General features: G+C 35.6%; 25 protein-coding genes, 2 long non-coding RNA genes and 3 pseudogenes across 34 annotated transcripts in view; 13 read left to right on the forward strand and 17 right to left on the reverse strand.

Annotated features, from left to right (window-relative positions):
• Nucleotides 1-7,373, forward strand: part of WOL (CHASE domain containing histidine kinase protein) — a 7,413-nt gene extending 40 nt beyond the window's left edge. Inside the window, exons 1-11 of the mRNA XM_086581005.1 lie at nt 1-1,509; nt 1,903-2,136; nt 2,223-2,392; nt 2,781-2,999; nt 3,099-3,285; nt 3,380-3,431; nt 3,531-3,760; nt 3,935-4,033; nt 4,255-4,964; nt 5,532-6,035; nt 6,700-7,373. The exon at nt 1-1,509 is cut by the window's left edge and continues 40 nt beyond it. Coding sequence (XP_086437131.1) covers nt 1,171-1,509; nt 1,903-2,136; nt 2,223-2,392; nt 2,781-2,999; nt 3,099-3,285; nt 3,380-3,431; nt 3,531-3,760; nt 3,935-4,033; nt 4,255-4,964; nt 5,532-6,035; nt 6,700-6,982 — 3,027 coding nt within the window. The 5' untranslated portion in view covers nt 1-1,170 and the 3' untranslated portion in view covers nt 6,983-7,373. The remainder of the gene's footprint in view (nt 1,510-1,902; nt 2,137-2,222; nt 2,393-2,780; nt 3,000-3,098; nt 3,286-3,379; nt 3,432-3,530; nt 3,761-3,934; nt 4,034-4,254; nt 4,965-5,531; nt 6,036-6,699) is intronic.
• Nucleotides 7,374-9,925: 2,552 nt separating this feature from the next.
• LOC147521049 (receptor protein kinase TMK1-like) lies at nt 9,926-15,142 on the forward strand. Its single transcript, XM_086581703.1, has 2 exons — nt 9,926-12,476; nt 14,341-15,142. The coding sequence occupies exons 1-2, from the start codon at nt 10,163-10,165 to the stop codon at nt 14,868-14,870; spliced, it is 2,844 nt and encodes a 947-aa protein (XP_086437829.1). The 5' UTR covers nt 9,926-10,162; the 3' UTR covers nt 14,871-15,142.
• A 12,062-nt stretch (nt 15,143-27,204) lies between these two features.
• LOC147521050 (ARM repeat superfamily protein) lies at nt 27,205-29,059 on the forward strand. Its single transcript, XM_086582673.1, has one exon. It carries the CDS (start codon nt 27,472-27,474, stop codon nt 28,783-28,785), a length of 1,314 nt encoding a protein of 437 aa, XP_086438799.1. The 5' UTR covers nt 27,205-27,471; the 3' UTR covers nt 28,786-29,059.
• Nucleotides 29,060-29,723: 664 nt separating this feature from the next.
• LOC147521051 (uncharacterized) lies at nt 29,724-32,831 on the reverse strand. Its single transcript, XM_086583504.1, has 4 exons — nt 32,576-32,831; nt 32,424-32,506; nt 30,109-30,164; nt 29,724-30,013 (listed from the first exon to the last, which is right to left on the reverse strand). Exons 1-4 carry the CDS (start codon nt 32,745-32,747, stop codon nt 29,935-29,937), a joined length of 390 nt encoding a protein of 129 aa, XP_086439630.1. The 5' UTR covers nt 32,748-32,831; the 3' UTR covers nt 29,724-29,934.
• A 1,547-nt stretch (nt 32,832-34,378) lies between these two features.
• On the forward strand, nt 34,379-57,054 carry THO2. The gene is made up of 32 exons (XM_086584324.1): nt 34,379-34,697; nt 34,787-34,912; nt 34,981-35,022; nt 40,637-40,696; nt 40,805-40,867; nt 41,322-41,402; nt 42,093-42,167; nt 42,257-42,304; nt 42,472-42,540; nt 42,645-42,778; nt 46,422-46,497; nt 46,820-47,013; nt 47,342-47,422; nt 47,670-47,847; nt 47,957-48,199; nt 48,287-48,367; nt 48,470-48,589; nt 48,698-48,757; nt 48,862-48,989; nt 49,111-49,207; nt 49,309-49,437; nt 50,770-50,873; nt 51,039-51,219; nt 51,480-51,658; nt 51,936-52,542; nt 53,053-53,157; nt 53,343-53,498; nt 53,650-53,730; nt 53,861-54,316; nt 54,613-55,734; nt 55,954-56,246; nt 56,628-57,054. The coding sequence occupies exons 1-32, from the start codon at nt 34,563-34,565 to the stop codon at nt 56,695-56,697; spliced, it is 5,574 nt and encodes a 1,857-aa protein (XP_086440450.1). The 5' UTR covers nt 34,379-34,562; the 3' UTR covers nt 56,698-57,054.
• A 217-nt stretch (nt 57,055-57,271) lies between these two features.
• LOC147521053 (putative clathrin assembly protein At1g14910) lies at nt 57,272-58,924 on the forward strand. Its single transcript, XM_086585091.1, has one exon. It carries the CDS (start codon nt 57,487-57,489, stop codon nt 58,810-58,812), a length of 1,326 nt encoding a protein of 441 aa, XP_086441217.1. The 5' UTR covers nt 57,272-57,486; the 3' UTR covers nt 58,813-58,924.
• A 1,633-nt stretch (nt 58,925-60,557) lies between these two features.
• LOC147521054 (elongator complex protein 2-like) lies at nt 60,558-65,425 on the reverse strand. Its single transcript, XM_086558002.1, is given in 16 exon segments — nt 60,558-61,174; nt 61,176-61,204; nt 61,575-61,752; nt 61,995-62,212; nt 62,472-62,492; nt 62,495-62,595; nt 62,597-62,631; nt 62,633-62,791; nt 63,096-63,130; nt 63,133-63,772; nt 63,869-64,029; nt 64,217-64,370; nt 64,462-64,547; nt 64,740-64,827; nt 64,914-65,040; nt 65,415-65,425. Coding segments are annotated over 16 exon segments (2,505 nt in total). The 3' UTR covers nt 60,558-60,712.
• An 11,114-nt stretch (nt 65,426-76,539) lies between these two features.
• Nucleotides 76,540-78,555, forward strand: LOC147521055 (uncharacterized). The gene is made up of 3 exons (XR_015193689.1): nt 76,540-76,577; nt 77,456-77,549; nt 78,505-78,555. It is a non-coding gene; the product is annotated as an uncharacterized LOC147521055 (long non-coding RNA).
• Nucleotides 78,556-80,956: 2,401 nt separating this feature from the next.
• Nucleotides 80,957-82,135, reverse strand: LOC147521056 (CASP-like protein 4D1). The gene is made up of 3 exons (XM_086587779.1): nt 81,952-82,135; nt 81,495-81,630; nt 80,957-81,343 (listed from the first exon to the last, which is right to left on the reverse strand). The coding sequence occupies exons 1-3, from the start codon at nt 82,092-82,094 to the stop codon at nt 81,119-81,121; spliced, it is 504 nt and encodes a 167-aa protein (XP_086443905.1). The 5' UTR covers nt 82,095-82,135; the 3' UTR covers nt 80,957-81,118.
• A 285-nt stretch (nt 82,136-82,420) lies between these two features.
• Nucleotides 82,421-86,472, reverse strand: LOC147521057 (uncharacterized). Of its 4 annotated transcripts, none has more exons than XM_086586018.1 (9): nt 86,298-86,472; nt 86,049-86,183; nt 85,746-85,862; nt 85,227-85,355; nt 84,471-84,647; nt 84,040-84,180; nt 83,442-83,627; nt 82,890-82,961; nt 82,421-82,784 (listed from the first exon to the last, which is right to left on the reverse strand). In XM_086586018.1, exons 1-9 carry the CDS (start codon nt 86,463-86,465, stop codon nt 82,620-82,622), a joined length of 1,290 nt encoding a protein of 429 aa, XP_086442144.1. In that variant the 5' UTR covers nt 86,466-86,472; the 3' UTR covers nt 82,421-82,619. The 4 variants fall into 4 exon arrangements, with proteins under 4 accessions (XP_086442144.1, XP_086441774.1, XP_086442491.1 ...); XM_086585648.1 differs by having other exon boundaries at nt 86,295-86,472; XM_086586365.1 differs by having other exon boundaries at nt 85,227-85,359; nt 86,298-86,463.
• A 1,364-nt stretch (nt 86,473-87,836) lies between these two features.
• Nucleotides 87,837-89,087, reverse strand: LOC147521058 (peroxidase 41 pseudogene; annotated as a pseudogene).
• A 259-nt stretch (nt 89,088-89,346) lies between these two features.
• LOC147521059 (beta-glucosidase 44-like) lies at nt 89,347-93,672 on the reverse strand. The gene is made up of 11 exons (XM_086588522.1): nt 93,356-93,672; nt 93,198-93,256; nt 93,019-93,094; nt 92,850-92,921; nt 92,322-92,409; nt 91,303-91,555; nt 91,099-91,214; nt 90,770-90,987; nt 90,638-90,669; nt 90,338-90,440; nt 89,347-89,907 (listed from the first exon to the last, which is right to left on the reverse strand). Exons 1-11 carry the CDS (start codon nt 93,573-93,575, stop codon nt 89,597-89,599), a joined length of 1,548 nt encoding a protein of 515 aa, XP_086444648.1. The 5' UTR covers nt 93,576-93,672; the 3' UTR covers nt 89,347-89,596.
• Nucleotides 93,673-94,016: 344 nt separating this feature from the next.
• LOC147521060 (beta-glucosidase 44-like) lies at nt 94,017-97,473 on the reverse strand. Its single transcript, XM_086588619.1, has 11 exons — nt 97,076-97,473; nt 96,929-96,987; nt 96,753-96,828; nt 96,603-96,674; nt 96,421-96,508; nt 95,882-96,134; nt 95,662-95,777; nt 95,345-95,562; nt 95,206-95,237; nt 94,876-94,978; nt 94,017-94,503 (listed from the first exon to the last, which is right to left on the reverse strand). The coding sequence occupies exons 1-11, from the start codon at nt 97,323-97,325 to the stop codon at nt 94,226-94,228; spliced, it is 1,545 nt and encodes a 514-aa protein (XP_086444745.1). The 5' UTR covers nt 97,326-97,473; the 3' UTR covers nt 94,017-94,225.
• Nucleotides 97,474-100,471: 2,998 nt separating this feature from the next.
• PDE194 (formyltransferase) lies at nt 100,472-104,109 on the reverse strand. Its single transcript, XM_086588727.1, has 11 exons — nt 103,877-104,109; nt 103,744-103,806; nt 103,440-103,574; nt 103,125-103,227; nt 102,747-102,817; nt 102,566-102,670; nt 101,790-101,823; nt 101,561-101,661; nt 101,230-101,289; nt 100,925-101,128; nt 100,472-100,835 (listed from the first exon to the last, which is right to left on the reverse strand). The coding sequence occupies exons 1-11, from the start codon at nt 104,006-104,008 to the stop codon at nt 100,746-100,748; spliced, it is 1,098 nt and encodes a 365-aa protein (XP_086444853.1). The 5' UTR covers nt 104,009-104,109; the 3' UTR covers nt 100,472-100,745.
• A 1,121-nt stretch (nt 104,110-105,230) lies between these two features.
• Nucleotides 105,231-107,570, forward strand: LOC147521062 (TPX2 (targeting protein for Xklp2) protein family). 2 transcript variants are annotated; one of them, XM_086558550.1, is made up of 7 exons: nt 105,231-105,375; nt 105,936-106,037; nt 106,431-106,472; nt 106,695-106,793; nt 106,878-106,937; nt 107,023-107,117; nt 107,213-107,570. In XM_086558550.1, the coding sequence occupies exons 1-7, from the start codon at nt 105,304-105,306 to the stop codon at nt 107,346-107,348; spliced, it is 606 nt and encodes a 201-aa protein (XP_086414676.1). In that variant the 5' UTR covers nt 105,231-105,303; the 3' UTR covers nt 107,349-107,570. The 2 variants fall into 2 exon arrangements, with proteins under 2 accessions (XP_086414676.1, XP_086414680.1); XM_086558554.1 differs by lacking the exon at nt 106,431-106,472.
• A 2,193-nt stretch (nt 107,571-109,763) lies between these two features.
• Nucleotides 109,764-114,895, reverse strand: LOC147521063 (alpha/beta hydrolase family protein). 3 transcript variants are annotated; one of them, XM_086588961.1, is made up of 10 exons: nt 114,416-114,895; nt 114,250-114,327; nt 113,427-113,778; nt 113,095-113,321; nt 112,804-112,906; nt 112,330-112,430; nt 112,058-112,232; nt 111,159-111,329; nt 110,964-111,064; nt 109,764-110,555 (listed from the first exon to the last, which is right to left on the reverse strand). In XM_086588961.1, the coding sequence occupies exons 3-10, from the start codon at nt 113,758-113,760 to the stop codon at nt 110,496-110,498; spliced, it is 1,272 nt and encodes a 423-aa protein (XP_086445087.1). In that variant the 5' UTR covers nt 113,761-113,778; nt 114,250-114,327; nt 114,416-114,895; the 3' UTR covers nt 109,764-110,495. The 3 variants fall into 3 exon arrangements, with proteins under 3 accessions (XP_086445087.1, XP_086444948.1, XP_086445023.1); XM_086588822.1 differs by having other exon boundaries at nt 113,095-113,778; nt 114,416-114,894; XM_086588897.1 differs by lacking the exon at nt 114,250-114,327 and having other exon boundaries at nt 113,095-113,778.
• A 9,874-nt stretch (nt 114,896-124,769) lies between these two features.
• LOC147521064 (protein PLASTID MOVEMENT IMPAIRED 2-like) lies at nt 124,770-128,215 on the forward strand. The gene is given in 4 exon segments (XM_086589163.1): nt 124,770-125,013; nt 125,539-125,700; nt 125,702-126,278; nt 126,913-128,215. Coding segments are annotated over 4 exon segments (1,830 nt in total). The 5' UTR covers nt 124,770-124,899; the 3' UTR covers nt 127,890-128,215.
• Nucleotides 128,216-128,582: 367 nt separating this feature from the next.
• Nucleotides 128,583-132,186, forward strand: LOC147521065 (U-box domain-containing protein 11-like). The gene is made up of 4 exons (XM_086589062.1): nt 128,583-129,549; nt 130,254-130,370; nt 130,449-130,796; nt 130,918-132,186. Exons 1-4 carry the CDS (start codon nt 129,235-129,237, stop codon nt 131,986-131,988), a joined length of 1,851 nt encoding a protein of 616 aa, XP_086445188.1. The 5' UTR covers nt 128,583-129,234; the 3' UTR covers nt 131,989-132,186.
• Nucleotides 132,187-136,750: 4,564 nt separating this feature from the next.
• Nucleotides 136,751-140,372, forward strand: BRL2 (BRI1-like 2). Its single transcript, XM_086589256.1, has one exon. It carries the CDS (start codon nt 136,887-136,889, stop codon nt 140,274-140,276), a length of 3,390 nt encoding a protein of 1,129 aa, XP_086445382.1. The 5' UTR covers nt 136,751-136,886; the 3' UTR covers nt 140,277-140,372.
• A 297-nt stretch (nt 140,373-140,669) lies between these two features.
• On the reverse strand, nt 140,670-144,170 carry LOC147521067 (uncharacterized). Its single transcript, XM_086589366.1, has 7 exons — nt 143,621-144,170; nt 142,163-142,201; nt 141,993-142,063; nt 141,684-141,748; nt 141,508-141,597; nt 141,289-141,381; nt 140,670-141,193 (listed from the first exon to the last, which is right to left on the reverse strand). The coding sequence occupies exons 1-7, from the start codon at nt 144,076-144,078 to the stop codon at nt 140,795-140,797; spliced, it is 1,215 nt and encodes a 404-aa protein (XP_086445492.1). The 5' UTR covers nt 144,079-144,170; the 3' UTR covers nt 140,670-140,794.
• Nucleotides 144,171-146,730: 2,560 nt separating this feature from the next.
• Nucleotides 146,731-150,239, reverse strand: LOC147521068 (uncharacterized). The gene is made up of 2 exons (XR_015211318.1): nt 149,400-150,239; nt 146,731-148,314 (listed from the first exon to the last, which is right to left on the reverse strand). It is a non-coding gene; the product is annotated as an uncharacterized LOC147521068 (long non-coding RNA).
• Nucleotides 150,240-161,006: 10,767 nt separating this feature from the next.
• On the forward strand, nt 161,007-162,270 carry LOC147521069 (uncharacterized; annotated as a pseudogene).
• Nucleotides 162,271-163,457: 1,187 nt separating this feature from the next.
• Nucleotides 163,458-169,159, reverse strand: KAN (Homeodomain-like superfamily protein). Its single transcript, XM_086589522.1, has 6 exons — nt 167,852-169,159; nt 167,695-167,771; nt 166,995-167,040; nt 166,523-166,694; nt 164,115-164,208; nt 163,458-164,022 (listed from the first exon to the last, which is right to left on the reverse strand). The coding sequence occupies exons 1-6, from the start codon at nt 168,699-168,701 to the stop codon at nt 163,915-163,917; spliced, it is 1,347 nt and encodes a 448-aa protein (XP_086445648.1). The 5' UTR covers nt 168,702-169,159; the 3' UTR covers nt 163,458-163,914.
• Nucleotides 169,160-181,799: 12,640 nt separating this feature from the next.
• On the reverse strand, nt 181,800-182,351 carry LOC147521071 (uncharacterized). Its single transcript, XM_086558021.1, has one exon. It carries the CDS (start codon nt 182,349-182,351, stop codon nt 181,800-181,802), a length of 552 nt encoding a protein of 183 aa, XP_086414147.1.
• A 6,183-nt stretch (nt 182,352-188,534) lies between these two features.
• LOC147521072 (uncharacterized) lies at nt 188,535-190,241 on the reverse strand. The gene is made up of 4 exons (XM_086558559.1): nt 189,866-190,241; nt 189,629-189,753; nt 189,459-189,534; nt 188,535-189,069 (listed from the first exon to the last, which is right to left on the reverse strand). Exons 1-4 carry the CDS (start codon nt 189,954-189,956, stop codon nt 188,804-188,806), a joined length of 558 nt encoding a protein of 185 aa, XP_086414685.1. The 5' UTR covers nt 189,957-190,241; the 3' UTR covers nt 188,535-188,803.
• A 5,244-nt stretch (nt 190,242-195,485) lies between these two features.
• On the reverse strand, nt 195,486-197,915 carry LOC147521073 (voltage-dependent L-type calcium channel subunit). Its single transcript, XM_086589786.1, has 3 exons — nt 197,436-197,915; nt 196,518-196,755; nt 195,486-195,783 (listed from the first exon to the last, which is right to left on the reverse strand). The coding sequence occupies exons 1-3, from the start codon at nt 197,742-197,744 to the stop codon at nt 195,641-195,643; spliced, it is 690 nt and encodes a 229-aa protein (XP_086445912.1). The 5' UTR covers nt 197,745-197,915; the 3' UTR covers nt 195,486-195,640.
• SOS1 (sodium proton exchanger, putative (NHX7) (SOS1)) lies at nt 197,907-207,532 on the reverse strand. 2 transcript variants are annotated; one of them, XM_086589608.1, is made up of 23 exons: nt 207,298-207,532; nt 207,175-207,225; nt 206,985-207,076; nt 206,791-206,868; nt 206,559-206,716; nt 206,001-206,102; nt 205,804-205,921; nt 205,232-205,284; nt 205,074-205,144; nt 204,468-204,546; nt 204,031-204,086; nt 203,391-203,575; nt 202,501-202,548; nt 202,282-202,389; nt 201,832-202,063; nt 201,099-201,401; nt 200,434-200,531; nt 200,190-200,321; nt 199,867-200,085; nt 199,563-199,769; nt 198,988-199,252; nt 198,506-198,807; nt 197,907-198,422 (listed from the first exon to the last, which is right to left on the reverse strand). In XM_086589608.1, exons 1-23 carry the CDS (start codon nt 207,497-207,499, stop codon nt 198,144-198,146), a joined length of 3,438 nt encoding a protein of 1,145 aa, XP_086445734.1. In that variant the 5' UTR covers nt 207,500-207,532; the 3' UTR covers nt 197,907-198,143. The 2 variants fall into 2 exon arrangements, with proteins under 2 accessions (XP_086445734.1, XP_086445804.1); XM_086589678.1 differs by having other exon boundaries at nt 204,468-204,512; nt 205,074-205,139; nt 207,298-207,530.
• A 4,743-nt stretch (nt 207,533-212,275) lies between these two features.
• LOC147521075 (uncharacterized) lies at nt 212,276-213,463 on the reverse strand. The gene is made up of 4 exons (XM_086558032.1): nt 213,222-213,463; nt 212,693-212,903; nt 212,506-212,621; nt 212,276-212,324 (listed from the first exon to the last, which is right to left on the reverse strand). Exons 1-4 carry the CDS (start codon nt 213,461-213,463, stop codon nt 212,276-212,278), a joined length of 618 nt encoding a protein of 205 aa, XP_086414158.1.
• A 4,103-nt stretch (nt 213,464-217,566) lies between these two features.
• LOC147521076 (SURP and G-patch domain-containing protein 1-like protein) lies at nt 217,567-225,150 on the forward strand. Its single transcript, XM_086558042.1, is given in 8 exon segments — nt 217,567-217,763; nt 221,812-221,946; nt 222,377-222,461; nt 222,464-222,479; nt 223,205-223,333; nt 223,424-223,558; nt 223,717-223,899; nt 224,266-225,150. Coding segments are annotated over 8 exon segments (903 nt in total). The 3' UTR covers nt 224,289-225,150.
• Nucleotides 225,151-229,799: 4,649 nt separating this feature from the next.
• On the forward strand, nt 229,800-240,282 carry LOC147521077 (syntaxin-112 pseudogene; annotated as a pseudogene).
• Nucleotides 240,283-262,620: the final 22,338 nt, after the last annotated feature.

Below are 262,620 nucleotides of genomic sequence, written 5' to 3' on the forward strand. Positions count from 1 at the left end.
TAGGAAATATTTGTAAATTTTGAGGTGCTCATTTGTCAGTTTTCACTTGATTAGTTGTTAGTTGAGATTAAACAAGTGGTTTGATCAGAGTCAAATCTCTTATTTTGTTGTTTTTAAACAGTGAACGTGCTGTTGTTTGTCTGTACTCAGTATTACACTATAACCAATCCCACGCCATGATTAGGAGAAACTTGGTTGTTTGTAGAAGTTGAGAGAGAGAAACAAGAACTTTTGTGAGGACTTCAAAGTTTGAAACTTTCCCTTCTTTTGAGAAAACCCACTCAAGGCCATGCTTCAAAACATCCCATGCTTTTGTTCTTCTCAAAGAAGTGGCATTACATGTTTATCTTTAGTACAACATCTTCTTCTCTGGTTCTGAATTAGAGTAGTGAGAGTGTGGTTTGTGTGTGTTGTTATAATCATAAAGATTATTTATTTTCTATTGTTTAAAGTTTAACTTCCATGCTTGAAGTTGAAGCACACATAACAATGCAGGAGTGAGAGTGATAGGTATAAAAAATAGATAGGGATTTATAGACCAAGACCAGCAGGCCCTTTCCAAGTTCAGAGTCTTGAGTCTTGAGTCTTGACAGAAACCACTCTTCAAGTCTTTGTTAAGAAAAGGGCACTTTCAAACTGAAGAAAGTGATCATCTTTTTTTTAAGCTTCTGGGTTTATTAAAGACAAAAAGGTTTAGTAAGAGGAAATAAGTGAAGAAGTTAATGACCACTTCCAAGTTTAGACTCTATATTTAATTATCTCTTTTTTCCTCTACCTGTAAAACATCACTTCCTTAAACTGCCACTCCTCTTAAAGAAAGTGATCATTATTTTTACCTGTTTTGGTGCTGGGTCTGTTGTTTTAGCTGAAATGTAAAGTGGGTTGGAGAGGAGAAGGAGGACTAATGCAATATGTCCTTGTGATGAACTATTGAACAGCTCACATTTGGAGCCCAATTTAGTTCACTGCAGCCCACTTTCTTTTTGTGAAAAAAAGATGACTTATTTTTTCCCCCTAACTGCAAACCTTTTAGGGAAACTGATCTTCTTTTGTTCTGGGGTCGGCTATTTCACTAGAATATGAAGTAGGGTGGAGGTGAAAAGGAGGAAAGGAGGAAGGAAAAGAGGAGAAGAAAGAAGTGGAATATTTTAGACTGTTGTGGTGGTTGTGATGAGTTTGAAGACGAAGAGCCACCATGCTGTGGCTGTTGTGTTGAATGAAAAGTTGGTAGGGAAGCAAAGAGCAAACAAATGCATTCTGTTCACGAAAAGTAGGCTTCTTACAATGTTGCTCCTTTACATCACTGTGATTGCCTGTGCATCATTTTATATCTACAACTTGATGGAAGCTGATAATATGGAGAAAAGAAGGGAGTTTTTGGCTAGTATGTGTGATCAACGCGCTCGAATGCTTCAGGATCAGTTTAGTGTTAGCATAAACCATGTTCATGCCCTTGCTATCCTTGTCTCTACTTTCCATTTATACAAGAATCCCTCTGCTATTGATCAGGTCTGCTTATTCTCTTTTGTTGTTTTTCATTATTAGCTTTTGAAATAGAATTTTGATTTTGTGTTATATAAACATCTTGATGCATTAGTGAACATTCACATATAGGATCTTTATATGCCACTATGCTCTTTGTATTGACTGACCTCCTATTAGATTATTACCGGAAAACCCCTTTGCTATGTTCACACAGCTCATGACTCATATCCCTCTGCTATCTGTGGTAAGCTGCGCTCGGAATGCTAAATGATATAAATTGTTCCACCCAATCATCGAGGCATTTGTTGACATAGAAATGTAGGATCTAAACATGTTGATTCTGTTAGCATAATTGTTGTTTGTTTGTGTTTTTTATGTATCATGATTCAAATGGTGCGGTGGTGGTGTGAGATGCAGGAAACGTTTGCTCAGTACACAGCTAATACAGCTTTTGAGCGTCCATTGATGAGTGGAGTAGCGTATGCTCACAGAGTGCTCCATTCGAATAGAGAAAAATTTGAGCAGCAGCAAGGTTGGACTATCAAAACCATGAGTAGAGATCCTTCCCCTGTTAAAGACGAGTATGCTCCAGTTATTTTTTCACAAGAAACTGTTTCTTACATTGAATCCATTGATATGATGTCTGGCGAGGTACATTCTTGGAAACTTTTAGCTTATCAACATAGACTTTTAGCATATTTTGTTTTAATTTTTAGTTTATCTTTATGTTAACACAGGAGGACCGAGAGAACATTTTGAGGGCTAGGGCTACGGGTAAAGCTGTATTTACTAGCCCATTCAAGCTTCTTGGTTCTCATCATCTCGGTGTTGTTTTGACCTTTCCCGTATATAGCTCCAGTCTTCGCACTGATGCAACTGTGGAAGAACGCATTAAAGCAACTGCAGGGTGAGGCCTAAGGCTCATCTTCTTCGTTATTACCAATTCCTGTTGTACTTTTAGTTATTGTTTTTTTTTATTGGCAAGCCTATTTTTAAACGAGATCGGTAACTCGTTGATACGGCGGGGTTTGAACCCCAGACCCCTGGTGTCATCACCCAAAGGTTTTACCAACTTTGCTAGTCCTACACACTGACATTTAGTTATTGTGCTGCCTAAAGAAACCTTGTTCAGGCTTTTCCAAACACAATCTTTGTTTGACTACTCTGCTTTTAATCTAAAGAGAGTCCTTACAAAATCAGCGGGTCAACATCCAGTTGGTTTTCTTTATGGCCCCTTCTTTTCATTAACTGATGTAGTTACATTTTTGGGTGACTGATGTACTGATGTGAAACAGATACCTTGGTGGAGCCTTTGACGTTGAGTCGCTTGTGGAGAATTTACTGGGGCAACTTGCTGGAAAGCAAGCTGTTGTGGTGAATGTATATGATGTCACCAACTCATCCGATCCTTTGATTATGTACGGACCTCAACATCCCGATGGAGATATGTCCCTTTTACACGTAAGCATGCTTGATTTTGGAGATCCATTCAGAAAGCATGAAATGAGATGTAGGTAAGCCCATCCAGCTTTGATAATTGTTTCCAATACATGCATAGAAAGGCTGAGGATTATATTACTGCACTAAATCCAATTTTTTGAAATACCGAACAGGTACCTTCAAAATCCTCCAACACCATGGATGGCTATCAATTCCTCTATTGGGTTCTTTGTGATCTGTCTATTAGGAGGGTATATTTTTTATGGTGCTGGGATTCATATTGTCAAAATTGAGGAAGATTTCCGAGAAATGCAGGAACTAAAAGTTCTAGCAGAAGCAGCTGATGTTGCTAAATCTCAGGTCCTCTCTAAATCCCTCTTAAAGAACATAATTAATTTCTTGCATTCGTTGATCACGTTTAGTGATATAGATTTTGTTGTTTTCATGATACTAGTTTCTAGCTACTGTTTCTCATGAGATCAGAACACCCATGAATGGTGTCCTCGGTATGTCCAAGATCCTGCTTATCTTGTAACACAAATTCATATTATGCAAAAGTTAGGCTATTTAAAAACTAAAGGTGACATAGACTGCTTGATATGCAGGAATGCTGGCCATGCTTCTGGATACAGATTTAGACTCAAACCAAAGGGGTTACGCTCAAACGGCTCAAGCCTGTGGGAGAGCACTGATACAATTGATAAATGAGGTGCTTGATAGAGCGAAAATTGAAGCTGGCAAGTTAGAGCTAGATGAAGTGCCTTTTGAGCTACGATCTGTTTTAGATGATGTTCTCGCTTTATTTTCTGCCAAGTCTAGGGACAAGGGTATTGAGGTCAGTCACACTGAAACAGTACATTGTTCAGTATGCACTCTGCATGATCTTTTTTGGTGTTTATGCAATACCTTCCGTTTTCCACATGCTGCAACTTACTGGTGTTTCTTTCTGCCATGCATGGATGGCGGATCTTGTTTATCATGGTGCTCATAACCATTTTGGAAAGCGTAGTTAGCTGTGTTTGTATCTGACAAGGTTCCAGAAGTTCTTGTCGGTGATCCAGGGAGGTTCCGTCAGGTTATTACGAATTTAGTGGGTAACTCTGTCAAAGTAAGTTTTCTCAGTGCTTGGTGTAATTAATAGCAATTTTTCTATGATATATTATCGTAGAGGTGCATTTGCATTCAAACTGATTTACCTTACGAGTGTGTTTCCAACTTGAATGGTCATCCATCAATTTGATCGTTGGTTACCCTATGCATTGGTGTCTGTAAACAGTGAATTTATTTCAGTTCAATTTCTGAACATCTTATATTTCCTTACATTGACAGTTTACTGAACATGGACATATATTTGTTCAAGTTCATCTTGGTGAAAATGTGAAGCCCGTTATGGGTGCAAAGGCAGAACAATGCATGAAAAGAGAATCGGAAGCAATGGAAGTTATATCAGGCAAAAGTCCATTTAATACATTAAGTGGCTATGAAGCAGCTGATGATCGAAACTGTTGGAAAAATTTTAAGCTTCTTGTTGCAAATGAGAAACTTCAGTTTGATCACTTGGGGACTAATGACGAAACTTCAAATACTGTCTCTCTGGTTGTCAGTGTGGAAGATACAGGAATCGGGATCCCTGAGCATGCTCAGGAACGGGTCTTCACACCTTTTATGCAGGCAGACAGTTCGACCTCCAGGAATTTTGGCGGAACTGGTATTGGATTGAGCATAAGTCAGTGTCTTGTTGAGCTGATGGGAGGGCATATAAACTTCATAAGCCGACCCAATATTGGAAGCACCTTCGCGTTTACTGCTTCCCTGCAAAGATGTGAGAGAAGTGCGTTAAATGATCTGAAGAGGCCTCTTTCAGAACCTCTTCCAACTGGTTTTAAAGGGATGAAAGCAACTGTTGTTGATGGAAAACCAGTAAGGGGAATTGTGACAAGGTACCATCTTGAGAGACTTGGAATCCAGGTAGACCTAGTGAGTACTATAAAAGTGGCGTTTAGTGCGGTATCTGGATTAAATGGTTGTTCAAGATCTGGGTAAGCGTTCCATTTGGTGCTTATTGTGTCAAATCAGATTTTATTTGTTGATATTGTTGCCAGTTGCCACTTCTACTACTTTCTCACACTTCGATATTATTATTTTTGTGCAACATGTCTTCAAACATATATTGTTTGATGTTGAAATACTATATAAATATATTGTTTGGGAAGGTTGCAAGCAGGGATTTCGTATTTGTTTTTGCAAAATAAGGACTTACAAGTGCATCCTACGCCCTAGGTCTTACATAGCCATTTGACGTCTAACACTTCAACCTCGGTGCTTTGGTTTTACATCAAAAGATAGACTCATACTAGGTACACATGTTGACTCTTTTGGGAGCCTTAGTATATTACCACAGTATGATTCCGTATTTTTTAGGTTCCTCAGTGGAACACCCAGAATTGCGTTGTTAATAACACTCTTTTTTATCCCCTTAGTTTTGTTTAAAATAAATATGTGACGGCTGAATGTTCTTTTTCTTAGCATTTGCATTGTGTGTTGCACCTGGAATTTTCTCGACATAAACTGAGTTATTTCTGAATAAGACTATTCTTATTTGACAGAATTGGAAAGCAACCCGATGTGATTTTGATTGAGAAGGATTCCTGGATTCTTAATGAGGGCTTTGTTGTACCTGAACGTTTAATGGACTTGAAACAGAGTGGTCGTATGGTGGAGCATCCCAAGATGATTCTTCTTGCAACTTCTATTACCAATGTGGAAAATATTAAAGCAAAGGCTACAGGTTTTTCTGATATAATTGTGAAACCATTAAGAGCTAGTATGGTTGCAGCTTGTCTTCAGCAGGTGCTGGGAATTGGGAGCAGAAGTCGACAAGGGAGGGAATTCCCGAATGGGTCTGCCTACCTTTCCAGCATTTTATGTGGGAAGCATATATTAGTAGTTGATGACAATAGAGTAAATCGAATAGTTGCTGCTGGTGCCCTCAAGAAATTTGGAGCTATTGTGGAATGTGCTGAGAGTGGGAGAGCTGCACTTGATAAGCTTCAGTTGCCCCACAAATTTGCTGCTTGCTTCATGGATATTCAGATGCCAGAAATGGATGGGTATGCATCAAAGATAACACGATAATTGATTTTTTTTACTTCAAGTTTTCTCATTTACCTTTCAGTGACGATCTTATTTCTGCTTAAGAGATTGCCATTGTAGGAAATAGTGAAAATAGGTTTTGTAAAGCCTTGTTCACATTTTTATCACTTGAACTGAGCTGTTGAAGCTCTGGTTTAGACTTTAAATGTGTAACTCCTGTGAGTTCAGTGAACGGGCTCTGGTGTGTTATCATAGGCTATACATGATCTGACGATGTACCAATAACACTTTTAGTTATTTTTCAGAGAGTAAGATTTCTATGTATCAAACTTTACTATTTGAGTGTTAAATGAACTTGGAGGAGTTAATGAGAGATTGGTGAAAGGGTGTGGTTTTTACCTACTAGAGTTGTAGGTATTTTTGGAGAAATATTCTTTCTAGTGGATAGTCTGTTCAGTATATATTTTGGTGATCAACAAAATTTAGAAATGAGGAAGTCTTATTGCAAATTCATTTGCTAATTGCAATGAGTAGAGAAATTGGTGTATCAACTTCTCCATTGAAGTGGTTAATTTTGTGATTCTTTAAATTGGCAAAACCATTATGGTGGCCCTATAGCTTGGGTTAGTAATTGGAATGCCCTGGATTTATTATCAGACTCTAATATTGTTGCACCTGCAGGTTTGAGGCAACAAGATTGATCCGTCAAATGGAGCACAAGGCAAATGAGCAGATGAAGAATGGTGGATCTGTTGGCAAACCGGAGTTTCATATGCCAATATTAGCTATGACTGCTGATGTGTTTCAGGCAACATATCAGGAATGTTTAAAATGTGGTATGGATGGTTATGTCTCGAAGCCTTTTGAAGAAGAGAATCTCTATCAAGCTGTTGCAAAGTTCTTTGAACCTAAACCTGTTTCGAGTGAACTATCAGAAGCAAAATTTTGCAGTCTCAGCGGGTGATCTCGTCCAAGGAAAACTATTTTCACAGAACATGCATGCCAGGAGTTTTCCCATTCCTATAGAACTGTCCGTTGGTCTTTCTGGTAAGTTGAAATCAATTTTGTAGTTGGCTTATGGGCATGAGAAGTTTTTCGAGCTGTCACTGTAGATTTATAGTCAGATGAGGGTATGTATCTGAAATTCAATTGAAAAAAACTGTACTACTAATTGTCTTTCCCTAGTTGTCTGTATAGGTGTCTATCATAAGGGAAGTGATTACATCAGAGAGTGGGAAAGCTTTATAGGTCTGATAGTTATAAGCAAATGCAACTTTAAGCTCTCATTATTTTGAGCTGCTGCCAGGTTACCTGTAAATTCTACTTTTCTGATTGAAATTGTTCTTCTCTCTCTAGATCCATTTGATCTCAATCTTATTTGTATGGTTTATTGATTTCCGATGCATCGATCTAGTTAATATAGGCTCGTGCAACAATCTAGACGTTGAAGTTGCTGTAGGGATTACTACTGCAAATCTAGTTAACAGATTACAAGTTATTTGTTGCAGTAATCTATAAGTGTTGTCCTGAGTCTAAAGGAAAAATAGTAATCTCTCCTGAAATGAGTGGGCTGTGGGCAGCAAACACGTTTTGAATGTACCATGTTTAGTGATGGACAATGGATTAGTTGCATAGTATACTACTATACTTGAAAGTTGAAACAGTACTGAAATACATATTTACACTTTACACATCCTTCTTTCTCGCTCTATAGCTGTGTGCATCCTTCGTTTTGGATGAGGCCTTGAGGACAGCAAACAGTTGCCTGTCCACAAACATATTCTCTATTGGATTCTGACTTCAAAAAATGCTGTAATCTTGACAATGAATGAGGCTTGATCTGGAAATTGATTATAGAAGGTCCCATCATCCCATCGACATGACCAGTTGTGTTGTTCCTCCCCACTGATTGAAACATATAGATCCCGCACCCAGTTACATGATAGAAAAATCATTATCAACAAAAATAGTCTGTCTCCACTCTCGAGTATGCGCATTATCCTTGACAAAGACCCATAAAGTCATAAACCAGACATCATTTCTGCTGGATATTCTTGGAATTAAGTAGTACGAATTCATTTGTCAATTCGAAAGCTCTATTCTGAGGCTACTAATATAATTGGAAAGCTCGCTCTTTTGTCTTGGTGCAGTTTACTTATTCTCTAAAATCATTATTGCTGTTGTGTGATGACTGATGACACATTTGTTTTGCAATTACACTACAAATAACCACAAAAAATATAATTATTCATAACACTAGTTTGAATGTGTGATAAACGCAGCTCTTAAGAGAGCTTTGAAGCTGAACTAGTGAGACAAATCAATAGTCATACATGCGACATAAGTTTATTGAAATTGACTTTCAAATCAGATATGTTTATATGGAGCAAAGAGACTAGTGCAAATCTCCCCAGTATTCTGTAAACAACATTGCATAATAGTTTTAAGCAGTTGCTGGCCAAGCAGTCATCACTACGTGCCAGGCACTAAGTAGCCATTGATAAAGTCAATATTCAGTAGCAATGGAAGTATGGAAGTAACAGCATCACACGTCTATCGCAATTTGAAAGCTAAGGACAAGCAACCTCTTACAGATAGTCAGATACACCACGCAAGAAAATGCCGCATTGATTGGTTTTGAATTTTTTCTGGTCGTTGTCACCAAAAGATCTGTGTCTGAGTGTTTTTCTTATTTGCTGGTCGACTAGGATTAATACACGAACATATCATCTATAATCACTGTAACTTTTAATGGTGTTGTATTTTCACTTATTCAGCGTGTGTACTTAAAAATTGAACAAACAAATAGCTAGGACACTGATTGTAATCAGTTCATAGTGTTATCTGTTGAAATTTGATATTCATTTCATTTTTTTTTTGGGTAGTAATATGTCAATACAATAGTCTATATTGCCAATATATTTGGATATTTCATCCTTATTAGCAATTCGCAGAATTATTCGTGCTTGAAGGGCAAAACATATAATATTTCTGAATGTTTGAAAGATTCGTGATTTTTTGCCTTGAAACGAATAATACGGATTTTGCTAAAGTTTCAAAAAATCGGCTAAAAAAAATAAAAATAAAAAATAAATGAAAATTCGGTTGCGTTTTTGTTATTTTTTTATATACTTTATGTCTTCATTCTTACTTTAAGTCCCTCACTCTTACATTTTTAGTGATAAATTAATTCAAAAGTTTTGTTTTTATATTTTTTAGACAATATTTAAATTGTCATGTCATAGTGTGTGTATATTTTGAAATTTGAACATTAATTTTAATCTAAAAACAAATAAATGAAAGTATCTGAATGAACCATTCAATTCAATTGGTTTCAATGTTTTTGTAGCTAAATTGTTTAGATATATTTGTTATGTGTGTAAAGAATGGCAACTATTATTAATATTTACTAACATAATATCACAAATTTTTTATTTCTGAATTTTTGTAACCAAACATTTAAAACGGATATTAACTAAACACCGCATAATTATCGTATTGCGAATTTTTTATCAAATATTTAATTATACCGTTTTTTTAAATCACCGAATAATTCTCGAATTATTTCCATAACGAATTTTTGCTGTATCCCTACTTACTAACAAGGATTTCATGTCCCAGAGAGTCGGACCTACTTATCTAAAATTCTGAAATACTGTATTAGAATTCCATTAAACAGGCTTGCAGTATGCCAGCACTGAATTACTGAATATATAAATTGGTGTTGCACAGTGCAACTCTTTAAAGTTTAACCAAGGGGTAATCGACTGATTACCCTAAAACAAGGCCCAAAGTATGATGTTTTCCATTTTAATAAAGAAAAATAGGACCCACAAAGCCCATGTGCAAACAAAATGGGCCCCACTCGACTTGGGCCACACATGTGCCTGCCAACTCTCTTCTCTCTGTCTTTCCCCTTCCTTCCTTATTATTTCCCCTTCCTCTTTTCTCACTCTTCCTTCCTTCCTTCCTTCCGTCTCCATTATCTCCGCCGCTTCTCTCTCTCACACACCCAGCAATGCTTCCCTCTCAAAAATCTACCTAAACAAACCCATTTTGTTTTTTTGCTCTTCAAAAACCTCCATTTCATTACATTGGAAAGTTAAAGATTGGTTTTTTATAACTTTTTCTTCTTCATTACCCAATGAAGAAGAAGACCCGTCTTTGTTTTTCAAATATGTTAGCTTTTTTACTTGTGCTTTTTACTTTATTACAAGGGGAAGTAGTAGTTGCACAAGGTACTACTACTGATGTTACAGTTATGAATGATTTAAAGAAGGGTCTTAAACTTCCATCACAACTAGATTGGTCAGACCCAGATCCATGTAAATGGCCATCAATAACATGTACAAACCAAAGGGTATCTCGTATTCAAATCAAAGTTGGTGCAGGAGGAGGAGGAGGAGTTGTTACTGGAACACTTCCTGATAGTTTAAACAGTTTATCTGCGTTGGAACACTTGGAGCTTAGAGGAACTCAGCTTTCTGGTCCACTTCCTACTTTAAATGGTTTGAGCTCATTACGTGAGTTACTTATTAGTCAGAATCAGTTTACTTCAATACCAGTTGATTTCTTTCAAGGGCTTACTACTTTAGCAGTTGTCGCGATGGATTACATTCCGTTCCAGCCATGGCAGATTCCTGCTAGTCTTCAAACTTGTTCGAGTTTGAGTAACTTCTCTGCGAATTACGCGAATGTATCTGGTAATATTCCTGGGCTTTTTAATGGAGATAGTTTTCCTAATTTAGTTGAATTGCATTTGGCTGGAAATCAGTTGCAAGGTGGATTGCCTTTGAATTTTTCGAGCTTATCGTCTTTAGTTTCCCTGTGGTTAAATGGGCAGAATTTATCGGGGACTATTGATGTGGTAGGGAAAATGACTTCATTGAAGGAAATTTGGTTTAATAAAAACGTGTTTACTGGTCCTTTGCCGGATCTGTCTGGTTTACTAGCTTTGTCGGATTTTAATATTAGGGATAACCAGTTTACTGGTCCTGTTCCAGAGAGTTTAACGTCGCTTAAGAGTTTGACAGTTGTTAATTTGACCAATAATAATCTTCAAGGACCTATGCCAGTGTTTGATAAGTCGGTACAAGTCGATATGACTGCAAATACGAATAGTTTTTGTTTGGATACTGTAGGTGCCTGTGCTCCTTCTGTGAACACGTTTCTGGCAATTGCAAAGAATCTGGGTTATCCTTATAGGTTTGCGGAGAATTGGAAAGGTAATGATCCTTGTACTTGGCCTGGAATTTCATGTCCCAATGGGAACATTACTGTTATTAATTTTCAGAAAATGGGCCTGACTGGTACAATTTCACCTAATTTCTCTTCAATTGTATCAGTGCAAGTAATTGATTTGTCTGACAATAACTTGTATGGTACAATTCCAATCGAGCTCACGACTCTGCCTGTGCTAACAAAACTTGATCTGTCGAACAATAAGCTCACCGGAAAGGTCCCTTCTTTTAGAAATGGCATTATAAATACGGATGGAAACCCTGAGATTGGAGTAGAGAAGGAAACTCCTCCCTCTCCTGGCTCACCGCCTCGGGGTCCAGGTAATACACCGCCTAGTGATAGCCCTGGGAAAAAGAAGTCGTCAGTTAATGTTGGAGTTGTTGTGGGTGCTGTAATCGGCGGTGCATTTTTTGTTCTGTTGGTTGCGGGGGTAGGTTACTGTCTTTACAGGAAGAAACACAAGTCTGGTAGAGTTCAGAGCCCCAATACAATGGTTGTCCATCCTCACAACTCTGGGTCTGATCCTGATATGGTCAAAATCACGATTGCTGGATCAAACGTAAATGTAGGCGCAGTTAGTGAGACTCACAGCCATGCAAGCGGTGGGCCGAGTGATGTCCAAATGGTTGAGGCTGGGAACATGGTTATAACCATTCAAGTCCTAAGAACCGTGACCGACAATTTTAGTGAAGACAATGTGTTGGGCCGTGGAGGTTTTGGGACCGTTTACAAAGGGCAGTTACATGATGGATCAACAATTGCAGTGAAGAGAATGGAATCTGGTGTCATGGGTGAGAAGGGATTAACTGAATTTAAATCTGAGATTGCTATTCTGAACAAGGTGAGACATCGACATCTTGTTTCTCTTAGCGGGTACTGTTTAGATGGGAATGAGAGAATCCTAGTGTATGAATATATGCCCCAAGGAACACTAAGCGACCACCTTTTTAGCTGGAAAGAGAAATTTCTGAAACCACTTGAGTGGACAAGAAGGTTGAGCATTGCCCTGGATGTTGCCAGGGGAGTTGAGTATCTACACGGACTAACTAGTCAGAGCTTCATCCACAGAGACCTTAAGCCCTCTAATATTCTTCTGGGAGATGATATGAGAGCAAAGGTTGCAGATTTTGGTCTCGTTCGACTTGCTCCTGAAGGGAAAGCCTCTATTGAAACAAGACTTGCGGGAACCTTTGGGTATCTAGCTCCAGAATATGCAGGTAGTCATTTACTCCGTCTTATATGTTATTAGAAATTGTAGAATTTTGCATGAGTCTGTTTAATTGGAACATTGCCGTGAGCGTAAATAGACAATCTAAACAGCACAACAATAACCAATTGATAAACCTGCCCTTCTTGGAGAGTGTCCAAACGTGATAAAAAAAGAATTGTATAAATGCTTCAAGCATTTTGAAGCTCAACCCTATGCTAATACACAACATGTCACTTCAAAGCACTGCTCTCTTGCAAAAGCAACCTGGTTCTTACATTCTCCTCTAGTGTACCAAGTAAGCTTTACATAAAACTAGTAAATAACAATGAAACAAGAAGGTTTTAATTACCAGCTGTAATAAAGTTTGTGAGAGTTGTTCCCAGATGAAGTTGTAGAAGCTTTATTATTTGTTTATAACTGCACCTGCTCCAACACAATATTGTTTAGCGATTCATAAGTAGCTCTAGTTATGTTTTTGTTAAACGAAGAATATTTTGACTATGGTTTCAGAAATTACCCAAACTTGTGATGGTGATGGTGATATTTTGGCCTTATTTTTGGTGATGGTGTTTCTAAATTTTATGGGAATATGCTGGCATATTTAGCTTTTGAGGATGACCATATACCTAAAAACTGCATGCCTGTAACCTTAGTTATTCATATTGCTCTCTCGTTTCTGGGGATTTTTTTTTTTCCTTTTTCTATTTTCAGTGTGAATTGAGAGGGAGGACACACACTTACAAGTTTTGATTTCTTTATTTTGTGACTTGCATGATTATATCATCTGTAATTGAGGATATGATTATTGAGACTCATATAAATGAGAATCTTTTTTTAGTTAACAAAACACGTAAGCATTTAGTGGTTTTCCTTTTCATTTTTGTTTGCTGAAAGTGTAGTAAAACAGTTGCACACTAGAGGTGAAGGCCAATGATGGCCCATTATTGAACCACCGGTTTGTTGGATACTATAGCCCATTTTGGCTTAGTGGGTTGGGTGCCAAAGTATCCCAACAGTAAGCATGTGAAAAGCCCATGTAACAAGCACGGCCAATGATTGAGTCTAGCAAGGTTTCGATATATTTTCTCCCACCACTTGACCTCCTATTTATTTATATTTTGGTGACCCAAGAGTTTGCATTAAAATTGTCTGAAGCTTAAACAGTCACACACTCACACATGGTTTCTTCCTTCTGGGGAGTACATGGGGTAGTGAGGAATCCACTTGGGTTTTCCATGTAAAACTGACAAAATAACATGTAAGGGGCCATAAAACAGGACTTCGCTAAATTTATCTGTTTATTCCTTTACTGATTCATTAGATGATGAATTGCTGAGATTAACTTAAGAAGACAGTGCCCTTATTAGGGATATGGAGCATCGACCTACATGAGAATGAGCGCACTTAATTAATGTGAAAATATGTGTTTGATGTTTAGGCCACCTAGTGATGCCAAAACTTGTGCTTCTTGAACAGAAGTACGCTTTATTGCTATATCAGCCCTGACCCATTCTGAGTTATCCTCCAAGGTCATAGCCTTTTGTATCACCAGCTTCTTAGTGTAGTGGTTTCATACCACAGATATCTAGTGAAGTTAGTAATGCCCAAGTTTGTATGCCTGTGTTTGGTCAGTGCTGATAGAAAAAACTCATAGCATTATCTTTTATTTACATGGATTCACTAGATGTTTCAACCGTTTTTGTCTAATTAAGATCAACTTTGGATTATCTTTGATTGGAGCTCTATGCTACGCCAGTTAGGTTGTTGTTCACTGGAAGCCGGAGCCTAGTGATCCGTGTTATTTCCGCATTAATAGGTTGATCAAATGAGTATGTTCTAGTTCTAACATCTTACTAATTGTTATTGTACAGCGACAGGCAGAGTCACTACAAAGGTGGATGTCTACGCCTTTGGAGTAATACTGATGGAGCTGATCACCGGGAGGAAGGCCCTGGATGAAAGCCAACCTGAAGAGAGTGTACACTTAGTTTCATGGTTCCGAAGAATGAACCTCAACAAAGACACCTTCCGCAAAGCAATCGACCCTACAATGGACATTGATGAGGCCGCACTCGCGAGCATCAGTACTGTGTCTGAATTGGCTGGCTATTGCTGCTCTAGAGAACCTTATCAAAGGCCTGACATGGGGCATGTGGTAAATGTGTTATCGTCGTTTGTCGAGCTCTGGAAACCATCAAACACCGATCCTGAGGACATTTATTCTATTGACATGGATTTGAGCCTAGCCCAAACTCTAAAGAAGTGGCAGGCTTTTGATGGGGAGTCTTCTATGGACCGTGATACAAATTCGTTCCTGGGAAGCGTGGATAACACCCAGACCAGCATACCTCTTCGTCCTTCAGGTTTTGCAGATTCCTTCACATCGGCTGATGGGAGGTGAAGGAAGAACAACCAAAGAGAGTGTTGTGAAGAGGGTCCTGGTCGTGTTCATAAGTTTTACTTTCATTGCCTGTAGACTGTAGTTACGTTATGATGTTTATTTCTATCTATCTTGTGTCTCTAGTATTCCTAATCCCCCGGCGTCCCATTATTTTCTTTTGAGTTTGGACAGAGTTCGTGTTTAAAGTTTTCTTTCTGGCTTGGGGTTTTGGTGGGAAAGAAAATAGATTAACTGACAGATATTCAAAATGTGCAATCTCATATCTTTTTTTCTCTCCTTGTTCCACTTTTCTCTTTAGGATGGAATTGTTGCAGGATTGGCCTATTGGGTCCCCTGCAAGTGATCATATCCCTTGTCACTTTAAAACGCAGTAGGACAATGAACAATGAACAATGAACAATGAACAATGAACAGAGGTATAGAAATCATTATCAAAATTTAGATAGTTACATGTGCAAAACCAATGTCATTAACGTTGCTCAGTAGAATTCCTTCTAAATATGCCCTTTAAAGGCTTATACTAACAGTGGGTTGTAAACTTGCAATTCAAGCAATACCGCGTTGAGTTGCTCTCGTTCGTCTAAAAGCCTTTGGAATCATTTGGAATTAGTTGTGAGATGTGACACTATTACTATTCTCCCTACACGATAATTTGGCGTGGATTCCGGGTTTGAAGATACTCCAATTACAGCTCATACCCAGAGAAAAAGAATATATATGTCACAGTTCATACCAAAAGTATGACTGCTCTTTATCAAAAAAAAAAGTATGACTGCTGTCTCCTGCTCTATAAGCTTGCCATATGGCAGATTGGGTAATTTTTTTTAGTATTTAACAGGTAATATGGAATTTCTTTATGTATTCATAGCTGGATGTGGCTTCTTATCTTGTAGGCTATCTGGGCATGTAGTGCTGGAGTGGGTATCTCTACTCCTTTTTGAGGGAACAAGTAGGTCTTGGTGACTGAATAAATGTTGATGATAGAATGCAGTTGGTGTGATTGGCATCTGCTGAACTATTACCACATTAAATAATAGATAGTCTTTTGCATTACAAATGGGCAATGGCATTGGTTTAGCACAAAATCTCGGCAAATTTTTCGTAAATCTATGCATTTTACAATAAGGAATGATATCAAGGAATCAGTATACTCACTTATGTACCAAATACCAATTATGTGGCATTTAGTGCGAAAGTGCGTTGCCTGCAAGCTTTTCTCTAGAAAAATGTTAGAAAGACTCGAACGAGGCAAAGACGGCATGTGGATTGATAATTGATTGATTATTTGTGGGTTGGTAGGCTGACATGGTGGATGGTGGATGGTGTTGTAAGTTGTAACTGCTGTCCCTAACAAAAGTTAAGGAGTATATTTTGGCGGAGTAGCAGGTCAGATGGATACTGGTCTTAAATGCAGCTACATGCTTACATCAATATGGAATTGAAGAAGGAATTGCCGAATTGGAGTGGCCTACCGCAAAGTCCGCAAGAACATGAGACTATGAGAGCATCAGCAGGTCTAAATGTCTAACCAACTAAAGAGCATAACAATTTTGTGATGGGAATAATTGAGCACATAATGATTGCATTAGGACACTTTATCTAATCACTTCTCATTTATCAAGTTATATTCTTGAAAATGTCAATAGCCCCGCTCGATCTTTTCTCTAAGAAGTCTGAATGGGCCTTATTTTAATCTTGAGCTACATTGTATGAATTATGAAATGCACAATCAGACCCAGAAACATACGACACTCTCAAACCCAGCCTAATTCCTACAATCCCAGTCGGGCCATTGTGCACACCGTAATAGAATTGACTTTTGTCTGCGAAGTTGCAAACGTTTTCATCAACTTGAGGGCTGAGGCCTTGGAACAGTAAAAGCCGGGGTCCAGCTTAGTACTCAATTCCGATGGTTATGCAGCCCAATTATTTTGGTCTACTGACAGTCTGAGACAAAGCCCTTCAGGCCCAACAGTCCAACTTGTACAAGATATAAGGTTATTCTACAAGTTTTTAATGGCCTTTTTTTTTCTCTTTTTTTTATTCAGAAAATTGGGAAAATTGGGTATAGATACACAACCGCAAATTTCTTAAGTTAAGAGAAAATAGCAAAAAAAAAAATCGTTTTTCCTCCATAAAAACTGAAATTTGATATCTGTCTCAAATTTCAGACTAAATTTTACAATTTTGACCTTTTTTATTAGTCCCAACTAAAGAAACAACTACCAACAAAAAAAAAGGCTACGAATTAAATCAGTTACCAAAAGAGTAGTGGGTTAATCAAAATAACTAAAATTTATCCGAAATCTACAAAATTCCAATTAAAAGTGAGATGAATTTCTGAGGAGACCAAAACAATGTGGAAAACATCAACTTCAAAAATGGAAAAAAGGTATGTTGATTATAATTAATTTCTTCAATACAACTTTAGCAATTTAAATGCATCTCTGATAATTTTGAATAACATATTTAAGTTTTGTTTGATGTAATTTAAATTGTGAAATTGTGAAAGGACAAATAGTTATATATATATATATATATATATATATATATATATATATATATATATATATATATATATATATATTTGGAGGTGACATACTATTCTAACATACTATCTTGACATACCATCTAAACCGTTAGATCAAACAAAATTTAACATTTCATATTTAACTTAGTTTGAGAAACAAGAATTCCATTTAAAAAACAGTAGGCAAACCTTTCTGGTATCACCATTGATGCTTGTTTTTATTCAAATGAGAAACGTTGTGATTTTGAGTCACACACGAAAACTATATCTCAAAAACTGAATTACACCTACACCCATATTATTTACCAGTTCAACCCGGCTACACCAAAGGATAGTAGCAACAACCATTCGAGCGAGGTGTGTGAAGAAGAAGTTCTTACTTTATAAGACTTCCATCCATTGCTCCGTCAAATAAAGAGTTAGAATTGATTGTACTGGTTTTTCAAGGATATGGATTGTTTGGTTTCCTTTTTCTTGGGGGAGGGATATCTATGTCAATGGTGTCCAAGAGGTACACCTTTAACAAGAGCCTCCTTTTAAATGGAAAATCAAGTGTTCATCACTTAATCCCATGGATGAAGATTCTTAATAAACTCCACAAACTCATCGATTTCAAAAGGCAAATAGCTAAACCATACATTCATACCATGAACATAGGTTATTATTTTCCGGAAAATTTCTGAAGGAAAAGTTTTAAAGAGTAAAGCTTAAACTTATACTCCTCTCGAATTTGATTTCAAACACCCATAAAACCTCAATACAATTATGAACTAATTTAGTGCTCGCATTTTCTTATTAAAGAGGAATCATGAACTATGGATATAACAAAACTTTTCCCCATCTAAAGCACTAGTATTTGAGACCGAAATTCAATTCCAACACGCCTTAGTAAAAGATTAACCAATAGGCTTTATAGCTTTGAGTGCTTGGACTCTTTAGGTTTCTTCCTCAATTCCTAACAATTGAACTCAATTCCTATTAAATAAAATGTGTTGTGGAACAAGTAGAAGAGATAAAATTAATTAAAGGTACAAAGAATCCAACTCTATCCTTCTATAAAAAAACCCCGGATCTTAAAAGGTAGTTTCTTTAGTTAGTCCATTTTACCTTTTAGTTATTCAACCTAGTTGATTCCATGGAGAAAAGGAGATTTTTCAAGAGGGGTTCATTTTTTGTGGATAGAGACAGAAGTGGGAGCATAGTTAATTTGGGAGAAAGAGAACACGTTTAGTTTGGGAAGAAAAAAGTTCACTTTTTGTTTAAAAGCTCAAATGACATTGTTACCTTTTTATGTTTCTTTGTTAAAACAAACTGAGATTGGACCGATAGATTCAATCTAAATCTACAACTTATATATGGTAAGTCAAGATAGTATGTTAGAATAGTATGTCGACGTATATATATATATATATATATATATATATATATATATATATATATATATATATATATATATATATAAGACAATTGTATTATTTGATTGCAGTATATTTTGGAGCAACACATACGCACCCTTGATTGACACGCACACTTACAGCCTGCCTACAATAGATTTTTATATTATTTATTTGTGAATTAAATTGCCAGTTACAAGTGAAAGGGTAAAAAGGAGAAATAAAAAGTTTAAAAAACAGTTAATACACCTAAAAAGTGATGTGTTGTTAAAATTGGAGTAGAATCAAAATATAATATTGGTCTTTCTTTAGACAAAAAACACGCTAAAGAAAGTGTCTAGAGTCCAATTTATAGTTTTTTTAGTATAGTAATGGCCTTTTTTTTCTCCAAAGTTCACATTTTCATGCATGTAGTTCTTACTTCTTACGGCCAACTGACTGGCTGTCTGGCAATATGAGTAATTGAGTATTAATCAGTTTAATCTCAGCAAGGTGGTGCCCTTTGAAATGGTGAGATAGTCGCGACTTTAACCTACACTTGCATTAAATGGTGCAAGAAATTTCTGATAAAGAATATGTTGAGCCCATTTTTGCTGCAACGAATTGCCACGTGGTCATTAATAACGAGAGAAGACCTGATCCGCTTCTCATAATAGTACAAATTTAACACAGTTGTCAGAGTTGAACTTTTCACAAGAAAAAAAGTCACCAGCCCACCGTACATCAAACGTTTTTATTCTAGAAAGAACCAAATTGGTGTACACTTGTGCACCTTTGCAACGCCAAATAAGGGTGGAATTTGAGCCGAAAGTGCATTTGGGCTTGGAGCTCGCTTCGTTTATATATGAGCCGGTTCCAATAAAAGCTTAGGAACAAATGAATTTGATGAAGTTAGTCATATTTATAGTGTAAAATAACCCGATTCTTGAGTTGAGTTTGGGCATTTAAAAGGGCTCGAGCTAAATAATATGAGGCGGCTGTTGCTCAATTTAAAACTTCGCTTAGCTTGGTTAATTGTAAAGGATGTTTAGCTCGAATTCCACCCTTAACGCCAAATTTGTGAATTGCCCCAAATTATGACTAAAACGTTTTTTTTATATAATTTCTTTTGATAAAAACATAAAGCTATGCATAACCAAAATAATAAAAATTTAAATTATAATAAAAAATTTAAAAATACAAGTCTAAAATGCAAGTACCTTATTCCTACTAGTTCACTAATTTTTATCATATATTTATTAAAATGCATAATAATGTCCACCAATATACTAGTCACATTAATATATAATAATGAATAAATAAATGGAGAGTAAAATGATAAAGGTCTTCCAAAATGTTAAAAATTTAGTAATACATTCTTTCTTTTTTTGGTAATTTTAGTAATATATTTTTTAAGACTATTGAATTTGGATTTGTATCTTCGACATAGCAGGTTGACTGATCAAATTTTAAATATAAGATGTGTGTTTGATAACAATTGTTTCACCACATAGAGTTGTCTTTCTTATAAATGTCCACACAATATACTTATATTCTCCACCATTTGTTTCTCGCAACAAATATTACGAAAAATCATCCACCATAAGTGATGCTATAAGGGGAAAAAATAATAAATTCATGAAAATCGAGACATGTGAAGCTTTGACTATGTTGGTTAGTTGGGCTATGACCAAGGGTAACGAAAGTCAATCAGAAATTGAACAAGGTTGATCAGGGAACTTTTGTGTTCGACAGTTCAAGTGATGTATTCTTGTATATTGTTGCAGGTTTTTTTGTGAAAGTGATGGAGTCTTGCTTGCATTGCTAGGGCTATCGTTCTCGGTTCGGTTTCTATCGGGTTCCTATAGAAACCATAGACCGAACCAATATACTCTATTATCTAAAAGTATGTCTAAATCGAAACTGAACCGAACCAAACTTGAATGAAAACTAAGGTGAAACCGAACCGAATGTTCAATTCGGTTTTCGGTTTGGGTCTTCTATCAAGCTTCAAATCAAACCCTATATATGGGCCTACTGATCACCAACCAAGTAAATTTTAATAAATATATTGAATAGTATTGGTGTCAATTTATACATGTTGACAAGTTATAACACCAATCACAGGAAGCAAGTATTTCAAGTGCTCAGTAACATGAACCATTTAGTAAAAAAAAAAATTATAATAAAAAAACTCTAAAATTTCGATATATATCTAACACCCGATTTGGTTCGGTTTATATTGGTTAATTGAACCCCCCAAATTAAAAAAACCGAACCTAACCAGTAGGTTTTGCCTTTTGAAAACTAGCAACTGAACCGAGGAAGTAAAAAACCGTTAATTTCACCCGGTTCACTTCGGTTCGGTTTGATTTTTCGGTTTCCCAATTTTTTTTATAACAACCCTATGCATTGATGATATCTTAATTAGAAGGCAAACGCTAAAATTAATGTATTTTTTTTAGGAAGAAAGGTACCGGATTATATTATTATACTAGTTTGGCACTCTGAGCTTACATAGAATTGTAATGCAATAGTTTATGCAAGTTTATTTACTTATTATTTTCAGAGTAGACAATATGCTCTTCAATTTGAAGTTGTAGTCTTGGTTGTTGATTTTCTTTTTTTTAGTTTAAACTCGAATTCAAAAGTTCAAGCGAATTCTTCTGAGCTTGAGTTTGTGCTTTCTAAATCGAAGCTATATACCACAAAAAACGAGCTTGAACTATTAGCTAGTACAACTAAGTAAGTCTAGCTTGAACATGACAATAATCTACTCGGGTAACTCGATGACCATTAATAGATATACAATTGTTCATATCAAACTCAAATGAAAAGATGACAAAAATTTTCAAAATAAAAAAAAATTGAAGAAAAGGCGATATGATCATAGCTCAATTCAAACGGAATATCGGAATTCCACTAAATATGTTAGTTCTGCAGAATTTTAAAATATCAATATCAACCATAATTTCGGTTTTAAAGTTGTGCGGTATTTTTGTATTTTGAGTACATTTTTTTTAATAAAACCAATAAAAATGTGTGTAAATAATGAATCTCTTAAGAACCAAAATCGGGAATACCCACTAGGAACCAATGGTTATGGGTATGGTTCCACAATTTTAAGAACCGTGAAGAACCATAACCATAACAGAAGAAACTGTAAAATTAAATGGTTTTTGGTTCTTACAACACTAAGAATCGGACCAGAACTGGACTGTTGACACCCCTTGTTCCAACCATAGTATAAAAAATCAAGATATGGATGTTTATTGATACTCAATTTCTTGATATGTATAATGAATATATCCCTCATCTAGGGATATTTTACATTGTTTGATATGCAAATATCGTAGATATATCTAAAATATCGACAAATATGGTAAATATTGTGAATATTTTTTGATATATCATTTATATTTATTTGAAATATAATAGTAAATATTAAATAAAATTATTATCTAAACAAAATATCGCCAAATATCGTAATATATATTAAAATATCATAAATATCAATGATATTTGCAGTTATATATATCTCTAAGCTTATCGCGATATTTATGTATCTTTGACTGAAATCTCAATATTTATCGTGATATTTCACAATATATCGCGATATTTTCTACTATGGTTCCAACAATACAAAATGAAATCGCACTCACAATTTTCCTCCAAAATTTTCTACGCTTTGTATCTCTACTAATTCATTCAACTAATAAAAAATTAAAAACGTATTTTGTTTAACTGTCTTGATTTGTTTTGTCTTTTTTTTTTTCTTCGATAAACCAATACTTTTCATTCATGAACTAATACGATTACAGAAGCACACAAGCCAAACAAGTTACATTGAAGTAGTTTTTGAGTAGTACAGTTGTGTCTAGTAGGTACAATTGTGTCTTTTTTTTTTAAATTTGATCGTAGTTTTCTTTTGTATTTTTGTATTTGTTTTCTCTTAGTAAAAAGTGACACAAGAAGTCAAACCACAAGTGTCACTTTCAAATATTGTGATACGAAAAATTAAGTTAGTTGTGTCACTTTTCCTAGAAGCAACACATTTACCCTCATTCCATAAAAAGTGAAAATCTTATGTGTGTCACTTTTTTGAAAATGACATTGCTCCTAAAAAAAGTGACACAAAAAGCCCTTTTTTTAGTAGTGTTGTGATATCGTGATGGCAGTCTTCAAAGAAGAATATTTAAGGGCTCCAAACAAATAAGACATTCAACGTCTAATTCAACAAGGTGAGAATCGTGGCTTCCCGAGTATGCTTGAAAGTTTGGATTGTATGTATTAGCAATGGAAAATGTGTCCTACGACATTACAAGGTATGCATGTAGGACATAAAGAAGAAACCTATGATAATTTTGAAAGTCGTTGCCGATAAAGACTTGTGGATTTGGCACATATTTTTTGGTATAACGGGTTCAAACAATGACATTAATGTGCTTCAACGTTCTCACATCTTTGACAATCTTATGCGTGGTGATGCTCTTCGTTGTAATTATACTGTGAATGGTCGCCAATACAAAATGGGTTACTACTATCTAGTCGATACTATTGACATGATCAGAGAAAATTGCAAAAATACTCAATACACTTTGTCATATTCATAGCAGAGAAACTAATGTTCAACTGAGAGTTGACTTCATTAATCTCCTTTGGCAATATCGTGCGGATCAAGTAATGTAGTATGAGAGTTATGTATGTTATTAGTGAGTATTATATCTATGTTTGTTATATAGTTTAAGTATTATCTATGTTTGACTTAATGTTGTTTCAAGACAATTCAAATTAAAATTACATTAAAACTTAAAATTAAAATTACAATATTAATTGGAAATAAACTAACAACAACAATGAAAATGGAAGGACTAACAACATTGAAATTAATCTAAGTAGTAGAAACACTACCCCCGCTAGAAGCACCACTATCTCTAGAAACACCACTTGGGGTTCCAAACGTTCCACTCTCTCTCCTTTGGTGCATTATTTTCATTTTTATCATCTTGAAGTATGCGGCAACTTTCGGCTCAAGAGTCGAAGTGTATCTTGTGTTAATATTTTGTTGTTTTTTTTACTTCTTCAACTCTATCAACTTTACCTTATCGGCGGCGGCATTCGTCATTTGTGCCTAATATTTCTCCGTCATCTTATAATCATATCATCCTTTTTTCAACCTTTCTTTCTCACCTCTTGTTCCTTGTGGTTGTTTTTTCTTGGTTTCACTTCTACCTTCGCCACCACCACTTCTATCCTAACTTGTGTAGGAAATTGATCAATTAGAACGCCACTAAGAATTGTCGATGGCGTTATGGGTGTAGAAAGCATGGTTTTGTTATCTATATTGAGAATGATATTGGCTAGTCTCCTCGTTGTAGTGGTGGACCGGCTTTCCAATTATTTATTCCATTTTGGATTATTCTTAAAGAGGACCCAACAATGCTCAAATTGAAAGTATGAGTTATGAGCTAATGAATATGTTGATTTTGCATCAGCCAACTGATCTTGGATCATTGTGCCACTTTTAGCAGTCTCCTCCGAAGTGGAGATAATTCCTACCCACTAGTTGCAAGCTTGTTGAATGTGTCCAAATCGAGTGGACACCGAATCTTTGGTTTTCTTGTTGTTTTCATCAACTCTCTCTTGAAATTTCTCACATATTCTCTCTCAATAGTGTGTGACTCGTTGTCCCGCGCCAACAATTTGATCTTCATTAACATATATCCACGCCTTGCAAAAAGCCTCGACTTTTTGAATTGAGAAATTTGCAGACCTTGTTATAGTAGATTTTTTTTCCTTTTGATGTAGTTGATTGTTCATTTGGATCCATTATTATAGTTGGAGTAGATAAATTTTTTATGAGAATTGAACAAATAGTAAGAAAGTTGTGTGAAGTAGTTGTGTATAAATATACAATTTTATAAAAATTAGTCGTTGGAATAGTTTGGACTATACAGATAAAAGAATTTTTACTGTCCGTTATAACTTAACAAACGGACGATATATTCTGTCGTCTGTATTTTGAACTTAACCGCTGCTAAAAAAATGTGATTGGAATAAGTTTTTTTTTTTTTTAATTTTTGGACAACCAAATTTAGCTTAACAACCTAAAAGCCTATGTAGCACATTGGCTACTCGATCTTAGCTCCACATTGGACTTGTTCTAAAGCAGCCTCTCTTCTAAAAATACACATGCACTAAGTCCAGACAAATACCACACTAACTAAAAAGCTCATGCAACTGTGATCCCACCAGATGTGTCATCTACTACTTTGGTTTGCTAGTTAGTGGTCGAACCGTCGAAGGACAGTCTAAATTATCAATGGACACAGACAGGAGCCAAGACAGAGTAGCCAATGTGGACATGTCCATTGTCCACCGTTATCTATTTGACTCTGACCCAACCCTTCACAGGCGCTACTTTGTATACACGAATGAAACAACCTTGCTGAAGGCACAAATATACTTTCCGTGCATTTAACCTACAAGTCACAATCGTCACCAGTGAGCGTCTTCTAGCCATAGTTCAAGATTCGGAATTTTTGGAATTCCGACAAATTCAAAAACTGGAATTCCGACCCTTATTTCGATATATTCCAAGCGCATTATGAAACTTTATATTTTTCAATCTTTGAATTTTTCAAAAATTCGAATTTTTTAAAATTGAAATATTTTTCAAAATTCCAAAAATTCCGTCGAAATCACTAATTATGGTTCTAGTTAGGATTGTTAATGGGTTTCGATAATCCGATAACCGACCCGAATTAAACCGATAAAAAATGGTTTGGATTTTAAAATTTTAGTTTGTCTTTGACCGAACCAAAACCGAATCGAATCGATAAGATATTGGTTTGATTTCGGATTGCCTTCCTGATATAAACTCGAACTGATAAGATGACATTTTAGTAATATTCATTATTAATTTTGTATAGATTTTATCAATTTTGTGTCTAAAATAAATTAATTTGATGTAGGATTTAATTCATTTTATAGTTTTCGGTTCGGTTCGGTTTCGGTTTGTAATTTTATCTAATTAGTTCGGTTTCAGATGAAATATAATATTACCAGTTTGGTTTGGTTTCGGATACCCAATTATCTTATTGTTTCGGTTTGGATTTTTCTGAATCCGACCAAACCGAACAGATCTATTATCAGTTTGGTTTGGTTTCGGATACCCAATTATCTTATTGTTTCGGTTTGGATTTTTCTGAATCCGACCAAACCGAACAGATCCATTGACAGCCCTAGTTCTACTGTTCTTCATATCGTGTTCAATCATCCATGCGCTTATAAGTTATGACAAAGGAGCCAAGAAGGTTAGTTACTACGTGCGTGTTCAAACTTGAAACTTGAAACCGTGTAATGGCTCTTTTGCATATTGTTCACGCTAAATAAGGTAACTTCAATCCCTTATCTAAAGCATATCTCACATTGCCACCTAGAAAAACCATTGCTTTCTGATTCTTAGTCTTAAATTCAAATCTTACTGAAGTTAGCAGATGAGAACCAGCGGAGATTGGACGGCAGTGTTTGAAATAAAACTATAAAAGTGATGAATTTTTCAATCAGTAAATTTACGTTCATAATGTAATTGGTCAAATCAGCTCTATGCCTCTATCTCAGTAAGTATATTAAACCCAAAATGTGAGTCAGATTTGCCCCAGTGGTGACCCGTGAGTGGTGACACAATCTCAATAATTAATTGAATGGCTTAATTTGGGTGGTTTTTACTTAACGTGAATTTTCAATAGTAGATAGTTTCACATAATTTTAGTACACATTTGGGAGTGCTGCACCTACTAAGGGGCAGAGTAACTAACCACTCCCCAAGGATCTAAATTCACTCCTATCCTATGTTATGGGATTAGTTGGAAAACTAATATTGCTTAGGTGTTGTACGTACTCATGCACCCCAAATGGAGCGCACACGCATTAGGAAGACTAGGTAACCAAGGTGATCACGCATCGGACGAGGGATTCAACTAATTTGAACCTATATTAAAATCCGAATCCCATCTCATTGGACCCAGCTCATTTTATGTGTTAGATGACCTGGATGAAAGGTCCAAGTCAGTAGTTACAAAGTTGACGCGCATTTTGGTGGTCAATACTCACTACGTCAAACTTGAAATAGCGTCCCAACCTGCGCTCCATGTAATACTTGCATGATTTATTCAAACTTAAAGGATTTTATACTGTTCAGTAACTTTTCCCTCTATGAATTATGAGTTGTGTTCTCATTTCTCAGTTTTTCAAACTTCAACGGTCAATATTCATACCAAATACCTTCCAGTCCTCTTCTACTTTCATGGTTATGTTATTTGTGTTGTTTAATTTTAGTCTCTAGTTTGAACACTTCCTTTGACGTATCTGGTTTCTTTGCATATTTTATAAACACAAACCGACCACGTTTGAAACTATCAACTATATCTTTCTTCCATACCTACATATATATCTAACCAAAGTCACACCTTCTCTTCCTCAAAAAACATTAACACATATACACCATAATAACCCATTCCATATATGTATTGTTAAGCTCATTCTTTTAATTTCATAGAGATTGATTAAGTTTCAAAGCTCAAGCTATATCTTGCTTTCGGAGTCCTACTATCGGTGCAACGCAAAATTGGAGGTCAGGTTCAAGTTGATTAATTAGTCCTCTTTTGTGTGTAAAAATTATCAAATAAATTTCAATATGAATTTTAGATGGCGGGAAGGAAGACGTGGTAGGAATGGTGACAAGAAGGCGGTCGATGAGAGCATAAACTTGGAGATCACCATTCCAAACCATTTTCGGTGCCCCATATCATTGGACCTAATGAAAGATCCAGTCACATTATCAACTGGGATTACATATGATCGTGAAAGTATTGAGAAATGGACTGAAGCTGGGAATCAAACTTGTCCAGTAACAAATCAACCTTTAACTAGCGTTGAGCAGATTCCCAACCATACTATAAGAAGGATGATACAAGATTGGTGCGTCGCAAACAGTTCATATGGCATAGATCGAATTCCAACACCTCGTATTCCTCTTGCTCCTTTTCAAGTCACCGAGATGCTTTCAAGATTCAAAGCTGCTACCAATCGAGGAGACCAAGATGGATGCTTGCTTTTGGTGGAGAAGATCAAGACTTTGATGAAGGAAAGTGAACGGAATAGGCGCTGCATTGTTGAAAATGGAACTTGTGCAGTCCTATCGGCTTCATTTGAATCTTTTGCTGCCTCTTCATTTGAGAAGAATGTCAAAATCTTGGAGCAGATCTTAGCATCAGTGGCATGGATGTTGCCACTTGATTCAGAAGCACAATCGTTTCTAGGATCACCAATTTCTTTACGTTGCATGGAATGGTTTTTGAAGAGTGGCGATATCATGAGAAGGAGAAGCACAGTTTTGGTGCTTAGAGAGCTTGTTTCAGTGGATGATTTATATGTTCTTGCCGTAGCTGAGATTGATGGAGTGATTGAGCCATTGATAAGGCTAATCAAGGAACCAATTTGCCCCGCATCCACAAAGGCTTCTTTGATGGTCATTTACTACTTAGTATCAACATCGTCCCAACACAAATCAAAATTTGCAAAGATGGGATTGGTTTCATTGCTCATAGAGATCCTTGTCGACTCCTCCGATAGAAGTATATGTGAGAAGGCTTTAGCTGTTTTAGATGAGATTTTCGGTTGCGAAGAAGGGAGACAAGTGGCCTATTCTCATTCTCTAACCATGCCAGTCTTGGTCAAGAAGCTTATTCGAGTATCGGTTTTGGCAACTGAGTTTGCAGTTTCTGCTGTTTGGAAGCTCTGTAAGAATGAAATAAGGGAAGAGGGGTGTGTCTTACTGGAAGCTCTTCAAGTTGGTGCGTTTCAAAAGATATTGTTGCTCTTACAGATTGGTTGTGCTGACAGAACAAAGGAAAAGAGTACTGAATTGTTGAAATTGTTGAATTCTCACAGAGGTAGATCAGAATGTATTGAGTCGGTAGATTTCAAGAAGTTGGTGAGGCCATTCTAATTAACAACAGTACTGTCATTATATTAGGTAGAGAAGCAATCAAGCAAAGATAAACAAAGTGGACTACATTGTTGTGTACAAAAACATTAATATACAGAAGAAATTTTTTGACGATCTATGATGGGTGTGATTATTGGCCTTGCTGTTTTGGTTTTTGTTATTTTATGTTTGGAAATCTCAACATGTTAAGATTTGATTATGTACTGAAAGCCTTCTCCAATATATAATGAAATAGTGTTATATACTATTTATGAAGATGTGATAGTTGACAGTCCCTCTTTCTTCTTTTTATGTTAGGATCTGGTTAAGTAATTAGCTTTCTGCTCTTGATGAGTATTATCTGGTTTCCGCTCCTAAGTCCTAATATGGAATATCTGGCTAATCTTCATCGGGTTCCACTCTTCTCCTCTGTTGCATTTCAGTTACTGATTTGATGGTAAATAATATGCTTTCTTTGCCGCTTTGTACTTTAAAAACAGTTGTGATTTATGATTGTCTCCTTAAAATGCCTTCTTCTCCATGATCAAAACCAAGTAGAGAGATATCCAGAGAAAGGCACTGACGGTAAATTGATGATGAAGATGATGAGTTTTGTTACTTTCTTACAGAGGAACATATAAGATCCTCACTACGAGAAGATATACGAGCCATTCAATTAACAGCACTTGCCATGAAATGTTAGTACAAAAATGAACCAGTCACAATGGTTGCAGTGATAACACGGCAGGAGAGCATCAATTATAAGACAACAAGATTGCGCGTAAGGTCAAAATTCTCAGTTCAAAAACAGACCCAGTATTTCACATACCATCCGTGTTATTACTCACCCAGTGCATTGGGATGACTGTACATGGGTGAGCGAGTGAATACTAAAACATATTTGCAAGTAACCCCCACTTGCATGTATGTCAATCAAATCCACATTCGCACAAGCCAGATTTTCAGAACCACACATCTTAACGGCAATGCCAAGCAATTTCGTTTTTATTATACATAATAGTTTCCAACAAAAATGAAAGAAAACCCAGCATGTGAAGTCTAACGACATTTCTGTACTGAAGAATCCTAATTTTCCATTACAAAGTACTATTCATTAAACCATTCTCTATCTCCTCCTCATTCAAAAGGCGATCCACCTCAACTGAAATGCTACTGATCCTTATACCTCTTCTCCACTTCTTCCAAGTTCTGAATCTCCTTATAGTATTTGGTGATGCGGTAGACACACCTGCAAATGTAAGAAGTACAGTAACATAAGTAACCGAAAAGATGAACTTCACTCAATTTGGGAAAATGAAAGAAGCTTAGTATGCTCCATAGTACCAGTATAGAAGGCATGCAAGAATACACAGAACGACATTCCTCTGAGCCTTGTATATCTGCACAGACAACAATAGCCAGTAAAAACCAATATCAATTTTCCCTCAAATTATTCCTCATTCTGACTCAAAACCTGCGTCAACTGGTTAAGAATACAGCGAGTTGGTTATTTTACATGTGCAAAGCAACCAACTACATCAAAACCTAACAGAATGACACAGTTTCACATTTCTCTTTTCCCCAATCAGCGAGCTATTTGGAAGGTCCTACACAACACTATGTTCTGGGTCTGAACTATTAAATATTCAATAAAAAACTGCAGTCATGTCTGTTCAAGATGAGCATGTAGGGCTGTCTGTCAAATCATCTTAGATAAGATGAACTCAGGGCGAGCTGAACAATGAATATTACCTTGATTATCGCTTAGATGTACAATAGGTTTGCACTTCGGTTCGTAGTATACCTTCTCTATCATACCACTTTATAATAGTATTAATATCCCTTTTTTACCAAGCAAAAACCACTATTCCATATGAAAATGAATCGCCAATGGCAGCTTCCTCTAGGTAGAAAGTCTATGCACACTTCTATCGTAAATGCCTACTAAGGAAGAGCCACACAAGTCCAAAGAAAACAGAATATGTTAAGAACTTAAGATATTTTAGTGAGAAAAATGGGAATCGATATGATTAACTAGCAAAAGAAAAGTTAAATAATCAAGTGAGTGGAGCAAACGTTCTGGGCCGAGAGGGGGGGTATGTGGCCCAAAATGTCGTTTGGTTGGTTTCTGTCTGTCTGTCTGCTTTTCTCTCTGCCAAAACTCTCTTCTCTCAAGTCTCAACTCCTCTCTCTCTCTCTCATTCTCCTCACTCTCATCTCGATAGCAGGTCCCAACATCACTTCCTTTCTCTCAAGTTTCAACATTGCACGAAGAGCCCGAATCATCAGGTAAACTTTTCTCTCTCCTTTAAATTGTGTCAATTTGTTAATCAATCGTGCTTTACTTTTTCCAATCAATAGAGTCAAAGTTGGATTATAATGAACAATCGACTCTGAAGAGAGCCCGAAACTTTAGGTAAACTTGATTTTGTTTTTTCGATCATATGTTTCTTACTATTTTTATTATGGCTCCAATCTCTATTGGTTCTTCTCAACCCAAATATATTTTTCTGGACATTCAGAAAACATATATATTGGGGGATTTTTTTTCGATAACCTAAACATAATGAGTTGTGGTGATAAGGATCTTTAAGGTATATATTTGTGTGAAACTGAGAAATATGTGTTTACTTCTCACTATAAAAACCTATAATATTTAGTTATTTCCCTGCAGCATGCAATATGTGTTGGCCCACCCTTTTTCGACATACATTCAAAGGCATATGCTTCTGAAGTTTGTCGAGAGGAACATCAAGCTTTTGGAATGTCACTTGTAAGAAACGTTTCCTAATTTCCACAGATGTTGTTCTTAATTGGCCGAGCATTTCCATTGTGTCATTTAGTCTTAAGATAATGAGTTTATATAAATATTTCTTTGTAGGTTTCCATACTTCTTACCCTGCCTCTGCATATCAGTCTTGGCACTAGTTGTCTTTGTTGCAAGTTTTTGGCTTCCGATATATTTCTAAAACAACATATGAATCAAATTACATACCTCTTCTCAGTGAAAATCTCAATACAGTTTTGTCTTAAGGTATTGTAAGTGTCCAGTAGCTAGGGTGGTCAGGGCCTAATGGTTGTACCTAGATGGTCTTGCACTGTATACCTAGTTACCTAGCTTGTGAGCAACAGACTATAATACAATGAGGTTGAAAAAAAAACTATCAGACACTTAAGTTTAACCTAATCAACTTCATTGTCCATTTAACTAATCTTTTAACTCTTTTTTCTTAAAAGCTCAATGGGGTTCTACCTTAAAATGCTATTCTCTATTATTTTAAGTAAATCAGCGAGGCGGTGCTATTCACCTTGTGCTTGTTTACTCCGGAAATTTGGAACTGGGTGAGTGAATCTGTCAAATAACCATAGCATACGCAGGGGCTCCGCTCACGCCCCCACTGCATTGCAGTATACTAGTAATAATTAAAAAAAAATGTTCTATAATAAGTAAGGAACTGAAATTTTCCCCGAGGACAGTTTTAAGACGTGCCAAAAAGACAGGAACAGGGCAAATATGAGACCCCTAGTATATTTAAACATAATGAGCTCATACAGTTTATGTCATTATGCAAGCATCCCTAAATAGATATAAATTGGTAAATATTATAAAAAAACAATTGAATAAATGTTAAAATGAACAATAATAGTCAAAGACTAACAGATTTCTCATAACGATCGCGTTCAGCAGCAGTACAGACATCAGAAGTACACATCAAACGGTGTTCACTCTTCCAATACAGATCTACAAAAGTAAGCTCAGTGAGAAACAATAATAAATATACAAATAATTAAAAGTAAATAACGTTGTTACCTAAGAGCTGGAAAGCTGCAAAAGGAACAAGACCAAGAGCAGGTTGAAGGATTAGTGAAATGAGAGAAACGAGGCGGTTTTTAATGAGTCTTGGTGATGGGAGTGTTAGTATTAGTGCTATTGCTGCTTCTGCTGCTACTACGTATGCTAATATCACCCATTGCAACGCCATTTTTTTTTTTTTTTTTTTCTTGCGTCTCTTTTTTGTTGTTGGTTGGTTTACTTTATTTTGCCTTGGAGTTGAGGAAATAGGAGATGCTCAGTGTGATCAGTTGGTGCCGGTTGCGGTTAATGGGAATGGTGCAATATTGTGGTTTGATTCAGAAATCGGTCCAAGCCCAGCTCAAGTTTTGTTCCAAAATTAGGCCCAATTATGTCCCAAAACTAAACAATGAAAAATCACTTATTTTTGTTATATTATTTGCATTAATGATTTAATCCGTGAGCCGAGCGAACATTTTGGGATAAGAGGGGGTTATGTGGACAAAAACCAAGTCTGTCTCATCTTGGTTGGTTTTCTTTCTTCGCTCTCTCATCTCTCCCTCATCTCCATTACACTTTCTCCACTCCTCCTTTTCTCCACTCTCCATCTTCCTCTCCCACTACGCCACCCCCATCTTTACCTTTAGTCCGAAATCCAGTTAACATTTTGGGAGAAGGAGGGGTTATGTGGACAAAACCAACTTGGTTGGTTTAAAATCTGTCTGTCTTCATCTCTTCCCCATGTTTTTCTCTTCGCCTCTCACTCTCCCTTCTCCTCTCCCCTCTCCGGACACTCTAAATCTCCACTCCTTCTCCATCTCCACTCCTCCATCTTCTTCTCCCACTCCACCCCCCCCTGGTAGTATACTAGTCCGAAAGCAAAACATTTTGGGAGAAGGGGGGGTTGCAAAACCAACTTGGTTGGTTTAAATCTGTCTGTCTTCATCTTCCCCCTTTTTTCTCTTCGTCTCTCTCACTCTCCCTTTTCCTCTCCCTCTCCGACACTCTAAATCTCCACTTCTCCTTCTCCATCTCCACTCATCTATCTTCCTCTCCCACTGCTCACCCCAAACTAAAAGCGGTACTTGGTTTAAAATGAATTTAAATAACTATAACTAAAGTATTTAAATCTCTAAACATCCTTAAACAAACAAACCTTCACATCATTTTCCCTTAAATGCTGCCACTTTCCCTCTTAACAAATTATATACTAGGTATTTTCTTATACAAATTAAACGATTTCCTCTAATTTAAAATTTCTCTTCCAGACAAGTATATTTTCTCTCTTGTTATCTCTCTTAAATAAGTAAAACATTTTTTTTTTCAATGTTTTCTTACTAATCAAATAATCCTTACACATTATTTTAAAAATTTAAAATCTTTCCTTAAAATCTCTAACCAATAGTACGTCTTCCCATCAACTTTTTTTTTTTTTTTTGTTTGTATTCCCCCAATCAACTAAGAACCCCAACTTATCTATTTTTTTGAATAGTTTTAGGCACAACCACTTGCGGCAAAACCAATTTTAGGCACTCGATATTGCAACAATACTTAATGTTGAAGGACAACAAATAAGAATATAATGAACGGTCGCAAAACTGGATTTGACGTGCTTAAACTTGTACATGACAAATGTTTACGAGTCCATGAAAATCGATAAAGTCATTTGCGGCGGGTTCGAAAACTAATCTAATAACGAGCCTAATCTAATAATGATCCAAAATGAGCTCAATCTCAATCTCAAGCCCAAGTCCAACCCCGAAGTCGGTTTCAAGCAAATTGGACACCTCTAAATATAATTTTTAAGCCCAAATCCAATTTACGATACATTCTATTCGCACCGTTTTTTTTTATTCTTTTGTTTCTGATTCGCTCTCTTCTTTCTCTGCGCACTGAAGAGAGAAAAAAAAAAAAAAAACCCTACTTGCTCTTACATGAACAAATCTAATTTGTAATTTCTAAGCAGTTACTCTGAATCACAGTAAAGAAAAAAAAAAGAAAAAAAATGTCTCTACCAGCAATAGAGTGTAAATACATAACGGAAGAATGTCTTCGTGAGTGGAAAAACGGGAATAATGATTTTAAACTTTCTAATTCTGTTCCAATGCTCCGTTTCCTATTAGAATTTTCCTGGTCCATGGTATGTTATTCTTCTCATTTCCTAATTATTATATGTTTTGTTTTTTTACTGTAATGTTTTATTTTGGTGGTTGTGTTGTTTTAAATTAGGTACGAGGAGAATTAGCAATACAGAAATGTAAAATGGCATTGGATAGTGTAGAGTTTTCGGATAAGGAGTCCAATGAAGAGTTGAGTTCAGTGCTTGCGGATATTGTCACTCAAATGGCCCAAGATGTGAGTTATTTTTTTTTTTTTTTTTTTTTTTTTTTTAATATATGGATTAACGAAATCCTATTTTGCAGCTTACTATGCCTGGGGAGTATCGTGTTCGCCTTATCAAAGTGGTACGTCTTTGATCTTCTAAAATTGTGAATGTCCCATATAAATGTTCATAAGTCCATTTTTAATGTCATAGTTTTTTACTTTTTTAGCTAGGACCTTTTGTTTGTTTGTTTTTGTATTTTCTTCTGTTCCTTTACTTATAGTGAGAGAGAAATATATTTAGGTTCTTGACATTAACCATGTTCATTCCAGAGAGATTTGACCACAAGACTGTTGGTATACGACTCAGATTTGGATAAACCACACAGTTAAGGTTTTGGTTTTCTATTCTAAATAGGATTCTAATTTGATACCCACCTCTATAAATACGAGACCAGTTGGTGGGATTTGTAAAGGTTCAATTTGTTTGAGAGAGAGTTTATCTCTTGTGTGAATTCTTTTTGCTTGGTGGATTAGGCTTCGTTTGTCCAGTGATTGTAATTGATTTATTTGTTTATCTCTTGATTAGTGAAATTCTCCTATTTTTCTAACTTGGTGGATTAGGCTAACGCCAAACCACGTAAATCTCGCCTCCACTTCTATTAGTTATTCGCTTTTTGTATTGGTAAGTGTTTTTAATTGATTTGTTTTTGTCGATTTCTATCACCACATTCAATCTTCTTTGTTCAATTGTTGTCCGCCCGCGATTCGTTTACATAACAAATTGTTGTATCGAGCCAATTCTAAATAGGTTCTACCCACCTAGGGTTGGTGGGATTTGTTTTGTTGGTTTATTGATTGTTTTGTTAGGTATATGAAAGTTTGAGAAAGTTTTCGGCGGTAAGTGTTTTAATTGGATCCTCCCACATTCAATCTTCTTTGTCCAATTGTCACTATTCTTTACTAACAAATGACGTAAACCAGGGCTTATTTTGTTGGGAGAAATCACCTCCTACGACTTTGAATATTAACCATACAAAGATTGATGTGGAGAAATTCGATGGATCTAACAATTTTAGTATGTGGCGTTGTGAAGTTATAGATGCACTATGCCAACAAGACTTGGATGATGTGTTAGGCGAAAAACCATCGGATATAGAGGAGAGTGTTTGGGTTAAAAAAATAGGAAATAGCTTGTGGTATCATAAGATCGTGTTTGGTTAGGGATGTGAAGTACCTTGTTCTCGATGAGACTTGTGAGAAAATGGAGAATCCTTGAAGAGAAGTACTTAGATAAGACATAGAAGGTCGTGTCTTTATGAAATCAAAGTTGTATGATATGAGAAAGAAAGAAGGTATTTCATTGTCCCAGCATATGAACGAGTTTAACAAGTTACTTACCGACTTGTTGAACATTGAAGAAGAAACGAAGGATGAAGACAAAGCTTTCCATTTGTTGAGATCTCTTCCCGGAGGAGTATGGGCATATAAAAATCACTATTATGTTCGGGAAGAAAGCTTTGAACTATTCTGAGGTGCAGTCTGCATTGACAAGTTGGGATATGATGAACAACAATGAAAATGAGTCAAGAGAGTCGACGAGCACTGCTTTTGTGGTAAGAGGGAGGTTTAATGACCGTCCAAACTCCACTATGGTGGAAGAAGTAAATCTCGTTCCAAGTCGAGAGGGCTAAATCTAGCCCGTGATGAGTGTGCTTTTTGTCACGTGAGGTTGGACATTGGAAGAAGGATCGCAAGAAGTTGAAACACAAGCGAAAGATACCGAAAGCGTAAAATGTCCCTAATGTCAACATTGCTCAAGGAGGTAATGATTCTGATAGTTCAAATTTTTCTTTTCCTGTTACATCGAGTATTTGTTTCATTGATTAAAGTCATTGGATTTTGGATACGGGTGCTACCTATCTTGTTTGTCCCATAAGGGAGTGGTTTACAAGTTTCAAGGAGCTTGAAAGTAGTGATGTGTTGATGGGGAATGATCAACCCTGTCGCATTATGGGGATGGGTAATATTCGTCTCAAGATGTATGATGAAACAGTTAAGGAAATAAAAGATGTTCGATATGTTCCCGCTTTGAAGAAGAATCTTATCTCTGTTGGTACTTTAAAAGCTAAGAGCTACAAGGTAGTCATTGACAGTGGTGTTCTAAAGATAGTTTAAGAGTAATGGATATCATGAAAGGCATACGTCGAAATAACTTGTACTATTTGAAGGGTGGTACGCTTAATGTGGAGAGTAGGCATCGATTCTTGAGTATTCGAGGCGCGTTGCTAAGAAGGTCACCGATTATGGTATATGCGTCTTGCACATGCAGGTGAGAAGTCCATTCAAACGTTAATAAAACAAGGATTGTTGAAAGGTGCTAAGACCTGTAAGTTGGATTTTTGTGAGCACCGTGTTCTGGGCAAGCAGACAAGGGTAAAGTTTGGCATCGCTATCCACCGTACGCGTGGAACCCTTGATTATGTTCATTCAGATGTTTGGGGTCTTTCTAGGAATGCATCTCTTGGAGGGAACAAACATTATTATGTGACCTTTGTTGATGATTACTTTAGGCGTTTGTGGGTATATATCATGAGAAACAAGGATGAAGTCCTAAATATCTTTGTGAAGTGGAAGAAGTTGATTGAAACTCAGACTGACAGAAAGATCAAAAGACTCCGAACTGAAAATGGTGGTGAATATACGAGTGATCCGTTCTTGCAAGTATGTTAGAATGAGGCAACATAATGGGGTAGCTGAGCGTATGAACCGTTCTCTAATGGAGAAAGTGCGGTGTATGTTGTCCAATCTTTGGATTAGGCAAAGCAAAGCGTTTTAAAATTGAGGTATGAGTTATGCATGCTACCTTGTTAACAGGTTGCCTTCGGCTGCAATTTGAGGTAAAACTCCTATGGAGGTTTGGTTTGGTAAACCTGCTCAGGATTATGTTTCCCTTCGTGTGTTTGGGTGTCCTGCTTATTTTCATGTCAAAGATGGTAAGTTGGATCCTAGAGCAAAGAAAACTATCTTTGTGGGTCTGAAAAGTGGAGTTAAAGGTTATAAGCTATGGGATCCGAAAGATAAGAAATTCATTTTGGAAAGCGAGATGTGACATTTGATGAGGCTTCTATGTTGAAGTCTGGCGACTCTCGGCCAGTGGAGACTATGACCAAAAGAGGTATTGCGGCCAGGGGAGATTGATCGTCTTTACCTAGTCCGGATGGTTCTCTAGTAGAACAACCATGGATAGTCGGTCGCTTAATGTTCCATTGAAGACACGAAATAGTGATTACAAGTGATGGAACAAATGATGATGCAGAGGATATGGCTCCATTAGAGGAGCAGATGAATGTTGGTCCTTTGGCTCCAGTTCATGAGCCTATTGCAACTGGTAAATCTAAGAGAAATGTTCCCCCATGTATTGGCTAAACGATTCGTTACCTATGCACTTCCCGTTATTGAAAGTTTTGATGAAGATGTTCCTTCCTCATATTATGGAGCAATCCAGTGCTCCAAGTTAGAAAGGTGGAAGACAGCTATGGATGAGGAGATGCAATCTCTTCATAAGAATGATACCTGGGTGCTTGTAAAGTTACCTACGGGTAAGAAGGCGATTAGCGGGAAATGGGTGTTTGCATTGAAAGAAGGATCTCTAAGTAATGAGTTACGTTACAAAGGCAAGATGGGTAGCTAAAGCGCTACGCCGGAGGGAGGGATTGACTATAATGAGGTGTTTTCTCCGGTTGTGAAGCACTCCATAATTTATCCTTTTTTGGCCTTGGTAGCTCAAGATGATTTGGAGCTATCCTTTCGATGTAAAACCGCTTTTACATGGTGATTTAGAAGAGGAGATCTATATGACTTCGGCCAAAGTGGGTTTAAAGTTGCAAGCAAAGAGGATTTGGTGTGTAAACTGAAAAAATCGCTATATGGTTTGAAACAATCTCTCTAGCAGTGGTACAAGCGGTTTGATCGGTTTATGCTAGGGCTCAAGTACACAAGAAGTCACTACGATCATTGTGTTTATTTTCGCAAACTATATGATGGTTCTTTTATCTACTTGCTCTTGTATGTTGATGATATGCTTATAGCCTCAAGAAGCAAGACTGAGATTGATAAGCTTAAACAGCTTTTGTCCTCAGAATTTGAGATAAAGGACTTGGGTGAAGCTAAGAAGATTCTTGGCATGGAGATTCAGCGAGATAGAGCAAAAGACATAGTTTGTTTGTCTCAAAAGACATATTTGAAGAAGGTACTACAGAAGTTTGGTATTGATGGGAACACTAAGTCTGTGAGTACACCTCTTGCCCCTCATTTTAAACTTAATGCTACTATGTCTCCGAGTTCCAATGAGGAGCGCGAGTACATGACTCATGTTCCATATGCAAGTGTTGTTGGTACTTTGATGTATGCGATGGTGTGTACTAGGCCAGACATTTCACAAGTTGTTAGTGTTGTTAGTAGATATATGCATAACCCTGGGAAGAAACATTGGCAAGCCGTGAAATGGATTCTACGATACATTCTTGGTGCTGTAGATGTTGGTTTGATGTTTGAGAGGGAACTAGTAAGCTTTGTGTGGGTTATGTGGACTCTGACTATGCAGGTGATTTGGATAAGCCCCGGTCCACTCACCGGGTATGTATTTACTTTAGCCGGTGCTCCGGTAAGTTGGAGGTCTATTTTGCAGTAGCTTTACGATTGCATTGTCTACGCATGATGCGAATATATGGCGGTGATCGAGGCTATGAAAGAGGCTATTTGGTTGCGTGGTTTGTTAGATGACTTAGGTATTATCACGGGGTCATTTCGAGATTCACTGTGATAGCATGAGTGCTATATATTTGGCCAAGAACCAAGTTCATCATGCCCGTACGAAGCACATTGATGTGCGTTTTCATTTTGTCAGAGAAATTTTAGAGGAGGGTGATATCTTACTCACTAAGATAGACACCAAGGAGAACCCAGCTGATATGTTAACCAAAGTGGTTTATGGAATCAAGTTTCAACATTGTTTGAATTTGATTCATATCCTTCATTTGAGATGATTTGGCTCTTAAGGGCATTGGTGAACTACGGTCGGCTTGATCTTTTAATAAGGGTACGTAAGTAGCCACTATGTGGTACAGTCGTGTTTGGTCCTTCGGACATTTTGTTATTTGTTTGGTCCTTCGGACATTTGTGCTTTGAAGAGGGGATTTGCTATTCGGTTGATCGGCTCAGATTTGGATAAATCTTCACCGAGGTGGAGAATTGTTGGTATACGACTCAGATTTGGATAAACCACACAGTTAAGGTTTTGGTTTCCTATTCTCAATAGGATTCTAATTTGATACCCACCTCTATAAATACGAGACCAGTTGGTGGGATTTGTAAAGGTTCAATTTGTGAGAGAGAGTTTGTGAATTCTTCGGGATTCGTTTGTGAGTGATTGTACTCTATTTGTTTATCTCTTGATTAGTGAAATTCTCCTATTTTGCTTGGTGGATTAGGCTAACGCCAAACCACGTAAATCTCGTCTCCACTTCTATTGGTTATTTGTTTTGCATTGGTAAGTGTTTTAATTGATTTGTTTTTTTTGTCGATTTCTATCACCACATTCAATCTTCTTTGTCCAATTGTCACGCTTCCGCATTCGTTTACGTAACAGACTTCTGTTGCTACTTGACGTACAAACTTTATCAGCATATTATGGAAATGCTAAGGGGATGCCATTCTTAATTTCTTATGTTTCTCTTGACAATTTCCTCCTTTTAGGCTAAATCATTGGTTGAATATGGTCTGGTTCCTCTGAAGCTTTTTCAGGAGCGCTGTGAGGTAATTTTAGTTATTCGTTGTTTTATTCTTTTGTATTATATACGAAGCTTTACAGTTTGATTTCTATTTAGCTTTTAATTATTTATATATTTTGTTTTGTGTCCACAGGAAGAATTTCTGTGGGAGTCAGAAATGATCAAGATAAAGGCACAAGATCTGAAGGCCAAAGAGGTATTCACATAGTAATTTTGATTGGTCTAAGCATGTTATTGTGGGTGAATAGAGGTCAAGAACAGATTAGGAAATAATCATTTTAACTTTCTAAACTTGTAATCACCTGGACGTTTACCAGTTTGGCAGAGGATGCTAAGTTTGTAAGAAGTTTAGTGCAAACAAGTTCTTTTTGGCTAGTTCAATTATGGAGTCAAGAGCCCAAGTGTTTAGTCCATCGACTTTCATTGTAATACACTAATACTATGCATAGATGTCTATCATGTGATCCCATTATAGTTTACTTTTCACGTAAAATTCCAAGACATTTTCAAAACTATTTTCTTTTGCTTGTAGGATGCTAGGGCCCTCTTATCACCACCCGACAGTTTTGTTAGTTTGATTGTCTCGTCGTTTTTTAATTTTGTTGGCATTAATTGTAAAACCATTTTTTGTTGTTGTTGGGATTTTGTAGGTTCGAGTTAACACTCGCCTTCTTTATCAGCAAACAAAATTCAACCTTCTTCGGGAAGAGAGTGAAGGTTACGCAAAGTTGGTATATTTCTAGTTTAACTTTCTTTAGTTTGTATTGTAGTGCCAAAGTTCATCATTTATAGTTTATACAATAAATCATCAAAATGTTTTGTTTTCATATATCCATTTATATTTTTTGCACTTGGTAAGTATGCTATATCATTTCAGTTCCTGTGATATATGCATGTTTAAATGTAAAAGTATAATGGTTTAGCATTTCTTAGATTTTTTAATCAATTGATTTTTTTTTCTTTTTTTTTTTCCCGATAATTACCCATCTATTACCCTTAACATGAAAACAGAGAATACACACTGTCTAGAGTCCAACAGGGAGGTGGACTAATAGCTGCATATTAGTGCCCACTTACCAAGTTCATGAGCCTCCCTGTTATGAACTCTCTTAAACCAGCAAAACAAGATATTACAATAAGAACTTACAGAATAATCACTGAACAAACCAGAAATCCTATCAAGAAAGTCTTTATGCTCCCAGCTCTCTTCCACTCCAGTGCCTTGAAGGTTTAGCATCAACTCCATACAGTCAATTGATTTCCTTTTTCGATTCAATCTGAAAAGTATTTTTATTGGGCTTATTCCTCCTCCTTTGAACTCAAGGAATTGATTATTCTAAAGAGAAACTGATATACATACTTGATGTCACGTTTATCTAAGCATTCTGTCTCTTTATTCAGTATCTGCTTGTTTTTTCTAGGTTACCATTCTTTGTGAAAGAAGTATAGAGTCTCCTACAGCAAATACTTCCGGAGCAACAATTAGCATAATTAAGGTTCTCATTCTATTATAATTTTTTACTCTAATTTACTCAGTTCTATATGTCAAATAGCTTTTTAATCCTTTGAGATGTGCTCTCTGCAGTCTTTAATTGGACACTTTGATCTTGATCCAAATCGCGTTTTTGATATTGTAAGTTATTCTTTTTGGCTTAAGATCTTCATTAGTACGTGCGTTTTGTTGTACCTTGTCTGCACTGTGAAATTATTATAGCTAATGTCCGGTAATCCAATCTCTTATAAGTTATCAGTATTTAGTCCTCATGTACTTTGTCCTCTCTTGCTTCTGTGATGCAACAGGTCTTGGAGTGCTTTGAACTTCAGGCTGATAGTAGTGTATTCCTGGACCTTATACCAATTTTCCCAAAGGTAACACAAGTAACAGTGATGTGGTGGATAGATATGCTTGTTTGCCGTCATATTTATTTGAATCCACAATTTTCATTTTTTGTCGTTTTTTTTTTGTTTTACAGTCTCACGCGTCTCAGATCCTGGGATTCAAGTTTCAATATTATCAGCGAATGGATGTAAATTGCCCTGTTCCTTTCGGGCTTTATCGTCTTACAGCTGTGCTGGTGAAAGCAGACTTCATTGATCTTGATAGCATGTGAGTCCTTTATCAAAATCATTTTGCAGTATCTTCATATATGTCTGCAAGTGTATTCATCTGTAAATGGCATTTGCAGTAGTCCTCAATGTATCTTCCTTTGCAATTCAGTGATTCATCTAGTGTCTGTCCCGCTTCATATGTTATTGGGTGTCGCACATACTTAATTGGTCATCCATTATCCCCAAGTATGCTTGATTCAAACCTATTGGTCCTGCTGCATGAAGTTATCAGTGCAGACTGATGTTTTTTTGGGTTGCCAATTCATGCGTGTGACATGAATACTTGCATTTCTTCGGTCTTTTTCTATCAATGGTGATGTGTTTCTATGATATTTGGTCGCCATCAACTGGTAACTTACCTTTGCAAGTTTGGATGCTATTGTGTGGGTGGGCATTATTCTCTCCCTATGTTTCTCGCGGAAGCGAAGCTAGTTGGTCATATTTGTGGTAGACTCTGTTCTTTGGCAAGTGCCCCTTTGTTCTTGTTTTCCCAGAACCAAACAAAGAAAGTAGTTATGATTCTGAAAGTGCAAATTGAAAGGTTAGGTTTGAAGATGAGGTCAGATTTTTTTTGGTCCTGGTTCTCCAGTTTCATTAAAGCTTCTTGGTTTGCTGTTGTGGAACGCGACATAAATATAACTTTGGGATGTTGCTGAATATGCTAAACCACAGTGCAGAAGTTGAAATCAGCTGGTTTGAGATGACGTGATTGGTCATTTGGTCATGTTTATTGATGAGATTACAATTGGAGTGCTTCTTTAGTAACAGCGGGAAACTGCCTATATTCACTGTACTGTTCAGATGTGTGATGCTTGGTGTGAAGGTTGACAGTCTAGTGGATGCAAGGGTGTCAAGTGGCTTCTGGAGTGAGGATATCAACTAAGACACTACATATGCATAACATCAGAAGTGTTTTTGTTTACAGCGAGTGTGCATTTAGTTGATGCGTAAAAGCGTTTCAGTTATAAGTGATTTTCAGTTACGCGCTTCCCTAGTGAACAAGTTAAAAGTGCATAAATCCACCTTCTAGATGGTGCATCACTGGTATATGTTATATTTGATACTAGAGTTGGTCAATTTGGAGAATGTAACAATGTAAAAGGATTCTTCAGCAGGAGGCTGTTGATCATGATGTCGCAGTGTATTTAAGATGGAAGTTTCTTATGACTACACTTCGATGCTAAGGACTAGTGCCTCAGATTGCTGTGTCTATTAGTTTCTATTCTTGTGATGTGTATTGGTCAAGAGAAGAACATGATCTTGCTCTCATGGTGGTCTATGGAACTGTTTAATATGTGGATTATGGAGTTTTACTTGTTTGGAGCCATGAGTTTTTTTCATCATCACTATGAGTCTGAGGATTGCTGCAGGCTGATGATGATTATCGAGTAACATTATTGTAAGACGAAGGTTTATAACTTCTAGTCAGCTAAATCGGAGATGTATTTTTTGTTACTCATAGCCACAAACTCTTGTAAGGATCTTGGCTACCCATTTTGAAGAATCTCACTGCTAGGAGGAACCTTTTATCTACTCATTGTAGTGATTGAAGTACCTGAAATCCTTTTGACTAGCACAGCTGCTGCCGGGAATGCTATCCAATTGTCTATTTGCATTATGTGCTGCTGAATGTTGCACTGAAGGCGAGACTCAGTACTCTCTCGGTGATGTGTTTTGCCGCACTTTTTGTTTCTTTTGTACAGATTACATGGGCTGCATGTAGAAGTTACGTCTTGCTATCTTTCCTTGTGTAAACATTAGTTATTTATTCACTATTAATATAAATCCCAACTTTACCGGAAAATATAATAATATGGGCTGCATTTGTTGTGCTCAAATTACTTAGCAGAGAGAGCTTAATCTTTCAGTTTGCAATTTTAGTCTTTGTCTATAAATGCAACTGATTTGAGTCTATGAATCACATCGAAACTAAGATTTCCTCTTCCCTACCTCGCAAAACACGTACATTGTGTCTTATGTTGTTTTCAACTAGGAGGTTGGGTTGAGCTTGCACGTTCTGTTTGCGTAGGTGCTTCAAGAACTTGTTTTAGTATCCAAGCATTACTTTCATATTTTAATTGAAGATTTTGGCCTATGTATTTTTAGATGTGGCCCATATGTGTTGCAATTCTCATTGTCTCACGAAAACACCAACTACATTGATGCACTTAGGGAATTTTTTTACCAAATTCTTTTGCACCATTTGCGTTTCTGGTGTTCAATAGTATTACTGTAGCTCTTTACTGTATCCCAGCCTGTTTGATTCTGATTACTTTGGCTTGATTGCTTGGATGTGTTTTGGTCCAAGTTGGGTTACTCATTTGCATCCATGTGATCCTAAAGTTACATTGGGATCCTTCTCATCCTGATAAACTTAGATTGATAATGTTACTCTTCCCATTTTTAGCAAAATTATGTTGAACTCATTTCTGTAGCTGATGTTTAGTGCAATCTTCTGAGGTATAACATGCTACATTGTTGTTGCTCTGTTAAGCGTCGTGCAAAAGCTTATCGTTTTTGTCTAGGATATTTTGAGAGGACTTTGATAGAAGTGTGGCTTTGATGATGATTAAGCGCGTTTCTTTGTGGCTCCACCTTTTCTAGTTTTGATATCTTCCAGTCGCCGACAATGCTCACATGGTCTTAATGAAATGGTTTGGTTGCATTGAATGCTCAAAAAGTTAAAATCTTTGCTGTAGTTGGTGCCTCTTAGACAGTTACTTTTTGGAAGGGAAACTTTTAGAACTTACCAAGCTTAAGGTGATGCTTTACGGAATTTAATAATCACTATGATGGCTCACTTATTATTAATAAATAGAAAGTTATCTTTCTTGTTCTATCAAATGCTTGCACTGGTGGAATTTGCTTACACTAGTTCAATTTGCTGTGCTCTTATGCTGAAGCTTGAAAGCATATTTATTGAATGATTTCCAGTCAAAGCTTTAATCCAACTCTAGTTAGAACATCCACTGGCTGGGTAAAAAAGGTTGTCTCAGAAATGGTCACCATGGGAATAGCTAAGATAGTTAGTTGTTCCAGAGTACAGAACAGAGCATACTTTTTTATGCCAGAAGGATGTTGAAGAGATTGTAATTTTACTCTTTCCCCCACTTCTCATCTCTCTGTGGGACTTGTTTTCCATGGAAATACGGGAATTCAAGTCAATGTTCATCTTCTTTCCCTGAGGTTATCCCACCCAGGCGGTAGCATAATATAAATTGTAGTTGTGGAAGTCAAAATACCATGACAGATACTTCGGTGCTAATTGTATGAATCGTTGGTGTTTAATTTACATATGGCTATGGAGAATGTGAAAGTCTTAGATGGTCAAAATGGGTGACCTCCAGATTTTCTTGCTATGGAAATTCAGGTGCTAATGTTACTCCTGCACATGGTTGTCCATGTGGTCCATAGATTCTTATATGGTAGGTCTGAGAAACGGTTGCATCGTGCTTGTCGAGTACCTTGAGATTGCTAACAAATACGTTCACATGTTCTTTTCATTTATTATTTCCCTGTTTTATCAGCTACACTGTGCCATTTTTCTACATTTGAGCATATGTTGAGGATATTTGTTTGGTAGTCATTGAGATAAGAGTGGCCTACTTGCTCACCACTAACCTATTATTTCTCTCCTTCAGTTATGCCCACTTACTTCCTAAAGAGGAAGAGGCCTTTGAGTGTTATGATGCATTTTCAGCAAAGCATATCAATGAGGTAAACAAACTTATATAGAGATATTTTTGTGTCATTTAAGAAAATTGTACTTTATTATTTTTAAATGTACTCTTTACTTTTGATATTTTGTCAGTTTGACAATCTTCGTATTTACTTAGTCTTCTGATGTGCTGTCTTCATGTATGTTTGAAAGGAGAATGTTTTAGTCATACTCTTAGTTTAACTTGCTTCTTTTTTGTTAGTTACTGGAGTTGATGTTGGTTTACATTTATAGTCAGGAGAGGGAATGTGGATTTGGTATGTTAGTTGGTATTGCAGAGTTCTGCTTTGACCTCAATACTTCTACATTTTTTTTATGTAGGCAAATAAAATTGGCAAAATAAATCTTGCTGCTACTGGAAAGGATCTAATGGATGATGAGAAACAAGGAGATGTGACAGTAGATCTTTATGCTGCTTTGGATATGGAAAGTGAAGCTGTTTCTGAACGTTCTCCTGAGCTTGCAAACAACCAAAGTTTGGGCTTGCTCTGTGGATTTCTTTCTGTAGATGACTGGTGAGTGACCCTGACCCTGACTTCTTTTTTTTCTTTCTATCTTTCATTCCACTTAGCTTTCAAACAACCACAGTTTGGACTTGTTCCATGCATTAATTTCTGTCGATGAACAGTATGCGCCATCCCCACCCACCCACACAAAAACAAAGTTTGGGGCTTGCTCGGAGGATTTATTTTTGTAGATGACTGATGTGTCTGGCTTCCAGTTTTCCCCCCTTTTCTTTCCAGTTGTCAACTCGTTTAAATGGTCCAACCAAACATATTTGTTGTTGTGTTACCCCGGTAGTAAGAGATTTACAAATGCTTTCGTTATGATCCTTATTTGCAGGTATCATGCGCACATCCTTTTTAATCGGCTCTCTGCTCTGAATCCCGTGGCACATGTTCAGATTTGTGAAGGCTTGTTTAGGTATTTCTTCAGTCTTACCGTTATCCAATCATTATCTTCATTATTTGCATCTTTAATCTAATTCAGTAACCATGAATTGGTTATAATGTACATGGTTTGTCGATTAAGTTACATAATATTTTGTTTTTGAATTTTATGAGGTTAAACTGTGATATTGTTTTCTTTCATATTCATGGGTTTATAAAACCTATACACGTGTGTGTTTTTTCTTACTTTGTTGGACTTACATTGTGCGGCATCTTGGTAGGGTCATTGACAAATCCATCTCTTCAGCATACGACATTGTTCGTCATAGTCCTGAGTCTTTGGAAGCTACTGATGCATCACCGATGCGGAAAACGTTTATTGATCTTCCAAGAGAACTTTTTCAGATGCTTTCTTCTGCAGGGCCTTATCTTTATCGAGATACATTATTGTTGCAGAAGGTGTTTCAATGTCCTACTTTGGGTTTATATTGTTTCACAAGATATATTACACCATATGATTGAAGCTGCTCAAGTTCTTACTTGTGGGTCATCTCTGATATATGGGCAGGTGTGTAGAGTATTGAGAGGTTATTACTTGTCTGCGCTGGAGCTTGTAGGATCTGGTGGAGGGCCCATTTATCCTGAGTCTGCTGATGGAGGGAGCCGAGATCCTCGTGTTCACCTTAAAGAAGCTCGGCTAAGGGTAGAAGAAGCCCTAGGGACGTGTTTACTTCCATCTTTGCAGTTAATACCTGCAAATCCTGCAGTCGGTCAAGAGATTTGGGAAGTGATGAGTCTCCTTCCATATGAGGTGGGAATTACAGGTGCTATTATTATTTTTGCTTTTAGTTGTTTTTAGAATAGTTGACAAATCAGTTAGATTTATTTTCCTGCATAGGGGCGTTATCGTTTATACGGTGAATGGGAAAAAGATGATGAACGGATTCCAATGGTTTTGGCTGCAAGACAAACAGCAAAGGTATATATTGTCACGGATGTTGCACCTTTTTTTTTAATTTATTTACTTTGGACTCGGGGCTTTCAGTGCATCATTTGCTTTAACTTGTCATTTGTTTTGCAGTTGGATACCAGGAGGATCTTGAAACGTCTTGCAAAGGAAAATTTAAAGCAGCTCGGTCGAATGGTAGCAAAACTTGCACATGCCAATCCTATGACTGTACTCCGGACAATTGTGCACCAGGTTATATTTTTAATCTAATGTAGATATTCGGACAATAGTACTTGTAGTAGTAATATACTATTATGTCTTCGCATAAGACTTCATGTTTTTTTGTACTTGGATTTACAGATTGAGGCGTATAGGGATATGATCACTCCAGTTGTTGATGCATTCAAGTATTTGACACAGGTGTGGTTTCCAATTTAATGTTGCGAACCTTTAGCTACAGTAAAAATTTGAATTTATTATAGGTAGCTGGATATGTTGATGATCAATGACTGTTACATAAACAGCTCGAGTATGACATTTTGGAGTATGTTGTTATTGAGCGCTTGGCACAAGGAGGACGAGAGAAACTGAAGGATGATGGCCTAAATTTATCAGATTGGCTTCAATCACTGGCTTCCTTTTGGGGACACTTGTACGTGTACTGTAACTTATGAATGATGGCCTTAGTTGTCAGATTAAGAGTTAGAATAATGCTCCTTGTGAGGAGCATTTAACTAAGTGCTAATTCATCTAATAAAGCTTCTTGTTTGTAGATGTAAGAAATACCCATCAATGGAGTTGAGGGGTCTTTTCCAATATCTTGTCAATCAATTAAAAAAGGGAGACGGAATCGAACTTGTTCTCTTGCAGGTATTTCAATTGTAGTTGAGGCTTCTCTAGCATATATCATTTATGTTATTTGTCTCATCTATCAGGAGTTTTATGGTGTTATATTTTTATGAGTGACACAGGAGCTTATCCAACAAATGGCAAATGTTCAATACACAGAGAACATGACAGAAGATCAACTTGATGCAATGGCAGGGAGTGAGACTCTGCGGTACCAGGCTACTTCATACGGAATGGCCAGAAATAACAAGGTGCTTGCTTGTTAACATTGAGATATGCATGAATGCTGTTTGAAAATTTTGGGCTTTTGAACTAAGTGGGGTTCGGAATTCTCATTTACATACATATTGGCATAACTATGTGTGCACCATTAATATAGGCTAGAATTAGGAGGCATAGTTCAATTAGTATAACTGAAAGAGAAAACTGTACTTAATTCGTACCTAAAAATAACCTAAATAGAAATTAGAAAGTAGTTTATTTGACAATTTTGAATCCTAAATCACATCAATTTTTATTGTTAAAGTTGTGCTAGTGCTCATTTTGCATGTTCTCTCGATAAACCTGAAAAGTTGAGAAATCCTTGAAATGGCTGGAAAAAGGAACGAATCATAGCAGGTAAAAGTTGTAAATTGAAAAAGAATTTATGTAAAACTGTACCTAAGTTTGTACCAAAAAATAACGTAAATAGAAAGTAGTCTAATTAATATTTATGAATCCTAAATCACATCAACTTTTTATGGCTAAAAGTTGTAAATTGAACATTTTACGTGTGAAGTTTATTGAGTACCAGAAGTTTCATCAATATGATAATATAAAAAGGCGTTACAGAGTACACAATTAATAACAAGGCAATTGGTAAAATTAATTACCAACAAATTTTAATTGTTATTTTTGTGTTTTTTGGTTTTGATATATATTGATCTAACGAAAAGGGCTTAGATGAACACTCTAGGGAATTGGGGAGCAACGAATTTCTTTAGATCATAACCATAACCTGGAAACCCTGATACACCCCTGGGCCCTGGACACAAACACAGGAGGTAGCCAAACCTAGAAAAACCAAAAAAAGAGAAAATAAGCCAAGAGACCACCACAAAGCTAAGGTGGAAAGTTGTTTCTGACAACCCACTCAATTTTCCTGTGTCCATATTGTCCCCCACTTAGCTGCCCAAAGCCCAAGGCAACAACTTGTATCATCCTTAAGTATGTCGCTTTCACAAAACGCCTCAATGGAAGTGAGTGTGTAGATCATTACATTTACTTAAGGTCCATGATGATTTGTATATCATGTGGGCCTAAATTCCATGGGTTATCACAATCCCACCACTTTTGGCGCCACCCGTCCTTGGCTTCATACCAAATTTCAATGACATGGAATGCATATGTTAAGAATTTGGAATCACTCTGCTATTCTATATAGTATATTGTATTGGTATCTTAACTGGAATAACTCTGTGGATCATACTAATTTATTGTATTGTTATCTAGATAGTAGATCCTAACAGTATATCCCTGTGGGTTTCAGTATCTTTTTTTATTTTGTTTGTTTGTGTGTTGTTGACGCATTGATGCTTTTGCAGGCACTGATCAAATCCACAAACAGGCTAAGGGACTCACTGCTCCCAAAAGATGAACATAAGCTGGCAATTCCTCTTTTGTTACTCATTGCTCAACACCGCTCCTTGTAAGCAAAGAAACTAATTTTTGTTGTTCTAGTATCTATTTCTTTTTACATGTTTTTCCATATATTAGCAGCTGGAAATTTTTCGTGTTGCCTGATTACCACGGTGGTGCCTTATGGTTCCGTTTAGTTGAATTATTTACTGTACTAAAATGCTGTGTCCTTCAGGGTTGTTGCTAATGCAGATGCACCATATGTCAAAATGGTGAGTGAGCAATTTGATAGATGCCACGGAACCCTTCTTCAATACGTGGAATTTCTCAGCAGTGCATTTACATCAACTACATCGTACGCTCAGTTAGTCCCTCCTCTAGAGGATCTTGTCCACAAATACCACATTGAACCCGAGGTTTGATCTATTCTTGAATGCGTCGACCTAGTTTCTGTTCATATGATTTTTTTTTTTTCCATTTTGTCAGTATTTCAGATTTAATCTTGCGTTTTTTTTTTATTACAGTAACAGTTCGTTTGATCATTATTGTTGTTTTCTCACTCTGATATATCAGTTTTCAATCCTGCACTTCCATGAATGTTTCCCTTAAAATAGACTGTACTGCAGTACTGCCTAGGTATGATTCTGTGGATTAATGCTGGCTATATCTTTTACAGGTAGCATTTTTGATTTATCGGCCTGTCATGAGACTTTTCAAGAGTTCAAGCGGGTCTGTTGTGTGCTGGCCTTGTGATGACATTGATGAGAAAAACATCTCAAACTCAGAAGATTCTGAAGTTGCAGTCTCTTCAACTGATTTGGTTTTGGATTGTGGATTTCCTAAGAAGCCAGTCATGTAAGAATTTAACTTTCTTTTTGGTTCAGATCATCTGTTTAATAGGGGTTTTGCTACCTGTCACTGAATATTCTTAGGGTTTCCAGCATGGTCATGGTTAACGGAAATTAACTTAGGGAACTTATGTCCTTAGGCAGGGTGTTCAATGACATTGACAGTTTAACAAGCTTTTCTCTGAAATCCTTCTTACTGTTTATGAGGTTAACATGACAAATATATAGTTATCATTTTTTTTATTGATTTAATGGGGAGATTGCCAATTTACCATTACTTGCAGGTGGTCAGATCTTCTTGATACTGTACAAACAATGTTGCCTTCAAAAGCTTGGAATAGCCTCTCTCCTGATCTGTATGTCACATTCTGGGGACTCACACTCTACGATCTCTATGTACCTAGAAGTCGTTATGAAGGTGAAATTGCCAAGCAGCATGCTGCTCTTAAAGCCCTAGAAGAGCTTTCTGATAACTCAAATATGGCAATTACAAAAAGGAAAAAGGAAAAGGAACGAATTCAAGACTTACTAGATCGTTTGATTGGTGAACTCCAAAAGCATGAGGAAAATGTTGCCTCCGTGCGTAGAAGGCTTTCTCGTGAGAAAGAGAAGTGGCTGAGTCTGTGCCCAGATACTTTAAAGATAAACATGGAGTTCCTCCAACGCTGTATTTTCCCGCGATGCATTTTTAGCATGCCAGATGCTGTTTACTGTGCCATGTTTGTGCACACTCTACATTCTCTTGGAACACCTTTCTTCAACACTGTAAATCATATTGACGTCCTTGTATGCAAGACGTTACAACCTATGATCTGCTGCTGTACGGAGTATGAAGCTGGTAGACTTGGGAGGTTTTTGTACGAGACGCTGAAGATGGCTTACCATTGGAAGGTATCATACCGGTTTTATTAGTTTGACATTCCATATTCAACTTTTTATTTACATTCACTCATCATATATGTACATGTAATCCTTAAAGTTATAGGTGGTTACCTGTAACATCTCTGTGCCTCCATAAGTAACGACTCTGGGTTTTAGTTCTTACTAACATCTTGAACTTACTTTCATTAATTAGTCAATGTTGTAATTGTGGTACAGTCATTGCCATATTGGAATTACGTAAATTGGGAGTGGCATAGAACAAATATTGAGACATTACCGTAACAAAGAGACCGCAAGGTATAGAAAGGGAAAACAGTTCCTGCATGGACTCTGCATAACCGTGCCACCTTTTACTTAATGCTTGACCATGAGTAACTAATACCTGGACTGTCAGTCACGTCTATTAAGTGTGCATTCTACGACAATAAAGTATTGGTAGACATAGTTGTGCACTTTGATGCCCATTGCTTGATTTAGTGATCTACTCTATTGTTTTAATTGCTTATTTTTTTTTTTCAGAGTGATGAATCTATATATGAACGCGAGTGTGGGAACATGCCGGGATTCGCCGTCTATTACAGATATCCAAATAGTCAGCGCGTCACTTTTGGTCAGTTTGTTAAAGTGAGTTTCCAGCTGTCATTATTGCAAGAAGTTTGCTTACTGATTTTTCATATAATTTCTTACAATCATCTGAGTGCCCTAGAACTTTGTTAGCATAAAAAATGGTACTTTTGGTGTTGTGACCAATCTTTCAGAGTTTCAAGAAATTATCATTATTTATCTGTCTTTCATTTTTTGTTTGAAAGGTTCACTGGAAATGGGTTCAGAAAATTACAAAGTTACTCACACAGTGCTTGGAATCAACTGAGTACATGGAAATCCGAAATTCTCTTATAGTGCTGACAAAGATTTCAAGTGTTTTTCCAGTCACTCGAAAGTCTGGTATTTATATTGAAAAACGGGTAAGATGTTGTATCGATTCTTTTGTTAATGTTTATTTGTATTGTTGTTATTAATGTTCATATTATTTTCGTTATTGGTATTGCCATTGTGATTTTGCTCTCCTTTTTATATATTTATTCATTATGAATTATCTTTTCATTTCTCTTGCAGTTGAATAAAATTAAAGGGGATGAGAGAGAAGATCTCAAGGTTTTGGCTACAGGTGTGGCTGCTGCTTTGGCTGCCAGAAAGGTAAGCCATTCTTAATGTGATTACTAATATAGTATTTTTAGCTACAACTATGAGAATATTTGATCATTGAGTATCTTAATGAACATCATGCAATCAAAGTATAATTGAAGAATTTTTTAACAATACTCAGAGTTCTTGGGTCACCGAGGATGAGTTTGGCATGGGATACATTGATTTCAAACCTGCCCCTACGCCACCTACAAAATCTTTAGGAGTAGCTGTGGCTAATGGTTCTGCACTTACCGCTTCTCAAAATGAGGCTGCTGGAACAAGGAATGTCACCCCTGTAACTCAAATTACTAATCCTGGAAAGCTGGTTAAGGATCAATCCTTACGAACAAAACCTGTAGATGGAAGGCTGGAGCGAACAGAAAGTATCACAAATGTCAGACCCGATCTAGGACAATCGAAACTAAAGGGTGGTTCATCGGCGAATGGATTGGATATTCCAGCACTTATGCCTTCTGGCTCTCTACAATCTGGACCTTCCAGATCTACTGAAACTCAAAAGCATACTGATGAATCTGCGAGAGGTGCATTAGATGAGAATGCCGTCAAAGTCGCTCCAGAGACTGCGGAAGTTAAGGTAATTCTTTTGTATTGTGTTGTAATTTTTTGTGTCATTTTTTTAAAAGCGAAATTATAATTTCCTGTGTGTTTTATTTCCTTTAAAAGATCCTTTGACTGACCAACTATTACAAGGTTTAGATGTTTGAAAATGGGTAATGTTTTTGTAAGCAGTGTAAAGTATGTGAACACTATTTGAAGTATGAACGTCTAAAGTTGTTTTTTTTCCTCAGTTTCTTCTTAATTAATGCTCTTACTTCACCGTTGAAAAGTTCATTATTTAATTGTTGCTAACCTTTTCTTCCTTATTTCCAGTTGAGACCTTCCATGAGACGCTCAGTTCCTGCAGGATCCCTTGCAAAAACAAAGCAGGAAATCCTGAAGGATGATAGTAAATCTGGAAAATCTGTCAGCAGAGCTGGTGGTTCCTTTTCTTCTTCCAATGAAAAGGATGTCTCAGCTCATCCAGCAGATAGTAGGCAGAGTGCAGTAGCTACTTCTGCAGCTGCGGCAAATGGGAACACTATGGCAACTTCTTCAAAAGTCTCAACTGTATCTTCAAGAATGCCCATAGATGTGGATGCTAATTTGACTAAGGTGGAGAGTGGACTAATTAAGCCCTCAGAATCTAGGTCTTCATTGGGTAGAGATATTGAGGATTCTGAAGTTTCTGAGATGCAAAGGCCCAAGTCCGCCAGACCGCCTAATTCACCTCTTCCCGACGACTCTTTTAGTGCCTCAAAGTTTTTAGATAAACAACTAAAGAGTAGTCCTGTTCAGGAGCAGGATAAACTGAACAAACGGCGGAGAGTAGAGGGTGAGGTTAAGGATGGGCATGGTGAAGCTCGGTTTTCGGATAGGGAACGGTCCATAGATCTGCGACTACCTCATTCTGATCAAGAAAAGGTTGTATATAATGATGATCCAAGTCTAAGTAGACCCACTGAAAAGATTTTGGATAGAACAAAAGATAAGAATAGTGAAAGATACGACAAAGACTACAGGGAAAGACTGGAGCGTCCTGATAAGTCATCAGCTGAAGACATTGTCAGTCAAAGGTTTAGGGACAGCTCCATAGATAGATATGGAAGAGGGCGTTCAGTTGAAAGAGTACAGGACAGGGGTACTGATAGGAGCTTTGATAGAGTAAATGACAAGACCAAGGATGATCGCTTTCATCGACAAAGCTTGCCTCCACCACCTCCTCTTCCCCCCCATATGGTTCCACAATCAGTTAATCCAAATAGGAGAGAGGAGGATGCTGATAGAAGGGTCAGTAATACAAGACATGCTCAGAGACTCTCTCCTAGACATGAAGAAAAGGAACGGAGACGCTCCGAGGAGAATTCCTCTGTTTCTCAAGATGATGCAAAGCGCAGGAGAGAGGATGAGTTTAGAGAGAGAAAACGTGAAGAGCGTGATGGCATGTTAATTAAGGTACGTGATGATTTTTTCTCCTATAGTTAATTGTGTTCCCTGGCTGATCTATTAATCTTTTTATCTGTCAATGTTGTGCTGTTTACTTAGTTCCTGGTAGCTGGTGTGCCTGCAGTCATGCACATCTTGTTATTGAGAAACAACTATTACTTTTAATTTTTGAAACTTATCTGAAAAAACTTACATTGAGAATTTTCTTCGAACTTTGCTGTTATATAGGTGGAGGAGAGGGAAAAAGTAAATCCCTTGAAGGAGGATATTGATGCAGCTTCAGCGTCCAAGAGGCGGAAACTTAAAAGAGATAACATACCATCAGGAGAAGGTGGCGATTATTCTGTTGCAGTTCCAGCACCACCTCCCCTTTTGCTTGGCATGTCACAATCATATGATGGTAGAGATCGAGGAGATAGAAAAGTACCCATTGTCCAGCGGCCGGGATATGCAGAGGAGCCTGTATTGAGGATGCATGGGAAAGAAGCTGCCGGCAAGGTCACCCATCGCGATAGTGAACAGTACGATTAATAACCCCTCTCTCTCTCTCTCACACACACACACACGTACTCACAAACGAGTACGCCTGTGCATGCTTTGTTGCCCAAATTCGTTTTTGAATGAAGTAACAATTCCACAATGGCTCCCTTGGGGTGTGCATCAGGATGCAGCACATAGCTTTTGAGATTTGAGGAACATCGTGGTTACAGTTGTCCAAAGACAATGTATGATGTCTCATTCTTAAGCTGCAACTTGGTGGTTAATCCTCAGGCTTTCCTTTGGACTTTTAACTACCCTAGAGTTGGACTTTCCTTTGTTACTGTTATAGTTTCATGTTTTGTTTAACATATGTTTCTGTCAAAAAAGGGTTATTTCTAACTGTGACTCCTTCATCAATTCAGAATGTACGACAGAGAATGGGATGATGAGAAGAGGCAAAGAGCTGAACAGAAAAGAAAGCATAGGAAATAGTACAACAAGGCTAAATAGGCAGCGGAAGTAGTACACAGATCTGGTGACATTATTTTTGCTTTCAACTTCTAACCTCAAGGGTTCTTCACTTATTCATCAAAAAGGTTGCAACTGATAATATTTATGGTAAACTAAGCAATCAGCTTGTTTCAATGTTGTTTCTGCTTCCTACTTGGTTTTGAAGAAAATGTTTTGTCAGCAATTATTTCAATGAAAAGCTGGAAGGGTATGTCTTCTTGGTTGTTCTCGTGTACAGTTTTGTATAGTTGAGAAAAATACGAGTCTGTAGAACATTCTTGGCTTTCAAACCACATTTTGATACGAGTCAAATTAAGATGTTTGAAATTTTTCTAGTTATGCTTGGTTTTTCAGATGAACTATCACATGCAATAATTAGATGCTTGTAATAAGGGGTCATGGTGGGAATGACACTATACCCATGGACATCGTATGCGCTCGTGAAACCCATGGAGAGCCAATGACTTGGACATCAGTTTCTCATTACAGGTAATTTGGTAGTAGCAGACGAGAATGTTATTGACGTTATTGTGAAGACAGTTGTTTTCTTGCACTATCCGATTTCAACAAAGCATGAAATCCCGATTTCAACAAAGCATGAAATCCGTCCGTACTCAACAATGTGCCACCAAAAAATGAACTTATATTGTCAGCTTTGGCCCTCACTTCGTTCAAATTAAAGCTCCCCCGCCTATCACTTAACAGTTTACACCACCCCAACCTTCATTAGTATTCCAAAACAAACTGGTACACTCTCAATTATCTCTCAGAATGTGGCGAATAAAGCAAGCATACACTGCAATAAAAGAGCACAGCAGCGTTAGCTATGCCAAGATTGCGATGATTGGACGGTTTTGTGATCTCGATCTCCTAGTGATTAAAGCCACTTCTCCAGATGATCTTCCTTTACCTGAAAAGTATGTTAACGATCTCATTAAGATTTTTACACACTCACCCTCCTCTTTTCGAGTTTTCGCTCTGAGTTTCACTCGCAGATTTGGAAGAACTAATTCTTGGAGAGTTGCTCTCAAATGCTTATTCCTCCTCCATCGTTTGATGCGCTCTCTCCCTGAGAACACTCCATTCAGGTCTGATCTCATGTGGGCTAGAACAAACGGTTTGATATCTCTCTTTCCTTGTCGATTCCAAGACAACTCATCCTTGAGCTCACATGAGTTCACCACTTTCATTCGATCCTACGCACGTCTTCTTGATGAAGCACTAGATTGCCTAGCTCTGGACCTCAAAAACGCCAAGATTGAACAATTTTCAGACAACTTCAACGACAAGATGAAAGAGTTGGGACGGATGCTAGAAGTTTTGCCAGTTATCCAGAGTCTGCTCGACCGAGTCATTGACTGTAACCCGCTCGGTTCAGCGTCTCGAAGTTTCCTCATTCGGAGGGCTTTGAAAGAGATTGTACGTGACAGTTTTGTTTGTTATGCTGATTTTCGACGTGACTCGGTCATTCTTTTGGACAACCTCTTTCAAATGCCATATCGAAACTGCATGTCAGCCTTTTCCATATATAAAAGAGCTGCCATTCAAGCAAGTGAACTCAATGATTTTTACGAGTCATGTAAGGGAATGGGACTGTGCGGTCCTTATGAGTATCCTTCCATAGATAAGATACCACATTTGCATGTACGAGCTTTGGAATCTTTTCTGAATGGAATGTGGCAGTTAACTGAGTCGTCAGAATCGGAATCATCCTCACCATCTACATTTACGGATGATAGTGAGAAACAGTTAATGCGGTTGGAGACGACAGTTAGTATGGAATGGGAGAAGTTTGAAGATGAAGAGGAAAGGGAGCCGTTAATACAGTTGGATTTCAATGATAATATTAGCTGGGAGAAACTGTTGGAAACTTCTGCCTGTCTGTCACGTTTGTTTGTTAATCCCACCATTGGATCATATTTGGGATATAAATATCAACTTGAGTACCAAGAGGAATTAGAAGAGCATCAACCATATGATGGATTGGAAATGCAAGTGTATAATTACAGGCCAGTAAATCCATTTTCTCCTTCTCATACTGTGCCCAGCTACGGTGGAGTTGGTGCAAGTGAGCCTAATTCTCCATATCATATGTAGGTATTAGCTAGTTAGAGAGTGAGAAAACAAAATTCATTTATCTGATTCCCAAACATTTGGAATAATATATTATTTTTTTGTTATTATATTGATGATTACAAGTGTTATCGAATCGTTGTTGTATCAAATTGTTAAAGTTCTGGAAAATCTATCTTTGAACAGTGATTTAGACGTGATGGTATTAGCTGAGATTTAATTTGGTCTGAGCATTCTAGACATGATGCATGATAGTAAGTAGGAATTTACATGGTACATGTATTGCAAGTTCAAGATCTTAGGAAAATAGAACTTGCGTATTTCAGCAATGCCATATGGAACTCAAAATCTTAAATAAATTTATAAAACTGCCATCTAAAGCACAATAATTCTGCACTCAGTCACTTTTTTAGTCTACTCTGAAGCAGTTGGACAGGAATTTATCTTTAGATATCAATCAAGGTTTTAAAACGCAAAAGCGCGGCGCGAGGCGTTTGGCTCGAAGCCGTAAGCCTCAATTGCATGTCAATTTTTCCAATTCCTCACGATTCCTATTATATAAATGATAAAAGATGGGTTACTTACTTACTTGATACATTAATATTACTTCTTGTCGATGTCTACTTGAAAAAATATATATATGGCCTAAAGTCTGTGCGATGGATGGTTACGCATTGCAACTGAGGAGTACGCCTCGGGAACGCTTCACACTCTGAAGTGTGCGCCTCCTATGCATAAACGCATTACTCAACGCTTCTAGGACGTTTTAGGTACGCCTTGCCTCGAGGCATACTCAAACGCTTTTAATACCAATCAATTCAAGCTGCATCAGCTTTAAGTACTGGGAAGTTGGTGTTTTCATGATCGTATGCGCCTTATACTGACTTCAAGGTCGATATGAAGCTAATATGGTGGATGAGTGGATCATAATACCAGTGAATGTGATTACATGCGGCAACTAAACTGTTAGCCATATCATGTGAGCTTAGTCATTGCATCAGTTCTTACTTAGCCATGTTAGGTGGATAATTTGCAACAATATGCAAGACAAGCATGGACGCACGTTAATTGTGATTGGACTTTCCACAACTACTAACTAGTTACGAAATGTCGTAGTCACACAATACATGCGAATTCTCATACTGGTATAAGCAAGAGATAAAAAAAAATCCAAGTTTAGAGCATATTCTGAAGACAGGACAAAGACAATCTCCATTGGATCTACCTAGGAAGTATTTTCGATCGGATCGGAGGCCAGTATAATCCAAATTCTTGTTTTTAATGGTTTTGGATGAAGCAAGCTCTTTGGTTACTTAGAGAGTGTCGTCGAGCTAGTCCAAACTAGTGAACAGAGTCACATCGAGGCTGTGATTAATACTGGATAAAAAGTGCTAGCCTCAAGCGAAGTATCTTGGCATTCTGTCTGTTGCTACTGATGTTCGCCTAAGTAACATACATTGATGGATTCTTCGATGAGAGTTTCAAAATTGTTTTATTGACGAGCTGTTTATAGCTTTATATACAACTTTCAGTTTAAACAGAGCTGTAGCAGCGACAAGCCGACAAGCAAATGACAATTGCACCGTTGACATTTAACAAGGCCGCTCTGTACAAAGATGGACTAGAGCAAAAAGCCAAAAACTGAAGAATGAAAAGATCGAAATAGGAAGAGTAATAAAGTAGAAAAATTCTTGTTTTGAAATATCGTACAGTTGAGGGACCTACATGGGCTGCCAATTTCATCACTTGCAGAAATATGAACAAAGTAGTTTCAAAAAGATTATAATTCATTAAGAAAAAAAGAAATGAGGATTTTCATTACCTCTTCGTGTCTGTTGAGCTTATGATATCTAATGCACACATTAGTTAACATGAACAATCAGTTCTACCTAATATCTAATACAACAAAAAAGATGGTGTAATATTACTTGACATCTACATCAAAAACTCTAACGCAGTGATCGGCACCACAAGAAACAAGTTGCGCTGTCCTGCAATCTTCATTGTCAGTATGCTTCCATGCTAAACGATGTACGGTTGAAACATGGCATATGAATGGATCAAACCGCACTGAAAGAGCAGCCTGATATTCTGGCAATTCTACACTGTCATTAATATTTCGTCTAGAAAGAGACCACACTTCGATGAGTCCACTCTCCATCCCAACCGCGAGAAATCCTTTATCACTTGAACTATTGCGACCATACCAACATAGGGCAGTTACACTACTGGTGAACTGTGGCAAAGTAATGAGCAGCTTAACATATGATCTGTTCTGTACAGCCCAGATCTTCACAGTCTTGTCTCTTGAACCTGTTGCGAATTCATGACCAAATGGGTTCCATGAACATGTCCATATGATTCTTTTATGTGCCTCCTGCCTCAGCGACGAGTTCATAAGTGACTTTGTCCACCCCTATGATTTCACAATAAAAAGACAAGAGCTTTGTATCTAAGTAAATTCAAAACAAGTTTTCATAGAAAAAAACGAGCTTCCTATGCTAGTGAATCCTGTTGTTGTATGGATAAATTTAGGAGTCAGAAATACAGAATGGGTCCCACATAGTATCCATCATTAAAGCCAAAGACAACGATGTGCACATTCACTCTACTAGGGTATGCCAGTGTATCCAGACAGAAACATTAATATTCATATAAAGCAATAGATCCAAAAACTTCATTTTTTTGTGGGATCGTCAATTAATAGATTCACTGTATTCACTTTATTTTATTTTATGATAGGTAATCAACTCAATATTTCCATTTTGATTTTTTTTAGCATATACCTGTAGTATCGATAGAGAACAACGAGAATTGACGATCCCTAGAAACAGCCAAAAGCAATGCATTATCATAAGAGAATTGCATATTTGTTACTGTTAAGTTGTGAGACTGCAAGCGACCAACTGCCTTCCATGACCCCACTAACCATAACCATATTTCTGCTACTGTTGATGATTGGGCCTGCAAGAAGATCAGAGATTTAATTACACTGAGTCGAAAAATGTTCCACATCGAAAGACAAGTGAGATGATTACGTGAAATTCCATTGAGGAAGACAGTGTGATGCTCACAAATTGTTACTAAAGCAGCACTTGCAAATTATTTTCTTTGCAAATGAATCGGATTAAATGTGATGAAGTTCAATACAATTAAAAATATTTTGAGGACTAAAATCGCGTGTACAGTACCAGAAAGTTAAATACCTTGCATGATGAAGCAACAAGTTTTCCTTTGTGGTCGCAGCACAAAGAAAAGAGCTCATTCCCGTGACCATACAACTTGTGTGACTCAGGCCACAGCGTGTTTATTGCCAGTTGTTCCTCGATTGGGGCCTCTGTCAAGACAACTGGTACTGCATCTGGTATAGCTCCTAGTGTGTCTAAATCATCATTGGCAGATTTCTGTGGGGCCTCCTTTGTAGCTGGAATAAGAAAATGTCCCATTCCATCAGACTAATTACTAAATAAAAGAAAATGACGACAAAGATTTATCTGATCTAAACTTGGACAATCACAAAACAGATGCCATACGAGAAACTGTCAAACTGAAATCTATCATGTAAATTTGTTTCCCTCAAAAAAGTAGCATCAAGAGATGTTTTCCAGATTACAGAGAATGACAGCATAAGAGCAAACAGAAGAATACACACACACGCAAGAAAGAAAGAGAACTCTGGGCACCTTGAGCATAAATAGGTTTTGAGATAGCCCAAGTGCAGACATGTTTGCACCCATAATTTGGATCTCCCCTGGAAGATCTTCAGGTGCAGTAAATTTTGAAAATGAGCATGACTTAGTGTCTTCAAAATGACAATGGAGCTTCAAACACTCTGGCAACTTTTTTCATCTGCCCCACTAACAAAGCGGTGATTTCCCTTCCCTTGAATGATTGTGACACAGTTAATATCGTGCCCATGAACTTGAGGACGAGCAATTTCATGCCAAGAATATTTATCTTCAGAGCAGACTTCATCTTTCCATGGAGCAAATATTCTGGAAGTCTAAATTACAACATAATATTTGTTAAGAATGTCGGAATAAAGCATGATTAATGAACTCAGTTTAAGCATACATAGCAGAAATATGCAGTGTTAGACAATTCCAAAACCAGTTCAAGCAGCTGTTTGATAGCTTCAATAAATTATTACAAGTAAACTCATTTGATTGACCAAATTTTCATTTTTCCACAAGAACCATTTTCAACCCAGCCAATTATAGAACAAATGAAGGATTGACCAATAGCAGAAACATTTATTCAGATAACATGTTGATGATTCTGAGCAGTATAAATAGAGTATATTTTACCTGGTCGTGACTGACTGATAGCACATAATCACCTCATGAGACCAAGTAATATCTGTCACGGCTGCATAATGACCTGAAGGAACCTTTTGTGGTTGCCAATTGTCAAAGTCCACTCCAACATTTCTCCAAAGATGGAAAGATCCACCATACCCATGAGCTAGAATTGAATCTCCACCAGGGCTCCAATGGCCACCATAAAACCCTAAAGCACAATGGCTCAATTCACCAACAGAAACCACATTCATCCAGATACCTGTGGTTTTTTCAGGTTGCCAAATCATCATGGTCTTATCCATAGAAGCAGATAAGATTGAATAAGGTTGATAGACATCACTCCCTTCAGCAGATAAACTGGATGGAGGCTGCCATTGCACTGAATATACCCAGTCCTCATGTCCAATTAGTAAAGATTCTAAAGAGATCTGGTAGGAAGAAGAACCAGCAATTACCAAAGGACCTTCAATATAAGATGCCAAGCCTATGCCTTCTTTCCTGTATGGTATGTCAGAATTAGCGGGAGAATGACGCAAGGCCATCTTCCACAAGCGTATGCATCTATCCTGGGATGAACTTACAAGGAGAAGGCTATCCTTTTCCCCATTAGTGCCAGTAGGTAATGAAAAATCCAAACACCGGATCCAGTCAGTATGCCCTTTCAACTCGCACGAATGAATAAACTGAACATATATAAAAACAAATAAGTTACTATATGGATGAAATGCCAGAAACGGTGAAAACACCACACTGAAAGAGAGAGATATTAGACCACTAACCTTCCCTTCCCTTTCCCCACAATAAAGGTGAACCTTATTGTCTAAGCCCCCCATCGCTAATACTATATGTCCAGTATTCCCTGGCAACTCTGCTAATGATAAAGAAACCATAGGTTTTGATCCCAAAGAGAGAGACTCCAAGCATGACAACTCACAGTCACCTACAATAACCACAAAGTTTTTATGAGTTAAGATGGTACAAACCCTTTGCTTATATAGAATACACATATGTAAAACAAGCTAGAATTACTATTGAGCAATCTTTATAGAACAAGCTAAGCACATTTTCTGAGCAAATAAAATACTTCTAGCAAGTAGAAAAGACAAATTTGAAAGATTTTGACTAACCTCCAATGGCTGATGGAAGGAGCATCTCCCACACATTAACAGTGCTGTCAGAAGAGGTGGAAGCAAACAGTGCAGCCTTTTGAGAAACCACGAAACTAGTAATGCAAGTAACACCTTTCCTGTGTGTTTTTGGCAGTTGCAACACTTGCCTCCACTGCAAAAATAATTAGTTCTAAAATTAAACCATAGCAGATTACAACATATACCGTAATAGCTATATGGGAGCGATTGTAGCAAACAAGTACCTTTCCGTCTTTAAGTGACAATTCCCATACAATGATAACACCATTTACATCCCCAGAAAGTAGATAATGTTTCTCCAAATGTCGAACTGATTCCAAAACACAAAAGTCATTACTATAAAACCATAGAACCAATAACTTAACATTTTTTTATTGGAAAAGACAAACTCTATATGTAACTAAATCCTAACACACAGTACTATTTAGCAGTTTCATTGAAAAGAAAGGATCTTTAATGAGAATAGCCATCAACTGTTTAAAGAAATGCAATATTATTATACCTTTGAACGCATCCTTGGTACTAGGAATCCATTGAGTACAATTAACAACTGCTTTATGCCCTGGCAATGTCGTCACAATCTGTGCTGTCTGGAAAAAAATAGAAAATGTGAAAAACAAAGACACCACAATAATGAAGTTATTAATTAAGAGAGAAACAAAAAAAGAGAAGGGACCTTGGGGCAGAAAATGGCAACAGCGTTTTGAGTACCAAAAGAAACAAAACCAGAAGCGCCCCATGAAACATTGTTTACTATTCTATTGCATCCAGCTCCTATGAACACGCTCTTCACTTCTTCTTTTCTTCATCCTTATTATTATGATCAGCTTCACCACTCATCATCATCATCATCAAATTCACAACTCTGAAACACAGAGAGATTTCGAGCTTTCAAGTTTCAACAAAAACAAATATCATGAGATATATTCTGATATCGCCGAAATATCAACCGTTTCAGTAGATTTCAACAACTCGTCCTTGTTAAATTCCAGTCCAAAAATAAAAAAAATACTCTAAGAGCGAGTCCAATAGAGAATATTAAATGTGCGTGGACGTAGGGGTATTTTGGTAATTTCTTTTTATTATTATTTTTTAACTCCCCAAAAATAAAAAGTAATCTAATCGTTTTCTGTTTTGAAATGCTAAATGATTCCACGGGTACGGCATAGTTTCTTACCGTCCATCCATTATTTTTTTAAATTTTTTTGTCCAAAAATAAATTAGATAACTGTTAAACACAGGCCCGAGAGGCAAAAACTATGTTGTCCGTCTCCCAAACTTATTATAGCAGTTGCTAGCGAAGGTTTTAACTTTGATTGGGTTTTTTACTGCTTCTAAATTTAAGACCCTTTTAGCAGTCCCATTGGAATGACATTTTTGTAATTGGAGTGCTATATTTACCTTTAGCAACCCATATTATAGCCCTTTATTAGACTTGCTCTAATAATGAGTCTTTAACCAGGTCGTGCGTAGCGCAAAAGACTAGGCAGTGTATAACTATTAACTTTACTTGATATGAAACTATTAACAAATCTCATCTAATTTATCAGTAAATTATTGTCCTTAGATATATATTATAGCTATACCCTCTTGGCTCTATTTTTCAAGGCTTCACAGAGTCTCCAACTTTTTCTAAACTCTAATACTAATTACGAAAAAAAAAAAGGAATTCCAACTCCTTAGATATATATTATAGTTATACCCTCACCAATCTATTTTTTGGAGCACTCCAAAGACTCCAATTTTTTCTAAACTCTATTACTAATTATGAAAAAGTATGATATAAATAAATAAACAATTTCATCTAGAGTTTCACAGAGTGTCCAACTTTTCCTAAACAATATAGCTAATTACGGGAAAAAAAAACTAAATTGCAAAAAACAATATTTTCAACCAAAAACGATTTTCCTAAAACCCTTACGCCACAAAGAATAGTTTACACACTAATCTCAGACGAAGTTTAACATAACAAAGTTTCTTTCTAGAAAATGATAATGAAACTATAAAAAAGAACAAAGGAAAAATGAATTGAATTGCTTGAACATTTACTTTATGCATTTGTTAACCACACATGTATTTGGGAAAAAGGGAAAAAAAAATAAACTAATCATAAAATAAATAATAGTGTACACCAAAAACAAATAAAATTGTATTGTATGCACTATATATATGGGCATAACAAATAAAGTTGAATCAATTTGAAGTGTAAAATTTAGTCATAGTTAAGAATTTCAAAAACCACAGGCCATAATAATTAATTACGACATATTATAATTAAATTTATGAATTTTATAATTTCCAATTTTAGCGGAATAACGAGATTCAGTTAAAACGGACGTTGGCTTAAATAAATTATATAACTATTGATTTAGTTAAAATAGACGTTGGGCTTAAATAAATTATATACCAAACCAAACCAAAACAAATTACATGTGGAAAATTAAATTATACAAAAAATAACATCACAAAATATATAATAGCAATTGGAAGAAAAAAAACCAATAATAACAAATATTTTCAAATATATATAATACTGCATGAAACTAACATCAAAGAACAATTAACGAGAAATAGAAAACTAGATGCAAATGCATCAAACTAACCTCAAATAATATTTAACGGGAAATCGAAAATTGGATGCACATGCAAGCATTAAACTAATAAACTAATCTTAAAAATTAATTAATGGACAATCAGAATATTGATACAACTGCATTAAACTAACCTCAAAGAATAATTAACGGGAAATCAACATTTGGATGCAAATACATCAAACTAACACCAACAAATAATTGTCGAGAAATCGGAAACTGGATGCAAATGCATTAAACTAACCTTCAGAGATTAAATTACCGGAAAATCGGAAATTGGATGCAACTGTATTGAACTAACCTAAAAAAAAAATTAAATTGCAAAAAACAATATTTTCAACTAATATCAGCTTTTCCTTACGTTAGAGATTAGAATCTCTAATTTGGTACAAAAGCAACTCAAAGTTCCTTACTCACGATTTTCGTTTTCGTAGAGCTAAAGTAAGGATTCGAACCAACCTAAAGTCTAGGACAACTACAAATTGTTTGTTACTCTTAGGGAACTAATGAGTAAGGTTATATTATTACTAATGCTATGTTTCTTTCCTACACAACATTAAGAAAAACATTAAAGTTTGAAATCATGCACTTAATACAAAAGACAAATTACTAAAGAAAAAAAGTGGAGAGCTAATCCTCCTCATGTGAAACTAACATTTAGTTGTTGATTTGAAAAGTTTATTGATTCTTCCTAGACTCATAGACAAGCCCCTAATGGAAGAAAACTTGATCCCTAGCATGTACAACTCACTTAAGAGCTCATACATGCTAGCAAGTGGAACCAAGCAATGACTTATCTCTAAGCTCATTGCTTTGATTCCTAACTAGACACTACACCAACTATCATTTTGGGATAGGATGTAGAGCTAGTTGTTCTTCCTAATAACCTACCAAACCAACAACAATTGTTTTTTCCTCACATGAGTTGGATTAACTCCCCAAAAGGGAAGTTAGCTCATGATCCTTGGGACAAGGAAATTACAACTAGAAAAACAAAAAGAGAGAGAAGAGGAAAAAGATAAACAATCAAACTTACTTGCTTTTTATTTTCTAGAAGAAAGCAAATGTTTTCTCCATTAAAAACTATTACAAGCTTTCTTGCAAAAACTAAAACTAAATAATCCCCATGACTAAGGAACTAAAATAATACCATGTAAGGAAAATAAGTCAAGGGAGTAAATGGAGTGTCCCCCACCCTTGTCTATTTTCTTCTCTATTTGAGAGAAATCTCCTTTCCTCCCACGTGAAACATCAAACCATATTTATTTTATTTTTATCCACCACATTAAAACAAAGTGACACCTTGTCTTTTTTTCACTATTAACACCTAATCTAATTTATTAAATGCAAGGTGTCAACTTTGCACCAATAATTTGTTATTTTTGTCTTGACATGCTCCATGATTGATGACTCGTCCAATCTTGTGGCCCCCCGTATAGATGGGTCCATGTGCATCCCAATTGTGCGGTCCCAGATTTGGGCAGTTTACAACTTCCCTCCTATCGCGTAAAGTTCATCACCCCGATTGTGCGAAAGCAGCTCTCTTGTCGATTCGAGTCCTTGTTCGAGAGGTAGGAGCTTTGGAAGTTTGATGCTTCTGTGCGGATTTGGAAGAATTCATATATACGCCATTCCTCGTGCTTTATCCCAAGTTTAACCAATATTTCCATATTTACTGCAAATACCTGCAAAAGTATGAAAACATATTTATTTCATGATTATTAAACACATAATTAACCAAATTTATGTCTCAATGGGGTTTCATAATACACTTTTGGGTGCTTATCATCAACCAAAAACGATTTTTCTAAAACCCTTACGCCATAAAGAATAGTTTCCACACTAATCTCAGGTCAAGTTTAACATAACAAAGTTTCTTTCTAGAAAATGATAATGGAACTATGAAAGAACAAAGAAAAAAATGAACTGAGTTGCTTGAACATTTACTTTATGCATTTGTTAACCACACATGTGACTGGGAAAAAAAAAAGTAAATTAATCATAAAATAAGTAATAGTGTACACCAAAAACAAATAAAATTGTATTGTATGCACTATATATATGGGCCTAACAAATAAAGTTGAATCAATTTGAAGTGTAAAATTTAGTCATAGTTAAAGATTTCAAAAACCACAGGCCACAATAATTACGACATATTCTAATTAAATTTATGAATTTTATAATTTTCAATTTTAACGGAATAACGAGATTTAGTTAAAACGGACGTTGGCTTAAATAAATTATATAACTATTGATTTAGTTAAAGTAGACGTTGGGATTAAATAAATTATATACCAAACAAAACCAAAACAAATTACATGTGGAAAATTAAATTATACAAAAACTAACATCACAAAATATATAATACCAACTGGAACCCCCCCTCCCCCAATAATAACAAATATTTTCAAATATATATAATACTGCATGAAATTAACATCAAAGAACAATTAACGAGAAACAGAAAACTAGATGCAAATGCATCGAACTAACCTCAAATAATATTTAACGGGAAATCGGAAGTTGGATGCACATGCAAGCATTAAACTAATCTTAAAAATTAATTAATGGACAATCAGAATATTGATACAACTGTATTAAACTAACCTCAAAGAATAATTAACGGAAAATCAAAACTTGAATGCAAATATATCAAACTAACACCAACAAATAATTGTCGGGAAATCAGAAACTGGATGCAAATGCATTGAACTAACCCTTAGAGATTAAATTATCCGGAAATTAGAAACTGGATGTAACTGTATTGAACTAACCTAAAAAAAAAATTATAAATTGGAAACATGATGCAAATGCGTGAAACTAATCTTTACAAATAATTAACGGAAAATCGGAAACCGGATGCAACGTACCAAACTAATTTCAAAAAATTTGAACTAACCTCAAACAATAATTAACGTGAAATCAGAAACTAGATGCAAATACAACCTCATCGAATAATAAACGAGAAATTGGAAACTGGACGGATGTAAATATATTAAACTAATCTCAAAAAATGATTAATGGGAAATCGGAAACTGGATGCAAATGCATTGAACTGAGCTCGAAGAATAATTAGCAGGAAATTGGAAATTGGATGCAAATGCATTAAACTACAGCAAAGAATAATTAACAAGAAATCAGAAACTGGATTCAAATGCATTGAACTAACCTCAAAATATAAATAACAGAAAATCAGAAACTGGATGCAAATGCATTGAACTAACCTCAAAATATAGTTGTGTTATATGTTGTGGGAATGTCTCGATAAGTATAGTTTTGCATTTAAAATGGTGTTTATCTTATATTTTTTCGTATAATTGGGAACACCTTGCTATTCAAGTAGCTTCAATATGAACTTCATCTTATTAGACAATTTCACAAAACTCCAATCAAACTTATATTATTAAACAACAAATGAAGTTAAAAGGTTTTATCAATGGTGAGTTATTTTTTTTAATAGAGAGTGCGTGAGGTTTTCATATTATAAGAAATTTGGATGAGTGAGCAATATAATATCTGTATATAATAGTTATGCATATATAGTTGCATATATTTTTCAGAATAATTAATATGACAGGACCCGTTTGTAGATAATCTTTGAAGATCCCACATAATGAGTCAGGTATATAATTTAAAGAATAATTAACGGAAAATCGGGAACTGGATAATCTTTGATGATCCAATATAGTAAATCAAGCATAATTTATTTTTATGTCAAGGACAGTACAGATGGATAAGTAGAAAATTGGTATTACACCCCACATTGGATAATTAAAAGGAAATCAAAAATTGGATTCAAATACATTGAATTGAGCTTAAAGAGTAATTAACGGGAAATCGGAAACTTTATACAAATGCAATAAACTAAACTCAAAAAGTAATTAACTATAAATCGAAAACTGGATGCAACTGTATTAAACTAATGTCAGAGAATAACTAATGGGAAATTAGAAATTGGATGCAAATCCTTGAAAAATATTTAACGGTAAATCGGAAACGGTATGCAAAAATGCATCAAACAAACCTCAAATAATAATTAACGATGAATAAAAAACTGGATGCAAATGCATTGAACTAACCTCAAAATATAATTAACAGAAAATCAAAAACCAAATGCAACTGCATTGAACTAACCTCATAGAATAATTGACGGGAAATCAGAAACTACATGCAAATACATTAAAATAACCTCAAAGAATAGTTAACGGAAAATCAGAAATCGGATGAAATTGCATCAAACTAATTAAAACCTCAAAGCATAAATAATCATAAATCATAAACTAGATGCAGATGTATTGAACTAATCTCAAAGAGTTATTAATGAAAAATCGAAAACTAGATGCAAATATAATGAACTAATCTAAAGACTAATTAACAAATATAGAAACATCAAAAAATGGATGCAAATGCACTGAACTAACCTCAATGAATAATTAACGGGAAATCATAAATTTGATGCAACTGCATTGAACAAACCTAAAAAAATAATTAACGGGAAATTGAAAACTTGCTGCAAATGCATTAAACTAACCTCAAAAAACAATTAATAGGAAATCCGAAATTGGATGCAACTGCATTGAACTAACCTCAAAGAATAATTAACGGCAAATCGAAAACTGGATGTAACTGCATTAAACTAAAATCATATATTAACTAACAGGCCGGGAAATCAGAAATTGGATGCAATATCCTTGATGAATATTTAATGAAAAATCAGAAACTGGATGCAAATGTATTTAAATAACCTTAAAGAATAGTTAACTAGAAATATGAAACTGGATGTAACTACATTGAACTACCCTCAAAGCATAAATAACCGGAAATTGATTGGAAGCTAGATGCGAACTAATTTCGAAAAATAATTAACGGGAAATCAAAAACTGGATGTAGATGTATTAAACTAACCTCAAAGAGTAATTAATGGAAAATTGGAACCTTGATGCAAATGTAATTAACTAATTTCAAAGAGTAATTAACGAAACATTGAAAACTAGATAGAACTGCACTGAATTAACTTTAATGAATAACTAACGGGAAATCGTAAACTTGGTGCAACTGCACTGAACTAACCTCAAATAATAATTAACAGAAAATCAGAAACTTGATACAACTACATTAAATTAACCTAAAAGAATAATTAATGGAAAATCAGAAACTAGATCCGACTACATACATTGAACTAGCCTCAATTAACGTAAAATTGGAAATTTGATGCAAATGCATTAAACTAACCTCGAAACATAGTTGTATTATATATAGGGAGAATATAATATCTCGACAAGTATAGTTTTGCATTTTAAGTAGTGTTTATTATAATTATTTTATTATGATTGGGAATGCCTTGCTATTTAAGTAGCTTTAATATCATCTTCGCCACATTGAGCATTCTCACAAAATTTCAATCAAATTTCTATTATTAAATATAACAACAAAAATAAATCGATGGATTTTACCAAGATTTGGTGCTTTCTTTTGATAGAGAGTGGTGCAAGAAATTTAAACAAGTGATTAATATAATTTTCATATCTCATAGCTATGAATAATTGCTAATATTTTTTAGAATAATTTAATATAACGACACCCGTTCGTAGGACGGGTTCGAAAGCTAGTGTTTAATTAATGTCGTGAGAACGTAGTTTACTTCACTGTATTAATGTTGTTTTGGGTTACTATTAATTTGAACGACTTAGAATTTTATATATCTATCTATATCTTAATATTAAAGCTCCCACAAGGATATATTTCTAGTTCTATTAAAATTCAACGTCATCTCCTATTAAAACGAGAATTTATCTCCTATTAAAACAAATTGTAGCACTTCATTATTCTTTTATTAAAATGAGACTTTCTTCCCTATTGAAAAGGAAAAATCTAGCATATCTAATTAAAACGGAAATTATTCTCCTATTAAAACAAGATCTTTCTTCCAATTGAAAAAACGGGTTTTTAAAACTTAATTAAAATTTCATTTAAAACAATTTGTTATAAAATTAAAATTGGTTAGCGACTAAAACGGTAGTCCTAATTTTCAAAAAAAAAATATAAATATTTTCAAAAGAGCCGGTGCGTATATACGGGCCTACAAGCTAGTATATTTATATAATAGGAATCGTGAGAAATTGGAAAAATTGACATTCACTTGGCTTACGCAGTTACGCGGATGAGGCGTATGCTCATGTAATCAGTTAGTCAAACGCCAGTCGCGTATTCACGTTTTAAAAACATTAGGCAAGAGTTTTAGTTTACCACTGCGCGTCTACAGAAGCCAAACATGTAGGGTACTCCAAGTCGAACTCTCAAAATGAAACTATTTAATATAATAAACCGAAATGTGGAGAACTGGTTTTGATTCCTTTCAACATTCTTATAACAATCTTTAAGGCTAACTCCAATAGCACCATCCCACCAAAAATGACGAAAATTAAGATCTAATGGTGTGCTAAAATACCAACCCATTAACGCTATCGCCAAAAATATATATATATATATATATATATATATATATATATAGGGGTAGGTTCCGTTTACAACACTTTTTATACAATGTTTTATACAATACCCCTTGAAAATATGAAATAAATATTGATTTTTTGTAGATATGATCTCCACACCATGGAGATCATCTCTACAAAAATTCAACTCATTTGAAAACTCCAAACCATGAGAAAAATTGCCTCAACCTATGAATTTTTATCAACGGTTCAGAAATATCGATTTTGTGACCTATTTTTGGCAAACTTAAAAATGTTCAAAGAATCCATTTTTTTATGGAGGTCATATCCATAGTGAGAACATCTTATCCACAAAACATTAGCCCTTAAAACATCTTGAAGGGTCCGGTGGGAGGTATTGTATAAAACGTTGTATAAAAAATATTGTAAACGGAACCTAATATATCTATTATAATAAAACACAATGACAGGACAAAGGGTGGTCGAGATCGCGTGGGGATCTGCGTTTGATGGGGCATAGGTGTACGCTCCATATCGTTTCGAAACACCTTTGAGTAGTTTTTAATGTGTCATTTAATTAATGTTGTAATAAAGTGTAGAAACCACGACTCTTGGCCTCTTGGTCATAAATAACCCCAAATATTAAGATTAATTGTCATTTAATTAAGGTTGTAATAAACGGTAGAAACTATGATTCTTGGGCATAAATAACTCCAAATATTCAAATTAAGTGCCAGTAAAAACAGGAGTAAGGAAATGAAAACAACTTTGAAACATAAAACGCCCAAGATTCACGCATGCTTTAACATCTATACCTCGAATCAATTTTATCTTCATTAGCATGGGATTCTTCAGATTAATTACTCCATCATTTAATTTCTAACATTCAACTCTTTCTCTGATAAAGTCTCATTCTCTCCATCCCTTTTTCACCTTTAAAACCCGCTATCCCTCTCTACAGTAGTTTGATTATCTTCTTAGGTACTCCGTACGGCCGTACACATTTTATTTTGATCATTTTTTATTTTATTTTTTTGATGATGTGAGTGTGATTTTTTGTTTTTTCATGGTTCTATCATTCTATGTCATCAGAAATAGTAGCATTTTTCGTACATTCCTAATCAATTTTAACCAGTCCTGGTAAGATTCACTTATTATGATCACAATGTTTTGATCGAGTGCACAGTTGGGTTAAAAGTTTTTGCTTACTATTGTTTAATTTTTTGCTTATCTTTCCTTAGTTCTGAATTTAAGGAAACGTTTTTGTACTTGTTCAGTATTGTAGCTTATATGCATTTTAGTGTGCTTTAAATTTCTGATTTGATTTATGGGCACACTTAATTTCTAATCCATGGATATTTGGATTGGTGTGAAAGAATCGCCATTAAAAAGCACTAGATTGATTTATAGTTTAGTTGGGCTATTTGAATTGAAATCGATACACACTTTGATCCTAATCAATCGGGAAAAGAAAATATTTTGTTGTTGCTAGCTATTGAGATGTAGGTAGTTTATTGGTCTCAATTTGATAACTTTTTACTGCACTAGCTTTAGATTTTTTTTTCTTTTCCTCAACTTTTTGAAAAATGTGATGCTTCTCTTCCACTCGAATAAATGTAGGCTTTTAAAGGAGTATCAATGAACAAGGGTTCTTATTTAAACTTTCAGAGATTAAATTTATTCAATTTATGATTAAGTGAGGTTGAAGCAATAGCAAAGATTGGAAAGGCTAAGTGGTCTTTGACGCTGAATATGTACAAGCACACAAAATTATTTATGGTTCTTGAAGTAGTATGGTATACACTGAGTGAGTTGTACGTTGTATGTATGTGAATAGTTTCTTATAATGGCACTTTAGATTGTTACGTTGGATCTACTTAGGGAATTCAGTCAAAAGTTTGATGCCACGATACCATGCCCAAACAATTTTCTTATGTTGTTTAGCATGGGATATTCCAATAAGTAATCTCTTTTGTTGAACTACACATTTGAAGCTTCGGGTTCATCATCGTTATACTTACTAACATAAGCTAATATCATTACATATATCGCCTTCTTTGCTTTATAACACAATGTCCGAAAGATCTAATATCGAAAAAGGTTGAAAAACCTTCTTGAATTGGTTGCTTAACCTTAGGGGCATTGCGGGTAGTGGGTTGCTATTCTTAGGAACGCTTCCACCCTTAACTTATTCATCGTCGTAGCATCTCTTTAATTGCGACTATACTTAGACATTCTACCCATTTGTCATGTTCCTAATTATTTGTGATCAAAAGTTATTCAAGATGCAAATCGGAGAGATTTGTGTGCGTGATCTCAACCTCAATTTATTTGTGATTATATATTTGGAGATAATATTTATTAGTGGATACAGCTCTTTACATTGTTGTGGATTACTTAGACCTTCAAACAACATGGGCAATAGCTCCTTTTATCTTAATTCTTGCATGATCAAACTTGAGCAGTTGCAGTCCAGATAGAATGGGCATTGGTATTAGCATTTGTAGACGTGTTTTGAATTACTCGAGTATGTGGTGCGATTTTTTTTAACCTGCTTTTCTAAAATTTGATGATATGCTTGGTACACTTGATATGATTTATTAGTTGTTATGTTTTCTTAAGTTGTTGTTTGTCTTAGAATAATTAAAGTCAAAAATATATTACGGTTAAGGCATTTTAGTGGTCAGATACTCTACTGTTGGGATTGCACTAGAGTGAGGACAAGACAAACAAAATCAGTGGTTGAGATAGAGTCTTCACACATTTATTTGGGGCCAAGAAGTGGCCAATGACAATGTGTATGCTACATTTGAGGTTAGTATTAGACTATATTAGTGAGAGAGAACGGGTAGGTTTTCATAATGATTGAGAATTAAAACCACGTATTCTTCCCAAAACGCTTCATATTCTTAATTTGCTTAATGAAACCCACGACCCTATGCAATCCCCACTCTCCGCTCTCTTCTCCAAACCCCTCCTGCACTTAGTTTGAGTGTCGTTGATATCACCATGAAAAAAAGGGAATCAAGGGAGTAGTTCACTTCCATTTCCATAAAAACAGGTGAGTTGTTTCTTCTTTTTCTTTAATGCAAAAGCCTTACTAATCGCTGAATATAGTTTTACGCCAAGTGGTACTCTTGATTTAGTATATTGTTTTCCTATCTCTAATGCAAAAAGAATTTATCTATTCATCTGCTCATGGTAGCAATTCTCCTTGCAAGTCACCTTACATCTCATCTTTTGCCTTTTCAGGTCTTGGTTCAAAGAAACAATTACACATTCATTTTTGTCATAAGCGTAAGTACATACACCATAATGTTGAACTCTATCTTGAAAAATATATTCCCCGTGCTATTATTAGAGTAGTTGTTTATTTCAAAAACATTTTGTATGGTATTAGTCTCTACATCAAGTGGCTTAGATAACCAAATAACAAAATCAATAGTGTTTTGGAGGCTAAGATTGATGAAAGCAAGTTAATTTGACTAAGACCATCATAGAAGGTAAGTTATTCGGAACTTATTTATTTTTAAGCGCAATTATACACTTTATTCTTTTCTTCATTCCAAGTTCTCTTTGAGGAAGTTTCTTCTCCAACTCTACCTCCCAATCTTCATTGATCTAAAGCTTGCAACAATAGAACTTTCTTTACTTTATTCTCTATTTGATTTCATTTTATCACCTTTTTCACCGCTTATATAGAGGTCTATCTATCTTTTTAAAAAGGATTTGTTAGGTTTTAGGTTTCTTTAAATGTGATTGGCATTGTAAGAATGCTTACCTTAAAGGAATGATGTCTACACAAAAAGATATCTTTAATAATTCCCCCCAACAATATATTAGTTAAACCCTACCAAAAGAATCATGTTTCTGACCATTGTAGTTCTTATACCATAGGATACTATGTGAAGTCTTCACTAGATTGAGCAATGTATGTCTCATCTACCTGAGTAGGTTGAACATAGCACTACTATCTATTTAGAATTGAAAAATGCAACTTATAGTGCCGTTGGGAAAGTGCCTAAGATACTGCTTGATGGCGTTATTTCATTACAAATCGTGATTCTCCTTTCCCATTTTCTTATTTGTCGTACTTCTTTATTATTTGCCAAATTTTATCATGTAGAGTGTTTCATAGTTTGCTTTGCCTCTATTTATATTTTTGAACTATGCAGTTGAAGTTGAACGTTGAGCATAAGTCTAAATTATGCCAAATCGAAGCTTCAAATGATGTAGTAATTCCTTGGGAATGGGTTGTCACCGAAATTGGTAACTTTCATACCTGAACTATTTCTTTGATCCACTTTATTGATTGTGCCTCTTTATGGTACTCTCCTTCATTATTTTCCCATTTTTATTTTGTGGAGTTTTGATGGTCAGTCATTGATTATTTGCTTATCTTTTGTTGAGCCATGCTTATGGGAGACCTGTGATTGGTTTGAATGCTTAGCGATAGTGAAATTAATATATGAAAATGTAAGGTCACCGGCCAATCCAACCAAAGACTGGGACATTTCAGTCCACCGTCGATAAATGTAAATTTGGTCAAGGTGTTATACAACCTTGAGCCTAGAATGGGGTGCTTACTAAGTTGTTCAATGAGGAGTTGGGTTTCATAAAAGTGTGTAGGATTTCAAAAGATATTCCCTGGATGCATGAGTACGTGTTCTCAAACTTATACAATCGGCCCATCTTGATATTCTCCATTCAGTGGCCAAATCGACCCAACGTAAATGTTGCTTATACAATTTTTTTTATTTGTTTTAGTGCCATATGTATCATAATTCATTTTCTTCCACGTCATGAAAATTTTCAAATAATAAGCTGATGGTTTGTTTTGGATCCACGTATTATATTGATTTGTACGTAGCATATCCCGACATAAAAAATTAGTCACCCATACTTCTTTTCGTTGGGGGTTCTCCTAATTTGCTTTGTAGTTCGATTTTGTTGTTACATTATCAGGTGTTTTTTTTTTGAATGGTAAGCATTGCAGGGAGGCATAGGTTGGACTACAGTGGAATTTAACTGATCTAGCTTGGAGTTTTTATTGAGCATAGGCTGCAAAAATATTTGAATTTCCTTCTAAAATATTTGAATTTTAGTTGTTTTGATCACTTGGCACACCTCATTATGGGTTTGTCTAAAATTGCTTGCTAGATCATGTTGTAACCAAATTTTAACTTTTTTTTTCTTCTTTTTTGGTAAATGTTGAGGATCGCAGGTTGTTAAAAGTGGAATAAGGAATTCAGGGAGGTACTTGATTCAATTGACGCGAAGATTTTGCACTTACAATGAAAGCCAGTGATTCAAGTTCAAATACAACGCTAAAGAACATTTATTCATAGTAAACACCTTTATTCACCTGGCACACCACACACTGCAAGAGACCTTTCCAAAGACAAGCCGATCCGGCTTGGTGAAAGTGGCACAGTGCCGCCAAAAGCTTAGGCATCACATTCTCTCTTGAGTGTGTTATCAATATCCAAGTTGTTTGTTAGAAAATGGACGAATATGAAGTTGTTGTTAGAAAATGGTACTTCATGGGTGTGGTGGCGGGAATTAAACTTATAATAATATGGAAACATCAATTTTTAGACGGTCTTCGTGTGTTCAAAACAAGATATGTAAGCGTCAATGGTCAATCTTTTCAATCTATATTCCTTGGCTTTCCTTGGTAATAACAGGATTTTAGAGAGTTCTCATCAATTTATATTCTTTGGATTATTTTCTTTTGGTAACAGGATTTTAGAGTCATGTATGCATGTGCAATACTTGAGTCAACTATCTCATATGGAAGCGCAAAATACAAGTTGCTCGCTGTTAAGTTATTTTATGGCAACACTAGTACCTTTTCTTTTGCATTAGGTATTCAATTAAAAGTTGAATTGCAGGCTACTAGAGACATAACAGAAATAAAAACATTATTTTATCTTAACAGGTTAGTAGTGAACAAGAAAAAAAGAGACATAACATAAAGAATAAGATAGTGTACCAATATTTATCTCCATCATTTTATTCTAATTAATTCTACATAATATTAATCAAGAAAGCATTAAAACAATCCGTGCCTTTGGCACGGGTAATACCTAGTATATATATATATAACGGGATGGCGTATGCTCTACACGCCACTTTGAATAGCGGGCAGAAGAAATTGTGTCGCACGCCTCTGCCACTGGAGGCTAGACTTCGTTTCTAAATTTCCCACACGCCAATGACAATGGCAGATAGAAAACAAGGCCCCACAAATAGAATTTATTTTATTCAATTATATTTTTATCCATAATATTTCCATTTTATACTTTATCAAAGACAGAGAGGTGAGAGTAAAGTGCTAAATGGGAGAGGGACTTAAAAAAAACTTCTCACACTCTTTTGTCACTAGCGGCTATCTTTTTTTCTACAAGAAATTGGTCCCAAGGCCCAATTTTGGGGAAAATGAAGTCTAGAGGACACGGTTTTTTGTGAGTAACTCACAAGGATAAATTTTGGAGAAAAGTAACTCACGAACCCACTATTTCAAAATTAGTAACCTTCAAAGACAAAATAAGTTGGCTCGGCCTTTTTATATTTTTTAAAATTCCAATTATACCCTTCTGTGAAAATAACCCTCAAGGACAAATGTCTCGGATTTAAAATAAATATTTTCTGATTTTACCCTTTCTGTCATTTTACTATGAACAATGAGTGTTCATACCTTCTGCTGGTGTATGAACAATGATTGTTCATATCCAAATAGGTGAATGTACCTTATACAAGATATTGATATCAAAAGGATTATGAATATTCAATGTTCATACCCAAAAGACTATGAACATTGAATGTTCATACCCAAGGACTATGAACATTTAATATTCATACTAAATACACCAGGTCGTTTCGTCTGGGCCGGGACATTAATTATTTTGCGTCAGGGGTATACTTGACATTTCATCTACCAGATCCGTTTTTTATTTCGCGTCAAGGGTATACTTGACCTTTCATCTATCCGGTCCTTGTGAGTTACAAAAATAAAAAGGTGTCCTTGAGAGTTACTTTTTCGGCATTTTTGTCCTTGAGAGTCACTCCCTGTTTTTTCTATTTTATTCGACACCTTTTGCCAATGGACAGCTAGGGTAATTTTAATACTTTGGGCATTTTCCTACCGCCTATATCAATGGCGGGTAATAGAAAAACCATATAAAAGTTATTGGTCCATAAATACTATCCCACTAACTCCATACACTACACTATAGTACAAAATATCAGGATATGGGTATTTATCGATATTCAATTTCTGGATATGTATCGTGGATATATCCTCCTCTTTGGGGATATTTGACATTGTTTCACATGCAAATATCGTAGATATATCGACAAATATCGTGGATATTGTGGTTATTTTTTAATATATCATGATATATTATTTATATTTATTTGAAATATAATAGTAAATATTAAATAAAATTGTTATATATACAAAATATTGCCAAATATCATAAATATCGTTAAAATATCGCCGATATTTACAGTCATATATATCTCTAAATATATCGTGATATTTATATATCTTTTTTTTATATCCGGATAGATATCTCCAAATATCACGATATATCGGGATATTTTGTACTATGCACTACACTGTGTGTTATTGTGGTTTGGAGCAATGGTGCACCAAACCATTGGACTTAACCTAAGATTCACATTTATTTACATTTTTTGACCAAACCAAACAATTATGATCATTAAATTAACAATCGTTTAAAGAGCTTCCTCAAAATTTGTCCCAACCAAACATTTTCTTTACTAACGCTACGTAAATTTCCTTCATCATGCAGAATCTCAAAAAATTTAATTCATCCGAAAAATCCTCTTCTAGTAGGAGGAGGAGGAGAATTCCTGCTCATGGCTGAAATCAGGACTTGTGCTGCCACACATAGGAATCCAAGAAAGAGAACACCAGTGGCAATGTTTCCCTTGTCCAAGAACTTCTCACCCATGATTTCTTTGACGAGCTTCTTAAATTCGAAAGTTACAGCAAAGCCAGCCCCCACTGCAGTAGCTAATATATATGCGACTATCTGGAAAGAAAAACAAGTTCAAAATTAACTTCTCATAATCTAATTAAGTTCACTCAACGGAGTTTGACATCTTGATTATTTCGTATTTAGAACTGTGATTACAAGCATGCACACATAAGCACACTTAAAATACTGATATGATGGTACGTACCTGGTCGGCGTAGAAATCAAATTCTGGTAGGCATTCATTGCGTATAACTCTTTTTTCTGTTGCTACATGGTATATAGCAAAAGGTATTTGAAATAATGTGTAGAGAAATCCTAAGAGAGCAGCTGAGATCACATATCTGCATTATAAAACTATATTAATCAGTACCATTACCATGATCAACAATATAAATACCATAAAATGTAATTGAGACCGATATTACGATTTGGTATTTAATTTGGAAAGAGTAACAGCTAACAAGTATGTTTCATTTTTCAGTCATGTATCTGGGTAATCTATTTCCAACGATTAACAAATAACAACGAACACCACATCATTCCTTAATCCCATGCCGCGAGGAATGACTTTGTGCACTGACCCAAATTAGCGGTGCATGTGTGTTTGACTGAACTATGGAATGAGGAGACAACATTTTCACCACTCATTTAGCTCAACTTACTTGTATGCTTGAACATCTTTGAAGGTAGTTTTGGTACCATCTACAGTAAACTTGTTAGTAGCAAGAAGTGCAATAGACGCTGCTATCAGTGCTAAAGTGAGAATTCTCAACACAAGGGTTGCAATAGCCGATTTTGTAGCCATTAAAGGCGGTGGAACATTGGCTACTAAATGTTAATGTTGTTTACCTCTATATGTTGAGCATTCCATTTTATAGATCTTGTTATTTTGTTTGAAGAATATTAGGCCGTAAGCCTTTGTTTTGAACAACTATTGCCGACAGGTTCAATGCCGGATTAGAAAATGGAGACTTCGTCAATGCAAAATGTTAAGACCGGCTTCAACATTTGCTTGAAAGAAATAGTAAACACAAAAGGTGGACCCTCACCTATTTCACAAAATCACTAGTCAGGCAAACTCAGGCGGACAGCCAGAGTACAAAATACAGTTAAGAATCGTGATATCTTGAAAATCTGAGGAATCGGCGTTGTTATTGACGTAAAGGTCCACCATTGTGTGAGCCACTGTCATGGGAGTCAAGAATAGGTCCCCATTATTGATCTTTCAGCACAGGAACTTTAACAAGCAACTCATCTTTGAATAGCCTTTCCTATTTTTTTCCTTTGTTTTAAAGAATGGACACCAGTGAATCTTGTCGGACAAGATCCGTCAAGCAGGGGACATGACACTGTTCTTTACACAACCATTATAAGATGGCACTATAGTATTGCATCTAATGTTCTTGATTCCATTTCTTCGAAGGGAATTCGGGTCTATTCCAGCTTTATGAGCTGCAATGACACCTATAGCTTCCCAGTAGTTTGAGACTTTTACCTGCAGATTAAAATTAATTCACACATCATTACTACACAAGTGCTTAAAGGAATACTATTGGCAAATGGATATCAGATAGGAGTAGAAGCAAACTGTGATGCATACCGCTTCAATTCCAAGCTTATCAGGTGTATCGGTAAGAACTGTCTGGTTTTCTTCCACAGCAATCATCAGCGGCTGTTACAAAATTTATTAATTTTACATTACACATTACACAAGGAAAACCTTTTTGTAAGTGGTGGAATAAAGACAGCTGAATGTACTGTGAAAACTAGTAATAGTTGATCAGGTTCAACAAATCCAACATTTTAGAATGCTGTTTAAAATTTCAAGTATTACCTGAGATGGAATCTTGAACTAATGTTTTCTCTTGTGCAGACTTACTATGAAAAATAAAATAGGGTGGAAAAATTACGGAACTTCAAAAGCTCAACTACTCGGAATTGTAAAATAAATATCCTAAAGGAAATGATTAACAATGTTGTTCCTTCGATGCCGAAGCTTCAGTTTCAATGACGTTTTCGTGCATAGCTATACACCTATACGTGCCTTATGCACTCCATATAAACTAAATAAGCTCCTAACTGCTATAAGAACTACATCATTTGACAATTATCATACTCTAGTACGACAGAAGTGAGTGCATAACAAATTTACCTTATTCGTTGAGTTCCTTGCGAATGCAAGAGCACCCTCTCCTCCAAAAGCATCAATGGGAAGAATTACACTGTCAATGTCACTTGCACAGATGCAACCATTCACTAGAGCCCCCGAGTTCCTGTCAATGTATTGGGGTGCCCTACTCAATCCAGCAAGCACACATGGCAAGAAGGTGTATCCTATCTGTCGCATACAATTAAATCATATAAAGTGAGACTCTATGAGAGCATATATTCCTTAAAAAATGATATACTTTGTACCCATACAAGAAAGATTATAACCAAACGAAGTATCTGAGTCATTAAATTAGAAAACCCAAAAGATTTCAAATTAGGTTTGTAATGTTTCCATTTGTTCACCACCAATGTAAGCTGATATCTATTCAATGCGTTCGATGGCATATTTTACTTCAGTCCGTGCAGTGGTTTGAGAGAAAAGATGTTGACGACCTCTAGTAATTCACAACACGTTTTGTTTACACGGTATATGTAGAGAAAGAGCCTTATGCCCTGATTTTAAAATCTTACAACCAAAATTCTTGACTGAACCCTATCAAGAATCAGAACTTGGCTATAACAAATGAAAACCCACTGACCTCTTCAGCAGCTGATCTAGGGCATAGCGATGAGCTTAGAGGAAGCGGAGACATTGCAGGTGCATGAGCACAAGGGATCTGGAACTCCTTAACTACTAGATGACTTATAACTGCCTCAACTCCTGCCAACAGATCTATTCCCTGCAAACCAATGAGCATGCAATAATGTTATCCTGGTTTAAGGTTCTAGGCTGGCTGAAGCAACCCGGTTAGCCTTGCAAAACCAACGACAGACAGGAATTGCATTTATGTAAATATTTTGACAGGAACTTCACTACGCAAGAAGTATTTCCTAGGTAAATGTTACACACATATGACATTGCATACAGCTCATATTGGGAGGCCAATGGAAAGCCATGACTCGTGTCACAATGTGTTGATTCCACAGATCTGGTATCATAATATGCATTTTGAAATGAAACAAGAAATACCTTTCCCTGTCTATAATCTTCCATTCCTTCAACATCTTCATCTGGAAAGCGCCCCACAACTGCAATGGCATTTACTCGCGCGAGGTTAACTAATGTGTTCACAGCTCTCAATAGCGAATCAGGGCGCTTAATCCTTCCTGTTGATTTCCCACATGTTGGATCAACCCACATCTCAACCTGTAAAACATGTTGAATGTTTAGCATTGCTAGCAATAATGATCTGCCACACACATCCAGAGCTCATGGTGCTCTCAGGATATTCGTAGTCTTCCTTGTCACTATACATATAAACAGAAGAACTTAAAGAATATGATTAAACGTGGAAACCTTTATCAATTGATAGCTTGATGTAATTTTGTTTTCCTAAATAAGAGTTTAGCACTCCTTCAAATCTCAGAAATGATTGTGCTGTAATTCCTAAGAAACTAGTAGTATCCCTAGAAGGCAATAATGTATGCATCATGAGTCTCTTTTCCTGTTTGAAATTAAGGTCAGCAAGTGTCAAAGTATTCATCAATTTGTTGAATTTTGTGCTACTCCACCTATGTAGAGCTTGCACGGACGGAGGTCCAGTGCATCCTGTCGTAGTGATTGTAAAAGATAACACCAAACATCTGGGATAACCGGATAAGGAGAGTGTACCACAATGTTAGAATTACAATTAACAGGAGTTATCCAGCACTGATCCAAATTTACTTTTTCTACGTAGTGAATAAATTGTGCAGAACAAATGCTACAAAAAGAGTGTTGGATCACCTGGAGAGGGGTGTCTGTCACAACATATTCAACAACTGGCAAGCCTAGGGATGCCCTTGCTGCATCAGCTACCTGTAAATGGCGATTTCGAAGCTCGTCCTCTATTCCAGCATCTAGGACCAAACCCACCTGACTGATCGGGAAAAAAAAAAATACAATTTATTTCACCTGATCATAATTATTTTAGGAGTATTACTTTTGGTAGACAAAACCTATATCTAAATCAACGGAGACAAAGAAACAGATGTTGGTGTCCACCATGGTTAAAGAAGCTATGCTACCTAAATCCTTATTGGGAGCAAAGCATTCTCCTCCATGCCACAAACTCAATAGGAGTTAATTTAAGAGCATAATCAAGACCATGGAAAATGGAAATTGGACATGGCTGGAAGGAGAAACGTGGCTCCTAAAGTATATATATATCCCAGTCCTACTAAAATGTCTGGATAGTTTTGCAAAACAACAAGGCTCGTCTATATATAGCATACAAAACTAAATACTTGGCACCATGTAGTGAACCTTATTTTGGTGAACGGTCTGGAGTGCCCACGAGCCTTCTGCAAAGCGGTCAAGGGCATATCCTTCGACATATAATACATTAGGAATAGGCCAGTAAAGCATTGCTGCATTAAGAACCTACATTCAAGAATATTTAGTTAGAAAAAAATTGTCTTGGCCTAAAATACACCATAGGAGTAGTAGTAGTAGCCTAGTAGGCCATATATATTCATCAAGGAAAATTCCAAAAATATATATATATATATAAAAAAAACATATAACTCCTCAATGATGAACACTGTAGTGATAGATAAAGAGAGTTACATTAGGGTGTGAAATGACGCAATCAGCAACAGCAGCGAGAGCACGTGCAACGGGTAAAGCATCACCTGCATATCCACCAATTGATGCACCTACACCCGTTGGAACAATCATCACGCTCGTGTACGGCCTATCGAACTGGACCCAAACCACAAATGGGCACGTTAGTAAGGTTTGCTGCACACTAATATTACCAACAACAACAACAACAACAACAACAACAAAATGAAAAAGAAAGATGGAACACACAACCTTGTTGCTAGTGAGAGTTGAATAATTGGAACAGGAAACACGAAATGTTCTGGTTTTGGTGAATGAATGTATGGGTTGTCCAGTGGGAAATGTGGGGCTGTAGTGAAGAACGGCCATTTTTTGGAAGTTGATTAGCTTATCTCCGAGAAAGATGCTATTTGCGCCCATCTGGTAATCTTAAAAAGTGGGCCCTAAGTTAAATTTTAGCCATTGGTAATCTTACAAAAATACCCCCTTACTATTTTCTTTTCAACAAGAGAACTCCAATTTTTTTTCTATTTGTAAAAATAGTGTGACATGGAAGGTTGTAGATATGGTTTTTTATTACGATTCCGAGATTGAAAACAAATTGAAGATGATATCATTTGAAAATTTTGTTCCAATTTCCACATATCTATGAAAAACCAATTTGGCATAGCAAAATAATTTTACAAAAATTTTTTAGTAGGCAAATTTATTTTTACATAATGATGTTTCTCTGCAAATCCCATCACTATGTAAATATGTTTTTACATAATGCAAATTTGTTTTTACGTAGTGATTGTTTTATGCAAATTTATTTTTACATAGTGATTTTATATGAAAATTTATTTTTACATATTGATTTTCCTATTTTTCTTCTTCAACTATTCTGAACAAATGGGCTCCCATCACTATATAAAGCAAATTTATTTTTACATAATGAATTTTATTCTTACATAAATAAATTTACATAGTTAATTTCCATTCACAGCACTAAAAAAGAAAAACTCATCGAAATAGCATCAAATTCTTATAAGAACTAAAGAACAAAAAATCAATTACAAAAAAAAATGGAGTTGCATAATTGCATATCCAACCCCACAGTTGAAAAAGAAGAAATTGCACAAATTTATATATAAATATTACAAATCCATACAAAATTGAATTGAAAAGAAGATTCCTCCTCTAATTCATCTTTTCAAGTTCAAATCTTTCAACGTTTAAAACTCCTCTCTAACTCAAAAGAAATCTAATTTCAGATTTAAAAGAATCAAACTTGATTGAAAGAGAATCTAAAGAAATCACAAGTTGAAGGAAAAAACATGGAATGCAAGTGGGGTTTTCTCTAAAGGCTAAAAGAAAAAAGGAAAAAATTAGAAAAATGAAAAAAAAACCATGATTTCTTTCCTAATTTCAAAAACACTGAGATTATTTAGATAGCCCATGAATAATAGGGAGGTTATATGGGACGGTCGATACATAGAGTTATTAGTTTTCCTCCAATATCTTCGTTGTAACAAACAAAGAATTCCCACTCAAAAGTATATAGCATCTATAAAAATATTTTCTGTAAGAACTTATCGAATAAGAATCCCCCACCAGTATAAATTGGTCATAGATCATGAACAGATCATGAATCAGAAATAATATGTGTGATTATGAAGGAGTTACGAAACACATGAGAACTAGTGCATCAACAACATATGAACACTACCTTCAACTAACTCGATCGAGCATTTCTACTAGAGTCCATTTTATAAAGGCAGGAAAAAAATGTGTCACCCTCCTCTCCTGCCAGTAAAACTTTCCATAGCCAAACCATTCTTCATTTCAATTCATATATCAATAAATGTATTATCACAGCACATCACCATGAATCTATAAAAGAATGAAAGAATGGACATGATCGATTGTTCACAATAATATGATGTACATTTTAAGTCTTAATAGTATTAAATGCGTCGCATTTGTGCCTAACTTCTCCTTTCCTTCCAGTCTTAACTTGAAGCCTACTAAGTTTCTCAATGGCAAGAGCATATGCCTGAAAGAACTCAGTCTGATTTGCTGCGTACCTCTCGGCAAAAGGTCTTGTTCTTGGATCAACAAGCAACTTTTGATCAGTTGTTAACAAACCCAGTCCTCTTTTCAAGTTCTGATAATACATGTTATCAAATTGACCTGGTGTAACTACGTCGTTGAACGCTGCCATTGCATGGTTGGTATGGTGGTCCGCGCAAAGCTTCTTTAGTCCTTCAGCAAGCTTAGGATTCAATGTGGGGTCAATATCAGATGTTTTGCTGTAATTGTAGATTCTATTGGAGAATTCTTTACAATGTGAGAATCCAATAGTGTGACTACCAATGAGAGCAACAAGTTCTTGCACTGAGAATCCCTTTAGTTTAAATAGGTCTACAATTTGGTCCATTGACATTGAAGCAGTAGGAAGGTTACCTTCAACATGAGAATTGCTTGAAACAAAACTATCTTTTCTTCCCAATCGAACTTGATAAAATGGACCTCCAACAATTTTAATAAGATCACGGGTAGCTTGAGCTAGAATGTCTGAACAAGAAACAACACCAGGACAAGCAAGTTCAAGGCCAGCTTTAGCGCGGTTAATGACATCAAATGCATCCCCTGGGAGGTTGAGGTTCAATTCATGATCACGTTCAGCTTTGTTGAATGAATTTGATGCTACAAGGATGGAGGCGTCACAACCATTCACCATACAGTCATGGAAGAAAACACGTAGGGTGGCAGCCGCGGTTGTTGGACTAACGGATTGCTTGTTAAAAGCGATTTGTTCAATGATTTTTTCGAATGGTGGGCAGGATTTGGAGTAGTAACCGACGGCGAGCTTTGCATTTGCATGCAAAGAGAGGGAGAGAGAGAGGGAGATGAAAAGGAGGACAAGGAGAGGGAAGGAATCCATTGATCTGCTCCCTCGAAGAGAGTGAAGGGAGAGAGGAAGCAGGCCTGGGGCAAATGCAGGGGATGGAGGGAAAACAATGGGAAGAAAAGAGGGACGAGGGAGTTTGAGGTCAAGAGAGGTTTAAGGAGGATACAACTAGATTCTGATTTTTCTGCCTATTATATTCGATTCCTAGAACAACTAGCTCTTGAATTCCAGCACAGCTTAACGTTCCCCTGCCTCCAGATAAGAGGGGTGCAGACCATACAATCTAGCATTTACCTCATGTGGCCACAAACGACACCCTCGATGCAGAACCATTTTGAACCAAAATGTAAATACGATTCCAAGATACACATTCTGACGAGCGTCATTTCTCATCAGGTTGCTAGGATCTAAACAAAGAGTGGCATCTGGATAACAAAATAATCTACAGATGACAATAGTTGATTCAGCCCTCACAACCTTGTGTAGATGTGACCACTCAGAAAACTAATTTAGGAAATCTACAATCACAAAACTAGTTTGGGGAATAACTACATCACCTATATGGATGTAAATCCACAATCAAATAGTTTGTCTTTTTGATACAAACTCATCAGAACCTGGAAGAGAACCAACTACATATGGACTACACCTCTGACTCTCAAGGGTTCCAACCAACCTGCCTGCTGTGCTGAGACGGCTTCTTTCTTGCAAGCATTGTTTTGAACCAGTAGGCAGACATCTTGGGGTACCTCTTCAGGTCCTTGTAGTCGACATAGACAATGCCAAACCTTGATGTGTATCCTGACTTCCATTCAAAGTTGTCAAGCAATGACCATGCAAAGTAACCTATTACATTGGCACCATCATCAATTGCTTTCTTCAGTTGGATCAAATAGCTCTTGTAGAAATTGATTCTGGTGGTGTCATTCAATCCCTTTGGAAGTGTAACATTACCAGGATCATCCATGCCTGAAAAATAAACAATGCATGAGTGATAGACTGTTACAAATAGAAAGATGTAATATCAAAATTGGCTAATGACATATAGCTTCAGATGTGTAAAGGGGTATAATTCAAAAAGATTGTAACTGTAAAGCTTAATGATTTTTAAGCATTGGCATCACCAATATTATCTTGGTGTCAATGATTGACTAGCTCTGAAAATTTTCAACAAAAGAGCTCCTTTACAGAAAACTTAACAAGGATGTCCAGATTGAGTCCTCTGTCAAGAATGAAAGACCATCAAAGAAGTTGAAAACCTACCCAACAATCCAACATACATGATGGTCCAGAACTTCCCTAGAATTAAAGCTCAGGAATATGATTACCTCCATATTCATTATGAAGTTCAATAATATTCAATTGGTAAAAGATGTCATAGTGGCTTAGTGAACTATACCATTTTCTGATAAAATCATTGTTGGGTTTCCATAGTGCTCTTTAATGTAGGTCACTGCTTTGTACATTCCCCTCGGTACCATGTAAAGCCAGTTTGAGTATGCCTGTGAATTAACATGATGTCAGCTAAATGAAAATCTACATTAAAGTTGACATTAGATTTAAATAATAACCATGTGTAGGATCAAAACAGTTTTGCCGAGTGTAACATCAACTTCTAGTGAATTCACACCATCTAAACAGCTCGACTGAGTAAAAATGGAATATCCATGTAAAGTGAAGAAGACCACATTTTCCTCACCCTTTGTCCAATTGGTCTTCCGTTGCGCGCAACTGTATAGGCACATGCATAACAAAGAAAATACATAGTTTTATTTAAAAAAGCTATTTTGAAGAATAAATGCAACATGTACAATGTAGTAAAAAAACTTACAAGAAAATCCAACATTCCAGTCCATCTGGTAGCCTGTGACGTTCGAATGTTTCTGATGGGGATCATACATGTAGTAAGAAGTATACTGATTTACCCCAAGAAAATCTATTGAACCCCGAACCATCTTAACCTCTGCTTTAGTAAACTTAGGAAGCCTATTCCCAACAATTTCCTGCATTGTAGTGGGGTACTCTCCATATACAATGGGATGAAGAAACCTGCAAAAATAACCAAGAATTCTCTCAATTGTACAAAGTACTGAAGTAGTAACATAGCTTGCCTAATAACTCATTGCCATGTTTAAGCATGTGATTTCTTTATCATCTTACCACCCCAGTTCAAAATCTCGTGCTCTTTGAGCTGCTAGTTTGTCATCCATTGATTCGGTAAGAGGTTCAAACCAAACAAAGTCCAAAAGAATTCCGATCCGCCCTTTTTGTTTTGCCTACAAAATTAATGCAAAGGAGACATGAGCAGGGCTTTGTGAATAACCCACAACATTCATCAACAAAAAAAAAGGAAAAGCGCTTTACCTGATACTTATCACGGTATCTCTGTACTGCAGCTGCATGGGACAAAATCAGATTATGGGCTACAATGTAAGGCTCAGTTGCTGAATTTCCTTCAGTGCAGTTTCCAAATGGTTTTGAACATCTCCCGGGAGCAAAGATCCCATTGTCATAGCCCAGAGCAGCAACCACTCTTGGTTCATTGAATGTCATCCAATTTTTCACCCTGTCCCCAAATATTTTGAAACAAAAATCTGCATAATCGGCAAAATCCTTCCTGCATATTATGGATAACTGGATGAGTAATCAGTCTCACTAAACATTGGGTTTGCTAGAAATCTTCAAGGGATTCAGGAAATTATGTTTGATTATCATTATAGCCTACTAATAATCTGAACTTGTAAGAAAAGAATGCATTCATATGCAGTAGATATTTAAATACATTCATAAGCAATCTGTAGTGATTAACAACTACCAGAATCGCCCTATATGATATTGTCTTTTTATCTGGCGCGATCACTTCTACAAATCAACTTTTTTACTGGATTCTCTACAACTCAGTTTGTTAAAGAAACCATTTGAAATTAACACGTACTCACATGTTAATGTACCAAAATCATGTACGTATCAAACAAAACTAGAAGATCAGAACGAACTAGAGCAGCAAATCTTAACACTCACAAGCTCTCCTTGATGAATGATATTGGAAGGAACACTCTAAGTTTAACTGTTTTTGAGTGTGGCATAAATACATATAACTCTGCAAACCAATCAGGATACTTGGTCAATGCTAAATTTAATTAAATAATATGACATATTTCGGTAAATTATGAAGGATTATTAATACTGAACGAATGAAAGACAGGTACAAAATATTTGTTACTTTTGGTTAAGGTATTTAAAGAAATGGACTGAAGCTAGAAAAATGACCTCATCAACTGTAGTCGAACTTGAGATTATCATGTAATTAAGATATTAACACTCCAAAGAATCCTTGTTTTAAAAATGAATGACATGATATTGACGTAGCCTACATGACTTACACAACTTTGCGGCTTAATAACCCTTTATATTCCTTCTCGAGTGATTCTGGAAGGTCATAGTGATACAGATTTCCATACGGAGTTATGCCTGTATGCACAACAAAAAACAATCAACCTCTTGTCTGATAACATATGAGGTCAACCTGTTCCTGCCAATTGCTTTAGTCTCACATAATACATGTTCAGATTAATACAATAGGATTCTAACCAAACCCTCCCTCTCCCCACCCCCCCAACACTCACCAAAAAAAAAAAAAAAAATCATATTAACAACTACATAAAAAAAAAACGAAAAGTGAAAAATGGAAAAACTATTATGATATGTTACTACCAGTCTAAGAACACTTTTAAACAATTAAACCTCTAGGCTTCGCCCCTCCAAAAGTTTTAAAAAAATGTACTACTGCCTCCTCATAGACAGTCCCCCAACAACCTCCCTGAGTACACCCTAGCTGGTAATGAATTTAGACCTGTATTAGCAAACAAACTACCATTTTAACACTAGTTCCAGGAGTGATATAAATTTACCTCTTTGGAGCAAGTAGTCAATGAGTCTGTTGTAGTAAGCAACTCCTTTCCAGTTTACCTTGCCCGCTCCATCTACACCAATTTATACACATGGTACATAAAATTGTCTTAGTAGCTATTTCTAAATTACTAACAGTAAACAAGAACAAAATTCATAACATGACTTTACTTGGGAAAATCCTGGACCACGATATTGAAAAGCGGTATGCATCAAAGTTCAACTTTTGCATAATATCCACATCTTGCTGCATTCAATGACAAGAACAATTCACAATTGTTGCATGGGCTTAATATCAAAGTTACACCAAATAGAAAACAAAAAAAAAAAAAAAACAAGTACCACCTTACTTTATAACGGTGATACTGATCCACCGAAACATCAGCATTAGAATTATTAGCAATAGTTCCTATTATATATAACATACAATGACAAAATTAAACACAAACCAAAAAATTAACAAGTAATTAGTAGTAAAGGTGGCACATTGTGATTAAAAATTTCTTACCGGGAATTTTGATAAAGACATCCCAAATACTAGGACCTCTACCATCCTTTCTAGCCATACCCTCAACTTGGTAAGCAGACGTGGCAGTTCCAAACACAAAATTCTCTGGGAAACTTTCTCTGCTTAAGCCACCTGTATCGGTTTCTGGTACACTCTCGGTGTACAGGATAACAGAGAGCAAATGTACGAGAAGAACAACAACTGAGGTGGTAGACTTCATTATTTTTTTCCTTCAGCCTCCAAACTTGTTGGTATTGTGACTTTCTGAGTGCAAAAAATGAGGATGTGGACAGATAATTTCTTATGTATATGGCTAGAATACATTCACCTAAAAATAACATGATTTTGATTATTTTTTAAATAAAAAATGTGAATACAGTTCTGTTTATTATAGCATTCCCAATGCAGATGAATATCAAGAGGGACGTGACAATATTCACTTCCAAATGGTCAAAAACTTTTGCAAAGTGAATATCAACGTAACTATTTTTCCAAATTAAAACGAGAATGAAACCTTCAACCGAGATAGTAGCTGAGTTGGAAATTTCGGACAGGATCAAACATCCCATTCGAGAATAATAGTTACTTTTGCATTGAGCAGTCTCATTTTGCTTATGGAAAAAGAGGGGAAATAGAGCTGACTTGGAGGTGAATAAGAATACAATGTCTTTGCATGTAATTACTTGATGTAAATAAAGAGTGACTAGAGAATTACAGATGGCAATACTTGATTGAAACCTGTAAAATGACCACTGCATAAAACTAAATACATGAAAACTGCCTCACAGACGTAAACGCAAGATCTGAAAGTTATTACTTTACTACTACTACATATGAAGCCTTCTTTATGAAGTACCACTGCTGCGGCTCTCAAGCCTTCTTTCTGGTAAGCATTGTTTTGAACCAGTAGGCAGACATCTTGGGGTATCTCTTCAGGTCCTTGAAGTCGACATAGACAAGGCCAAACCTTGATGTGTATCCTGATTTCCACTCAAAGTTGTCAAGCAAGGACCAGGCAAAGTAACCTGTCACATGGGCTCCATCGTCAATTGCTTTCTTCAGTTGGATCAAGTAGCTCTTGTAGAAATTGATTCTCGTGGTGTCGTGCAATCCCTTTGGAAGTGTAACATTACCAGGATCATCCATGCCTGAGAAAACCCAAGAAGAAAGTTATCAATAATGGGTAAATATTGACTTTAGAAGAAATGAACAAATTAGGCTCGATTGATTGTTACAAGAAGAAAGATGTAATATGAAAAATAGGCTGATCGTATACAGCTTTCGATGTAACAATGATTGACCAGCTCTAAAATTTTTGAGACAAAACCTTAATGACAAAAAACTTAACAAGAATGTCAAAAAATGAGTCCTCCCACCAAGGATGATGGACCACTGAAGAAGCAAAAAACCTACCCACCGGTTGGTACAGAAGTTCCCTAGATTTGAAGCTCCATATATTACTAGGATTTACAAGATTGTTCAATTGGTAAAAGATTTGGTAGTGGCTTGGTGGACTATACCATTTTCTGATAAAATCATAACTGGGTTTCCATAGTGCTCTTTTATGTAGGTCACCGCCTTGTACAACCCCCATGGAACCATGTAAAGCCAGAATGAGTGTGCCTGCAAATGTTCAACATGTCAGCTACATACAATGTAAATCAAAACCAAAATTAACTTGGATTCCAATAATAACAATGTGCAGCACCAGAAATCTGATCCATGACTAAAAGCACTAAGAGTGTAACACTAAATTTTGGTTAATTCATTTAAACAGCTCAACTGAAGAAGGGGAAAAAAATGAGAAAATGCAATCCTTGTAAAGTATGTAAACACAAAATTTTCCTTACCCTTTGTCCAATTAGTCTTCCATTGCGTTTATCTGTAAAGCACATGCATAAGAAAGAAAATCCATCGTTTCTATTAGAAATTATTATTTCTGACAATAAATGCAACATTCTTCGGGTACAATGTAGAAAGAGTTCTTACAAGCAAATCCAGCATTCCAGTCCACCTGATAGCCTGTGACCTTAGGATGTCTCAGATGCGGATCATACATGTAGTAAGCAGTATACTGGTTTACACCCAGGAAATCCATTGAACCCCTAACCATCTTAACCTCTGCTTTAGTGAACTTAGGAAGCCTATTCCCAACAATTTCCTGCATTGTACTGGGGTACTCTCCATATACAATCGGATGAAGAAACCTGCATAACCAAGAATGCCATTAAATCTATGGAGTAGTAACACTGCTTGTCTATTAACTCATTGTCATGTTTAAGCATATGATCTCTGTATCTTCTTACCACCCAACATGAAAGTCTCTTGCTCTTTGAGCTGCTAGTTTGTCTTCCATTGATTCTGTAAGAGGTTCATACCAAACAAAGTCCAAAAGAATTCCAATCCGTCCCTTTTGTTTTGCCTGTAGAAATTCAAAATGAAAGTAACATGAGCAGGGCTTTGTGACTAACCCAGAATCTATATTCGCTACAACAAAGGAAAAGGAAAAACACCATACGCCTCTACCTGATACTTTTCACGGTATCTCTGAACCGCAGCTGCATGGGATAAAATAAGATTATGGGCTACAATGTAAGGCTCAGTTGCCGAATTCCCTTCAGTGCAGTTTCCAAATGGTTTTGAACATCTTGCAGGAGCAAAGAAACCAGTGTCATAGCCCAGAGCAGCAACCACTCTAGGTTCATTAAATGTCATCCAATTTTTCACTCTGTCCCCAAATACTTTAAAACAAAAATCTGCATAATCAGCAAAATCCTTCCTGCATGTTATGGATAAGCAATCATTCTCATAGAACTTTTGTGAACTTAGCTTGCAAGAAATCGTGAAGAGATCCGGGTATACATATTTGAATATGATTATAGTCGCCTAATAATTTTAAGTTTTAAGAGAAAATACATTCATAAGCAGTAGATGATGATTAACAATAAGCACAATTGTCAAACTGTTTCTCATTGTGACATCAATTGTAGCATATATTGTAGATAAATTTGAGACGATCATGTAAACAGAGATTAAGACTCCCTTGGCTATATTACAGTACTTACACAACTTTGCGGCTCAATAATCCTTTATATTCCCTCTCTAGTGCTTCTGGAAGGTCATAGTGATATAGATTTGCATATGGAGTTATGCCTGTATGTATGCACAATGTAACAAATAATATCAAATAGGACACCAAACTGAATTAATACAAGTTCCAAGAGTAGCAGAAGTGAAATAGTTTTACCTCTTTGAAGCAAGTAGTCAATGAGTCTGTTGTAGTAAGCAACTCCTTTCCAGTTCACCTTGCCCGCTCCATCTGGACCAAATTAGATACATGTTCGAAATTCCAAAAGATACACACAAGTCACACATAAAAAAAAAAAAAATGTTTTACTTGGGAAAATCCTGGACCACGAGATGGAGAAGCGGTATGCATCAAAGTTCAACTTTTGCATGATATCCACATCTTGCTGCACTCAATGACAACAATTCATTTCTGTAACTAACAAATAAAAAACAGTTCTTTAAATCTATAATGGAAAAATAAAGGAGAAAAGAGCGCCATCTTACTTTATAACGGTGATACTGATCCACCGCAACATCACCCGTCGAATTATTTGCAATAGTCCCTGTATACAACAATATTACAAGTAACTAAAACAAGGACACTCACCGGAGAGTGTTACATTCTCAACACAAGTTTAAAGAAAAACTCACCGGGAATTTTGACAAAGACATCCCAAATGCTAGGACCTCTACCGTCCTTTGCAGCCATACCCTCAACTTGATAAGCTGACGTGGCTGTTCCAAACACAAAACTCTTTGGGAAACTTTCTCTGCTTAGTCCACCTGTATCGAAATGAACGGTTTCTGGCCATGATGTTGTACTAGTTTCTGCATATAGGATCACAAAGAGAGAATGTAGGTGAAGAAGAAGGAGAAGAAGAAGTGAGGTGGTGTGCTTCATTTCTTTTGAGCTTGAAAGGGAATGGGTTTTGCTTGCTGATGGTGTTGGGGTTTTAACTTTGAAAAAGAGTTGCAAATGAGGATAACGTGACAGAAGAGCTGATGTCTCTTTTTCGTTTTTGTTTTATCTTTATTAATGTTTTGAATTCGGTGAAGTTTTTTGTTTTGGCGGACAGATATGGACAAAAAATTTGTTAGTGTCGGATTAGTACACTAACAAATACTTTATCAACAGCAATGACAATCAGGTTAATGCATGTTAAAATTTAAATATTGCAAGCAGTTTCATCCAAATCCCTCTATGTTTTTGAACGATTATGAAGTGGTACATAATCACATTGAGTAAATACCGCAAGAACACCATGCTAATAATATTTCCAATGCATGTCAATGTTATTCACCTCCACTTAGGCTCAATTTCCTCTATTTTCCACCGTTTTGGTGAAAAAAAAAAATAAATAAATAAATAAATAAGGCTACCCAATGCAAAGGTGAATATTAATTTTGGAATGTTGGATTATGTTTGAATGTAAAAATCGAAAAAACGCGCCGGACGAAATGTTGTCTGAAGTTAAAAAAAAAATCGAAAAAAAATAAAAAAAACACACTAGACGGAATGAAAAAAAAACGATTTTTTTTTTTTTAAAACACACGAGACGGAATCCAATATCTCGTCCGAAGTTCACAACTCGGACATTATTTCGGTTGAAGATTTCACTCTCGTTTTGACTTGGAAAAATAATCATTTTGATATTCACTTTTGCATTGGACAAATGATTTTGACCATTTAGAAGTGAATATTGTCACATCCCTTTAATATTCACTTGCATTGCAAATGCTCTAATTATTATAGACATATTATTAAAGCGGTGCATAAATACATTGAGTCAAGACCGCAAGAACAACACCATCATAGACATTATTAGATTCGTTTGAGGGAGGTGACAACTTTCAATGTTCACGTGTTACATGGACCATAGGAGAAAATCTTGGGGAATTTTGTATCTCAACTTCTCAAGTAGTTCAAACTTCAAACTTTCAATTTTGAATTTTTAAGTGTGGTCCATGTGCAATTTACCTTAACAGTACAATTAAAGCTGTAGAAATGTAGAATTGCCGATGATATGACAAGGGAAGATAAAACGTTTGAGATCAAAATTCAAAAGAGTTATACTGCTGATATCACTATTGGTCCAAGGTTCTATAATTATGAAGAAAACAGAACTACATAAGAGAGGCTTGTCCCTTTAAAAACAACCTAAACCAGTAGGTCATCGAAACAGTGACTGAATTATTGCACCCTTGGTGGGTCGTCGTCTTTTTCGATCCTATCCAATGAAGAAAGGGAAAAGCCTAATAATTACGACACACGGGTCTTATTTTGAATTTAAATTCAAACTTCATGGTCCCACGTTATGGGAACGGTAAACCCCCGCTATCAATTTTTTTGAGTTCTTCTACCTCGAAGATATCCGAGAACGTTGATCCAACAGTTTGAAAATCAAAAACAAAAAAAATGTCCGATGAACCGTTGGATGTGAGTTTGTTTTTATTTTCGGACTGTTGGATTGCACATCCAACGGTCTCGAAAACTTTATCCCTATAGGAATATTCTCGTAGTAGCCCAGGCAAAAAAAAATTTTCCAATAAGACTATCAAAATTCTGTGATACTTGAGGGGCTATTTGTTTTTTTGGGTAAAATAGTGTTATAAGAGGGTCTTATAAGATGGTCTTATAAAGTGGTTTGTTTTTTATTTTAAGTTCTTCTTATAAACACTTGTAAAAATAGAAAAAACAAATACATGACATTTTATAGATGGTTATTTGACAAATATAACCCTATTTTACATCACATTTAACTTGAATATATTAATTTGAAACAAACGTATAGTTTGATTTTCGGTTTCAAATCAATTTTGATAATTAAAATATCGATTTTAGAAAACTACCTTAATTGGCGGTGGTGGTGGTGGTGGTGGTGGTGGTGGTAGTGGTCTTAATAGCACGGTGGTGGTGGTAGTGGAGGTGATGATATTAGTTTTAATAGCACGGTAATGGTGGTGGTAGTAGAAGTGGTGGATGTTTTAATAGCACGGTGGTGGTGATGGTGGTGATAGTCTTAAGTACGGTGGAGGTGATGATATTGGTCTTAATAATAATACGGTAGTAGTAGTGATAGTGGTGGTTTTAATAGTACATTGGTGGTGATGGTGGTGGTAGTGATAGTCTTAATAATATGGCGTTAGTGGTGGTTGAGGTAATGATGGTGGTGGTGATGGTTGTGGTGGTAGTGGCGGCAGTGGTGGTGGTGGTGGCTAGGGTAATAGGGTTATTTAGAAAATAAGATAATGAAAAATGAAGAAAAGAGAAATTAGGCTAGGGGTATATGGACGGAGGTGTTTGAGTCATTTTTCAAATTATAAGACTTATAAAATTGAAGTTGGTATTTATAGAATTGGAGCCTCATATAAAACATTTATAATAGAATGCCTTTTATAAGAGGCGAAAAACAAACCAAAAAAATATCCAAAATCATTGGGCCACATCTTATAAGAGGTTATAAGACCTTATAAGAGGCAAAAACAAATAGCCCGTAAACTAACACATTTTAACTAGAGATTTTAAGTACGCGTTATAGTCCTAGTTTAAAATCTGGTTCTGTAATCCCCCACAGGCCCACAGCCTCAAACTAAGGCAAAAACTGTCGATGGAATCCAATAAATCCATGGTCTCGATTTGTCTCATCTACTAACTAGGTGATAAAAACATTGCAGTCATCTCGTTTTGTTAGTGTTTACGTTACATTCATGATTAATAATCTGAGGGCAAGGACCGCCGATGTATCCGTTCATCTATACTACAGAACTTTATAGTATCTCTTGGTGGTGGAGCGTTTGCGCGTAGCCTAAGGTGCGATGTCGCACGTTCCTACTGAATAACAACACTCTGGAGTCCGGACTAGTAGAGTGGTCACCGCTTCTTTTGGGCTAAAAGAGTGGTCACCTCATTTTCGCTATCATGCTCGGTCGTTTTAAACGCCAGACTATGCAAATGAGTATTAAGTGTTAACACTTAACAGGGGAAACACGTAAAGGATACTGCTAAATTTTAATAATTTAGTACTTGACATATGATTTATGACCATATTCAGACCGAACTCTAGCTTTCATTACTCAAGTTTAATGTTAGCCGAAGTGTTAGGTAAATTTACCACACTTCGGTATGTTCGGTGAATTAGGCTTTTGGTGAGTGAATATGGCTTTTACATGGGTGTAAGATACTACATCCTTTCGGAAAGCAAACAGCCGAGAAAAAACAAGACCAATGTTACAGGCTTACAGATAAATATGAAAAATGAATGAAGGAATACAAAAATGAGAAGAATAATGGACAATCAAATCTGGGAATGCCTGCAATCTTTCATAACTTCTTCAGCTTTTGGCCTCGCAAGCCATTCCAGAAAGTAGTTGCAGTAACTACCTTCTTACCTGGAAGTTGGACTTCCAGTACCTGTAAGGTGCCAGATTTCCTTTGAGAAAACTTCCAAAGGGACTTTTCGATATGACTGATATGAATGAAAACAAAACAGCGGAAATTACCTCAAGTGCAGAGTGGCCACCACATGGAAACACCAAAGAACCTCCAATGAAAGTCACATCATCTTTCTCATCATACTGAACATCACTAAGGCTACAAGTTCTTGTAGTGATAATTTTGAGCTCTAGTGTGTTATCCTCACCATTATTGGCATTGAGGATGCGAACTTTGGTTCGAGTTCCTGGCCATCCTGCAAATGCTCGAACCTGAAGAGGAAATTTTTTTTTGTGAGGGATATATATTCTTGCACATCATTTTTCACATACAAAATAACAAAAATCAAAAGACAAAAAGAGTTTGAAAAAACCTTGTTATGCAGTACAACTGCTTCTTGATCAAATGATAGCCATGCATCCTCCGGATTTAGCTGGGGCATTAGAAAAGATGGTCAGGGTCGTATCAGTTCGTTTGAAACATTATGATAGGAGGTATGCAACTCGTATGTAAAATTTTATAGTATTGGAGTAGATTATACAATCAAGTAATCAACCTAGTCGACTGGTCATTGATTTCTTAGATGCTTATAGATGTCCAATCTTTGAAATCAATCTATGCAACAGAAAAGAATGGAGAGAATTATAAATGACGCATCACAATGGCTCCCATACTCCTCACAATTTATAATGCTGGAACTGTACCTTAGGAGCCAAAGTGGCTTTAGAGTTATCTTGTTCTTGGGCTTTTAGCCTTGCAGATCCATCTAATATCGATGGGAGTTCACGGATCAAAAGCTTAGACCCTACATAACCCAAGATGAGGTATTTTTATGAATGAATGAAAATGAATAAACACATGCTCAACTGTCACTATTGTGTATGCATTAAACTTCTAATTTAAAATATGTAGCACAAATAGATGAAACAATACCTTGGTCAAATAGCAGTACTAGTAGCTCTGGTGCCTACACATTGATTATTAGACATTGAGAACAAAAATTGCATTAGAAAAAGTGTAGCTAGAAAAAAGGTTGGTTGAGGACATAACCTCGAAAAGAACAAAGAAAAACAAAAATTAACTGCAAGACACAAAGTTACTAATGAAGCAAATGCCCACGAATTATCAAGTCACCTACCTTATCAAACAAAAAAGTTTCTACACTTAATGCACTACGTGCACGGTCTCAGTTAGTCCCCACAAAAGTTCCGTGTTTTTATTTTATAATCCAGAATCCCTAAATGCCAGCAGAAGGGAGCAACTCTAAAGCACTCTCTCAACCTAGAGACATAACAGGAGAGCCAACCAGACAACACGTCCCTCATGATCGTATGTAAAACCATACAACTCCAAAAGAAATGAAAAAAAAAAAACATATATTACATGGCTCAAGGCGACTTATACCAGTTTTAAAGTCCAAATTCTTGGACAGGTCAACTGCCAAAAATGAATTTTAATCTACGGGTGTGGGTCATGAACTATCCTTTTATCCATCCAACCTAGTAGGTTCCATATGACGACCTAAGCACACTTTGGTAAGTGAGACACATTGTCCAGAAGTTTTTTGTTTCCTCTTTAAAATTATGAGAAAACAGAACTGAGCAAACAAAGATTGGAAGGTCATAAAACTTATCCCAGAAGTTCCACAGTATTCCATGGGCAAATAGATGGAAGAGAGTAGGAGGTTGGCATAAATAATGTTTAAATACCTTAACATGATCATCTACTTCTACTCTTTCACAGGCAATGACTGGTCCAGCATCCATTGCACGAACTGTATACACAAGCGATACTCCAGTTTCTTTAACGCCATCCTAAAATGGTATTTACTAGGGTATAAGCATTCAAGTTCAAAATGTACCCTTGGTGTATAAACTTTAAAGGATAGACCTGCAATGCTCTTTGAACAGGAGCAGCACCTCGGTATAGAGGCAGGATACTTGGATGTATATTTATTGTCCCTGTCAGAATAAAGAAGAAGAGGAAATTTTCAAAGGAAAAAGAAAAGAGTGACAAATATGAAAAAACAAATGTGAGAATAAGTGCTTAATCACAAAATTCACCGTAAAGAATTTAGTTTTACTTGTTTTTATACATTTGACCTGGGTTCACATAGATATCATACATAGTGAAATTATATGGACATATTTCGGACATTATATGAACCAATTCAGAGCAAAGAACCGACAAAGGAGCCTTAGCTTCTCTTTTGCACCCTATATTTCAACAAAGACACTCACTGTCTTATCGATAAAGTACTCGACTCACCTAGCGATGGTAACTTAAGAAACTTGCTAGGCAAAATATTCCCATATGCTGCAGTAATGCAAACTTCCGGTTGCAAAGCATCCAGATTAGACAAGAATAGTTCCTGCATGCATATCAAAAAACAATTTTACAATCAATGCAAAAAACAAATTCATTTCAAACAGTAAAACGACCAATCACAACATTGAAAATCCAAATTGCCACTCTCCAACTCAAATGCCAAGGACTTCAACATCAACGTGGGAACTTAAAAATGAGAATGTATACAAACTTAGGACAAACTATAAGTTCCACATGACAGAAAGTGAAAACTACCTCTCCGGCCTTTTCAGGTGTGAAAATGAGATCAGGTGAGAATCCTCTTTCTAGAGCATGTTCTGCAACAGGAGAAGGCAGCATTTTTCTTCCCCTACCTCTTTTCGAAGGCGGTTTCGTAACAATTGCTGCAACCTAAAGTAAACCTCAATTAACAATGCATTTCAGTCAAACACTATATACTTTTACTCTCTATAATTTCCTCAAATACACTCAGATAACAAATGGCACTAACTGAAGTATAAAAAAGTAAGAATTTTTATCAATTAAAAATTGAAAGCAGTTATATAAACAAAAAGGGTACCTCAAACAATGAGTTGGGAGCTTTAGAAGCATTGAGAAGCTCATCAAGAACAGAAACAGATACCTGCATTAAAAACCAACTTCAATTAGAAGAATAACAAGTAGAAGAAAAGGAAAGAGAGATAGAAGATTACTTGAGGAGAGCCCAAGAAAACAAGCTGCTTCTTCTTCTTGGCTGTGGAGTTGATAGTAGAGTAAGAAGAAGAAGAAGAAGAAGAAGCTCTAATGCACGTGCACAAGCGTCGAAGCATCACTCCACTTTGCATGTTTCTTTTCAACTTTCAATAACGGCTTATCTCTTCATCTCTTTCCAGTTTCTAGTTACGACCTCGTTTTTCATATGTTCTTTTTTCACACGAGCATTTTTCGTTTTTTAATACTAGGTACTTCATTTTTATTCGATTTTGTATTCAGCCCTTGCTCAGTTTATAAAAGGCTTTGTGGCCCATTCCCGAAAAACAAAAATCAATTTATTGGGCTTTCAGCCCTTATTACGGGCCTTGCTATACAAAAAGCCCACCAGTCCTTTGCTAGTTTGGAAATGTGGCCACATAAATTTGGTAATAAAGTCCAAAAAAGTATAGGTTGTCTATCAATTTATCTTCTGAAAGAATCCATATTAAGATATGTGGACAGCTTAAACACTAGTTGTTCACTAATTAAGGACAAAAACTGGTACTTGGAGTTCATCCTTAATCACGGATGGTGTGAATGAAGTTTCAACAATTATCTTTAGTTCCAAAGATTATAGCTTCAAATGCAAGCGTGCATGAGAAAAAAATATGAGTTTGGTGATAAATATTCCAATCACAACAAACGGTAGGACAAGTTGACCATTTCATGCCACAGTCTACAGTGACCCAGACATATTTGGATCATTGGATGCTTGAATCAAGGACTGGTCCTAGTCATTGTTTTAGAGCCTGAAAACCTCATTGGATTGAATGGCTAACTACCCTACTGGACTCGATGAGCTCCAGAGAAGGCAGAATGATGTAAAATGCTTAACATACCATGTACATTTCTTGCTACACAAATTCTCATCAGTACATAATGTTCAGGTAAACAACTATTGGTCAAAATTTGTCAGAATTTAGTGTATTTGCTTAGATGAAAGATATACAGCAGGGGTCTTCCTCTGGTTTCCTTCATAATGGTCATTTTGATAGTTACAACGCATCGTCTTTTACGTCGGTATGCTTGGGACGACTATACATATATATTATGGTTGGATAACTAATGAAACAAGAAATACTTACGATGGGAGTCTGCCTAACAACCTTTAGGTCATTTGGCACTCTTGAACATAGGGTGGGAGATCATGATCGTGCGCATTGACTCAGACCGTTTATATCGTTATTTTTAGTAGGAAACTTGCACTGCATTGCTAATTAAAACAATGATGACATAGGACAAAAGGAGTGTACAGTTAAATGTGTTGAGCACGATTGAGAGGAAAGTGTGAGCAGAATGTTTGGTAGTGTTTGTGTTGGTTGATGATGAGGCCATAGAAAGGAAAACCAATCATACCATCTTTTTAGACAACAGGAATTTCTTATATATGATACTTGGTCTCACTTGGTCTGTTCATCAGTTCAGCATGGAAAACCATAGCACCCCAGCTTCTCCTAAGGTCAAGCAGTAGCCCACTCTCTTATCTGTTTTCTGTATGTTCATTCATTTTTGCTTTTCGGTTTCACTTGTTAGAGGATAAATGGCTTCTCTGTTTCAGAGAATGCACCTAACTAACAACAAACCTCCTCCTCCTATCTCCATTATTATTATTTATTTTTTTTATATACTTACTTTTTTCTTTTTTTTTTTGTGAATTCCCAAATCCAACAAGACTTTTGGGGTATGTGATGTTCTGTGCCTAAATTCTTTTTTAGTGGGACCTCTTAAGCATTTCTCTTATAATTTATTTTGGCAAAAATGATTTAGTATGTGTGTGGTGGACTGGTGGTTCCATTTGATTACTTAGAAAATAAAAGGTGGTTCCATTTGATTGTTGATACAATCGTGAAGTCTCCAGGTAGACACAAGTCGTGGATAATTTGTCATTTGAAGGCTCGTTCAGGAAATAAGACGTCTTGTTTTCCAACTTAGAAATGAACTGGAATGCCTACTAGTATACAATGCAGATACTTAGGATGTCTACTAAATATCTATCATTCTTGTTGTTTTTCTTTGAAGCTATCACGGAGTAGCTCAAGCTCAAACTCTAGTTTGAGTTCGACGAGCAATGGATTGGTTAGAGGGAATCAATCTCAGCAACTATTCAAACACCGTCCTGGGGTAAGATCATATCTAAGGTGGATGAATGTGCCCTAAAAGGGTGATATGATGATGTCTTGTGTTCTGACAGTCAATGAACTACTGCAGCCATAATAGTTCTCTTACTGAATTTAATTTTTGAGTACATATGATTATGATATGAAACCAAGACGTAAAAATAGAAGAATGTAATCCTAAAACTATATAATACCTGAATGGGAGTAGCATCCAGAGATATTCACATTTCCAGGAATAACCCTCACAGAGGATCATAATTAAGGATTTCAGAGTACACTCAAACAGTAGCTCGGTATTACTTGAAGAATGCTAGTTTATGTGTGCATGGAAGAACTCACTGACTCTCTAGTTATTGCATATATAAATTTCCTAAGTCAGGCCGAACAATGTTTTCAGTGTGCAGGGCAGTCAAAAGAACGCGTTTCTGATAAGAATAAGGTGAATTTTAGCTTCTTCACCTGTTCATTATTTCTCTAGACGAGCCTTTGACCTCTGGAGATAGATCAAAAGATAAATAAAATGTGATATGAATATGCTGAAAACTCTAGACGGCCTTTTTTTTTTTATCTCCAAAAATATCCTTAGATGTCACATTTTGCATACTATGCAAAAATATCCAAAATTTTATTCACTTGACTAAGAGTGTGAATGATCGTCTAGGCTTCTCAGAAACCTCCTACCAAAGAACGGGCTAAACCCGTCGAAATCAAGCTTCACACACAACAAAGAGCTGTAAAAAGAGCAGGATTTAATTATTTGGTAAGTATACTTACATAAAAATAAAGGCTTCTAAAACATAGAAACCTCTTATACATTTTGTTAATGGACATATTTTTTCTGCAGATTGAGTGTAAGATGACTATGATTGAACATCAAAGGCAGCAAGAAGAGATGTTCAGAAGGGTAATTAAGCTGATATATAGTTTGTTTGAATAGAGAAAATATATACATAATACATATATATTCATGAAAGTAGTGATTGCAACAGCTGATAGAAGAAGAAGACATTCGGATGTTGAGGAAAGAAATGATCCCAAGAGCTCAGTTGATGCCACTTTTTGATAAACCATTCTTTCCTCAAAGGTACATTTAAAGTTCAAACATACTACTTCAGCATATGATACCTAGAAGTCCTTCAAAGTATAGCCTAGGATTAATATCTCAGCTGCTTTCTACAGGTCAACAAGGCCTTTAACAGTTCCGAGGGATCCTAGTTTCCACAGCTTCAATAGCAAACTCTGGAGGTGCAAGTCTCCAAGTGAATCCTACAGTTTTCAGCGATTTACTCACCAATCAAGCAAGCCCATTAAATAAGTTATAGGAGTGTGATTATTTTAATTTGTGTTTGTACGTGTGTATTTTTTATTTCGGCAAACATGAGTGTTGATTTTATTCGGGAGTCGGGTGTGTTAATTTGGTATAGAAAGTTGAGTTAAACTGTGTAAAGACGACAGTGTACTTCTGTGAAATTTTGTATTTTGAGTTTGAGTTGCTCAAATACTGTGCACCATTAAAATATAATTACTTCTTTTGGCATCTAAACTCTTTTTTCCCTCGTAGTCTCTCCTCTCATTTGAGTAAGATAGGGTTCCTACTCGTAACTCGTAAGGCACCCCTGGCCATTGGTCATAACAGACAGATACAGAGAACAAGTCTGACAAAATATATATATATATATATATATATATATATATATATATATATATATCCCAGCTTATTGAAAGACGTTATTAAACGGAGATGAGCTAAATATTTAAAATATTGGTGAAATACACTCTCACAATGGTATTAGAAGTCAGATTTTATATTTAAAAAGTTTGGGGTTTTTAGAATTCAACTTCTAACACTTTCACTGTGCAGTTTAAGCGCTAATCGGGAACAAGTCGCTCCAAGAACTTATAGCAATTAATCGTATTAATCAGGAATTAATCGCCTTAGTTAATCTATGATACATATGTCCCATCCTCCCATATAGCAACCTAAAACAAAAGAAAGTAAAAAAAAAAAACTACAAACAATCAAGCATAGTTTTTAACAAAAAATAAATATAGCCTCATTTGAATTTACCACAGCTAATAATTGTGCATTTAAGTTGTGGACTGGTTGTGTAGTTTATGGTGTCGAGGCATGTCAGGCTCCACTGTTCCTATAGATTTCTAAGTAGAAAAAAAAAACAAAAACTTCACTAATGGATACTGTTTTGGTGGTGTTTTAACTTTTAACAGGTTGCACTAGCCGTTGATATATTTCGAAATCCAATTTCTGCATTAAATGCTGCTGGATGTGCAGTTACACTTATTGGTTGTACATTTTATGGGTATGTGAGGCATAGGCTATCCAGAAGCCATCAATAACACCTCGGACTCGAAGGACCAGGATGAAGATGGCTCTTTGTGAAAATGATAAGTTAGACAGTAAAGTCTAGTGTTAACAAATGCAAAACTATAGAAAGATTCCTTAGCATTCAGTTACCAGAAGAGAAGAATATTCCACATGTTTTTACAGTTGAAACTGTTGCAGAATACCAAAACAGTAAAAACGATTATGCAGTATACCAAAACTGGAAAAACGATTAAGAGGCGCTTTTGTTGGACCGATTTTTCGGAAATCGCCCGGGACAAATAGGCCAATTTGTGGCCCACCCCATATAGCAACCTCTAAAAGAAAGTTTTTGAAAAAAAACTACAAACAATCAAGCATAGCTTTTGCGGCGCTTAAACCGTTTGAGCACCTTCGTGAGTTTATGGTGTCGAGGCATGTATTTTCCTATAGATTTTTAAGTAGATATTTTGAATATTTAGCTCAAGTCCGTTTAAAAATGTCCTTCAGAGACAGAGAGTCGGTCGGGCTATATATATATAATGATCCATGTCTGGTGATGATTGTAAAACCTGCCTTCCCATCGTCCCGGGGTCATGTGATGTTTGTTAGGAACCATTGCAAGGAGTCTATGAGATTGGGACCACATCAGATACGCTGTAAGCCTGTAATTACAGCTTATGCCGCCCCTCCTGAATGATTTCAAAAAAAAAACTCCTGGACTTTTAACAAAAAAATGGAATTCAAACATTGTCTTCTCAAGCCGAAAGTTTAACAAAACATACCAAAATGAGTTTTGAGAAAAACTCAAGCTTGGCTCATTTATTAAATGATAAAACACACCACCAAAACTCGGTGAGCGAAACGTTTTCAATGAAATTCAATATTGATTAATATTGATTCGTGGGTTTTGTTTTGAGCTCTTGCCAAAAAAACGAAAAAGCCCGAGCCGCTCAACTCAAAACTCCTGGACTTAAGGGTGGAATTCAAGCCAATCAAGCCGAGCTTCACTATAAGCTTATGAGTTTTCACCGAAAAACTTTAGTTCAAATCCGTTTAAAAAGGCCCCAGCCATATATATAAAATGATCCAAGTCTTATTTTATACTTGCCTTCCCATCGGTGATGCTTATTTGAGCTTATCAAGGGACCGATACGCTGTAGCCTTCATCAATTTCAAAACTCCTGTTTGTTACCAATCGAGCTATAACATAGGCTCAAGCTTGGCTCATTTATTAAATGAACGAGCTCTTGCCAAGCTAAACGAGCCGAGCCCGAGCCACTCAACTCAAATTCCACCCTTACTCCTTGCAAGTCTTTGTCCTTTTTAAAACATCAAGGCAAAATGAGCATATAGTTTCGTATAAACAAACAAATATTTGAGAAATGCCAAGAAAAGAATTCCACGCTATAATAAGAAAATAACAGTTTGAATAGAATCTCAGTTTTCAATATCAAATGTTTTTCGTCACCTCTTTTCCACAAGTACTGATATTTACATGAAGACTGTAATTAGCTTTAAAGCTAAGACTCGACCAAGTATAGCTTTACTAACCAAAAAGAGATCCCCTGATTCAATGCCAGGGGAATGTAGCGTATATACAATGTATTTTTCGTTACTACATTGTACTTTTTTTGTGACAAGAACATGCAATATACTTTTGCATTTGCTACAATGACTACAACGACTAGAATTCCGTCCAAAACCGGATTTAGGCCAAAACATATCTAAAGCATGCACTTGGAGGACCCTTTGCTACTGGAATCTTTTGTCCACTTTCATTGCCAACCCTAGGATCACTTTTTATAATGTTTTGGCCTGAATCCGGTGAAGGGTTTTGGACAGAATGGTTGCGTTGTAGTAATTGTACTAAATACAAAAGTACATTGCATTTCTTTGTCACAAAAAAGTACAATGTAGTAATCTTAATATTTCGAAAAGTACATTGTATATCCCGGTATTTTTGTCCAAAAACAATACCTATAACTTTCTGGAAATGTGTTATCCAAACAACAATATTGATATGATACACTAAAAGGGATACAACAAACACAGACTTCCACATTTTTCAATTTTCTTACAGTTTCATCTGCTTGGTCCTCGTGAATGGAGAGGAAAGAGTGCCATGTAGAAAATTAGAAGCTAGGCTGCATCATGGCAGCTAAGGAACTCAACTATACATGGATACACTTGATTAACTGCCTGCATGAAGGGCAAATTTCAAACTAAAATTAGAAATACTGACAACTCTGGATCTCAGTCTAACTACCACAATGATGAACTTAAAAAACACAAGACCATGGTCTGGATAGATGCATGGTGTTGTTATGGTTTAAATCCAGAAAACCAATTAAAATGGCCATTTCCAAAATAGGTAATTGAGCTAACTAGCATCCACCTAGTAGAAGAACCAGGAATGCTCTTCCTCCATGCTACACCCTTTATGGATAAGCGCTACTTGTTACAGAGGGAGTCCTCTGGTTGACATGTTAAGTTTTGTTTCTTTAAAGGCAGTACCCACTTCATCTTAGGTCTTTCAATATAGTGAAAAATTCACACACCTAGAATATATCCTCCCTAACAAAACAAATAAAGTAGATGATGTCGTACCATACGTCCTCCCACCAAGTCATAGTGGGCATAATGTGGGCCGCCTGCGTCTCCTAAGACTTTGTAAGTGACTAAATGCTGAGGAATGATCTTGACAGTCTCTGCTCCATTCCAACACAATGAAACAAGATAAACTGCTTATTTACTGAAATCACATTAAATGCACAACTTTCATCAACTTAAATTGTTGCCTACCATTTACAGCTTCCGGTGGGCAGATCAGGTCTTGGTCTCCAGCAAGTGCTAATATAGGAATATCGGCTTTATGTAAATGGTCCTTGTAAAGAAAAGTACCACTTCTGTCACGTAACCCACCCTCTCTGAAAGCTGTGGTCAACTGCAAGAGAAGCTTAAATGGTATTGTACCTGTAGATTAATAAGCATATTAAATTTTGGAATTGATAAAGAGAAGAATTTTTTAATTTTTTAATTTTTCTTTATATTTTTCTTTTTTCAGATTAAGAAAAGGTAGAGAGACACAGATTTTATTAAAAAACATTAAACGGCAAGCCTGATAGTTTGATGCAACCTTCCCTCATGGCACAGGCTCTTTCAAACATGTTCATACAATGCCAAAAGAAATTGTTCTGAGAAGAGATGAATGACATGGTCAGATAGTAGATGAAATGCGCTTATACACTTGGCACCCCATTAGTTGGTTTTCAATGAAATCATCTCCTTATGATGGTGAAATGGTGAATATACTCACAAATAAACAGCTGATTTGGAATTTATAGCCACTAACTAGAATTTCTAGCCACATTACTAAAGATACATGATTGGACAATTCTAGATCGAGAAGAGGGAGGCTCTGCTCATGCACAAAGGAAGCTTCAAAGCAACTGCCAAAATTTTAGAAGTTTTAGTCTAACAATTTCATTGAGGATGCCTTATGGTGATTCCCCAATCCCTAGAATCAATATCCATTCATTAGTGTCTCATCTAGTAAGACTACCATGTCTAATTCATCCTATAAATGTAAATTTGCCTAATAAGTCATGAGTGGCTCATCCGGATGTAAGTACGTAAATACTTTTCATTTTTATTTCTCTTGATGAGATAGTCTTTTAAAAGATATAAAAGTGCATACTTACAAAAGTTATTCATAACAAGCTTTTTGAGTAATTCTGGGTGCATCATATCCTCTGCTGAAATTTGAGTATTAAGCCAAGCAAGGGCATAAGGAGGAAGAGAAGTAAGAGGATAAGCAGCCGCGAGTAATGCCCCTAACGGAACAACGGGAACATTAAGAGCCTGAGCTGGATCTGCCTGCATGAGATTGATGACCAGTATAAAGTATGAAACTAGGATGTATTAAATGAGAATTGGAATGAGCTGGCCTGAATGCTTTATCTATTCCACTTACAAGGGGCAATAAAAGTTTCAGCGAAGATTTTGAAGATGTGTAATCAAGAGATGATGCCAGAGTAACAATTGCTGCCAACCCAGGGTTTCTTCCTTCAAAGCCTGCAAGACGAGACATGCAAATGTCCATAAATACATAACCATCTTCTTTTTTGTTGGTTTTTTTCACAAAATAGAGTTAATTTGATTAATAATGCACTAGAAGGTACCGGTGGAAGGAAAAAGGTGTAACAAAATTAATGGCAACCAAACACTAGCGCATGCAAATAATGAAATAAGTGACCTTTTAGGCCTCAAAAGAAACACAAAAGATTGGTTTTCATTGCTTATAATTTGCCTAAAGGGGAAAACTGAACTCCACTAACTAAAAACACTGGTACAGAACAAGCATATTAGAGGATCCGTAAGAAAAGTCCATATCTGAGAAAACGAAATGAGAAAGTTACCAACAAATAACAAAAGGAAGGCATCTTACGATATTTCGACAGCATCGCATAGAGCAGTATACCCCCCATAGAATGACCTATTGCAAACAATTTACCATCCTTTGGCTTACTCTGAGTCCTTACGTATTCCATCTAAGTTCGTCAAAACAAAAGATTGTCAAATAGAGCTAAGGATGATCAGTTGGAAAAATAAACAAATATATACTGATGAAACAATTCATTGAAAAAGGCACTAAACTCTTTTGAAAAATCAGAAGAAATGCAGACTAAAAGAAGAAGTTATATTCATAGCCTTTTAGCATGACGAAATGTCACCTCACCGCAGCAGGCAAATCCTCTTCCAGATAGTTATCGAAGTCCCAGTCGTATTGGACAATCAAGTCAAGCTGTTTCTGAAAATTATCTACGGTTGTGGAGAAGCGCTCTTGTAAGTCAAACAGTTGTGGTGAAACAGATCTTTGACCGTCCTCAATAATATTAACAAGCCTTTGACTCAGATCTCTGACCTGAGTGACAACAGCAGCACTTTGCCTTGCCTCTAAAAGACCTGAAAGTTTTCCTCTGATCTCATTAAAGCGTTCCAACAATTGAGCATCTTCTAAAATTTTGGAAATTTGATCAAGTAACTTAGCAGACATAACCCTTGATTGACCTTCATTGAGAAACCCTGACATTCTTTCTGACAAAAGCATGAAAGTCTCTGTTAACTTCCCCACCAACTGTGATTCATCCCACACTGTTCCCACCTCCTTTGTGTCTCCTTTGACTATAGAGGTATTAGGCTCAGCAGAACTGGTAGAGTTACTGGTTGGCAGCTGTTGTACAGATACAGTGCCATTCGTAGCACAATTAGAAGTAGAATTCACCAGCTCGGATATAGATCCACTTTCAACAGACTTTGCAATTTTATCAGCCTCTACTCCACGCGTGCTCAAACCAGCACCTCGAACTTCAAGGATCCATGTATCGAATCCTTGATTGGACATATAACGTGCAAATGAAGACTGCAAACAATTCAAGGTTGTTAACAACATGCTTTACACCCTACATAAACTTCATGATTCAAGAAGATATCAAAACAAGCAAAACAGCGAATCAAATATCTCTGATAACTCAAACATGGAAATGAGAACAAAACATAAAGAATGATCCGTGATTCCAGAAAATGTGAGCCAAGCATATTAAACCAAACAAATTACTATTGATAATACTAAAAAAAAAATCTGAATACAACTAGTTGGGGGGGTCACCCAGTCCCAGATTCACATAATACACAACTTGGAGAAACTAGCCACAATCTGCAGAAACCATTTTGGCAAAAAGTTCCTCAAAGCATCTAGTATCAAAAGGGAAAGGAAAATTCCATTTAATATTTCGCGCCTGTCAATGCAGGAGATAATGAGACCATAGCAAACTCAAGCATACAACAATGCAAACTAATAACTCGTCAGGGTAAGCAATAAAAACAAAACTACCTCGGGAGAAAGATCGAAACCAATAGCATTTGTACCAACACCAGATAAAAGCAATAAAGGATGATTCTTTGAAGGTGCCTAGAATAAAAAAAAAAAAAAAAAATCAACTTTACAACAAAACATACAAAACTTAAAGATGGGCATCAATAAATATTCAACAAAAAACCTGAGGAGGTGGATTATAACGCCAAAGAGCAAGTCTCCAATCAGTATTAGGAACTTGTACATAATGAAGCTCATCAGCTGTACATAGCAAAGGCTTATTGTTATTACTATCTTTCTTTCTTCTTCTTCTCCTTCTCTATGACATCTTCTTCTTTGCTTGTGGAGAAAGAAACAAGTCTGAGTCTTGTGAATCTGAATGATTTTGAGGAAGTGGGTCGAAAAGAAGCAATGAAAGGAACGATGGGGGGTTTGAGGTTAGAGAAAGTGTTTGCTGCTACTTGCAGCGCTGAACGAAGATCTGACTGTAAACTTTGCATTTGCTTGTGTTTTTTTCTCTTGCCTTGTTCTTCTTGTTTTTATTTATTTTCGGAATAATAAATGAGAGATTCTGGAAATTTTCTGAGATTGTTTGGAATTTGTGGATAATGAGGACACGTGCGTATGTATGACTATTCAAAGTACTTTGGTTCTTACTATGCAAGTATGTTCAACGTGTGTGATGGGACATTGGGACTTTTCAATTTGTAATGAATCTACTATCTATATACTAAAGGAGAGACCTCTAATTGAGGATTTTTTCTTCCTATGTGGCCTCTCTAATATGGAGAAGTTAGTTTTTTTCTCTCCCATGTGGCAAGACTATAATACGAAAAGATAGTCTTTTAATAATAAATTCTCACAATCTCACATACAGAACCTCTTAGGAGAGTTTGAGTGTATTTCTAATTATTATATTTGGAGAGAGTTTGAGTGTATTTCCAATTCTTACATATTTGATCAAATAAAAAAAATGCTAAAAAATAGGTGATTTGTAAAAGGTAATTTCCTATTATGAATCAAACACTTTTAGTGTTCCAATTCTTATATATTTGATCAAATAAAAAAAAAAGGTAATTTGTAAAATTCCTTATTACAAATCATACAATTTTAGTTTCCATGATAAAACACACAATTTATTTCAAATATATTCTTAACACGGCCTCAAAACATAGTTAAAAACAATTATACAAAAAAATAACATCACAAAATATATAATAGAAAATAAAAAAAAATAACGGCAAAGCAATAATGACAAATATTTTTAAAAATTGCTAAAAATAGGTGATTTGTAAAAAGTAATTTTCTATTACTTAATCAAACACTTTTAGTGTTCCAATTCTTATATATTTGATCAAATAAAAAAATTGCTAAAAATATGTAATTTGTATAAACTAATTCCTTACTACAAATCATACAATTTTAGTGTCATGATAAAACACCGACTTTATTTCAATATATCCTTAACATGGCCTCAAAACATAGTTAAAACAATTATACAAAAAATAACATCACAAAATATATAATAGAAAATTAAAAAAAAAAAAAAAAAAAAAAAAAAAAAAAAAAAAGGCAAAGCAATAATGACAAATATTTTAAAATATATATAATCTTGAATGAAACTAACGTAAAAAACAATTAATGGGAACCAAAACTGGGATGCAAATGTATCGAACTAACCTCAAATAGTATTTAACGGAAAATCGAACCTGGATGCAAATGCAAACATTAAACTAATCTTAAAAAGTAATTAATAGAAAATTGGAATATATATGGATACAACTGTATTAAACTAACCTCAAAGAATAATTAACGGAAAAATCAAAACTTGGATGCAAATACATCAAACTAACATAAAAAAATAATTGTCGGCAAATCGGAAACTGGATGCAAATGCATTGAGCTAACCCTCAAAGATTAAATTAATAGAAAATCAGAAACTGGATGCAATTGCATTGAATTAACATCAAAGAAAAATTAATTATTAATTGGAAACATGATGCAAATACGTGGAACTAATATTAAAAAATAATTAATGGGAAATCGAAACCGGATGGAACCGCAGACCTAACTAATCTCAAAAATAAACCTGGATGCAAATGCATTGAACTAACCTCAAGAAATAATTAATGGTAAATAGGAAACTGGATGCAAATTCATTGAACTAATCTCAAACAATAATTAATGAGAAATCGGAAACTAGATGCAAATGTAACTTTATCAAATAATAAACGAAAAATCGAAACCTGGATGCAAATGCATTAAACTAATCTCATGAGAATAATTAATGGGAAATCGAAACCGGATGCAAATGTATTGAAACCGATCTCAAAGAATAATTAATAGGAATTGGAAATTAGATGCAAATGTATTGAACTAATCAAAAAGAATAATTAACAAGAAATCGAACCCGAATCAACCGCATTGAACCGATCTCAAAAAAGAAATAACGGAATTGAAATTGGATGCAATCAGTATTGAACTAACCTCAAAATATAAATAACTCAAAATCGAAACCGGATGCAAATACATTAAACTAACCTCAAAACATAGTTGGGTTATATATTGTGGGAATGTCTCCGGTAAGTATAATTTTGCATTTAAAATGATGTTTATCTTAACTCTTCCCCGTATTATGATTGGGAACTCTTTGCTATTTCAAGTAGCTACAATATATATGAACTTCACCTTATTAGGCAATCTCACAAAACTTCAATCAAACTTCTATTATTAAACAACAAAATGAAGTTGAAGGGTTTTATTAAAGGTACATGAGTTATTTTTTTTTTTTATGGAGAATAAGGTTTTCACGTTATAAGAAATTTGGTTGAGTGATCAATATAATATTAATATATAAAAGTTTTGTATATTTACAAATATTTTTCAAAATAATTAATATAACAACACCCGCTCAAGTAGATAATCTTTGAAGATTCTACATAGTAAGTCATGCATAATTTAAAAGAATAATTAATGGGAAATCGAAACTGTAATCTTCAATGATCACACATAGTAAATCAAACATAATTGACTTTTTATGTCATGTTTGCAAAAGACACTACTGATGGATCATAGAGAAGTTGGTATTATACACCACATTGGATAATTAAAAGGAAATCGAATTGGAAATTGATTCAAATGCATAACCGAGCTCAAAGAGTAATTAACGGAAAATTGGAAACTTTATGCAAAATGCAATAAACTAAACTAAAAAGTAATTAACTAGAAATTGAAAACCGGTGCAATTGCATTAAACTAACGTCGATAATAACTAAAGGGAAATTAGAAATTGTATACAAATCCTTGAAAAATATTTAATGGGAAATCGGAAACGGTATGCAAATACATCAAACAAACCTCGGATAATAATTAATAGGCCGAAAATCGAAACCTAATGCAAATACATTGAACTAAACTCAAAAAATAATTAACATAAAATAAAAACCGAATGCAACCGCATTAAACTAACCTCATAGAATAATTGGTGGAAATCGAAACTAAATGCAAATGCATTGAAATAATCTCAAAAATAATTAATCTGAAATCGAAACCGATATAATTGCATCGGACTAACTTCAAAGCATAAATAATCAGAGACTAGATGCATATGTATTGAACTAACCTTAAAGAGTTATTAACGGAAAATCGAAAACTAGATCCAAATGCAATGAACTAATCTCAAAGACTAATTAACGAAACATTGAAAAATGGATGAAACTACACCTCGAACTAACCTAAATGAATAATTATCGGAAATTATAAATGTGATGTAACTGCATTGAAGTAACCTCAAAAAAATAATTAACGGAAATCGAAAAACTTGATACAAATGTATTGAACTAACCTCAAAAGAACAATTAACATAAATTCGAAATTGGATGCAACCGCATTGAACTAACCTCAAAGAATAATTAACAAAAACCAAAAACTAGATGCAATTGCATTAAACTAAAATAAGATATAAACTAATGGGAAATCAAAATTGGATGCAAATACATTGAAATATCCTCAAAAATAGTTAACTGAAAATCGAAGTCGAATGTAATCTGCATCAAAGATCGACCTAAAAGCATAAATGTCGGGTTTTTTAGCCTTCTCATATGAGTAATTACAAGTAATTAGAAACCCAAAATGAAAGTGAGTTTTAAAAAACAAACTCTTACATGTATGCAAACTATATAGAAATTGTAAACTATCGAACTAACCTAGAAAAACAATTAACAGGAAATCAGAAATTGGATGCAGATGTATTGAACTAACCTCAAAGAGTAATTAACGAGATATTAGAACCTGGATGCAAATTCAATAAACTAATCTCAAATACTAATTAACGAAACATAAAAAACTGGATGCAACTGTACTGAATTAACCTTAATGAATAAGTAACGTGATATCATAAAATGGATGCAATTGCACTGAACTAACCTTAAATAATAATTGATGGGAAATCGGAAACTTGATGCAACTGCATTGAACTAACTTCAAAGAATAATTAATGAGAATTTGGAAACTGGATGCAACGTACTACATTAAACTAACCTCAAAGAATAATTAATGAAAAATCATAAACTTGATGCAAATGCATTCAACTAATAACCCTAAAATATATTTGTATTATATGTAGGGGAATAAATGTCTCGACAAATATAGTTTTGCATTTTAAGTAATGTTTATCATACTTCTTTTATTGTGATTGGGAATGCCTTGCTATTCAAGTAGCTTAAATATTATCTTCACCAAATTGGACATTCTCAAAAACTTCAATCAAACTTCTATTGTTAAAACTAACAATGAAAAGAAGTCGATGAGTTTTATCAAAGTTTGATGCTTCCTTTTTATAGATAATGGTGCAAGAAATTTAATTGAGTAATTAATATAATTTTCATATCTCATAGCTATGCATAGTTGCTAATATTTTTAGAATAATTTAATATAACGGCACCCGCTCAGTAGGACACGCTCATGTGATAAATCTTTTCAAGTGAGAGTGGTGTATTCTTTGAGGATATGGAAACAATCAATCTATTTTAGTAATTTGTACACATTAAATTATGTAAAATGTGATGATTTACCATTAAATCACCATAAATCTAATAAAACTATTATACAAGCTAGATCAAGTTTAAGATAATTCTATTTGAAAATTACGGATTAATATCCTAAACCACAAAGTGAAGAGGCTATCTCAATTTGATCCCTTAGTTTCCAAGTACTTATACACCATAATCGCTGCTCTCGGCTATCTCAATTTGATCCCTTAGTTTCCAAGTACTTATGCACCATAATCGTTGCTCATTAACATATTTCGGTTTATTTTCAATAAAATATATTTTGATTCAAAATTTTCGCTAAATCACCATAAATCTAAAAACACTATTATACAAGCTAGATCGAGTTTAAGATAATTTTATTTGAAAATTATGGATTAATATCCTAAACCATAAAGTGAAGATGCTATCTCAATTTGATCTCTTAATTTCTAAGTACTTATGCACCATAATCATTTGCTCATTAACATATTTCGATTTATTTTCAATAAAAATATATTCTCGATTCAAAATTTGTGTGAGACATTTTATAAAGCCTTTTCAAAGACACAAAATATTTAATAGATCCCGGGCGTATGCCCGGGTCCAAAATCTAGTTTAATCTATAGGTGAACCGTCCTGGACTTTCTGTCTCTGATGATAATATGATATGATGATGAAAGTCAATCCCTAACCTAGTGAGGGGTAGGGGTGGGCAATGGGCCGGGTCGTGCTAATCCTTCCCTAAATATTTAAAGTCCTTCACATATTAAGGTCGGGTCTGCCCGGCCCTAAAGTCAGCATAGGGTCGGGTTGGGCCGGGTCACAAGTCTAGATCTCAAGCCCTGACCCTACCCTAAACCCTCTTTAAAGGCTTTAGGGCTGGGCTTTAGGGTCGGGCCTATACATTTTCTTTTTTTTACAAATATCATTTTTCAGACAAAAGTTGTTTTTTGGTTTCTGTGTTACAAATTTCTACTCTGTATTTCACTTTAATGGTGTGGAAGGAAACATTTAGTTCTAGACTTGGCTTGGATGTGAATAAAACTATAATTTATAAGAAATAAGTAGAAGCTTTGGGTGATGATACTAGAGGTCTGGGGCTCGAACCCCGCCAGCATCAAAGAGTTACTGATCTCATTTAAAAATAGGCTTACTATTCAAAAATAATAATAACAATAATAAGTGGGAAAAGAAATTGAGAATAATAAGTTTTAGACTTTGATTTGATGATCAAATAAGGAATAAAGTCTTATTTTTTATTAGACTGGTGCTCATTGTTCTTCATGGCTGCTAGGTTGACAAATTTTTGTTATATAAGACAAGTTATTGAAAGCATGGACCAAAATATCACCGATATATATCGGTATTTTGGTATACCGATATCGATATTTCCGATATATATCCACCAAATATAGAATCCTTTTTTTCCCGATATATATCGGAATTTCCGATATAACGATATATATCGACCGATATACACGATATATCTGATATAAATTGTTGATTTTGACCGATATTGTTGACTTTGACCAAATATTGTTGACTTTGACCGATATATTGTCGATATTTCTGATATAATAGACGATATTTCCGATATAATCGACGATATTTCTGATATATCGACATACAAAACAAAATTTTGTCTAGTCACAAAAAAAATGGATATATCCGATATTTCCGATATATATCGGTTTTTGGGTACACCGATATATTCATCGATATCGATATTTTGGGCCTTGATTGAAAGTACCCTTGGGTGTAAGTGATAAATTACAAAGGACAATATTATTTTAATTGAAAATATTTAACAAAGAGTTGGACAATTATGGTATGTGTATTTATAATGAAAGTGTGAAACTATAACTAGGGCTTGGTTAGGGCCGGGCCTGTGTTTCAGAATTTTAGCCCTAGCCCTGCCATATAAGGCATTAGGGCCGGCCCGGCCCTACCCTAAACTCTGTGAGGGCTTTAGTTGTGAGGGCTTTATAGGGCTTAGGGTCGGGTCGGTCAGGGCCGAGTTAGGGTCGTTAAAGCCAAATTCCCACCCCTAGTGAGGGGTGATGTTTGTGAACAAGTAATATTTGGATCAATAATTCTAGGGGCGATATTATTTTTAGCATGGTTTAGTAACATGGATGATGTGGCAAAGCTATTTATGGTTTTTTAATTTCATTCTCATATGACAAAAAAATTAAAAAACCGAAAATAGCCTCCAATCCCTTCTTAATATTGACTCCCAACTCTCCTTCTCTCTTCCACTAGTGAACACTGAACAAGACCATTTTTTTTTTTTTTTTTTTTTTTTTTTTTTTTTTTTTTTTAAGTGGAAATTTTATTAATAATGATAACGAGTTTTACAAATAATTAGGACAAGCGCGCAACAAAGTTGCGCATGAAGTCCTTTCTACGAATAGCAAAACCTATCCTCCTAAAAACAAACTCGTTAGAACCAACTTGTCATTACATTGCGCGTCCCATAACTTTCTGCAATCTCTTAAGGAGCTCAACAGATCGTTTCTACCAAGAAACCAAAGGTGTCAAAACCGAAAGGAATGAAACAATCTTTGGTTAGCTCTACAAGCCTCCTCGTTTTTCTCAATTTTCCCTACCACGCTTCTATTAGCCGCTTCTCCCACCTCAAAGACTCCATTCCTAAGCCCTACTAATGGAGAGGCTCCAGCTTACATCAACACATGCATGCCTCCCCTCGGACCAACCAGTAGATCAATACATCCGGGGCGAAGTGTCGATCTCCCCTCATTCGGATCGGTGAGAAAATTCACGGGAGCCTCCTTCTTCACTCATGTGCCAAAATTTCCAAAATACATCACATAAAATATCTCTTAACATGATCATGTCTGGTATTTGAAGCTTCAGGAAATATCTACAATGTCTTTGCATGGTCTTCACCCCCTGAGAGCCTCCTTTTTTTTTTTTTTTTTTAAGATGATGGTATCTTTATATTCTGATTGGAGACAAAATCTCTTTACAAGTGCAAAACTTTGTGAAAACATTTTTTCATTAATAATTTTTTGGAATCATCTTTTCCAGCAAATCCAATTCTCAAATAAAATTTTCTTCTAATTTGATGTTCTTTAGTGACGAGGAATTTCAATTTACAAAGTCTAAATGTATAAAACATTATTGCAAAATCTAATAGGTGCACTCTCACATATGGGCCACTCATCATGCAAGGGTGCGTGTGTATTGCTCCAAGATGTACTACAATCAAGGTACGAGATGACTGTGCACCCATATATCCCGCGAACTCTATAAACTCTAAAACATTATTATATGAAAAATTGGGAATAATAATGGTAGTATAGTACTTTTGTTTTCTTTGTTTGGGTAGTGGATTTGAGATAATAGTAGAAATTTGCCAGACACGTCAGCCAGTCACTAAACCGGCCCAAAATGTCATCTCCGTAAAATTACTCTATTTGGATCCCTATATAATAGGAACGTTAAAAACCCAAGACACAGGTAATTGATATGCAATATTATAGGTGTAAACTGTCTGGTTCTGGTCTGGTTAATGTAAGAACAAAAAACCATTAAATTTTATAGTTTTGGTTCTTGTTATGGTTTTTAAATTGTAGAACTATACCCATAACCATCGGTTCCTAGCGGGTATTTCTGGTTTTTTTTTATTTCGGTTTTTAAAATATTCACTATTTATACACTTTTTTTTTACAATAAATAAGACAAAAGGGTCACTTTCCAATTTTAATCATAGTTTAGGATATCTTTGGTTTGAAACCATGTTTTAAGATAAATCTCCCTGCCTAGTAAATGGTTCAGAACGAACCAACCCATGAAACCCTCCTTGTTTTCAGAAAAAACATAATAAAGACGAAAATACCCCTGTAATGTCTTATTTTTTCCTCTCTTTTCAATTTTCAACATGAGAACTCCCATTTTTTTTTGTTTGGCAGATAAATCACTTCAAAATAACACAAAATGCAAAAATATTAACATCATTCATTTCATGACAAAAATAAATTACAAAAGTGGTAGTTGTCTTGTGAAGGTTGTAGATCCGGTTTTTTACGAGACGATTTTGGGATCGAAAACCATTTGAAGATGATATTATTTGAAAAAACTTGTTGAAGTCATGATTTCAAAATGCAAAAATTCATATATCAAAAAGATAAAATAGACTTTCAAAAAAACACTTTATAAAACAAATTTTAATAGAAAAACAGTATGTAAAAATAAATTTGCATAGTGGAATGTTTATGCAAAAACAAAATTACATAGTGATTGGATTTGCATGGAAAAATCATTATGTAAAAATAAATTTGCATACTCAAATTTGTATGAAAAAACAATTTTACATAGTGACGGGAGCCAATTTGTTCATATTGATGAAGAAGAAAAATAGAAAAATCAATATGTAAAAATAAATTTTCATATAAAATCACTATGTAAAATTATATTCACATAGAAAAATCACTACGTAAAAATAAAATTGCATAGTGAAATGTCAATGCAAAAACATGCATATTTACATACTGATGGGATTTGCAAAGAAACATCATTATGTAAAAATAAAATTGCATACTAAAATTTGTATGCAAAAAACAATTTTCATAGTGATGGAAAATGTTCAAAATAGATCGAAGAATGAGAAGAAGAAAAATAAATAAAACAAATACCAGAGACATGACTAACAACTGTTGAGGGAATAAGTAAATATTTCACTTATTCATCACAAAATTTTGTTTATTCATTATTTGAACCTGATTTCTGTATTGTTGAACTTGATTTATTCATCGTCGAACCATATTCCCTTAATTTCCAAGTTGAATCGTGTTATTTAAGTTGAATAAGTGTTTTTTATTTGAAATGACGATGAATATGACATGTTTATCTAAAAGGGTAAAAAATCAAGCAAAAAAAATTGGGAAAATAAAAAACAACTGTGTTTTTTTCTCAACTGAAAAAACGGGGAGGTTATTTGATGAGATATTATAAAACAGGGAGGTTATGAAGTATGGGCCGATGAGAGAGTGTTTATATCATTATATACAACCATAATAGAACTAGGGCTGAGACTATTTATTGGTTTTGAAACCATTGATAAAGACATTTTTTGGTTTATTTATAACTATTAGAAAAATCATATTTCACGTTTTAATTATTAATAAATTATTAATAATGACATTAAGTCTGTCTTTATTAATAATTAAAACTTGAAATGTGACTTTACATTACGTGAATTTAACTTTGTCTTGTGCTCTAAAAATTTGTCTTGTGCTGTAAAAATATTTCAAGAATTTCGTGGAAGTTTCGAAATTGATGCTTACGTGGAATTGGAATATCCACATTCGGCCTACACTAATCTCAAGAGAAATTTAGCAGTGGATCTCAGAAGTAAACTTCAAGTATTGTTTGTATATATTGAAAAAGGCAAAAACGAGTACTCGTCTGGCGACACCACCAACTTAACTTCCAATAACAGCCAATCATCTTATAAAGCCTTGCCTCTCTCTCCACTTCATCTCCTTGTGCCTAACGTTCATACTCAATACAAAACTCACTTTCTCATCATCAACAACAACAACAAACCCATGCACTGAACTCTCTATGCATGTTCTCTTTAGCAACATGAAGCAGTATAGTAGTACGTAGTGCAATGGACAAAGTAGAATCTGGTAGTGGTCAAGAAACTATTGGGTCAGTTAAACAAGCTGTTAACTTCTATGGAGGAAAACCTGACTTCAGAAAAATCAAAAGACCGTTTTCAGAGGTATGAATTCACCACGCGTATCACGTCTTTACAATGGTCTTAGTTAGTAGTGTATAAGGTCTTGGAATTTTTCTTGAATGCGAAAAGTTCATGTAGCATATATACAGAAACGCTTAAATATAACTTAACGAAATCATAGAACTATTGCATGTGTAATTCAAGAATATTTTTTCTATTAAATTTATATTTATAATTAAAGTAAGGTAAATAAAGGGTGATGGTATATATACATTTTGTATTATTTGGTTCAAAATCCCAACTAACGCAATTTTGGCTCATTGACGCGAACATTGTTAATTTCATTTTTTTTAAAGTGCTAATTCAGTGACATCTTATGTAAATTGAGTCACAGAAGCAAAACATATTCCTCAAATCCAGTCCAATGTAATCTTATTGAGAAGTTAACAAGTTCAATATATAAGCATATTTCAAATCCAGTCGACATACTATTATTGTTTGTTTTTATTTTCCAAATTTATTTTGCTATTGCAAGCTAATTATTTCTGCACTAAGTTGAACTTGTAGAAGCCATCTTCAAGGGCAAGAGAACTCCATATGGCGAAGAAAGACATCAGACAGTACAGTGAGGACATTAAAGTTGCAGAAGACATGAGATCCCAGGCAGAGTCAGAGCTCTTTAGTGCAAATAAGACAGTGAAAGATCTGAGTCGTAGAATAGAAGAATCAAAATTCAGAGCTAGAACACGAAAAAAAGGAGCTTGAAACACTTAAAAGACCAGAAAGAATTGAAGGTGGACGAGCATTGGCTGTAGCAGAAGGGGAAAATTATCAGTATGCTCAAGTTATGAGAGAATTGGAATCTGTGAAACAGGATTTGAGTAAGCTTAAGCTTGATATGGCGTGTCTTTTAGAAAATAAATCGCGGGTTGAGAAAGAAACCGAAGCTTCAACTTCGAGACTGAGGTCTCATTCAAATTCCATTGAGGGTCTAAAGCAGGAGATCGAGGAAGCCAATGAAGAGCAAGTACTGGTCGAATTAGCTAGGATGGAGGCTGTTAAAGAGTTTGAAGCCATTGAAGCGGAAAGGGAAGCCGAAGAAACCAAGTTCACATCCACCATGGAGAAAACCAGAAAGAAAATAAAGGAACTTATGCGTGATATTGACCGCACAAAGGAGCTTGAAGCGAAACTGGCAATAACAGCTTATGATGCTGATGTCCTACAGAATGAGTTAAGGCCTGTTAGAGCAATGAGTGGAAGCTTCAGCTCCGAGAGAAATGAAACTTCAGGGGAATCAGCAAAAGGTAAGCAACGGATGTAGATTTGTGACCTAGTTATGTTTAGTTATACATGATTATTACAGTTAGCACTGAAGTAATTGTTGATAAAAAGAAACAAGTCATTCAGCAAAATTGTCTAAAATAAGTCTTTCTTATATAGTTTTAATGTCTCAACGCTGAAGGTTGAATGCACAAGTAGTGGAACATAAAAGAATTTTTGAACAATGACATGCCTTCATTAAGCATTGCCCTTAGTTACTCTGGAATCTCCTGTTGATAGAGAGCTTAATTACCTTTTTGTTGCTGAAGCAGAAGTGTTAGATCTTTTCCTTTGGCACAGAATATTTAAGTTTGTAGTTTGACATTTTCTATAACAGTCTAGATCATCTACTTCTGAAGTCTGGATTTTTATTTATATCATAATTTTTTGACATGATCCCATATACCTGTGAATTTTGGTAAATACAAGAAGAGTCATATGCTGGTAGGTGTACTAATTTTTTTGGCGAGGGACTTGAATCGGGCATACTGGTACCAAACGTTGCACGCTATTAATTTCATGAAAGTATGACATAGCTAGCATTATTGTAAGGATTCAATTCAAGACATGGTGAGAAACTGTTCTTATATTTCAGTTTGTTGTCTTTGTTTGAGTCAGTTACAGAAGAACTTGAAGCAGCAAAGAAAGAATTGGCAAGTATTAAAGAAGAAGGATTTCAGTTCATGGCCTCCATGGACATTATTAGAAATGAGCTCAAGCATGTCTCTGAAGAAAACACTCGTTTAAAGGAGTTAGAAATGAAAGCAGACTCAACTGTTCAGAATCTCAATCACAAACTTTTAAGGGACAAATCAAAATTGGAGTCAGTATCCAGTTCAGAAGAAAAAACTAACTCAATTGTGTCTAATTTATCGGTCACGCTTCAACAGTTAACGACAGAAGCAGAGGCAGCAAAGACAGAAAAAAGGCTTATTGCTGAAACAACAGAAAGCATAAGAGCTGAAAAGCAGAAGATGGAGAACGAGATTTATTTGGCTGAGGAAACATTGCGCACTACTATACAAGAGCTTGAAGAAGTTAAAGCATCAGAAGCATTGGCTCTTGAAAGCTTGAAAACTCTCAGTGAGAAAACAATGAAGGATAGAGCATCTGCCGCTCAACATAATTCGACTATAACTATCTCACAATTTGAGTTCAAATACTTGAGTGGTCGTGCAGTAGGAGTGGAAGAAGTTGCAGACAAGAAAGTTGCTGCTGCTCAAGCATGGATTGAAGCATTAAAGGCTAGTGAAAAAGAGATATTGATGAAGACAGAAATAGCACTTAGAGAAATGAATGAACTAAAGCTGGCAGAAGAACAACGAGAGCTTGACAAACAAGACGGTGAACAAACCAAGTTGAGACAACAAACTGAGAAGCCAAGAAGAAGTACAACTTTGCAAGGTGATGCTGCATTGCCAAGAAAATCCATAAGAGAGTATGGAAACTCTGCAATGCCAGTGAGGAAAAGCACTGCGGGAAGGCCTAACTCACCTGGAGGCCGTTATGTGAATCGCTCAGGTTCAATCACTCTAAAGAGAAAACCGAAAGTGATGCCAAATTTGGTCAAGATCTTTAGCAGTACAGAAACCTAAAGAAAATATTTCAAGGGTCACACAGTTCATACTTTTTATTCTTGAGGCTGAAGTCTTACAGTTTGTTATTCGTATATGACATGGATTCAACCATGTAACATAACATGTCGTGGCTCCCACAGTAAACGTTGAGGGCACGTTCTTAAATCTAGAATAAGCTGTGCAGTTGGATCGATTTGAATAAGGGGAAGTCATAGTACGCCTAGATGTTTAAAAAACAGCTGTTTCAATCATTGTGTAAGTCAGCTAAATGATTTTCTTTCATTTCTGTTATTCTTTTCAGTTAGCCAGCTACAAAAACATTTAACTTCCCTTATTTACTGTTCTATCTGTTTTGGATTTGTTTCTTTTCAGTATTAGATTACAACTATTTGAGTTTTTGTAATTGTTTTCAGTTATCCCAAAATAGGCCTGTTTTCCTAATGCCGTGGGTCTACTTGTAACTGAAAACACAAGAATTAATAACCCTTTGCTACCTTTTTTTCATCTTTGGCATTCCAAGTGCTTGACAATGCTATGAAGTTGTAAAGTAGCTGTTATCTGTCCATCTTCAAATCCTCATCCTATGCTTTGTCAGTTTGTTGTCCGGATTTTACTCCAATCTGCACGAAATTAGTTAGACCACGCACATGAGAATAAAACCAAGGAATCTTAAGCCTCTATACAACCGCGTTACGATAATCAATCCATGTTGGAGTTGCCCAAGTCGCAAGTCACTTGCCCAAACACAACTCAAATTCTGAGCATGTGTGTCTCAAGCATTCTATAAATTTTTACTTGAACAATTAAATTTTTTGATATCTGGAAATCTAAATCTAATTTCGCAATTCTATAAAATCATCATTCCACTCTGTAGTTGGTGAAGTAATAATCTAAATATCAATTCATCATTAAAAAGAAGAAGAACAAAGAAAAAATGGACCACAAAAAATTCCCTACCAATTTGCCGTCCATAGAAATAGCAAAAACCACCCACAAAAAAACCCAATCATTGCATGTCAACTTGCAAACACAAACAGTTTATCCAAGCAAAAAAAATCTAAGATCTCAAAACATAAAAAATTTAAGCTCTTGTATACTTTCTTGTATATTTACAGCTTTGCAAGTCGTTGTATACAAAAAAATATTCTTTCTTCCAACTGTATTATCTTGTTTTCTACTACTAATATTATTATTAAAATATTCCGAGAATCTCGCCTTCATCTCTCTGTGTCTCTTCTTCTTTCTTTTCCTTATCTTACATGTTTTTTGTTTCAATGAATAATAATGCATTTTTTAGTACTCACATTGTATTGCTAAACATAAGAACAGAGTGTAAGGGACAGTTTTCCAGTTCTTGTGTACAATGGAAGAAGGAGAAGGAGGAGTTGGAGTTGGAGAAAATGGCCAACTCCTCCTTGACTATGTACATGATATAGTAAGAATAGGTGGTTTTGGTGATGTTTTTTTCAAGAAAGATTGTAATGATTTGAGTCGTAGGATTTCACTTCTTTCTCATTTGTTTGAAGAGATTAGAGATTTTTATAAAGGTGGTGGTGTGTTAAAGACTAGTTCTTCGAGTTCGAATTCTTGTTCTTGTTTGGAAGAGATTTTAGTTCAACTTAAAGCGTCCAAGCGGTTATTACTTGTTGCATTGAATTATAACTCCAGTGGCAAGCTTGTAAGTAGTTTTTATTCGTTTTTTTTTAGTGTGAATATGTGATTGGTTGCTTTTTTATATTGAGATCCCAATTGAGTATGTCAGTGTTCTAGGCTTAGATCTAAGTTATGCGCGATATTCGATTTTAAGGGTGCAGTGTGAAATCTGCCATAGAGGATTTAAGAGGCAGAGTCAGGAAGTGGAGATCAATGGGTTTCCTTTAGAATTAAGAAAAATCTAGTTATGATGATTAGTGAGCTAACTGAGAACCATGAGAGTTCCAACATTGTTAATTTACAAATCAAATACATACCCTTGGTAAGAGAGGGTGTCACATCTTTCAAATTTTAGACACAAATTGGATTGCTTAGGCGAAGATTTGAGATATGCATAGTAGGTGACTTTCTTGTCGCATTTTTGGTCTTAAAATTCAACTAAGGATGTGTTGCGTCTTTGGAAATGAGTCTAATCATGTGAGTACTGAGTATGTTATGATTGATTTCCTATTTAGGAGGAACTTATGTTGTCAATCAAACATGGTGTAGTAATTCCTATTTGATACTTTGATGTGGGATTCATTAACGCTCTATGTTAGTCCCGATGATGTCCAATCTAGTCCTAGAGACCATGATAATTCTTTGTATAGTATTAAATTGGTGTTTTTGGTGATATACGTCTGAAATTACTATTATTTCTTCTCTAAACTTTGTCTTTACCTTCTGAAGGATGAATCTGGCAAAAAGCTTATGTTTGAATTCCAATGTTTGACATCACGCTTGGAGAAAAGTTTGCGAAACATACCATATGATTATTTTGACATATCAGATGAAGTCAGAGAACAGGTAGGAGTTGGGAATTTAATGTATGCTTCTCTTTGCTTTTACCTATAACTTATCTCTAACACAATGTTTACTTACTAGGTTGAATTGGTAAGGGCTCAGTTGAAAAGAGCGACGGAAAGATATCAGCGTCTTAATCCAAAAAGGTTATCTCGTACATTATCTCAACCTATGGACAGAGAAATTGATCTCCATGAGCTGGGTAACATATGTAATGTCCGTCAGCATCTGCAACCAGTGGTGGATGGTATGACAAGGCACTCTGGGACTGTGGCATTAGATGGTTCTAATGCTATGGACACAGACAAATTGGCTGACAATAATTTGGAGGATACTAAGAAGTCAGATTCTGTTGCAATTCCTGATGATTTTCGTTGTCCCATCTCTCTCGAACTAATGCGGGATCCTGTTATTGTTTCCACGGGACAGGTCTGTTTCATTATTTTGTTTCATTTTAATTCGACAAGATACAAAACTTCTTGTGAATGCTAGATACTCTCACAGATTCCTTTTCTTTATAATTGATCGTATGCCCATTCTGACTCTGCAGACCTATGAAAGATCTTGCATACAAAGATGGATTGACTGTGGAAATAAAACTTGTCCTAAAACTCAACAGCTGCTCCTAAATTACTCATTGACCCCAAATTATGTATTGAGAAGCCTAATTTCGCAATGGTGTGAAACGCATAAGATTGAGCAGCCTACCGGATCAACAAATGGAAGGCTTAGAAAGAGTGATGGGTCATATCATGAAGTCAGTGGTGACATTGCAATCATCACTGCTCTAGTTCGTAAGCTCTCAAGTCGGTCAGTTGAAGAGCGGAGAAATGCTGCCACAGAAATCCGCTCCCTGTCCAAAAGAAGTACAGACAATAGGATACTATTAGCCGAAGCTGGAGCTATTCCAATTCTAGTCAACCTGTTAACGTCAGAAGATATTATGACCCAAGAAAATGTTGTCACATCCATTCTCAACCTTTCTATTTATGAGAATAACAAGGGCCTGATAATGCTGGCTGGGGCTGTTCCTTCTATTGTTCAAGTCCTTAGGATGGGAACTATGGAAGCCAGGGAGAATGCAGCAGCAACCCTTTTCAGTCTGTCACTTCTAGATGAAAACAAGATAACCATTGGGGCATCTGGTGCAATTACTGCTTTAGTGGAACTACTTAAAAGTGGGAGCTTGAGAGGGAAGAAAGATGCTGCAACAGCATTGTTTAACTTGTGCATATATCAGGGGAACAAGGGTCGTGCTGTGAGGGCAGGTATTCTTGTCCCACTGATGAAGATGCTCACAGACTCAAGCAATTCCATGGTTGATGAAGCTCTTACAATATTGTCAGTTCTTGCTAGTCACCAAGAAGGTAAGGTAGCCATAGCGAAGGCTAGCACCATACCTGTTTTAATAGACCTTTTGAGAACTGGCTTACCCCGCAACAAGGAGAATGCAGCTGCCATACTACTTGCCTTGTGCAAGAAAGATGCTGAGAACCTTGCCTGTATAGGAAGATTGGGTGCTGTCATACCCTTGACTGAACTAGCTAAGAGTGGCACAGAGAGGGCGAAACGGAAAGCGACTTCACTGTTGGAACATCTTCGAAAGCTGCAGCAGCTCTAAGAGTGGTAACAATGTAATTGATTTATTCTTTCTTTTATTTTACTTGTGTACACCAAGAACTGTGTGCTGTGTATTCCATTAGGTGTGAAGAATTAAAATTGAACATGCAATGACCCATTTGACATTGTTTCTGTGTATTTGTTTTTTCTTTTGCATAAATGTGGAAGAAATATATATATAATTGAATATCTTATGCTCCTTGATTGAGTTGACCTATTTGTCTGATCTGTTGTGTTATAATACCTCTGTGCAGGCCTTCTCTTAAACGGATTATCCGTTAACGGACATAGTGTCTTAGACAGCTTATTTAGTGTCTTGAATAACTTTTTCATTTACGCTTATTATATGGTCGTGGGCAAGACACTAAATAAGCTGTTCAAGACACTATATAACATGTCCGTAAATGGATAATCCATTTAAGAGAATTCCTGTACTTCTGTGATCTTAATACGAATAAGCTTCACGTAGATTGATTATATCGAAACTGGGCATTCACCAAAAGACAGATTAATTTTTAGATTTAACCAGGACGGCTAAGCTGTTTCTTTTATATTTGGAATCCACATGGAGTTAAATACTGGTTTGACTGTTTCTTGTTGTGTGGATTTTCTTCTCCGTCTCTTCTAATGGTTTGCTTGTATCCTTTTTTGTTCTATCTTGAAGAAAAACTACAATATTTAACATTAGAAGCAGTATTTAACCTTCTGTGAAAGAACATTAGAATGGATTACAATACCAAACTAACCTTTTTCCCTTTCAAAAGATGTAATCTGGTAAATTTCGTTAAGAAGACAAGGTTTCTTACATAAAAATGATTTGATAACGTTTGTGTGGCTGCGACATGCCAATAATGGCCTACCCCTACCCATGGAAGACTTAAAGATGCAATAACTGCCTAAAAGATAGAATGTCATCCAATCGCAAAGGTGGACTAATGGCTTGTACACAACAGACTTCTTTCTAAATCCTCAACCAAGACATAGACCGAGGCACCCATCTTTGTTGAGTCTCTTGGTGAACTGCCCAATTATTCTACAAAAATTAGACTCACAAAACCTTTAAAAAAAAAAAAAAGTGATGAGAAATTTGAGAATTACAAGGTGAATGCGAATTGCTAAAACTGCATAACAACTTCAGGCAGTGCAAAGTCTACACTAGTTGCATGTGCCAACTAGTAAAGTCCGTAAAACCTTTTGGATGATGATACCAGAGGTCTAGAGTTCGAACCCGCTATAAAAAGTTACTGATCTCATTTAAAAACATATTTACTAATAAAAAAAATAAAATATCTACATTAGTTCACTTCAATTCAAGACTTCCCAATCAAGAACGAAAAAAAAGAACCAGTTCAAAAGCGGATACCAAATAACCAAAATTCATTCATAACATATAAAAAACAAAGAAGAGGGTATGCAAGAATCATTACGATTTTTAATTCTCTATCATAACCTCCCCAGTGTTGATCCAATTTCAAATGAGCATTCTATAGTAAGTTGAAAACATATGGTCTGAAAACCATGGTCGGCATTCCATACACATTGTGAAAGGGCAAATACAGAGGGATTAGTTTGAAATAATGCATGTTAAACCCGAGAAGTGTAACCAAACAATCGTACAAAACTGATCATATCTCCTTGCACGTATAAATTAAATGCTGGGCCAAATATCACGTCTGATACTAAGGTGTTGCAACTGTCTCCTAAGTGGAAGAGAGTCATCCCGTAAATAACTAGCACAACATGACTGATACTGTGATACATCTGTATTATCTGTTGTTGGATGCTATGAACCTAGAAAGAGCTGATCAGTAATCTTGTCAGAGAGAAGCTTTGCCCAAAGTTCATGCTGGATGTCCATATATTTCAGCACTCTTCCCTTTCATGTCAATTCCTTCACTTCTAACAACTCTGCTTCATAGCAAAAGGACCAAAAGTGTATATCGAAAAGGCTTCACATATAGAACAAACAATACAAGTTAAGTTCTTAAACTTTCTATAAAATGAGTCTCTTTTCTTCTCTACGATTTAATGAGTAATTCTGATGCCAACAGATTTGAATCTTTTAAATACAAATCAATCAATCAACAATGCCATACAAAAATTAGAACCAGCATGTTGTCACTGTCCTCCTGTGATCAGGTATTTCCAATTCCAAGCTGCCCCAAATACACACAAAAAAAAACCATCTAGGCACTAATCCACTAGATGAACCGTGTTTTTTTTTTTTTTTTTGTGCATGGGGAGACCCTAATGTCTCATCTAGTGGGGAGAAATCCTAATTGGCTCATCTAGGTAACACTAACTAACCCTCTGAATCTGAACTCGTTTATTTATACTTTAATTAATGCCAAATATCTCTGAAGAGTTCACAGTTTCACACGATCAAAATCACCTAAACTATTTTAGTGGCCGTGTGCAGTGTACGCACAACGTACTAATATAAATTTGAATAAAAAGCCAGTGAGCGTCAGTATTATCATGTTAGAGTATGTATCAACTGAACAATCAAAAGAAAGTTGCATTGGTCATTGCAAAAAGACCACTAATCCATAAATTGTCGAAACTGATTTTTAAAATAATAATGATAAATCTTTAAACCGTTGATTTGGCCTTTGGAGTATTAGGGAGATAGCTATAAAGCTTGTTATCTTGAAAACAATGACAGAATGATGTTAAAATCATAGAATCTCATATTCAGAAAGCATCACGAGAACGAAACCAGTCATGGAAGTCAATCTTGATGGATTATGTTGGAGAGTACCTTTCATGCTACTAGTGTGTTTTACAGTGATAAACTGAGAATAGAGCCACTTCAACACATTTTGATTGCTTTGAGAATCTAGTGAGTAATCATGCCTTATCTTGCTTTGAAGTTAGGGAATGATTGACAATTGTGATAAAATTTTTGTTGTCGTTTCATAGTGACGAACAAAGGTGTGGTTGAAGATTTGAATCACATCTTTGGAAACTCATTTTGGCATGAAATCACTTAACCAAGATTCCAACACACATTGCTTTATACATTCGTTTCCTACCATGAGCAACACTGCGCACATACGCTTGCATAAATTGCTCTCCTAGACCCTGGCAGCACTTCATGTAATGATTCTTTTTACCCTACATATATATGAGATCTTAGATATCATTCAAATTTCATCTTCTTGCTGTGCATACTCCTGTAATAAGAAGAAGATTAGTTTTATGAAGAACTAGGACCCTCTCCGATCTTATCTTACTTTGCAATGTTTGACTTGGATGTGCCTGGTTGCGTCTCATCACGCATATTTATGCAGAGTGCACTTTGTAGTCCACGACTCCACGCCAGAATGCCAGATAAGGTGAAAGAATGAACTTTACACTGGTTAAAGCAGATGAATTATAACTGTTTTTTTAGAAGGGTATAGAGTAGGGCATGTTCAAGAGTCACCATAGGACTGCATGATCCCAAGTTAAAACTGATTTTCTCAAAAAAAAAGATAATGTACTATGTCGATCTGCATTTCTTTACCAATCTAAGTTACCTTAAACAAATAAATGTATCTTGGAGAAAGAGCTACTATTGCCTTTCTCAACTCATTGATCACCTTCATCTTCATGGTTACTTTTTCTTACCCTCTCTAGAAAGAAGTATTTGGTAATTATTTGGCTCATTAGTAGCATAACTGAAGGTTGTTTTGGGGGTCAATCATCAATCATATGGATTTGGTAAATCCCTTGATGTGTCGTGATATGGTAGGTCCATTGGCGTGCCGTGAATGAGAAGATACAATTATAAAGGGTGTAAAGCTCCCATTTTCCTCAAAAGTCCCACCATATTTTACCTCAATGTATAAAATGACCCTGTTTACCCGGAAAAGGATGTTATTGACCACGGGGAAAGAAAAAGATCGTTCAGAAATGATATAGATATTAACTGTGCTTCATTTTCCTTTTACTTTGTGTTTCAAGTGGTAATTGTTTTGATAAAAAAAAAAATAGAATTCCATGCAATAAAAAAAGTTAGTTCTTTGCAGAAAGTCTAAGAAAAAAATATCACAAACTTTATATCTCATTATATTATTTCTGATATATATCACGGTTATCACCAATATTTTCTGATGTATCTGTATATTTTTGGCAATGCGTGTGTAAACAAAGATATATATATCTTTGTGCTTTATATATCCCATCTTAAAAATTATTTTCCCTGCTAATTGGAGAAAACAGTGAACCTTTCAGTGGGGAATATTTATCTTTATTGGCAAGTGATGGAGCCATTTAGTAGATTACCTAGATTGTCACTAAGTGATGGAAATATTGCAAAGGTAAGTTCAGCAGACCTTGCTAATCAAGTAAGGGAAGAAATGATTATATTCACTCCCATTTACTCTGTATATGTTTTTTTTTTGTTATGATGGCTGATTCTTTGATAGACAATGACCTTCAATTCCTTGATCCAACTATAGAAGCCATGTTGCAACTGATCCAAGTGTTTCGACTAACAACTCACTATTTCTAATGAAGTCTCCAAATGTTGGGATTTATCCACATTTTGATTTCCTCAAAATGCGAAATGGACTCACCATCATTTGATACTATCTTTGTCATAATAAGTCTAGAAGTCAAGAATTCTCATAGTAGCCTTCTCATAGTTTCTGGCTACTTGACTGGAAAACCGTTTGAGTACTCTTCCACCAAGTCTAATCCTCATTTCTCTCTTTTGTTATTCCTACGCACGTTCCCTCCTTTATATTTCTTTACTATATTCAAAAGCAAGAAAACATCATCCTCTTTTTCAAAAGCTTCCCCCCCTCCTCTTTCCTTTTTCATAATACCAAGCACCCTCTCCATGCTTTCTCACTACCTCTTCACACTTCACTCCTTGTTAAGTTGTTTCGGCTTTCATGCTGTGTCTTTCTGATGGGGAAAGCTTTGTTTCAGCCAGTTTTTCCAGTTATACCAACACTTCTTTTCATGCTGCTATCTCCTTATTATGTTGTTGCTATTGAACCAAGTGCTAGAACTGATGGGGAAGCTTTAATACTGTTTAAAAAGATGATTCAAAGAGATCCCAGTGGAGTTTTGTCAACATGGGAGCTAAAGAATGATCCCTGCACTTGGAATGGGGTTTCTTGTAATCTTGGAAGAGTAACACAGCTTGATCTTAGCAACTCCAATCTCGCTGGTACTATTACTTTCCATCCATTTACATCACTTGACTCACTATCAGTACTTAAACTATCCTCGAACTCATTTACTTTAAATTCATCATCTTCATTGTTACAACTTCCATTTGGAATTGAACAGCTTGATCTATCTTTCACAAGAATGGCTGGTACGATTCCAAGTAGTTTTTTCTCCAAGTACTCAAATCTTGTTTACGTCAATCTTGGTTTCAATAATATGACTGGTTTCCTTCCTGAAACTCTCTTGGCGAATTCCGACAAGTTACAGTTTCTTGACCTCTCCTATAACAATTTCACAGGATCCATTTCAGGCCTGAAAATGGAAAAGCCCTGCACTAGTTATTTGTCATATATCGATCTGTCCGGAAACCATTTTATTGATTCCATTCCTTGGGCTATTTCAAATTGTACAAACCTTACCACCATAAATCTATCGTTCAATCTGTTTTCGGGGGAGATACCACGATCATTTGGTTCACTTAATAGACTTGAGAAGCTTGATTTGTCTCATAATCATCTTACTGGTTCCATTCCCTCGGAGTTGGGAAAGGGGTGTGCCTCACTTCTTCAACTTGTGTTGTCCTATAACAACATTTCAGGTTCAATTCCAATGTCATTGTCGTCATGTTCTTGGTTGCAAATGCTCGACTTGTCCAACAACAACATATCAGGTCCATTTCCAGATTCCATAATACAGAACCATGGCTCATTAGACAGCTTACTGTTGAGCAATAACTTAATCTCAGGAACAATTCCGAATTCCATCTCATCATGCAAGAAATTAAGAATCGTGGATTTTAGTTCGAATAAGCTTTCTGGTCGTATCCCAGTGAATATATGTTCAGATGGTGCTTTACTCGAAGAGTTACGAATGCCAGACAATCTTCTCACTGGAGAAATTCCAGCACAGTTATCTCAGTGCTCACTCTTAAAGACTATTGATCTCAGCATAAACTATCTCACTGGACCGATACCAACAGAGTTGGGAAGGCTTGAGAATCTCGAGCGTTTGATAGCTTGGTACAATGGTCTGAACGGAACGATTCCAGTTGAGTTGGGTCGATGCAGGGGACTAAAGAATCTCATTCTCAATAACAATCTATTGAGTGGTGATATCCCCAGAGAACTGTTTAGTACCCTTAGTTTCGAATGGGTGTCACTCACAAGCAATAGAATTACTGGTGAGATTCCTCCTGAATTTGGTTTGTTGCCAAGGTTGGCTGTTCTTCAACTTGCAAACAATAGCTTAACTGGTCAGATACCAAAAGAACTAGCTAATTGCAGCAGCTTAGTATGGCTAGATTTAAATAGCAACAGGCTTTCAGGGAATATCCCACCACGGCTTGGAAGGCAGCTTGGGGCTAAAACGTTTACCGGAATTCTTTCTGGCAGTACACTAGCTTTTGTACGTAATGTTGGCAATTCATGCAAGGGCGTTGGGGGTCTGCTGGAATTCAGTGGAATTCGACCGCAGAGGCTTCTGGAGGTACCAAGTTTGAAGACTTGTGATTTCACGCGGATGTATTCAGGTGCTGTCTTGAGTGTCTGGGCACATTATCAGACCTTAGAATACCTTGATCTTTCTTACAATGAGCTACAAGGGAAAATTCCTGATGAAGTTGGAGAAATAGTAGCTTTGCAAGTATTGGATTTGGCACATAACAAGCTTTCGGGAGAGATACCAGCATCATTTGGCCACCTCAGGAATCTTGGTGTGTTTGATGCATCCTACAACAGATTGCAGGGACAGATTCCAGAATCGTTCTCGAATCTTTCTTTCTTGGTCCAGATTGATCTGTCTAACAATGCCTTAACTGGTCCAATTCCATCAAGGGGGCAACTTAGTACGCTTCCCGCTACCCAATATGCAAACAATCCAGGACTCTGTGGAGTTCCTCTGCCTCCATGCAGCAGCAGTGTTCCTTCAACAACACCACCAACAGAGGAAGGGAAGAAAAGGCATCGACCTGCGGCAGCATCATGGGCTAATAGCATTGTCTTGGGGGTTCTTATTTCAATGGCTTCAGTCTGTATTTTAATTGTTTGGGCAATAGCGATGCGTGCAAAGAGGAAGGAAGCTCAGGAACTTAAGATGCTCAATAGGTTGCAAGCATCCCATGCAGCATGGAAAATTGACAAGGAAAAAGAACCACTGAGCATCAACGTGGCAACCTTCCAGATGCAGCTGAGAAAGCTGAAGTTTTCACAACTTATCGAGGCAACCAATGGCTTCTCAGCAGCAAGCCTAATTGGTTCTGGTGGGTTTGGAGAAGTATTCAAGGCCACAATGAAAGATGGATCGAGTGTCGCCATTAAAAAGCTTATACGCCTCAGTTGCCAAGGTGACCGAGAATTCATGGCCGAGATGGAGACTTTAGGGAAGATCAAACACAAGAATCTGGTTCCGCTATTGGGTTATTGCAAGATTGGTGAGGAGAGGCTTCTTGTATATGAATTCATGGAATTTGGTAGCCTTGAAGACATGCTTCATGGGAAAATGAAAACCAGGGAAGGGCGGATATTATCATGGGAAGAGAGGAAAAAGATCGCGAGAGGTGCAGCTAAAGGACTGTGTTTTCTACATCACAACTGCATTCCACATATCATACACCGTGATATGAAGTCAAGTAATGTGCTTTTGGATCATGAGATGGAAGCAAGAGTGTCAGACTTTGGAATGGCAAGGCTTATTAGTGCACTCGACACACACCTAAGCGTGAGCACCCTTGCTGGTACTCCGGGCTATGTTCCACCAGAGTACTATCAGAGCTTTAGGTGCACTGCAAAAGGTGATGTCTATTCATTTGGAGTTGTTTTGTTAGAACTACTAACAGGGAAGCGACCAACAGATAAGGATGATTTTGGTGATACCAACTTAGTAGGATGGGTGAAGATGAAAGTGAGGGAAGGAAAGGGAAAAGAAGTAATTGATCCAAATCTTCTGTCCACAACACTGGGGAGCAATGAAAATGATGTCAACGAAGTTAAAGAGATAACTAGGTATATGGAGATAACAATGAAGTGCGTCGATGATTTCCCATCAAGGAGGCCTAATATGTTGGAGGTTGTTGCCCTGTTAAGAAATTTGATGCCAGAAGATGCTAGTAATAGTAATAGTGCTTAGACTAAAGTTTTCTCCGTGCAGTCATTGCTTACTGATTTATATTCATTATTAAGTTGTAATATGTGTTGTGTTATAAAACTCAGAATCTCAACTTCATTTGTCGAACTTTCAGTTGAACCAAGATTTTACGTTTCAGTATAAATGGAATAGATTTTTGGTAACCGTTTTCAACAGAATTATTGTCTGTTGACAAAATACATGTAATTTTAAGATTACCATGGAAATTTCAAGACCCAGAATTCAGTTATAGATCACGGAGAAAAAGATGCCTGATAGTTCACAAATCACAAAAGTAGGGCAGTGTGTAGTCAACTAGTCACAGAGACTAGCAGGTTTCCAAGTATAAACCATCACATTTTTCTTGAAAATTCCTAAATCATTTGGGCACAGGTATAAACCAACAATGACCACAATATTTTTCACATTAATATTTTATTTCAACCTTTTTTTTTTTTTTTTCTCAACTTTCATTTATCCAGCGACCACTCCATCATACTTCCCAGTCCTATCTAATAAATTTACCTACAGCTTAGCCATTGGATTATGTCATTTACAATAAATTTCCATTCTGGTTCAAAGAGGAGATCATGCAGGTAACCATCGTAGAGTTTGATGGATTTGTCAGTTGAAGAGGCTTCTTCATACAGCTTTTGAGAAGCTGTTGGGTCAGTCACAGTATCAGCAGTGCCATGAAGAACTAGAAAGGGAACAGTTAGTCTGCTCAAATTCTGCTGCAAGTACGATGAAACGCGGAGAATCTCCGAGCCAGTCCTTACCCTGATGGAACCAATGTACACAAGTGGATCTGAATACTTAGCAATAAGTGCCTCTGGATCTCGAGAAACTGGCACTCTCCTCTTGATTGCGGAACTAAATTGGTATTTAGGTAATAAAAAGGAGAAAATAGGTGCAATAACCTGCCATCAAGGGAACACGATTTTGTTTCCATATCACATCGTAGATGAAGAGCACAATATTAACCCCAAAACTGAGACAATGAGTGTAAAATTACCCAGAAAATAGGATGGGAAGGCTGAACTCGTACTGCAGGTGAAGTCAATATCACTCCTTTTATATCGTTTGCAACAGTAGGGTCCATTATTACCTTCAGAATCATTCATTGAAATAAAGAAAACACAAGTCATAACTCAAAGGTTTACGTCTATAAGTCTATTCATCTTTGTTGAGAATAGGAACTAATGTGTTCATCCAAAGTCCAAACAAACCAAACCTTTAACACGATGGCTGCACCAGTTGAATGACCGAAGCAATAACACGGAAGCCCGGGATTATCCTCAAAAACCTTTTTGAGAAATGCTTTCTGTAATTGTTAACAACAAGGTAAATCTGTATATTCTTTAGCTATACAAAATTAATCCCTTAATGCACTATAAATAGGGAATATACCATATCACTGACAGCATCATCAAGGGAATGAACATATGCATGCAGCCCATCACTTCCTCCGTGTCCTAAGTGGAGCAAAGGGTAATATTATCTACTGATATATAGAAATGACAGGAAACAAAACAAAGATTAACAGTGCAGCTCTTTCATCCAGATATGTACTCATAGCTACTTAAAAGCCTAGGTTGCATGTACTCCACCAGTAGGGGAACCTAAAGATTGGTTTCTGCCTTCTAATGAAGATCTGAAAGGTTCTAGAAAGCACGTCCAAAGTAGATAAAGCGAGAGAGAGAGGGAGGGGACACATACCAATCCAGTCCATCCCATAAACTTTATACCCACTAGCATTAAGCAGCTTTGCAAAATGATTGTATCTTCCACTGTTCCACATATAGAAATGTCCTGAGAATTATGTTACTTTTTAAAATTTCCTTCAACAGAAGAGTAAAACGGTTTGATTAAAGAATGAAATCACTCACCTGTGCTCATTCAGCCCATGTAAAAGAACCACTAACCCCCTGCAAAAGATAGAAACAATTATTTATATAGAGGAAAGACAGCACTCGGAGCAGAGGCGAGAAGTATAAAAGTTCAGGCATAGCAGCATATAACTAGTTTTGGTAAGCTTATCTTCCAAATGAGTGATGTCAAAGAGGTCTACATGTTTGTGTTATCCCTCACATGAGGATGAGGAAGGAGAAAAACAGGTACTGTTCGTGTGAAGAGGTCTGAGCACGCACACGTTTAGATTGGTCGTGACCAAGGCACGCCTACGCTCTTGCCGTGAAAAAGAAGATAATTTTTTTTCAGCCCTCTCACGAAACATGTCTATTGGAGTTTTGAGATGGAAAAATAAGAGGGTGCGCTCAGATTGGCCTTGCCAAAGAGCGCTCCCGTGCTCATGCCTTAACATCTCATGTTCTGATTTTTTCACAATAAACGTGAAATTTCACAGACGTGCCGAAATTTCAGATTACCATAAAAATTGAAGTTAGGTTTTGGAAAACGAAGTCTTGAATAGAAACCCAATTTTGAGAACAATCAAAATTGAGAGAAAACTCTTGCAAAGAGTAAAATTTATAAAGAGAGAAGAGAGATCTAATAAGGTGGAGAGACTTGAGAAGAATGATTGTAATCTCCCTTCCCATACTTATAAAAGAATTAGCTCTTATGGAAGTAGGCATCATTGGCCGAATCACGGTACATCTTTGTGTTATGGTATGTTTTACTTGCTTTATATTTCTATTGCCTGTTTGTGATAATTATATCCATAGTTTAGGATTGTAGTTGTTGGTTGTAGTGAAAGATTAATTTTTTATTGGAATAGTAGATTGTCCAAATGCAAGTTATCTTAGTGGGGATCGATTGGTATCGTTTTCCCCAACACTGCACTAGGGTCATTGTAACGTGTCTTTCTTAGGTTATATTCTCTCCTAAATTAATGCAAGGTTTGGAGTAATAAAGTAGAGTTCCACTACCCTATATAAGTGTCTCAGAATTACAGAGAGGGTGTGGTGAAGAATCTTCTAACTCTGCTTCTCAATCACATATGATATAGGTACACAAAAAGAACCGCATAGTTTTGAGAAGTCTCTGATCTTTATATGGTTTCTTAGCAATGTCAAGGCTGCCCTTGCACGAGCTAAAATAATCATGAAAACCACTAACTCCCTTGAGAATGTATAATTTTCACGACCTGCGCCTCCTCTACTAATCCATTAAACATGTCTACATTGCAGCCTGCATAAGTTATTAACTAATCAAACGAATACGTTCCATTCGCTTAATATTGTGTCAACTTTTTACATCCTTTCTTCCTTAAATTCATTCACCAAACTCAGAGATAAATCAACATGATAAGCTTATAATTTCAGCAATAAATTTTCTACACATTATTAATGAACCAAAACAATTTATAATTTGTAAACCACACTTACTTGATCTCATTCGAAACCGGTGTCCATGATTGAGTAAACAAAGTATCACCTCTAGAAGTTTTAAAAAGAAAATAATCTCTGACTGAATTCCCATCTTCTTTATCTTCTACCACCCTTTGTATCGCAGTTGCTCTTCTAATACCAACATCCTGCTCCCCCTTCACTCCAAAATCACTCTTCAAAGTAGCAGAAACCGTAAAAATCGAATCTTTTTTCCTTTTTAACCTTTTACAAGGCACAAACAACAGTAATTCAACCGCATTGCTTAGAATTACTGTTTTTTTCGATGTAATAAGCGTTGAAGAAGGTGAATTTGAATGGCCCTTTGTTGCATTTGATCTTTTGATTGTGCAGTAATCAAGTTTTTTGAGTAAAGGAATGAATTTTGGTCTCTGTCTGGCATTTGAAAAAGTGGTGTAGGAAAATTTAGAGAAGTTGGGTTTGGTTAAAGAGATCATAAAATGAGTAGAATAAAAAAATCTTGTGAATAGCAGCAATCAGAAAAAATGTTTTTCTCTCTCTGTCTATGCAAAACTTTGCTGAAAGTTTAAGCTTATATAATAAAAAATGGTTCGGTTTAGTAGTTTGTTGTTGACCAAATTGAGGATTTTGTTGACGCATTTTGACTAAAAGTGTGGCAGGAAATTGTTTTTTTTTTACGAAGGATGGCAGGAAATTGTGAGATTAATGCAATGCTATCTGGCAATATTTTGTTTTGTTTACTTGAAATGCTATCTTTCTCCTAGCATTTCGTAGCCTGATATGTTCAACCATGCTTTGGGTAATGTCTACCTGCTTCAGAGAGCAGCTCTAGATTCCGAGAAATGCTAGTAGCCTAGTAGGCAATCTACTACAACTCAGTTGTGTGTGTGTGTGTTTTTTTTTTGGTGAATAGGATTATCTCACTAAAATACTGTATCACTCATTTGTGAGTTGAGTTAGGCCTTGATGCATTTTTCTTGTCTGAGTTGTCTCATAATGCATACACGAATCGATGCAACAGAAGGACTATGGAACAAAGAGAAGCAGCCTCAATATACAGGTTGGAGATTTTTATTAAACAATCAAAGAAAAAGGAGAGAGAAAAGCTATTGTATAGACTAGGGGTGGGAATTTGGCCCTAACGACCATAACCCGGCCCTGACCGACTCGACCCTAACCCCTATAAAGCCCTTACAACTAAAGCCCTCATCACAGAGTTTAGGGTAGGGCCGACCCGACCCCTAAAACTTCTAGAAGCAGAGCTGTGGCTAGGTTCAAACATAGGGGCCTAATCCTAATTCAAATTTAACCAAGCCCTAGTTATAGTTTCACATTTTCACTATAAATACACGTCTCATAATTGTCGAACTCTTTGTTAAATATTTTAAATTAAAATAACATTGTCGCTGTAATTTATCACTTACACCCAAGCATTTCAATAACTTATCTTTTATAACAAACACTTGTCAACCCTATCTAAATAATAACGAAAGAACAATGAGCACTTTAAATTTCCTAATAAAAAATAAAGACTTTATTCTTTTCGATCATCAAATCAAAATCTATAACTTATTATTCCGAATTTATTTTCCCATTTACTTTATAAATTATATTTTTATTCATATCCAAGCCAAGTCTCAACTAAAAGTTTCCACACCATTAAAAGTCGAAATACGTAGCGAAATTTGTAACACATAAACAAAAAAACAACTTTTGTCTGAAAAATGACATTTGTAAAACGAAGAAAATATATAGGCCCGGCCCTAAAACCCGACCCTAAAGCCTTTAAAAAAGACTTAGGGTAGGGTCAGGACTTGAGATTTAGACTTGTGACCCGGCCCGATCTGACCCTATACTGACTTTAAGACCGGACCGACCCGGCCTTAATATCTAAAGGGCTTTTAAATGTTTAGGGCCGGACTAGCCCGACCCAATCCATTGCCTACCCCTAGTATAGACTAGGATTTCGTTTGAATGATGGACGCAATCCATAGATTGGGCTATTATATTTTCAGTTAATATCAGAATCCGAGACTGGGACAAAATGGCCTGTTGAAAGTGGCCGAAAAGATTATATCCTTATGCAACGTCCAATTCAGGAAATTGCCCTTATATTTTATGTAAATTATCTCTAGACAGACCTATTTTGGATCAATTACCACTGAGGTGGGACGCCGAAGCATCTATCCCTTTACCCCAACAACACCAATGTACATGTTTCCTGATGTGGTGTGTCGTGAGAAAAACGATCCATAGTGCACTAAAGCAAATATCAGGTTCATGATATAGCTTCGACGGCAGTGGAAATTAATTATACAACGCACGGCCAGCACCTTAATAAAGTTTCCTAGTATCATAGCCTGTCAAATCTGCACTGTAGTCTTCAATAGTATATATATTAACACTTGAAAATGAACAGCTGACCTGTTTAACATACCAGTATGGTAATGACATCTGCTCCTTAAAAACACAAACATTTGCAAGAACTAAATACAAAATTTACCTGGCCAGTTGCAGATCATCTAGATGACTAACACTGCAAAAGATCAAGAAAACATTCGGACTTCCATACAAGTTGAAAGAACCATACATAGCAATTGTGCTTTACAACTGAAAACTTAACCATGCATAGCCAATGAAGAAGTCTCCAACAGAAAGATCTGACTGTGCGCTATGTAAGCAGTCTCTTATACATGAACCAGCTAAACCTAATGATGCTAAATACCATGTGTCCATTATTTTTCCAACGCGATGTTGGGTCACTTAAAATTGTCTCCTAAGAGTGGTGGTCATTCTTTCTCTTCCAAAATGAAGAGTAGAGTGGTAATGATCGTTTCTTCCTCTCAAAGGAATTTCTGCTCCATCGAATTAAATTATGTGATATGTTTGTAACCTAGCAAAAAAAAATGTGACGTGTTTGTTGTCTCAGAAAACGCGGTTTATTTGGTTTAAAGATGAAGCTTAGGAAAGGCCACATTTGGTTCAGGTCTGCCAAAGCTCAAGTAGCTCATGAATCATGATAGGCTGTAAGTGAACAAGTGCAGCCTGCTCCCTAAACAATATGACAGGCTTCTGTTCCATTGTGGCTCAAAACTGAAATTGGGTTAAAGACATACACAGATTAGGCATTATTGAAATAATACGCTTCACTGACCAAAAATAAAAAGAGTGCCCAAGACATAAATCTACGAGACAGAAAAATACATCACACCTAATGACTGAGTAATTGGCATTGGTTCATGACAACAAAATATACAATCTAGTGCAGTTAACTGAGGCTATGATTGTAAAAGTTCTGTTGTTAGGAACCTGATTGCTGTTGAAGCCCACTAGAATCAAGAATGCAGTCCACACTATGGAGAAGTGACAGTGGAGCATAATGTGGGCTGGAGTTTCCTCCTCAAGATCACTAAGTGCACAAAGAGGGGAGATGTCTTTGCCTCTAATTCTAAGCTGCTCCTGTGTCAGGATTGTCCCTTGAAGCAAACACTAACCAGACTGCCAGAGAACTGTATTTTAGGAGGAACACCATTATGCCAGGCAAGGGATATAAGATATCCGGTGACGCACATTGTTTGGGGGTTTTTTTTTTTTGATTGGTAAGCCTGTTTTAAATGAGATCAGTAACTCTTTGATGCTGGCGGGGTTCGAGCCCCAGACCTCTGGTATCATCACCCAAAGGTTTTACCGACTTTGCTAGTCGACATTGTTTGGGGGTTGAGATGTGCAAGAAGAGTGTGAGCGATATACCACATTCATACTGTCCCAAACACACTGATCATCTTCATCAGAGTGGGAGTGGCTGAAGAGAGCTCCCAATATCTGCACAACTTCATCGGCATGCCAGTCCCTTCAAATCATATGGATCCACCACCAAGCCATGTTTGCTACTTATCAAAAGAGTTGACTGAACTCATCACCAAGCATCATTTCAGAATCGGACCCTTACCCTTCCCAACCAAATAGGTGGCATTTTTTAAAAAATTCTCATTCTAGTAAGAAGAATGCCTTCACCTAAGACTGCACCCATTGGAACTAATTACACTCCTAGGCCAGCCTCCTAGTCCAAATTTCGCATAAAAAGGAAAACCAAGAAAAAGAAAACAAACCGAGCATTGAGAAAACAAATGAAATGGGTTAACACCAAGCGAAAATTTTAGAAAAAGACACAGAACACTAAAAAAAAAGGAAAACTTTTTTCATAAATAAACCAAATAAACATACAAATATTTATAAACTTTTCAATTTTTTGTTCAATTAATAAACTTTATGTACATATTCCAAACATTAAATAAGTTAGAAAAGTGAAATCGCGATGACATAGCAAGAAAATCACACTTAATAGTAAATTCAAAATCCACAATTTTTTCCAAATGAAAATTTATGAAACTTAAAATAAGTAATACCAAATTAACTGAGAGGCAAATAAAACTTTAAAGGGAATGATGGAGCATGTCCGGAGGTTCAAACGTCGCCGCAGTAGAAATCAACATTACTTCTCCAGGTGCTAGTTCCAAGCCATAATCACAGGATCTGTGAAACTGCAGTCACAAACACAAGGACTGGAAAAAGGCTGCCCTGTGAATAAAAAGGCTTAAGGAATCATTCACACGGGTGATTTATTGATTCCCTTTGTTCCTCATTCGGGTCCTTACCCTCTCTTCGGTGCCTGTCCCTCCTTTGGTACATGTTCTCAAACATCCCCATCCTGTCTACAACATAACCACAAGTTCACCATTTGCAAAAGGATTAAGTAAATGAAAATGATAAAAGACATCTTAGAAAAGGATAGCAAAGAACACAAAAGTAAGCTTATGACTTAAAAATCCAAAGAGATGAACTATTATAGGCAAAAACACATATGGGAAAACTCCAAAGGAAAATAAGTAAAAGAATTATTGAACACAAAAGGACACTGGCCAAGAGGAAGAAAAACAAACGAAAAAGAAATAAGACTGAGAAAAGGATTCACTAGGATGGTCATTACTCATTTGGTTCTTTAAATGCCAGTCCCAGAAGACAAACACTGGATCTACCAAAAACAAAACCACAGACAAGGTCTAGAAAGGTAGCCAACAAATATTCTGCATGAGAAATCACAAGGCCAATCTGTTGAATCCTGTCCTCTCTCAGGTCCTTATCCTAATTTCGGCACTCTTCCATTATTCGAGTCACTTAAGAAACCCCCAATAGTACAAGTCCTTGTACCATTCCCAAACGATGTTTCTCCCGATGTAAAGTTTTATAGTATAAAGAAACAGAAATAAAAGTACCAAAAATGTGAAACAAAATGTGGGTTTGGAAATGAGAAATCTTAGACCATTGCAGAAATTTGAATTGAAAAACATTAGTTCAAAAAGCGCATACAAATCCAGGGAGTCCAAAACTTCTGCTGATTAGGACCAACAGCTATGTAAAGAAACTGAATATCGAGAATCTATACCATTGCAAAATCTATTGCTTACAAAAGTCTGCAAGAAGATCTAAACCACCTGACAAGGGGCAAGGCATCCAGGACAAGCATAGGTTCCACGAAGATATCCAGTACATTTATTGCCAATATACCTATACAGGTCAACCGAGGTTTAAAAGCCTAAAATAATTGGTGGAGTTTTTGACAGTATATATGTCATGGCTTATATGTTGTACGCATTATTTCTCATAAATGAACAAGCAAAAAAGTACGATTATAATATAATGTTTTTTTTCAAATATAAGTTGGTTTAGAATATTCGTTAATGACGACATTTTTTTTTTTGGTAACGTTTAATGACAATCATCAAACTACTAATAATACCTTACTATTCCATCATCGTCAAGGTCCAGAGTCTAACCCCTAGGCACCCCAGCACTAGTGCCTACACCTTTAACTGCATAAAGGAGAAGCAGAAAGAATCACCAAAGAAACAAAAGTACATGCTAAGTTATCCCAGCACACACACCACTTTGTCGACGTGCCAATCCCTCACACCATGTCTGAGTTTGAAGTCCCATGAGAGATTGAGAGCTGATTGTCATCCATACCATATAAACCACCACCAAGCCATCCTTGGCGCTGGCATATACAGGCACCAACATCTTTCCAAAAATCAGACCTTATTACCTTTCCCAACCAAATAAGGGGCAGTTTCTTTACATGTGTTCATGCTAACAATGAACTAAAAAGTTCCAATAAATTAAAGGAACTTTTTTAGAAAAACAAATACAACTATTGAAAACGGGAACCTTAATAACCTTTTCAAAATTTATTAAAGGAGGATCATTTGTACATTATAGGAACAAATTTTATCATAGGATCACATAATTTTTTATGTTTTGCACATTTGAGTTGAAGAAATCACGACAAAAACAAGAACATAGATTTTTTTAAAATAAATTTTTTGAAACTTAATATAGATAATACCAGAGCAGATGAGAAGCTAATGCTAGAGCATGTGGTCCGCAGGTTCAAACGAAGCCACCTTGCTTCCACCATATAAAAAAACAGTATCTGTGAAAGTGCCCAGCCACAAACACAAGAACAGCAAAAGTTGCCCCATCAAGGAATCACAAGGATGAATCATTGATTCCCATCACTCCTTTGGTCTATAAAAGAAGGTCCATTGTAACACCATTGGGCTTGGTCCGAAGAAGGTAACTCCTCTCTCCAGCCAAATTTGACAGCCCAAATTCGAAAAACCAGTCCACTTTTAACAACGGTTAAGTTCGGGATGCGGACGGCAGAGTTTCTATCATATGAACTCTCCAGATGCTATAACACACAAAACTAGCTTTCGAACCCGTCCTACGAACGGGTGCCTTTATATTAAATTATTCTAAAAAAATATTAGCAATTATGTATATATGCATAATTAGCTATGCATAGTTATGAGATCGATATGAAAATTATGTTAATCACTCATTCTAATTTCTTGCACCACTCTCTATAAACAGGAAGCACCAAACATTGATAAAGCCCATAAACTTCTTTTTTGTGGTTAGGTTTAATGATTGAAGTTTTGTGAGAATGTCAAATGTGGCGAAAATAATATTGAAGCTACTTGAATAGCAAGACATTCTCAATCATAATAACAAAAAATTATGATAAACACTACTTAAATTACAAAACTATATTTGTCGAGACATTTATTCCCCCTACATATAATACAAACATATTTTAAAGTTATTAGTTCAATGCATTTGCATCAAGTTTCTGATTTTCCATTAATTATTCTTTAAGATTAGTTCAATATAGTACGTTCCATCCAGTTTCCAATTTCTCATTAATTATTCTTTGAGGTTAGTTCAATGCAATAATTGCATCAAGTTTTCGATTTCACATTATTATTATTTGGTTAGTTGGTCAAGAATTGCATCCACTTTATGATTTCCCATTTGTTATTCATTAAGGTTAATTCAATACAGATTGCATCCAGGTTTTTCGATGTTTCATTAATTAGTCTTTGAGATTAGTTCATTGATTTGCATCCGTGTTTCAATCTCCTATTAATTACTCTTTTGAGGTTAGTTCAATACATCCGCATCCAAATTACGATTTCCAATTATTTTTTAGGTTAGTTCAATAGTTTACAATTTCTAGTTATTTATACTTTGAGGTCGATTAATGATACGCTTATATCCGGCTTTTTCAATTTCCAGTTAACTATTATTTGAGGTTATTTCAATCAAGGCCCAAAATTTCGATATCGGTTAATATATCGGTGTACCCAAAACCGAGATATATCGGATATATCGGATATCTCGTTTTTTGGTGACCATCAAAGTTTCTAAAATATCGGATATCTCACCGATATATTTCGATATCTCATATATCTCGGATATTTCGAAATTTCAATATTAAATTATTAACAATTGGTCAAAAGTCAATCGATATATATCGATTATCTCGAAATATCGATTATATCGGCGATATAAACTTTCATATCGGAAATTTCGATATATCTCGGAAAAAAGGGGTTCAATATTCGGTGGATATATGTCGGAAATATCGATATCGGTGTACCAATTTATCGAGATATATCGGCGAGATATCAAATATTTCGGCGATATTTTGGGCCATGATTTCAATGCATTTGCATACAATTTCTGATTTCCCGTTAGTTAATATCTTATTTTAGTTTAATGCACCGCATCCATTTCATTTTCAAGTTTATTCTTTGAGGTTAGTTGATGCGATTTGCATCCAATTTTCGTTTTTATGTTAATTGTTCTTTGAGGTTAGTTCAATGTTTTTTCATCAAGTTTTTTATCTTATGTTAATTATTTTTTGAGGTTAGTTCACTGCAATTACACCAAATTTATAATTTTCTGTTAATTATTCATTTAGGTTAGTTCAGTGCAGTTTCATCCATTTTTCAATATTTTGTTAGTTAGTCTTTGAGATTAGTTCATTGCATTTGTATCCAGTTTTCGATTTCCCGTTAATAACTCTTTAAGGTTAGTTCAATACATCTATATCTAGTTTCTGATTATTTATATTTTGAGTTAGTTCGCTGCAATTACATCCGGTTTCTGATTTCATGTTAACTATTCTTTGAGGTTATTTAAATGCATTTGCATTTAGTTTATGATTTCTCACCAATTATTCTATGAGGTTAGTTCAATACAGTTACATTTGGTTTTTTATTTTTTGTTAATTATTTTTTGAGTTTAGTTCAATGGATTTGTATCCAGTTTCCAGTTTTCCATTAGTTATTATTTGAGGTTTGTTTGATGTATTTGCATATTATTTCCAATTTCCCGTTAAATATTTTTTAAAGATTTGCATCCAATTTCTAATTTCCTATTAGTTATTCTCTAACGTTAGTTTAATGCAATTGCATCTAGTTTCCGATTTCTAGTTAATTATTTTTTGAGTTTAGTTTATTACATTTACATAAAGTTTTCAATTTCCCGTTAATTACTCTTTGAGCTCAGTTATGTATTTGAATCCACTTTCCAATTTTCTTTTAATTATCAAATGTGGTGTGTAATACCAAATTATACTGATCCATCTGTAGTGTCCTTGCAAACATGACATAAAAAATAAATTATTCTTGATTTATTATGTGATTTATTATGTGGGATCATCAAAGATTATCCAGTTTCCGATTTCCCGTCAATTATTATTTAAATTATATGCATTACTCACTATGTAGAATCTTCAAAGATTATCTACGAATGGGTGTTGTTATATTAATTATTCTTAAAAATATTTGCAAATATGCAGAACTATTATATATTAATATTATATTGATCACTTATCCAAATTTCTTATAATGTGAAAACCTCACTCTCCATTAAAAAATAAATAAATAAATAAAAAACTCGCATTTGATAAAACCCTTCAATTTAAAATAATTGAAGTTTGATTGAAGTTTTGTCAGATTGCCTAATAAGGCGAAGTTCATATATATTGAAGCTACTTGAATAGTAAGGAGGTCTCAATCATACGGAAAGAGATAAGATAAACATCATTTAAAATGCAAAACTGTACTTATGGAGACATTCCCACAACATATAACCCAACTATGTTTTGAGGTTAGTTCAATACATTTGCATCTAATTTCTGATTTTCCGTTATTTATATTTTGAGGTTAGTTCAATACAGTTAGATCCGATTTCGATTTCGATTAATTAATTATTCTTTTTTGGTTAGTTCAATACATTTGCATCCAATTTCCAATTTCTTGTTAATTATTTATTTGAGGTCAGTCCAATGCATTTGCATCTAGTTTTCGATTTCCTGTTAATTATTATGTGAGATTAGTTTAATGCATTTGCATCCAATTTTCGATTTTCGATTTCTCGTTTATTATTTGATAAAGTTGCATTTGCATCTAGTTTTTGATTTCTTGTTAACTATTGTTTGAGGTTAGTTCAATAAATTTGCATCCAGTTTTCGATTTCCTGTTAATTATTTCTTGAGATTAGTTCAATGTATTTGCATCCAGTTTATTTTTTTAGATTAGTTCGGTGCAGTTGCATCTGGTTTCTGATTTCCCGTTAATTATTCTTTAAGATTAGTTCCATGCATTTGTATCATGTTTCCAATTTACAATTAATTTTTCTTTGAGGTTAGTTCAATGGAGTTGCATCCAATTTCCGATTTCCCGACAATTATTTTTTTATGTTAGTTTGATGTATTTGCATCTAAATTTTGATTTATTGTTAATTATTCTTTGAGGTTAGTTTAATACAGTTGTATCCACATTATGATTTTCTATTAATTACTTTTTAAGATTAGTTTAATGCTTGCATTTGCATCCACTTTTTGATTTCCCGTTAAATATTATTTGAGGTTAGTTCGATGCATTTACATCCAGTTTTTAGTTCCCCATTAATTGTTCTTTGACGTTAGTTTCATTCAGTATTATATATATTTTAAAATATTTGTCATTATTGTTTTGCTATTATTTTTTTTTTATTTTCTATTATATATTTTGTGATGTTATTTTTTGTATAATTTAATTTTTCACATGTAATTTGTTTTGGTTTGGTATATAATTTATTTAAGTCCAATGTCCACTTTAACTGAATCTCGTTATTCCGCCAAATATATAATATTATAGAGTTGAAAATTTATATTATAGTGTTGAAAAATTATAAATTCATAAATTGAATTGGAATATGTCATAATTATTGTTGCCAGAATTGTAATTTTTGGAATCCTTAACTATGAATAAATGTCTAAATCTCACAGTGGATGGCGCATCAAATCGAAAGGGTTTTAGGAAAATCGTTTTCGGTAGAAACGATTGTTTTTAGCAATTTAGTTTTTTGTCTCATATTTTTTTTCCCGTAATTAGCTATATTGTTTAGGAAAAGGTGGAGACTTTGTGAAACTCTAGATAAGATTGTTTTTTCGTATTTAGCTATAGTGTTTAGGAAAAGTTAGAAACTCTATGAAACTCTGAATGGGATTGTTTCCTTATTTATATCATTTTTTTTTATAATTAATAATATAGTTTAGACAAAACTGAAGTCTATCCGAGTGCTCCAAAAAATAGATTGGTGAGGGTATATATATATCTCTAAGGAATAATATAATATATATATATATATATATATATATATATATATATATATATATATATATATATATATATATAAATAGGAATATGTCATTAAATTTTATTATGGTTCGAATTATGATTTTGGAATCCTTAACTATGAATAAATTTCAGATTTAGCTATAGTGTTTAGGAAAAGTTAGAGAAATTCTTATAAAAAGTTTAAAACCCGTTTTTTTCAATGGGATTGTTTTAATAGGAGAATTTATTTAATTATCAATTTTTTTTTTATTTTCAATTAGTAATAGAGTTTAGAAAAAAATTTGTTTTAATAGAGAAGAATCTCTCCGAAAAATTTTCTCTCCAAAAAAACTAGATTTTAATAGTGAGGGAATTTTATAAAACTCTATAATATATATATCTAAGGAATTGGAATATGTCGTTATTATTTTTTTTAGTGGTCGGAATTATGATTTTTATAACAAATTGGAATCTTTAACTATTTAATAAATGTCTAAATCACACTTAATTTTCAATAGGATGACACATCAAATCGAAAGGGTTTTAAAAAAATCATATTTAGTAGAAACTATTGTTTTTAGCAATTTAGTTTTTAAATAAAACTCAAAAATAATTTACAATTTGTTTGTCTCATATTTTTTTAAATTTAGCTATATTGTTTAGGAAAAGTTGGAGACTCTGTGAAACTTTAGATGGGGTTGTTTTTTCCGTAATTAGCTATAGTGTTTAGGAAAAGTTAGAGACTCTGTGAAGCTCTAGATGAAATTGTTTCCTTATTTATATTCATATTTTTTTATAATTAGTAATAGAATTTAGAAAATTTGGAGTCTCTGCAAGTGTTCCAAAAAATAGATTAGTGAGGATATAGCTATAATATATATCTAAGGATAAAGATAAAAATTTGTTTCCTATTTTATCTCCTACTTTTTCTTAATTAGTCATGACACGTGGACACCCTATAAACGCTTCCTCAATTGAAGAGGGTAGAACTATAATATATATATAAAGACTCTTCTTCTCAATTTACTTATTCAATTCTTCAATCCCTCACTCCTTTTCTCTCCTCACTCCCAAAAACCAAAAACAAAACAAAAACAATTCACTCCTTCATTCCTCAATCCCTCACTACCAAAAACAAACTTGAGAAACTCCTCTTCTCTCGTCACTCCTTCACCTCAATCCCCATTTTTGTGCTCAATACTCGTAGGTTTCACTCTCTCCTATTGAAATTTGAATTTAGAAATGTTAATTGTGATTGAATTGATTTTAGAATTGCAAATTCGATTTTAGAATTGAATTGAATTGTAACTGAATTGAATTTAGAATTGAATTGAATTAGAATTAGAATTACAAATTCGATTTTAGAATTGAATTGAATGTTGATTTTAGAATTGAATTGAATTGTGATTGAATTAGAATTGCAAATTTGATTTTAGAATTGAATTGAATTGAATTGTGATTGAATTAGAATTGTGATTGAATTGAATTGTGATTGAATTAGAATGTTGGAATTGATGAATGTTAGTTTGAAATTGTGCGTTTTGTTTAAATTGAATTTATAAAGAGGATATTGTTGATTAAATTGCAGGTACCACGCAAAATGAGTAACAAGGGTAAATGATTTTTCAGTCGAAAATCAGTTAGTAGTTAGTAGATTGACACAAGAGTCGACGTCAACACTAAACGTCGATGAGAATGAAAACATCGATGAAGTCTATAATTTGCAAAATCCTCCAGTAATTGAATTTCCGGACCCAGTCGATCCACTAACACATACTACATTGGCTAGAAACCCGGAAACTCACATCTCTCATCGTGTAAATATGGTAAGCATTTGATTGTTAAATTTGATTTATTTAACATCATAATTTGTATTTTTTTTTAAATTTTAATGGATAAATATTTTGAATAAATGTTTAGAGAGGTGGGGGAGATGAAATTGCGGTGTTGTTGGACATCCGTGAACAATTGGTAGAAGATAATGGTTGCTAAAGGAGATTGTTTTGAAGGCATAAGAAATGAAATTTTACAATCTCCGTTTGGGTCATTGTTTTGATAGATATGGTTATCAAAACGCCGACCATGATTTGATATACGCTTTGATCGAGCGGTGGTGGGACACAACTCACACTTTCCACTTTCCACAAGGTGAGATAGGCATCATCACTCCGATGGATGTTACTATGCTCATGAGAATGAGCGTAGGAAGGGGAAAAGTCGTTATGTTTGGAGAAGGTCGGTTCTCAACTTTTGATTATGCACAGCAAAAATGCCTGAATATAAAGCCGAGCATTGGGCTAAAGGGGGTATCAAACCCTCTTTTTTTGTGAATGAGTTCATGGAGAAGACGAAAGAGAGTGACGAAGGTTGGTGCCCGACAGGTACAGATCGGGAGAGATATTTGAAAGCATTCTATTTTTACTTAATCACGCAATGTTTATTTCCCACGGGTGATAGTTCACTGAGAATAGGTTGGATAGAGTGTTTGGTTTGGTTAGATTACATGCATCTGGAGCTTTGATTTATGCATTGGATCAAGCGTGTCGAGTCACAGCTAATGTTGCGGATGGTCAATGTGGTGGCTTCACCCTTCTTTTACAAATAACTTTTAAATTTTTAGTATTATATTATAACTTTATGATAGTATTATAATTTTTAAATTACGTACAAATTTGATTTTGATATTTGTTTTTATGATAATATTGGTGACATGAGTACGTACCTACCATAGCTCCTCTTCTGAGACTGAACATGGACCGTGATATCGTCCTACGGATTAGAGCATGGATGAATGACTTTAAATATCGCCGAACTGGTCAATGACGCCACAACATTCACTTAAATCGTAACCAACTCGAGACTAGGTCGGCATTGGCGATACAGTGGACACCATGGTTTCATACACAATATATGGAATTAAATGTTGATGATGTTGAGGGAGATACCATGGATGAGGTTTGGTTAAGTGAGGCGATTCACCGTGTACCTATACATCGTTCGTATAATCTTACAATGCGCCGAATCGTATGGTACCATCGTTGAGTTTGGAGGTACCATCGTATGGTACCTGGGTAATAGGTGTTGGAACCAAATCGTTGGGACACCTTTCATTCCACACCCTCCTCTGGAGAATATGTGCCCCTTGGGAAAAGCCAGTCAGTGGAGGTCCCATCTTAGAATGCATGAAGACTTGTGGTCACAAGCTTATCTATATTTAGATGTGAATGGTGACTACGATAGTTACTGAGATCGTGTCTCAAGGGGTCCTATATATTGCCTGCTAACATGTACATAGCTGCTAACATATACTTTGTGGGCATAATAAGACTATTAGAAGTGATTTGCGTATCCCACACCCTGCTGAACCTTACTCTTCATCTCAAGGTCCTTACGAGTCTTTTGTTTCAGCTCATTTCGATCCGGATAACTCATGGAGCTATGGCATAGTTACATCTCAGGGAATGTATGTCGTCATACCTGTACCTCATGTTGATCAAAGTTATCTTCCGAACCTTGTCCCATATTTTGACACTCTAGATGAGGTTAGTATTTGGTTTATATTTTGAAACTTGAATTATATTTGGTTTATAGTGATGCTTTTTCTAAAAGTTATTGATTTTTTTGTAGGCTACACTAGCTTGGAGCGGGATATGCCGAGCTGCAGCTAATGATGCAAAGGATGCGTGATTCGTTTATGACTACAACCGATGAATACACTATCATTATTTGGTGGCCGAGCGAGAAGAGAAGAAAAAGACACATGATAGAGTCGCAGCGTTAGAAGCGCAGGTGCTAGAACTGACATTGTGAGAATCACAGCGAGCAAGTAAATAAAAAAAGAGGCAAGCTGGCGAGGGTTCGAGCGGAAATTAGTTTAGAATTTGTTTTTATGTGTGTTTTGATTTACTTCTATGGATTTTGTTTAGTTGAATGAATTGAATCATATTTGTTTAATGAATGAATTTTAATTAGTTGAATGAATGTGTGGATTGTTGTCTCTATTGCATGAACGAAATGGATTGGAATGAAATGAAGTTAATGGAATGAAGTGGAGTGAGTTTGTATATGAAAAGAAAAATGATATCTGCCAGTTTTTGCGTCTGGCGGGTACAGCCAGAGTTTCTGCCGTCCGTCCATTTAATTAAAACGAGATACGGACGACATAGTTTCTGCCATTTGTACATAAATAACCAACAGACGGAAAAACTATGTCATCCGTCTTCCGAAACTTATTATGGCAGCTGCTAGCGAAGGTCTTAACTTTGCTTGGGTTTTTGACTCCTTCCAAATTTAAGACCCTTTTAGCAGCCCCATTGGAATGACATTTTTGTGTTTGGGGTGCTATATTTGCCTTTAGCAACCCATATAGCCCCTCATTGGACTTGAGCTTAGTAGTCTAAAACTTTGGCCATGGTCCTGGCAGGGTCTGCCCTGGGCCTATGCTGCCTAAGGCATTACATAGGGCCCCCAAATATTTGCTAAATCTAAAGGCCCCATCCGCCACTTATACCCACGACCACTATTGTGTCAACTTAAAAGTTGATTTAGCCCACAAAAAAAAAGTCCACTTGCACAAAAGTCCGATTCAATGTAAAGGAAAATAAAACCCAATTATCCTTCTGCGCATTATCTTCCATCTTTTTTGCCTTTCTAAATTCATAAAGGGTTTTCTCATCCGATATTTGATATTTATATTTTTATTTTATTTTTTATAATCCAAATAAATCCTTTCTTTTTTAAGTTCCCATATGCTTTAGTTAGGGATTATTTAATTTGAACAAGGCATGGTTCGTTACTTCGTTGGTGCTTTCATTGCTTTTTTAAACTATTAGGAGGGATTATTTAATTTCTCCTGTTGTTTTTTCAATTGGATATTAAATTATTTGAACAGGTTATCCGTTATCATTCATCAAGTTTCAAGTAGACAAGCGCCAAGCCACTTTAACGGAATTGTGAAAAAGACGTATCAGACTATCATGTTGTTGTTTTTCTTAGGATTTTTCGAATGGCGGGGACTAGAGCGTATCCATCTAGTAATGAAAAAAGGAAGAAGAAACAAAGAATGGAAGCATTGACTCAATCTCAAGCAGGAGCTATAAAAAAATTATTTACGACTACGAAACAAGCAGAGAATTCAAATGCAAATCATGTTAACAAGATACAAGAGAACGACAATGGCAATGGAGAAGAAGTAAATGATGAACAAATGCTTGAGGAACATCAAGGGTTGGTACATGAAGAACAAATTAATGAAAGGCATGAGAATAGTTGATAAATGAGGAACGAATTAAAGAAGGGTTTGAAGAATTGGTAAATGAGGAACCGGTTAATGAAGAATTGGATAGTGTGAAATCTGAAAATGTGGGGATTGAAGAACATGCACAAGCCGATAATGATTATGAAGGACCGGTGAATTATTATGATCCAGGAAGTTGGAATAAGATTGACAAAAAATTTAGAAACTTACTTGCACAAAAGGGTCCAGTAAGAGATCATATCATAGTCGTAATTTTCCTAGAAATTATGAAAAGAGCGATTTTCTTCCTCTTATTACACTCGACATTGGGAGAATGGGGAGAAACAATATAGAAGTTGGCTCGTCTATTCACATGTTTTACACAAGGTATATTGCTTTTGTTGCAAATTGTTCAAGCAAAATGGAAAGTCTACTTTGTTAATTGATGAAAGATATGACATATGGAGAAATCTTACAACAAGGCTTAAACAACATGAGCAACATCTTGAGCACAAAAGACGACTTAAATATTGGATTGAATTGGTGGATTGACTAGATAAGAATGAAACTATTGATAAACATCTTCAGGATCAGATTTCAAATTAAGGAAAGAGAACATTGGAGGGAATTTTTACAGAGGGTACTTGTTGTTGTGAAAACTTTTGCTAAGAATAATATAATTTTTCATTTCGCGGGAAATAAGCATGAGAAGATTTATGAAGAGAACAATGGAATTTTTTTTAGTATAATTGAAATGATGGGTAAATTTGATCCGGTTATCCAGAAACACCTCCAACGTATCCAAAAGCATGAAATTCATCGTCATTATCTTGGTCACAAGATTCAAAATAAATTGATAGAAATGTTGGAAGGTGAGGTTAAAGGTGTGATAGTGAAGAAAATTCAAGATACAAAGTATTTCTCAGTCATCCTTGATTATACACCTGATATAAGTCATGAAGAACAAATGTCTCTTATTGTATAGTGTGGGGATGTTTCAACAAGTCCAATGAAGGTGGAAGAATATTTTTTAGAATTTTGAAAAGTGGATGACACATCGGGTCTGAGACTTTTTAATAAATTGAAATATATGCTAGATATTCTTGAACTCGACATTGGTAATATTAGAGGCCAAGGTTATGATAATTGATCCAATATGAAAGGGAAACACAAAAGTGTACAAAATAGATTGCTCGAAGTTAATCTTAGAGCATTCTATACTCCATGTGGTTGTCACACACTTAATCTTGGTCTATGTGATATGGCAAACTCTTGTCCAAAAGCTATATCTTTTTTCGAAGTGGTGCAACATATATATTCAATTCGGTGTTTTCTTCATCTACAAAGCGGTGGTAAGTTTTTAAAGATAAGGTTCAAGGTGGTCTTATTCTTAAGACATTGGCACCAACACGTTGGGAAAGCCGTTTGGACAATGTTGCAACGATAAAAGAGCAGGCTCCACAGATTCGAGATGTTTTACTTCATTTGGTTGATACTAGTGATGATCCAAATACAAAGAGTGATGCTGAGTCTTTAGCAACACACAAGCTGGAAAATTTTGAATTCTTGGTTAGCATGATTATTTGGTACAATGTATTGTTATAAGTTAACTCTGTTAGCAAACTCTTGCAAAAGGAAGACATACACATGCATGGATGTAGCTATAAAGAAGTTGGAAGAGATCATTTCATATTTTGAGAGGTATAGAGTAACTGGATTTGATGAGGCTATGGTGGAGGCTAAGGAGATCGCGATGGCCATGCAAATTGATCCTGTTTTTCGTGAAAAATGTATCATTAATAGAAAGAGACAGTTTGATGAGAATGCTACTGAAGAACGCCATAATCTGCTGAAGAGTTGTTTAGAGTCCACTACTTTATATATATAGTTGACCAAGCTCTTTCTTCATTAAGGAGTTGATTTGAAGAATTTCAAAATTTTGAAGGAACTTTTGGGTTTTTGTATGATTTGGAGAAGTTGAAGTCTGCAAATAATACTAGTTTAAAAGCTTCTTGTGAGAACCTTGAAAAGTATCTGAAGCACGACACAGTATCTGATATTGATGGGAGGGAGTTATTTTCTGAACTCCAGATATTGAAAGAAGATTTGTCGTAAAGCATAAAGAAGGCGGTTGATGTGTTGGATCATTTGAATTGAAGTTAACAGTTAGTTGTTTTCCAAATACATGGATTTTTTATAGAATATTAGTAACCATACTAGTTACAGTTGCATATGGAGAAAGAAGTTTTTCAAAGTTGAAATTGATAAAATCTTACATTCGGTCAAGCATGTCACAAGAAAGATTGAATGGGTTAGCTATGTTGTCCATTGAGAAGGAATTGGTGGAGAAAATTGACTATACAAGCATAATTAGTGATTCCGCAAGTAAAAATGCTTCAAGATCTATTTTTTATCAATAGTAGTTTATTAGTGTACTCTGTGATGCTTGGTCCATGTCCCCCATATCCCCTTGGACAGTCAGAAGTGATTTGGTAAGAAAAATATATTTTGCGAGTTTTGTTGTTATTTTTTTATTTATTAATATATAGGCCCTATTTTCGGGAGCTTGCATAGGGCCCCTTGAAACCGAGGGCCGGCCCTGGGTCCTGGATGCAAGCTCATTTAGAATTACGCAATACTAGGAAGTTGGGAACTACTCTCTCCTTTTCCTTTCCCTATCGTGGATGTATTTCTATGTCATAGGAACTTGAACAACAACACTGTTACAGGAATATATCTACAGCATAAATCAAAAACACTGCAGGTAACAACTATGTATTGATTTGTAGTACGGTCTTATGTATGTTGTACGTTTATTATCCTATAATAATGCATGATATAAGAAGGTAATTAACCTAGCAAATAACTATGTGTTTGTGATTAATTTTGTATCTGAATGTTATTTTTTCCCAGTCTGCGACTCTGGGGGAGAAAGAAATTCACATCGAGTTGAATTATGCACTGTCTACAGTACGTGGCTTTCTAATCCAGTAAAAACTAGGTATGCAAATTTACAATTTTTTTATTTTTACTACGGAATATTTAATCTGTCATTGAAGTGATAAAAACTTGTTTGTGAATTTTTATCTTTTTATTTCACATCCTAATCCAAATTTAGGTTTCAGTCTACAAAGAGAAACATTTTTCGGGTTTTCAACAGATTCGAAAACACGGAAAAAGCATTGGACACTACAAAAAAATGTAGTTTTCACGACCACGCACACTATAGTTGGTTGCTACCTAGGTTAACTTTGAGTTAGTGTTCTGCATTATTATGCGTAGACCATAATATAAAGATACTAATTAAGCTGCAGCGAGCTGCTTTTCTGTCGAAAGGAGAAACTTTAGCTGTGTTGATAAGGGGTGTAATGGCCGAAAATACATGCAATATATATAAGAGGAGAGAAAGGAATGCTTTTATCAGACATTAATTATCAAAAAACAAAAAATTACATCTTATTGGATTCAGATTTCGAATTTAATACATGTAAATTTTGCAAAATCAATATACATCAGATATCTATTCACAACCTTGATGTAGGGAACCTCCACCAAGTTCTGGAGACTGGAGTTGGAGTAAAACATACTGACAAACCATTTTCTTAGGTTTCTTAGGACACAAATAAATATTTAATCCTTAGCAAATAATCAAAGTAATTGAAAATGTCTCTGAACACAGTAATTTAAAACAGTAAGCACATGCCTATCGAGATGAGTCAAAACCTCTAAAGAAACAAAATAAAATAGTACAAGGAGGTTAATACTTCTTGACAAACACTTAATTGCAGTTTACAGCGGTGCCAAAAACTAATCCTATAACATCAAAAATAGATGCTAGGCATGATGCCATCCTGATTACTTTCACGTCGTCCTACACTCATCATCTGTTTTACTCTTCTTCTTTTGCTATTTCTCGAGTGTAATCTTCCTTTCTTCATAACCACCGTGTGTATTTTAACATATATATATCACTAATACATTTGTATTACAACATTACTCATTACTCACGGTCATTTAATGCGGAACTAGTTGAAGAATTTCAGTTCTCTCGTCGTTATAGCAGATCAGTCATCCTCTTTAGAATGCCAATCTGGTCTTCCTAAGGTAAACTCCAAGCTTGGATTTGGTTTTTCCGATTGAGGCCCTTGAAAACCTTTTGGAGTGAACTCATCCTGTTAGGATGATGATAATTTTTAAGGTTCTTATTCAAAATTTTGAAGTATGTAATTATCTTGGTTAGAAATATGTACCCTGAGTTATATACCTCAAGTTGTTGTCCACATGTTTGTTGAGATGAGAAAACTTCAGGTCTAAGCGCATCCCTGTCACTTGAACTAGGTTGTAGCCATGCTCCTCTACTGAAATTTCCATCAATAAATAAGTGTTAGCATCCATTTCAAATAAATTTGGCAACAAAAAATGTGGCTTTGTGAACGTCCTGACGAAGAAGAACCGTTGCAATAAAACTATTCTAAAATGAAAACTGAACTAATTATGACATGATCTCAGTAAATTACTCGTCATTTTTGTATTGTTTGGCTAGAAAAATACAGTTGTAATGTTTTATAACGAAAATTAGAGACGAAACTACATGTAATTAATTTCACACCTAAAAGGGAATTTTAAGTTCAACAGCTTCAGTTATATGAAATTCAGTTGGGACATAATGATAGCCTGTTGTAAAACATGTAGGCTAATAAAACTGGCCAAGCCAATAACTTACAAATCGTACATACATTGGCCAGAAGTACTTCATACCACGTGCATGGCATGCACCAAGCAATGCATGTCCATGAGTTCATCCTACCTGCTTGTCAACTGTTATATGTCAACTGTAAGCATACCCTGCAAGGGATCTATTCACTGTCTATGCTTTAGATTTGAGCGGAGATATAGAATAGCTTGATTTCTATACACTTCCTCCTAGAATGGGCCCAATGACCACTACTGCATAGAATAGGTTATATGTCAACTGTTGATCACTTGATCCTAAATTCCTAATGGTCTTAATCTGAGAAACCAAAAAGGTTGAAAAACTTCATTTTCAATGGACAAATGATTATAAATGTAACTGTTACGCAATATTTAGTGTTTCCGAACATTCAATTCTTGGTGGTGCTGATACTAGACACCTCAAAACCAATATTCCACATCATACCGCTTGATAATCCTCATCCGTCTTTACAGTACTATTCCCTCCTTAAGGGTGTACATCGACATACTATCAAGCAGTTTTCATTAATCAATTTCAGTCCACACTTTCTCTCTTCCAAACCATTTCTAACATAGACCAGATTGCCCATTTGCCCTTCTTAGTTTTGCATTTTATTGTTGATGAGTAGTATGACCACAGCCATTCCTATCCTATGGACTATGGTTCAGCAGAGAGGTACCAAGAAAATAGATATTAAAGCACTGCCATACAGTAGAGAGTTTGAGCTCATGCAATTGAAAATGCCTTCAAACTGTCTCCTAGAGTGCCAAGAAACTCAAATTGGGAAACTTTTGACATTGGAAATGTTGCCTGGCCTGGCAGTCCTTGGACATTGCGGCTTAATTTTCTTTGCCAATATGCTGCTCAGTAAACATGCAATGTCGTTGATGTTCATCAATAATCATGTGTTTTCTTAACTTCTCTTTGAATTCGTAATCACCCACAACTGTTTGAATAAACTCCCCTACCTTTGATTAGACTTCTCTCCTTGTATAGCATTGTTTCTCTTTTCAAAAAACACTCTTTAACATTCCTTTATTCCTTTAATTCTCATAACTAATGTTTCCAGATCTAGTCTAACTGTATAACATGTTCAAAAAGCAAAAGTTGAACCAATAACAAAGTGGGGTTTTACTATTACAGTAGAAATATTACTATATGAGTTTTAACTTTACATACTGAAAATAAATAAAAAATCTGTCGTGCCTACTGACTGACAGTTTAACACATTTCCAAAGCTATGTATTGGAATTTTTTTTGTTCCCATGCATTATGCAACAATGCAAGTTAATCTCAACACTATATCGATCACTACATCTGCTATACAATGTTGTTCTGTGTTTCATGTTTTCTTGCCATAGAATGCTTTTGAAGTTTGGATGATACAAACAATATATTTGATCGTATGATACTCTCTCTCTCTATTATACAACACTACACGAGCCAAGAACACGACAATGTATGAAACAAAATTTGAGTAAAATAATATAACAGAGATAAGTCAAGTCAAGGAGTTGCCCTTTTTGGTCATATATGCAACTCCATCTCGTGAATAGAATAAAATGCAGGTATAAAATTGTAACATAAGTGAATTATTAGATAATGAGTACAATATATTAAACTAAAAAGAAAACATAGAGAAGAGTCAACAGTGTTTTGCTTTATCTTTTAAAACCAACAAACAAAGCCAAATAACGCATCTCCATAGAAAATCTTAAGAAAGAGAAAAAGAAGAAGGAAGAAAAGCAAAAGCTGCCATAAGAACCCTTTTATTCTACCAAAAAAAAATGGTGGACGTGGGTTTTGCAATTTTCAAAGCTAAACTAACCCATCCATGCAAAAGAAAAAGCAGAAAAGCAGGCTTTCATTTCATGTGTGCCTATGTATATAGAAAAGACAATGTACAAAAATATTATAGAATGAGAAAGAAAGAGAAAAAGAAGGTGGGATAGTGTTACCTTGAAGAGTTACTCCAAAGAGTAGTATTACTTGAAGAAGCATAATCCACTTCTTGGTTCATAGGCACATCTGACGACACCCTTTGATCCATAAACCGGCCAAGATTCAGGTCATTTACCCCCGCTGACGCCCCTCCTGAGAATTCTTCTTCTCCAGATCCATCAGATTGGCCTAATATCATAAATTTGAGGAGACATTTTGGTTATAACTCGTGTGTTTGTATGTGGAACAAAGTTCTAAATGTTGGAGGACCACATTTGATTTTGTGAACACTGAACCATTGTTGTCACGGGAAACATTGTTTTGGTAGACACATTGTGATTTGGCAATGGAAATAGTAAAGAAATTAATGAGAGTTTGGGGTAAGGGAAGAAATGGATTTTATTTGTAAATGGTTACTGAAAATTGGAATAAAGTTGAACTGCTAAAAAGAAAGGTATTGAACTGTGAAGTCTAAGCTATACAAATCACCTGAGGAAGCTGCAGGTTTGTCAGTTGTCTTCACAGTCCTATACATCTGCAAAGGCAAAGAAAACAAGGACAATAAAGATAAAGAAGATGAAAAAAGAGACCACAAAGAAAAATTTAAAAAATAAACAAGCACTAGAAAGGAAATGTGCTGTACAATTCACATACTAACTAATGTACCATTGTCAAAGCGTGTGGATCGTCGGATGGATGTTGGGATATGCATGATATTGTAATGTATTTGTACCTTATGCTGGTATCAATGTTATCCACATTCCAAACCAAATTGAATTAAAAAGAAAACAAAACAAAAAAATGAAAGATTTCTGATGGCCTCCTTTTTCTAAATTTCTGGGAATTTCTTGTTTTGCTTCATTAATCACGAAGTTGATGTTTGGTAAGGACAGTAATTGAGTTGTATTATTGAGAAATGATGGCTACTTTTTAACTTATCATTCCTATTCACAAACAGTCTTTCTTTCTCTTTCTCTTTCTCAGTGCTCAGACTCATCAGTCATCACTGTCTATTGATTCATTAATTATCTTTCATTCATTTTTCTTCCATCGACTAATGTGCCACAAGAATGGATCAACTTCTGAGTTCTGACCACAAGTAAGAGAAGAACAAGGAAGAGAAGAAGAATGTAAGGAAATATGGAAACAAAAATAACCATGGACTAATTTCTCATCATATTGTTCATACCTGCAAATGGCTCTTAACATGAGCTAGCGTGAGATCTTTAACATCCATTAGCTCCAGAACCGACTTTGGTGTCGCCCCTAAAATCGTAAAGAGAATTTAAAACCAAAAAAAAATCAATATGAAGATTAATTTTGAATGAGTTGAGAAAGGAGTATACTTTCATGGCCACCGAGGAGCTCAACTGCGTGAACAAAGCGTGCGTGAAGAGTACTAGTCCAACGCATTCGTGGCGCCCGCATACTTCTCTTTGCTGGAAGTTTTGAAATGAATCTTGATCTAAGCATACCATGGGAGTTACCATCGGAAGGACCAATTCCATACTGATGGTGTTGGGGATGTTGGAGTTGGTGTGATTTCATGAACAAATCGGACGGAAGCCCATTTAACCTCGTAGAATTAAAATTTGCTCTAGAAAATGAGGGGAAATAAGGTGAAGAAGGAGAACAAGGAGAAGGTGGGGATGTGGAAGACCATGAAGGATAAGAAGACATTGGGTGGAAGAACATCTTAGGGTCTTTCTCTTTTTCCAAAGACATGAAAGGAAATGATCTATTGTTATAGATTGGAATCCCTTTGATTGGTGTAGTACCAAGTCTTTCTGAAACATCTAGAAGGGAGACACCATGGTTGAGCTGATTTAATCTTTGAGTATAAGGATATTGGTCTCGTGCTGCTGCTCCTCCTCCAACTCGACGAAATTGCTCTTCTTCACTATTTCTAATTGATTCTAAACTTCTTATCCAACGACTATCCGCTTCCGTAGTACCACTAGTGAGATTAGCTAGTGAGAGTTCAGTGTAAGCTTGTCGTTCACTTCTCACCGAACTATCACTATTGCACTTGATAGTTCCATCTCCTCTCTTCCAAACATCGAATCCAGCTGCATCATTTCCATTGTTACTATTGCAAAACGAAGACGGTGCACTATTAGGTGGACTAATATGCAATGAAAGATCTGGAGCTGGCATAGATGAACATGGATCTATAAACATCCCTTCTATGGGCATTTTCCTTAAAACTTGAACACTCTCTTTCTCTTGGTTAGCTGAGTAGCTGAGTGTAGTTTTCTTCTTCCACAAGTTGAAGAAAAAAGAGAAAGAGAGTAGTGGGTGAAGAAGGTAGCTAAGCTAGGCAAAAGGGAAAGAATGATTACAAAGATGAGAAAGGCATGGAGAAGAAAAGGGACTTAGGTTTGAGTTCCTGGTAGTAGAGTATATCTTGGAAAATGACACTCTAACAGGAGAGAGAAATAGAAAGTAATAGTCAAAACAGACACACACTCAAAGCAGCAAAAATAGGAACTTCAACTCAACATCCTTCCCCGGAGACGACGGGTTAAAAAAAAAATATAAAAGAGAAATTTTTTTTTTAAAGGCAGAAAAAGTTAGAGAGAGGAATACTTATTTGTTATTGTTATTGTGATTCCTTTTCCCCCACCCTCTTCGCTTCCCTTCCTTACTTTCTAATCATCTCACTCTCTTTCTTGTGTTTTGTTGTATGTCACACATGTGTGTTGTGGACTTGTTGGTATGGTGGGTCCCCACTAGTTCAATATATCGTGAGAAAATGGAATTTATCATGAGATATTTGTCATATGTGTGTAGAGAGTGTAGACCCATTGACTTGAGAGAACATGAGGAAGAGGGGTGTTTGTTTGCTTTCATATTGTTATCATCGTAAACCCTAATTCCACATACCTTCTAATTCCCTATCATACTCCCAAATATTCTCTTCTTATGATGATTCAACAACCTTGTCTACGTTCTAAGGATATATCTATTATTATGTCATCCTCACATGACCTTCCACCCCCTACTTTCTTATTAATCATAGTTTAAGTGCATTATAAAATGGTTATATTAATCAAAGGCATGCATACAATTAAATGCTATCTCTAGGGATAATGTGCAACATCTTTGATGTAAATGATAAATATGATTGACGGTGCTACACCTACACTTGACCCTAGGCCATTTACGGGTTGCAGATTAAAGAACGTACTATATTTGTGAATCTCTAAGAAATTAATACTCAAAGTTCCTTGAGATTTGTAATGATAGCCACCATTTGTGTCATGTTCTTTTTAACTTTTTAAGTGGAAGGACTAAGGCGCGCTCCTCCTTACTCAAATGTACATGATAAATTGAAGTATAATTCGAACAAATTTCTAGAGATGTATAACATTTTCATTAATTGCACCAATCGAGTTGTATCATATCAAATCCCCTCCATTTTATGAAGACTTGCTTTCGCTCTGGTCCACCTAATCAGCCATTACGCTGTTGTTCATTGTTCACCCGGCCTGAAGACTAAAGAGCAAAGATAATCAAACAAGCAGCCTAACACACCGTTAGAAACATTGCTCTAAAGCAACGCCCTCAAGGGCTTCAACATTTGTGAGCAAACTTGTAACGATCCTATTACCATATACTCAAATAATAATGATATTGTTCCTACTTACGTCACTCAAATGTTCAAGTCCAAAGTCTATCCAACCATGAATGTGGGGTTTTAACTCAAAAGACATCAATATTAAATAAATGATAATCAATCTAATATAACCAAAATTATAGACGACTTCTTAACTAATATGAGACTAAATAACCCAATTCAGGGTGTCACAGAACTCCCAAGACAAGGCTAGTGAATTTTGAACATGTAATCTCCCCTATGAGAGGAGGGTGCACAACCAGCCTAGCTACATGGTCATATGCAAGGAGTGGGGATCCCTATTGAGAAATTACTTGAACAATGATCCATCTCTTACGAAATCATGCTACAAAAACTTTAATTAGACAAAAGAACGAGGGTGTCCAATTTTCCCTAAATTCAAAGCTAATTAAGTTTGTACTCCTTTAACGTTTATCATATTTTATATGAGATCAAACAATTAGTAACTCTTTAATGTTAGCGAGGTCTAGACCTTTAGTATCATCACCCAAAAATTTTACTAAAACTTGTCAAAAAATGTGATGTAGGCAAGTCTGTTTTTTCATTTTTATTGATACCAAAGCTAGGTTTTACATTATTATAGCTTCCGTAATTAATATGCATGACTAAAAGTTAGGAATCTCCATAAGAAGATGGACCAACTCACAACTTCTAAAGCAAGCTAGAGTAAATGTCTAGTGGCAGTTGTTATTGTTGTTGTTGTTGTTTTTTTTTTTTTTTAACTAAAGGTAATTGTATTGATAACAAAGAATAAGGGTTTTACATGAAAAAAAATTTTAAAAAAAACCAAAAAAGGAAAATGCAACAAGTTACATATCTATAATAGGTGAATCCTTGATGCTCGATTCTAGTAAGAAAATTTGGTCTGCTGCTCCAACATTAAGACATGCATTTGCTAACTCTAATATAGGCCTCTAAGGATGGCTCAACCCTAATTAAGCTCTTCTATATGGGCAACACTGAGCAATTGCAAAGTGTGCTACAACACATGACCCTCAATTATGGAGGACTTGTAGCTGTTATCGAATCTTGTAGTGACAATTGTTTTTTTTTTTTTAATCTTAAAAATCTTAAGAAATTTTTCTTTTTTTAAAAAGGTCCTATTTTCTCTTTGAACTTAGACATTTGATCCGATATAGACATAACACAACACGAGTGATACTACACTAACACAGGAAAAGTGACACACAGTCAAGACATAGTGACGTGACATGTTGTAACATCAATATTCCAGTGGTGAAAATAAGATCCAAAAATCTCTTTTCTCTTACGCAAAACACTTCTTTTCAATCTTTCCATTATTATATTTTCATTCTTATTTTGCCATTCTCATATTTTCTTTATAGCAAACCATCTATTCTATTGATTTTTCATAGTACAACATTTATGTTTCATTGGTTTTCATGGTGCAATATTGATGTTAAAGTGATATTTCTCGGTGCAACATTTACGTTGCAGTTGTTTTCATGGTGCAACATTGATGTTACACTGATATTTCTCGGTGTAATATTGACGTTGCAGTGATTTTCATGGTGCAACATTGATATTGTAATGATATTTCTCGATGCAATATTGATGTTGCAGTGATGGTTTTTTATAATGCAACATTGATGTTGCAGTGCCACATCACTGTGTCGGTCAATTTTATCAAATTCTTTGTGTCAGTGTAGAATTATTGGACACAACACACACCAAAAAAAACTAGGGGCAAAAAAATGAGTATAGATATTGTTCATAATTTTGCTCTAACCAATCAAGGTTTAGTTTCCAAAATTCAACGACAAAAATTACTATTCCAACTTAATAAGGTTATAGTTATGTAAAGAGGGTCCTATTTCAAGTTTCAAATTTCAATGTTTTACACAGGGGCCAGGGCCCTCTAAAACTCAAAACCGTCCATGCTCTTATGCTTTGTCTCCGCCATGTTCCAAAGTATGGCGGATGCGAATGCATTATAGATCTCATAATTTTATCACTATATGACATTGAACTCAATTTCCTTTCGTGATTTGACACTTCCTAATAATACATTCTCATAAGAATAATCATAAGGTGCAGTGTTAGATTGCTTTCTAGAAAATTTATTTGTTAATATTATTGGTAAATAGTTTTACTTGTCTAATAGAAAATGTTGTCTTTTTTCTTAACAAAATTAGACATGTACCAATACATGTGTTTATCTTTTTCAAAATTAAATAATGTAATTTCTACTAGACTCTCCAAATTGGCCTACTTAAAATAACAATCCCCAATCCCCAATCCCCAATCTGTTTTGAAGTAGGATACTAGGATAGTTAGATGATGTATCTACTAGAATCACCAAATTAGCTAGCCTACTAAAAATAGCATTTCCCAATCTAGGTTGAAGTACTTCTAACTTTCAGGAAAATAAACATATTTTCTGACATATTTCCGTTAGTCGTATACTTCGTATAAACCTTGTAATGCACTTTTAAGACCACAAGGCCCATCTCTAAACTTCAATATTACCGTACTGACTAATAACATCTCTCTCAGAGTTAATAGACTGACGTAGAACATAGCACGACTAGTGATTGATACCCAAAAAGAAACCTTTTCACTAATTGGCATGAGGTTTTACTTTGACATTTCAACTAAATGCTCTTATGGTGAAATCGATCTAATTTGTTTGTTTATTTTTTATTGGTAAACCTGTTTTAAATGAGATCAGTAACTCTTTGATGCGGAGTTCGAGCCCCATACTTTTAGTATTATCACCTAGAGATTTTACCGACTTTGCTAGTTGGTACCTGCAACTATCTAATTTGCTTTTTGCTTGGTCTATGTTACAAAAATAATTATAAAGTCAACGTAAGTCTAGATGGAAGTTATTATCGAAAACAAAAGTCTCTATGGATTTAAAACCTATACACATAGTTAGTCAAGAGATTATTTAATATTTATTATTATTTTTGGATAATGGATTATTTAATAATCTAAAATTTGAGACTTTGGTCTATAGACTAACTGCAGATCGAATACTCTGTTCATTTTCTCTAGAAAAGGCCCAAATGTTTCTGTAACCTGGGTTGTGGCCCAACTCTTTTTAGTATATAACAATAATAACATTGAAGAACAAGCAAAGACAAAAGAAAACGAAAAACTTTCCAAGAAAATAAAAACGAAGAAGGAATGACTAAGGAAGTGTCCACATTAATAATTGTAGTGCTGTTTTTCTTTCTACGCCTAATCCCTACTCTCTATTTGTTCACATAGTGTAGGGACCTACATGAAGATCACATTGAACAACCTAACCAGACAATTTATGCTGTGTACTGTGTCTCATCTATTTACTAAAAATTAAAGTAATTTCAAGTTTTCGACCTCAGTCGAATCAAGAGAACAAATTCAGTTAAATGGTTAAATCTGTTTTCACAGTTTAAATCTACATTTGCTGTTTTCCAGTTTCAAGGAATTAGAATCATGTGAATTAGATTTTATTCATATATTATTATTATTATGGAGCGTTAGATAGACAACCATGCCCGATTAATTAAGCATACGAGTGAAAACTCTCTTAAGGAGATTTGTTCCGGTGCAAAATTTGCTGTAACTAAACGTGTAAAGCTGGCTGGATAGTACACTTCCAAAAGTAGGTTAAAAACAAAAGCAAAATGAAGAAAAATCGAATGACATAAAGCAAGCAAATGGAGCTGAAATGTGAGTGGTTATAATATGTTAGGAGATATATGCAGCACAATCAATGACACATCTTTGTGTTCCCTCGTGTATGAGCATGGAACTTTTTCCAAATAATTGTTGTAATGATGGTGCTTTTAGTCAAACAAAAAAGAATATGAGAGAGAGAAAGACGATGCATGGTGTGGTTTTCAAGGAATGTATGTAAGAGCGAAGTGGGTTGAGTACCAAGTAGGACTGGTGTTTTTCAAGTGTAGAAGAGTGAGAAAAAGCTAGATTCCCGGAGCCATGTGAGACAAAGATGCCATCATATTACTAACTTAGTAACTTTGCTATTCTCTAACCGTGTATCTCAAATCTCAATCTTCACCCGTACGCACATTAAAGAATAAATCAATTTCATATTTATATTTGAGTATTTGAGTATGTGGGGATCAAGTCGTGGTAAAACACTAAAACCACCCAAAAAAAAAAAAAGTATTGGTATATGTAGTAAATAAGAATGAATAATGCAACATTTGTTGAGATTGGGCATATAAGTTGAATTGATTATACACCACTTAAATAGCATATAAACATCACTTAGGGCTTTTCCAATGAGGGGTGTAAAATTACATCTCTACCTGGGCTCTACGTAGGTGCTATTAGAATTTTATATTTCTAGTTGTATATTATTGTATAATCTATAAATATTCACGCTCTATACTCCCCAATGAAAAAGTGTACAAATTTTATATTTTAAATTTGGACGTCACTTTAAGTGATGCCCCTCTTTAAATTAAAGAAAAACGTCATTTAAATAGTTAAAAAATTACTTTAGAGTTAGAAAGGGACGTTACTTAAAGTGACGTCCAATTTTTTTTTTGTTCGGACGTTGGTTAAAGTATCACCCTAACTATTTATCAACTGATAGCGAGATGATGAATCCCCTACCTTTTCTATCAACTAATACTCTATTATCTACAGTATACCACCCCCATTGGAAGGAGTTTTTTTATATTTATCAACTGATAGCGATGGAGAATTTTCTACCTCCTCTATCAATTAATACTCTATTATCTACGGTATATCACTCCCATTTGAAAGAATTTTTTGATATTTGGAGTGTAAATTTTACACTCTATACGGTTTACACCCTCCATTGGAGATACCCTTAATAGGCACAATAAGCAACGTACTATCGTATTATTATTATTATTTCATTTCCATTACTTAACAATTTTTTTGGCTGTACAATTTTTTTTTTTCACTTCAATACTTTTTCTCAATTTTTTTGTTGTACAGTTTTTTTTTTTAATACTTTTTCTTGATCTCCGGCAATTGGGTGCTGATGTGGCTGCCAAAGTTAGAACACGTGGCAGTCAATGTCTGACATGGCAAAAAAAACGTTGAATTAGACACAACAAAAAAACACACACACACGATTGAACCATAACTCTACTTCTTATTTTCTAGAAATTGGGCTCTAGACACTTTCTCTAGTGTATTTTTTGTCCAGAGGAAGACCAATATTATCTTTTGATTCTACTCCAATTTTAGCAACACGTCACTTTTTGGGTGTATTAACCGTTTTTAAAAATTTTTATTTATCATTTTTACCCTTTCATTTGTAACTACCAATTTCTTCCACAAATATATAATACGAAAATCTAATGTGCGCAGGCTATAGGTGTGTGTCAATCGGGGCAAGAGTGCGTGTGTATTGCTCTAAGATGTACTGCAATCAAATAATACAATTGTCTTATAAAAAAAACTCATTTGTCCTTTCACAATTTGAATTATATCAAACAAAGCTTAAACATGTTATTCAAAATTATCAGATATGCATTTTAAATTGTTAAACCTGTATTGAAATTAGTTGTAATCAACATACATTTTTTCCGTTTTTGAAGTCGATGTTTTCCACATTGTTTTGGTCTCTCTAGAAATTCATCTCACTTTTAATTGGAATTTTATAGATTTCGGATGAATTTTAGTTATTTTGATTAACCCACTACTCTTTTGGTCTGTAGTTTTTTTTTTTTGGTAGTTGGCTTCTTTAGTTGGAACTAATAAAAGAGGTCAAAATTGTAAAAATCAGTATAAAATTTGAGACAGATATCAAATTTCAGTTTTTATGGAGGAAAAACAAAAAAAAAAATTTGCTATTTCTTCTGAACTTAAGAAATTTGCGTCTGTATACCTATACCCAATTTTCTGTTATTATTTCCAGTTTCGCACTAATTATCTAACTACAAATATTTGGTGTGAAAATTGAGGATCTAACTGGAATGCCCTAATTCTCACTTTCCCTAAATTTCTCACGAATAATTCAACAAGATCCTTTAGATGCATAAATTCACAACACCCTAATACTCAAAACTTCAAGAGCTGGACATTAACCAAAATCATATCAAGAATAACTTTTGTGAGATGTAGCGATTTCAACAGAGGAACCCATCAACACTTTAAATATCTCCATTTTCTCGACAAAAGACTAGTTACTACTGCAGCTTTTATGTCTAAGAAGGAAAGTATGTACAAAATAATTAACATCCTCATTTAAACCACTAATGATATCTTCACTCTGACATCCATGTTTTCGTTCTTTCACATGTTAAACGACTATCAATTGATCCTAAAACATTGACTGACGCGTGTGTTTTTTTTGGTTGTGTCTAATTCCACGAATTTTCGCCACGTCAAACATTGACTGACAAGTGTTCTAATTCTGGCAGCCACATCAACATCCAATTGCTTGAGATTGAGAAAAAAAATATCAAAGTGAAAAAAATCAAATTGTACTTGTAGAGTAATGGAAATGAAAAAAAATGTGATAATATGTTGCTGATTTTGCCTATAAACATGTATGTGTGTTACTACTTACTATTGACCTTATATATTTGATTATGTAGCTTATTTTCATTAAACTAATTTATTAAAAACTGGTTAAATATTGCACGAGTAATTTACCTGTTAAAATGTGAAATGCGGATATTTTTTATTAATTTAAAGTTTGCTATTCATATGTTATCGTTTATTGCAAAATACGAATCATCAATTTGATATACATACACCATAGGCTTATGGTTTTCCCTCTACTAGCCCAAGCAGAGACAATTGAGTAATTTCTTTTTTATTGGCCAAGACTGAGAGACAAATCGTTTAGTGCGAACTTATAGAATATTCTACCTTATGCAGGAATATGGACAATATGGAAGGCAAAGAACCGAGATAACGAGTTTATGTTGGTTTTGGCTATCTAATATGGAGGAAAGACGTAACTTCCACTTCAGAAAACTAGTGCTAGACTGGACAAAGGTGCTTAGAGGACGTGAGGAGGGACGTTTGTAAAAAGGAGTTATTTGTGTTTGCTTTCTTGTTTTTCCTCTTGTAATTCACACTCACATGTGAGGTACTCACTCACTCATGTACTTATGTGTTTTTACACTATTTTCCAATAAAATCAACTTATAAAAAAAAACATATTTTGTATATATAAATTGTAATTTTAATATATAAATCCTAAATGAACTTATATATGAACATCACTATCGTGTATGAAACCCACATGCCCATCGATCTAATCAAAGGGCCCATAACCCCAAAGCGGCACTAAATGAGGTGATGTGATGCACCCTTTGCTTGCAAGCAAGAAAACACTTTAATATTAGGGTAGGTGTAATATAACATATCTCAAAGAATATATTGGTGACTGAAAAGCTCCGCTGATTCTGCCCTGCTTTTGACTCTCTATATCTCTTTCTCTAGTACTGCAACATTCTTCAAGGGCCCAACCCAATATATATGGTCTCTCACCTGGAGTTCCTTTTATTATACTTGTAAACGAATGTGTGTGCTTTCCCTTTTGACCTCAATTCATGCAATAAGGGAAACTATGTTGAAACTTGAAAAAAGAAAATATGATGATTCCTCTTTTTCTCACATCAATTAAAGGTAAGAGAATTAAGGAAAGTTGAAAAAATTATAATTAAAGAAATCGTAAGGGGTTGATGTCCAAAGTAATACTAACATATTATGACTTTTCAAAAACAAAAAAACAAAAAAGGCGTTGGAAAAATGTAAGTGTCCATTTGCATCTACACTTCAATTATGTTGATTTTCATTAATTAAAACTGGAGAAATTTCCTATTATTTTTTCCCCGTGAATAGTTTATTGAGTATTCAAATAGATCATATAAAAGTAGTAGAGCGAGCACAAGCGGGACGCGGAATGCACTGCTTGTTTTCCTCCTATCTTTCTTTTTTCCCCAACAACGACATACTTTATTCAATATCTAAAAGAGTGAACTAGTATTACCCCCCCCACTAGATGACCCCCCCCGGAGGGGGTAATACTAGTTAACCCTATCTAAAATAGATCATACAAAAGTAGTAGCGGACAATCGCTCTACAAATTGCACCGCAAACCCCTTATGAATAGAAAAAATAATTCACCGGTATACATATTTATATTTGAACCAGCAATCATTATATTAATGCTATCCATTACCTTTTGTAATCTCCTAATAAGGAACTCTACCGACTTGGGTGCCAAAAAGCCAAAAGGTGTCAAATGCATATGGGATGAAACGACGCTGATTTGTTGTGCATGCCCTTTCATGTTTCTCTATCTTCGCTGTTGTTGTTTTTGTTTTTTTTTTAACGAACAAAACCAACAAAAATCCATATGGTAAACCCAAAAAGTGAAGCAATGAAAAATCAATAATATATTTATTGCGGATACAATTAACAAGTGAAGAAACAACATTGTTAATAAAGTGGTATAAATTTTTAATGAATATTTAAGAAAAATAAAAGAATTGTGATAGAGAAAACAAGTCAAATTTCCTTGAGAATGGTGCAATGTAGATTGTTAAGACCACAGTTCAAGATTTCAGAATTCTCAAAATTCCGACAACTTTAAAAACCCAAGTTCCGAAATATTACCTGCAAAATTCGGAATGTATTTTTCGACCCTTACGTTACTATATTAATATCTTCAAAAACCGAAATATTACTAGATTTTGTTCGAAATTTCCATAGCATCCTCTAGTTTAATGGATCTATATATGTCCTTGTATCAACCTCACTACTCTAGGGACCATACTTAATTGTGTCAGTAGAATAAAAAATAAATTTATACCAAAAATATGTAGGTGACCTTCTGCCTTTAGCTTTTACTAAAGACTGCAATTCTTTAGTGCCCCCTCATCGATCAGTGATGACGACAATGCAATGCATGCATGCAAAAGTAAACCTTTTTATAAAGTTCTCCCTCTGTCTATACATTAAAGGAATTCCTAGCCATTCCCTAAGATTTGGATTATCTGGAACACATTCAACCAATATATTTTAATGTCACGTGGCTTAATTAGTTACAGTAAACCACTTAAACGTAGTTGATGATGTTTCAAAAGAAAAAAATTAGATATTGGGAAATGAGATGTTTGTATTGGTCATGTATGAGGATTGTGTGATTTGATTAGGGAACCCTGTTTTCATCGGAGCATAAAGATATTCACACGAGTCAATTATTGACCATTCAAATTTGTTGGACTTGGGCTAAATATATATACTCAACAACTAACTCTATAAACAAATGTTTATCGAAAAAAAAAAAACTCTATAAGTTCAGTTAACAGATGGTCGACAGGAGAATATATCCTTCAAAATTGGCTTTGGTAATTTAACGCAAAAGGAAACGACGCCTGCATATTGTTCTGTTCCTAGAAGAATGATACAGTGGACTTTTTGGCTGATGTGGTGTGCGTGATTAGAGGACTGCCCTGATACAGTGATACCCAAAACCCAATTCATCTATCTCAAGTTCGAGACTCTTGTGAGATCCCTTTACCTTTTTAGGTTCTTAGGGGAGGGGATTGTTGGTTTGACCAAATGGGCGTGTGGTTAGCCATCCGACTATGGAGCTTTTCTAGTACCCTGGGTGGCTGGGTTTAAGAGTTTGAACTTTGAACTGGTGTCTTCAACAAAGAGATCGCTCGCCCACGTGAATAGAAATAATAGGATGTACTTTTTCCTTCTTATTTTTTACATTAACTCGGCCTTTTACAAGATTTATCTGGTTATAGGCGTGTTGAGTTCAAGTTCTTATCATTACATTACCTTAAAGTTGGGTTTTATGATTTGACAATTGAGGCGATATCCACGTGAAACACTAGATTCTTAAAGAAATGAAAAGAAAGGAGAAATTTGAGGAGATTGTTCTCATGGGAGAATGTGAGATCTATATTTTGCCCACTAGACTCTGATAACCTATAATTATAAATATGAAAAAAAAAATGAACCAAATAACATTTTTTTTTCAAAACAGAAATAATACACATAAACCCACACAAAGACTTTAGAGCAAGTGAGGCAGATGGAGAATTAATTGGGATGGACAGGCATAATTTGACCACAGTGTAGTACTTGAAGAGAGGGACAGAGATGTTTCCTGAGCTGAATAATTGAAATTGTGATGATTACTCTATCATTCATTCACTTTGTTTTCCTTTCGGTGAATCATGTCAGTATTAATAACCACCTTTGACTTGGATATAAAACAACCAACTCCCCTATAATTAAACACCTATTATACACATTCCATTCTATGTGCACGAGCTCTGTATGAGACTTCAACGTCGTGATCTGCTCAGGTCACCAAAATATGAACTGGTCCAACAATCTTACAATCCAACCCATTGCCATGATATTTTAGAATTCAATTTTTCACTGAAATGATGTTAAATTACAACTCTAAAAATCATTATGTTGCTACATTTTGTTTCCAATACCACCTAAGAAATGCCTGAAATGGTCCATTCGCAAAAGGAATTCTTGCACAATGTTATTTCTCGGTTAATATTGGTGTCAAATTCCTTTTGGCAATTCGTTTCTCAGCTAATTGCATTCTTGTGATCTTTGGTGGTTCAGAGAATCAGAGATATTAATTATTCTATGAGATGTATATACACAAAAATGTACAAGGAGGTGATTATACATTATCCATTGCCATTTTCTAATACAATTCGGGTTAAGGTTGAATTTGAGGGGGTTCTTAACGGGCTTTGACCAAGTTGCTAGAATAGGCCACAGCTCCGATTAATCCGCCCTTGTACTTGTATTTTTATTATTTTTCGAATGCATTTAATTTCATATTGTATAGGAAATTGTACTGCATCCTAGCTGGTGACCTTGTACAGGACATGAAAAGATTGATCAGAGATAAAGAAGAATTGTACCAACATCTTTTGAAAGAGGTGTAACAACCTTGATATTTATTCTGGTTGTTAGGGTTTATAATGAAATTCTTTGGTATGGGTTTATTGCTATGATTCTTTTATGCTCATTGCTCTTGGTCCCTCGGAATTGATAGATGGCCTAGCCTTTGGATTTCAAAGAGAGAATACCACTAGTAAATGGTTTTTGTCCCTTGGTATTTTTATAATAAATGGAACAGTTGAAAAATGGAACAGTTGAAAAATGGTACAAGTGAATGTAGATGGAGGAGTGATTGTAGGTGTCCTTTTGGATTGTAACAAAAGTTCAAGTGAAGTACTTCTGGGTATCTTTCCATATGATACTCTGTGCACATTGCCCTGAGAACGTAGTTTTTGAATAGAGGTGGCAGTTTTGTACACGACCGAACCCGACATGAAATTAGCGGGTTCGGATTGGAGAAAAAGCCTTTTGGGTCATTTAAGAGTTGAATAGCCGAATTTGTCAAATAAATGGGTTGGGTTAGGGTCACATGTTAATCCAAATAACCCGTGAGTAGACCCGATTAGTTCTTGGGTCTAATGGGTTGGGTCATCAACTCGTAACCTGTATGATCTTTTTTAAGATATCATTATCCCAACTACCTGAACCAAAAGATAAGAATCAGTAGTAGTATTATGTTTTTTTTTCCCGAAACTTTTAGGGGTTAGGCAAACCCAACCTGCATTAATCTTAAACTCTTGGATACATTTTCCCTCTTGCATCCTCACTAACGATTACAATCAGATTTTCATCTAGTGGATGTTGTACATTACACTTTGATCACTCATATTACACATTCGAGCTATATAATCAGTTGCTTTGTTATCTTCTCTGAAGATGTGTTGCACCTCAACTACCTGAAGTTCCATTCTGAGACAACTTATGGCATGCACCACATTTCCACAGTACCATGACACATGTTCTTTACCCAGCACAATATTAACTGCTCGCATGGAATCAGAATTGATGCTTACCTTTCGGGCACCAATACATTTAGCTACAATTCGTCCAGCATGTACACCAATCAATTCTTGTAGTAAAACTGATTTTCTTGTGCTGCTTCCCGAGTACAATGGTAAAACATTGCTATTGCTATCTCGCATTATTCCCCCAAATCCAATAGGTCCATTAGGTTGCACCGTTCCATCTAGATTGATCATTATAGTATCATCTGGTGGTTTCCACCAGCTGCACATCCTTGTAATCCTCGGTTTCAGTTGAGTTTGAATTCCCAACAACTGAAGTATTCTTCTAGTTTCAGCTGAGTCTGCCACTTGAAGTTTGTTTTGTAAGTAAATCTTCATTTTCTTCAGAGTGTCTCGTGTACATGTTGCGCTAAATGTACCCTTCTCTTGAATCTTCTATAATTCCTCTCATTCCACATTGCATACACTATTGCACACACTACGACTCTGATGGATTCTGACTCTGAGGAGTTCTTCTTAGTTTTTCTCAAGATGTAATTCCATTCTCTAATAATATTATGTTGTATAACAATTAAGCGTGTATTTTTAATAAATTAATACATTTTAATTAATTCAGACTTAATCTATTGGTGTTTATTAGTTTATATTTGCAAAAGTTAAAATTTACTAATGGGTTATCTGTTAACCCGATTCGAATTTGGCCCGCCAGTTTAACGTGTCACGGATTGGGTAACCCATTAATTTGGTGGGTTCGGGTTGGACAATCTTGACCTATTTATTCAATGGGTTGAATTTGGATTTGGTCCTTCAACCTGAGATCCGATTTCAACCCGGCAGAAATACGACCCGACATGACCCATTGCCACCCCTATTTTTGAAGGTGTGTTTAGTATCATAGTTTTGACCCACCCCATCATCTCTCACATTCACATATGAGATTACCAAAATTCTATAACAACGGAATCTTTTGAACCGAATTTGTGAATACACTGACGTGGCACTCATCAGGCAGGAAGTGCGTGTGTATTGGTCAAAGAAGTACTGAAAATCAAGGTCTCTACTTGCCACATCAATGTGTTCACAAATTTGGTTAAAAAATTATAATAAACTTTGACCTCTTATTAATCTGAGATCTGATTGAGAGCTTACCACCTAAATTAGCTTTGTCCAAGAATGACAATTGGATTATAGTTATCAAACTTAACAACGACGAACTTGTGGGGGGGGGACTATCTATCTTTCCAATCGACATTCATCATTCTCCATGTCACGTCCACACATTATTTATTCCTTAAATAAATATTACATTCTTTCTCACTGGTTCAAATCATAGACGTAACACGTAGTTTTGTTGGTATTTACGAGTCAATGAAAATATCGGCTATTAGTTTGGGCACAAAATATACACCATATTGCCACAATGTAGTTTATGATTGGTTGGAATTTTCAGAAAATTTGAAATTCTTGAGTATTATTACGGACGTTCGATCGATCAACGTACACAATACTTTGGATCGGGTATATAGGCTTTACAATTTTACGTCTTGGGTTGTCCCAACACGCTACAGTCGCACCCTGTGACTAGGAGCAGATACAGGATTGTCACCCAAGAGGGATTGCCTCATACTAATTTATACTACTATAATTTTTTTTTTGGGATAAATTCTTTATTATTAACACTATTGTGTTTTTGTGTTTTGGCAAAATTGGGGTGAGCTACAACCTCCTTGGATCTGCCCCTGCGTGTGACTTATCGTTCATATCCAAGAATAGTCGATTTTATTAGTGTATACTCTTAACCAGATGTTCATAGTCTATGTGATTATAAGGTTAAATCATAGAATATTTCAACCTCATTTTCGTCTACTTATTATGATGTGTTTTAACTTCAAAACGATTAACAAGATGTGGAAGCTAAAAATTTGCATAAACTTTTGGGCAAGTCAAAAAGTGCTTGACCATGATTTTAGGGGGCCGTTTAAATTCGACAAAATAACAAGGGGTAGCTCCAAAATAAGCAAGAATAATACTGAGGCACCTCAGAATCACACATCCACTGATTTTGACTGTGGTAGGTAATATGCAGTAGATGGTTTGTAAATTCCAAACAATGGTGGCATGGTACAGCTACTCTCTGGGCCTTAAATGAGGGGTAGACAGAACGGGCAGGACAGTCTTTGAGGACACATTGTCAGACACCCCCAGCCTTATTCACCGGGCGAAGCAATACGATATGAAACAAACAAAATACTCTCAACGATGTGATTTGAAAGCTCAGTTACTTCTTCCTTCTCCCTTCTCACTCTCTCTCTCTCCTCTCTATAAACAAAGCATTGACTACATGCAGTTGGCCAGTTGGGGGTGGTAACAAATACAAGATTGCACTCATCATAAGGCCATCATAGCTCTGAATCTCTGATAGCTACTTTACTTTTCTGTGTTCTGACTTCTTACTTTCTCTCTCTTCATTCTTTTTCTTTCAATCATAAAGCAATGGATTACAAAATCATTTCACTCAAACAAAACTTTCTCTTTCTCTCTCATCCATTTTTCTATCTTTTTCTTTTGCAAAAGATAGAAAAAAAAGAAAGTCTTGTACCTGTCTGTCTACCTAGCATTTAATGCTCTCTTTTCTTTTTTATTTATGAGCCCTATTTAGAACTAAAGGCACAGAACACAACACACATGCACAGTCATAATACTGGTCCATAGTTGACACAAGTCATTTTCCTTGTAACGTCCACATTAAAGGATGTTGTACATCCCTTCAACCACGTGGTCATGTTTCATTTGATATTATGAAAGAACTTTACTCTAGGGAATAAATGCATTTTGCTTTTTAAACTTAGTGTGTATCATGGACAAGGAATATTTGTTTGTTGCCAAATTTTGTTTTTATTTTGTGTTTTTATTCCATCTTGTTTGGATGGAACGAACAATCGACTATGGCGGTAAAATTACTGCTAATTTCCTTCTTAAATTAATTTCACTTCGACTAGATTAAGATACATATTGCCACCTTAGGTAGTTAAAAATAAAATACCATTTTAGTTATTTTGGCAAGTATGAAGAAAAAAAATTAGTTAAAATTAATTATGACCGTTGTTATATGTTTACACTTGCATCTTCGATTACATTTGCAAGAGCTGTTATGATGAAAATTCATTTGAATTAACTATGAATTTTGATAGAAAATTAGAGCAACATATACGATTTTATAGTCTTTTTTTGTGGAATTGATATGATATGAATTATTGAGAAAATCGACTTTATAAATATCTCTGGTTGGTCATGAGGTCCAAAAAGTGAAATTAATTCCCAAGACAACATAATTCTCGAGTTTAGCTTCGCTTCTACACCTGACTTGCTTTTGAACAATAGTTTGAGTAAATTATTCTGAACAATCTATATTTCAAAATAGAATGAATATCATAAAGGTAGGAAAAGATTTTAGAAAACAACCTTTAGATAATTAAATAAAACTGTCGTTATCTGTATTTCAATTACAGAGATTGAAATTCCGTTTCTATTGGCTTTTCCCAAACATCCCATCGAATTTAAACTTTTTGTCTTATTTTATTTATTATTATTTTTTTTCTAACTGGTTGTAGCTTACGCGCACCTGTACTAATCCGGGGCCCTGGTTGGAAATTCGACCGAATACTGCCTCGCCAGTGGCCTCGGATGTCAATTTTTACATGACCCGCTAACCCGGCACGAAATTAGTAGGTTTGGGTTGGGAAAAAAAAAAAAAAGGTTTTTGAGTTATTTAAAGGTTGACCCGCCAAACCCGTTAAATAAATGGGTTGGGTTATGGCCACATATGCTAACCTAAGTACCCGTTAGTAGACCTTATTAGTTCTCGAGTCTAATAGGTCGGGTTATCAATCCGTGACCTGTATAACTTGTTTTAAGATAAGTTTCTCCTATTTTTTAAGATATATACATCGGTAATCATGTTTTAAATGAGATCAGTAATTTTAATATTGGCGGAGTTCAAGCACCCAAACCTATGGTATCATTACCTAAAGGTTTTACCGACTACCTAAAATAAACGACTAAAATGAGAAATTTAACTATCATATTGATTCATTTAATAAAGATATGTTTTGTCATTCAATTTTCATTGATATGTAATTGAATTATGAATGGGTTTTTAGAATTAATATATATTTTATATATATATATATAAATTTTTGATAAATAAAATTGTGAAATACTAAATATTTTGCATACATGTTATAGGTGGGTTGGGTGGGTTTGACAAACCCAATACAATTAGTAATTGGGTCGGGTTTGGGTTTGATCTCTTAACACGTAACCCAAATATGACACGACATGAACCCGACCAAACACGAGCCATTGCCACCCATATTATTTACCCTGTTTTGAGGGGTAGCACAACTGGTCCAGTCTTGGGTTTGCTCCCCAATGGTCACCAGTTCGATTCCCCTTAGGGCCACTGGCGAGACAGTACCCGGTCAAATTTCCAACCAGGGCCCTAGGATTAGTTGAGGTACGCGTAAGCTGACCCTGTTTGGCCTTGCCTGCCAGGTTGGGAATTAGGCCCATCTTTTTGGGTCTGCCGCAGTGGATAGATTTACGAAAGTCCAAAACCATTTGCATTTTTGACAGTTTGGGTCCTTGGGCTTAAGTAGTTTGTTACTTTGTGTTGTGAACTTGTAGGTCTTTTGGAAAAAGAAAGAGGCTTCAGTAGGCCACAGTATATCCATAAGCCCATAAGGTTACAGTGTATATTGAGATTAGGCCGAATTTAACATTTTTTGGTTGGAGAACTTTGCAAGAAGTTCTACAAATTCTTCATGGAAAATGACATTGCAAATCTTAATAAATCAAGGTCCATAAACAGAGAATCGCTAAAATGAAAAAGGATGTGATCAGTAATCACCTTGTAGAAATGTAGAATGTGTGTGCTAAAGGAAACTATTTGTACTAGGAACAGTTATGGCTATGTGTACATATACAATTGACCTGCAGTACTATTTTGGTCGGGTTGGCCTCACCGAAGCTTGCTTCTAAGTTCAAGTTTCAACTGTAACTTGCAATAATCCATTGATGCATTCTGGGAAAATTGAGATCGTTCATCGCCCAACCAGCCTTAGAAACATCTATTATCATTCGACAAACTTGTATCAATCGAGAACACATGGATGTAAGAATTTGCTTGATACGAGCGAGTGGATCGGAAGTCCAAACATATTGACGTACCTCATGTGACGCGATATAGACAATTTGGACGTTACTATAATTTGGAGGGTCATGTCGCAATTGGGCAAGATAGTTGCCATTCAGAATAGAATGTCAACCAGACAGCTATGATATCGATGTTGCGATACAATTCAAGTGTGACTGAGACCTGAGACCAGCTTTTCTCCATTCAACAAATCCACTGTGATCAACCATTCCTGCAGCGATGTTATGAACTTCTAATTATTGGAACTATGGAGTTCAAGAAATGGGTCTCAGTCTCCTGGTTTAGATCCGGGTTCATGTAAATCCCTTTCTTCGGCCCAAATCATAAAACCTCACTATTCTGTTTTTGAGATTGGGAGTTCGATATCGTTATTTTTTGGTATTTTTCTTTTTATTCTTTTATTAAGGTTTTTGGCAAATTTCTTTAGAAAAAAAAATTAGGTATGGTAAAAAAAAAAATCTTTTTCAACAATAAAGAAATCAAGTTTAACAAAGAAACATGTGTTCATAAAGAAGAAACAATGAATAATCATTCTTTTTCTCATTTCGATTGATTGTTGTGAATCTTTGTGTTTGTTTTATTGATTTTTCTTTATTTTTTCTAATTTGAATAAATTGGGTTTCTGTGACTGTAAATTTGTTTTTGTATAGAAATTTAAGTATGCAAATTTATTTTTACATATTAATTTTTCTCAGCAGATACCATGACTCTATGTAAATATGACTATACAAATTTAACTTTACATATATAAATTGAATTTTACATACCAATGTCATTATACAAATTTAAATTTACATAAGAATTTTCAAATCTCAAATCTGGTTTTGAGTGGAAGAAAAAAAACATCAAATCTTGATATTACTTCTCAAATCTGATTTACTTGGTTGGAGAACAACAAATTTCGAGAGAAATTGATTGAGAGAAAGAAAAGAATAATTTCGTATTTGAAAAGAACAAAATGAGAGAAAGTGAGAAAAAAGGAAAGAAAGAAAAAAGAGAATAGTGGTGTCATGGGTATTTTCGTTTGTTCCCGCTGATAATTTGGGGTTTTGAAAAAAAAGAAATTACGTGAGTTTGTTGGCATATAGGGAGTTTTAATATACCGGTTTTTTGAGTAGGGAGATTAAACCCAAAACCTGAAATTATGGACCGATATTTTATCGTGCATATCTTCTTTATGAGGTGTATGTGTATGAATCAATACGTTTGCTTGGGCTAACTCGATTTGGGCATTGGTAGTATCTGATCGGATGGGCTTTAGTATTTTGACCACCTAGGCGGGCCTTAGTTTGGGTATCATATTTACCCCACTTATGAGGGCTGTTTTTGAATTTTTTCTCGGTCCATGGGAAAGCAAAAATCCAATATGTTGGGGAAAGAGCTACAAGAGAGTTCCCAAAGTACTACAACTCTACAAGGAATGATTTCTCACTTCCAACTTCCAACTTCTTCTAACACCACAAACTACACAAAATTATGCGTTGATACATAGACATTCTTTAGACACTTTCCTTCTCGTGCTAGAATCACTAACGCGTATGTATACACATATACATCCATGGCGAAACATCAAACATAATTACACATGATACAGCTTTAAAAAGAACACCGACGCTCAACCCCTTGTCTTGATGATGGTCACAGTGCCTCTCCCTTGGGTGTGAATTCTGGTGACGGCCACCACGGCTTTTCCTGATGGACCAAAGCCCCTAGCTAATACACGTGGATTGCAAGCCAAATCCCCAACAGGATGTCGAATGGTTCTTGTGGGCCGCATCATTATTCTCTCGTTTATTTCATTAAGGGTTACTTCGCCTTTGAGCCCACCGGGCTTCACCATTTCGAAAGGGTATGCGACTTTCTTTAGTCCATCATTATTCTTCTGCAGAACGAACCCATAAAACGTCGTTTGGATTTGGAGTGAGCGAGTTGAGTGTCACATTACTAGTACAAATGTACAATGCACCAAATAAGCTTACTTCTAAAAAAACGAAGGATGAAACATGAATTATGACTTGAAACTGTTGAAAGTGCATGTGAAAAAACCCAAAATACTGTCAAAGCTATTATAACTTATGAATCGCCCAGGCTGTAAAAGCATGGTTTGTATTTAAGTTCTACGCATATATTGTTATCAGGTTTCAGAAAATCAAATATAGTCCCGCGTAATCATGGTCTCAAGTGAAAGTTCCAACTTTTCAACCTAAGTTGTGGTCACATCGAAAATCTGAACTAACCAAAACACATCTCTGGAAGACTGGAACAGTTACCTGGGATCAAGTTATTCTGCTTGGAGCAGCTAAAATTTTCCAATGAGAGTCCACAATCATTTGAACTGCTGCAGTTCTGTGTTCAGAAAAAAAAATAAAATGCATAACCATAAATCTCTTGTACACTGAAAAATAAAGAAAGAAGAAACAAAGAAAAAAATAAGTTAAACCTTAGAGAGTTCAGCCACTTGCTCAAGAGAATCATCTGAAGACATTCTTCTCCTCTTACAACGATTGATCCAATCATCAACAGCATCTTCAAGGTAACCAGTCGATAAATCTAGTGACAGAGAATCTGACTCCATATAAAATCAATAACAATATTAAGTACTTGCAACATAAAACAAGCAAGCTGCAACCAACCAAACAAACAAACAGTCAACGAGTGAGGAGAAAAGAACCGATACCAAAAGAAATGTCTTCATTTAGAACTCCAAAATTTTGAAAATCCCAATCCCTGGTAAACTGATAAGAGCACAGATTTTCATTGTACGCCATCTTTGTTGCGCCTCAATCCCAAGTGTGCATTGGCGTTGCATTTGTTACCACAATATGTTATTATATATGGAACATGGTTAGAAAAGTTAGTAATTGATTTTTCTAAAAATTGATTTGAATTGTGATTATAAAACTGATGGGTAGGACCTATAAAGTATGATAATTTGACAAGATGGTAATGCATAGAGCAGGACAGCAGTGAAGGACACTAAACACTTCGATGATTGAATAAGCTTTTCAAGTAGTATTGGAAAGTGTTAAAAACAATGCGGTCAAGCAGACCAATACAATGAAGATAAAGAGAGACTGAGAAAAGTTTGAGATATGATTCGATATTGTTATATACTTATATGCTATTTTTTGTTCATATATATATACCTGTTCTAAAGAAATCCCACTATGAAAAATAATAAATTAGAAACTGATTTTTAGTAGAGATGTTCTTTTCACAATATAAATCATCTTTACAAATCAGTACATTTGAAGATGTCTAGACACATCAAAATTCACTATAATATTATAAAATTATCCAACAGTTTAGAGTTTTCAAATTTAAAAACAACATTTAACAAAGTTAAACATTTTGTTTAGCTTAGACTGATTTTTTGTAGAAAGATTTTGTATCACGAGTTCATATAACGGGCTCGATATAGATATATGTATTCACTATCATTTTTATCTGAGAGATAATCCTTAGCTCGTTTGCATTTGTTCCTTTTGCATTTGTTGACGTTCCTCTAGTAGCAACGGTTACGCACTTAGACCTTAGCACATTGGAGGCCCTAACTAAAGTTGGATGTGGGGTCTCACTAAACTAACCCTTTGATTGTTCGACTCGTAAAACCTACAATATATTTCAAAATGTAGGAATGTCTATTCCAATAGAACTCGATCTGATTAGTCCGCAGTTTATATTAATAGGTATTATATTTTAAACATATACCTTCTATTATTTTCTGTGAATTTGTTTAAAAAAGTGAGTACTTGGGCAGTTCACACTCCGTCACTCACCCACTATTATATGGTTAAGATAAATTGTAGATTCTTCTATATGTTATAGGATTGAGTAGGCAACTTCACTTTGTATTATTCATCCAAAGTTATAAAATAGCAATAGCGACTGACGGTATGCTTTTCCATTTTTCTTCATTGACTTGTTTGCTTGGGTCAGTATTAGGCTATTTATTAGCTAACTAACATGTTTTTCCCACAATCAGGTAGACTTTTTTCCCCATCTAAGAACAACTATAGGTCCCACTTTTGTATCTGAACCTGGCGTGATATGTTAGTCAGTAGGTAGGACCATTGTGTTGATTTCACTTCCTTCTCACCCCAACTGTCTGATCTCTGAAGGCTGCAGGTAACACAAACTTTTCCTTTTCCTTTTTTTTTTTTTCCTTTCTATTGTTATTAGTGTCTGTATAGTACATTAATACCCTTATTATGTAGACCGCACCACTGCAGCATAGTGCAAAATATCAGGATATAATAACACCAAAAATCTTGATATATTTCATCAATATATCCCCTTTTGTTTTGTAGAGACATTTTACATACAAACATTTGTTAATATTGTCTATATATTGATAAATATAAAAAATTCATCGATACTGTTGTGATATTTTATGATATATCATAGATATGGAACTAGGGGTGTAATATGTGGTGGGTCAGACAATCCACGCCTTAAAAGGCGATCTTTGGGTCGGGATTTTAGGGGATACAAATCCAAATTTTACGGGCGGGCGGGTTTTAGTTAAAATCTATCACCCTAGTGTTGATTTAGTTTATCCGGATTCGGATTGGGTGGAAATTGTTATTTTAAGCCAATTTCACACTAAAAAAAAACTTCATAATTCGGCAAGTAATATATTTCCAATTCACAACATAAAGAAAAAAAATGAAATCAATCAAAGAAAAATAAACAAAAATGAAAAACTAGAACTTGAACCCAAAACCATATATATCTGAAAATTTGAAACTTCTTTATTGTGATTTATTATTTGTAAATTGATTATTTTTTATGATAAAATGAAAATGTGACGATCTATGGTACAAAACCATAAAATATAAACTAAAAGAATTCAAAATTAATACATAGATGAATGGTTCATCTTCTCCAAAATTTGAAAGTTGAATTTGAAGTCTTGATCTTTGCCCAATGTTCAAACTTGAACATTTGAAATTAATGCTGAACTCATAAGTTTGTGTTCATATCTCCCAAATTCCTACAAAAGTTAAAAGAAAATATAAACAAAATACAAAAATATTGGAGTTAGTGTCTTGAAACGGTGCGGGTCAACGACTTTTGGCACGGTATGGGTTCCGGTGGCTCAACAAGTCGGGTTTGAGCATATAACCTATACCCATAACCCGACCGCATATAGAAATGGCGGCGGGTGAAAACCGAGTGCCCAACTGGATGATGGGTCAACGGTTTTTTTTTTACACTCCTACATATAACCAACACATAGTGACAGAAACAACCATTTCATTTCTAGTAAGTAACAACAATCGATTCCTATTTCTTCTATTATTAGTTTTTTCAATAACAAATAAGTTTCATCATCTCATCATATTCATCGTTTGAATAATCTAGATCATCTAAATCGATTCCGTAATCATTTGAAAGCCTTTATAATAAAGGTGGTAATGATCCATCATCGATCATCTTCGAGTTCGTAGTGAATTGAACCAATACAATTAATCAAATTTGAATGATTTCATTTTTTGAGCTGAAATGAAGTGGGCTCTTTGTGATATTGTATAGTGAAATGGAGTGGAAGTGTGGAAGAGGAACAAGTTAGTTTTGTTGTTGAAATTAACGGATCGGATTGTTAGTGATTGAGTCACGAATGGATCATTATGAGATTATGGAACAGATCGGACGTGGAGCTTTTGGATGAACAAGTGTAATTCACGAATGGATTCTTGTTAATCACAAACTTGAAAACAATAAGTAATCTCATTCCCTTTCTCCCTATTTCAATATTGTTTTTTATTTCTATTTTGGAAACTTATTACATTTTTTTTTATTTGAATGTTTAGGTGTGCATTGAAGAAGATTAGGGCATCACCAATGCAGGCCTTCAAAACCCATGGCCATGTCAGCGTTTTGGAGGGCCAATAAGGAGGAGCTAAAACTCTATTTTGATGGGTGTTCCAATGGAGAAGATAAACTATTCCTTTATAACTCGTGAAATAAGAAGAAAAAAAATCATAAAATGAAGTCACGTGATGACTTAAGTGAAGTCATGTGCAAAGTTTCATAGGCTTCGGATCCTTTATAAAAATCAGAAATCGGACCATATAATAGAATCGGATTTAAAAAAAAAAAAAAAATATCAGAAATCTCTCTATCTTCCAATACACTAACATGGCACTATCATGGCAAAAGACTAAGTCACTGGATCACCGATTCAACCAATGGGTGGTTAGTTGGACCACAAATGCTATAAACACACTATTAAATTGATTAGAAATGTTACAAAATTATTTGCAGTGTAATGGTCATGAAGCCAGTTCCCACCCAAAAGACCTACGTTCAAATCTATGCATTATTAATTATTTAATGACATCTTACTATGAAATATAATAATATATAAGATATATTGGCAAAACACGTGCTTGTGGTAGAGCTTCAAACAATTTTTCCAGTTACCCAATGTTTGAGTGTTAATATTACAAAATAAGATTTCTAATTTTATAGCATATATTGGCAAAAACCGTCTTGAATGAAACAATTTTTCAACCCAATGTTTGGTGACTAGGTAAAACCGTTAATTTTCATGTATGATAACCCCAATTTGGGTTAAATGCAAAAAAGATCTACTGAATGACCCAACCCGGTTTGGTGACTAGGTAAAACCGTTAGTGGTGTCCGATAACATGTTTTTGCACTCTATACATCTCTTGGTGTTTCTTCTGTGTTTGTATCATGTTAGTGGTGTGTGCATGTTTGTTGCATACACATATATGTTTGCATGTTTGTTGTGTGGTTTGTTGTGTGTGTACACATGCATAGTAGTGTTTGTATGTGTATCAGATTACTACTTCAAATTTAAAAATATCATCGACGATAATAATATTGAAATCTAGATAAATTGCATAATTGATTAACACAAGATTTGAAGATTTGAAAAAGAAATTCAATTGTTGTTCAATTGCTTGTGGAACTGGTGTCAAAATCGATCGAATTATTCTTCAATTATCAATGATCTATAATTTAAAAGTGAAAAAGTTAGATTGTAAAGTGAGAAGAGTGTTTGTCATGAGAGAATAAAATGTTTTTTTATAGCTTAAATCACTAATCACAACACCCAAATCAACTAGCTCAAAATGGAAATAACTAGATTTCAAAAAAATTTACAAGTTTATAGTTTGAGTTTTTTTTTGTTAGACGGAGAAAAAAAATAAATGTTTTCTCATATCTTAAATTACTAATCACAAATTCACAACACACAAATCAGCTAGCTCAAAGATGGAAACAACTAGATCTCAAAAATATTTTACAAATTTCTAGTTTGAGTTTTTTGCTAGATTGAGAAGAAGATCATAATTGGTATTAAACAAAAATAAATTATTGACGTCAACCCAAATATGTCTTAAAACAGAAATTATTGATGTCAGCCCGTTTTTGTCTTAAAACCGAAATTACTGTCATCCGGGGCCTAAAACCGGAATTCTTTGTCAATTTATAGGTTTGGGCCTAAATTTGTGAAATCCATAAAATGAAGACATATCTAAAATGATTAAATTAGAGGCCCAGAGTTGGAGGGCAGTTTTTCTTTAAGATCCGTTAAATTTGGAGATAAAGGCCCGTATCCAGGTTCCATTGGTGATGCCCGTAGACTTGCTAGACAAATTTGAACAGATCTGCTCATAGAGAGGTTAATTTGACTGACTAGAAGAGTTGATTTGGCGATATTTTTTAGGACTAATTTAGATATTGCGATATTTATAAAATATTGATATATCGTGATTATATTGTGATATTTTAGAATATATCCACGATTGAATCAGTTGAATACTTGAATGTATCAAACCCATATTCTGGATATTTTGTACTATGGCCTGCAGAACAATTAATCCTCTTTCTTTTTTTTCGATAATCGAACAATTAATCCTCTATATTCTAGCAATCCTCAGTATTTTATGAGTCGTATTTTGCACATATTATATTATGGTACTATGCCTACATATATCTATGGTCTATGGGTAATTCATGAAAAACTGTGGAAAATAGATGCTGCTCAGTAAGTTGACAGATAGCTTGTATGGTATACAAGTATCATTCACATTACGAACTCAAAACCTTAAAAAGTACACAGGGACTTCGTAGGTGGCACTGCCCAACCTTGGGGGCTGCTTTTCCCAATCGTGCCATGCATATCTCAACACCACCAAATTCTGGATTAGTTATTTTAACAAGCCAAAGTATTATCATCGCATATAATTCATATAAATTTTCATAAAAAAAATGGTACCGTTGAAAACATAAATAAAAACTCTAAAATTTGAAGCTGAGAGTTGAAGAAACCTAAAGCAAGACCCTCATATACTAATATACTATTAGACAAAAACAATCATCCCATAAATAAGGAGATTTTTTACAAAGAGAAAACATACAAACAGGTAATGTGCCTTATTATCACAAGAAACTCCAGTAGACACAATCAGTCCGACTATTTCCCAGGTTCATCCTGCCTAGTTTGGCGAGAAGCAGAATAAGCTGAAAGTGCTGAACCCGTCATGCTTAATGAGTGTTTGGCAAGACTCATGCCCTTCTTTGTGGCTATCCACACAGTCCAAAAGAATCCAATCCAACCTACATGAAATTTTTCCACAGCAAATTCAGGTTATTGAGAATCAAAAGCACAAAAAATTGCAGTCTTTTTTCCGTAAACAAAAATTTCAGGGTTCATTTCCCCGATCGGTAATACCTCTCCAGTCTTAGAAGGATCTAGGACTAGATAGCATAAACACCAACTCACCAAGACAGAATCTCATAGTAGGAGCTGAGTTAACCATTTCTTGTTCTACATTAGCTACTTGGGTACACTATCACTAGTAGCAATTACTGATGATTGCCAAGGGTATGCGTCCAAAATTTGAATTTCAGGATACAAAACTAAAAATTTTAAGGTCCCTTAATCTTTTCGTTGTATACAAGTAAAAGAAACATACACGTATTTTCTATAGATCACAATCCTTAAAACGACATTTCATTGTTATCGCTGTGACAAGTACCATACTACACCCAAAGCATCAGAGTCAATTCTTGAACAGTGTTTGTAGACATTAAAACTTACCAACTTGTTATAGTCATCCTGAAGCTTAAAGCAGATTAAATTAGCTCTTCTGAATTTTGCACGTGAAGTTTAAGTTTTGATTCAAACCCATCAGCACATGGGCAGTGGTTTTGCCTTTTTGAAGACCTTTGTTATTAGGAGGAACAGGAAAGTTGATATTATATGAAGCATAAATTGCAAGGCTATGACTGGGGTAATGTGACGATTGATAAGGAAACAGTGTGGGCAAACTACCAAAACTATAATGTACCTGTCGCAATCAGAACTGCAAAGATGGTTGTTATGGTTGCACTGGATATAACAAATACAGCCACGGACAATGCGCCAATGTAGATTGCCGTCATGCAGGTGAAGAAAATAGCTAAGCAGCCTCCAGCAGCTGCTACAGATATGAGAAGAGAGATGATAATTGCATTGACAGTTGCAGCAACAAAGAAAACCATAAAGACTAGCAATCCACTCAAGGCAAGAAGTACGATTGTTCCAATCTGCAATATTAAATTTTTATTACAAAATGTCAATAAAGAAGGAAGAGATAAAGAATCTATCCATATTGGGTGACAAAAGAACAAACATAAGAGCCTCCCATTCATGGAGCTCACCATGGAGGTTCAAACACCAAAAAAGAAACATAACAGAAACAACAACTACAATATGTGGCCTATACACCAAAAAACCACATAGCTTAAGATTGTAAGTGGAAAGCATTGTGCACAACAAACCAATCTCCTAAACAAATTTGGATCTCTCCCCAAAATTGATAACGAATTTCAACCCTGTTGGAATAATTTAAACTCAATGTTAACCTTAACGCACCCCGCAACTGAAAGAATCGGAGTCTGGCCACCCTCCTAAGAGGGCATTCTTAAAGGTTTGAAAACTACCCACCACTTGTTGCAAGAAAGCACCTTCCACCCCATGAATAGGTATCTACAGTGTCATTCCCCTGTCCCAGAGTCACTAACTATCATCACTTCCATCTTATAGGCAACCAAGACAAATGGTGCTTTTAGTTAGCAACATTTTGCCATCCATTATCCACGAGTTTCTTCCCCATTAATTAGGGACGATTAACAAATTGCATCTAATTTCAACCGTTTATGTCGATTTATTTATTTTTCGTAGTATAAAAAGAAAGAAAACACCAGTTGGTTTAGTGTTTACTTACAGAGATGACAAGGAGAGCACGAAGAGCAGTGCCTTGACGAGTCCAGATAAGAAGATTCCGAGTAGAATTTCTAGAAGCTTCTGGAATCAGAGGAAGATTCTGATAGAAAGATTTCTTGATCCGTACAAATAAAGACGTTGCTTTCTCATCATCTTCAGGTGACAAAATTGCTCTAAAGATACGTTCAAGAACACCGTACAAACTCTCTTCCACATCTTTATTAGTAGATTGGCCCTCAATCTGTAACAAATGTTGATTCTTTTCCACTTCTTTATCTTCTTCCGTGTTTGTGTTTGTTTGCTCGCTCATCTTTTCTTCTTCTTCAAACAAAATGCTCTCTGTTTTCTAGCTTACTTTTATTAATAACAGTGACAAGTGATGACCGACAGATACATAGATAGATAGATATTGTACCGCGTGTCCTTTTGCATGCCAACACGCCAATCAACGCAAAGCATTTCCCAATGTTAATTTTCACCACAAAGATCAAATACTTGGTCACATTTATTTATGTGTATACAAACTTGATCAACTACATATGAGTTTCTCTATATTTCTAACGAAGTAAATTGTTTCCTTGGTTACAACTTATGGCTTCACAGGAGTAGAACCAGGACAACTCTTACATGAATACATTTACCAACATATATGATGTGGAAAACTTTAGGAAGTGAGCTTTAGGAACATGGTTTAGGGACTTCAAGACGTTTACCGAAAAGAAAGCCTACTTGGGGAATCAATTCTCACGATGAGGCCAGAATCATCACCAGAGTCATCACTTGAATCAACTTCGACTAGACTCATTTTCTTGCTTCTATAAGGAATTGGGGAATTTAAGTTCGGTCCTGTGGTAGCAGCTCCCTCTGATTGGACAGAAACAAGTGGACGAGTATCTGGATTCCTCGGAGGCACTCTTGGATATGAGAGGCTCTTTGCATGGGAACTCCTGGGAAAGCTTTGTGTGCGGTTACGAAGGTGGTTATTAACCTTATTATCATCCAAATAACAATACATTTAGCACGGAAAATAGCAAAAGCAAAATAAAATAAGGTCGGAGTAAAAAGAAAAACCATGCTGCCAAACATGCTGAGCTGCATTGCTCTTGCTGATAAATTGTTTGCATGTTGATCACTTCCGTCCATATGCTGGTGATGTCTTCTTGGCATGGGAAAAAGTTCTGGCCAACTCATTAGAGCAATATGCTCTCTACTTTGGCCTCTCGGGAGGTCGACTGAATGAGAGATCCATGAAGATGACCTTTTCTGGAGAATGTTATCACCCTCAAGTGCTGCCATGTCAAATAAAATAACCCTTGCTCTGGTCTCAACCAAATAACCAGATCCCTGATGACAGAAACTTGTTGCCTTGGCATCTGAAATTAAAAATTAATACTGAGTACCTCAATATCTTGATTAGGGTTTAATAGAATGATATTTAAAGGCGAATACAATTGGAAAATGAAATGATTTATCATATATCATATATTTTTAAGATCACATGTACCATGCATATGACTTAAAGAGCTAGCAATGGATCTAAATGTTGTAGTTACCAGGTTCTTTTAAATTGAGAAAACTCAGATCTCCATACGAAGATAATAACACTGCTGGAGCTGGAATCAGTTCTTCTAGGACTTCTTGTGATTTAATATATCCTTCTAATAAAAAACCAACAGAACGATTCGGTATTTCTATTGTTTCTCCCCTTAAATATATGTTCATCGTTGATCTTTCCACAACAAGAGCTCTTAGTTCTTGCATTGACATTTTCTCATATACTTGTGGAAGCAGGAGTTTAGCAATAACTATAGCACTCTCCTGCAAAAGGCCAAAATCTATCAAAGTCAGCTCCAATGAAGAGAAATATTAAGATTGGGCCATACAGGTGTACCCAAGCTACATAAATGGAACTAGATGGCTGTTGAACGGACGATACCACTAATAAACAGAAATAAGAACTAGATCTGTCCTTTTTCATAACATTTATCTAGATCACCTATTTTAATCACGCATAATGTCTCTTCTAATATATTGTATTTCAGTGTCACTTAAGTAAAATAGAAATGGAAGAATGGATTTTATAGACATACAAGGTAGAAAATATGGTTTATAACCAGTTTAACAATACCTGCCACAGAAAACCTTCTACTGTAGGATCTGATCTGAGCACTGAAATTATCTTTTCAGCTTCAATGAAGAAACAATGCACTGTAGAATCTGTTATCATATTGCAGATGTAGGGCTTTCCAATCAGTACTTCGTACAGGCCCAGAGAACTTCCATGCGAAAATATTGGATGTAGCGAATGCTTGTTTCTCAAACTCCGACTCGTCCACTGCATCAATGTGATACTTCCCTAGTTTAGACGTTCACGAGAAAACTGGATAAAGTTTGGCAACTTTGATAGTATACTAATCTATAAAGTTTTGTACCTTAACTACCCCATTTGAAATAAGCCAAATTCCAGTTGGCTTGTACCCCTCTTTGTAAATAGGCACCCCGTGAAGTTTCATCTGTTCTTTAGTAGAACCCTCAAGAGGCTGACGAACCTGAGGAGGAAGAGCTCCCAGCAAAGGATGACCTCTCAGCATATCACTTATCTTTGGCATCTTTACTAATGGAGGATTCCTCAAAAGTTTTTTCAAGTCAGTCTGCAGACATTATGAGAGTTAGTTCAGAATGCATTAAGGATCCTTACTTGCATAAATTGAAGATAAGAAGAAACTATAAAACATATACTATGGTCTCAATCTACCTGCACAGCATCATGAAGGTGAATCATCTCTTTCTCTTCCAATAACCCAACCTTCTCAAGATTTTGCACATAATCACCCAATTGTTCCAGTATTGAATATGTCACTTGTCTTGTTTTGACGACACGCAACACCTGGAAATGCTCTCAATTGTTATATGTGTGCACCTCTATCACTGAAAAAAGGGCATACAAAGGAAATCTTGTGACCTGAGCTATAAAACCCAAGTTGTTTAAGCCTACAAACCTGAGGGAAGATGACACGAACATCTTCCAAATACTTTCTAGCTTCTTCTCCTTCTGCCTCGCTTTCATTGATGACCACAGAAGCAATTTCACTGTCACCTTGAAACAAAAATGTAAGAGTATGTTAAGAGGGAGGAAAAACAATACAGAACCAAAACAAATAAATTCTTCTATTTACATGGCTTCATGTTATTTTTAAACTATGGGTATATCAATGTTCCCTTTCCTATTTAGACAAAAACTCCAGATTTGGAACTCTTCTGAATAATGAAGGAAGCATAGTTTCAGTGCTGAACAAAGTAATAATACAAAAAAAAAAAAAAGTTCAATTATCATGGTTCTGAACACCATACCGACTGCTAACCTAGTGAAGAGAATAAGGGACTGTGCCATAAATTAATTATGGAACAACCAAGCTCCTAATTTTATCCAAAAAGTGTCAGCTTTCATACATTGACAGAATAAAATTCTCTCACTTTTTTGCACTCATCTCTTTATCCATAAAACACATAAAGTTATATTCTTTGGAGTCTATATCAGATCCTTCGGAAATGTGTACTAGCAGTTTTCAGCTGCTAATATTAAGACAAGGGCATGATAGATTACAAGCCAAAGTACTACAGAAACAAGCATCAAAACCAGTAACACTTCGTGCTAGAGCAGTACCAAGAAAATCATGCAGTTGCCTCCTTGCGATTCTGTGAGCACGGAGAAATGCAGCACATATGTAACATGCCGATTCTAACCTCTCGACTGTAAAATATGTCACCAACTTTTGCGGACATAAATTCATTTGCAGGAATTTATAATAGCCTGGGAAATGAACATGCGCTTTGAGACCATTCCAGTCACATAGAGTCTTGTGAGAAACCAAATCCATCGCCTCATCAACTGCTTGCATCATAATATTTGCAGTATTCTGGCTTATCCTTCCCTCTTCTAACATGCCCCAGTAAGCAGCTTGAACACCTGGCTTGAAATTAATCAAATATCAAAACCAATACCAATACTTGAACTGCCTGTCTAATTGTGTCTGTGGTACAAGATCCCTTAACAGAATGATACAGCCTGTAACTGAATCACAGTGGAATCTCCTAGTAGACAGTTTTGAGGAGTTGGGAGTAAACATATATAAATCATAAAGTATAAGATAACACAAGATTAAGCTTTTCCTTTTTTCTGCGTCAGAGCTATGGAATAGGAACTTTTCGATACTTCCTATTCTAAGGGAACCAAAGTGATGAGTCAAAAAAAATAAAGATTAGAAATTTAAAAGTGCATCACATGCATTTTCTCTCTCAACTTACCTCCACAATGCACATGCTTCACTTCATACTCAGTGTTAGACCAATCAAAGATGGAATGGAAGAAAATGATACGCAACGTCAAATGAACTTACCATTTAAGAGGCGTATCCTTATATCTTTCAAATTCAAGGCATCCAGATGATTCTCACTTTCAGCAACCGCATGAGGGTGCACCCTCTCTCCTTCCATGTTATTCAAGCATGAAATATATCCTTTCACGGTAGGCCAATCAGATGGTCCTAACTCTTCATCATCTCCCAGATCACCGAAAGCGTCTAATGCCTTGTTCATCATTTCATACCTAGTATACTCTAATATGCGTCTCTGTCATAGAAAGCAAAAAAAAAATCAGTTATCAACTTTTACTGTTCATGATCTCGCTATGTGAACATCAAGCACATTATAATCAGTATATAGATGAGATGCACAATGAAACTGGTCAAATAACAAACATTAGTAGACTAAGCAGAAAGCTTAGCAAACACTACTTTGAGAATGCTAAATCAATATCAAAATAGTTGTGAGATTAATAGCTCCCATACCTTTGCTTCGGTCAGCTTATCCATATGCAAATGATGTAAAACAAACTGTGTAGTTGAACCGTTCACAATGAGAGTCAAGAATACAATCCCACCAGTGAAAAAAACAAACTGTAGAACGAAAATTTTCATTAAAACATGAAAGAGTAGATAAATATATGCATTCATTAATGACAATATCAAACCGGATCAGAGAAGCTATTGTAATAGTCAGTGGCATACCAATGTCCCCGTATCTTGACCAAGACAAGACAAATTATCACGGGTACGCTGACATGGAAAGAAAGCAGTCAGAACATATAGAACAATTTGGCACTATAAACAAGAAAAATGATAAGAAAGCAATTAAAATTAGTAATACAATGACACAAGTGATAGAAAAACGTGGCACAGTAAGCGAACTCAGGACACTGAAAAAGAGATGAAATCATGGTTAATCTTTTTGGATATTTTCTTAGGTGAATCTCAACAAGCAGCACTTATCAGCATATCTGATATTATTGGTCTTGTTCAATAGTTGAATAATGCATTGACAAGAATATATTAATGGTGAAGTTACATACGATGCAAGCCTCCTCTAGGCTCTGGCCATTTTGATAAAACAATGTTCCCGATAAGTTTGGTTTAGATGAACTTTGGGCTCATTGGTAGCGAACAGGGGAATCTCACTAGTTCAAAAAGTTTTACAAGAGGTTACAAGGTATTTCTAAATCCTCTACAAGCCTATGGCAGAAGCGTCTTATTCAAACCTTGACTAACACAGGCATAGCACAAAAAATGACTTCCCAACATGTACAGATATTCGTTTCCAAAAGTATCAGGCATACCTCCAATTCTGGTAAAGTCAAGAAAATGTACCTAGAAAATAATAGTTCTAATTTCTAAAGGAATTAGATGGATAACCAATACAATACTCATTAGTTAGATGGAAATACATCTTTCTTTCTATTAAAAGAAAGTTTCTACTAGACTAAACTACCAGCATTTATCACAAACACACTAACACTATCAGCACTGAAGACTGAGCAATTTGACAGTAGTTTCGTATTAAATTTTTTTACTTCTAACAATATGGCTTCGCTTCTAGCAATAAAATCTATGGTATGACTTACTTTAACTGATAACGACAATGACAAAGCCACGGCACCTCGCAAACCAGACCAAACAAGAATAGTTGCTTCCTTCCAGTCCAAGCCGTAGCCAAAATATCTTAGAAACGGATATAATGTTCCCACAACTATAATGCGAGAGACTTGAACAAAAACATAAAGTAGAATGAGATAGCCCCAGGATGTTCCTGAGAGATCGACGAAAATTAACAAATTACAAGCGAATATATATTCCTTCAATTTAGCATATATCAACATCCAACAAGTTGCTCATAGATATTGACAAATTTGACATCAATAAATTATTCCTTATAATTTAAACGGAAAAGTATTTATTAACTACATTCGTTCTCTTCCCCCTTACTTGTTAAAGTTTATTTACTAACCCCCCCATGCACATGCCATCGCAAATAAAAATAAGAGGTTAAGCAAATAAATAACAAAAAGATGATTCAAACAATTTAAACGTACTTCCAGTGATATCAAGCTGACAGGTGAAGAAAGTATTTTAACATGTTAATTGTTTAAAACTAAGGCAAATAAAAATCTTAAACAGATTACTTAACAGCTAAAGAACCTGCATGATCTCAAAGCAAGGTTGAAGTATGTAAACATTGGATTACTTTGAGCAGTAATATGTTACCATGGTTCTCGAAGTAGTTTTTACTGTGAAGAACACTTTCAGCAATAACAACTCCACTGCAGAAGAAAGAGAATCGTGATTCAGAATATATTCTCCGTCCGCTTGGAATGCTAAAGCAGTGAATATGTCATCAGAAAAGGTGCTGTAGCGCATTATATGTAATTACCGACAGTATTTAGTCTCTCCCCACTAAACTTATACAGGTCCAAGTAATTATGAGTTTATGACACACTATACAGTTGCTAAAATGCCTGCATTGAAATGGGTAAAGGTCTGATTTTAACCTAGGGTTCTTAAGTAACAATCATTCCCTATTTAGCATGACACCCCTTTAGCGAGAGGTGGCATACAAACAACAGAATATGAGAATGATGAGATGTAGAAAAAACACTTCAACTAGATGAAAACAGAGCTGGAGTACCAAATTTTGTTCTCACCTTAATATGAAAATCAAAGTATTAGCAATGTAGGCAACCATTTCCCTGAGAAGAGAAACAAAACTTATTCCAAAGAGTTCTGAAAAGAAAATAAACGAAAAATATAATCATGCAAAAAATCTTTAGGGACTTGAGACTTTATCACTGTAAGAGTTCATTCATTTATATCCAACAAGATGTTGCACTTTAGGATTTGAAGACAGGTCTGCTTCGAGTACCAATAAGATCTTTGACGAGGCTAGCACCATATACATTATTCATTTTTCCAAGAATTCAAATGATGAGAGATCCATTATTTCTTTGCTGGGAAAGTTAAAATTTAGTCTAAATCCAGATTCTGTACGTTTTCATTCATTTAGAAACTACATAGTAACTTTTCAACATAATGTTAGTATTAACTACACAGTTAAAACTTACTTTTGCTAGGTTGTTCTCTTGGAGTTTTCTGAATGTATTACCTTTTTCAAATTCTTTTGTACTGGTAGGTTAACTGAATCTATTTCTGTTTCAATTATTTCTACTCCTAGCCTCCTAGGGCGTATTTTTAACAAGGGCTTATAAACATACCAATCACTGAATAAGATTTCTTTGAAGCAAAAAAAATACCAAAAATGATGCAAGCTTTGTTGACCATCACCCTTAAAAGCTGTCCTCGCAACTGAAGAGTAGAACCTAACCTTACATAAAATTAGAGATCATTTTTCATAAGTTATACATCTTAAAAAACAATTAAAATGAAGCTGCTTACAGAAGATTCCACTTACATTCCCAGAGTCATTACAGTCAAGACACCAGAAACATCAGCAGCATCTTGAGCCTAGCATACAAATATTTGAAAATAAGTTTTCTCTTTAAAGATATGTACAGAACATATTTAGGCGCTATAAAGCATGCAACTAATCCAAATTTAAAATCAATGGTCATTTATACTTCTGATAAGCATTAATGTCAATGGGAAATGACATAACTAATTCCAATACCCCTACATCACTGATGAAGAAAAGAAAACAGATTTAAAAGATAGATCAAGTTGACATGGCTTGTACTATCAAGTTAACAACTTAAGAAGTATATGCATATATTATTGGCCATACTGTACAATAACTTTGATAACAGTTTTAGCATTTCAAGCCAAATGCTTTGTCATCATCAGTCTGAAACCTAGCTCCATATCAAGCATTAATCTCCTTGATGAGAAAAATATGTAATAAATATTTCACTGAAAAAATTCCATGTGAAGTTCCTAACTTTGTGCCACATCAATCTCCTATGAAATACATGCCATGAGAAATGAAGTTCAAGAGAGAGCAAGACAACTTTGAAAAGATAATCTTACAGTGAAATAAGCAATATAGCTCACAGCAAGAGTCAGCGTAATCTCTATCACGGTGTCGTTGAAAATATATCCCAACCACAAAAATGAGGCTATCCCAAAAGCAAGACCAATACCTACACTGGTCCAAGTAAAGAGTTGTATGACCAAAAGTATATATCTTTAGTCTATGTTTTCTGAACAGTGGCAGTGGTACATACGCTCCAATTGAGACACGAGTTAGATATTTGATTATGTCTCCAACAGTAAAGCTCTCGCCAAGGACCATTCGGTAGAATAGCTGAAACACCACAATAGCCGTCCTGAAATTGAAGGCCACATTTAAGGACACACAATCACATCTGTCAAAAATACTACTTAGCAACGAACTACTTTTCACGCATACTCAGGGAGTTCATAATTTTAATAGACGTCTTAGACCCTGTTTAATTCATTTTATTCATTGAAGAACTAAGACTTTCCCAGGAAACTGCAATTCTATTGTGTTTTCACTATCAAAATTGGGCAGGAAAGTTTTCCCATAAAAAACTGTATCCTTCTGCCCTCTGTAGAGTTTAGAAGACACTTTCTCATCTGCCCCCATCATAAAAGAAATTCCATGGGAAAATGACATTTATTTTCCCTTCTTCCAGACCGCTCATACAACAAGAGTAAGAAATCTAACAGTAAGGACTACCAGATTTATTATGAACACTTCATTCATGGGTTCATGACACATATAAAAGGAAAAAACAGAGAAAAGGAAAGGAGATGAATACCCATCATTCATCAAGGACTCCCCTTCAATTATCGTATTAAGTTTTTTACTTGCACCAAGCTCTTTCAGCAAAGCGACAACCATGACAGGGTCTGTGGCGCTAAGAAGCCCCCCTAGCAACAATGATGTTTTCCAGCTCCAGTCATATGGAAAAGCAAGCTGCAGTGCATTTATTGCAATAGTTGTTACACAGGGGAGAAGCATTGGTCCAAACAACAAGATTCAATAGATACCTTTATAGCAGATCCAAGAAAAAATGTTGAAATAATAACACCTGGACCAGCAAGTAAAAACATTTGTGCCATGCATCTCTGCACAATTTCGTTATATATGGTTATTAAGAAATGAGTTTAAGACAAGTGTGTGACAGTGAAATAAACTATAAACATCATAATAGGCTATAAATGATTTAATATACAAGACAAACCTTTATCTGGTGCACTTCCATCGAAAACGAACTCTCGAAAAGAAGCGCAGGAAGAAAAACAGCTAATAGAAGGTCGGGATTGATATTCGCCCCTGCTCAATGACAGCAAAAAAAAAACTCTTGTCAAAAGATACATACTTTAAACAACAAACAATAAACACTAAACAATAAAACAGGAATATGTACTTACAAAGACGAATCCCAGCTCCAATTTTTCCCAAGTGATGACTGGTACCATACTCTGCATAAAACAAACAAAATGATAACACTAATAATAATTATGCAATATTGAGTCAATTAAGTAAAAAATTACCTAGAGAACCAAGGGCAATGCCAAGAACAAGCAAGGCAACGGTATAAGGAACTTTAGTACCACGTAGAACATGTCGCGAAGCAATTCCAAGCACTAAACACAAACCAAAAAATAAAACAGCTACCACTTGATCATCACCATCAATACTACTACTCGACTCTGGAATTTTGAATGGTATTGGTCCTTCTGCTACACTTGTCATTTATTCTCTCTCCCCAAAAATCTAACCAGATAGTTGAAAATTTAGTTAGCGTGAAGCAGTTTATATTCTTTTTTGCGAATTTAGCGGGCGGGACAGTGAGACGTTGGGTTTAAACTGACTAAACTACCCATGCCTAATTTGTTTTCTAAGGGCATCTCCAATGGGTTGTGTAAAATTACACCTTCACATAGGCGCCACCTAGATGTCATTAGGATTTTACACCTCTAATTGTATACTATTATAGAGTCCATAAATATCCACTCTCTATACTCCCCAATGGAGAAGTGTAAAAAAAAATAGATTTTAAACTCGGAAAGTGACGTCCCACTTTAATTTAAAATGGGACATCACTTAAAGTGACGTCCGAGTTAAAAAATTACTTTAGAATTAGAAAGGGACGTTACTCCAAGTGACGTCCGAAAATTATTTCACTTAGATGTCAATTCGAGTGTCGCCCGGGTTTTTTATTAACTAATAGCGAGAGGGGGAATTTCCCACCCTCTCAATTAGCTAATACACTATTATCTACAGTATAGCACCTCCATTGGAGAGAGTTTTTTTATACTTGAGGTGTAAAATTCTCACTCTATACGGTTTACACCCCCCATTAGAGATGCCTTAAGATAGAGACGGGTCATCTACCTCGTAGCCAAGATGATCATATATCTGCATTCGAAGGGATTGAACTTTTGTAGTCCATCAAAATTGCTGATCCTAGAATATGAGGAAACTTTCCAACCGACCATCAAATTTATCTTCCAACCAGTGGAACAAATTGGTTGTTGGTTCACAAATGTAACACTCACTTTAGTCTTTAATACTAAATTTGGTTTTGGATAGCATCCACAAAGAGAGAATATTGAAACTGTTAGACCAGGTAGAGTAATAGGCATAAAAAGATCGAGCCGTGGAAAAAAAAATAGCCCTATTCCAATTTTCAGTAGGTAAGGATCTAAAGGGGCACAAAAGGATCACCAATCCAAAACCCATGAGAATGTCATGTAGATGTTGTCAATTAATATAACATATGCCTGATTTATATACTTTTTGATTGGTGTGATGTTTTTGTGTTGGAACTTGGAAGTTACGGTAAATTCGATTTAGCGGGAAGGGGAGGAGTGAAAATAAAATTACTGAAATTCTCATGCCTAATTGGTATGGGCAGTAACAATGGCAATATGACACTGGGGAAAAAACATATGGGGTAATGCCGCACTATAACAAAGTATGCTCACTCAAGATTGTGACAGTCAATATTTTGAAGAAAAAGATATTGACGAATTTAGAGAGTAAAAATAAAATGTTGTAATCGGAAATTTTGTATTGGTATGACTTTATGAGGAGATAAATAAACAAGGACATTGGATTTAGACCTTTGGTTTTTTTTTTATATAATATAGACTTTTGTTTTCTAGATAGAGACGGACCATCTGACCATGGGTTCTTTTGTAGTGGACAAAAAAAAAACAATAGCGCTCAGCTCGTAGAAGAAACACTACACCAGAACAGCTGAAAAGAGACATTAAAGAGCCGTTGTTTTTTTTTAAAAAATGACAATTTCACATTGGATGGCGACTTTTTTTGTAAACAGTCGTATTTTTTTCTACGGCATTTTATATGTGTCGCTTTTTATTTTTTCAATTTTTTTTTATTAATAAGCCGAATTGGGAACTAAAAAAAGTCCTTAGCCCAAAATCGACTGAATCATGGCCAAAAGAAGTCCATTTAGTACAGACTAGTTGGATCCATTCTTCCCTAGCCCATACAATAGTAAATAATGTTAATTTATGAATTGTCGTAAAATTAGATAATAACAAATAAACTCTTAGTAAAATTGTATTAACCTAGTGTCATATGCAGTTTTGACAGAAAGACAATGGTTTTAAGCTCCCTCAACAACGTATTTCCTTATGACTTTGATGCGAGTCTTAATAGTTTGCTTCACTCTCGGAACAAGACCACAAAACTTATTATCTGCTTCATCATCCCACTTCTTAGCTTTTTGCTTTATGTCATATATATTCCTCATAAAAGCTAAATGTAACTTGTCAACGAGATTGCATACTGGCTTATCTCTAACTTCCTGGATTCAATTGTTAAAGGACTCTGAAGTATTGTAATTGCGAGAGATAAAATGAAACAAACGGTGGAACTCTTCGTGTCGAAACATTGTTATCAATCACACACACCTTAACCGTATATTTAAAATTTTATTTGGTGAACTTATGTCAAGGATACAAATCCAAATTCAATCGTCTTAAAAACGTATTACTAAAAATTTTACATTTTGGTTTTAGAAGTTTCTATTCTCCATTTCTATTCATTAGTAAACTTGTGTTTTTATTAACAAAAATTATTGAAAAAAAAGTTTAGGGAAAATTTGGGGCAATTCGCAAAATACTCCCAGAGAGTCTAAGACAAATTTGGGGTGCACACCATTTTGTGGTTTTCCATAAGAATTTTTTATATCATAGCAATTAAACAATTGTTTTATGATAGGCCTGGTGGTATGTAGTTGAGTTAACAATTGTGTAGACTGACGAAGTTAAATTTGGGTCACTATCATGAGAAACGAAATAAAACTCTTAGTTCGGTTATATATTAATGACCACAATCACCTCATGACAGTTTTTGGATCACCTATGCAAAACACATGAGACTGTCCTGTAGATGTTGTCAATTAATATAACATATGCATGACAATCTACCCTAGAGGGAGAGGAGTGTGTGCCGTGTGGGCTGTATTTTTACGTACACTTTTTGATTGGTGTGATGTTTTTGTGTTGGAACTTGGAAGTTACGGTAAATCCGATTTAGCGGGAAGGAAGAATGAAAATAAAATTACTGAAATTCTCATGTTTAATTGGTATGCCAGTAACAATGACAATATGACATTGGGGAAAATACATATGGGGTGATGCCGCACTATAACAAAATACGCTCACTCAAGATTGTCACAATCAATATTTTGAAGAAAAAGATGTTGACGGATTTAGAGAGTAAAAATAAAATGTTGTAATCGGAAAATTTATATTGGTATGACTTTATGAGGAGATAAATAAGGACATTGGATTTAGATCTTTGGTTTTTTTTTAATATATAATATAGACTTTTGTTTTCTAGATAGAGGCGGACCATCTGACCATGGGTTCTTTTGTTGTGGACAAAAAAAAAAAACAATAGCGCTCAGCTCGTAGAAGAAACACTACACCAGAACAGCTGAAAAGTTACTGAAATTCTCATGCTTAATTGGTATGCCAGTAACAATGACAATATGACATTGGGGAAAAAACATATGGGGTGATGCCGCACTATAACAAAATACGCTCACTCAAGATTGTGACAGTCAATATTTTGAAGAAAAAGATGTTGACGGATTTAGAGAGTAAAAATAAAATGTTGTAATCGGAAAATTTGTATTGGTATGACTTTATGAGGAGATAAATAAGTAAGGACATTGGATTTAGACCTTTGTTTTTTTTTTTTATATAATATAGACTTTTGTTTTCTAGATAGAGGCGGACCATCTGACCATGGGTTCTTTTGTTGTGGACAAAAAAAAAAAAACAATAGCGCTCAGCTTGTAGAAGAAACACTACACTAGAACAGCTGAATAGAGACATTACAGAGGTGTTGTTTTTTTTAAAAAAATGACAATTGGAAAAATTACAATTTCACATTGGATGTCGACTTTTTTTTGTAAACAGTCCTATTTTTATCTACGACATTTTATATGTGTCGTTTTCTATTTTTTCAACCTTTTTTTTTTTTTATTTTAAATAAGCTGATTTGGGGACTAAAAAAAATCCCTAGCCCAAAATCTACTGAATCATGGCCAAAAGAAGCCCATTTAGTACATACTAGTTGGATCCATTCTTCCCTACCCCATAATCTATTTAGAGGCCCAGCCATATCTAAATATAACTTTCATTAAAAAAATGTTTTTTTAGACATACCCCCCTCCCCCCTCTTTTTATAATTGGAAATTAGACATACCCCCCACTCTAATCTTCTTTAGACATGTCCCTCCATTTTAACGCATTCATGCCAGTCAACAAGGTTTGACTGTTAGTTTATTTTCTTCGGAACCCCCTCTCATATGATAGAATACCGAATATGCCCTCTAACACTATTACAACAACTGCCACATAGATTTATCTTAATCATGGATCGCTATGGCTTTACGAATTAAAACTTGGGTATACTTGTTGAGTATGTTTATGTTTGTTTAGCAGTAGACTAGTAGTACATACAGAAGGACTTTATTTTAACCGAAAACAAATACTTTTGATTCCATCATGTATCCTAAAGCAAATTGCTTATGATATAGTAAAATACCACATTAAAACATGGGGCCCCTTAAAAGATTCATAATAACATGTGACCATTCAATAAATACTATCGTAAACCTCTTCCAAGAAGTATCCAAACAAAATTGTAAGTCTTGCATTTCTTCAAGTTAACTACAATATAATAAAGGTCCTAGACACATAAGAATGATTAGAGAGACTGATTTCTATATAACTGTCCATTAGAAGGTGTACTTTGTGGCCTCACACTAGTCATTTTCTGTCTTGACTGCATAGGAATTGTTGAAAAAGATGGCTGAAAAGCTGGTGATCTGGATTATGTAAGATGAGGCATTATGTTTGGAGCTTTAGTCTGAGTTAGCACAACAAACATGGAAGTCGGTGTATTGGACTGAGATGATGATGCAGCAACAGTAGTATCCACAACACCGCCTCCTCCATTAGTTCCACAGTTCTCTTTGACTTCTCAGCTGATGCCTTCTTTGTTGTTGCCTTCTTTGTTACTGCCTCTTTTTCTACAAAGTAACAATATAATGTTGAAAATTAATTAAATTAATGTAATAGTTTTTGTGAGGATCTTAGTTTTAATACACAAAGAGTTTTGCGCATACCTTTAATGACATTTTTAGCTATATTGGTTGGAAGTCCTTTGCATGTCCTTGAGTTGTGACCAGGCATGCATATGACAAGACTTACAAGTCCTTTTTTTTCTTAGAACTAGGAGCATCTTCATGTTCCTCCTTCCTTCTTTGTTTTTTTGGTCTGCCAATACCTCTGACATGTGGTGGAGGATTAATAATCTGAGGTACACCCTGTCAAGAAACCACGTTAGTATTTGCAATAATCTATATGAAACCAAGAAAACAATATTTCATGTAGTCACCTCAATTTTAGTGGACCAGTCAGTCATATCATTCATTGGCTTGATGTAATCAGCATAAGTTTGTTTATATGCTTGCACAGTGAAAAAAGGACTACAAAAGTCCCATGAACACCTCCTTGGGTATATAACTGCAACGACATGTATACATGGGACTCCAGATTGTTGCCATACTACACATGAACATTCCTTGCTACGCAAATCTACTATCCACCTAGTGAAAAAACAATAGTACATCTAGGTAGTGAAAATACAATAGTAAATAATGTTAATTTATAAATTGTCGTACAATTAGAGAATAACAAATAAACTCTTAGTAAAATTGTATTAACCTAGTGTCATATGCAGTTTTGACAGAGAAACAATGGTTTTCAGCTCCCTCAACAACGTACTTCCTTATGAATTTGATGCGAGTCTTAATAGTTTGCTTCACTCTCGGAACAAGACCACGAAACTTATTGTCTGCTTTATCATCCCACTTCTTAGCTTTTTGCTTTCTGTCATATATATATTTCTCATAAAAGCTAAATACAACTTGTCAACGAGATTGTATACTGGCTTATCTCTAACTTCCTGGATCCAATTGTTAAAGGACTCTGAAAAATTATTAGTTATATGCTCACACTTTGATGTGTGATAAAAACAAGACTGTGCCCATGATTCCACATTTTCCTTCTCGAGCCATTCTCTTGCTTCTATCTTCGCAGATCTTATCTTGTCCATCCACTTTTTAAAGTCCACTTCCTTGTAAGACTTGGCTGCAAACCATGCCATTTTCTCAAGGTGGCTCCCTTTAAACAATTTCTTGAAATTTTTATACATATGGCTTAAAAACATATTCTATGAGGCATGGTATTGTCAAAGATCGTAACTCACGGCCTCTACAAGACCCTTTTGTTTATCAGAAATGATAGTTAGTGGTAGAGGATGTTGACTTAGTTTTGGAGAGATGATCTCCAAAAATTTACCCCAAGTTTATGTACTCTCACTCTTGCATATATACACTGCCAAAGGGAAAAGACCATTGTTGGCGTCCAATGAAACAACACTAAGTAGTTGACCACCATATTTTCCCTTCAAAAAACAACCATCTAATCCAACAATTGGCCTGCACCTAGTAACAAAACAAGTGAGAGAACCAGGGCCGACTCAAGCCTAGATGTGGCCTTAGGCGAGCCATGTGAGGCCTTTTTTTTTCTTAGAAAATTGACCAAAAAAAAAAACAAATAATAAATTAATAGATTCATATTAAAAATGAAAACCTTCAATTTCACATACAAGAGTGAAGAGTAGATTGATTTCAATCGAAATACAAAAATAATAGATACCAATTTGCAAGTTTGAGATGATCAATGAACAAATGGTTAAGAACTTAATGAGTAAAATAATGAAACATGAAAGGGGGCGGTGTGTGTGAGAGAGAGACCTTGAAAAAGAGATAAAATCGGTTAATGTGTGTTTAAAATGTCTTTAATTAAGTGGAGAATAACTGGGAAAGGTGCCATAGAATATGGAGATTCGAGCATATAACGTGGGATTTTCTATTCTCTTTTATTATTTCCAATTTAGAAATCTAACTAAATGAGGACTCTACCACAAAAATTAAGATAAATAACCACTTATAACCATTGGATTTGTCATGTAACTTATAATCGAGGAGGAGTGAAGTGAACAGATTCAAAGCTTGATTGTTGGGTAACTAATATGTTTTGTGAGTGAATGGAGAGAGGTGAAATGGTTTTTTTTTTTTTTTTCTCTTTGGTTGTATGTTTTATTGTTTTAGCTAGGTTGGAGAGAGGGTGACGATGGTTTTTCTCGGCTTCCTTGTTTTTTTGGACTCTTGTTATTTAAGTATTGAACTGGCGAACGATTGAAAAGAAGAGAAAAGGGCGTGTTTTTCCTTTTGTTTTGCAGAATGATTGCAAAAAACCAACGTGTCCACCTTAGAGAAAAACAGGGGATGAGTTGGCTTCTTGGGAGCATTCTCAACTACTCAGTATTAATAGTATTTGATTAGGTGAAATACCAACGGAACTTGGATGGAAGTCAGACGGAGCGGGGGGGAATCGCGATGTTTACAAATGTAGGGGATTTATTATAAAGTGGTGACAAAAGTGGGGGGTTTGGACAAATTAACCCTTAGAAAATTTAGTTAAACTCCTAAATAATATAAGGCCTGTCTTTCCAATACAGGACGGGTCTGGACATAAATAAGGCCTGGCCTGTAAATCTCCAATTCCCTCCAAACACCGCCTAGCCTATGGGTGGAACTTGAGTCGGGTTAGCCCAATCCCGATGGACTAAAACCTGACTTTTGTTGGTCCTGGGCTAACATGTCAGATCCGTTGTCCAGGCTTGATTTTGTAAAATCAAAACCAGACTCAATTTTGGGTTGGGCTCGGGTTAGAATATAAAAAAAACCGAAAACCCCAAGCCCGTGTGCATATATGTATCGATATCTTTCAATTATTCTATTTTTGTAAAAAATAAGGTTTAGAATATCTATTTTAGAGAGAATAATTTAATCAACAAAGTTATTTTCCCTTTCAAACAATCAAATCTCTTTGATTTTATTATAAGATTTTAATTTCGGTGTGTTTTACCTCCTAATTCCAAAAAAAACCCTCGAGAAGTTTGACCAACCCGACAAAACCCGACCCAACCCGAATTGATCGGGTTAGGGCTTGGGCTGAAAATTTAAGGACCGACTAGAACTTGGTCCCGGACTCAAATTGAAGCATTTGAAACTCGGATTGGACTCGAGTTATGCCTCAACCCGACCCAACCCAACCCAACCCGCCCGAGTTCCACCCCTCCCTAGCCGCCAAATTATAAACTTATAAAAACGAGACCCACTTTTTTTTTTTGTCACCTTTCAACAAGAAACACCAGTCCACTTGTCCCCATTCAAGAAACAGTCACCTTTCAACAAGAAACACCAGTCCACTTGTCCCCATTCAAGAAACAGTCACCTTTCAAGAAACCAATAAGAATTAATGGCGAATCATGATAATAATGTCGTAGTGCGCCAGTTAGGTAACAATGTATTCGTGGGTGAAGATAATTTCGTTATCCAAACTGTTCAACTAGATAACTTCGTTCCGCCCAACCCAATTTCTCCAATATATGGTTTAAATTTCGAGGTAGAGCCAATGAAGGTTGCGGGGAATCGCCTAGATTTGAGGAAACTGATTATAAGTGAAGGAAACACTACACTTGTAGTTGAATTTCCTGAAAATGATAAAATAAATCTTGGTGCTGTGATCGGCTTTGGTGCTCTTAGAGACTTCTTCAATAATGGAGTGTTTCGTATGAATACGCCAATTTCGTTTGTTCTTTTTGAAAACCAGGCAACCTTTAATCGAGTGATGAGTAATTTGGGTATGAGCAATATGAATATGGTTGAATTACAAGAACTTTTACCAGTCAAGAAAATTAAAAAGACGAGGACCCTACAAGAACTATATTATTTGGGTTTCAAGAAGAATCTGAAGATTGGGAAGACTACTGGTGATGGTGATTCTGCGCTAAAATCTTTTATTTCTTTGAAGGTGGGTGAAACATGTTATGATGATCGAAGGAATTGAAGGAATAATTGAGGAGAGGTACAATTGAATACTCATTTGCACATACAGTGAGAAGTATCGTTTTTTCATTCTTGTTATTGAACGTGTTTACGATGTCTTTAGTTGTGAAATTTTCGAAAGTGAAAGTTAAACTTTTGTAAATAAAAGTCGGAATTCTTGGTGAATATTACATTATTACTACGTGAATGTAGAAGTTTTCTATGAATATATATAGCAACACCTACCTTTAGATCTTGTTTCTTTATTTTTTTGTACTTTATTGTTATTGATTAATGACTGATGAATATATGAGTCTGAATTGTTGATTCATGCATGAATCAAGAATAAAGATTGTAACAGGTATCCCGTACTCCTCACGACAGATTGGTGCGATCGACTCTGTAGGAGCACAGCACAATGAAGAAGGGGCAGAAGATGAGATTGAGCCTGATCGACGTATTAGCACAATGAAAACATGTGAATTCTCGTCCGAAGAAGAATCAGTGTCTGAAGATACGTCGACAAGTAGTAATGAAGATTATCGGCATATCAGCATGGCAAAGAAGTACTTCGAAAGACCGAAAGACCGCCGCCGATCGATCTTGCATTTGGAGATCCAATCAAGGCTCATGATGGATTTAATGATAAGTCTATCTATCCCTGGAGCATTGATGGCCTTCATCCTGAACAGATTAACAGGATGTTAGGCATGATGATCGCAGCCTCAAATGCCTATCTCCATGGGAAGAATGAAGCTGAAACTGCATATCGACTTATCACTGAAGGATTTGTCAGTACGCTGAGAAACTGGTGGGATCATCTACCAAAGGAAGCCAAGGCAGAGATTGAAGCTTCTGCAAGGATTGATCTATCTTCTGGTCAACTTGCTCGAGACTCAGAAGGACAGCTAATCCCGAATCCAGTAGATATAGTTTACTCACTACAATTTGGACACACTTCTGCGGTCCACTAGAAAGTGATGAGAAGAAGCATCGTGCAGCCCTGATGAGCCTAAGGATCAAAAGCCTTGATGAGTATAAGTGGTCTAGAACGCGTCTTCTACATGCCCGACTGCAACCGAGCAGTCTGGAAGGAGAAGTTTATCGCAGGATTGCCGAATGGCCTAGGAGATTTGGTCAGAAGCAGGCTAAAAGAAGATGATCTAGACCTAATGACATTTGGTGAGCTCTTTGTGGCAGTCGATCAGCTACTGATAGAGCGTTGCACGCAGAAGAAGGTAGAGAATGCCGAGAAAAAGCTCTTTTTTTGAAAGAACATCTGTTGGCAGTTCGGTATTGAGCCCGAAAAGGAATGGAAGCCTTCAAGAGCTATCGACATTCAAAGTATCGTCGGAAGCGGTATAAAGAGCAACACGAGAAGTGGTCTAGTGAGAAGAAGAAGTTCAGCGAAAGCATAGCAGCCGTCGCCCAAGCAAGGGTGGCAAGGAAAGGCGTTGTTACAAGTGCAACAAGATTGGTCACTACGCCAAGGATTGCAAAGCAAAGCGTGTAGGTGCTGCTGTACAAGACCAGGAAGATACTAGTCAGACAAGCGATGACGGGCAAGTGCAGAGGCAACTGTCTCAGCAGTTCGGATTCCTCATCATCCAAGGTCAGTAGAAGGAGAGGTAGGTTTGTCAGTTTAGCCCCATTTTTAAAGTAATGAGCCTCCCATTTTCGAAAAGATGAAAGGAATCTTCCCGTAATGGCGGAGGAGAGAACCAGCCATGATGAAACCTCTGTTCACTACGAATAAAAGGTTCAGTTATCATATATGAGAAATCAAAACTCAAATTAAGATCAGGAAAAAAAACCTTATTCCGGGTGTGAGCCATAGCACAGGGACTCTCGGGCGGGGATTGCTACCATACTTAGTAGGTCGTGAGGCTTCAACAAAGCAGCAAGTGGTCATGGTTAATGAGCCATAAGCCAAGGTGACGATAAACGGTAGTTGCAGGTGGTGACTCTGAAGTGCGAGATGCTGAGCTTCACCATTCCGTCTGGTCTAATCACATTTGAGGACTTCTAGTTCCTATCAGCGTTCAGCCTTATGGCGTGAAACGAATGTCACCATAAGGTGCATCGCGAAAAAGTGCAGGAGGGCCAGTCCGGGTTCCGTCGATGTGGATGTGGCCCGGATGATTCAATAGGCAGTGTACAAAGTTGTAAATCCTTTGGGCGATATTCGATGGAGGTCACCTTGATTCACGGTGTTTGCTCAATTCAACAATGACTCCTCCCTTGCTTCTTAGGTCGTTCAATTTCTAGGTGGGGGTGGACCGGTACAACCGGGGTCACACAGGTGCAGAGGAAAACGGCCGCTCGAAGTCAAAAGCGCACGAGGGTGTCGCGCTTCCTGATGGACTGGCACTCCGATAGGTCAACCGCTATCGGATTTCCAGTTCAAAAAGACCCAGTTCCAATCATTCAAACAAGACGCCTAAGGGGGTGGATGCTTTATATGTATGCCCTTCCTGGAAGCGGTCAAGTCTTTCTTTATTGCTCGATTCGGCTTGATTCGTGGAGAGGTGTCGCTGGCTCTAAGGGTGGAAATAAGCGATGAAGGTATAAGAGACGGGCGCAGAGCTATTAAATTATTCAAAAGCTCACTAGTAGTCGCTTAAGGCAAGAGGGAGGCACAGCGAGCCAAACCCATGTTGCGAGTAGCTTCTCTTTTTCTCTGAGTCGGATGAATCGAGGGTTCCAAACCTTCTGATATAGTAGGTTCAGTCCCAGTTTCCTTAGGTTATTTGGGTATGGAAAGGCAGAGGAGGCACTTGTGGAAAGGCCAGTTGAGTTTGATAGGTCTAGTTGAGTCGTTTGTTTATCCACTACTCTGCTAGTCAGCGTTGGTCAGGCTTCCCCGCTTGTGACTGACTTTCATGAATTCTATCTTCCCAGGATTCGCGATGCCCTATCCGACAGCCGTTAACAGCCTTGCAGGGAATTCCTTACTCAAAAGTATGAGAGTGCGGCATAGCAAGAGTGAATGCTCCTTCTAACGCTTATCTCTTTTCTTGCTTCCTTGCTTTAATCCAATAGGCCGGATTCTTTGCTGTCACCCCTTTGATCGCTTGAAGAGAGTTTAATTTGAGACTGATGTAGTCGTTGCTGGCAATATATTTGAGTCAGAAAAATGGCACCAAAATTTGAAAATGTTACAATAATATCATTATTATTGTCATCTTATCTGGATAACCAAGTAGGTTTGTTATCATCAATGAATTACTATTCTGGATAAACTAAGTCAATGAATTACTATTCTCATATTCTGAACAAACTAAGTCTAAATATGATGTCAAACATTAAAATCAGTTGTGTTAATAAATGAAAGGTGTTCTCAAAAACCTTCATTCTCATGAAAATTTCTAAGTCTAAATATGATGTCAAACATTAAAATCAGTTATGTTAATAAATGAACGCCCCCCCCCCCTCCTCGTTTCTTTTCTTTCATAGTTTAGGGTCTATATTTACTTCTTTATTGTCCATCCACACATCATAAGTTTCTCATCTAATGGAAGTATAAAGTAGGTACATTTCTCAACACAACATAAGCTGGGTCAGCTACCTATTAGTTTCTCTGTACACATGAATGAAAGAAATTTTGCAACATTCTTGTATATTTTTTGTGATTTCTAAGGCTGTATTCAAATAGTACCAAGGTGTCTGTTATTACCCCTTCAGGATGTTTATAGCTATCTGAGAGTCAGCAGACACCACTTTCTGTTTTACCTAGTAGAACACACCTGGTTTACCATAAAGTATCCCCTGAATCTCTTGGTATAAGACTGATCTCATCCCCCTTCTTCTGTATGGGCAAGTAATACTTCTCCCTCTGAGTTTCTGATTACTCCAACTCCAGTTCTAGTATCTGTCATGGCTCCATCCGGGTTCATCTTGACAGCATCCTACTTGTTTGATCCATGAACAAAGGATAGGTTTTCTTGCCTTGTAGTTGACCTGTAGTCCAATCTTGTCCATGAGGACTCTTTCCTCTATTGTGTCTTTCAATTCTTATACTTGGCTTTGCAGGTAAGTTTCCATTTCACTGATCAGTTTCTCTCTCACTATGCTGCTAGGTTGACTTCTCTTTTTTGTATTTGGGAATCATGTTGGAATGTAGTGAAAAGAAATTCAGGTAACTAAAACCCTCAACCTCAATGTGGCTAGTTGAAAATGCAGTGGTAGATGTTTGTAGCAACTTATAAGCCCAAAGTGTCACTAATATATAAAAACGTATAATGGTTGATGTCTTTTACTGATCAGTGTATATTTACCGATAGTCTACTTGATTGATAGTCTAAACTTAATGTAGAACAGGAACGCAAAAAACGAGTAGATTGTTATCATAGCGAATAGCTAGGATTCACTAGCAAGTATAGTGGGGAGGAAGAGGAAAAAGGAAAAAAAAACGATAAAATGGATAGTCTCTTTTTACCCTTTGTGCATGTATGAACTATGGATGTTGTTTGCGAATCTGAAGTTTGTTGTTGTGGGTTATTTCATTCCTTATCAGTAAGCAGGTTATAAGTGACAACCATACTCTCGTTTAACAAGGATCACTAGTCTGACTTATTCATTTTAGTTCAAAAATTCAAACAAGGTTGCATGTGACAACCAAACAGTAGTCTGACTTATTTTAGGGTGTCCTTCACTAGACTTTGCTGACCTAAACATGGTGAACTACTACCAAAATTGTTGGTGCAAAACTGAGCCGGTAGTATTATGGGTTTTAGTTGTTATTGCACATGACATGACTTGAATAAATCAAGTTAAATTATGAGCAATCATTTTGAGTTAGGCATTTATGCTGTGTTTGTTCTTCTCCATTATTTTTAATAATATGATTAATATAACAATAGATAGACAAGTGACTGTGGAGCAAGGCAACTATTGTGTTATCCGCATAAAATTTGAGAATCCCCAAGGTTGCTGTTATAGGAATTTTGACAGTGGTTAAGTCCACATCTTTCAGTGCTGATCTTTTGGAGTGTATATATAAGCCTTGTATCTCATCCACACAAGTAAATAGTTCAATCTAGTTATAAATGTGGAATTGAAACCTTGAAACTATATAGGAGAGCTAATTAGACCTATATCACTTTCCCTTTTGGGAAATGTGGAAGAAAGAGTTTATTCATCTTGTTTATTGACATCTTGGAATTATTACATTAGTATGGAGCTTCATGACACAGTCTGATTTGAAGAGTGTATGGAAACGCTCTCAAGCAGAAAGGGTACTGGATGTATCTTTTATTAAGTCTAATAATACAGTGTTGATAATTGTTAAGTTATCTATGAAGATTTGATCTTTTTTCCGCTGTAGTTAGCTTGCTGATCTTCTTCACATTAGTTATGCCTTCTTAAGTTTAACGGGCGAGGGGAGCAAAAATTCTTGAAAATCTTTTGTCTCATGAATGCAGCTTATTCCTTAAATTTCTATCGACTTTGGTGGAAAGAGATGTTGAATGAAAGAATACGAAAATGTGCAAGCCTGTTACAAGTGTAATTTGCATGAACTTACTCATCCTCTTAGTATTAATCAGTTATTTAAGTGACATGTAGCCTCATCTTCTCCTAGCGACCCTGATGTGAAGAAGGTTGCTGACAAACTAGCAAGTTTTGTGGCTAAAAATGGAAGGCAGTTTGAGCATTTCACGCGCCAAAGAAACCATGGGGATACACCTTTTAAGTAAGTTTCTTATAGGCCTATTACAACGTTATATTTGCCCTCATCACTACAGTGTCCGTTCTGTGTATTTTAGTTATTTTCAGCAGCACTGGTCTAGAAAGCATAGTTTTTAACCACTTTGCTCAGAGAGACTTAGTGATGATTAGTAGCAGGGAGGATTTAATAGGTGTATGGGTTTCCAGCTGAGTTTGTTTGTTTTGTTTTGCTTTGCTTTGTTTTTTTTTTGTGTGTGGGTGGTGGTGGGTGGCGACTGGCCCTGTCTGATAGCGATTGCCATCATATATTTTGACTTTGTCTATCTGTTACTCTTTCCAATTAATTGCGTAGGAAAAAGATAAAAATCAATGTTTCTGTTTGTACAATCTAGTACTTCAGCAACACTTGCTCTGTGCTGGTGTATTTATATTTTTCCATACCATATGCTGTGCAGGTTTCTGTTTGATACAGGCTGTGCAGATTACAAGTACTATGAGTCGAGGCTTATTGAAGAAGAAAGACTTCTTAGCCTACTGTAGATTTTCAAACACGGAGTGGTTTGTGCTCTTTTCTTCCAATTCAAGAATTTATTTTTAATGTCAGGTTTTCCGAAGTTAATTTGTTTTTGAAATATTTGGGATTTTAGATGATAAAAATCGTGGTCGAAACTGCATGACACATTTGTGAATTGTAATCAAACTGTATCAACTCAAACAATAGATGCAAATTCGCCACACCTGTCACTCACGAGAACATTGCATTGAATGTAACTAACCCATGTATCATTTCAAACCTATGTCACATGGATATGCCATTCTTTTAAAATAATTTGTGTCGGATTTGTATCCACGTGTTAGGTGTCGGACACGCACGACACATTGTATGCGATATACCTCAATTTTTTATATTTCATTAGATACGGACACACATATCCGTGTCTTTGTAACTTAGTCTCAAATGATAGATGGAAATTGCACTCATTCCAAACACTTGATAGGATACGGCATTCAAGAATGGGTTGATTGCCATTGAACATTTGCACCCATTTTGTTGCTCAGTTGATACTTCTGATGTGATTAACCATTTCTACCATATGGATAATTTAATTTAGGGGCAATAGGTGAGTCTACGACCTGTTAGATGCTATTCTGTAGGATAGGGAATACACTTGCCTTATAAGCTTTATCAGTTCAAGTTTCCCAAATCTCTGGGTGTTTCATTTTTCTCACTGGTTGTGAGTTTTTGTACAATATAATTGATACTAATTAATGTTCATTTTCAGGGAGCTCAAACACTTCTGGTTTTAAAGCATCAAATGGTTTTCAAAAGAATCAGTCTAATTATCAAACTCCTGCTTCAGCGTTATATGAAGCGAATAAGGACACACCACAAGCAGGAAGTAACTCTTACGGTGTGTATGTTATCTTTTATCAAACTCTTGCTTACATTTTATTTTCTTAGTCTGTTACAATAGATTGAACTGGAGATATGTGATACCCAGGTGAGCGCAACGCACCATCGGCTTCAGATCCTATAGCTATAACGGAGTTTTACATGAAAAAGGCTGCGCATGAAGAGTGGAGAAGACAGCCTAAGCAGTCAAAAGACGAGATGCCTCCCCCTGCATCTCTTCATGGTCAGATTTAATTCTTTTTTATATTCCCCCTTCTCTGGAAAAGTTCGTTTGAATCAAATGTCTGCGAGAAGCATATGAGGAATTGCTAGAGGTGTTCTAAGTTCTAACAACTCTTCCGCAAAATATTGAACTTATACTTCTTTTCTTGTGCATTGTAGCCGCTTCAGGGAAGAAGGGACACCATATGGGTGATTATATCCCACTCGAAGAACTTGAGAAATTTATGGCCAACTGCAATGACGTTGCTGCACAGAAGGCTGCTAAGGAGGCTGCAGAGAGATCTAAAATTCAAGCTGACAATGTTGGGCATAAGCTTTTGTCCAAAATGGGCTGGAAAGAAGGTATTACTTATGTTATATAAGACATGTCTGTCCCTACTAAATTACTTGGCGTGTGTTTGATTTGCGTATTTTTGTGGTAAAAGACATTTGCCTCGTTAGAAGAAATTAATTTGGTTTTTTTTTTTTTTCAGTGTGGATTTTCTCAAATACCTTACACCACTAAAGAGAAGAACTCTTTTTTTTTTGTAAGTCTTCCAAAAAGTATCCAAACAAAATTGTAAGTCTTGCATTTCTTCAAGTTAACTACAGTATAATAAAGGTCCTAGACACATCAGAATGATCAGAGAGACTGATTTCTATATAACTGTCCATTAGAAGGTGTACTTGGTGGCCTCACACTAGTCATTTTCTGTCTTGACTGCATAGGAATTGTTGAAAAAGATGGCTGAAAAGCTGGTGATCTGGATTATGTAAGATGAGGCATTATGTTTGGAGCTTTAGTCTGAGTTGGCACAAAAAACATGGAAGTTTAGACGCAATGAGATTAGGATGGAATGGGTTCATATACTGGATAAGGAGAACGCGAAATGAAATTTTTTTTGAAAATAAACAGTCGGGCACAGCTCAGGTGGCTTGTAGAATTTTGAATGATGTCAGAACAAAGTTAGAAGCAATTGATATAAGGATGGAAGAGGGACCCGAGCAACAGCAGTTCAGAGAAAGGTGGAATGTAGATGTGGTATCGAAAGTGAGGAAGACGAAGTACTGTAGCTGGGAAAGAGCAGACGAGGGAACTCTAAACTTAAACACAGACGGTACGCTTAATGGGCCTTTGGCGGGATGGGCCGCGGTTATAAGAAATGATCAGGGTCAAGTCACAATAGCGAGTAAGGGAAGGTCCAATAAGCGGACCATTGCCTTAATAGAGCTGCAAGGCGTCGAAAAAGGGATCAAAATGGCTATTTCGCAGGGAATCAGGAAACTCAGAGTGCAGACGGATTCAGCAAATGTAATCTCTTTTTTCAAAAATGAAATGCGTTACCCATGGCAAGCAGAACAGATGATGAGGAGCATTACCCAGATGAGAGAGAAACTAGAGATGTTCACTATTACTCATGTATATCGAGAAGCTAACAAACTTGCAGATGCATTGGCAAGTAATATTCCTACGGTTAGCTATGTAGAATTAGTTCCTAGCTCTTTTTCGGAGGATGTAAAGAAAATCATATATGATGATGCAGTAGGCAAACTCTATATCCGATTGTAACAAGCTTATTAATCTTTTATTAATGAAAAGGGGTAGGGGACCTCTATAACAACCTCGCTTGCCCAAAAAAAAAAAACATGGAAGTTGGTGTATTGGATTGAGATGATGATGCAGCATCAGTAATATCCACAACACCACCTCCTCCATTAGTTCCACAGTTCTCTTTTGATGTGTTTGATCTGCCTTTCTTTGACTTCTCAGGTGATGCCTTCTTTGTTGTTGCCTTCTTTGTTACTGCCTCTTTTTCTACAAAGTAACAATATAATGTTGAAAATTAATTAAATTAACGTAATAGTTTTTGTGAGGATCTTAGTTTTAATACACAAAAAGTTTTGCGCATACCTTTGTTGGCATTTTTAGCTATATTGGCTGGAAGTCCTTAATTTGCATGTCCTTGAGTTGTGACCAGGCATATGACAAGACTTACAAGTCTTTTTTTTCTTCTTAGAACTAGGAGCATCATCATTTACCTCCCTCCTTTGTTTTTTTGGTCTGCCAATACCTCTGACATGTGGTGGAGGATTAATAATCTGAGGTACACCCTGTCAAGAAACCACGTTAGTATTTGCAACAATCTATATGAAACCAATAAAACAATGTTTCATGTAGTCACCTCAATAACATGAATTTCAGTGGACCAGTTAGTCATTTCATTCATTGGCTTGATGTAATCAGCATAAGTTTGTTTATATGCTTGCACAGTGAAAAAAGGACTACAAAAGTCAACCCATGAACACCTCGTGGGGTATATAACTGCAACGGCATGTATACATGGAACTCCAGATTGTTGCCATACTACACATGAACATTCCTTGCTGTGCAAATCTACTATCCACCTAGTGAAAAAACAATAGTACATCTAGGTAGTGAAAATACAATAGTAAATAATGTTAATTTATGAATTGTCGTAAAATTAGAGAATAACAAATAAACTCTTAGTAAAATTGTATTAACCTAGTGTCATATGCAGTTTTGGCAGAGAAACAATGGTTTTCAGCTCCCTCAACAACGTAGTTCCTTATGAATTTGATGCGAGTCTTAATAGTTTTCTTCACTCTCAGAACAAGACCACGAAATTATTGTCTGCTTCATCATCCCACTTATTAGCTTTTTGCTTTCTATCATATATATTCCTCATAAAAGCTAAATGCAACTTGGCAACGAGATTGCATACTGGCTTATCTCTAACTTCCTGGATCCAATTGTTAAAGGACTCTGAAAAATTATTAGTTATATGCTCACACTTTGATGTGTGATAAAAACAAGACTGTGCCCATGATTCCACATTTTCCTTCTCGAGCCATTCTCTTTCTGCTATCTTCGCAGATCCTATCTTGTCCATCCACTTTTTAAAGTCCACTTCCTTGTAAGACTTGGCCGCAAAGTATGCCATTTTCTTAAGGTAGCTCCCTTTAAACAATTTCTTGAAATTTTTATACATATGGCGAAAACATATTCTATGAGACCTGGTATCGTCAAAGACGTAACTCACGGCCTTGACAAGACCTTTTTTTTTTTTTTTTTTTAAAATGATAGTTAGTGGTAGAGGATGCTCCCTTAGTTTTGGAGAGATGATCTCCAACAATTTACCCCAAGTTTCTGTACTCTCACTCTTGCATATATACATTGCCAAAGGAAAAAGACCATTGTTGGCGTCCAATGAAACAACACTAAGTAGCTGACCACCATATTTTCCCTTCAAAAAACAACCATCTAATCCAACAATTGGCCTGCACCCAGTAACAAAACAAGTGAGAGAACCAGGGCCGGCTCAAGCCTAGATGTGGCCTTAGGCGAGCCATGTGAGGCCTTTTTTTTTTTCTTAGAAAATTGACCTAAAAAACAACAAATAATAAATTAATAGATTCATATTAAAAATGAAAACCCTCAATTTCACAAACAAGAGAGTGAAAAGTAGATTGATTTCAATTGAAATACAAAAATAATAGATACCAATTTGCGAGTTTGAGATGATCAATGAACAAATGGTTAAAAACTTAATAAGTAAAATAATGAAACATGAAAGTGTGTGTGTGTGTGTGTGTGTGTGTGTGTGGGGTGGGGGATAGACCTTGAGAAAGAGAGAAAATCGGTTAATATGTGTTTAAAATGTCTTTAATTAAGTGGAGAATAACTGGGAAAGGCACCATAGAATATGGAGATTCTAGCATATAACATGGGATTTTCTATTCTCTTTTATTATTTCCAATTTAGAAATCTAACTAAATGAGGACTCTACCACAAAAATTAAGATAAATACGCCACTTATAACCATTGGATTTGTCATGTAACTTCGAGATGCAAATTTTGTAGTGGACTATAGGAATAAGTTTTCTTAAAACAAATTCACTCCCGAAATTTAGTGCGTGGGGAGAAACCAAATTGACTCTTAATATCCTTTTTTGAGTTCTTTTTCTTCAAAACATATGGTAATACCAAACATATGTAAGGATAAATAAGGGAATTTTGAGGCCTTCTAAATTTGAGGCCTTAGGCGGTCGCCTAAGTGACCTAATGGATGAGCCGACACTAGAGAGAACCCTCGAATGCAATACAAAGTTCAGTGAACTGGTTGCCATTTTCCATATCCCTTGAGTATGTAGCTAGCAATTGAACCAGGATTGCTTAAGAGAACTTGTTTTCTTAACTCTGGGATCATCCTGTAGCTTCCATCATAATCCCCAAACAATTTCTCTAATACTTTTGCTCTAGCATGCCATGCTGACCAATAACTCACCTCTATGTGAAAATTGTAGAACATTTGTTTCTGGATGTCTGAGGGCTTGAAAGTCTTATGATGTAGCGTGATTTGGTCTTCAAGTTCTTCCACAATAATGTTGGCATCAGTCATACAGTTGTGCTAAAGTGGATCAGCATAACATGTATGTTCAGGAACAATTTTTCTCAACTTCATAGTAAACTCGTTTGGCTTCTTTCTAAAACATGTCATCCATGGGCACTCTTCTGCTTTACAGTAGGCTCTAATTCTATACCCCTCGTTAAGTTTTTCGGTTTCCTAACTTCGAACTTATTGATAATACAATACTTTAATTTGTTAAGTACCTCCTACACTCTTGAATAGTTGGCCCCTCCATGCCCACTTCAAGAACTAGTTCTACCTGTACATTGGTGTCCCTGGTTTGTCTAGACTCATTATCCTCCTTATCATAAAGATTGGTTGTCTTGCTTGCAAAGTTTGCGAACTCATTTGTTGATCGTAGAAGAAATTCTTCATTCTCACTGTCAAACCCAGCACTATGATATTCTTCCTTTGGGCTAATGTTGTCGATGTCGATAGCAGGGGATGCAAGATTCAACAATAGGGGGGGATACTAACACTAATTCTCACTACTTTTTTTTTTTTTTTTTTGAACAGTTACCACTGTATTTTTGGTTTTTGAGCAAAGTTAGGAAGGGGCTACAGCCCGGGTCAGCCAACTCATAGATCCGCCCCTGGTATCCGCCAAAAAAAACCCCCCCATGCGACACTACCAATGTCACGTGATACTACCACTGTCGCGCCGCATCCGCATCTGAAATTACAAATTTGCCTCCACGGATGCAGTTAGATAGTTGATACCTCCACATTTGGCTCTAACTATAGGCAAAATGAGATAGTGTTTATATTTTAGGGTCATTCAATTTTTCAAATCAAAGTATTAGGGGCAATTTTGGTTTAGGTGGTATAACATCAATTAGACTTGAACCGTCAAATTATCACTTTAAATTCTTGGGGATTGGACTTTTGTATTGGTGATCGATTTTCATTTCTTTTCCAACAAACTGGGAATATATATGGGGAACCCTGAATAACAATATTCAAGTTTGCAAATTAGACAAATCAATGGAAGTATTCAAAACAAAATTCCTAAAACTTTTCAACCATCGGATTAAATCAAATGGAGTAATAGGCATTGGAGATGCCCTTACACCAAATGGAGTAGCATAAGGAGTAACTATATATGGAGCTCGTGAAAAAAATTAATTCATTCTTCAATGAAAAAATAGCCAAAGTGGGTAACGTATTTTCCCGAAAAATTCAATTTGGGTAACGTATTTTTTTTCTCGTCAATTTGGATAACGTACTTATTAAATTTGTCATTCCGGGGTGTCATCGTTAACTTGCCGTTCAAATCAGCCTATGTGGCAGTCATTTTTACATGTGTAATATATCAATTTATATTTAATTCAGTTAAAAAATGACTGCCACATCGGCTAATTTGAATGGCAAGTTAACAGATTATCTGGAATGACAAATTTAATAAGTACGTTACCCAAATTGACGAGAAAAAAAAATGTTACCCAAATTGAATTTTTTTGGAAAAGTACGTTACCCACTTTGACTATTTTTTCTTCTTCAATAAACTAATTCATAAAGACTAATGACCATAACTGAATTTTGATTTTTTTTTTTAACAGTAGTGCCTTTCCAAACCAAACCGCTGCGTCTCTCCGAAAAAGTGCATTATTTTCTATAAAACTTGACCTCTCGTACTGCTCAAAATAATCAAAAGAAAAAAAAAATTCATTTGCATGAATTCTTTTTTTGCGTTCTCAATTTAGTGAGAATCGGTCATCTCGACTTGATCGCTTAATCGGTCAATTTGGTAATTTAATTGGTATGGGAGAAAAATTAAAAAATCGGTAAAAAACTAGATATTTAGCAATGCCACCAGTTTTTTGACCCAGGATCATGGAGCAGGTGGGGACAGCTCAGAGTTTATGGCTAATATATATATATATATAATATATATAAACGCTCGCGCACATTCTCTCTCCTCACCATATCGCTCAATTTTGCACCCCGAGCAATATAATTGGCTCCGAAAAAATCGGATGGAATAATAATTAGTGACACCTCCCCAGATTTGTTTAAATCTCCCTAATCTATTCTTAATTTTCTATGGACTCCTCAAAGTAAAAAAAAAACAAATAGCAAATTAAATAAACTTTATACACATTCTACTAAAAACCTATTACCGTACTCAACCCCATGGTCTTTTTTCTTTCTATCCTGTTTAAAAGAAAACCTCAAATCTAAAATTTTATTTTTTGATTTCCCCCCAATCTAATTTAGTCTAAAGAATATGTAGTTTTTCTTTTTCTTTTTTAGCATTCGATTCTATTGCAGCAACCAGTCTCGCACTTTTGGTAGAACCTTACTAAATTCTTTGAAGAAGTCAGTGCAGTAAAGACTGAGATGGAAGCGATTTCCACTCTACTTTTTGATCTACAAGAATTAAACGAAGAGACGAAATCGACACACAGTGCCAAAGTCCTTCGAGGGTTAAGAGATCGAATGGATTCTAATATGGTTACTGTCCTTCGCAAGGCGAAGATCATTAAAGTAAGATTGGAATCTCTTGACCAGTCTAATGTAGTGTTGACCATGTCTTCTTCATGAGCTCTAATAACTCATCAATCTCATCGAGAACTAAAGTCTCATCTTTATGGTCGAAGACTAAGCATAGGAGAGAGACATACAGGTTGATATTGTTAGGAATATACAACTTAATTGTACTTACTCTTTACCAATTACCAAATTATACAAACCTTTTGTATTGTAAGTGTCTTGTACTTCTTAATTAAATCCAAGCCTAGTGTAGACACACTATGTCCTTAAGACAGATTTTCCCCCTCATGGTGCTTGAAGGTTGATGGGAAACTGTCTCCCAAGATAGAATAGATTTCCTTCTATAGAAAGCTAGCACTTCAATTCTATAGAATCAGCGAACACAACATAGTATTTGACTAAGAACGGGGAGAAGAGAAAAGATCGAACTCGTGTGATGATGGTGTGTCTTTCTCTCCCAATTCATCCACTATTTATAGGTGATTGGTGCCTCTTCGAAACAACACAGTGACTCTTAGGAAAAAGTAAGCAACTCTTTGAAAAGTCACATGTTTCGAAAAGACACACCATTTCGGCATAAAACACTGTTTCAAACCAGTGTCTATTTCGAAAGGTCACACCTTTTCGGCATGATGCACTATTTCGAACCAGTGCACATTTCGAAAGGTCGCACCTTTTCGGCATAATGCACTGTTTCGAACAAGTGCATCATTTTGAAAAGGTTTTTCTCACTTTACGTACTGTTTCTTTTCAGAAACCCATTTCATATCAATATGGGATAACTTGGGAGACAAATTACTCATTCATATCTCAAATGGATTTGAGCAAATCATTTTTCTAACAATCCCCCACATGAATGAAAATTTGGCTTCTTCTATCATAAACATCGGATTTCTGTTCTTTTACAAATGAAAATATACCGCATCAGGTCAAGTAGCATGGGAGGCCTTGAACTTGCCTTAGTGAAAGACGATCGGATTTAATTGGACGATCAGTAGACTTCAATTAATGTCCTTGTACTATCAGCCATTTGTATAAACCTAGACAATCATCTTCACGCAGTACCTTCTCGAATACTGTTGGTTCTCACATTTGTGTTCATTTTGGCCTTGAACACTTCTTGGTTTCAGATAGTACTTTTGAGACGTTTGCCTTTAAAATTCTCATAGAAGCGGCCCCACTTCGCACTAACATAGGTGATTTCTATAAAGAGTATCCTGCAATACTCCACTTGGATAACATAACTTTCCAAGATATAGTAAATCATTAAAAGCTTGACTTATCCTGGTTCTCGCGGCAGATATGCACTGTCTTATATAGGAATGGGTTAGAGTATAATATTACTCTCCAGTGCTAACTGAGTCACAAACATAATTCAGTTGGCCCATTGAACCTAGATCTTGGGATCTCCAGTCAACTAGGTTGGTTTTTCCATTATGATGACTCTTGGTTGATTATCTCAAAGGCTTTAAGCCCATTCCCCTTGATAATCTTTCTACTTGCTCTCTTGTTAAACCTTTTGTAAGCGGATCCACAATGTTATATTTTGACCTTACATAGTCGATTGAGATAACTCCATTTGAGAGCAATTGTCTAACGGTGTTATGTCTACGACGTATGTGTCGAGACTTCCCGTTAACATGCTACTCATTAACTCTACCAATAGCAGATTAGGCATCACGATGTATACACACTTCCGGGCACGCGAGTTTAGCCCAGTTTGGAATATCCTCTAAGAAATTTCGAAGCCACTCTGCTTCTTCTCTAGCCTTGTCCAATGCTATGAATTCTGATTCCATAGTGGACCTCGCTATGCACGTTTGTTTTGAGGATTTCCAAGAAACAGCTACACCTCCAAGTGTAAAGACATATCCACTTGTGGACTTTGAGTCTTTAGTGTCAGATATCCAATTAGCATCGCAGTACCCTTCTGGAACGGCTGGATATCTTGTATAGTGCAAACCAAAATTCTGAGTATACTTTAAGTATCCCAAAACTCTCAATATGGCAGTCCAATGATCTCTGCCAGGATTACTCGTATATCGACTTAGCTTGCTCACAGAGTATGCTATGTCAGGCCTTGTATAGTTCATGACATACATTAAACTACTAAGTATACGAGAGTATTCTAGTAAAGATATGCTATCTCCAGTATTTTTTGCTAAATGAAGATTTACGTTAACTGGTGACCTTTTTGGTGTGATGTTATATTTCTTGAACTTGTCAAGAATCGTCTCAATGTAATGAGATTGTGATAGAACAAGTTCATCCTCCATCCTAGAGATCTTAATTCCTAGGATAACATCAGCAACGCCTAAATCTTTCATGTCAAACTTACTAGACAACATTTGTTTGGTAGATTTTATGACATCCATATTACTACCCAAAATTAGCATATCGTCTACATAGAGACAAACAATGACACATCCCTTTTGAGTGCTTTTGACATAGACACACTTGTCACACTTCGTTTATTTTGAAACCGTTTGACAACATTGCATTGTCAAATTTCTCATGCCATTGCTTAGGTGCTTGCTTTAATCCATATAAGGATTTAACAAGCTTGCAAACTTTCCTTTCTTGTCCAGGAGCAATAAACCCTTTGGGTTGTTCCATGTATATTTCTTCATCTAACTCACAATTCAAGAATGTCGTCTTTACATCCATTTGATGTATCTCTAATCCATGTATTGATGCTATTGCTATTAGCATCCTTATGGAAGTTATTCTTGTAACTGGAGAATAAGTGTAAAAATAATCCAATCCTTCCTTTTGTCTAAAGCCTTTAACCACTAGTCTAGCTTTATACTTGTAGATTGATCCATCAATCTTAAATTTCTTTGTGAATATCCACTTATATCCCAAAGTCTTGCAACCTGGTGGTAAATCCACCAATTCCCATGTATGATTTTGCATTATGGATTCAATCTCGCTATTTATTGCTTCTTTCCAATAAGTAGCTTCTGGAGATAACATTGCCTCCTTGAACGTTTGACGATTATTTTCCAACAAGTATGTTAGAAAATAAGGTCCAAAAGATGTTGACGTCCTTGACCTTTTGCTACGTCTAGGTTCCTCCTCAATTTAAACTTTGTGTAGGATGGTTACTAGTTGTAGCATCTAAAGTTCTCTTTGTTGAACTTGACTCTATACACATGTTATACGGAAACGTCTTTTCAAAGAATGAAGCATTCCTTGACTTAATAATCGTATTAACATGTATATCTTGAATTTCTGATTTATGAACCAGAAAACGATATGCACTACTATTAATTGTTTGCATATCCAATGAATACACAATCAATAGTCTTGGGTCCTATCTTCACCTTCTTAGGTTTAGGGACTTCTACTTTAGCAAGACACCCCCACACTTTTAAGAATTCGTAGGAAGTCTGATGGCCTTTCCACAATTCGTATGATGTTTTAAGCGTCTTCTTGTTAGGAATCTTGTTGAGAATGTAATTGGCGGAAAACAAAGCTTCCCCCCACAAATTCTGGGGTAAACCAGAACTTAACAACATAAGCGTTCATCATCTCTTTTTAGAGTTCGTTTTTTTTTATGTTCGCAATACCGTTTGATTGAGGTGAATAAGGAGCCGTAGTTTGATGAATGATTCCATGTTCAGAACAGAAACCTTCAAAAGGTGATTCATATTCACCTCCTCTATCACTCCTTATAGTCTTAATCTTTTTGCTTAGTTGATTTTCAACTTCATTTTTATAGTGTTTGAACACTTCAATTGCCTCATCTTTACTTCTCAACAAGTAAACATAACTATATCTAGTGCTATCGTCAATAAAAGTAATGAAATACTTTTACCACCTCTAGTTTGCACGCATTTAAGATCACATATATCATGTTATTATTAAGTCTAGAGGTTCAGTACTTCTTTCAATGGAATGAAAGGATGATCTGGTCAACTTGGATTCTACACAAGTTTCACATTTATGGTGTGGGTCTATTTTTAATTTTGGTATATAGTCCAAATTAATTAATATACGCAAGGTATCATAATTAACATGTCCTAATCTACCATGCCATACATGTGAAGACTCAATCAAGTAAACAGAAGATTCAACTTTATTGGCACTCTTTGGCGCAATAGTAAAACAAGACATCCTAAAGAGCCCATCCTGAAGATAGCCCTTTCCCACGAATACATCATTCTTAGTTAGTACAAATTTATCAGAAACAAAGACTAACTTAAAGCCATTCTTGCTCAGCAGCGACCCAGAAACCAAGTTCTTGCGAATGTCAGGCACATAGAGCACCTCATTCAGAGTTAGTTCCTTCCCAGAAGTCAACCTCATCACCACCTTTCCTTTGCCTTCAACCTTGGATGTAGAAGAGTTTCCCATAAAGAGTTGTTCTTTCTTTTCCACAGCATGATAAGTCGTGAACATCGACTTGTTGGAGCATATGTGGCGAGTAGCACCAGTATCCACCCACCATTCCCTTTCATTTCCAATCATGAGACATTCAGAAACCACAGCAGATAGGTTCATCTTATTAACATTATCAGAAAGCGTGTCCATTGTCACATTTGCTTGATCTTTTTCTTCTTGTACTTCTTTGGCTTGCGACATTCACTTGCCTTATGTCCGCCTTTCTTCCCACGTTAGTAGCACTTGCCCTTGAACTTAGTAGGCGTGCTACTCTCTTCACCTTGAGCTTTGTCTTGGTGCTTCCTCTTTTCCTTAGCACTTGATCCTTCCACAACATTGGCCTTTGCCACCATGGGATCCTTGCCCTTCTTCTCAGATAGGCGGTTATCTTCCTCTATCCTTAGGCGAACAATCGGTTCTTCAAGATTCATATCTTTGCGTTTATGCTTAAGATAGTTCTTAAAATCCTTCCAAGATGGTGGTAATTTCTCAATCATAGCAGCCACTTGGAAAGATTCTCTAGGGTCATTCATTCAAAGAATGACATCATGGAGGATTACTTGAAGTTCTTGGACTTGGCTTATGACGGTCTTACTATCCATCATTTTGAAATCAAGAAATCTGCCAACTATGAATTTCTTCATGCCAGCATCTTCACTCTTGTATTTCTTGTCCCACGAATCCCAAAGTTCCTTAGCAGTCTTGAACACACTATATACATTGTATAATGAGTCAGCCAACCCACTAAGGACATAATTTCTACACAAGAAATCAGCATGAAACCAAGCATCCTTGGCCAAAACCTTCTCCTTGTCGGTTTCATCAGGACTTACATCAGGAGCCTTATCCCATAGAAACCTTGCCAAGTTCAGGGTGGTCGGATAGAAGAGCATCTTACATTTGCTAAGGCGCTTGAAATCAGTTCCATTGAACTTTTCGGGCTTCTCCCCATGAGGAAACGAGAATGGGAAACAACAAGTAGAACGATAACAACAGAGGAGAGTAACTGGTGGTGTTGCCATATTCTGAAATACAACTACACTTTGTTATTCCCTTAAACCAAAAAAGTGAGGGTTATTTAGACTTTGGCACCACTTTTTACACCGATATTAGGAAATAGTACCAGATTTCAAAAAAAATTAGGAAATAGTACCACTTCTGTGAGTTGACCGTCAGTTGACCGAGTTGACTGAAGTCAAACTGTTTCAATCTGTTCTGATTTTCATAATGTCCACAATACCCTCAGGGGTTTTTAGACTTTGGTACCACTTTTTAGACCGATATTAGGAAATACTACCAAATTTAAAAAAAAAAGGAAATAGTACCACTTCTGTCAGTTGACCAAGTTGACCGAAGTCGCACTGTCACAAAACATGCATACTCTCAGGGTTTTTTAGACTTTGGTACTACTTTTTAGACCAATATTAGGAAATAGTACCAAATTTCAAAAAAATTAGGAAATAGTACTTCTGTCAGTTGACCGAAGTCACACTGTTCACAAAACATGCATGCCCGAGTTAAATAATTGGGTATTTCACCTCCGGTATTTCATCCTTTATGCTTTCGATATTTACCATCCCAACACTGCCAAATGTTCATTCCAAGAGAGATCAACATCAAGCGGTACTGATGGACTATGGAAGTTCTCCTGCATCATTGAAGCATGCAAATCCTCTAAAGGTGTTTCCAGCTCCCTCAAGACCACCAACTATGACTCGCCAGGAAAAACTTGAAAAATTAAAATTGAAAGACAAAGACATGAATACTTACATTGCAAAGCAATCAGAGACATCGACAAAACCTTTGAGGAAATAGTAAACGCAGCAGTCAACAACAGCATGTAAGCAACCATCTCTGTCGTTGACATGAAACTTCAAACAGTGAATATGATAATATTCAACACAATTCACATCATACGAAGAGAAAGTCCCTACAAGCCAGACCATGCATATCACTCCGTTTTCCAAATGAAACATACGTGTGTATCCTGCTCGACGATCGTGAAGATTTATTGACTCGACGGCCTTTTCTAAACCATGCACCGGAATGAAGTCTTGCCTTCCCTGGACTAGATCATAGACATACAATTCTTTTTTAGGCAAACAAAACATGTATAGACAGTCATCTACAATAATTCCACCCCGGTTCATATAGCAGTCCTTTCTTATAGGCAAGGTTAGATCATATTTCCGTAAATGAGTAGATACATCAAAATAACACTGACAAACACCATTGTAGAACACAAGAATCTTCTTCTATTTTTCATAAACTACGAGCAGACCAACCCTACTCTTTAAAAGGTTAATAACCTTTTCAGAAGGATAAGGTAAACCTTCCCACCTATTCGTAGCCGGATCAAAACCTCTGCCCACGGCTCCCCGGTAGAACCGAATACATAAATTTTCCCATCCAAAATAGCCGTGAAAGCCGAAGACTTGCCATCGTACATTGCAGTGTCCACACTCATACTAGCAGTCTTGCCAAAAGAGAGAGTGTCAATGACCTGGACATTCGATGAATAATATGATGATATTCGGTAGTAGAGAAATCACAGTCAAGACCTCCAATAATATAAACTTTAGAGTCTCCTGAAGCACATCTAAATCCATAAAGAAGGAAGCTCCCATAATAAACAAGGGACATATTTAATTTTACTTTTACTACTACCAGTATCAAAGGTCGGATTTAACTCGTACAAGCGGTAATTACCTTTCATAAACACAACAAAGCACACGGTCATCTCCTCCTCCGCTACGTTGCCAGTTGGGCAGTTAACTACGCGATGACGATATTTCTTGGTTTCACTATTTATATTCAATTTTATCTGCTTCATAAACTTTGATCCTATTCTCAACATCCCAAGTTTTGCTCCTAATCTAAACATCTCGTCTCCTTTTGTAACTAAAAGGTTTCTTCTTGATTTAAAAATTCAATTCTTTTGGGAAAAATAAATAAATAGTTCAGAAAGCCCGTGTTCCGGTTGTATCAAGGTTTAGGCCCAGCCCAAAACGATAATATGGCATGTCAATTACACATTTACATGACTATCTTGTCTCTCGATGTTCTGGCCTAAATCTTTTTGTGAAGATGGCAATAGTAGATTCGGAATAAACATTTGGTAGTGTTGGCATGGTAAATATCGAAAGTATAAAGGATGAAATACTGGAGGTGAAATTATTTAACTCGGGCATACATGTTTTGTAAACAGTGCGACTTCGGTCAACTGACAAAAGTGGTACTATTTCCTAATTTTTTTGAAATTTGGTACTATTTCATAATATTGGTCTAAAAAGTGGTACCAAAGTCTAAAAAACCCTGAGGGTATGCATGTTTTGTGAACAGTGCGACTTCGGCCAACTTGGTCAACCTCAACGTAAGGGTACTATTTCCTAATATCGGTCTAAAAAGTGGTACCAAAGTCTAAAAAACCCTGAGGGTATTGTGGACATTATGAAAATCAGAACAGATTGAAACAGTTTGACTTCGGTCAACTGACGGTCAACTCACAGAAGTGGTACTATTTTCTAATTTTTTTGAAATCTGGTACTATTTCCTAATATTGGTGTAAAAAGTGGTACCAAAGTCTAAATAACCCAAAAAGTGAAGAAAACAGAAACAAATTCTGTTCGGTAAAGAAGAAGAAGAAAAAGAAAATCTGTCTTAAGTTGTTAGGAATATACAACTTAATTGTACTTACTCTTTACCAATTACCAAACTATACAAACCTTTTGTCTTGTAAGTGTCTTATACTTCTTAATTAAATCCGAGTCTAGTGTAGATACACTATGTCCTTAAGACAGATTTTCCCCCTCACGATGCTTGAAGGATGATGGGAAACTGTCTCCCAAGATAGAACGGATTTCCTTCTATAGAAAGCTAGCACTTCAATTCTATAGAATCAGCGAACACAACATAGTATTTGACTAAGAACAGGGGGAGAAGAGAAAGATCAGAACTCTGTGTGATCTGGTGTGTCTTTCTCTCCAAATTCATTCACTATTTATAGGTGAGTGGTGCCTCTTAGCTTCGAAACAACACAGTGACTCTTAGGAAAAAGTAAGCAACTCTTTGAAAAATCACATGTTTCGAAAAGACACACCATTTCGGCATAAAACACTGTTTCGAACCAGTGTCTATTTCGAAAGGTCACACCTTTTCGGCATGATGCACTATTTTGAACCAGTACACATTTCGAAAGGTCGCACTTTTTCGGCATAATGCACTGTTTCGAACAAGTGCATCCTTTTGAAAAGGTTTTTCTCACTTTACGTACTGTTTCTTTTCAGAAACCCATTTCATATCAATATGGGATAACTTGGGAGACAAATTACTCATTCATATCTCAAATGGATTTGAGCAAATCATTTTTCTAACAGATATTGAGGAGAAAACCATCTGCCCAATGACAGACGTCTGCAGTAGTTCCATTAGCAGTTCTCCATGATAAAGATATGATGCAGTTTCATAAAGTTCGCATAGTTTCAGAGTTCTTTCCAGTATCAATGGACTTCATCTCACTTCCATGAACTATTTCACGAAGCCGAATAGCGTAAGGATTTACTTATCTAATGGAATGGAAGGGTATCGGACAAGACCAACTTCAAGAATCTTGAGTTGGCGATTCTGCCATAGGTGATACTCTTGAGCATCACTGAATTCAGAAGGTTTCAAATGGCGAATGAGGTCAAGTGGGAGGATTATGGTCTCTACTTTCCTTCCCATCTATTGAAGGTAAGACAGGAATATAAAAGGGATTACTTCAGTAACAAATTCCAAACCAAGGCATAAACATTTTACAATGAAGAAACAAATTATTACTATAGTGAAGGTAGTCCTGTTGATAGGACACGGAAGTTGGTCACAAATGGTCTAAGAATTAAACTAAGAGACATGATGAATGATTTTCAGGCATTGAGAAACCGGATTGTTACAGAACATAAAGAAGGTCTGAAGAGGAGGTATTATAATGCTACTGGTAAAGTAGCAACCGATGAAGAGATTGATAAGTTGGTACCGTGAATGGACAAGTTAAGGTGTTTGCTGGTCATACAGAATTGGATTTAGGGAATTTGGAGAGGCAGGAAGCAGTTAAGGAGTTTAACTGAGTTACACCAAGTTTTCCTTGATATGGCAGTGCTGGTTGATGCACAAGGTGAACAAATGGATGACATTGAACTCAATGTAGCCAATGCTAGAGTGTACATCAGTGGTGGTACTAATAGGCTTATTTCTGCTAATGCTATGAAGAAGAAATTAGGGTATTTGGTGTACTGGATTTAGGCTGCTGTGGCTATCATGCTTTTGATATGCATTATTAAGACTGCTACTTGACCGACTGAGGAACCATTAACTCTGCATCAATGTTAATTGGCGTAGTGGCGTTTCTGTTAATGGAGGCTTTAGTTTGCAGTAATTTGCTTTAGGTGAGATGGATGGGGGGCATAGCTTTATTGTTTTTTTGTCTATGGACTTAGGTACAGTTCTAACAGAACTAGTTAAATGTTTCAATACTTAAAGATAGCCAAGATAGGCCTTCTTTTGATATAATATGATTTATTAGGTGGTACAATACGAGTAGAATTTCCACAATTTTTGTTGACTTAAATATTTTGGGTCTCTATTGTACTAAACTTTACAGGGTTTAGTTATTATCTTTATAATATCTTTTCAATTCCATGAATATTTCTCTGAAAAAAGTTTACGTAATCCAGGAATCTGTTGCGTAACCAAAAATTAGGATATGGGTCGTGTCCAATTTGGATTTATACCTATTGATCATGATGCAATGAAATGGGTTTATAGTTTTCATGTGAAATGGGATTGACAGTTTTGTAAATTCGAGATTGAATACTTTATAGTCATGATGATTGTTGAATAGACATGTCTTAATTTGTTAGATGACAAAATGTGTTCAAATGATATTAGTAGTACCAACTATTTGGCTACTGCCTAAAGTTCGAGTATTTTGAGGTAAAAAACATTGTAGTTTCATGGCATTAATTATTTATATTTGGGTGTTTCATTGCATTATGAGTGGGTTTACACACACCAAGCATAGTAGCACTTATACAAGTATGCATTGGTAAGTATACAATATGCATTTTCACCCTTCAGAAACTAGCTCATATTCAACATTATAGGTGCATAAGAATGCATTATAGAATGCATTGGTAATTTTATTGTAGTCATGGTAACTGTAATAATGGCCGATAAAATATTCCAAAATACCGTTGACCAAACAAATCTCCATTTCTATTCCATCTTGCTCTAATGCCTCTGTAAGGTTTCCACATAATTATAATACAAGTATGGGGAAACCTTCCCATAGGAATAATTGATTCGAGTGTTTCAGCAATTGGACTTAATGTTTTGAGTTTCACAATTAGTAATGGGATAAGGGATTCCTGCTCCACTCTTCTTAATTTTTATGGTTCTCTGACTTTCTCAAGCTCTGCTTTACTCACTATGGGCGAAAAGGTCTGCAGAACCTCGCCGGTTCATCTCTGCATCCATGGAAATTCAATCTAATCAAAGGTATGGCTCTTTATCTTCTTCTTAATAGCATCAGTCTGTATTAACTATTAATAATACATTTTTTATATGTTCTAATTTAAATAACTCATTTTTTTTAATTATTATTTATCTTTTTTATTCTTTGTTTTCTCATACTTTCCAGTGTTTTAATTCACTTTTATTCATTGTAGTAGCCAGTTAGGTACTGTCTTATGTAATTGTAATTAATATTTATATGTATAAAGCCTCCTCCAAAAAGAGTAGTTTTCCTCTTTAAGTCTAATAACGAAAGCTTTTGGAAACCCTATCGAAAAAGGAGGTGATCAATGCAATGATGAGTGCATATGATGCTTTTGTTTCGATTCCAATTGGAGGTGAAAAACCACTTACTACCAGGTAACACCAATGGTTTAGAACGTATTTATAAAACTTTTACTCCGTAATATGGTTTGTCAGGGGATCAATGCAACATTGTATAATGTGCACATGTACTATTCTTTGTAATTATCCCATCAAGTGGGTGGTTGATTTCTCTAATTAGTGGCATTGTTTCTGAAGGAGCTTTAGGTTCCTTTAACAACAGTCACCTCTTTCTAAACTCTTATCCAGATTCCTGGGATAAATACTGCTACAAAATAAATTTGTGGACAAGCAACTATTTGTTGTCCACAAGACCTCAGTTTCTTATTGGTGGAGTGGCTGCCCAAAAAAACTGTGCTATTGCCTGAAAAAAACTGTTAAACTGACCGAAAAAACTGTTAACCAATAAAATTGTGCTGTTTGTGGACAAGTCTGTCCACAAATTTGGACTCATACTGCTATATACTTAAGTTACATTGACACAAACACGTGTGTCCATATCCGACATGGATTTGAAGTGTTTGACACGGCAAAATATAAAAAAAATGAGGTATATTACATACAAAATGTGTCTGTGTGTGTCCGACATGGATTATTTGTGAAATATGGCGTGTCCATGTAACATAGCTATATACATACCAGATATTTGCAAATATCGTTGAAATGAACTAATTAAGTTATGAAGGACCTGACGTAGTTAAAAAAGACATTTGGGGGTTAAACTGAACTCTTAATTGAAGCTTACTAATAAGCTAGATATGGTTATGGGTTGGTCAATTGCTTACTGACAGTAACATATATATTTTTTATCAAAATGCTTATAGGATGTCACGTGGTACATCAAGCTTTGTGGAGAATTAACACGTACATACATAGTAAAAGCTATCATATATAGATGTTTCACTATAGCTAGCATCTTAGTTAAATGGCCATCCAAACATTGTTTGGTATATAGACGTTTCACTATAGCTAGCATCTTAGTTAAATGGCCATCCAAACATTGTTTGGTATATAGATGTTTCACTATATATAGCTAGCATCTCAATTAAATGGCCATCCAAACATTGTTTGGGTAAGGTACATAAAAATGGTTTTAGTATTCTTTCCTTATCTTTTTTTTTTTGGTTCAGGGCCATATTTAGGTTATTTTGCTTTTGACGGACTTCAAATATAAGTAATGAGAGGAGTTTCTGAATTCTTTGGGAAAATGGATCTTTGAACAATCTTGATTTAATAAGGTATAATACTATTCGTATCTAATGCCATTATGTTCTTTAATTTTTTTTATATGAAGTAACTAATCGTGTTTTAATATCACTTGCATCATCACTGTTAACCTTCTTCTCAATGTCCTCACGGCTTGCCATGTCCATTCTGGACCTATTGTGAATCAAAGCATACCATTCACCGATTAAATTCTTTGGTGATGCAGGAAGATTCAATTCACTTCAGGGGGGAACAATGAGAAGTGTGGAGCAAGGTTGCATATTGATTTTGAGAGCAATGAATTCAACAGCCATAGCTGAAGAGTGATATATAGGGTTGCCTTTAGATATTTCTTTTTATACTATGTTGGCGTTTAGTATGTTTGTTTTTCTTTATGAACTATAGTAATTACTATCACAATGCAACTTATTGCACAAAACTACGTGCACCTTTCAGTTGAAGCGTTGTAGTGCAACGTTTGACAAATGCTATTTTCGTTATGGCTCCATTCTTATGGATCTATAACTTTCCAACGGTTCATTTTTATACCAAAAATTTGGTTATCTGCAAAGTTCAAACATAAAAGAAGATTTGGTCTTTATATATACTTCAGGCCTTTTTAGGCCTTGGTGAGATTTTTTTTTTTTTAGTAGGATATAGAAAATGTGAATTTCTTTAAATATTAATTTGCATGTCCGTGAGTCAATGGGATTGGAGAACTATATGTCTTTGATACCAATTAAAGTTATTATATATATAGCTTTTTCATATTTCATTTTATGATTCCATGTGTATTCCTTTTTGTAGATCTACTAATCGAAGGAAGTAAATTTTCCCTTTGTAGTTAATTGCTTATGTTTTAAGTAATCTGATCTTAACTTTTCAATCTACAGTTGAACTTGAGATTTTTCCCTAAATGACACTTTGTGCACAGTCAACATGTCAATAAATCACGAGGGAAATGTATTTTTTACCTACACATGAGGAGGAGGGTCAAAGAGATCAATATTGTACTAGGAACTCAAAGTAGTAGAGATGGGACTTGATATCTGTGTGCAACCAAACATCAATAAAGTCCCTATCTGTTCAAACTCTCTTAGGAAAATTTAAATTCTCAAAAGTTCAGGAGGTGAATATTTATTCATGGTTTGATTTTTTTGGCAAGCAACGCAACTAAACCTCAGCGATTCTTCATCAGGTATTCATGTTTTTCATGTCTCCTATAATGTTATGCCTTTCTTTTCCTTCTTCTCCATGACTATTTTTTTTCTCCACGAGTACTCAATCCATTACTTATAATGTTTTTTGTAAAAAATCAATCTTTGCATTGCTAGCTTGAGATGGTTGAACTGTATGCATTTCTGCTTCTTTTGATATATATATATATATATATATATATATATTATTTTTTTTCTTCAAATTGCTACATTGTTACTGGCTTGCTACAATATGTTACTTGAAATTTAATATGTAAATGGTTGGGCTGTCTTAGTCTTAGCGGAATGAGTGTATATGAATGTGCACACCAATCTTGATTCATGTAAATGGTGGTAATAGATGAAGACCAATATATGGACGATGTTATATAACATGTCTATTCTTATATAAAACTTGATTTCTTGATGATAGTATATAGAGATCTACTCATCTTATAGATAGATGTTTACAGAAAAAGTCAAACTTAGAGTGTTGTTTTACTATTAAATTTTCACATTCATAACTTGATCGCTCTAGCTTTTGTATTTTGACATGCGTGACTTGGTGTTATAAATTTGTAGGTTTCATTGTATTGTTGTGGAGATGAAAAAATATTGCAAACTTTCATTTCTATTTGAAAGTGCAGTTTGTGGTTATGGTGGAGACAAACACTAAGGGGGCGTTTGGCAAAAAAGCTATAAAGCTAGAAAGGAGAAAACCATTACAATTGGAAACTCTATTTGCGTATAGAGAAGATCGGGGACTGATGGGTTAACATCTGATTTGCTTTGGCTGTTGGATAGGCCCAAGATAGGGGGGAACCAAAGTCTATCTAGAAAGGAAAAGTTTTGAGTTTCTGAAACTCTACCTAACCTAATTTAAAGGGCAATTCAACCTCATACTCTTCCATTCTCTTCGTTATTGGCCTGAAGTTTAAACTTTTTTCTTTCTGGCTTTGTGGCTTTCTATCCAAATGCCCCCTAAACACAACAATAAACTTTAGTGCATCATATCAAACATGGTGAGGCTCTGTGAGACACAAATCATCATGTTTTAATATTTTCTTAAGTTTGTTTGAAATCAACATGTGTTTGAGAACTAATGTAAATAATACCATTGTCGACACACTTAAGTTGCAAAATCTTCAAGCAATCTTACTGTCATTTTGATTTTTTCCAACATGATATTTCTTCTTACATTTTTCTTTCACACATTCATTTCATTCCTTATTATGTTTATTTTAATTGTGAATATATATTGCAGTTTGATTATAAAAGGGATAAAAGAAATGCTAGCAAGTTTCATTGTATATAAGCGTGTGCAACAATGGCAACCAAGTAGTTTGAAAGGAATATTGATACTATGCCACTTGAGAAGCATAGATCGATCATTGGAGTTGTTGTCAGGAAAGAGTGGTCGGTCATGATGTTCAAGGAAATTTAAAAAAATGAAGACTAAGCAATCTTAATCCCCTCTTGAATGGTTTGAAAGGAAGTGTTGGTCGATGAATCCTCTCTCTCTGAGTGAGAAAACCTCTTCATTTTGATCAAAACTTGAATCATTAAAATATTTTGGAGTTAAAATTTTTGATACATAATAATTCAAAAAAATAAATTATAAAATATTTAAAAAAAAATTATATGGATTGTTTCTTTTTATTCATCTCATTGACCATCGAACTCAAAATCTAATATGCTACTTTAGTATATAGATAGTATATCACCTCCCTATATATAAAGCAGCTGAGGTGGACAATTTCTTTCCTATGTGGCAATTTCCCAATACTTGGTTTTGTCATGTGGATCACTTAAATTTCAATTTGAGTGCAAGTGCAATTTTGAGACCGGAAGGCTATTGGTTGTTTCCTATTAAAAGTACAACTCTCTCATCTATTTCACTTCTTCTAAAACTTCTATAATCTCTATGTGCGAGTAATATAGTAGAATCAATTAGTAATATTTTTGTTTGTTGTATAGTAGAACGAACTTGAATATATTGAAGCACCACCAAGAAAGAGTTCGTATATGGAATTAGAGAAGAAGGCTCCAATGGAAAAGTCTTGGATGGTGATCGCAAAAGAGGTTAGATCACCTGTTTATTCTATTTTCAATTTATAGGACAAAGTTTAAGGTGTGCGATTTTGTTGTGGGGTTTCTACATTGTTAAACAGGGTGTTTAGAGTGCTTGAGATAGAAAGACTCTTCTCTCATTGTTAACCGCATTAACTATGATAAATGAAACAAAGGGAACTATCATCACGCCTGACACATAAAGTACGTCATTTTGAACGACAAAAGTGGAGAAGATGAAATAGAGCTAATCAAATATTTGCCTGAGGGATTAAGAAGGGACATCAACGATATCTATGCTTGGATTTAATCAAGAAGCAGGTGACACGAATTACTATGCTTTGATGTACTCAGTGTTTTCATTATAGAATTGTAGAGTATTGGTTTACTTTAGCGTTATATGTAGGTTGATGTTTTCAATATAGAATTGTAAAGTATTGGTTTACTTCAGAGTTATATGTAGGTTGAATCATTAATTATTTGTAATTTTAAGTAATGTATATCATTATGATTATGTGTATTTTTCATCAACCCATGACCTTAAACTCTATCACGTGGGACACAACTAGCTAACAAGCTTTTTTTTTTTGTAGTCTAGCTAGCAAGCTTATAATTATGGCAGCCATGATCTTTTGATGTCTAAAACAAGTAGTGTTTTATCAAGTGTATGTCATTGAACCTTAAAGGCGTTGTGCTAATGTCATGCTTAATTTGAATTGAATGATATGTTTTTTTTTTTTTTTTTTCAGAATTTCATAACTCTATTTATTGGGATTGAATTGGAATTGGATGAAAGAGGACCCCCCAAAAAAAACTTCATATATATGTACCTTTGTTTTGAAGTGTGAGTGAGAGGTTTTTGGATAAGATGCTAACTTCTTTGGTGTGTATCATCAGTTAGTGCTCAAGGATTTGGTAGAACTATTTGGAATCTAGAACGGATGAGAATATGTCTTAGCAAGGAGTATAAGTTCAGACTTTTAGAGAGTTATCCAGGTTATAAAGAAGAAAGAACATTGCCCATGGAGTTGCTGCAATCTAACACGGTACCACAACACTTTTAAAATAAAAGCATTTTTAAAAGCTACTGAATTTACTTCTTCGCTAAAAGTCACCAAGATAGATGCTCAAGAGATAGGTTAACCTATTTGATAGGTTAATCCATTTGCTATCTTAAAAAATCATAGCGAGAATACACGCGTGTGGAAAGTAGAGATGCAAGTGGTTAAAGTGACAACACGATTAGGTATACTAATGGGCTAAGAATTAAAAACAAAAATTAAAAGACACCACAAATTTTGGACTAATTAATTGCTTTAATTTCTTTATCGGGTTTGTTTAATATGATCGATTTTGATGCATAAGATCTACTAGCTACATGTAAGATTTCAACAAAATTTTGTTTTGTGCTTAATTTTATTTGTCGATATGAATATTTTGAGGTTAAATACTAAAAACTGAGTATTTTAAGGTTGGTTCTCTTTTGTAGGTTTTTGGAATAAGGGAAAAACAATTTAGATTGAACTCTTAGATTAAAATCAATTGTGGCTTCTCATATATGAAAATCTCATTTTAATATGTCATTTACAAGTATAAGTGGAAGCAAAGAAATATAATTAATTGTTTTCTTTAGTGGGTCCAAATGTTGCAGTAATTAGGGTTAGAAGCAGCAAATGCTATAAGGAAATGCCAGTGGAGCTCCTTCGTGCCAGTCTTCCCCACACTGATGACCAACAACACAAGTTTTTACCTTTTAATGGATTTTGCTTTGCGCTCTATGTTTGTAGCTTTGTTTAATAGCCATAACAAATTATTGGCACTGAGAACTTTGATCAATTAATTTACTGTATAAGTTTTAATATAATTTGGAAGTCAGATTCTTTATACATAATAATAAAATGAAAAAAATTATATAAAAATGGTCCCGCTAGTTGAACGGGTCCAAAAATATATATAAAAGCTCAAGCGATATTCTCTCTCCTCACCATATCAGCTCTATTTTCCAACCCAATTCAAGCAATATTAGTGGTTCCTAAAAAAGAGGAGGTGCTAATAATTAGAAATACCTCCCTACATTTGTTTCTGCTAATAATTAGAAATCACTACATTTGTTTCTATCCTAATAGGGTCCTTCGAATGATATGATCTAATAGATTAGCGACATACATATTCCACTTGCATGGAAGGATTTCCTGTCATGCTTTATGTTACTATTTCCATTTCATGATTACTTCCTAAACTTATGTTGCTCATCAAAACCTCAATTAACTATGTAGCCATTCCGGCGTTGATCCTTGGTCGTTCGGAGTCATAGTTGCTAAGTGTTATACTATATGCACATGCATAGAGTATAGTGGTATTTCTTTGGATTAAAATGAGTTGATTGCACAATAATCTACATTGATTTGGAGTTGGGTATGGTGTGTTGGAAATTTTGATCACAAATGTATTTTGGTTGAGATACATAATATGTTGGTTACATATCATTCAATAGGGCTAGCAAATGGTTGCATTTTTTTTTAGTTGTTTCAGATTTTCATGTGTGATTGAATCTGCTCAATTTAAGTCCTCCATTCATAAGCTTTAATTTCGAGAAGGTTATCTTTAATTTCAGTTTCAATTTGCATGTGACTGTTTTACATGAACTGATATGATTGTGTTTGGAATTAGCAATGGCATAAAGGGTTTGAGCTCTTTTGCTTGAATACACACAATATTTTGCAACCCAAGGTATAATTCTGAATTTTTAGTGATTTCTCTGATGGGTTGAGTTCAATTGTAATTCAGTTGGTTGTTTACTATGTTTGTTCAGTGGTTGATTGTTGATATGTCTCCAAAGTGATATTTTCAAATTTAGAATTACACGAAGATGTATGTCTTCTGTAATATTTACCTTATTTTAATATTGCACATTAAGTATCTTATGCGTCAAGATTCCAAGTTTTGCCAATTCCATAAAGACACGTTTGTTATGCCTTGGTGTTTTTGGCTTTTTAAAACACTGAATTTTTTGGGAAAACCCTATGTATGTATTCTAAATCTCAATTTTCTCTTCTCTACGTATTCTAAACATTGGCCAGTTTTTTCTCTTCCCAAAATCATCAGTTCCTCCATTCACACTGACTGTGATTACCTCAATTCCTTGACGTTAAGTATTCTCTTTCTTTTCTTTTTTTCATTATTCATATTCTTTTTTTGATTTTATATATCCAAAAAAATGATTTTCCATTATTATATCCGAAAATGGATCATCTACAACGATTTTATGGATTTCGAGTTTGATGTCTAAGTTCTTTTATAGACGTGGTCAACAAATATGAATTAAAATGACATGAGAGCAATTAGAATTCAGAAGATTGGTAACAATTTCTTTTCTTATTCAAACGACATTTACAAAAATCAATTGCACCCTCTCCTTTCCAACCCAAGCAATATTAGTGGTTCCTTGAAAAAGAGGAGGTGCTAATAATTAGAAACACCTCCCCAGATTTGTTTAAATCTCCCTCATCTATTCTTAATTTTCTATGGCCTCCTCAAATTAAAAAAAAAAATAAAAAAAATAAATAAACCTTATACAAATTCTACCGAAAACCTAACTTTTCTCCTAAAGCTGCGATTGTAGAAGTAGCCATGCTCTGTTGCGTTTTTCTCTACAGAAGAGTGAAAGATTCAAGTAAATCCAGAGATGGGGTTTCATGAATCGGGTTTTCAACCAAACCCCTTTTCTTCATTTTCAATATTTGGTACTCCTCTTTTTTGCGCACACTTTCCAGCCATTTCAAAAGGCAAGAATTGAACATAAAGGAATTGAGTAGATACCTCGAGCGATCGCTAATGTTTACTGGAGATAGGAATTGAACTTTGAGAGGAATGAAGTTATGGCAACCGAAATTAGATTTGTAAGGTGTTTACTGGAGATGGGAATTGAACTTTGAGAGGAATGAAGTTACGGCAGGCGAAATTAGATTTGTAAGGAGAGTGAATTTCAATAAGATTTAACCCAAAAACAAAAATCATTCTAGCGAAGATGTTGAATGATCGACCTTGAGATGTCAGCTGATGATGCAGATCTTATTGGAAAACCAAAAAGGAAAGGGTAAAGTAGGGTGTGGGTTGAAGTCTAATGGCGAACCCAAACATAATCGGTAAAGCAGGGTAATTAAAGCACCTTACAATGATATGATAATTTATCTGTGAATTCAGAAATTGATAGTGAAAAGGACAGGTAGATCAAAGAGAGGCAAATATTCATCAAAATAACATGAGTAGTCGAACTACCACGTCCTATAAGTGCATGGGACAACATGATGAAGTGCACACTTCAAAGAAACTGAAGAGGAAGCTGAAGGAAGGACAAAGAGCCAAAAGGTGTGCACTCCTTACTGAAAATTTTCAATGTAGTTTGTGCCTTTGTCCTTACTACTTTTTAATATGTCGGTATTTATTTTTTATAGGCCCTGTTGTATGTTATTTGTTTATATATATATTTTTTCCATTGGTATGGGTCAATTATTTGTTTCCACATGCTAATTTTCTAGCAAAAGATTACAGCTTCCTTTTTCCTTTTACCTCTTTCTTGAACATTTCAATACTTCTCCTAAATTTGTTGTGTGTGTATTTTTTTTTTGGTGTGTTTGATTTGTCGAAAATTGGTTTTCCTTAAAAGTGAGCCCTTCAGTTGTAGGATTGACATACCTAGGAAGAGAATAAGATGAGTTCATAATCATGTAGTTGGACTTTGAAGTTTCTTCAAATGCGCTCTACCCTTTGATGTAGTATTTTTTTTAGTTTTAAGGGATAAACAATTTGCTTTGAACGCTAACAATGTTCGATTGTTTTGCATGTTTCGTAGGTCCTGATTGGAGGATGCTACAGGCTTATTGATGTACCAATGAGCAATTGCATCAACAATGGCATAAACAAGATATTCATGAAGTTTCAACTGCCACGTTGCATGCACTCATAACTTTGGAAATGATGTGAACTTTGGGGATCGATCTGTAAAGGCATATATATGATGTGAACTTTGGAGATGGATATGTAGAGGTATATTAATTATTGCAAAAGTAGTACCTTAAAATAGATTATTATTATTTTTAAATAGCTAGAATGTTATTTTCTTATTCCTTAAATCAACTTCTCCTGAGTGAAGGTAGGAAACTAGGAATCCAACCGAAGACCTCGGGTGCAACCTCCTAAGGCTTTACCAGTAGACCATTGGACACTATGTTAGAGAATGATAAGGACCCACTTTTAGATATATCTTCAATGACTTCTAATAAGGAGCTTTGGCTTATTCAATGGCCAGTTAATCAAGTAATTATGTCTTTCCACTTATTAATTCTCCCTTTTATTTATTTATTTACTTTTAACTAATGTGAATAAGGAGCTTTGGTACGGTTTTTTCAGACTACTGATTTTGATGGGCAAGAGATAACACTTAAGTTGCAGAGGGATGAAAATTTTGCTAGCTTTGAGACTTTATCGAGTAAGATTATATTGTTTGTTGTTGTTGTTGTTGTTGTTGTTTTTTTGCTTGAATTTGTGGGTTTTAACTTGAGAATAATGATAGGAAAGTCTTACGAGTTAGTCCTGTTTGCTTCTCAAGTACCGGATGCTACGGTGTTTCAATCTTCAGCGTTGGATACAAAGGTTGGTAAGTTGGGTATGTTAAATCTTTACATATGGATATGAATGTGTTTATTTGTATGTATACTCCATTGACTGAGGGTTTGAATTCCTTTAGACTCCTGTGAGTCCTCTGTTTTTTATGCTTGCAATAGTCTTTTAGGATATTATTCTAAGGAATTTTGCAGAAAAGGAGATTGAAAGACTCAACATATACTAATGACTCAAAATTATTTTAACAAATTCACCCTGCTTTGTGTCAAGAGGGGAAGGGGGTTCATATATGAGTCAATACCTTATCTATTCTATTGTTTGTTTTGCTTCCTACATTCGTGTACCAAACTAATATTGCAAAAGTCCAGACATATATTATCGACAATTATTGATTGTTTTATGAAGTTGCAATTTTAAATCTTTCCTAGGTGGTATTAATTCTTTTGGGCAAGCTACCAAGAAAATGGTTTAAACTATGAGTGCAAAGATGTCTATGAAGTTTGCAGTATGAAAATGTGTATTAATACCTAGGTCAATCTGGTTTCGGTGAAACCATTGTCGTCTGCACATAACCACTAAAACCAATCTCTTGAAAATACTTTTGACCTATGTAATATAATAAATGCATACATCAATGGTTTCGGTGCAATGCTTGAGGAAGAAGAAACGGATGCAATCTCCAGTTTGATATCAAATTGTCTCTATATTCATTGTACTAATGTTCCTTTTAATGATCATGTCGTACCTTGATAACTTATCATTTGTTCTGTGTATCCTTTCATTGTAGTGTAGAGGATCCATGTGCTATACCAGTTTTCTGTAGTAAAGGAAGAAAACTATGCATGTTGTCGTATGAGTGAGAAATCTGTGATGCATGTTGCCTGTTTATTAGTCTATTATATGTGAATTGGGTTGCCTTATGTAACTTACCTTTTGGAAAAGTGGTAGGAAGCGATTGAGGAAAGGGGGAGAAGTGGGATTGGTGTTATGAGAAGCTTGAGAAAGGGTTAAGTTGAGAAGGAAAAGAGGGAAAGAGGATGGAGGAGTAGATAGGAGTTTGGGAGACAAGACTCCTAGACAGACTTTGTGACATGCTTGAATTGGTTTTGCCCTTAGAACAGTTAGAATTTTTGTACAAATGGATGCCAAGTGATTAAAATTATTTGAAGTAAGTGAAAAATCAAAATGGAATTTTCCTATATCTTAATAGTTGTCCTCACGATATGAAATTTCCAAATTGTTTGTTTATGTGCTAATTACTCCCAAACTTTGTGGATAATGGTAGCTTTTAAAACTGAAGAATTGATTAATTTCAATTGTCAACATTGCTAATGTAGTGTTGGTAGTTTACACCTTAAGTTAGTCTTACCTCTCTACCGTGTGATGTAACTTTCCCTTGAAGTCTGCTTTTATGTAGAACAAATAATAGTAATGAGGTAGAGATAAATGTCAAGAGGATAAACGTACAATGTTCAATGTTAACCTAAGTAACCCCCCATCTACCTTTGAAATGTTCCCGACATTCACTATGCTGGATTTTCTACTAATAAGTTTGAAACTTCGCTTTCACACATAATATTCATCAATATATTGGGATTCAAAATTCAAAAGGATATGCACCATCCTGTCCAGAAGTAGTGACTTTGAAATCTAAGGTACTAGGACACTAACTTTTGTATGTGAAGAAGAACAACACAATAGTCTTGAGTTCATTAGTTCTTCGAAAGAGTTTTGTTGTGCATTTGTTTTTTATCATTTTGTACTCTCCAAACTTTAGGAAAGGATAATGACTAATTTTCTGTAAGTAACTAAGTTTAAGTTTCAGAATATCATTTCATGACAATTACTGTAAGATCTTAGATTGGCGTATACGGTAGATTGAGTAGCCCAGATCCCAAGACATTGGAAAAAGTACTGGGTGTCTTAAACACAAGTTTATATACTAGCGAAAGAGCATTATTTAACTGCAAAACCGTAAGTTCGATAGGTTTCTAGACCTTCACGCCAGTGTCACAAACGAGATTAGTCTTGACAGTCAATACAAAGTTTTCCTTTGTTTAGTTAAAATTATTGTTTGGCAATCTAAAGTTTTGATCTTCTAATTAACAGTTGTTTTCTTTCGTTCTCATATATCTTCTCTAACTTGCAGGATTATTTAGTCAATCCTATAACAAAGATCCTGGTTGGAATTGTCGTTATAACTATTTTGATAGCCTCGGCTTTGAAGGAAACTCTTGATTGGCTGAAAAGTTGACAACTCCCAGGTCTGAACTTTCCACCATGGATTACAGTCTTGGTTCTGATAGTTTTTACCCGTTTAAGGAAAAGAATAAGGGATTTCTTGAAAAAGATTGGTTGGTGAAAGGAGTTCTTTTTTATTGTTGTAATGCACAAGTAACCTAATTTCATCGTTATTGCTATGCAATTTGGTTCATGGATTGATATGGCTCTTCGATTTCACCCATCATTATCTTGCTTGAATGTACTCTGCCACTCTTACTGGAAATGAACAGAGATGACCAATTTTTGGTTTCCTTCCCATCTGTATATCATACAAAAGACAGATGTGCATGCTAATTCAATAAATTGAGAATTTGGATGACATTTTTGCATTGCCATTTCCGTTACCTGGAGTTGTGTTTTTTGTTTCTACTGTGTGCTGAACTAACTATTGCAGATTTGAGCAGGTTGGTCTATAACTTTTTGTTCCACTTGATAAAGATTTGGATATCATATATCCCACCTGGAAATTAAACAATTTCCAAGGCAGGGCTGTAATAGAAATGAGCAAAAATCAAATTGTGGAGAAGAACGATTGCCCAACAATGTGAAAACACGGAAACTTAGCCATGCACTCTTCAGCAGAAGTACGTGTAAATAATAAATAAGTATATAAGTATTGATTGTAGATAAGCGATTTACAAGTTGGCCTCTGAATTATATTGAAGTGAAGTCCGCTCTTTGGGATTGGGACGTTCATTCTGAATTATACTGAATATTTCGTCCATGAGCTTTGTTATGTGGGCTATTCGGAGCCCAGACATGGGGCCTTTTCCAAGGTGTATAACCTTAATGTATAAGTGTGTTGTTACTCCTCATTTCAGTATGATGAGGGATTAGCAGAAAAAGGAAGGTTTCTGAATTTGTCTCTAATTGGACCACATCATCACAGGGCACAATCAACCGATTTGAAGGTGTTGCTCTGTTTTTAGTTTTTATGGTTGTTTGGGATCTTGGCTTATGGTTGTTTGGGATCTGTTTTTATGGTTGTTTGGGATCTATGGAGACATTATCTGTATTTTCTAAGATGAAAAAAACTAATAATACAAGGTAACACTGTAATTGAAAATTACTGGATTTAATGGTTTAACTGAACATTACAATATTAAACCTCCGCATTCAAAATTTAGTGTTAGTAAGTGAATCAGAAACAAACCCATGGGAACAAGTTTTGCAACAGGTATCAAATATTGGTAAGTAGGTTCCCCGAAGCTACTGTCACAGAAAATTCATAGCATAGGTATCAAATATTGATAAGTAGGGTAAGTAGGTTATCTGAAGTTACTGTCACAGTAAGTTCATAGCAAATGCACAACAAAAAATAGGTAGTGCATGGTTTACCTGACTTAACCATCAATTCACAGAGCACGTTCTCAACACGGCACAAACAACAAAGACAAATCTATATACCACACTAGGGGTGGCAGTTTTGTACACGACCCGTTAACCCGACACGAATCCGACACGAAATTAGCGGGTTTGGGTCGGAAAAAAAGACTTTTGGGTCATTTAAGGGTTGACCCGCCAAACCCGTCAAATAAATGGGTTGGGTTAGGGTCACACATGCTAACCCGGGTAACCCGTTAGTATACCCGATTAGTTCTCGGGTCCAATGGGTCGGGTCATCAACCTGTGACATGTATGACCTGTTTTAAGTCCTTAAACATATATGTTTCCGAATTTTATTAAATCTCATAATCCCAATTACCTAAAAGAAAATACTAAACAGAAAATGATCAACTAGATTTAGAAGGATAAGCCGGCAATCCAGCATATAGAATATTATAGATTCATTCAATAAAATATATTATCACGTACATTAATATTGAACCCTTACCCTAGTCTCAATTATATAAAGAGAACAATGAAGTCGTCAAAGTCACAATAATATTTGCATTTATTTAATAATAGGTTTGCCCACAAGGTAGCAAAGTGGATAAACTGGACATGCATGGTTGTTGTTTATAGTTTGGTTATGTTTTTTGTTTGGCTAACAGGTTGTTTCACTTGTTTGGTTCAGGCGTTCAGGCGTTCAGCAGATGCATGTGCTTCAACAACTCTGTGCACTTTTGCAAGTTCTTTTATTATTTAGATTAATAAATATTCTTTATCCAAAAAAAAAATATAACTTACGGGTTATCTGTTAACCCGATCCGAAATTGACCTGCTGGCTTAGCGGGTCACCCGTTGGGTAACCCGTTATATATGCGGGTTGGGTTTGGGTTTGACAAACTTGACACGATTAATAATTGGGTCAGGTTTGGGTTTGCTCTCCTAACACGTGACCCGAGTATGACACGACACGAACCCGACCCAACACGACCCATTGCCACCCCTATACCACACTCCATGCTGAAATCTCATGCATTCACAAGCAAATTAAGGATCACACTGATACATGCTCATTGCTCTAAAAATCAATATGCAACCTTGCTCTACACTTCTCAATGTTCCCCCCGAAGTGAATTGCATCTTCCCACATCACCAAAGAATTTAATCAGTGAATGGTATGCATTGACACACAATAGGTCTAGAAAGGACTTGGCACGCCGTGAGAACATTGAGAATAGGGTAGACAATGTATAGCCTTTAACAGATAACAATGATGATGCAAGTGATACTAAAGCATGATTAGTTAATATAAAAAGTTTAAAGATCATAATGACATTAGATATGAATAGTGCCTTAATAAATCAAGATTGTTCAAAGATCCATTTTCCCAAAGAATTCGGGAACTCTACTAATGGACTTATATTTGAAGTCCGTCAAAGACAAATACGCGGAATGTGGCCCCGAACCAAAAAGAAAAAAGTGAAGGAAAGAATACTAATGCCATTTTTATGTACCTTAACCAAACAATGTTTGATGGTCATTTTACTTAGATGCTACAGTTGATCTATATACGATAGCCTTTACAATGTTATGCATGTGTTAATTTTCCCCGAGCGGACATACCACGACATTGCTATAAACATTTTGATAATAAATATGTTCACGTCAGTAAGCAATTTACCAACCCATAACCAGTTCAATTCAAATATGCCACATTTAGCTTCTATTTTGTTTGAAGATTTTTTATACATAATAATAAAATGGAAAAAATCATATAAAAACGGTCCCCGTTCAACGGGTCCAAAAATCTAGTGGCCTTACTTATGAGGGAGCCAGTTGTAGAGTCACTCCCGGTTGTACGTGCCAAAATCAGCTTTGGAAAAGCAAGGCCGAAAATATCGGTAATATAATGAAATATTAGCGATCTTTATCGATATCAAAAAATTAAGTACACAGATATGGAAATATTTGATATTTTGGCACCAAACCTTTTTTAAAAGCAATATATCTTTCTATCGATGATATATCTGATACGCTCGATATATATCATTTGACTTTTTGACCAATTTTTTTTAATAGTCTATAGTATTTCAGATATATATTGTTATACATCTGCAGTAATTCCAATATTTTTCGATATATATCGATTTATGTAAATATATTTTGACTAGAGACCAACAAAAAATTAATATCCTTGATATATTGATAAATATATACCGAAATTTGAGCACTGGATATTTTCAGCCTTGTTGGAAAGTGCTTATCCAAGTGTGTCATGATGCCTTGCCAAAAACTAATCGCATCACAAATTATATTCAACAATCAATTCATTTTTGCTGCAATTTTCTCAATGCTTAGTTTGCTTATGGCCAAATTAAAATTTGCCACGTGGTCATTAATAAATGTAAGAAACTATTGAAATTCGCTTTTTCAGACAAATGAGTAAAAGACAGATTTAACTTTGTCGACCTCATTAATCGTTGTCGGGCTTACCATTTCTATAATACCAGGCCACCATAAAGTGAAATACCTTTTGGTATTAGGGGAAATACCAACGAACTTGGATGGAAGTCGACGGACCGGGGGGGGGGGGGGAGGGTTTATTATAAAGTGGTCACAAAAGTCGACAAATTAACCCTTAGAAAATTTAGTTAAACTCCTAAATAATATAAGGCCCGCCTTTTCCAATACAGGTCGGTCGGACATAAATAAGGCCCGCCCAGAAACCTCCAATTCCCTCCAAACACCGCCTACAAAATAAGGACTACAAAAGTCCCATGAACACCTCCTGGGGTATATAACTGCAACGACATGTATACATGGGACTCCAGATTGTGTTGCCATACTACACATGAACATTCCTTGCTACGCAAATCTACTATCCACCTAGTGAAAAAACAATAGTACATCTAGGTAGTGAAAATACAATAGTAAATAATGTTAATTTATAAATTATCGTACAATTAGGGAATAACAAATAAACTCTTAGTAAAATTGTATTAACCTAGTGTCATATGCAGTTTTGACAGAGAAACAATGGTTTTCAGCTCCCTCAACAACGTACTTCCTTATGAATTTGATGCGAGTCTTAATAGTTTGCTTCACTCTCGAACAAGACCACTTAAACTTATTGTCCGCTTTATCATCCCACTTCTTAGCTTTTTGCTTTCTCATATATATATTTCTCATAAAAGCTAAATGCAACTTGTCAACTAGATTGTATAATTGGCTTATCTCTAACTTCCCGGATCCAATTGTTAAAGGACTCAAAAATTATTAGTTATATGCTCACACTTTGATGTGTGATAAAACAAGACTGCGCCCATGATTCCACATTTTCCTTCTCGAGCCATTCTCTTGCTTCTATCTTCGCAGATCTTATCTTGTCCATCCACTTTTAAAGTCCACTTCCTTGTAAGACTTGGCTGCAAACCATGCCATTTTCTCAAGGTGGCTCCCTTTAAACAATTTCTTGAAATTTTTATACATATGGCGAAAACATATTCTATGAGGCATGGTATTGTCAAAGACGTAACTCACGGCCTCTACAAGACCCTTTTGTTTATCAGAAATGATAGTTAGTGGTAGAGGATGTTGACTTAGTTTTGGAGAGATGATCTCCAAAAATTTACCCCAAGTTTATGTACTCTCACTCTTGCATATATACACTGCCAAAGGGAAAAGACCATTGTTGGCGTCCAATGAAACAACACTAAGTAGTTGACCACCATATTTTCCCTTCAAAAAACAAACATCTAATCCAACAATTGGCCTGCACCTAGTAACAAAACAAGTGAGAGAACCAGGGCCGACTCAAGCCTAGATGTGGCCTTAGGCGAGCCATGTGAGGCCTTTTTTTTTCTTAGAAAATTGACCAAAAAAAAAACAAATAATAAATTAATAGATTCATATTAAAAATGAAAACCTTCAATTTCACATACAAGAGTGAAGAGTAGATTGATTTCAATCGAAATACAAAAATAATAGATACCAATTTGCAAGTTTGAGATGATTAATGAACAAATGGTTAAGAACTTAATGAGTAAAATAATGAAACATGAAAGGGGGCGGTGTGTGTGAGAGAGAGACCTTGAAAAAGAGATAAAATCGGTTAATGTGTGTTTAAAATGTCTTTAATTAAGTGGAGAATAACTGGGAAAGGTGCCATAGAATATGGAGATTCGAGCATATAACGTGGGATTTTCTATTCTCTTTTATTATTTCCAATTTAGAAATCTAACTAAATGAGGACTCTACCACAAAAATTAAGATAAATACGCCACTTATAACCATTGGATTTGTCATGTAACTTATAATCAGAGGAGTGAAGTGAACAGATTCAAAGCTTGATTGTTGGGTAACTAATATGTTTTGTGAGTGAATGGAGAGAGGTGACGAATGTTTTTTTTTTTTTTCTTTTGGTTTTGGTTGTATGTTTTATTGTTTTAGCTAGGTTGGAGAGAGGGTGACGATGGTTTTTCTCGGCTTCCTTGTTTTTTTGGACTCTTGTTATTTAAGTATTGAACTGGCGAACGATTGAAAAGAAGAGAAAAGGGCGTGTTTTTCCTTTTGTTTTGCAGAATGATTGCAAAAAACCAACGTGTCCACCTTAGAGAAAAACAGGGGATGAGTTGGCTTCTTGGGAGCATTCTCAACTACTCAGTATTAATAGTATTTGATTAGGTGAAATACCAACGGAACTTGGATGGAAGTCAGACGGAGCGGGGGGGAATCGTGATGTTTACAAATGTAGGGGATTTATTATAAAGTGGTGACAAAAGTGGGGGGTTTGGACAAATTAACCCTTAGAAAATTTAGTTAAACTCCTAAATAATATAAGGCCTGTCTTTCCAATACAGATCGGTCCGACATAAATAAGGCCCGGCCCTCAGAAATCTCCAATTCCCTCCAAACACCGCCTAGCCTATGGGTGGAACTTGAGTCGGGTTAGCCCAATCCCGATGGACTAAAACCTGACTTTTGTTGGTCCTGGGCTAACATGTCAGATCCGTTGTCCAGGCTTGATTTTGTAAAATCAAAACCAGACTCAATTTTGGGTTGGGCTCGGGTTAGAATATAAAAAACCGAAAACCCCAAGCCCGTGTGCATATATGTACGATATCTTTCAATTATTCTATTTTTGTAAAAAATAGGTTTAGAATATCTATTTTAGAGAGAATAATTTAATCAACAAAGTTATTTTCCTTTCAAACAATCAAATCTCTTTGATTTTATTATAAGATTTTAATTTCGTGTGTGTTTTACCTCCTAATTCCAAAAAAACCCTCGAGAAGTTTGACCAACCCGACAAAAACCCGACCAACCCGAATTGATCGGGTTAGGGCTTGGGCTGAAAATTTAAGGACCGACTAGAACTTGGTCCCGGACTCAAATTGAAGCATTTGAAACTCGGATTGGACTCGAGTTATGCCTCAACCCGACCCAACCCAACCCCCCCCGCCCGAGTTCCACCCTCCCTAGCCGCCAAATTATAAACTTATAAAAACGAGACCCACTTTTTTTTTTTTGTCACCTTTCAACAAGAAACACCAGTCCACTTGTCCCCATTCAAGAAACAGTCACCTTTCAACAAGAAACACCAGTCCACTTGTCCCCATTCAAGAAACAGTCACCTTTCAAGAAACCAATAAGAATTAATGGCGAATCATGATAATAATGTCGTAGTGCGCCAGTTAGGTAACAATGTATTCGTGGGTGAAGATAATTTCGTTATCCAAACTGTTCAACTAGATAACTTCGTTCCGCCCAACCCAATTTCTCCAATATATGGTTTAAATTTCGAGGTAGAGCCAATGAAGGTTGCGGGGAATCGCCTAGATTTGAGGAAACTGATTATAAGTGAAGGAAACACTACACTTGTAGTTGAATTTCCTGAAAATGATAAAATAAATCTTGGTGCTGTGATCGGCTTTGGTGCTCTTAGAGACTTCTTCAATAATGGAGTGTTTCGTATGAATACGCCAATTTCGTTTGTTCTTTTGAAAACCAGGCAACCTTTAATCGAGTGATGAGTAATTTGGGTATGAGCAATATGAATATGGTTGAATTACAAGAACTTTTACCAGTCAAGAAAATTAAAAAAGACGAGGACCCTACAAGAACTATATTATTTGGGTTTCAAGAAGAATCTGAAGATTGGGAAGACTACTGGTGATGGTGATTCTGCGCTAAAATCTTTTATTTCTTTGAAGGTGGGTGAAACATGTTATGATGATCGAAGGAATTGAAGGAATAATTGAGGAGAGGTACAATTGAATACTCATTTGCACATACAGTGAGAAGTATCGTTTTTCATTCTTGTTATTGAACGTGTTTACGATGTCTTTAGTTGTGAAATTTTCGAAAAGTGAAAGTTAAACTTTGTAAAAAAAAGTCGGAATTCTTGGTGAATATTACATTATTACTACGTGAATGTAGAAGTTTTCTATGAATATATATAGCAACACCTACCTTTAGATCTTGTTTCTTTATTTTTTGCACTTTTATTGTTATTGATTAATGATTGATGAATATATGAGTCTGAATTGTTGATTCATGCATGAATCAAGAATAAAGATTGTAACAGGTATCCCGTACTCCTCACGACAGATTGGTGCGATCGACTCTGTAGGAGCACAGCACAATGAAGAAGGGGCAGAAGATGAGATTGAGCCTGATCGACGATTAGCACAATGAAAACATGTGAATTCTCGTCCGAAGAAGAATCAGTGTCTGAAGATACGTCGACAAGTAGTAATGAAGATTATCGGCATATCAGCATGGCAAAGAAGTACTTCGAAGACCGAAAGACCGCCACGATCGATCTTGCATTTGGAGATCCAATCAAGGCTCATGATGGATTTAATGATAAGTCTATCTATCCCTGGAGCATTGATGGCCTTCATCCTGAACAGATTAACAGGATGTTAGGCATGATGATCGCAGCCTCAAATGCCTATCTCCATGGGAAGAATGAAGCTGAAACTGCATATCGACTTATCACTGAAGGATTTGTCAGTACGCTGAGAAACTGGTGGGATCATCTACCAAAGGAAGTCAAGGCAGAGATTGAAGCTTCTGCAAGGATTGATCTATCTGCTGGTCAACTTGCTCGAGACTCAGAAGGACAGCTAATCCCGAATCCAGTAGATATAGTTTACTCACTACAATTTGGACACACTTCTGCGGTCCACTAG

This window comes from Coptis chinensis, chromosome 1 (assembly GCF_015680905.1).
Source record: "Coptis chinensis isolate HL-2020 chromosome 1, ASM1568090v1, whole genome shotgun sequence".
Classification (NCBI taxonomy): Eukaryota; Viridiplantae; Streptophyta; class Magnoliopsida; order Ranunculales; family Ranunculaceae; genus Coptis; species Coptis chinensis.

Coding starts and splice junctions, on each gene's coding strand:
- LOC147521051 (XM_086583504.1), bottom strand. CDS start 32,747: ATGGCGTTGCAATGGGTGATATTAGCATACGTAGTAGCAGCAGAAGCA. Junction 30,165..32,423: donor GCGATCGTTATGAGAAATCT/GTTAGTCTTTGA, acceptor TTGTCTGTGCAG/ATATACAAGGCTCAGAGGAA. Junction 30,014..30,108: donor CTTGCATGCCTTCTATACTG/GTACTATGGAGC, acceptor TTACATTTGCAG/GTGTGTCTACCGCATCACCA.
- THO2 (XM_086584324.1), top strand. CDS start 34,563: ATGTCTCTACCAGCAATAGAGTGTAAATACATAACGGAAGAATGTCTT. Junction 42,541..42,644: donor TTATACCAATTTTCCCAAAG/GTAACACAAGTA, acceptor TTTGTTTTACAG/TCTCACGCGTCTCAGATCCT. Junction 53,499..53,649: donor GTATTTATATTGAAAAACGG/GTAAGATGTTGT, acceptor TTTCTCTTGCAG/TTGAATAAAATTAAAGGGGA.
- LOC147521072 (XM_086558559.1), bottom strand. CDS start 189,956: ATGGCGTACAATGAAAATCTGTGCTCTTATCAGTTTACCAGGGATTGG. Junction 189,754..189,865: donor AAATGAAGACATTTCTTTTG/GTATCGGTTCTT, acceptor ATATGGAGTCAG/ATTCTCTGTCACTAGATTTA. Junction 189,070..189,458: donor GCAGAATAACTTGATCCCAG/GTAACTGTTCCA, acceptor TCGTTCTGCAGA/AGAATAATGATGGACTAAAG.
- KAN (XM_086589522.1), bottom strand. CDS start 168,701: ATGCCCATAGAAGGGATGTTTATAGATCCATGTTCATCTATGCCAGCT. Junction 166,695..166,994: donor CAAACCTGCAGCTTCCTCAG/GTGATTTGTATA, acceptor TTATGATATTAG/GCCAATCTGATGGATCTGGA. Junction 164,023..164,114: donor CATGTGGACAACAACTTGAG/GTATATAACTCA, acceptor TCATCCTAACAG/GATGAGTTCACTCCAAAAGG.
- LOC147521065 (XM_086589062.1), top strand. CDS start 129,235: ATGGAAGAAGGAGAAGGAGGAGTTGGAGTTGGAGAAAATGGCCAACTC. Junction 129,550..130,253: donor ATAACTCCAGTGGCAAGCTT/GTAAGTAGTTTT, acceptor TACCTTCTGAAG/GATGAATCTGGCAAAAAGCT. Junction 130,797..130,917: donor TTATTGTTTCCACGGGACAG/GTCTGTTTCATT, acceptor CTGACTCTGCAG/ACCTATGAAAGATCTTGCAT.
- BRL2 (XM_086589256.1), top strand. CDS start 136,887: ATGGGGAAAGCTTTGTTTCAGCCAGTTTTTCCAGTTATACCAACACTT.
- LOC147521075 (XM_086558032.1), bottom strand. CDS start 213,463: ATGGCATGGTTTGCAGCCAAGTCTTACAAGGAAGTGGACTTTAAAAAG. Junction 212,622..212,692: donor ACTGGTCCACTAAAATTGAG/GTGACTACATGA, acceptor GTTTCTTGACAG/GGTGTACCTCAGATTATTAA. Junction 212,325..212,505: donor TCTAAGAAAAAAAAGGACTT/GTAAGTCTTGTC, acceptor GTTACTTTGTAG/AAAAAGAGGCAGTAACAAAG.
- SOS1 (XM_086589608.1), bottom strand. CDS start 207,499: ATGACAAGTGTAGCAGAAGGACCAATACCATTCAAAATTCCAGAGTCG. Junction 205,285..205,803: donor GCTATATTGCTTATTTCACT/GTAAGATTATCT, acceptor TTTGTATGCTAG/GCTCAAGATGCTGCTGATGT. Junction 203,576..204,030: donor AAACTACTTCGAGAACCATG/GTAACATATTAC, acceptor TCGATCTCTCAG/GAACATCCTGGGGCTATCTC.
- LOC147521059 (XM_086588522.1), bottom strand. CDS start 93,575: ATGAAGTCTACCACCTCAGTTGTTGTTCTTCTCGTACATTTGCTCTCT. Junction 92,410..92,849: donor TGACTACTTGCTCCAAAGAG/GTAAATTTATAT, acceptor TTGTGCATACAG/GCATAACTCCGTATGGAAAT. Junction 89,908..90,337: donor AATGATTTTATCAGAAAATG/GTATAGTTCACT, acceptor TTTATTTTTCAG/GCATGGATGATCCTGGTAAT.
- LOC147521049 (XM_086581703.1), top strand. CDS start 10,163: ATGAAGAAGAAGACCCGTCTTTGTTTTTCAAATATGTTAGCTTTTTTA. Junction 12,477..14,340: donor TCTAGCTCCAGAATATGCAG/GTAGTCATTTAC, acceptor GTTATTGTACAG/CGACAGGCAGAGTCACTACA.
- LOC147521062 (XM_086558550.1), top strand. CDS start 105,304: ATGATACTTGGTCTCACTTGGTCTGTTCATCAGTTCAGCATGGAAAAC. Junction 105,376..105,935: donor GCACCCCAGCTTCTCCTAAG/GTCAAGCAGTAG, acceptor TTTTCTTTGAAG/CTATCACGGAGTAGCTCAAG. Junction 106,794..106,877: donor GAGCAGGATTTAATTATTTG/GTAAGTATACTT, acceptor TTTTTTCTGCAG/ATTGAGTGTAAGATGACTAT.
- LOC147521050 (XM_086582673.1), top strand. CDS start 27,472: ATGAATTTTAGATGGCGGGAAGGAAGACGTGGTAGGAATGGTGACAAG.
- PDE194 (XM_086588727.1), bottom strand. CDS start 104,008: ATGCAAAGTGGAGTGATGCTTCGACGCTTGTGCACGTGCATTAGAGCT. Junction 103,575..103,743: donor CTCCCAACTCATTGTTTGAG/GTACCCTTTTTG, acceptor GGTTTACTTTAG/GTTGCAGCAATTGTTACGAA. Junction 102,818..103,124: donor TCTTAAGTTACCATCGCTAG/GTGAGTCGAGTA, acceptor TTATTCTGACAG/GGACAATAAATATACATCCA.
- LOC147521060 (XM_086588619.1), bottom strand. CDS start 97,325: ATGAAGCACACCACCTCACTTCTTCTTCTCCTTCTTCTTCACCTACAT. Junction 96,675..96,752: donor GTGGTCCAGGATTTTCCCAA/GTAAAACATTTT, acceptor AATTTGGTCCAG/ATGGAGCGGGCAAGGTGAAC. Junction 95,563..95,661: donor AGAGACTTTCATGTTGGGTG/GTAAGAAGATAC, acceptor TTGGTTATGCAG/GTTTCTTCATCCGATTGTAT.
- LOC147521053 (XM_086585091.1), top strand. CDS start 57,487: ATGTGGCGAATAAAGCAAGCATACACTGCAATAAAAGAGCACAGCAGC.
- LOC147521056 (XM_086587779.1), bottom strand. CDS start 82,094: ATGGCTACAAAATCGGCTATTGCAACCCTTGTGTTGAGAATTCTCACT. Junction 81,631..81,951: donor AAAGATGTTCAAGCATACAA/GTAAGTTGAGCT, acceptor TTTATAATGCAG/ATATGTGATCTCAGCTGCTC. Junction 81,344..81,494: donor TTGATTTCTACGCCGACCAG/GTACGTACCATC, acceptor TTTTCTTTCCAG/ATAGTCGCATATATATTAGC.
- LOC147521073 (XM_086589786.1), bottom strand. CDS start 197,744: ATGAGCGAGCAAACAAACACAAACACGGAAGAAGATAAAGAAGTGGAA. Junction 196,756..197,435: donor GTGCTCTCCTTGTCATCTCT/GTAAGTAAACAC, acceptor TTAATATTGCAG/ATTGGAACAATCGTACTTCT. Junction 195,784..196,517: donor TGCAGTTCTGATTGCGACAG/GTACATTATAGT, acceptor AATTTCATGTAG/GTTGGATTGGATTCTTTTGG.
- LOC147521071 (XM_086558021.1), bottom strand. CDS start 182,351: ATGAAGATTTACTTACAAAACAAACTTCAAGTGGCAGACTCAGCTGAA.
- LOC147521063 (XM_086588897.1), bottom strand. CDS start 113,760: ATGTCCAATCAAGGATTCGATACATGGATCCTTGAAGTTCGAGGTGCT. Junction 112,907..113,094: donor AAGAGGATTTGCCTGCTGCG/GTGAGGTGACAT, acceptor TGACGAACTTAG/ATGGAATACGTAAGGACTCA. Junction 112,431..112,803: donor TGCGATGCTGTCGAAATATC/GTAAGATGCCTT, acceptor CTCGTCTTGCAG/GCTTTGAAGGAAGAAACCCT.
- LOC147521057 (XM_086585648.1), bottom strand. CDS start 86,465: ATGGGCGCAAATAGCATCTTTCTCGGAGATAAGCTAATCAACTTCCAA. Junction 85,863..86,048: donor GCGTCATTTCACACCCTAAT/GTAACTCTCTTT, acceptor TCTTGAATGTAG/GTTCTTAATGCAGCAATGCT. Junction 82,962..83,441: donor CAAGGAACTCAACGAATAAG/GTAAATTTGTTA, acceptor ATTTTGTAACAG/CCGCTGATGATTGCTGTGGA.
- LOC147521067 (XM_086589366.1), bottom strand. CDS start 144,078: ATGATCTCTTTAACCAAACCCAACTTCTCTAAATTTTCCTACACCACT. Junction 142,202..143,620: donor CCGGTTTCGAATGAGATCAA/GTAAGTGTGGTT, acceptor TATCTTTTGCAG/GGGGTTAGTGGTTCTTTTAC. Junction 141,382..141,507: donor GTGCAGCCATCGTGTTAAAG/GTTTGGTTTGTT, acceptor ATGATTCTGAAG/GTAATAATGGACCCTACTGT.